At 45.6% G+C, this 286,899-nt stretch overlaps 4 protein-coding genes, 3 long non-coding RNA genes and 2 other non-coding genes across 18 annotated transcripts; 3 read left to right on the top strand and 6 right to left on the bottom strand.

Annotated features, from left to right (window-relative positions):
- Positions 1-12,327: 12,327 nt before the first annotated feature.
- GDPD5 (glycerophosphodiester phosphodiesterase domain containing 5) lies at positions 12,328-117,657 on the bottom strand. 4 transcript variants are annotated; one of them, XM_068180452.1, is made up of 17 exons: positions 117,476-117,657; positions 73,208-73,382; positions 42,423-42,526; positions 38,871-38,964; positions 38,227-38,286; positions 36,128-36,226; positions 34,849-34,942; positions 32,695-32,840; positions 28,381-28,463; positions 25,395-25,545; positions 24,756-24,974; positions 23,333-23,490; positions 21,424-21,571; positions 20,432-20,514; positions 19,237-19,251; positions 15,865-15,977; positions 12,328-14,525 (listed from the first exon to the last, which is right to left on the bottom strand). In XM_068180452.1, exons 2-17 carry the CDS (start codon positions 73,322-73,324, stop codon positions 14,410-14,412), a joined length of 1,800 nt encoding a protein of 599 aa, XP_068036553.1. In that variant the 5' UTR covers positions 73,325-73,382; positions 117,476-117,657; the 3' UTR covers positions 12,328-14,409. The 4 variants fall into 4 exon arrangements, with proteins under 4 accessions (XP_068036553.1, XP_068036551.1, XP_068036554.1 ...); XM_068180450.1 differs by lacking the exon at positions 117,476-117,657 and adding an exon at positions 114,993-115,133; XM_068180453.1 differs by lacking the exon at positions 117,476-117,657 and adding an exon at positions 76,031-76,153.
- Positions 61,804-63,023, top strand: LOC137468614 (uncharacterized). The gene is made up of 2 exons (XR_010996058.1): positions 61,804-62,187; positions 62,832-63,023. It is a non-coding gene; the product is annotated as an uncharacterized lncRNA (long non-coding RNA).
- Positions 117,658-124,833: 7,176 nt separating the features above from the next.
- Positions 124,834-140,244, bottom strand: LOC137468615 (uncharacterized). Its single transcript, XR_010996059.1, has 4 exons — positions 140,123-140,244; positions 136,650-136,725; positions 132,359-132,539; positions 124,834-126,329 (listed from the first exon to the last, which is right to left on the bottom strand). It is a non-coding gene; the product is annotated as an uncharacterized lncRNA (long non-coding RNA).
- Positions 140,245-140,398: 154 nt separating this feature from the next.
- Positions 140,399-146,826, top strand: SERPINH1 (serpin family H member 1). 2 transcript variants are annotated; one of them, XM_068180455.1, is made up of 5 exons: positions 140,399-140,533; positions 143,144-143,760; positions 143,997-144,095; positions 144,465-144,697; positions 144,848-146,826. In XM_068180455.1, exons 2-5 carry the CDS (start codon positions 143,178-143,180, stop codon positions 145,148-145,150), a joined length of 1,218 nt encoding a protein of 405 aa, XP_068036556.1. In that variant the 5' UTR covers positions 140,399-140,533; positions 143,144-143,177; the 3' UTR covers positions 145,151-146,826. The 2 variants fall into 2 exon arrangements, with proteins under 2 accessions (XP_068036556.1, XP_068036555.1); XM_068180454.1 differs by having other exon boundaries at positions 140,401-140,533; positions 143,147-143,760.
- A 2,035-nt stretch (positions 146,827-148,861) lies between these two features.
- On the bottom strand, positions 148,862-154,013 carry RPS3 (ribosomal protein S3). 2 transcript variants are annotated; one of them, XM_068180458.1, is made up of 7 exons: positions 153,862-154,013; positions 152,929-153,059; positions 152,728-152,821; positions 151,861-151,955; positions 151,129-151,316; positions 149,744-149,940; positions 148,862-148,987 (listed from the first exon to the last, which is right to left on the bottom strand). In XM_068180458.1, the coding sequence occupies exons 1-6, from the start codon at positions 153,889-153,891 to the stop codon at positions 149,747-149,749; spliced, it is 732 nt and encodes a 243-aa protein (XP_068036559.1). In that variant the 5' UTR covers positions 153,892-154,013; the 3' UTR covers positions 148,862-148,987; positions 149,744-149,746. The 2 variants fall into 2 exon arrangements, with proteins under 2 accessions (XP_068036559.1, XP_068036558.1); XM_068180457.1 differs by lacking the exon at positions 148,862-148,987 and adding an exon at positions 149,041-149,109.
- Positions 150,266-150,413, bottom strand: LOC137469813 (small nucleolar RNA SNORD15). The gene has a single exon (XR_010996692.1). It is a non-coding gene; the product is annotated as a small nucleolar RNA SNORD15 (small nucleolar RNA).
- LOC137469814 (small nucleolar RNA SNORD15) lies at positions 151,431-151,577 on the bottom strand. Its single transcript, XR_010996693.1, has one exon. It is a non-coding gene; the product is annotated as a small nucleolar RNA SNORD15 (small nucleolar RNA).
- A 9,522-nt stretch (positions 154,014-163,535) lies between the features above and the next one.
- Positions 163,536-283,375, bottom strand: FCHSD2 (FCH and double SH3 domains 2). Of its 4 annotated transcripts, none has more exons than XM_068180414.1 (21): positions 283,240-283,375; positions 280,879-280,976; positions 256,866-256,911; positions 223,191-223,267; positions 221,950-222,094; positions 218,975-219,108; positions 218,048-218,102; positions 217,522-217,650; positions 195,865-195,987; positions 191,709-191,804; positions 190,581-190,652; positions 183,219-183,335; positions 182,423-182,527; positions 172,763-172,924; positions 169,543-169,677; positions 169,155-169,238; positions 168,853-169,030; positions 167,992-168,212; positions 166,910-167,039; positions 166,679-166,761; positions 163,536-165,818 (listed from the first exon to the last, which is right to left on the bottom strand). In XM_068180414.1, the coding sequence occupies exons 1-21, from the start codon at positions 283,258-283,260 to the stop codon at positions 165,735-165,737; spliced, it is 2,295 nt and encodes a 764-aa protein (XP_068036515.1). In that variant the 5' UTR covers positions 283,261-283,375; the 3' UTR covers positions 163,536-165,734. The 4 variants fall into 4 exon arrangements, with proteins under 4 accessions (XP_068036515.1, XP_068036513.1, XP_068036516.1 ...); XM_068180412.1 differs by lacking the exon at positions 283,240-283,375 and adding an exon at positions 282,398-282,534; XM_068180415.1 differs by lacking the exon at positions 190,581-190,652.
- Positions 283,245-286,195, top strand: LOC137468589 (uncharacterized). Of its 2 annotated transcripts, none has more exons than XR_010996034.1 (2): positions 283,245-283,386; positions 286,009-286,195. It is a non-coding gene; the product is annotated as an uncharacterized lncRNA (long non-coding RNA). The 2 variants fall into 2 exon arrangements; XR_010996035.1 differs by having other exon boundaries at positions 283,251-283,393.
- The last annotated feature ends 704 nt before the right edge of the window (positions 286,196-286,899 follow it).

Genomic DNA, 286,899 nt, shown 5'->3' with positions numbered 1-286,899 from the left:
CTGTACTCAAAGTGTCAAAACTCCCCGTCCCCATGTCGCTGGACCTCAGGACCTCACCCCGATGGCCTTAAAGGTGTGGCCTCAGAAGCAAGGGAGAGAGAAATATGGCACTGCAGAAAGTCTGAGAGCAGAATTAGGATGTGAAGATCCCTCTTCCCTCATTCTTACTCTGTGAAAGAAGTAAAAGGTTGGCAAAACGGGTCCTTTTGGAAATTACTCAAAATATGGCTAATATTGAAGGAATAACCTTTCCTTTTGGCTGCATGACTGAGGTGCGGCATTTGGGGGTTGTGGATTTTCAAGAACTGGCTGATTTGCATAGGCACATAATTTCTTGTAAGTGGAGCTGGCAGTGCTGCCAAGAGTTACAGCTGGCCAATAATTTCCCTTGTAAAATCCTGCTCCTGCTGAGGTAAATTATTTTTCAGTGCTCTGAAATTTCTTGTGGTGGGCCTCTGTCTCAGTCAGTGAATACTTGCAGTTTCATTTTACAGTTATTGGTGTGGTTTCTGAACATGTATGAAGAAAAAAATAGAAAAGAAAAAAATAAAGTCATCTATTCTCAAGATAATTGTGTCATGATGTCCCCAAAAAAGGATGGAGCTGGTGGGACTGTGGGAGACTGAGATTTCTGTAGCTCTAATTTTCTGACTCAGACCAAAGCCTAGATGCTTTGAAATTATCTACAGTTTAAAAAAACTCTAGAATTTAGTAAAATGAGGATAAAATACATCAATTTCTCAAAGCCATCTGCAAGGATTTGTTTTAAAACCCAGGCTTTGAGTGTGCCCAGGTTTAGGATGGCTCAGTTAGAGTCCCAGACATGAAATGTCCTGCTTTAACTGATGCCTGCTCCAGAGAGATTTTTTTTTTTTTTTTTTTTTTTATTCTTCTAATTGCAAGTGCTGGAAGGATGATTTTACACTCAGTTCAGTAAATCAGTAAATATTTAGTTCTATTTATTACAGTTGCAAGGCTCCAGAAGAGAGATTTTTTTGCTCTTTGTAAAGGACACAGGTGGCTTTAGAAGGAAGGACAGAGTTAAGAATACTAAGACAGGCCTAATGGACAGAATTTGTCCAATCCCACAGTTTACCATGGATTAATACCTGTGGTCCCAGACGAATCTCATGGTTTATATCTGAGGTATTTTTTCCTATGCAAAACAAGTGCAGAGGTACTTCTCCTAGCAGAGTGGGAGAGGAGAAAGCCAATTGTTTTGGGAAAGGAACTTAGAATTATTTATGTTTTGTTGGGGTTTTTTAACAATGAAAGCAAAAAGACCACCGTTTTAGGAGGTTTTATAGAAGAAAAAATGCTTGTTTTTAAGGGACTGCTGCAATGGTCAGCAGAGATGGGGCCTGGGTTGTCAGGAACTCCTGGTGTCTGCCCAAGGTCCCTTCAGCTGCTCACCTTGGACAGTGCCACCACTTTCCCTGGGAACCCTCCCATCCTCCAGGAATCCTGGTGACAAATGGGTGCAAACCAGTGTCCTCTAAAAGAACAAAGCCAGAAAAGAGGCTCCAGGCACTGCTCAGCTCCAATGTGGCTGCTGTCAGGCATTGTTTCAGGGAACAGGAGAGCTGCTGTGTCCTACAGAAGCCTGCTCTGTTCTGACCACAGCCTGGCTCTGCAGCTCGCTGATAAATAACTCTTTTTATGCTGCACATCTGGGGGAAGGGCTGCTTCCCCTGCTGGCCACATGCCTGCTAAATAAAGCCCAGAGGAAATTGGTTCTGCTGCCGCTGTCACAGAGGTGAAGGCTCAGCAGTGACCCCTGGCCCCTTGAACTCCAGGGACTGGATGCTCCACGAGGTTGGCGCTGCCAAATCCTTGCTTTGCTCCAGAAAAGCCTTGGCCAGCCAGGTTATTCTTTAAAGGGATTAGTGAGCACAGCTTGGCAAATGAGTTACAGGGGACCAGAGTCCTGCTTTCCTCCCCATTCAACGTCAGAGGTTGGAAAAATCCAGAGTAATAGAAAAAAAAAATTAAAAAATAGAGATGTTAGAGTGCAGAAGCTAAACTGTAAAAATATAGAGCAGTAGTATTTTTGAGTAAATTTATGAATCCCTGTAAAATAACCAATGATCAGGTGTGAGGCGAGTACTAATTATGCTCTAAAGACAGATTTTGGTGATGAATTGTCCACTTAATCAGACTCTTTTAAACCCCTTTTTCACTCCCGATGAAGTACCTGTGTGCTTCCCCAACGTGTCCTGTGACAAACCTGTCAGGGGGGCTGCAAAGAGAGAAAAATCACATTTCAGTGTGATTTTGCAGGGCAGTGTTTGACCCTGCAGAACGTGCTCAGACACAATCAGGGAGGATAGGAAGAATTCCAAAGCAAAGAAAAGGAAAAAGAAACACTTGTGGCAGCTCAGATCTGTGATTATTTAAGTGCTTTGGGACCCGTTTGCATTTAGACACAAGTAAATACATTGAAGACAAATATAGCTGAAGCTAAGCCTTGGTATAAATTTTGCGATGATTGGGTGTGTGTCTCTGTGAGGTTACTCATGAAGCTGGAACCGGTAAGAGAGGAATTCAGTTTCATTCAATTTGTAGGATGTAATTTGAATTTAATAGTCTTCAATGAAAGGAGGTAGGAAATTGAGGAAGGGAGTGTCTTGTTTGAACAAATCAGAGATTTGATTTGCCTCTTCCTGTGCAAATTTCCCTTAATGCTTGATATTAGCAAATTGTTTTTCCTGCAGAGAAGTGCGAAGAAACAGAAAATTTTAAAGAGGTTATTTAGGGAAAGTCAATATTGAAATCCATAGTACAAAGGCTTGCTGACATGCATGATTTTAAATGTCCCTCAGGTCTTAAAGAAAAGCAAAAGCCTGTTTTATACATGAGCCTAAATCCACACCAAAGAGAGTTAGGGATACACTTACCATTGCAAGTAACCCAATAGGAACAGTTTGCTTTTGTATAATTGGTGATAGATTTTATCTACATGTGTAAAAAGTGGTCCTATTCTAGGAAAAAAAAAAAAAAGTCTAACTTATGCAATTGCTGTACAGAAATCTGAAGTTCTCGTGTCCTTCTCAGCCTGTCCTTGTTTTTGTGGGTATTAGTCAGACCTTAAACAATGATGTTTTTCGTCAAAGATAAGCTCTCAAGCAAACAGGAAGAGGGTGTAGTAAAAAGTGAACATAAACCATATACTGGAACTGCTGGAATCAAAAGATTTTATCAGCCTTTTCTTTTTTATTATGTCTGTATATTGCAATATATCCATCTATTGTTTTTTTCTTTCGTTGCTGTCCCCTGGCACCAGGAAATTGTATATAACACAGGGTATCTTTGTGTCCAGGCAGAAAACTGTTGTGCAGAAATTCTTTAATTTGCATGATGAATTTATGAATTCCTTTATGAATTACCACAGTTTGTAGCAGATACAGTTGACTTGAAAGTGATGGCCTATGGAGAACAAATATCACGAGGAAAATCAGTTTTCCGCCACATTTATCCGGCTAAATAGCAATGAAATTTTTCCTCTGTGTGCTTTCATGTATGTTCTTACAGTAAAAAACCCTTCTGCAGTTACCATGTGTGATCTGAAAGCAAATCAACTGATAAAAAAGGGCAAATTCCAGAAAAAAACTGGCTGCTCTGCAGAAGCATTGACTGAACCCCTCAGTGAGGCAGATTTTAACCGTGGCTTTCCTGTACAAAATATGGATACTGTAGAGCAGACCAAAATCCCCCAGAGGTCAGAATTAATTTGGCCCTCTGGAGAAATTGCTTGGGTAATAGAGACATTCAGCACTTTGCCATCTCTTAATTTGCCTCTAATTTTGGCTCACCCTATTTCTTGCTGAACAAAACTATGCAGTCTCCTGGAAGCTTTTTAATTTCAATTCAAGGCAGGCTCTGTTGCAGTCTCTTGCTCAGAAGACGAAGCATTAATGGTAATAGTTTTTTTGCCTGCCTTGTTTGTATAGATTCATAGTTTTTTTTCTAGGATTTGTGGTGGTTCTACAGAAGTGTTGCATAAATTGAGCCCTGCTCCTTCAACTGTGCATTGCAACTGCAAACAACCTGCTTCCCGGAGCACTGGAACTCGCTTAAGTCACAAGCACCTACAAAAATCACATTAAAAACTTTGTCCCAGAAATGTTGCCTGCCTTAGGTGGCTGAAAGCTGTCTCCCTGTCCTGTTCTCCACTTGCCCTTTTTACCTCAGTGGGACTCTCGTGCTCTCAGCAGTGTCTGGAGCCGTTCACCTGGCTTCTGCTGAGCTGAGGGTTATCCTCGCCAAGGATGTGAGAGATTTGCAGAACCTGAGGTCAGACCTCGTTCTACCCTTCGTTTTCTAGCAGCTGCTTTGTTGTTTTCTGGAGGCTGCTGCTACCCCTTTAAAAACAAGCATCCCAAGAATTTTCTTTTGAAACAGGCTTCCCCTCTCCAAATCCAATTATACTCTTTCAGCTGGGTCATTTTCAGCCCCTGCTGCATTTTTGGTTCCTTGGGGCTTTTTTACTGAATTTATTAAAAAACACAGCCCTGCCATAGGGAAAGTAAGGGGAATTTTCACCCTGCTGCCTCCCAGGTCTCTTCTAGAGCCCCTCCTGGCTCAGGTGGGTTATTTTTTCCCTTTGGGAACCATGGCAGGGCAGACAGAGGCAGCTCCCCCCAGCCAGACAGGGAGCGTGGGCTCATCCCACGCAGGACAGGAGGGAGCTTGGGCCACCCAGGGATGGGCAGCAAGGGGATCACAACAGGAAAAAGGAAAAGGATTCAGGATGTGGAAGTGGGAAACCAAACCTTATCATTCATGTTGGCTAAGATAAAGGGGTGCATTTTATTTTAGCACTGACAGGAAAAATTCAGCACACCAGATGGCCTTGTGACACTGACTGTGGAGTGACACAGCAGAACTGTCATCAGAATTTTGGAAGGAATCATTTCAGTTTAGAAGGAATAAATACAGGACACGTTATCAACAAACAAATAAATGAATAATCTCTGAAGGCATTCCCATACAATTTCCAGCTCAAGTGTTCATGTTGTAGCCATCTGTAAAGACCCTCTTGTTATGGGTAGTGAATAGGGACAAAAATGCACCACGTTGCATTTTTCAAAAAATGCAAAAAACTGGACATCTGTTCTTAGAAAACATTAGGGTACTTTCAAATGCAGGACAATTAAATGTATTCCTTAGCTTCAAAATAAAGTACAACAGTCCAGGGTCATTTCTATTTTTGCTGTCTGCGGAGTGCTATTGTCTGGGTTTGAATGGGGATTATTTAACACTGACTTGTTTTAATTTAATTAACCCCTCAATTTCATCTTTCAAACACCTCTTGGTCTTTGGTACTTCTGTGCCCTGGGTGTGAAGGCCCTGCCTTGCTGACGGGGTGAGCAGGCTGAGGTGCCTGGAGCAGCTCCTGCAGGAGGACGTGTCACTTGGGAGGATGCCACTCCTCTGCTCAGGTGTCTTTCTGTTGGAGCACTCAGCAAACACTCCTTGTGTAACGTTTTGCAGCCACTGCCCAGCAGAAACAATGGAACAAATCAAGTGGACAGGCTCTCAGGACCGAAAAAATGCATTAATTTTTGTTGTGAAATCCCATGTAAATTTCCTTAACTGCACACAATGTGGGAGGGCAGAGACCTTTGCTTCTGACAGCTCTCAGAGTTTCTTACTTTCAGCACAGCATTTTATTTCTGCAGCCAGCAAGAGGCTCAAAGTTCATTAAATGCCTGAATCTGAGTCAGGAAATATTTCTGTGTGTTGCAAGCTGATTTCCCTGTCTGATGTATGCTAGAGGTGTTGAGAACCAGCATACATCACTGCTGGGTCGTTGCTCTCCCTTCTGAAAATGAGCTGTTAGGAGTCCAAAAAGAAATTCTGGGATAAAACTCCCCCCTCTATTAACTGATACCATCCTGTGCTCCTTTTGTCACTTGAGGGTTTAACCTGAAGGAAAAGAACAAGCATCACAAACTCATCACAATAATAATTCTTCAAGAGATGGATTTGACCTGACCCCCTACAAATCCCAAAAGCTGAGGACTGGGATGGTGGGAAGGGCCCAGCTGCAGCTCCTGTGTGTCTTGGAAACACCTGTCAGGTCCTGAGCCCTGTCCTGAGGGCTCTGGCACTGGCCTTGCCAAGCAAGAAGCTCCCAGTTTCACCCTCTGGGCTGTGGAGAATACCCCTGGCATTTTCTCCTGCTGTTTGCCCAGGAAAAATCTGTGTTCCTGAGCATTTAACCCTTCTAAACCTCATCAATGATCCACTCAAGAAGAATTAGGAGCTCAAGAGTTTGTTTTGTATAGCATTTATCTCCTGAGGTTAAAAACACATCAGAAACCAAGATTTACAATGCTGTTGTTGGGATTGTTTCCTTTTTCATAAATAGCAAACAGTAAATCAGTTTTATTTAATATATTATGTCATGTAAACATCTATTTTGCTTACACTGTTCCTTGGTCCACCTTGGCTCTCTGGTGATTCCAGTCATATAAAAATGCTCAAAATCATGGCTCGAAAATGGACAATTTTCAAAGACCTCTATTCAATTCTGCAAGATTCTACAAGAAATGCAGCTGCATGTGGGTGTTTGGCTGCACATAGATTAGGACATCATGTTGAAACAGGTATTTTGAACATAAGGGAGTAAAGAGTTGAAGTTTTTAAAGTATTTTACTTTTGATTAATATTATTTTTAAAGCCAAATGATCTTTTTAAAAGCTGGGGCATGGAAATGCAATCAGTTTGGGTGTTTTACCTCTTCGCCCCCCCCCCGCCCTTGGATGCGTCACACAAAATCTGAGCTTGACTCAGTCCCTTCACTAGTGAGGTTAAAATACAACACAATGTAACAGTGCAAGCAGACAAGCTGCACCTCAGGGCTGCCCAAAGACAGTCAGGATGCTGTGCATGGAAAAATGAGCTGTCCCAAAAGTGAGGAGGACACTCAAAGCTCGCAGCTGCCCTGCTTTAGCTCCTGGAGTGCTGCCTGCTGGTTTGTGAATGGAACGGGAACTGTTTGCATGTGTCTGTGTCAGGGCTTTTGTTTATGACTTCGGTCACTGTTTCCATTTCAGAAGAAATAAGATAAATCCTTTTGACATTCTAGCTCTTTCTCTTCTTGGCTCTAACTGATGGTGAATAATTCAGATTTGGCAAAGGGTTTTGTCTGCCCTGAAATTGCATTTCTCAGCGTTTGCTGGTAAAATTTGCCAACTGTAGTCTGGGCTGCAAAGGTTTTTACACATTTCAAACCTGAAGAAAAGCTTGTGGTGTTTTTGTGGTTTTTTTTTTTTTTTTTTTTTTTTTTTTTCAGGTCTCTATTCTAGTAAAAGATAATAATCTCTCAATAGGCCTTTCTGCCATTATAGATTACTATGTTTCTCTATCTACATAAAAGTCATATTAACCATTATTTTATTGCCATTTATTACTCTTTACAGCTACTTACCTGCATGTGTAACAACATGTAATATTTTGGATGTGAGAATCAAGAGACAGAACAGGACATTAAGACAGCACTGAAAGTTTTGTGAGGTTTTGCTTGTTTGGGGTTTTTTTTAATGGGAAAATATAGAGGACAAGTGTAGGAGCAGATGGTCTGGGTTCTTAACTTTGTACTATAAATACTTATACATCAAAGAAAACCAAAGTCAAGCCTGTTCTCTTTTTGAGAAAGAAAGGTGGGGAAAAGGAAAGTTAACTGTTAATGTGTAACACCTGATTGAGCAGCACTGTGGGTGCAGTTAATAATAACAGCGTGCTGGGAGAAGTTTGCAGGTTCAGAAAGGATCCTCTGCTATAGCCAAGCCAGGGATTTGTCTGAATAATCACTACCAGTGCTGGACCTGCTTTCTCTGAAGTTATTTTTAGCAAAACAATCCAAATACAGGATATTTGGTTAGCATCAGCATCCGGCATTTATCAAAAATAAAAGCTCCTGCATGATTTGTGGAGCTATAAATAAAGCAAGAAGTTCCTGTGCATTGAAATTTGTATTGTTTGCTTGAGTGGCTGCATAAGCAGCTGGACAGCCCCAGCTCCTTCAGCCTTTCCTCAGCATGGAGATGCTCCAATCCCTTCAGCATCCTTGCATCCCTCAGCTGGATCCGCTCTGGCAGTCCCCTGTCCCTCCTGTCCTGAGCACAGCAACATTCATGAACTTTAATGAATAAATACAGTATTAACACGCACAGAAGACACTTTTACACTAAGCGTAAATTTAAATTAGTTTAAAAATCCATCTGTTTTTTTGACCAGCGATGCCAGAGCACATGTACAGCATCACTGCAGGGCAAAGTTCAGGGTCGCTGCATGGGCTTCACGGCCACCACAGGCTTCTTTCCTACAGCCAGTGGTTAATTACATTTTTTTTACATTTAAATTTAACTTTAATTACACTTTAATGACATTTTAATGGCACTTTAATTACATTTTAATTAGCGAGGAGCGCTGGCGCGGAGGGTGCGTGTGCGGCCCGCGGCCGCCAGGGGGCAGCAAGGGGACTGCGTGCTCCTTTCCGCTTTAAATTCAACAAAAATTTTGGTGGAAAAAAATTCACCAAAGAATGAGTCAAAATCCTCCTGCCCTTCCGAAACTTGTGCAAAAAATGTGGGGTTTTGTGGTTTTCTTGATTTTGTTTGGATTGTTTGTTTATTTGTTTGTTTGTAGGGTTTTTGGTTGGGTTTTTTGTTGTTGTTTTTTTTGGTTGGTCTGGTTTGCTTTTGTGTGGTTTGTTTTTAGCTTAGCTGATGTAAAATCGGTGATTAATTGATGTCATTAATCAGTACTACTGTACATTCAGATTTGGGCATTGACTGCATTAGGTGATAGCATTTAACATTCTTTTGATCATCTGGGAATGTGAAGCTATTTCTTTAAAAGTCTGTGTTTCTTAGCAGTCACGCTGTACACAAGTGCAAGTAAGACAACATTTTCCCCCCTTTCTCTTGTTCTGATATCTGTCTATCGATCTATCTGTGTATTTATACACCAAGCAAATAGAGATTTTTTTTTTTCATTTCTTTGCTTGAAATTCTCCACAGAATTTGAGGTTTAGGTATGCAGGCATGCATCATAACAAAAATATCATTTGATACTTGGCAGCAGAACAACTGGTTCCTGCCTTTGGTTCAGGCTACTGTCAATTTGCAGCCTTGGTTTTAGGGAGGTTTTTTTTGGGGGGGGGGGGGGTTGGTGTTTTTTCTTGTTTGTTTTTTTAGGTTGGTTGTTTGTTTGTTTTTTAAAGCCACTGAAATGACCGTCATTGGTCAGGGGCAACTTACCCTGGTGCCGTGAGAGCAAACAAGAAAACAAATAAAAGCTACGTAAGTCATGTTGCCTATGCTATCGGTGTTCTCTGACTTAAATACTTTGCTAGAAAGAGAATAATGCTGCCTATAAAAAAAATATTACCTGAACAGGAGCTAGGATCTAATTTTTCAAGGTCTGGGATTTTGTTACTTGGGCTTTTTTTATTCTGCCTTTTTTATTATTACTATTTTTTCTTGCTATTTTCTTTGGGGCAGACAAATATGAAATTTCCTGATCTTCATAGCAATTAGAAGGTGTTGACACATCTCTTTTATAATATGCTTTGTTTAGGCTGTCTGAGACTCAGCTCCTAAATTAAAAAGCACCCATTACAGGCTGGTTTCTAGAGAGTTGATGAGTTAAATGAATCACCTGCTGAAGACACCTCATTCTCCTGATTGCCTGCAGCTGGCTCCTGGATAAAATGTGCACCCTCAACACCTGGGGCAGGTTTCAGTTGCTGAAATATCCAGTCCTCAGCACAGTTCAGCTTTTTGCTCCTTGCAAGGGCAGTTTGGAGCTGGCAGATCACGTAGGACTGGTAGATCCACACATCTCTGAAGCTGCAGGTAGGAACCCAAATTATGTGGGCAGGGGAAGTGTTTTTTGGTAAATTTGGTGTGTAAAAAGGTTGCCAAAATAATGCAGGTGCTTCTTTCCTCAGTGAAATCTGAAAAGGTGCAAAGTTTAATTAGTTTCCTGCTGGGATTCTTCTAGGCTGACCTGAAAGGAAAAACTTAAGGATTAAGAGGGCATTTAATTTTCTGTACTGTCTGGATTTATCTATCCCAACTTTCTGTGTCTTTTTTCTTACGTTTTTTATTCCTGCTGGGATTATTTTTTATTTCTTACTCTTTTTCTTACTCCTGTACCTTTCGTACAGCTGCATTTCAGACTCCACCTCAGTTTCTTCACTCACTTCTGATTTCAACTAATTTCTAATTATTTTATCTCTTACTTGGGTGCTAAGGATCTAAATTATACACAAAAGGAAACCAAACATGTCATATTGTAGAACTGCATTTTCCCTGATGTCTGTGAGCAAACCCCCCCCCAACAAATACTTGATAGAATCATCACAGAATCACAGCACGGTTTGGATTAAAAGGGACCTTAAATATTGAATTCTGAGGTCGGTGGTAGTGGCTTTCGTGTGGGAGCAATCCTGGGATGTGTTGAATTTTGGAGGTGGAATCGAGCTGGGGAGGAAGGCGCAGAACCCTGGGGTGTGGTGCCAGGGGAAAGAATCGCCCTCCTGTTGCTTCTGTCCTGGCACAGATTTGGTGACTGAAATTGGGTGATATTTAGCACATTTAGCTGAGCACCAGAGCGTGACTGGACAGCAGTTCAGGACCTGCAAGGACAGGGTGACTGTCACTTGGTTGTGATGCAAATTCAAAGTTCCCCAGCGCATTGGGCAAGGTCGGAGTGAGCTCTCTGTCCTGGCCATTTATCTGTGCCAGCTGTAGCTCAGCAACTTTCAGTTCAGATTGATTGCAAAGGCGTGATGAGGAAGCTGAGAGGCAAAGCGCACAGCAGCGTTTGGTCGGTGCCGTTTATAGGCAGCAGGGGAACGCCAAAGCTGGCTTTTTTCTTCTACAACATTATTATTATTATTATCATAATTTACTATTATTATTATTATTATTATTATTATTATTATTATTATTATTATTATTATTATTATTATTTTAATTTACTGGGAGCACCTGCTGGACGTTTTAAGGCTGGAAACTGGGATCCGACAGTGAAAAAAAAGTGAGGTGCACAGAGCTGAGAAGGAGGTGCACAGCCCCGGGGTGTGGTGTGCCCGTGGAAGGCTGCAGGGCAGAAGGGAAATGGAGCATCTGCGTGCGTGTCCCGGCACAATTTTGTGTGCGAGGAGTGCGCCGGACTCTGCGAGCATCCCCAGTGCTGGTGCATAGCTGGAAAGGCCGTGCGGAGCACCTTGGGCAGGTTACAGGCTGTGCAAGAAAGAGAAATTGTCACTTGATTGTGGGGTGAATACAGGTTTGAAAATGTAAGGGTTGTATTTGCAAAGGTTTTGTCCTCGTTTATCTCTCCAAGATGTAGCTGGAAACTTTTCAAGTTATCACTTGGCAGGGGGAAGGTCAGTGACAGCTTTCCGTGCTGGCACATTTTCCTCGTCTGGGTTTTAGCTGGAAACGATCTGGTTTAACTTGAGACTCCGCCATCCCGGGAATGTTTTGCTACCTGTAGCTGAGAAGGGAAATAGCCAGCGCAGCGCCGTGGTTGTGGTTTACACGGGGGCGGTGGATTTGTGTTTCAGTAGCTTTTCCACGGGAAGAGCTGCTGGAAGTCGAAGGTCTGACACTGAAAAAGCCGCAGTTCCCGTTCAGCGCCGCGGGAGCATCGCTCGGGGACTGGGGCCGGGGGGTCGGGTCCGGTCCTGCCGCTGTCTGCTGGGCGGGGTGCGGGTCCCAAGCCTGCGGGATCGGGACCGGGACCGGGACCGGGATCACGGCCGGGAGCGGGACCCGCCAAGCCCCGCGGGCGCCGCCTGGCGGACACAGCGCGGCGGTGCAGAGCAGGGCCCTCCGGCGGGCAGCGGCGGGAGGACAGCGCGACTGGGGCTTGGATCAATCCAAGTTGTTTGGTTTTTTATTATTATTTATTCATTCGTGCTCACGTTGAGCCTCTCAGTGAAGCCAAGAGATAAAGGATTTCCTGCCAAGGGCTCCAAGTGACAAACTGAACCCATCCCAAAGCCCCTGAAATAATTTGGAGGGTTTTTTTTGTAGCTTAGGCAGGGAATTATTTTTGAGGAAAACCCCAAATTAAAAAATATGGGGTCTGAGGGGCAGAGAGGGGTTCTGCGTTGAATTAAAAACACATTGGGAAAAGTAAGTCTCTTGAACAGCTCATATTCTCTCCCAGCCTGGTTTTTGTGTGATTTGCCCTTGGGGATTTTTATCCTTTGGGGTTAAAATGAGCTGCCAGGTGCTGAGCATGACAGAAAATAATGGGAAAACTCTCTGTGTAGTGCCGTAACACAAAACAACAACAGACTGGCAGGGGAATACTGACAATTTATTTCACAGAGCATTGCAGAGTTTATTTTGATCTAGCTCTAGTTTCATCAAAAAAGTATCATCCTCTGCTTTTTTTCCAAAAAAAAGGTAGCAAATATTCAGGACAATAACAGTCAGTGCATTATGCATGAAATTTGGGTCTTGTTTTAAAAAAAAAAAATTAATTGTGAAAACAACTCTTTCTTGGTTTGCTTTTATCACTTCCAAGCTTTTAAGTACTTAACCTTTCAATAAAGCGTTCTCCAAGGATAGAAACAGAACATGCAGGTGATCACCAACAGATGCTGAGGTTTAACAACATCTCTCACTTGGCAATGACAATCCACCAGGAATGGTTCAATACAGCACCACATCAAAGGGAGAAGTAACTTAGTTCTCAGAATACCTTCAAATCCACCAAAATCTTGCAGTTCTGCAGAATAAGACAAGCTGTATTTCACAGACTTGAGAGTATCATGGAGAAGGACAGGATTTGGGGAAGGTAAGAGGAGGGGCTTATTCCACTTACACTCATAAAAACCCCAGGGAGATGCAAAGGAATAAAGTCTTGATTTTAGGTGGTGCTTTTTAAAGCATCAAAATTCACACTGTCATTAGCGACATGTTTTTTTCACATAGTTAAGTTGGCCACTTTTGCCCCCAACTCTTAGACACTAAGCCCAAACTTCAGGGTTTCCAAATGCCACTGGCTTTCAGCTTAAAAGGAAAGAGCAGTTCCAAAACAAGAAGAAACTGCTCAGGGCTGTTTCTCTCGTGGCTTTAGGTGTAGAATGTGATGTATATCAGCATCCCCAAGACTGCCTCCTCCTCTATTTTTTTTTTTTTTTTTTTTTTTAACTTTTAACCTCTGTTCTGAGATTTCAGGTTAAAGCCTTTTGCATTGGAAAATTGCTGATGAGAGCCTCTGCCTTCAGAGCCCGTCAGCATCTGCTGCAAGACCATCACTCCTTTGGAGGACACGAATGTGCAGCTTTTAAAGATCCTGCTTTTACAGCAAGAAGCAAAGGTCTCCTTGCAGGAATAAATTAAATCCCAGGGCTGCTTCACCTTCCAGACTATTTACAACTTCTTCACCCATGGGCACCTCCTGGGCCCAGAGAGGGGGAAGCTCCCACTGCACCACCACCTCCTCTTCCAGAAGGGAAGCAAGGAGTGACTGCAAATGCCACTTGGAGTGGCAGGCACTTCAGCCGGATCCCAGCAGTGATGGTGCCCATGGCATTGCCTGTCACAAGCCACCTGGGCTCCCAGCAGAGAAGAGAGAAGGAGAAGAGAGAAAAAAAGGGAAAAAAATAGAAATCAAGAACTGCTGCCAGCAGAGACCAATCTACAGCCAATGCTCAGGATTTGTCTTCAAAACTCTGGCAGGACATTCCAAGAAGGCCATTCCCCATGGAGCATCCAGGCTCTGGGGAAGGAGGATGGGACAAGGAGCAGGTGCCCAAGTGACTGAGCCAGTGCAAGTCCTTCCCTGGCTCTGAACTTCAGTAGGGAAGGGCAGCGAGAATTCCTCTCCTAGGCAAGCTTCTCTTCTCCCAACAGCCTCCTGTTGCATCAGAGCTACAATTTCATTGCCCAGGAAAAGGGGAACGGGGGAAAAACAAAAGAAACCATAACAAAATCAGCACTTCACAAGAACATCACAACATTCAGCTACACAGTCGCTGCACCAGGGGAAGGACTGGATTAGGGAGAGGGGGAGAAATGGGACACAGGTCCAACATGTTGCTCCCAAAACCCCCCAAGGGGACTCAGGCTCTCACATCAAGATTCAAAGAACTTCAGCCGTAAGGTTGAGGATTTAATGAACACAGTATTTCCACTCATGCCCTGGAAAAATTACACTCAAAAAAAAAAAAAAGACAAAAAAAATTTCAGATTTTCTACATATTTACAAAAACAAGCCCCCCAGCCTCACAACCAGGGAGGTGGAGCAGCCAGTGGTGGGGAGTGGGAGCGGGTTTCTGCCCGAGCAGCAGTTCCTCAGAGGTTCCCATGCCCCGGGAAGCAGGAGAGCACGGCTCTCACTGCCGGAGCGCGCGGGGCCGCAGCAGAGCCCTCAGCTGAGCCGGAGTTTGGTGTCCCGGGGATCCGTGGGCGTCACCATCTCGTTGGCATAGCCGTTCTCGGAGCAGAAGGACAGCTCCTCTGCGGGCTCCACACCGTTGTTGATCTCTGGGAAGGGCAGAGGAGGCAGGGAGGTCATCACAGGAGCTTCCCCCCTGCAATCCCAGCATGGCATCCCTCTGATCCCACAGGGAATTAGGAACACGGCTCTCATTTACAACCGGTTCTGATCACGATCTGCCTCCAGTTTGGAGCTCAGCTCCACATTTCAGCCCTACAAAATCCGGGCACCACCAGAGGCAGAGCTGGATCCCCTCTGCCATCCCCTCCCCTTCCCCCTACACCTGATGCCATTGTCACAGGCTGGGCAAGCCACCTGCGGGAGAGTGGCAAAGTACCTGAACCTAATCCTTACCCATCCTGGGAAAGGACTGGCTCCTCCAGTCACTGATTTCACTGGGAAAAACCTGCACCCACCAATGTTTTAATGGTGACACACCCACCCTCAGCAGGAACAGTTGTTTCAGAGGCACAAAACTTCAATCTGCACCCCCCACCTCTAAGGGATTTTATGTCTGGGATGTTTTATGTCTAGGACATATTAGGGAAGCTTAATTCTGCTGTGCCAAGCTGCTTTCCTTGTCTGGACTCCCTGGATTTATACCTGATTTTCACCACCTCTGGCTGGCATTTCACACTGTAAGCAAAGTTGCCTTTTTGCTCTGTCTGTGCCCAGAGCACTAAACCCTGATCCCTGCTGGGCATCTCCAGACCCTAAATACAAAAAAAGAAAACCCATAACAACGCTCAGGGGGTGGGGGGATTATATTCACATTCCTTCAAAGGTGAGCTTTCCAGCTTCATGCACCACATTTAACCTTTTAAAGCTAAACATTTCCATCTTTGCTCACAGTTTTGCTATCTTTTTTTTAGAGGTGGCTTGTGATGGACACATTACCAATGTGTTCCAACAGAAATAAACTCTGGGAGGAGCACGAGGATATCAGGAATGCCACAACCTCTAATGCCACTGAATTCCGGGTCTACCCCAACCTCATCACCATATTTGTGGTCACATGTGCCATTATTAGTGGGTTTTATGGCCTTTGACAATGGTGAGTGCAGAAGATGCGAGATGGGATAACCCGGGATGCTAAATGCAGGATTTCTGAGATATCAGTGCTGGGATGGACCACAGAATCACAGAACAGTTTGGGCTGGAAAGGACCTTAAGGATCATCCCATTCACAAAAACAAACCCCCCCAGCCTGACAACCAGGGCTCACAACCAACAGCCCCCATGAGCCATGCCCATATCCCACAAGCGCAGTGCAGCAAGGTCAGTCCAGTCCCCTGCCCCACAGCAGGAAAAGACCCTTGAACCAGGAGCAGCTCCTCCCTCAGTGGGGTGAGAGCTGAGGGAGGCACCCAGCAGCCCCATCCCTACCTGAGAAGATCAGCTTCTCCTTCATGATCTTGACGTCCCGGCTGGAGCGGCGGACAGCAGCGCTGAGCATGATCTGCTCTGGGTTGTAGGTCCTGATGCTCCCCAGGCGCCACCTGCAAGACAGGAGTAGGATTTCAGGGACTGGTCTCTCCAGACACTCCAGACACAGGAGCATCCTCAGTGCAAGAGACCCTTTGCTCCCTTGCACAACCCCAAGTGGTAGGAGGATGTTCAGAGATGAGTGACCTCAGGCATCTTTAAGCACCTTGAGTGCCCTAATTGCACCCGGGAATTAGACCCATGGATTCACAAATCCATGAACTAATTTCCACAAGGGCTGCAGCTGTCTCACAGCCCCCTCCAGTTGTACAAAGGAGACAGAGGTGTTTAAACTTTTAGAGGGAACAGAATAAGAGAACCAGCCAAGTAAAGAAACTACAAATTTTCCCTCACCGAGTGCCATGGTCAGGCTTGTGGGAGAAGAGAGCTCAGAGAGAATTTAAAGTTTCTAACCTGAGACACAGCAAGGAAATGGCCTCAGATTGTGACAGGGGAGGTTTAGATTTGGTATAGGCAATATTCCTTTCCCAAAAGGGCTCTCCAGCCCTGGCACAGCTGCCCAGGGCAGTGGTGGAGTGCCCATCTTTGGAGGGATTTAGCAGCCACGTGGATGTGGCACTTGGGGGCACTGAGAGCAGCCCTGTGGCAGAGCCTCATGAGGAGGGGAAGGTGGGTTGATGGAATAGGGGAAAACACGGCCTGGTGGGCTCAGCCAAGGCAGCTGTTCCCAAGATCCCACCACAAGGGGATGACCTTTAGGCCAGGCTTCGATAGCCCACACCCCACTGCGCCATTAGTAAATCCCACTCTCCCTGCCAGAGCCAGGGATGCCCTACAACTAGTTGATAAAGAAACAGCAGGGATTTAGGGTGGCCTATGAGGTTTCTGATCTGCTGGCACCATCTAGTGGCTTACCCACACAAGAGAAGGTGATCAAAACAATCACCTTCTCTTCAATTTCTAATCCCCTAGCCAGCCCCAGGAGCAGAAGATTTGAGGAGCCCACCAATCTCCAGCCTGGGTCTACAGCATCAGCACTATCAACATCCACAAAGGAGGTTCTGCAATTTTTTTCCCAGGCAAATGTAGCTGGTGTCAGTTTTGTAGGGTTTCCACCCCCTTCCCAAGTCCCAGTGCTCAACAGTGGGTGACCTGAATCAGGCTTTGACCAGGGTACAGATGAAGGCTACATAGAAAAGAAGGGGTGGGAAGGCAACACGACACAACTCACAGACCCATGGACAGAAGCAATGCAGAGGAAGCACAAGGAGGCAAAAACACTGAAGTATAAAACAATATTTTTTTCTATCATCATCATCTAAACTGACCTGGAAGAACATATTTTTTGCTTTAGTATCCCCTGCAGGCAGATCCGACTAAGACCAATGTGATTGCAAGATCTCGCAGGATAAGACCCTCCTTAAACTCTAAATCAGGTCCCAAACACATTGGTACAAGTCTTTTCTTTGCCCACCACACCAGGATTTTCAGCATCAAGTCACTCTGTGGCCAGAAGTGACCTCTTACCCACAGACCCCAGCTATCCCAGGGAGGACACAGGTCATTCTGAGGCACAGAGAGCCCAGCCTCAAACATGTGCAGGGACCAAGGGCTTTTCTCCTCCTGCCAAGAGGAGCAAGCACTGCTCTGTGCTCTCCACCTCCCGTGATGGCTGTGAGCAGACCCAGGGTGGGAAAACACACATGAGGAGATGACTTCTCCTCTCACAGGGATGCACTGCTCCCTAAACCAGGGAGAGAGTCACCCCATCTCTCAGGGGTGCTTTGAAATATCCTCTCAGAAGAGCCACCAGCACATTTAACCAGGATGCAACTCCAACCAACACCACGTGACACACTCTGTGCTGTGGTCAGAAGCCTCTGGATCTCCAAAAAGATGGTTGAATAGAAAAGAGCACCTCTCCTACCCCCTTGGACTCTGTTGTGATGGACCAGGTTTGGGACAGCAGCGTGCAAAAAGGCCAGAGAGACAGCAGGAAGGTCCTGTTCTGGGAGGCTGGCGTCAGAGCAGACCAGACGGACACGGGGTGGGAACAGACTAAAAAATACTGGGACAACAACACAGAGACAGCATACACCGGGTTAGGGCCACAGCCAGACCCTGGGGCGGGAGGGGAGATGCTCAATGCCATGGAGAGGGGGTGGCACAGGGACAGGTCGAGGAAAAAAATGGGCTTGATCAGCACTGAGGTGGTAAGATGGAGCAAGCACAGAGCCAAGCCAGCTGCAGAGTCCCCCTCCTGTGCCGGCTCCTGCCTAAAGCCTGCCTTCTCCTCATCCACGAGCAAGGGGGAGGCGAGGAGACCCCCTAACCTCCCTGCACCCACAGGAGGGCTCAGCCCAGCCCTGCAGCCAGGCCCTGTTCTGGGGAGATGTCATGAGGCCAGAACACCAAAGCACCTCATGGACACCTGCAGGGGCTGACCCCGACCCCAAGGCAGGGGTTGGGGGCAAGCAAACCCTCAGGAATGCAACCCCATGGCACAGAGCAGGAGCAATGGAGAAGGGAACACGTGAAGAGTTCGGTCCGAGTGGGGAGGCGGCGAAGGCTTTAGTGCAGACAAGAGCCAGCGCTTCCCTCCAAAGGGGTGGGAATCTCTGGTGAGGGAAGGGCCAAAACTAGGAGAAATCTGGGATTCTGACTGATGGAGCTTCAAATCCAATGCCCCAGGCTCAGTTCTCTCCCCTGCTGCAGTGCTCTTTGTTTTCACACTGTATTTCCAGTTCCACAGTGGTGCAACTCGGGAAGATCCCAATTGATGAGCCAAACCTTTCCAGTTAGCAGCCCCATTAATTCAGAGAATTAATTAGAGAAGTGCTACTTTATATAATTGAATAGATTCCATGATTTTCTTTGGGATAGAGGCTGGTCTCAAACATTTCTGCTAGACACAGGAAGGAAGGGGATATTTTGCATGGGTTTATTTCCACAGAGAAAGCATTACATCCTCTGGGAATTACAATTACAGTGTAATTACTCCCCAGTTACAGTGTGCCCTGGGACCTCAGAACTGGGCTGTTTTAAAAGGCACTGACTTAGATCATTGCAACAGAAGGTCACACTGCCTTCAAAACATCCACTGGCTTCAGCATCAGACTTCCCTGGTGCTCATGGCTAAAAACTATGCAAAGTTCACACCCTCACGGTCCCCTCCCGAAGCCAGATGTTGGAAAGCATCAGAAAAGCTGCATCCTGCCCTGACCATCTGCAGTGAAGCCATAGCAGAGAGGGAGAAAGAAAGAAAGGAAGATTGAATGAAAAAGAGAAAGAGGAGGAAAGCACCAGAATTACCTGATCATGTGATAGCTGTGAGATGCCAGAATGCAGCAGAGAGAGAAAGAGGAGGAACATGCACAACAGTCAGAGCAGTAAGAAAATAAACAAGGCAAAGAGGCAAAAAAAGGTTAGTTAGAAGTCATCACATTTGGTATTTCCCCTCTGGAGAGGCTGCCATGATCCTGTCACTGGGGCTGGAGCAGAAGAGCAGGAGCAGTCCCTACCATGGCTGAGGAGAGAGAAGCCATGCAGAGGACAGAGCACGAGCACATCGAAGCAGTGCCTCTGCTCCCACCCACCCCCTCCTCCTTGCATGAAGGAAGCAGCTCTGGTTTGCCCCAAAAAAGACTTGGAGAAAAAAACCAAAACAACCAAACCAAAACCAACCAACCAAAAACACACCAAAAAAATCAACCACGACACTGAAGGCCAAATGCCAAGCCCCATTCCCCAGAGCTGAATTACATCAGCAGGTGGTAGTTGGGCAATTCTGCTCTGATTTGGTTTTGACATATCCTCAACCCCGCCAGCAACTCTTTCATGTGGTGGAGAAACTGCAACATCAGGGAAAGGGGTCTGTCCTGCACAAGGGTCCTGGAAGAGCAAGTCCTTTGCTGCAGAAAAGTCCAACTTCCGGAGTAGAGCTTCTCCTTCTCCTTTCTAACTAAGCAGCTGATTTGATTTGCAGTATCGTAACATTTCCCACAGTAACTCCCTGCCTGTGGCAGGGATGTCGGAACTAAATTATCTTTAAGGTCCCCTCCAACCCAAACCATTCCATGATTACGTAATATTTCTACATCCAAACAGGAACAAACTGATTCAAGAAAACTGTAACATGTTCTTTTTGAACACTGCAGTGGTGGAATCTCAAAATCCCTCTCCTATTCCTCCTTTAAAGCACTGTAATGTCTTTCTCAACATCCATTTCCCTAAAGCATTTACAGTTTCTCTTCCACATATTTCAGGAGCAAAAGCAAGGCATCTGACACTACTAATTAGTGATCTCTCATTCTTAAAACTGCATCCAATTCTCCATCCCATCTTGGGAGAGGAATTATTGTTTGCAAGGATTTTTTAAATGAATATTTCCCCTGCTATTGCAATCCAAGAACTGAGGCTCAGGGTACTCCTTTCTCCCATCTCCACCCAAAATCTGGACAAAAACACAGGTCACAAACACACAAGAGCAGAGCTGTAACAAACTTACTTCTGGAATATAAAAACTCCTACAATTACAAGAAATGAAATGAGATCAGATGTGATCCAGATTAGGTGGTACTCGTCTGGAGGCTGCAAGACAGAAAACAGGAGCAGACCTTAAACGTTTGGGTTTGTGCAATCACAGGGAGACCACACATGGCTGCAGTTACCACTGAGGAGCAAGAAAAGCACAGAGCTGCAGGGGTTAGGTATAAATCACAATATTTATGACCTTCCTAATGCCAGGCTGTCATCCAAAACTATCAGGGAAAACTGCAATCAGGAACAATTTGAAACTCTCCCTCCTTTTTGTGTGCTGACATTTTCTCAGAGCTCTCTGAGCTGAAAGTTTCCTATCTCAGCTGAACCTCAGGGTGAGGGCAAGATGCTGTTTGGCAATCCAAGTCTGGGGGAAAATAGGGAAATATATCCATGTAGGGTCCATTTTAAGTGCAGATGGGACCTTTTAGGCACAGCCCCATGCTGTAAATGTGATTTCTGTCCTTTCAGGCACTGGTAGGTCTGGTTCCAGTTGCCAATCTAAGTGGTCATCACACGAGCTGAGCCCAGCTCAGCTGAACCATCATCACTGGGTCTCTGCTTATTCTTGTCCAGCAACAGGGTAGCCAGCGGTAAAACCTGTCCTCAATTTGGGATTCAGAACAGGCAAAAACCTCATTTTACAACTTGGCCAAGACACAGAGGGCTGCTTTGCTGGTTCACCTGTGTGCCTGCTTCTGCTGCAACTCTTAACAGCTGCTCAGCAGGTCTGCAAAGGTGTTCTTCCAGGGAATGCAACGCAATCTTTAAGGATCCCACCCAAACCGATGGGATTGTGCAAAAGGAGTATCAATTCATTACCATCTCAGGGCTCAGCTGGACAGAGCAGGGAAAACCATCAAGCCCAACCAAACCTCCCTGGACTATCTCTCACCTCCACACCCACCCACTGCATTTCCTCCTGCCAGAGGCTCCCAGCCCTCCCAGGGTGGTGCTTACCATGAGCCAGATGGGGAAAGGCACCTTGCGGAGGAGGTGGGAGCTGTCGGAGGTGACCGAGGGGACGCCGGCGCACCAGAGGATGGAGAACAGCCAGGGCTCGTTCACCGTGTACAGGTTCACACTCAGGTTGGCCATGGCGTAGTTCCTGCCAAGGCACACACAGGGTGACATGCAGGACCCCACCAAACCTCATTTCTTGCCACCAGCCACAGCTAGGTTCATTTGGTTGGAATTGTGAGAAGTAAAAGTTTCAGCAGGGCATGGGCACCGCGTAAGCAACGCAAGGGCACTGCAGGCCAATGGTTTGGTCCTGACAGCTTTCCTCACCTCTTGGCTGCTTTCTGGCACAGGCCACAGACCATCTCAGATGCTTCCCCAGCAATGATGGACATGGTGTGTTTCTGGAACAACCATCTCATCACGCTGATATGAAATTAGCATCTGCCTCAGACACCTGGAACATTTCGGGGGCAATCTGCCTAATTAAACACTGACAGACCTGTCTCCAGCATCACCTCCTACAACTTCCACACCCTTGTTTTGGGGACAATTGCAGAGTTACAGCTTCCAGTCTCCCAAGGTCATTTCCAAGCAGCTAAAACTGCCAGCTGGGATCCAGGAGCTGCCAGCAGCAAACCAAGCACTGGCAATTACCTGGGACCCAGATAATTCACATAAATTGCTCTATTTCCTCATCTGTGAAGCAGAGGCATCAACAATCCCCCTCACACAGGCAGCACAGATTAATCCCTGCAATTTAATACTGGCAAAACACTTTGAGATGGAAGGTCACACAGTGCAAGACATGGACTTCTCCCAGCTCACAGCAGGAACAAGGTGCTCCAAAGGGGCTCTCAAGGGCAGGGGTGCTTGCAGCAATGTTGCATCCAGGTGCTGGATTTGGGGAGAATTGAAAGAACTGTGTTAAACCAGGGCTGCAGCAACATCTGACTGGGCACAACAGGGTTCAAGAAACATTCAGGCGACAGCTCTTATTTTGGAGACAGCTCAGGTGGGGTCGATGGGAGATTGGGGCTGATGAACTGGGACAGATGAGTGAGTGGACACAGAGCCCTCTCCATGGGACAGAGCAAACAGGAGGAAAAATAAACAGGTAAAGCACATCCTTGGTGTTAAGGGTGAGGAGCTGGACTGCCTGCTGGCAGCCATGGAAGGACACAGCTGGATCACCCCAAACAGGGCCACACTCTTAAACAGCTGCAGGCTCAGCTCTCCCCTTCTTCAGCTCTAACATGCAGCCAGACAGCTCTTTTGGAGATATTTCTCTTCTGCAAACCTGTTTAATTTAAATTTTAAAAACCAGAAAAGCCCAACTAGAAACAATCTGCCCTCCCTGGGAAAGGGGACAAAGCTGGGAGCTAAAACACCACACAGTTCACATACAGGCTCAGGCAGGACAGGAACCTCTTGCTGTGCCAGGGTCATTACAGAGGAGAGCTGATCAATCTAAATAGATGATATAGGACAGGAGTTTCTCTTTCTGCAAAGAGAAATTTCTGAAAGCACATCCAGACGTTGGGCTAATCAAAATTCCATGCTAGCAGCTCTGGAGCAGACCAAGGGAAGCAAAGGGCAGCTGCTAATGAGGATGAAGCAGCACTCAGAGGGAACTCAGTGTGAAAGGCCTTCACTTTTTCCCACAACTGTGAGTGCAATAAGAATCAGCCAAATCATACATTTGTATTTCAAAGAGGCTCATCATGTCCTGAGACAGCACATAGAGTTGTCAGAGGCAGCTGTGCACTCCCAGAAACAGCCTGGATTCCCCACGATGGGTAGGGAAAAGCTTGCACAGCTCAAGCTTTCAAGAGCAAATCTATCTGGAAAGATCCCCCTGTGCAGCCAGAGAGGCTGGGATGCTGAGGGCTCTGACAGAGGGCAGTACCTGACATCCTCGTTGGTGACCTTGGTGTACCGCAGGTTGAGCTTCACGATGCCCTTCTCCCTCAGGCGCTCTGCGTCCAGCTTGAGGCCAGAAGTCTGCTGGAAACCAGGAGCAACCCGCCTGACCAGCTGCCTCTCCGTGTCTGGCAGCCACATCACCTGTGGGGGGAGCGAGATGGGGCACAGGGTATGGCAAACGTGGCTCCCAAGTCTGGGAATGTGCCAGCCCCGGGCATGGAATTCCCTGAGCTCACACCGCGATTCCAAAGCGCATTAAATCAACAGCTCACGCTCAGCTGCAAGAGGTCAAGTGGGTCACTGAATCACAGAGTGGTTTGGGTAGAAAGGGACCTTTAAAGTCATCTCATTCCAACCCCTTGCCATTCCAACACCTTTCTCTGGCTCCAAGCCCCAACCAGCCTGGTCTTCATAACTCAGTGACACTCATCTGTCGGGATCTGTGATATTAAGATGCTCCCGAGATTGTAGAAAGTCTCTGTCTTTCAGCCCCGCTGCCAAAGAAGGGGTCGTAATTCATCTGTGCTGGTTTTCAAGGTTATTTATTTCTTCTTATCTAAAATATTTTCTCTCTGACCTGCAGCAGGTCTGTCTTGCAGGACAGTGTGCAGGGCTCTGCCCCTCAGTGGGATGTTACAAACATTAGATACCAAAAACTACGTGTGCTATATTTACAATAATGTGCCAATATCTATCACCCATGTTGAACAGTGTGTCCCCAGCCTAAACCAATAGAAAAATGCCAACACCACAGTGAAACATGGAGGGCATGAAGAAGAAGAAAAAGGACAAGGAAAACGCCCAGTTTCCTCCATCTTGCCTCCTTTGAACCCCTTACCTAGAATCCTAAAATTCTACTTTTGCACCCGTGCTACACTAATTACTACTTATATCAAACACTCAGAGCTTGTAATTCATCCTGTAAGATTTAAAAATCTTTTGCGTGGACAGATCAGAGACAGTGTCTCTCAGGGCTCTGTACAGGGGGGTTCCTGACCCCCTGCCAGGGTCCCAGACCTTCCAGGGCAGCCAGAGGGATGCTCTGGATTCCCACACTCATCTACCAAAGCATCAGAGCAGCACAGAAGCAGCCACGTGCATTTTCAACAGGGAACCAAAGACCTGAGGGAGAAATCCCTCTTCACATCCCCACATCTACGTTTGAACGACTTTTCTCTTGCTCTTCACCTCCATCTCTGTTGTGGCCTTAGTGGGGGCTTTAAAAAAACAGAAGGAGAACCAGTTTCCTTATACCCAGAGAGAAAGAACCTCTGCTGAGCTGTACCAGGTGCTCCATTCCAACCTCTGTGCCCAGCACAATTTCCAGTGATGCCCCACTGGAGACACACAAGGGGAAACCATAAAGAAACCTATTTTGGAGATATCTCCAACCCCACAGAACTCACAGCCTGCTGCCGAATCCCCGATGCCAGGATGGTTTCCAGGGTGATGTTGATGTAAGTGCTGTAGTAGGGATGAGCTGCTGGCAAATCCTGGAAGTTCAGGATGAGGGATGTGTTGTCCTTGATCACCTCCAGCATATCTTCCAGCTTGCAGACTGACTGGTTGGCAGCCTCCAAGTAGTCAGCCCTTGAGAGAGACCCCGCTGTCCAGAAAGGGTCATTCTGGAAGCAAAGCAAATCCCAGGATTACTGCCACAAAGCCCAGACCCACCCAGTGCAAAGACTTTCTTACTTTTTCTTTGTGGAGATGATTGTCCCAAAATAAAATTCAAAAGAAGGGGAACGGTGTACAACACACTGTTTTTTCTGTCTTTTTTATAATCACATTAAAAAAAGTGATTATAACAGGGGGGTCTTGAAGTTCATTGTGGTGTCAACCAGGCTTGGGGCCCCTTTTTCCAGAAGGGGCACAGAAAAACAACATGGCTTAGACCAAGCCTAAGTTTAGGAGAGATAGAACTAAACATGTCCCATGCACACTTGGTCCAGCTGCACCACACCACCAAGGAGATGGATCTACACCTTCCACCCTCGAAGAGGACCTGGGCAGGAGCTGTGATCCCATGGCTCCATGGCACCCACCTGCAGGAACCACTCTCCAGCGTTGAGCTTTTGCAGGTCAGTCCAGTTGAACATGGAGGAGTGCTCGTAGGCCCGCTCTGGAAACACCGCCTCCACATTGGTTGTTCTCCTGAGAGTCTTGTCATGCATCAGAAAGGGCACCCCATCATAGCTGCAAACACAGACCCTGTTACAGGTGGAGGAGGGAAATTCCCCATCCCACTCCAGCCTCTCTCACATCAAAATCCTTGGGAAGGTCTCAACCAGCCTAAAAAAAACCCCAGCATCCTCAAGAGGGAAGTCTCTCTTAGATACCTGCTGGGTGTTGGCAGTCACTCCCACACTGACACAACACTGTCCATGCCTCATCCGCTTCTCCCCATTAGCCCCTCAAAAATGTAAAACTCGAGTGGCTTCGACAAGAACACCCACCCTGAATGCTCATTCAAAGCTTCTTCAGCTCCCAAAAACATTAGAGGTTTCCCTGGATGCAGGGACACACAAACTCTCCACAGCAGATCAGGAGGGGAATTTTCAAAGCCTCTCACTCTACATGTGAACATCAGGCTTTCAGCAAGATGCAAGGCTTCCAAACTACCGAAAATGCTCTGAAATTGCCTTCTGCAATTGAAAACTGGTTTCATGCCCACATGACTTAAGTTCATGCTTAAAAAAAGGAAAAAAAAAAAAACCCCACACTTCTCAGATTAAACAAAGCAGCCAAATGCATGCCCTTGGGTTTTTAAGTCATCTGGATATTACAGAATAATGGTTCTGGAAAGCATAGAAAACTCTTTAAACTTTCTTCCAGTCCATTTTCTGTGATCAGATCAGTGGTGAAACCACAAAGGATAGTGACAGTTTTTATCAAAGGCAGGGGAACAGTTGTCTGCACCCAGGAATCAGGACAAACCTGGTAGCAATGACATTTTCCAAAGCAAGGAGCCCATGTTCCTAACAGGAGACTCAGAAAAAGTCTGAAAAGAGGATGGGGTGAAATAACAAATCCCATTTGAATTTGGAAACAACCCAGAGCTGTTTCCCAGAGGGAAAATGAAACCCAGTTTTAGAGGATGGAGCAAATGTTGCCTCAGCTTTGTCACTGCCCTCAGAAGTCCCTTCTCACAAAGGTCACTGGCATCTTTATTTGCTATTTCTGGCCTGTGCTGTGCCAACTCCTTCCCCTAGCCCAAAGCAACCTGCTGACATGGCAATCCCACGCTGCTGCAGTCAAAGGGTTTAATAAATACAGTTAAAAATAAAATTAAAAAAAAACGCTAAGCAACTGCAGAATGAAGAGTGTGAAGTGTTTAAAAGTGCCAGGAGCTCAAGTTTAACATCTCATAGAAGAGCACTGCTAAGCCTTAACCACAGTGCAGAAATCCTATGGGCCACTTGACATTTGCTCCCTCCTTTCCAATCCTTCTCTCCCAGCACCACTCAGGGCTAACCACAGGGTCTTGGCAGGTCCAGGTTTGAAGCAGTAATTCAGAGACAGCTTTGGAAGAAGAGATGTGCAAGGGGGTGGGGGAGAGAGAGAGAGGAACAGGCAGCAATTCTGGGCTCCTGCTGCTTGGAGCAAGGCTGGCTTGGGTTGTGTTTTTCCAACTGGTTTGGGATGTGGGGTGGGTGTGAAGCAGGATGTGATGGCTCTGAGTGGTGTCCAAGCTGCCCACCCATGCTGGTACGTGTCTAGAAGAACCTGGAAATATTCCAGGAGGGATGGACCCATCCAGTCACAGGTACAAAGAGCATCTTCCTGATGAATAAGGACAACAAGGGGTGTTGTGCTGCAAACCCTCCCTGAGGGTGCTGCCAGCTGCACCAATATCCCACTTCTCAGTCTGAAAGTCAATGGAATCCTCTTTTTCTGAAGGCACTTGAGTCTCTAGGAAAAGGCTCAGGAAACTGGGCCATCAAGGGCATTGTTTAAGCCTGGAGTGCTCCTCTGGGATGGCTGATGAGTGGCAACAGGGAAGGATCTTGGAGCTTTTCCAGCTCTCCTCCTCCCAAAGCCCACCATTCTCCTTGGCCAGTGTTAATGGATTCAGCCATGTGAGCCAAGTGCTCATCTGGGAGCTCGATACTCAAGTACTTGTGCCCTCGCAACAGCTGATGAACTCATTTTGGGAAAAACAAGAATTGTATAACATACATCCCAATTCATACTCCATCCTTCCACAGTGACCTTCCACTCATCAGTGGGAAGAAATTCCTTCCATTTTAAAATCATTTTCTCTCCAAAAAAATTACACAAAGTAAAAAGAAAGCAATTAAAAAGAAAACTTCCTTCTCCCAGGCAAAAGTATCTGTCCATCAACACAAACCTCCAAAGCAGTCAGGGAAAAAAATAAAATACCTGCTTTGAGTCTTTCTTGTAAGTGGCACTGGGACAAACTGGGAGCAGGAAGATTAAGGAATATTAAGGAACTATCAAACTCCTGGAGCAAAGCACAGCTCTGGAAATAACCCCCTCTAAATTCTAATTTTTCTTGTCCACTCAGCTCAACATTTGCCAGCAAGGAATGACTTTCTGACAGTCATCAGGTTCCTCTTTCCCTAAAGATTAAGGCCAGAGGAAGAGGAGAAAGAAGGGCTTCCTCCTGGTGTATTCTTGGGATGGTTTTTCAACGTTGGTGAAAACTCTCCTGTGCAACAAAGTCAAATTGGAATCTCTGCTCTGTCTGCACCTGGGGTATCCCAGAAGAAGTCACATTTAAGCAGCTCTGGCTGTGTTTTACTGGAATAAAACAGGCTCTAGGATAAACTACAGCACTCTTGCAAATGAATACAACAAAGAGATTCAGGTTCCCTCATTTGGACAAGTCTACCGTTCACCATCACCTCAGTGAAATAATCAGCAGCACCTGAGAGAGACAGACAGGAGTTACTGCAGGAGTTCTCCAGGACAGCCCTTCCCTGTGGGAAAAAGCTGCAGTGACCAGACACTGGATATGCTGGACCATTCCTGGCTTGGATTATCCCCAGGCAGTCAGCACTGACCCACCTCAATACCACATCAGCCTGCACTCCATACACCTTCTGCTCCACTGCTTTCTGGAAGGACATCAGAGTGTTCTCTGGTGCCAGCTGTCAGGAAAACATAAAAAAAAAAAAAAAGCAATGAGAGATCAGTAGCATGAGGGAAGTTTACGAAGCAGTGTCAGCAAGCAATATGGGAGAAGGGTTGGGAGATATCAGGGACCCAGAATGTTATTACTCCACATCTATCTGTGCCCAAAAATTCCTGTCTCGTCCTTACCACAGAGGACAACTAGACTACACATTCTGTAAGATACCTTGATACATTTTACTCCCACTTCTACTCATTCCATAAAGTCATCTATTAGTCTAAAAATTAGAGAGTTTCTCTACTAACAAATGTTCTAGTTAGTTTTACCAACAATTAAAAAAATAGCCTTAAGTCTAGAAAATTTACCCCTGTGGCCATCAGAGAAGGACTCAGATTTTATTTGAAATTCCTCCCTGTTGAATGGAGCAGATGGTAACAGAGTTAGGGTTTGTTTAAAATAAAAATGGTGTGAAGACAAATACTTTGCTGTTTTACAAAAGCAGTACAGTGTAGCTACTCCCAAAACACCCATGAAACAACAACAGGCAGGCCAGAAAAAAAAATAGGCAGACCAGAAGAAAAAATACTGACAACTACAGAAAGAAAACCTGGCAGGTTTTCTGCACTGAATAACATCAAAATAAGGTTATTTTTGAAAAATAAATTACTTTTCCCCCTTTTTTTCAGGTTTAGAGCACCTGTAATAACCCTCCTTTTCCACCACCAGGATCAGTTCCATCAGGACACAATGAGCATTCACATCCTGCAAAGGGGAATAATTAAGGGCAAAGGCCCAATTGCACCCATGCAAGCAAGATATAATAATAAAACAATGAAAATAAATATAAAAACTTGCTTAAGCACTTAGAGTGGCTGTAAGAGATATTTGTTTTCTGATCACTTCACAGGCTCAGGTCAGCAAAGCTTTGGGGTAAAATAATCAGAGCAAATGTCAGCACCAACCTTCACCCAGCTCCGGTATCTCAGCACGGAGCTCCTCAGCCACACATCAGTACAAGTTCATTTTTATGTTTGCTCAACAAAGAGCCACATTATCTTCCTAAACCAGCTCCCAGTCAAAGCCAGACTTGTTTGGGGCAGGACAGAGGCGACACCCGCAGCGTCCAGCCGGGTCACCCAAGGTTGAGCTCCAAGATGAGCTCTCCACACATTCCCAGAGCTGTCAGCAGAGAGCAGCAGCCACAAGGAGCTGGAGAATCCCAGCCAGGCTGGCTCCCATCGCCTCGGGTTGCTGTCACCGGCTCGGGTGTCCCTTCCCAAGCAGCCCGGGTTTCTGCAATGATCCTCTCCCTGCACATCAATGCTTGCTTTTGCACCCACCCTCCTAGAAAAACCTCCCCTCCAAATCAGGCTGGGAGAGCAGGGGGTGCTCAGCCTGGAGGAGACTCTGGGGAAATCTCAGAGCCTCCCAGTGCCTGGAGGGGCTCCAAGGAAACCTCATTGCAGCCTTGCAGTACTTAAAAGGGGGATTGGAAAAAAGGAGAGCACATTTTACACAGACAAGAGATAGGGAATGGCTTCCCACTGCCAGAGGGCAGGGCTAGATGGGATTTTGGGAAGGAATTCCTCCCTGTGAGGGTGGGCAGGCCCTGGCACAGGGTGCCCAGAGCAGCTGTGGCTGCCCCTGGACCCCTGGAAGTGCCCAAGGCCAGGCTGGACAGGGCTTGGAGCAGCCTGGGAGAGTGGAAGGTGTCCCTGCCCATTCCAGAGCAGAGGAATGAGATGAGCTTTAAGGTCCCTTCCAACCCAAACCATCGTGTGATTCTGGGATTAGAACCTTTCAGGCAAAGGCAGAGCTCCCTGTGAGCAGCTGGTGAGTCCCCAGTCTGTCACCCTGACATAAATAATTGCCTCTCCCAGTGAATCCATCCAAACCTGTCCCCTGCAGCTGCTGAACCTCTGCACAAACCACTGACACCCACAGCGTAACTCAGCAAAGATCAACCAGAAAGCCAGGAAAGCAAATTTAACCTTTTCCATCAAGATGAGAGGCTACCTATCCCCAGAGATGGCACCACTCTGGAGGCAGGATTGCTCTGTACCAGGGGTTTAGAAACCCTGAAATGTGAGGGATTTTGTGAGAAAGGAAAATCTGAGATACAGGAATTTCCATCCTCCCAGCCTGTCTATTCCTCCAAGAAGGAGGGAGCTGAAGCCCCAAATAAAGCATGTTTAAGGCAAAGATGCATCCAAGTGGGGTAGCTGCTGTTACAGGAATTAATTGCTGAGATTAATGTTATTTTTTTAAAAAGGCTTTACAGCCAAACTGCAGTAACTAAAAAAAAAAAAAAAAAAGCACAATCTTTCTGCTTGTATTTCTCTCTGTATCCCTCCAGGTTTTTTTAAGGGATACCTGCTTGGTACAATATATTCAGGCATGCTATGTCTAAAACATAAATTCAGGTCTGTAACAAGGGATACAACCGATTCCTTAAGGGAAAGAAACCTTGGGGCACAAAGCAACGATTTCCAAACCTCCTCTCTTTTATAAACCATGCCCAGGTATTGAGAGCCAGACAGACCCAGCTCAGGATTTCTAGAAGCTCTTCCTCTTCTCTGTGCTTGGTTTGAGAGACTCAATCCCTGCAAAAATCAGGCTACTATTCATTTCCTCCTGCTGCAGCAAGTAATGTCTAGAAAATCACCACAAATGAACTCATTTTTGTTATTTTTGTGCTTAGAAATCCACTGCAGATGCATTCAAACAGAGACAGGAGCTTTGGGGACCTTCCTTAAAGAAGATTATGAAACTGAGTTAGAGCAGCACAACCTGGCTGCAGCTGGACATCACCACATTTGTGTTTTTCCCTTAATTAGCCAGGCCTTAAAAAAGCAACTCATGGCAGAATTTGGTGGGGAGGTTAATGAAGAAGCCTGGACAGAAGAATCAAATTTTATTCCAAACTAATTGCAGCCACTGCAAACCTCAGGCTCGTCTAGGGGAAAGTGTCCCTGGCCTTGGCAAGGGGTTGGAACAAGGTGGTTTTGAAGGTCCCTTTCAGCCCAAACTATTCTGGGATTCTATGATTAAGCACTAAAGGATCTGATCTTTTGTTTCATCAACAATATTTAAGGGTATTTTCTTGCCCTATTGGAAATATGGCCATCTCTTTTTTTTTTTTTTTTTTAATTACTTTTTTCCTCTTTATCTCTCCAGTATTAATCTCCTTGTGAGTCACGAACTGGACCAAAAAAACCCACAAGGCAGGATTAAAGTGGTACCTAAGAAATGGAATTTTCTTTTGTGTAAAACTATGCCCTTTGGAAGTTCCCTGTGTGGGGCTTAGTGTGGGATCTGCCATGCCATTGGAGCTCAGCATTACTGTCCCATCATGCCAAGTAAGTAACATGGCAAGGCAGTAAGACTTCTGCTTAAAACATAAAATAAGACATGTCTTTAATCCCTGTATTTTAGAGAGCATCTTTAACTAACTCTGCCCATGGCAGGGGCTCACAGCTCCATGGTCTTCAAGGTTCCTTCCCACCCAAACCATTCTGGGATTCTGTGACCCAAATTTTCAGTAAACTCCTCAATCTGAAAGGAAGTGAAACAGCACAAAACAAACCAGAAAAGAAAAAAAAAACCACCACCAACCCTACAATGGACAAGAGGATAAACTCATAAGGAAAAGCCATTAGGGATTTAATAACTACATGCAGGAGATGAGACCTCATTATTGTACTGCCCACACAAGAAAGCTGAAGCTTGATTTAATGAAAGAGGACCTGACCTGACACAGATTTATTTCCCAGACAAGCCCTTCTCCTGCTCTGGCAGAAGATGTTCATTGTGAGGGTTTGCTGCTATCTATCAGGCCAGCAGCCAGGTTAACTGCTCTTATTTTTAATATGTAAAGAAGCTGTGCAGCAAAGCAAGCGCTTCTTGATTTCACCTGCACAAGCAGCACAAACCAAAGCTCTTTAGAAGCCTGAAGGAGAAAAAGCCACCCCAAACAGATGGTGGCAATGTTTGGGTACCTAAGAGAAGATGAAGGGAAGGATTCCACAGTTCTATGAAAACCAGCAGCCAAAAGAATGCAGTGGCACAAACCAGCCTGAATCGCCCTTCTGTTTGTACCTCAAACACCTGGGGTGTCACTTGACCCTGGGTTCCAGCCCTGCTTTATTTCCACAGCAATCCCAGGCAGAAGGAGAGCCTCCAAATTGCATTTGCTGTACCCGTTCCCTGGAGACTGCCAGGCCCAGCAGCACAGGGTCACTACTCACCATGGGTGCCCCACGGTGGCCCAGGATGGCTGGCTTGGGTGCCAGGGCCTTCTTCTCCATGATGCAGGGGGAGGAGATGGCCAGGGGGACGAGGTAAAGTGCAACTACAACTGCCAGGTACGCAGTGAACATCAGCATCTGGGAGGCTGGGATGGAGAGAGACACAGAGAGATGCTGAAAAGGCTGGCCCTGACCTCCTCACATCACAGGAGCAAAGGCAAGACTCCTCTGTCTATCTCCAGAGGAGAGACTGATCTCCTGTCAGTGCCTCCAGCAAGAGAGCAGAGCTCTGTGTTTAGGGAAAAACATTAAAAAAAAAAAAATCAGGTCCTGAAAGTGGTTTTCACTTAATTTTGTATTGGGGAAACAGTAAGTCAAGTGAATTGCTTAAACCCCCAGGAATGTAGCTCAAAACACTGCTGGCATTTCCACCCTTTGGGTGGGACAGCACCAAATTTTGCCCTGCCTGACAGGAGAAATAATTCACCAGTCACACATAGCCAAAAACAGGCAATGCCACCACATCAGTGCATTTAAAGTTCAACTTGGTGGTTCACCAGCACCACCCACTTCAGCCAGGGCAAAGCCACTTCAGCTGGTTCTGCCTTGAGATCTGCAGCAGAAAAATGCAATAATGTTTTACTGAGCAAGCTGGAGATGTTTAAATAAATCCCTGGGCTGTGACAGAGCTGCAGTGCATGGGGCCAGATGAGCAGTACTGTCTCCCATGCCACCCAAATTCCATCTATCAGGGACTTCCCACCAAGCCCAGACTCCCTGGAAATCTCTGGAAGGTGCTGACGGAGCAACAGAACCACCCCTGTGCCCCACAGATGTGTGTTCCTTATAAAAAACAACAGGCATCTTTGAACTCCTAAGATATCTGGAGCCACTTGAAATCACAGATATTACAGCAGAAAACTTGATTTTTAAAATGTTTCAAATTATTATTTATTTTGCATACTCATTAAGGCTTTGGAACGCAAGGGATAACCTAAAAAAAAAAAAAAAACACCAAAAAAAAACCAAAAAAAAACCACCCAAAAAATCCCCCCTCAAAAAAAACCCCCAAAACCAAAGCCCTTAAAACAAATATTTGCAACGGATGCCAGATAGAGAAGGTAGTGGATTTTTTTATTTTTAGGCCCAGCTTTGCTCCTGGCCACAGCTGATCTGGTTTCACTCATAAATAGGCTCCTTTTTGCTTCCAGCATCTAATAGGCTCATTCACACATGTTCCCACAAGGTAGAAGGTAACTCTAGGAACTCTGCCAGGGATTTTTCCTCCTCCCTGGCAGAGATGTCAATCACCCAGGGAGCACTCCAGGAACTCAGTGGCACCTTGCTAAGGGACCTCATGCTGTGTCCTGCACCTTAAAGGAGTCACCAACACCCAAACCTCCTGGCAGACACAGAATGTGATCCTGAGCCAGGTCCTGCTCACCCAGGAGCACCCACACACCAACCAGGCTCTGAAAATTCAGTTTAACCAGAGAAAAAAAAAAAACATAAAAAATTGTTCAGAGAAAAAAAAAAAGTTGAAATGCCACAAAGAAATGGCAAGAATAGGCTTGCACCAAGGCCTGCAGCTGCTCCTGATGTTTCCAAAAGATTGGAATCCTATTTTCCATTAAAAGTGACTATAGGTTCTCACAGATATTTTGAATTTTTTTTCTTCTGTTTCTAACACCACCATGTCTGCACCAAAAAGCCTGTAAAGTCTTCCAGGTAAGATAAATTCCAAAAGTCAAATGAGTCTGAAATAATCTTAAGATCAAGAGATACCACTGTTTTTTTCTTAAAAACAATCCAGGAACAGAAAGAAGCTCTTTCCTGGCTTATTAAAAAATAAAAATTAAAGAAATGAAAAGGAAAAAAGAGAAACAAGGGGGGAAAAGAGAAACAAGAAGGGGAAAAGAGAAACAAGAAGGGGAAAAGAAGAAACAAGGGGGAAAATAGAGAAACGGGGTGGGGGGGAGAGAAACAAGGGGGGAAATAGAGAAACAAGTGGGGGGAAAGAGAGACAAGGTGGGGGGAAAAGAGAAACAAGGCGGGGAAGAGAGAAACAAGGGGGGGAAGAGAGAAACAAGGGGGAAAATGAGACCCAAGAGGAGCAGCTACTCCCCACCCTGCATGGACACAGGATGTACTCACTGGCTTTCTCTGTCCGTGCAAACTGCCCTGCCACCAACCACGACAGTGCTGTGACAGCTGCCAGGGCGCCTATATGCAAGAAAGGGGCTGTGGCCTGCAGGGCACAAGAACAGGAGAGGAAAATGTGATTAAAAACCCCCCAGCACCTCGAAAATTCGTTGGTTTTGCAGGTTCAGTTGTGGCCATTACTTCTTCCAAATCCTGCTATTGTCTCTGGCTTTTAGGCTGCTCTGAAGGGAAAGGAGGAAAGCTCTAACCTCCTTTTAGGGGAACTTCTCCCCCAGTAACACAGATATTTGGGAAAAGGGCTGCTGGAGGGAGTCCAGAGGAGGCCACAGAGCTGCTGCAAGGGCTGGAGTCCCTCTGCTCTGGAGCAAGGCTGGGAGAGCTGGGGGTGCTGACCTGGAAAAGGCTCCAGGGAAAACTTATTGTGGCCTTTCAGGATTTAAAGGGGGTCTGTAAGAAAATGTGGACAGACTTTATTAGGGTCAGCTGCAGTAGGACACGAGGGAATGGTTTTAAACTGGAATAGTCTAGGTTCAGACTAAATACAAGGAAAAAAATCAGGATGAGGGTGGGCAGGCCCTGGCACAGGGTGCCCAGAGAAGCTGTGGCTGTCCCTGGATCCCTGGAAATATCCAAGGCCAGGCTGGAGAGGGCTTGGAGCAGCCTGGGACAGTGGAAGGTGTCCCTGCCCATGGTAGGGGGTGGCTCTGGATGGAGTTTAAGGTCCCTTCCCACTCAGACTTCTGGAATTCTCTGAACACACTGGACTGTATCAGCAGGGTGCAGCACCATGACACAAAGTTGGAGATGTATCATCTGAGTCGTGTGTCTGCTCTCCAATTCCCTGCCTAAATCTTAAAAATACCCCAATAAAATAAAGCACTTCTGAGGAATGTTAGTCACTTGTGTGAATGCCATTTCCACCCCCTGTATTTGCACAGATTTGCATACTCCCAAATACACGTCAGCAATCACCTCTTAAGCAAAATGGGCAAAATATTTTTGGACTTTTTTTTTGAGAAAGAGGGGGAAAAGGAATAGAGAGCAGATCTGTAAGAAATTAGGTTTGTAGGTATTTTCCTTTCATACTTCTCCAGCCCTACAAGACACCACATGTCTTCCTTAAAACAATTTTCTCATTGCCAAGATTTCAGTTTGGGGTGTGACAACCATCAAGACAGAGTTTCACCCTACAGAAATACATAAATCCCATGGAACTCAGCTGCATTGGCCCCTCTCCTCCCCCAGGGAAGCATCCTTGCAGACAACTTACCTGCAATGAAATAAATACCATGTCCCACTCGTCATTCCAAAGCTGTGCTATCGATGACATGGTCACCACAGTAGTTATCAAGGTTGTCACCAGGCCAATCTGCAAGAAACCAGAGGGTATTTACAGGCTGGGGACTGTGGTTATTATAGAAATTAGGTTGGGATCTATATTGTAGATCGGGAAATGGAGAGAGAAAGCCTTTGCCGGTAATAAAAGGTCTGAAAAAAGACTCATGGGGAAGGAGGTTGGGCTCATGTGCTGTCATGTTCGAATGGATGCTGGGACTGGGGAAGGGACTCTGGATGGGACAGTGGTGGCACTGAGGTGACTGACCTCAGCCCACCAGGACCTCCCCCAGCCTCCCTCTCACGTGGAAGCACCCAGAGCTCTGAGCAAAGCAGTCAAAAAGAAAACATGGAGGTAAAGAGTTCAAACCATCAAAAAGTGCCACAGATATAACTCCAGCTGCAAAGACTGAAAATCTGGGCTATCTGTCTGAAAATAATTCCCCACTCTCTGCCTGTGTCTGGTAGTCAGCCTCTGTTCTGCCAGAGCCAAAGGATGCTGCTGCAGATCCAAAATCTGCAGGGGAGGCTTGACAGAAAATTGATCCCCAGAAATGAACGGATCACATCAGGCACAGGGCTCCTCCAGGCCAATTTCAGGTTTAATACCTCAGACCAGCAAATAAAATCCCACATTGCCAACATTTACAGAATCACTTTGGTACATGTAAACAGGATTTCTCTTTCTAGAGCCCCAATTCCCCTTGGTGTGGCCATCCTGGGTGGCACAGAGGTGTCAGGACACAAATCTCCACTCCTCCCATCAGCTCCCAATTTATTGCTTCTTCTCCTCTCCTCACACTCATCTTTGACTTGGCTTATAACCCTCTGCACAGAATTACAGGAGAAAATTGGAAGGAGTTGTGTGGTTTGCCCATGCCAGCCTTTCCCACACACTTAAATCTTTATTTCAAGTTAATTCAGTATAGTTCTGAGAAAAATATTAACTTATTCCAGTCTTGTGTCTCAACCTCCTTAGGAAGCTGAGGGAGGTGTGGGGAAGGGAAGAGACAAAGCCACACATCTGAGCTGTGATAAAAGGGGGCTTCTTTGGAAGAAGGGGAGGAAGGGTGGGAGTCCAGAGGGTAGAACAGATCACCAACACATCCCTCCTCTGGACTTACTCATCTAAGCCCAGTAGCGTGTCTGAAAATACCATCTTCCCTGATGAAGAAACATATGTCAGACTCAAGAACTGATAATTTATTTTGCAGCAGCAGACAGTCCCTGCCCCCTCTCTGATTGCATCCTCTTCCCCTGGGGAAGCATAATTTCTATCATCTCTAAGGAAAAGAAAAAAAAAGAAAAGAAGAAGGCAGGGTGGGGAAGTGTCTGCTGTCCCTGTCCTGGGAGGTACTCAGGCTCTGATCCTACAAGACCTCATCATGTGCAGAATTTCAGGAGGAGCTGGATATGGCAGATTCAGGACTGCTCCCTTCATTTCCAGTTAGCAGACTGCCAGCTACAATGGGATCCTGCCAACCCATTTTCTCTCCCTGCACACCCTTCCCCTCCCTTTCTGTGCTCCAAATATCTTTTCTTGTGTTTCACAGCAGTGTTTCTCAAACTGCTTTACACACAAATCTCCTTGGGCCCAGCAAACCTCACCCTGCACACCCTCAGCTTCAACACCTACACCTTCTCCCAAGGCTTCCCCAGCTGGTCCCTCCAAACACACTCTGAACAGCTTCACCTCTGCTCAGCCCCTCTCCAGGGCTGGGTCCAGCACACAAAGGAGCCCCAGGGAGAGTCCTGGAGCACCTGAGCTGGGACTGAATCAGGCTGCTCTAAGCATTGGTGTTTCTTCATCTCCACAGGTGGCCCCTCTATCTGCAAGGGCCAAAAGCATTTCAGCGAATTCTCTGCCCCCAGGCTTTGACGGGCTGTCCTGAGCAGTTTGCTCATGAGGCCACACATGCACCACAGACATTTCATGCTCTTCCCAAGGACACAGTGACAGCAAATGCCACCCCCTGCCTGCTCCTCAGGCTCCAGCATTCCCAAGATCCTGCTCCCCTTGGAGCTGAGATTTACCTTGTGCAGCCAGTGCAGGTTCATCTGCTGTCCCACAGCTATGTGACACAGTGCCAGGATCTGGGAGGGACAAACAGAGAGACAGACAGAGGCACATCACCACCCTGAAGTGTTTGAGCACGCAGGGACATGTCACCAACCGAGGGGACAACCACACCAGCCAGCAGGAGTGGAGGCAGGGTGAGTCAGCAGATCCTCTCCAAAGCCCAAGGATGTGGAGGAAAAAGCTTTGCCCTCCAAGGGGCAGGGAGTTCAGAGTCTGGCCCACAGCTCGCGGGGCTGCAGGAAGCAGTGCCTGTGAATTCTGTGGCCACCTGCATGGACACCACGCTGAAGGTCCCAGCACCCTGGGACGAAGGGAAACAACTGCCACTTGTGCCCAGAAGTGGAAACTGGGCCATACCATGGGCAACAAAACTGTATTCCTCCTCTGAGGGTGTCTGTCTTTTACTTTTGAGCATCTGAGGTCAAAGACTGTCAATTTCTCACTTTTGATTTTATGCATCTTCAGGCTAAGAGAAAGAGAATGAGAGAGGAATCATTTCTAAGAGAAAACTCCTCAACTTGTGGATGGCTTGAGAAGCTTGTGGCCTTTTTAAAGCCAGCACACAAAGCTCTAAGAAATGGGATTTCATTCTACTCACCAGTAACATTGTAATGTAGGTAAAGCCAGCAGCAGTTGTTACAAGGATTGGAATGGACCAGTCACTCCAATATCCCATTCGGTTATATAAAAACCTGGAGGAGAAGAGGGAAGGACAGATTAAGAAGGGATTCAACACCAGAACAGCTTCACTGGGGTTAGACAAGACTTTAGTAAACAGATCTTTCAAAAAAAAAAAAAAAAAAGAGATAGGCAGCAAAAAACAGAAGTGACAATCCAGTGCTTTAATCTCTTATGGAAGTTAACTGGATAGAGAGAGGCAGAGAAACCCCAGAACCCTTCCTGCAGCTTCTGACAGTTCAGACCTGACCTGGATTCAAATTATTCCTCTGGATTTTTAGGAAAAAAAAAAACCCACCAAACAAACAAACAAAACAAAACCCCCAAACAACCAAAATCCCTAAATGGGCTTGGATTAGGGATGACATTATTTCCATGCAAACCCTTTGGCACACAAGGACAGGATGGTTCTGGGGTGGAAGCAGCTCATTCAAGGAACTGGCTAGGTTCTTTTTTTTTTTTTTTTGCCTTTTTGCCTCTTGGTGCCTTTTTTTGTCTACAACAAACAGAAATGCTGCATTATATAAATGCAGTTCAAAGACTCAATCTCCTCCACTCAAATCCAGCATCATTCATCAGCCAGAACCTCTGGTCTGTTTGGACAAACTCTGGGGTGATTGTTGGGGCTCTCCAGTGCAGAGCCAGGAATTGCACTCCATGCACTCCATGCACTCCATTCAGGATATTCTCTGATTCTAATTCTGTCCAGGAGTAAAGCTCCCCCGTGGGATCTGGAAAGCAAATCCTTGGATTCTAACAGGCATGGCCCATGTCCAGGTTCTGCTCAGGGAGTCAAAGAGCACAAAACCAGGGATCTGCAGGGACTCAGACATGCTGTTAGGACAAAAGAGGGAAGAAAGGAAAGAGGGCTCCTCTGAAGTCTTTGCTGATGCCACCACCCAGAGCTTCCTTAGCTCTCAGTCCATTCAAGTTTTTGCTCTGATGTCCCTTCCATGCCCCTCTAAGAGCACCAGGCCTCCACTTGCTGCGCAAATGATTGTTTTAAAATGCTGGGTCCGTGGTAGCTACGAAGCAGATGAGCTTTCTCCAGACCCAAGGAGGAAAACATTTGCTACACAGACTTGTGTTTATGGTCCTGCTCCAGGGGGAGCATGGGCAGGTTCACAAATTAGAGCATCCCCCACAGCCTGCCTGAGCTAGAGTGAAGCCTTTTGGTGCAGCACAAACCTCAGACAGTGCAGATCTGAACTGTAATGCAATCAAGTGTAGACACCAAAAAGGGAAGTGCCAAAAGCAATACATTAAAAAAAATTTACTTAAGAGGCACAAAGCACCTTCATTAACAAGGGCCTCAATGTTAAAAGCCTGAAGCAATACATGCTGGGCTTTGCAAGGCAATTTTGCCTTGTCCTTCTAAAACCCATTTCAATCCCAGAACAGCCCTTTGGTTCCTTACAAGCTGAAATGACCTAACTGCTGCCCAAGCTGCCTGACACACAGGTAAAAAGATGAAAAACCTCCTCAAGGATGGCAGAGAGTCAAGGCCCTCAGAGATTTGGGTTGAAAAATCTCCTCCTAGAGGACAGTGCAGGGCTGGAACAAGTCCCAGAGAGGGGGGGAAGTCTTCCTCCAGTCCTGCTGGTGGCAGTGGGCTGCTTGGACAGACACCTCCAACCCCTCTCCAGCTGGTGGGACAGGCTGAAGGTGACAGAAGCTAGGAGAGCTGCCAGGGATGAGCTCTGGAGGGCAGGAGGAAGGTCAGCAGCTCCTCACACCAATATCACAGCAACTCTTTCTCCCAGTTCCTCTGGAAGGCCCTGGCAGCAGCTTGGTGTGCCATGCCTCAAAGAGCCCTTCCTCTCCTCTGGGGGAGCTCCCAGCTTGCCAACAAATTAGTGGAGCAGAGAGGAAGGAGCAGGAACAAGCAGCAAAGAAACCTTGTCCAAAAACATGACCCAGAAGCGACAACGACAGAGGAACTGCAAAAGTGAGGTTTCTAAACACCAGGACCTCACTGTGCCTCATGAGCATCAGGTTCACAGCTCTGCTGGGAATAAAATGATGCTTTCAAGTTCTTCACAGCCTGCCTGGCCCAAATCTGCTCTGTTTTCACAGAGCCCATGCAGCTGTGCTGGAAGGGAAGAGGGCCAGCCTGCACGGACCCAATGGAAATTATTTCGCCCCCTTGCCTGGAATGGGCATGGCTGTAATTAAAACCTCACCCTGTGTTCTCCTCCTCCTACCCAGCCTTTCCACAGCTGCTTTCCAGAAACCCTGCTCGACCTCTGGTGGTGTGTGGAGCAGGGATCTAACTGGGGTTACAGCACACACAAAGCACTGACCCATTTTCAGCACTGAATGGCCTGAAATGCTGCTTTGCATCCAGAGAGCCTCTTCCAGACCTGTGCTGCACAAGAGGGAACCCTTTCCCAGTGGATGTGCTTCCAGCACCCTGGGCTGCATGGCAGGGACAGGGCTTTGGGCTGCAGGTGACAGCTGTGTTAAATCCCAAATGCCTCTTGCATCCAGAGCAGACCTGCACATTTCCCCCCCATTCCTGCAAGAATACTGGGGACCCAAATCCTGGAAGCACTGCAGCTGCAGTGACCATTCCCAGCATTCCCAGGGCTTTCCTTCATTTCTGAAGGAATGTTTTTAGCCCCTTCACAACTTTGAGTTCAGACAGAGCTGGTTTTGCACTGGAGCAATCACATCCTTTACTGAGGGTACAAACTGAAGAAGAGAGGGGTTCCAAAATACCACTTTAAAAAAGGCATTTTTATCATGCTGCTGTTACAAATAATCCAGAGCCATGGTGATGGTTTCACTTCTCACAGTGTGGGGATGAGCAAAGAGAAAAAACTCATTTTTTCCTGGGAGGAGCCAGCTCACATCACCATGTTGGTAAACACCCTCCCTCACACAGCTCCAGCATCTAAAGCAGATGATTTACTTAAGGGATCAGCTCCCCACTGTGTTTTAAAACACACTTTGCATCTTATGTTTGACAAGAAGATGATGTCAAAGCAGTTTGGTAATAACACAGCCCAAGGTGCTGTCAAAATGTATTAAGATGCTGCCGATAATAAAAGGGAGGATAATTTCCAGCACTGGAGGCAGCTGGCAACACCCTAAATTCCAGCACATCCCACTGCAAAGCTCCTTTTCAGCTCCTTCCAACTTTGTATAATATTTTCCACACCCATGTGCTTCAGGCTGAATTTTTGCCATGGATATTTTGTGGGATAGCTGCAGCCAAATGGCTCAGTCACTTTCAAATCCAGCCAACCATCAAGATAAACAAACAAAAACCCAGCCACGAAGTGGAGACGTGAGGCCACGTCACATCTACACATAGATCAGGCAGAAGCAGCTCTCCTTGAGTCCCACTTCCCACCCCATTTTCCCTTTCTCATCGTTACAGTTCCATCCAAAGGATCCAGATGAACCCAAAGCTGTGTCAAGCAGGTGCACAGTGGCAACCATATTTCCTGAGGGAAGCTCTACTCACCAGTTGATTTCATTGTAGTCATTGTGAACTTCCCACCAGAAGTAAAACCAGACCAGGGTGAGGAAGAAGGATGAGGTGAGGATGAGGAACCAGAGGCGCTCCCACTGCAGAGGAAAAGAGAGGTCGGTGTCAACAGGATCCCATTTGGTCCCAGCTGTGGAGGAGACTCAGTGGAGTAAAGAGGCATTTCCAAAGGCAGATTTGGAAATGTTCCAAATTTCCCCAGGTCTGGGCAGAGGGCTCATTTCCAGATAGGGAGCTGGGGTTTTGTTTGGTGAGGGTTTTTTGTTGGTGGTTGTTTAGGTGGGTATTTTTTATTTTTTTGAGGCAATTGTTTAATTAACTTTTCCATTCTCATGCATCTTCCCCTCCCTTGGGCTTAGCCTAAATGACTGAGTAGTTATCACAAGGTGAAGATTACATAGTGGATTAGGGATGTTCCTACTCCTTATTCCTTCCCCTGAGGTGCTCAGATCCTGCAGAGCCAAACCACCCATCCCCACCATTTATTCCTCCCACCACCATCACATATTTCAAGTGTTTTGCAAACAGACCACACCAGCACCAACATTCAGTATGCAGGAGCATTTCAAATTCTACTCAACACACACAAAATAATTCCCTCAAATAAATCTGTTCAGTGCCCCTGCTACAATACCATGGGTAAAATCCCAAACCACAAGGACATCAATCTATGTCTTCAAACTGCCTCTCACCAGCACCACATCCACGGGCTCCTGGTTGGTTTTTACTCCTTGGCCTTAAACAGTTCATACGTGTTTTCATTTCTACAGGGAAAATATTGAAATAAATTCTGCACAGAAAATAATCCAACAAATCCTCTCTTCCCACAGTGAGCAAGGAAGGATGAAGACTGGAAAAGACTATGAGCAACTCTACCACCATAATTCCCTTCCAGACCCTGAGCACACATTGATCTTTTTGGGAAATGTTCTTTTCTCTGGTGAACTCTCCTGGCTTTTTAATTATGCAAAACAAGGTAACCAAGAGAGTGACAATAGAAACATTAAAAAATACTAGTTTTTGCCTCCCTTTCCATGCTAAGGGCTGGAGTTACCTACTTAACTGAGAATTAATTTTATAATTATTTTTAACTGTGACTATTTTTTCTTATGCATCACCCTGGGTACTAATCCTGTGATAGAGGTCCTCCTTGTATCCTTCATCATTAAAAAAAAAAAAAAAAAAAAAAAGGAAGCCAAAATAAAGCAGTAAAAAGGGATGGAATTATTTCATTTTTGCTGTGCCAAAAATGATGTTTTCTGCTAGAAATTCCAAATCCATGGCTGTATAACCCAAATCAAGATACCCAATTTTGCCCAGAGAAGCCATGGCTGCCCCTGGAACTCTGGAAGTGATCCAGAGGCTGGACAGGGCTTGAAGCCTGGGATGGTAGAAGGTGTCCCTGCCCATGGTGGGGTAGCAATGGATGGCTTTAAGGTCCCCTCCAACCCAAACCATTCCCCTCTTTCTGGATGCCTTCCAGTCTGTACATCCCCAGGATCTCAAACCTCAATTTCCCCACTGTTTGCTGGGATTTTCTCTCCCCCTCTCCATTTGGGTCTAACACCTCCTTCCACATAAAAGTTAAATATGGGTTATATTCCCACATATATTTGGGGTTTTCCAAGGCAAGGGAGGTTTTAGGTACCTTTTATGCCAAAGACCAACATTACTATAAAAATCCTACCCTCCAGCTCTCTAAAGGTCACTCTGGGCTGAGCTTTGCTGATACTCATGCACTGGATGACACTGATTTGATAAACAAGCCAAGGAAAACATTTAAAAACCTTTGAGCTTTCCCCCCCATATATATAAACATAATTCCCCCCCCCCCCCTTATTTACATGCAAGCAGCAGAGCTTGTGGCAAGCTCTCCAAAAGCTATTTTGGGTTTGTCCTTGAGGGTGCCCTTGCCATGCCTTGCTGGTTTTGTGAAAACCCAGGCAAATTCTTCTGTCTCAAGGCATCCTTCAGTGAGTTCAGGCACATTTCTCAGTGGGCTTACAGAAAAAAAAACCCAGAATATTTGATCTTTAAGGTCCCTTTCAACCATTCTCTGATTCAGTGATCAACAGACACAATCAGAAGGGCCCCAAAAGGAAATTAATGAAGACAGAGACATTCTACCAAGTTGTAGTTTGTCAGATTTTAAAATTTTCATTAAAATAACAGAATTCTTAATAATACATAAATATAAAAATCACTGTTTCACACACATTCTCCACCACTTTTGCACATCCCCAATCCCTACCCCATGCCAGGTGGGAGCAAAACCAGCTCCAGGTTAGGGGGTTTTGTGGAAAAAAAAAAAAAAAACAATCCACATATTAAGGAATCTGCTGCAGAAAAGCCAGTGTTTGATTCATCTGTGATGCTGGCTCACAGATTTTACCCACTCCTGTGCTTGAAGATTTAATCTTGTTTAAAACAGCACTGAAATTCATATCACAGGGGACAGATTTTCCAATTTAGGGATTAGTTTTGGTTAACTGAAGGTTCTGTCAGTCTCTTTTGCTGCAACTCCCCAAGCCAGACAAAGCATTATTTACTGCAGCGGCACAAGGAAAGCAGAGAGGCTCAGGAAGTTTATTTTATTTATTGTAGGATCTGTAGGAGATGTTATGAGCTTTAACTATACACACACTCCCACCAACCCCTCCTACAAGGACTTTCTCAATTCTGTATTAGAAACAGGAATTTCTCACCTACTTCATTCCAGATGATCACACATATGCCAGGAGACATCTCCCAGCATGGTACCATTCCTGTGAACTTAAGAAACCCTTTGACCAGGAAATCCAGGCTATCTAAATTGCCCATTTTCCTCCCAAAAAGCAGATCAGCACTGTATCAGGATTCAGAGTGTGATTTGAACTTAGAACAGATAATCAACACTTAAGATCTTAAAAATCAGGACTGGCCAGGGTGAGACTGCATTGATCTGGTTATCACTGCATTTACATGTGCCCCTCTTCCTGAGGTTTCAATATTTTAATAGGATTATTAATCACAGAATCAGAAAGGCTGGAAAAGAACTCTAAGATCATCAAGCTCAACCATGTAATTAATATTCCTCATATTATATATTAAGAGTAATATAATTAATATTTATATAGTGATAGGATATATAAATAAATTCAATATATTTATAATTAACATTGATTTAAATTACATTATTAAGCTGGCTCTATCAGAAGTCTGTCCCAAACCCTGCCTGATGCCTGCAGGCAAAACAGAGGGTTCAACATGTGAGACTGTATTAAATTCCTTATTTTACCACATACATTCCCCAGGGTTGCTGAAATGCTGCACCATGAGCTTCAGCTGTCCCCTCACGCTTCCTTTGGACCCAGCTGGGAAGCAGGGGCAGTACAACACTCTTGGCTCAAGGTCTGCTCCACGAAAGCCAAGAAAATGCAAGGCCAGAGCCAGCTGATTCCGTGACAGCCCACGGAGCCAACAGAGCGGAAGGATTTTGCTCCAGCAAAGCTGCTGGAGTCACCCCAGTTGACAGCAGTCCCAAAATGCCATCCTGTACCTGTGCTGCTTGCTGGAGTCCTTGTCAGCTCATCCTAAGCATCCCTGAGATCCACCTACATCTCCCAGCCTTGGGATGAAACAGCAGAACCCTTCCTAATCAAACCCATGCCTCCAGCATCCTCCCTGGCACCCAGAACCCACAGAGAGCTTCAGAAGGAAGTGGAAGGAGAGAAGCCTGCTTTGAACTGGGAATGGATCTGAGGAAATGCCACTGCTGGATGGATTAGGGCTCCATTCCCACAGGGATGAGCTCAAAGCACACATTCCATCAACGTGGGTGAAGTTGGGTCCCTTCCAATGTGTGCATCCTCAGGAGTTTTCCTGTGAAGGAACCCAAATGCCACTGCTGGAGCATGCTGCAGTTCACCCCAGCACAGCCCAGATGGGAACAGATGGATTTTATTTTCCCTCCTGGATTCACATCCATGTGTGAGGATTGCACCAGGCTCACGACAAACCCGCTGTGCCCAAAGCTCTCCCAGAGCAGCTGAAACCACAGCAGAGCCCACATCAAGATCCCACCTCAAACACAGGGAGAAGGTTGTGTGGGTGCTTGGGAATTGAGGAGATCCACCTCAGAGCGGACAGATCTTCCTCAAGAAAAGATATTTTCTTTAAAAGACTGAGAACTGGAGAACATCAACAGCTTGGAGCAACCTGGTCTGGTGGAAGGTGTCCCTGCCCATGGCAAGAGTTGGAAGAAGATGATCCCTGAAGTCTCTTCCAATCCAAACCATTCCGTGGTTCTGTGAACTCTACAAGGAGCCACCACTAAGACTGGGCAGAGGAAACAACCCAAACTTTTGTAGAAGTTTAAGTCAGATGAGTGGAGCAATTGGAGCACATTCTTATTTAAAAAATAAAAAAAAAAAAAAAGGAAAAAAGAGGAAAAAGAGAGGAAAAAAAAAAAAGAGGGGGAAAAGGGAAAAAACTGAAAAAAAAAACTAAAAAAAAAGAAAAAAGGGAGAGAGAGGGGAAGGAGGAAGCCAGCCCTCTTGTTTCTGGAGCTGCCAGTCATCCACCAGGAAGAAGGCTCTTATTCAAGCCCAAGTGCCTCTAGGAATTCATGGCTTTCAGTCCCTCTGGAGGACCCTACCCATTCTCTGTCTCCTGAGCACAGTGAACCTCCTGTTCATTCATTAAAATAATGAAATAACTAAATAAAAATCTAACTAGAACAGGAAGAAGCTTTTTAACAATGTCTTAACCCTCCTCTCCCCCCCCCTCCTTTTTTTTTAAATCAGAAAACCTCCAGTTTTGAAAAACAGAAGCCTTTTAGAGAAAATCTAGTATTTTAAAGCAATTTCTTGCTGAAGGGCATCTTGGCTTGAGGATGGAATTTCTGCTGAGAGGAAACTGGAAGGAGCCTGAGCCCTCCCACAAATCTGGCAGCACATTGGGCAGGGCATGCACAAGCACATGGAAAACAGCAGCACGTGGATCTCACCACACCAACAAAATCCAATGTGGGAATCTTCTTCCAGTTCCATACTGTAAATCTCCCTGCTGGAAGTTTTATGTGCAGACAACATTCAGAGATATCCAATATAACCACACTTTCAAACTTGCAAATACAACAAGGTCAAAAGGTGTTTTATCTCCCTGCAGTGCATACCATCCTTGTGTCCATAAATATCCACCAGCTCAGGCACCTGCCTTTAGCAAATCAATTGGTTTTTTGAGGGCTCAGGGCCACACAGTCCTGAAGAATTACTCTCTACCTCAGGAGCAAATCCAAGAGCTGGAGTCAGACTGGAGCACCACCACCATCACTCAAGTGTGTTTTCAGACTGTTTTAATTCACTACTGGATCCAACAAAGAGTTTATTAAGGAGTCTGCACTCCACTGTTTTCTGGCATTTTCAAGAATCAGTTTGCTGTAGGCATTTATCAGTATTAGCTTGGAGAGGAAAGGAGGAGAGCTAACATTTATCCAGCAAATACAAAGGGGAAATTGACAGCCAATTCCTCATTTCGGGATTACCCAATCGGACCTTGTCCAAACAAACCAAACATTATCTTCAAGCAACTTATTCAGTCATCTCTGAGGATGAAAGATGACTCAAATCTCCCAAGAGAACCAGAAACTGAGGATCACCAGGAACAAGCATCAGCTGGAGTTTGTCAATGGGAACACTTTAGTTCCTAAGGAGAAGTTACAAACTTTCATTATTAACTCTCAGTATGTGAAGGCAGAGTCCTTAAAGCAGTGGCTTGTTCTGAATTCCCACCCTCCTCTGGCTTCTGCTCCAGGGTTTCACTACCACCTTCATGGGGAGAAATCTCCCTTCTGTCCAGCTGGAATTTCCCCAATGCAGGTTGTGCCTACTGCCTCTTGAGCCATCTTGGCTCAAGTTCTCCAGGCCAGGCTGGACGGGGCTTGGAGCAACCTGATCCAGTGGAAGGGGTCCTACCATGGCAGGGGGTTGGAACAGGATGATCTTCAAGGTCCCTTCCAACACCAAAAAATTATGATTCTGTGACCTTCTCAACAGACTCTCCTTAGTTGTTGGGAGCAGCAAAATCCTCTCTTCCCACCTCCAGCTGCACAACCTCAGCTCTCCACCCCTCCTCCTCTGTTCCTGGCTCCCGTTCCAAACAGTTTGGTGGCCCCAGTGGGTTCACTTCTGTCTGTTCTACAGTTATAGGGAGACCTCTGTGCTCAGATGTGTTCCCTCAAGTGTCCCTGGAGAGGAAAGCCCACATCCAGCACTGCCACTGCTACAGCCCAGGGCGCAATCAGCATTCACTGCCAAAAGCACACCCAGCAGCTTCATCTGGCATTGCAGAGGGACAGAACTAATGGAAAGCACCTTGCACTCCAAGGATTTGAAGCATTTAAGTGAGCAGATCAATATACTTGAGTAGCAAATGTTTGCCTCACAGACCTCACACACATCTGGAGGAGAACTGAGGCACCTGGGCTGAAATTCCTTCACCTAAGGCTGCAGAGGGACCAGGCTTTCAGTCCTCTTTTGGACTGAAGATTCAGGAACCCAAGGGAGCAGGAGGAACCTGAAAGACCCCACAGAGCATCAGGCAGGTCCCACAGGACTTTGTAACCTGCCCAAAGGTTTTGTTTTCCCTCAATCTAGCAATCACCACCATCTGGTGCAAAGCTCTGCTTGAACTCCTCCTCCACCTCTTGCTTTTTACTCCTCGTCCTCAACTTTCTGCCTTCCCCCTGTGTTGGCTTAATACTTCAAATTTCATAAGAAATGAGACTTTCCCCAATTGCTACAGCCCTCTCCAGGAAGGAGAAGGAGTGACTGGAAGGATAAATTTGGGACCACAACTAATTGGAGCCAGTCTGGTCACTTCAGAAACACTGCCAAGGTTTTTTACTCCATGGTAACCCCTGTGATCTTGCATAAGAGGCACCTGCCAATCATTATAGAAATGGGAAGAAAAAGGAAGAAATTGGGTCTGACAGACAATGGGTCTGAAGCAAGGAGCAAAGAAAATAAAGCCCTGCTGCTGTGGCTGCTGAGGCTTCAACACTTAACCAGATGCTTCCTAAAGTAAGTCACTGCACATCTCAGGCACATCTTGTTTGATTATTACAAAGACTAGGCTAAATAGCTCTCTGCACACCTTGTTAGAAAAGGCCATGAATGAGATTCCTGAGCTGTGACACGCTCCATTTACAATTCCATTTAGCAGGTCACAGAAAGTGGCGGAGAACATATTCCTGAAATATGTGCTCCTGCTGGGGCTGCTGGAGCTGAACTGCAGCTCAACAGATGCAGCTAAAAGAGAGCCAAGCCTCTAAAAATATCATTGTTATACTTTGTAAAACACTTCCACCTCCCAGCCTCCAAAAACACAACCAGAAAGGGCAGGGCTGATTCCCTCCAGGCTTGCAAAGCTGGGAGCAGTGGGACAGTTTTGCTTGCCTAAACAGCAAGGAGAGGGATAAAGGGATGCAAGCTGAGGGATAACCCAGCCTGCCTGCCCCTCCCTCCCCACAGACTCTGCCAGAGCACCAGTTTCTCTCTGGGTGTCCACACCCAACGAAGGCAGCATTTCACTGCATCCCCAGCATCCATCACAAAAAGCACTGGCAAGCCTGGAGCACTGAGGTGGGAATTCCTGTGCTGCTCAGACACGGAGCACAGCTGGACCCAGGGCTCTCTCTGGCTATTGGAGGCCCCTGGGGACTTTCAGCAGCAATAATCACATCCTGGACCAGCTCTGCCTCCTGCAATTACGTCCTCCCTTTTTCATTCAAGGCAGAGGTAAGCAAAAATCCCTGAGGGAGCCTCTGATTCCCCAGGAAACAGAAGAGAGTGAGAGGGGATCTCCAGTCTATCCCCCACAGCATGATTTACTCTACTTCCACAGCTCCTGATTAGTTTTTAACCTACTGGATTTTGCCCAGCCAACATAACCAGTGCTTCTGGGCAAACTCATGGAAAGATCCAAGTATTCCAAACCCAATCCTGATGCTAACAAAGCACCATAACCTCCTTTTTTACCAAACACATTCATACTTGAAGGCCAAGAGGAAACAGCTAATTTTTCCTGATTAATAGGTCCAGATCTTTTTTCAGTCTTTACTGATGAGCCTTATCTAGGGAAGAAAGAAAAAAAAAAAGGCAAAAAAACAACCCATGGTTCTTGCAGAACCATGAGTTCTCAGAGTGGCTGAGGTCCAGGCTTGCCTGAAGTGGGGCACCTTGCTGGGCACAGAATCCCTGCTGAGCTCTCATCAGCATCAAGCAGCAGGAGGATTTCATCCTCAGAGCCTCCTGAGGGTGTTATTCCTGCTAACTCATCCCAGGCTCCTGATAGTCCTTGGCAAAGGCACATGATGTTGTCGACTTGCATTCAGCTGATGGTTCACTTTAATTAAAGCACCAGCATCCTGGGGCAAGGGGGTTAGGATTAAAATCAGCTTTAATAAAAGCAGGCTCAATTAAAAAAAAAAAAAAAAAGACTATATAATCTACCTAAGAAAACAGCCAATGAAGGCTGTTAAATGTAATGGCCTCGGTATTACATTTTACTCAAGTAATCTCAGAAAATATTTATTATCAGCAGGAGGAACATTTTGTACACATCCTGGGGATTTTGGAAGGCGTTTCCTTAATGGCCATCTTCTGGCTCCAGGTGGAAATAGGACATTTGGACCCTATACCAAGGCTAGAAAAGATTGCAGACTCTGAAAACCCCATCAAAACTGTGTCCCAACCACCCTGCACCTCAGTGGATCACTCAGGGCCAGAGGAAACAGCTCCACTTTTGCCTTTACTGATCCTATTTCTGTCCTGGCCCCAAACTGCTTTTGCCATTTGTCCAGCTCAGGCTCAGATGTGCTCCCAGCTCTCTCCTGTTGAGTGTTTATGAGTTTAATAAGCACAGCTTTATAGGAAGAACAGTGGATGAGAAAAATCCTGCATATTTATCCCTATTTAAAGAGAACTACTGCCTTTCTTTATTGTTTACAGGATTTCTGTTGTAAAATATTCTGTAAAAGATCCTAAATAATCTGACATAGATGACAAATAGATCCAAGGGCAAATGATTGGACTGGGAGAAGAAACAGACAGTTAATTTATTCCTTGGACGAATTTTCCCTCGCCTCTCACCCTTGGCAGCAAATGTCTGCAAGGTGAGTTCCAAAAATACTATTTTGTCATGATGCTTGGCACAAAAGAAACAAAAATGAACCAAGGATTTCTGTGCTGGTTGAAAGGGCAAGAGCCTCACCAGCCAGTGCTGGAAGACAAAATCCTGACAGGAAAAGAGGCAGTGGGTGCCATTCTTGGTGCCAATATCCACTTTTTCTGGCTTAGACCCCAGACTAGACCCAGTCTGGGTCTAGGAAAACCTTGCTTGGTATGACCAACAAACACCAGCCTGTGGAACCTCTACAGCAGCACATGCAGAAGGACAAAGCTAAACCAGGAGCATCAACACCAAAAGAAAAACCAAAACATCTCCCCACATGGAAACCCACACAGCTTCTTTCCTCTCTTTCGGTGGCACAAGTGACAGGCAATGACATATTAAAAAAAGCATTTGCAAGGGTTGATCATCTAGCAATTCTGCCTGAAGGGTCAGCTGGTCTCCAGCTGAGGACAGCAGCAAGGGAAATGCTAAAGCAGTAGGTGTCTAAATGCTTGTGTTATTCAGAAACCACTGGGAGGCACAAAAACGAGGACTAAAATAAGCAAAATTTATAGGCCAATAAAAAGTGCAGCGAAGAAGTGAAAGGTTTGACTTACACAAGGTCCCCTTCTCACTTCCCAGCAGCTCTGACACATCACTCTCACATCACTGCTGTTGCAAGTGGGCATTTTCTGTGATGTTCATAAACTCTGGCATGGCAAAGTTGAATTATGTAACAACAGCCCTGCCATGCGTGTCTGGACAGGAGCCAGGGGTTCCCCTGAAGCTATTTCCCCTCAGTACCCATCAGCAGGGCTGAAAGGCAAGCAGCCAACTTACAGGCAAGAGAAACAAGTTGTTACCATCCTGTTTTAAGCAGGAGCAAGAGCGTCAGTGGTGAAAACCTGAAATGCCTCAGTGCCTGTGCTGAAAAAGGCCCTGGAACTGCTCCATCCCCTCCCTGCTCTCTCCAGAGTCAGGGCAGCCCCTGAACGGTGCCAAGCCCAAAAGAGGGACCCTGCTCTATTAAATCTGGTTTATTTCTCTTCATTTAAAGTTGGAGCATCTGCAGCAAAAGCACAAAGGAGGCTTTGAGCAAGAGGCATGGCCAGGGAGATGAGGAGTTCCCAAGGGAGGAATTCCTGAGTCACCTTTCCAGAACCAGAGCAAATGTAACATTTTATAGAACCACAGGATGGTTTGGGATAGAATGCACCACGGGCAGGGACACCTTCCACTATCCCAGGTTGCTCCAAGCCCTGTCCAGCCTGGCCTTGGACACTTCCAGGGATCCAGGGGCAGCCACAGCTTCTCTGGAACCTGTGCCAGGGCCTCCCCACCCTCCCAGCCAGGAATTCCTTCCCAAAATCCCACCTGTCCCTGCCCCCTGGGGAGCCATTCTCTGTGTCCTGTCCCTCCATCCCTTGTCCCCAGTCCCTCTTCCAGCTCTCCTAGAACCCCTTTAGACCCTGCAAGGGCTCTGAGCTCTCCCTGGAGCCTTTTCCTCCCCAGGTGAGCACCCCCAGCTCTCCCAGCCTGGCTTCAGCCCTGGGATAGCCCTGCAGGTGGGGTCTCACCTGGGCTCAGGGGCAGAATTCCCCTTTTCCTGCTGCCCACGCTGGGATGTCCCGTGAGTGCCCTTGGAAGCAAAGCAGCACCCAGGTAGGGACTGTTTGGAGAGAAAATTCGCTTCATTTCCTCACCACGAACTCGTTTGCAGCTCCAGAAGAGGCATTTTAATGTGGCGCATCTTCTCAGCTCTATGGAAATGGGGATAATTATGGCTCTCCTCAAGAGCCGCGCGCTGATGAAAGCGCCTGCGATGGAAGGTGGCACAGAAATAACAAACCTGCCAAACTGCTGCTCCTGCAGCTCCCTGCACTCCACAGCTTGTCCAAGCAGCAGCACAGCCAGCCTGACTTTGCACTCCCCTTCTAGAGGACAACCCGGAGAGGGCATTTTCTGGAAGTTCAGAACAGCTGGCACTGAAAATAACCCAAAGCTCAAGATTTTCCCTACTCCATCTCTCACTGATTGCGTAACATGCCAGGAAAAAAGTGCTAATCCTGCAGCTCTCCCACGTGACTGTGGACAATCTGGATGAGCAAACTGCTTTTCACACTTTCATCTCTTTGCACAACCCAATGTGGAATTCAGCAAGTTGAGATAAAGCCCCTGTGGTGGCCAGGAGAGGGATGGACCAGACAGATCCCAGCCTGGGGAAGAATGCAGGAAAGAATTCCCAAAGCACCACTGGTGTGCAGCCTGGGTTTTTACAGACAATGGAAAACGTGGCTTTTGGCTTCACATCTGGGATAGATGCCAATAAAAAAATATTTCCAAGCACAGGAATAGATCATGCCCAGAGTGTCAACATCACCAACCCAAAAGGGTTGGGTTTTGACCCAACCACACAACCTCTCTCCTGCTTATGGAACAGAATATGGCTCAAAATGAGGCACAGCCTGTGTGATACCAAGGTATAACACCTGCATTCCATGATCCTTCTCCACCTTTCTCAAGGAGCAAAGCAGCTCTTCAATCTACTGCTTGGAAGGGAAGTTTGGCAGACATCAAAATGCTCTAAAGGCTGCTGACCATACTCGGAACCAATTTTTTCTCTTCCTACACTGCTCAGATCATGACAAAACATGTTGGACCTGAAGGAAGGTAAGATAAATGCATAGTAAAGAAAAAAAATTGAATTTTGCAGTAATTTAATTTTTACCTCCCCTGCAAAGAAAGCTTTCCAGCCCATTTCTCTCCTTCTTCCTGCCAAGAGCAAAACTGCTTGTGCAGCAAAACCCAATTCATCTGCAGAGTCACTGCAAAGTCATCTGTCACCTCTGTGAGCTTTGTCATCACAATCCCTAAGCAGGGGTTTGTACCACTGAGAAAGGGAATTTTGGGGAGGAATGGCCTTGAACTTGTTCTGCCTTTGGCTGGGCTGGGTTTTTTCCATGCATCTCAGAGCATCAAAACTGCTTCAGTGAGAAGCAGCTGGTGAGAAAAATACCCAGTTTTTCAATCAACAGCTAAAGCAGTCCTGGTTCTTAATTACAACTAATTATATCACAGCATATTTGGTATAAGACACCTGTTTATTTTTCAAAATGAAAATACAGCCACCATTGCCTACTCAAAGCACAGGAAAAGTAAAAAACTAATTTACAAACCCACTTGAGGATGTCAACTGCCTGCAGGACACCCACCCCAAAAAATCCAATCCTTTGCCACAGGAAATATCTGAATTATCCACGCTCCCGTTTCAGCGGGACTGATGGAATTCCTAAATATAGCACGTGCTAAGCCATATTTCCCATTTTTTTATAGCCTCTTCAGCAGCCTAGCTATTACTGCTACAGATCTGCTAAGAGAATAGCAGGAGTATTTCACAAAGATGCAGAAGGACTCTCTGTTCTTTCCTCTCCAAAGGCAGCCCAGGCAGCTCATTGGGAGGAGGTGCATCTGCTGTTTCAGCCCACAGGCTCCAGAGGAACCTCGCCTTGGGTTTCCTCCAGCCCCAAGCAGGCTGCAGCTTTCAGAAGAACCAGGAGAAAAGGAAAAGCAACAGCTCTAAAGCCAAGCAGGAGCATTCTCCCTGAGGGATGTGATCTTTTACATGTTCTTGCTGCATTTAATACCCAAACAGGGCTGATTTGTCCCTTACCTGTCTCATCACAGGGGGTGCTTCCCAAAGCATCTCCCACCTGTGGCCAGCAGCTCTGGGAGCATGGGAGCAACACAAAGGATGGAGAGGACAAAACCAGGGGGGGCTGACACTACTTTTTTTTTCCCCCCCACCACACAAATCTTTGATGACCAAAGCCTTCCTACCAATTGTTCATTCCATCAAAGAAACAACATCAGAACTGATTTTCTCCAGCCTAGGCCCACCCCTCCAAAACATTCTCCCTAAAGCAACAACTGCACTATGCCAGAGTGAAAAAAACCTAAAAAAATAATGAAAGTAGTGTCAAAAAATCTCCTGGCAGCAGCCTGGAAGCAGGCTGTGGCCACAAGCCAACCTGATTTACAGCTGAGCTTGCAGGAGGCAAGAGACAGGAAAAAGGTGGAATATGCCCCCGCCCTCAACCTCAAATTAGGAAGCCACAGGGAGAAGTGCATATGGATGTTGGCATTCCCAGCAGGAGAATGGTTGCCAGAAGCAGGCACAAAACCATCCAGTTTGGCCAAGAGAACAGATCTGGACCATTTACAGGAGCACATCGAGCTTGAGGTCACTTACATGATCCATTAAAAAAAAAAAAAATTAAAAGTTGGAGCATGTCCAGGAAAGGGAATGGAGCTGGGGAAGGGGCTGGAGCCCCAGGAATGGCTGAGGGAGCTAGGAAAGGGGCTCAGCCTGGAGAAAAGGAGGCTCAGGGGTGACCTTTAGGCTCTCTGGGGGTTTTGCCTGGAGAATCTTGTCCAGAAGTTTGGGCTCTTCCCATTAACAGCCTAATGTTTTCTCCTCTCACACCCCCCTGCATCAGAAGGTCTCCAGCAGAAAATGTGGACTTCAGAGGAGCTGGAAGATTTCTTTCTGTGGCCAAGTCTTTTTCTTCTCACTGTGCTCCATGCTGAGTGCAAAACTGAGTTATTAACATGCAGTGCCCCCAGCTCCCAGAGCTGATGCATGTGGGAAACCACCAGACAGACGTGGCAGCTGCCTGAGATCGTGCAGGAATAGAAAACAAATCTGACAGAATCAAACAGTAGCTCAGAGAAGGCTGAACTCTGTTTCCTGCTGGCAGGTACTTTAAAAAAGCAAATAAACCTTATCAAATGTACCTTGTCAAAACGATGGCCTGTAGTGCACACACACACACAAAAAAATGCTTCTAAAAACAGCCAGACCAAAAAAAAAAAAAAAAACCCACACCCTAAACAAAATAATAAACCAACCACACAGAAACCTAAAAACCCCACAAACCAAAACTTAACAAACAGCAGTCACACACTCTGAATCAGCACAGTTTGCAAAGAGAATCACAGAATTGTTTGGATTGGAAAATCCAGCTCCATACCCCTGCCATGGGGCAGAGGGGCTGGAAACCAACTCTTATCACCACTGGACAACACAATTCCCCCATCAGGAGCAACCAGACAAGGCTGCAGCCATGGATTCAGGACACACCTTGGAACAAACCAGGTGGTGCCACATGGGATAAGCCAGCCCATAAAAGCAATTACACCTTAGATGCTATTAAGCTTAATAAACTGCTCCTAAATTATTAGATCTGGCCTGATGTAATATCCCTGGCCTGCTCTGAGCAACAACCTATAGGTTTATTGGATTATAAATTAGAGTCAACAACTCGAGCAGGGTACAAATTAAAGATCTGCTTTGGAAGCAGAATTACCATAACGCCATAAATAGTGACACACTGCACCTCCCTTCTTTTATTCCTCATTACACTGAGGCTGTGCTTTAACTTTTAAGATTTAGGGTTAAATTTTTAAAGAATCCTGCAGCTTCTGAATCTTCCCTCCAACAGCATCTTTTTAAACCAAATTATCTTTGTCTGCTGGCTGAGAACAACAGGACCAGCACTCCCAGGTCAGGACTTGTTTAGTCCATAGCTCTCCACCTTTTCCCACCAGGAATTCAGGTGCCCCATCCTCCACCACCTCAGGTACCTGCTCTTTTAGCCCAGTTTTGCTCTTCTCAATGTGGTTTTTTTTTTTTTTTTTTTTTTTTTGTTGGTTTTTTTTTTTTAGTTTAACATAGTCAAAGAAAACTCCTCAACCTTTCCCAAAGGTGAACAATCACCAGATGCTCCCAACAAGGGAAAGTCACAGGAAGGGCACAGGAATCAGCAGATCTCTATCAAGGCTCAGGGAGCAGCCCAAAAGTAATAGGAGTATCTTGGAAACAACTGGATTGAACATCCCTGGACACAGAGTGAAATCTAGCCTGCCAGTAAAACACTGGGATTTTCCCTAAAAGTCACTACCAGAAAGCTTTTCCAAAGGAATCATTACAATCAACTTCACACAACATCTAAGCACCCCTATTTTATTTTTGCCCCTACCCTGCAGTTCAGAAACGGGAAAATCTGCAAATTTTCACGGGTTCACAGCCATCTCTCTGCCTGTAAAAGGCAAAACACTCTTTATGAGTCCTGAAAACAATTACAAATATTTCCTGCTCAGGTTGATGCCACCACAGGGTCCTGCACTTGTTATAGACTAAAGCAATTCCATCAGGATAATCCAACCCACCCCATTTCCCCCATCAACTTTCTCATTGTCCCTTCAGGAAAAGCAGCATTTCCAAGAGGACGCTGATATGGACAAGTTGGTTTCCCATATTCACAAAGCCTCTGAAGAGATAAAACAGTGACCCTGAGTTTGCCTTTCATGCTCAAAGGCCACACAACCAAAGCCTCTGCTCAAAGACAGCAAATCAATCCTGACACCCTCTCCAGACCGCAGAGAAAATTAAAATCATTTTTAAACCCCAGCAAACTCTGACATCTGGAATTTGCCTGCAACAGGACCCCGAGGAGGATAAATAGTTGCAATTTTGCAGGCAGCGGTGACAGCACACAGCTACAGAGGGCTCCTTTCCTACCACTGGAAAGAATTAAATTCATATTTAAATCACTCTCCTCCCACCAAATTATATGAAAGCAAACTTTTTTCCACTGCAGAAAGTCCTAACAAATAAAAAGCAGCAGCCAAACACACAGGGAGCACATTATTTATTTCACAAGCTTTCCTCACCAGTGTCAGTGTCCCTACACAGTAAACATGGCTTAATAACAGAGCTGAAGTCCTCCTTAAGCAAAATTTTGGGAAGCCAAGGAAAACAAACCTTAATCCCATTTCAAGCCAGCGCTGTGATGACAGACAAAAGTGTTTAAACAAAGCTCAAGATGTCCATACATGAATTATAAAACTCAAAGCCTCTTTTCCACCAGTGCAAAAAGCATTTCATCCCAACCCCACAAGCAAGGCAAGAGTCCAAAAATTGTGCAGTGCATGAATGGAATGGTTTTTCCCCAAAGTATGTCCACATATTTGTTTTTTCTCCCCTTACTAACTCCTTTCCTTGTGATCTTTTGAGGTGTTTGCAGAAGGTGGAGACTGCCAAGATCAAGACTTCCATTAAAAAGGCACCAGAATTCAGAAAAGATCAAATTTCCACCTAGGAAATGACTGTACAGAGGTAACTGGGTGGCATTTAATGCATCTCACGATTCTGCAAGCATCCTCAAGCTTTAACTTGCTCCAAGGAGGACGAAACACATCCAGAGGTAACAATGATATCTGAGATTTTAATTTTCTGTTCTCCACCAGGAGTTCCCACCCAACTTGAACACCCAGCAGATTCTAAAGAAGTCAGTCCTGAAAAAGCAAAATTGGAAAAAAAACCAACCAACCAAAAAAAAAAAAAAACCAACCCCCCCCCCCCCAAAAAAAAACCAAAAAAAAACCCCCATGAACAGCAGAAGAACAAGAGGACAAGAACTCCTTATCCTCAGCCAGCTCTGGTGCACATGAAATACATGAGTTTAAAGCCTTTGAGCAGTCTGGTGGAGTTGCAGCTCTGAGGAAAAGGATTTTGGCCATTTCTCTCCTTTCAAGCAAATAGAAGAAAGGAGACCATGGAAAGAGGAAGAAAAAACAGAACAGGTTAAAAAGGGAGGGAAAGAGGCACCAATTAAATAAAAACCACAAAGCGACATGAATCATTTTACTGCCAAGAAATGGGGGGGAAAAGGAAGAAAAAAGTTCACTCAGGGCAAGATCAGCTGTTGAACGAGCCTGTGCTGGTGGAAGCAATGCAGAAATGGAGAGACTGGAGAGTTTCCTTTCCTCCTGTTGCTTTTTCTGCCCTCAGGCACCCTGGAGGCTTCAAAGGCACTGTCCCCTCACCCATGGCCATCCCCACAGAGCATCCCACCAGGGCTGGGAGAACTTTCTCCTGGACCACATTCACCCCCCTCCCCGGCAGGCTTCTAAAGAAGACAAGCCCAGCAGCAGCTGTAAAAATCATTCTTGCCACCTCTGAAAAACCCTTCAATCAGCGGTAAAATTGTAATGGAGGCTTTAAAGCCATTTCAGCTTTTTACCTCTCCAATAGCTTTAAACATTGGTTGCAAGTGTCGAAAATCTCAAATTTAATTTGTTTTCAAGCCACAGAGGCACTGGACTAATAAGAAGCTGAGTGCTGGCTTCTCATAAAGCTGTTTTAGTGCTCATAACCACTTAATGTGCCAGCAGCAGCAGATGATCCCCAGATTCTCCCTGGGGTGCAATATCCAGCTTGGTGCTGGGATCCATTTACAGAGCACAGGTAAGAGCAGCATCTTAGGGGTAAAATGACTATTCCCATTTGGAGATAAGTCAGAAAGGAGGAGAAGAAGACAAGTCCTCATTTCCAAAGCTGTCCTGCAGTGCTTTGCAAGCCCTCAGTAATTAGAAGGGGTGCAAGGCTTGAGAATAAAACAGATCCAAGAGCATCTCAAGCACAGCAGAGAAATGAGCCCAAAAAGGGCTCAGAAAAGCAACCAGAAATTCCCTCCAGCCTCCACAGTGACAGTGGTTTGTATAATGCTCTGGGGTTTCTTTTGCATTGAGGATAAGTATTATGTAATTTTGCATTTTTACTGCTTTATAACCCTCTTTTTTTAAATGATTAGGTTTTTTTATAGTTTAAACATGGCCTTTTAATTGGCTTTACTTGTAAAACAGCAAGAGTTTTTCTTTAAATAGTTTTTGTCTGAGCCTCAATGGCTCTTTCGAGTTTATCTTTTGATAAATTCGGGATTTTGGGGAAGTCAGGAATTTTTGTGGTGTGCTTGGTTTGTTGCAAGTAGTGAGTATTTGTGGCACTGTTGGTGCAGCTAGAATGACCCTTATACACTCATTATTTGCATTTTGCTGCTGCAAAGGCCACCCCCTGCAGTGCCAGACTGCCCCATCCAGCAGGTTTGATGTGCCTGAAGGGAGTGACAGGAGCATTTCCAGGCAGCACCTGGCTCCAGGTGAGCCCATCCATCACTGCTGGCAGCCCCAGAGGCAAATGCACTCCCTTGGGATGCCACCGTGGGCAGCTCCCATGGAATGACAGCCTAGAGAACAAGTGGGAATTGATAAGGAAAACAATTTGGGAGCACAGGCAGTGCATTAAGTCATGAATGACACCCAGACACAGAGGGCAAAGCCCTGCTAAACTTTAACCCTGTTGCAAAATATAATTGCTGAGCAGCAGTTGCCAGCTGATTTAATACCTTCAACCATCCTGACAGCTCTGTGTGGGCTGGGTCACTTCTCCATCACTTTTCGCCAGCTGCTTTCATGCTCTCACACAGATGCTGCTTTGAAGGAACTAGTTCAGCCCTGGAAAGCTTTGTTCCCAAGAGCAGAAAAAAAGTGTTTTCCTGAATGTTGCAGGATTTTCTAGAAAAAGGAGTGAGAATCATGGAATCATACAAGAGTTTGAGGTTGGAAGGGACCTTTTAAGCTCATTCAGTCCAACCTCCACAGCAATGAGCAGGGACACCTTCCACTATCCCAGGTTGCACCAAGCCCTGTCTAACCTGGCCTTGCTCACTTCCAGGGATCCAGGGGCAGCCACAGCTGCTCTGGGCACCCTGTGCCAGGGCCTGCCCACCCTTCCAGGGAGGAATTCCCCCCAGTATCCCATCCATCCCTGCCCTCTGGCAGTGGGAAGCCACTCCCTGTGTCCTGTGTCTCCATTCCTTGCCCAAAGTCCCTCTGAAGCTCTTTTGGAGCTCCTTTCGGCACTGGAAGGGGACTGAAAGTGTCAAATGCCACTTCACTGACATGAAAAAGAAACATTAAATTGACACCTTTAAAGCCAAAGATTGGTGAGGTAAGGGCCAGACCAAGCCTGTTTTTAATACATCTCATCATATCCATCATTCAGGGCTTTTAGTACAATTATTAAAAAAAAAAAAAAAACCCCAGAGGAATACCAAATATTACAAAAAACCAGCACACAGTGGCAAATCCCAGACCCATCCAGAAAACTGAACAAGTAACTTGGTTTGAAAGGAACCACTAAATGCAAACATTTGGGTTTATATCACCCAAGAAGTGGTGACAGTTCAGCGTGTGGGTTGTTGAATTAAGAGCATTATCCTACACTCAAACCAGCACTTGGGGGGGTTGAAATCCCAACAAATCCATTGCATCAGCTCTGCCCACATTCCAGAAGTGGGGAGAGGAAAGGCAAAGCACCTCTGACTGCTGTGCTGCCTTGAATTATGATGCTATCAAGAGGCATCCAGGCTGCCATGTCACACTGCTGAATTACAACCCCCTTTTCCCAGCACGCATTCATCTCCAAGGATGGAGTGCTGGCACAGAATCCCAAGGGAAACACCCCTCATTAGCTCCTCTGACCCCACTGAACCAGTTCTGCTCTGGCTGGAAATGAGATTGAGAGCCCTGACTGCACATCCCCCACTGAGGAAGGGGCTTCTGCAAGGATCTACAACAGAGCCAGGGCCAGAAATGAGCTCCCACTTCCTACTCCTGCCAGTTCCTCCCAGTGCAGCTCATTTTGGGCTGCTCTGGCAACAGCTCTGAGATGGAACCAGAACAGGAGGTGAGGGGCAAAATGAGAGCAAGGGGAAAATATAAAGGGAAAAAACCCTCAAACACCTGGAGATTAGCATTTCATAGAACCACAGAATGGACTGGGGTGGATGAGACCTTGCTGGTGTCACCACTAAGGAATTCTGAATCCCTGGGATCATCCTTCTCCCTGGTACCTGAGGCTTCCTGACAGCACCAACCCACTGCCCGTGGCTTTGGAGGTGAGTTGTGTGGCACTGGGGCTGATGCCACCAGGAATCACAGCTAATTTGGGGGTTGCAGGGTGTTCTCTGCAGCTTGAGCGTCAAACCCAGGCTCTGGATAATATTCCAAGTGGCCCCTGAGCAGGGCTGACCTTTTTATAGGTGATTGATTGGCTCCTATAGCAGTTCCTTACAGAATTTCTAATCCTAATTTCTATTCTGGGCACCCCACCCTCACAGCCAAGAATTCCTTCCCAAAACCCCATCTATTTCCTCTGGCAGTGGGAAGCCATTCCCTGTGTCCTGTCCCTCCATCCCTTGTCCCAAGTCCCTCTCCAGCTCTCTTAAAGTCCCTTTAAATATTGATTTGTAATTAAGAACTCTTGCAAATCTGAAACTTGTGAAAGTAAATACCACACTCACACCAATTAATTAATTATTCCCACTGAAGACAATTAAAGCCCTGAAGCATAACAAGAGGCTCACTCCAGCTGCACTGAGTAACTAAAAGACAACTCTGAGCAGAATTTGCCTATAACCCCAAAGAAATTAATTTTCCAGCTATTCTTTTGTTCAGCCCTGTGGGCTCATCCCAGTGAAACTGGTACAAAAATGCCAAAATAAAAGCAGAGGTTGCTTTAAATTTTTTTGCCTGCTATTTCAGCCCGGGCTGAGCAGAAGGATTCCTTTTATTTGATTTCTCAGTTTCTTTTTATACAACACAACAAGACACCTCCCAGTATATTCCGTTTAATATATTTGCAGAGGGCAGACTGGCCCCATCCCTAAGACCAGTAATAAAGTTTGAAGTAGTGGCAACCCCAGTTTTCAACAGCTGCTGTTGGTAAAAATTAACTGTAACCTCAGAACCACTTTTTTTCAAATGAATTCCCACATTCCACAATCATAAGCTGTCCAACTCAAAGAAAGCAGGAAAAGCAATTTTTTACTTATCCACCTGGGGCCAGTTCATCACAAAATAAACAAAAACAATCAACAAACAAACAAAAAATCTTTAAGCAACAACAGCCAAAAGGTAATGATCTTGAATTCATTTCTACTCCCAAGCATGTAAGCTCTGCCTGAGTCCTACAAAAGACTCAGAGCAGCTGAACAACATCCTAAATGAAAAAAATACAATATATGGAAGGAGGTCCCTGTGACCACCTGCAATTCTCCATTTCTCAGAGGGAGTGTGCTCAGGAATACCTGTAATTCCCCTTTATCCCTCTAAGAAGTCCATGTGTCCACCCAAAGCACTCTCACTAGAAAACATCTCTTCTTCCAGTCAAGATACTTGTCAATTTTTATCTATTAAACTGGAAAGGTTTCTCCAGCCACTTTTCAGATGAGTTGATGGACATCAGTTAATTAAAATCAAGAAGAACAGACAAATATCGGATCAGATTGGATCCAACCACTGCACTGCTTTATTTCTTTGCCCTTCTTCCTCCCTTCCTCTTCCCCAGGCTGTGTCTTATGTTTTTCCAGAGTCCTCTTTCACAGAATCCCACACTGGGTTGGGTTGGAAGGGATCTTCAAGATCACCCAGTGCCACCCCTGCCATGGCAGGGACACCTTCCACCGTCCCAGGCTGCTCCAAGCCCCATCCAGCCTGGCCTTGGGCACTGCAGGGATCCAGGGGCAGCCACAGCTTCTCTGGAAAACCTGTGCCAGGGCTTTTCCATTCTCCCAGGGAACAATTCCCTCCCAAAATCCCATCTGTATTCAAGCCCAGATGGCCACAAGGCAGGAGGGAGCAGGAAGGAGCCCAGAGCACAGCAGGCTGATCTCCTGCTCCTCCCAAATCCCTGAGCCCAGCACAGACAGGATGTGGGGCAGCAGACCTCAACTCTGACCCAGCTGGCAAATCCTGAGTGCTCGCATTTTGCTCCACTAAGTGCTACCCCATCAAAACACAGCCTTATTTATCCCACAGGATGGTCCAGAGGGCAAAGACACATCTGGTGACAAAAGCCACTGAATGGGTTAATGTGCCAAAGGCTTTCTGCCCCAGTGCTGGTGCCAACCCAGTGACCTGAAGGCCTAGAATAAAAAAAGAATTAGAGTAAGGCAAAACTGAAGTGCCTCTCTCTTTCAAGGGGAAAATTGATAAAATCAGGGTCTTCCCCAGCTTCCACAGGCACAGCTGACATCAACAGAGACAGCCTGAAACAGTGGACATGTCAGATTTACCAGCATGAGGTTAGGGCTTGTCTTCCCAGAAACAAGGGTGCACTTGTTCCTGTATCTGCCAGACAAGGGGATGCTTTGTGCAAGTCAAAGAAATCATGGCTTTTTCTAATACTTGACATATGGAAGGGATTTACCTATTTTTCCCTAAGACAGATTTAAATGGGTTCAGTGCACTGCCAGAGGGAAATCAAATGAAGTCACAAGCAGCAGCTGAGTGTCCAAAGCCAGCATCCCTCTGGAGAGGAGGCAGAAGCTTGGCTTGTTTATTCATTACTGTTTTTTAAATCTCAAGGGTGAAGTGTTGGGGAAAGAAAATAAACCATCAGTCATCCTGGGAGTAAATTTAAATGCTGGAGTTGGCTCTTCACACAAAAACTTTGATATTTCAAGCCCAGCACATAACAGACACTGGTCCATCATAGGTTCCACTTCGCCTTGTGCTGTTTATCCCTCCCTTCTGGCTGGAGAAGCAGGAATCCCTGATGGCAGCAGCAAAATAATTTGGCCAGACTTGAACACACAGCTACTAAATCCTGCACACACACACAGGGTAACTCTGCATCAACCTCAAGGGGAAAAAAAAGAAGAGAAATGAGAGATCCTTTCCAGATACTGCTCAGCTACACCCCTACTTCTGATACAACCTGAGGCTCTCGAGCGTTTTGGGGAAGGAAAAGGCCCAGACAAGGAGGCACAGCCACAGAGGGGTGGTTTGCCCAGGATGTGGGGTGGTTTGAGCGGTGACAAACCAGGCGTGGCAAGCAAAACCTCCACAGCGAGCTCTGAATTACAGGAACCAGATCTGTTTTTCCAGAAAGACCACAGAAAGTCACGTCAGAAAACGTCAAACGTGAAGGGATGGCGGCGAGCGAGAAGGAAGGAGCTTTGTGGTGAAAGGAACAGTCTGGGGGAGCGAAGAGCCGACATCACCAACACCAAACGCGCCCATCTCTCCCCCCAGCCATCATCAGATGGGATTTTGGGAAGGAATTCCTCCCTGGGAGGGTGTAAGGCCCTGATTGCCCAGACAAGCTGTGGCTGTCCCTGGATCCCTGGAAGCGTCCAAGGCCAGGTTGGATGGGGATTGGAGCAAGCTGGGACAGTGGAAGGTTGTAATTCCCTCATCTTGGAGGTCTCTTCCCACCCAAACTATTCTGTGATTACAATCAAGAGAAGGGTTGGTTTCTGCTAAAAGGGACAAGGATTGGGGTCTCTTTCCTCTCCTTTTGCTAAGCATCCAGCTGACTGATCCCACTGGAATTTGGTTGGGAATTTGAGTCCAGCAAGGACACTCTGGCATGAAGGGGATGTTAAAGTCTCCAAACTTCTGCTGTTCACAGCACCCTCAAATCAAGAGCCTGGTGCCTGCCCAACAGCCTCAGACCCCCAGCTGATGGGCAGGGAGGAAAGAGCTGCTCTCCTTGGACCGAGGGCCATCTTTGGCACAGGCAGCATGACCTGAACAACCACCCAAACTCTACTTGTTGGTCAATGGTGCTGCTTTTTGTCACCCCAAAAGTCAACCTTGACTTCACAGCTGGCTTCAGGAGAGCTCACAAGGGAGCTGATTCAGTTCCTAGGAGTCACAGGCTGCAAGTGCACACTTCAAACAAAGCCTCAATTGTTTCATTTTTTTGTTCCATAATCCTCCCTGGAAAAGGGTTTCATTTGACTTGACTGAAGTCAATTGACTCTCAAGTGCTCGCTGACATCATCTGCAAATAAGTATCTGCCAAATAAAGGCTCAAAACTGCACATCAAGAGGAAATTATGGGTCCAGACCAGTTCACCAGCTTTGATTTAACACCTCACTGTAGACACAGCACAAAGGAAAAAAAAAATAGAATAATTTTCAAGGTTGAGATGAGTACAAAGAGTCATTAAAACCTCCAGCCATGGACAAGCACATTTCCAGCTGCTGGTTATACACGTGAAATCCCACTCTGGAGCCTGGACACAGTTCTTCTGGGAACAACCTGGAGAAAAAGCTTAAATCTGCAACCAAACACTCCCAAAACGTTGCCCAGATGAACACATGCGACAGTAAACAAAAATCACAGATCAGCTTCACAGCCAACAAAGAAGTGTCATCAGTTTTCAGCTTTGCTAATCAGTTTTGTTAACAAGACGTGTCAGCAGCACAGAAGTTCCCAATCCCTAAAACCACAAGCATGCCTGGAACCCAAGCACTTTGGATCCCCACCCAGACCTCACAGGCAGCAGAGTTTTCTCTGAAACAACAAACTGGTAGATGACTGAAATGTCTTGTGACCAATGCCAGGAAAGCCACACCTCATGTATTTCAAGTTTTTCCCTGCCCTGCTGACCATTATTTCAGAGAGGGGCATTTGGCAAGGGCCTGGAAGAACAGGACAGAGGAGAATGGCTTTAAACTGCCAGAGGGCAGGGATGGATGGGATATTGGGAAGGAATTGTTCCCTGGGAAAGTGGGCAGGCCCTGGCACAGGGTGCCCAGAGCAGCTGTGGCTGCCCCTGCATCCCTGGAAGTGAGCAAGGCCAGGTTGGATGGGGCTTGGAGGAACCTGGGTTAGTGAAAGGTGGAATTAGGTGGTCTTTAAGGTCCTTCCCAACCCAACTCATTCTATGATATACTCCCAGATTGGTTCCTTCCCCAACTTCCACCTTTTCCTCTGCACACCCTTCTCAGGGATCATCACTACAAACTAATCCTACTCCTCCCTATTTGTTCCATTTCATTCATTTACTCCCACTGGGGACAGGTTTTCTTCTTATCTAGTTAATTTTTGTGGTAATTTTGGAGCCACAAGCATCCTTGAGGCACTTCCACAAAGTCTACTTTTATGAGAGACAGAAAAAAATACCTTCATCTTGGATAGGAAAAAAAGAAAGGATGATAAAAAGCCTTTTCCATTGGCCCCTGCACTCTCCCAGTGCATCCAGCCACCCAGTGAGGACAGGCTGCACAGTTGCTCTCCAACATTTTCTGCTCTGTCACAGCCCAACTGTCCTTGGATCTACTCCAGGACACCTGGGAATTCACAAGAGAGGCTGGAAAAGCAGAGTTGGTGAAGTAGGAGACTGGCAAATTCAACCCCAAATGTAAAGTAAATCACTGGAGTCCAACTCAAGGGCAGTAAGGTCACATTCACTTCCCTCTGAGTGAGGAAAATCAAGCCTCCTCTGGAAAAAGGCCACAATTTTTCACTATTCTGTTAAGATCAGAGAGAGAACTTCTGACATCAAGACTCCCACAAGTCAAACTTCCATGATGTCAGTGCCATTTCACTTTTCTCATTTTCTCTCCTCAAAATTCACACTCATGGCTCCACACATGGGGAAGGACTAAATGTCTGAGTAAAGACAGACACAATTAATTAACCTGGGACTAACAGGATCACAGGTTCCCATTGCCTCTTTGGAAAAGGGAGTATTCAATTGTAAAAGTCCAACTATAACAACAAGTACACAGCTGAGAGGAAGAACATTTGTTTAGGAAAACAAGCAGAAAAACCACCTCAATTTTTTCCCCTTCTTGGAGGGAAATCAGAAAATATTGTACCTTGATGCTGTATAAACAATCTCCAGCAGTAGCTGTAAGATTGTTTCACTCACAAGCCCAAAATCTGGCACCATAGCAGCTGCTGTGCAGAAAATTAACTGTATCCCAGTCAAAACCAGTACAGGGAACTCACAGGGAGAGTCTGGAAAGGCTTTCCCATATGGGTTAAACCAGGAGTTGATTGAGCATATTCAAACCAGTCAAGATTTTATGGGAGTGGCTGCACCTTAGAGTGGAGGAGCATTGTTGTACCCAGGTGTCCAGGGGGAAGAAATTCCTGTAAAAACACATGGCTGGCTCTAAGGGCCCAAAAACCCCTCCTTGCCCCCTTCTCTTCCCCCCTTCCCCAGCTGCAGCTGAGTTCAGTGCTGGCTGTTCAGAGCCCAAAGCCACGTTTTGCAGATGCTCTGCAGGAAAACCCTTTGACACCCCTAAAACTGTACAAATCCCAGGATTAATCACCCAGTCTGAGCCCATAATCCCAGCCCAGGCCCCACAATCAATGGGTTTTGCAGACTCTCCCCCACAGGCATTCTGCCTATATCAGGACCACACCAGAAATTCAGCATCAGTCAAACAGCCTCACCCTGACAATATTTAGGGTGCACCACAAGATTAGGCTCTAACCCTGTGGCTTTCCTGGGGTTTCCAGGACTTGATTTCCCATCCTTCAAAGCAGCTTTGCTGAAATAGGGAACCTTTTTGACACAGAACCGGCTGGTTCATCCCAACTTTTCTAGGAGGGTGTGGAAAGAGAAGCAAGCTCCTGGCAGGTTAATCCCAAGTTCCTGAGGCTGGAACACCTCTCTGCTCCTTGCCAGTCCTCCACATGATCCTGCCCTAAGAGAGGTAGCAAAATATGCTATTCCCAGTTAAAACCAGTAACACTCTGCCAAGTCTGGTCTGAAGGCACCACACAAAGCAAACGCAATTCCTGCCTGGCTCAGCTGTCACATGGATTTCAAACAGCTCCCCTGGACAATCATCCACCTCACAGCCTCCCTGTAAAGTGAAGGGCTCAAAGTTGAATTTTACAAGATGTTTAAGTGATGTGTAAAACCCTAAACACAGCCTGGTTTTGCTTTCATTTCCAAGCATCATGGGGAAAAAAAATAGAATCTCAGAATTAGAAGAGTTTGGGTTGAAAAGGACCTTTAAAGATTATCTAGCCCAGAGCCTTCTAATGAGGGGGGCACCCTCAGGAGCAATCAGGAAAAAATCACGTTGATATTTAATGGAATGACTGGATTTCCCTGCATTTAGCCCATAAAGCCAGCATGATAGGACACATCCATTCATGGGAACTCAGCTCTGAGTCACTGATCACATCCAATGCTTCAGTGCCCAGCCTCAAATCAAACAACCTTGAAAGAGCCTCTTTCCCCCAAAAGCTCCTGTGCCTTCAGGTCTACAGTCTGAAACCCTCACAAATTGAAAAACATAAGGAAAAGGGCAAATGAACCCATCCTCTACTAGCAGATTTCAGCAAAGCAAGCAATTTCTGTGACCAGTGACCTCTGGCCATTTGGGAATCAGCCCTGACAAAGTCCCAGCTCCAAAGCCTGTGGCTTAGATCATCTGTTCAGGTCATTTCACAGCTCTGGCCAAGCGGGAATTACAAGAGCATTTCACCAGAGAGTGAATTAATACACCCAGCCCAGACACAGCACTGCAATTCATTATGCTGATGGATCACAGCTCCTCATTTATCTCTGCACAAAAGGACCCCAAAAAGCCATCAGAAGCCTCAGTTGGAGGTCATATGATGCATTTAACCAAATGGACTATCTGGAATCACACACATTTCACTTGAAGGGCATAAATCCTGACAGGGACTGCCCAATTCACAGGAAGGGGTTGATATATAATTTCTAGATCTGCAGCTACTTGAGCAGCAGCAGATAAAGGCAGGGAGAGGCTTTATTGGGTATTTCCCCTCCCACATCCTCAGAGTTCAGACAACGTGCAATTAAGAAGAGGATTAGGAGATTTGTGATGGAAAGAAAGACCATGTTTGATAGCTCAGCCCAGCCAGTCAATAAAAGCGGCTTCTTCTTTTTACTGGACAGATTAAACAATTATCATTGCTATTTCCTTTGGCAGGAAATCTTTGTCCCCTCTCCCACCCAGGATGATTTCCAGGGTGGGATATTTGCTGTGTACAAACAACAGGGGTTTGGAAGCAATTAAAAAATGCTTCCATGCACTGACTTCATAATATCCTTGGTTGAATATGCGATGAACAAGCTGTGGTTAGATCAGAAATTCCTTCCTCACACCAGCTACAGAGATTATAATCATCTGAATCTCAGCAAGACCATTTCTCCTCCTTCACATGTCTTTTATTTAAAAAACATTAAAAAAAAAAAAAGAAAAAAGAAAGGGGATTGTGCCATTAAAGCTGAGGGCCCACAATAGAAAAAAAGGAATTTTGCAAATGTTCAAAATTTTAAAAGGAGATCAGAGTACATTGGTTGTGTGCCTTCAGCCCCTTTCTTCATTCTCAAAGGTCAGAGAAAAGCAAAGGATAATGACAATTCCAGCAAGCTGCCTCTCAACCCTAGAACTCAGGTGTCCAATTAAAATTCTCATTTTCATGTAATTTTTTAACATAGAGTAGGAAGCTTGATGTACACACATTTGAAGGAAAAAGAGAGGAATCATTAAAATTCTGGCGGTTGAGGTGCAGCACAATTCAGACAACAAACATTCACAGGCATCAGCTGAAGATGTCATGGAGGCAAGGTGGGGCTGTGACTCAAATTTGGATGAAAGCCTCTTATTCTGGGGAGTTTGATGTTTTAACAAGAAAGCAGATAACACAGCCTGCACCTCATTTTAGGCTTTCTTCTCCTACCCCTGCTGCTGTCTCCATCTCTCTTTTACCAAAGTGGAAGTTGAGGCCTCAGAAAGACTTTAAAAAGATCAGCTCAGACTGGACATATTTTTAAGCCTGGATCAGCTACCTTTAAACACAAAGGATTCCTTTCCAGCACTAGCAAAGACCAATGGAAATTCCAAGCAGACTTGGAAAGCTGACACTGATATTTTCTGGTAAGGCAAGCAGAGGCAGATTTCGCAGAAAAATTCATGGCAACTTTTCTGTAAATTTTTAGGTAAGAACTGCAATGTTCTGCTGGCTTGAAGTGGTCACCCAGACCGAGCTGAAAGCAGAGGGAAAACAGCAGCAACACTCCTGCTTTGCAAAAGGAAATTTGTTTCAGGCTGCATAAACTCAAGGCGTGACTTTCCAAGTCACAGGGGAGCTCCCAGCCAAGCTGCACCACCAACAATGGCTGCAATTCACAACCAGGAGTCTTTCTGGCACGGGATCTGCCACACAGCCCTGTTTGCTCCTTCACAGCTGCTTTTCCAAGAGAAAAAGCGCTCCAGAGCCAAGAAGATTCCTGGTTATAGGCTTAGAAACAGAACAGAGGAGCCAAGGGATAGGAGAGCAAAATTAAGCATTCAGAAGGCAGCCAAAGGGTCCCCTGGGAACACTTACAGATGAAACAAGATTTAAAGAAGGAAAAAAACCCCAAATTTAACTTGCAAGCACACTTTAAAAAACCACCCCAGGCAACATGGGAGTACAGGAGAACAGTTAAACAATATCCTTACCCAGATGATGCAACAGGGTGGTTTTGACAGCGGTATTTTCACACTTCTCTTATCAACGCATGACAAGACCTCATGTCACAGCCCAGAACAAGAGGGGAGGTTGCCTGGATTCCCTCTGCCACAGCTCTTACAATCTATATTTATCCAGGGGAGGGAAGAGTCACCTCCAACAGCTTTCCCATTCACCTCCAGCTTGTTCTCACCTTCTGTTGCCTTTCATTAAACCCCAGAAGGGTTTGGGTTGGAAGGGACCTTAAAGATCCTCCAGTGCCACCCCTGCCACGGGCAGGGGCACCTTCCACCATTCCAGGCTGCTCCAAGCCCTGCCCAGCCTGGCCTTGGACACTGTCAGGGATCCAGGAGCAGCCACAGCTGCTCTGGGCACCTTTTTCCCCTACCTACAAACTCGCTGCCACACGTAAGAACAGAATGATAAAGGTTGGAAAATACCTCCAAGATCACCAAGTCCCTTCTGGGACCAAATACCACCATGCTCACTGAAACCACACCATGAAGGCAGAGATGCTGCAGAAACACAGGACCTACATATCCCGCCAAGGGTGCTGCAAGCACCAGCAGGACACAGAGCTAGGAGTTAAAAACCACAAGGAAAATATTCCCCTTTAGCATAATATACACAGATTTGGGCACATTCAATCCCCTGGAGCCCCATGACCAACCTAACTGGGCCCATCTCCACATAAGCCATATGGGGAGGACCTCCTGCCATGGTCAACTGTTGGAGTCCAGGACATCCCTCTGGCTGCCCTGGCTGTCTTGAGACCCTGGCAGGGGGCTCAGAGACCTTGGCATGATGTCAAAAACACCTGTGGCTTCGATTTTAGCCCGTGGAAAAAGCTGACAGCTCTATATGAGGAATTACAAGCCACAAGGGTTTGAGTAGTGTGGTAGTTGAATTAACACTGGATGAAAAAGTAGAATTTTGGGTTTTGGGTTTTTAGAATGGGGTTCAAGGGGACAAGACCTTCCTGATCTTTTTCTCCTTACCCTCCATGTCTTGCTGTGATGGTGACACTTTTCTATTGGTTTAAGGTAGAGACACACTGTCTAACATAAATTATAGATATTGGCACATTATTGCAAACATGGCACACGTAGTTTTTGGCATAAAAGGTAAACAACACCTCAGAGGATGGACAGAATGCCATGGCCAACCTGCTAGGTTGGTTCAGCAGGTCAGAAAAAGAATGTTATAGGTAAGGAAAAATAAACCTTGAGAAGCCGACCCTATGCATTCAGACTCCTCCTCTGGCTGCACGGGCTGGGAGAACAAGGACTTTTACACTCTTGGGGTCATCCCGACACACAGACCCAGAGAGTCAACAACTCCCATCAAACATCCAAGCCAATAAATAAGGAAAAAACCCAAACATTTCATGCTCTCAACCGAGAGCTATAAGCCAGCATGAGAGGGAAGAGGTGGCAGCCAGCTGCTGTCACCTGCTCACCTTGGTGGTGTCATCATGTGACCGCTGGTACCGTTTCCAGCGGCAGCCGTAGATCCCGGTCAGACAGGACAGACATAGCTGGGGCTCGTAGTACTGCAGGGGTTGGTGTTTAACCATGCTCCTTCCAGCCCCTCCAGAGCCAGCTACCACAAATCCATCAGCTCCTGGGAACGCCCTGAGGCCAAGCAGAGAAAACAACAACAACAACAAAAAAAGGAAGTTAAAATCCCGAGCGATATTTCAGTACATTAACAAGCAATTTAATAATTAACCGTGTCCTCTGGCTACTGAGAGGAGGGATGAGAATCAGATCTATTCCCAGCCCTGCCAACATCTCCCACTCGTTACTCAACAAGACCAAGAAGTTTAATTAGTTTGCAAGTTTTGTTTCCTCCTGCAGCTTTTCTCCCACACCACCAAAAGCAAGGAGTTACAGGTAGGGAAAGCCACGTGAGGACAAAAGCAGGAGGATGGTGATCTGCAGCCCAGGTGATTGGGTTCTTATGAATGACTGAAGTGTAGAGAGACAGAGCTGCTGCAAGAACCACCTGGAAATCGATTCAGAGACCTCCACAAAGCTGAAGCTGAGCCAAGCTAAAGCAGTTTAATGTCAGCATCCCACGGAGCCAGCAAAACAGTCCCAGACGAGGAATAAACACTTCCATGCCTCCTGCAGAAGGGGCATCACAGAATCAGGGACAATCCTGAGCTGGAAGGGATCCAGCAAGGACCAAACTTCTGGCCCTGCACAGGACAACCCCAAGAATATGGGATACAGTGTGTGCATACACAAAATATATAATATAGATATTACCCTCTCCCTTTATAAACCTCTCAAGCACTCACAGGGATGCAGAGCTGGGTGCTGTGCTTGATCCCCCACCACATGTTTCCCACAGCTGCCTGCAGCACAGGTGTGCAGCCACAGCCCCACACGCTGCTGCTGTGTGCATCACCAGCGGGCTGGCAGTGGAGTTTGACAGCAGCTCAGCTTGCACAGTGCTTGCCCACCTTTCACGAGAGTGCAGGGTGTGCAAATCCCACCCTCTCCAGGGGAATGGCTTTGCTTCCTTACATGTGGGACTTCCAGGGTTCAGGTCTTGGGAAAAGCTGTGACAGCTGAGCAGCAACATCCTCACTGGCATCAGCAAAGCATGGCTGGGCTTAGGGAGATAAACCAGCCGCCTAAAAGCTTTTCCTTGACACATCCCATGGAAGGAAGCCTCCAAAAGCAGGGCTGACCGTAGTTTTCACTCCAGCTGATGCACCAGGCGATGCTGCAGGCAGTGCAGACACTGTGCTGGAGTCTGGAAATGTCAGCAGGGACACAGACAGCTCACTCCTCCCAGCTCCTGTGTGTCTGTGTCCATTCACGCTCCGTGCTGACAGCCCAGGACAGCCTTGCCCTGACACTTTAATCAGGACTCAGCATCCCAGAGGCAGGAGGCTGTTGTGGCTCCAGACCCAGCAGCCTGTCACCACGCTGTCCCCACAGCCCTGTGCCTTCATCTCCCCCGGACACAGAGGCAGCTTTGTGCTTTCGGCAGAGCTCCCTGCACTGCTGACACGAGGTGGGCATGACCCACACATCCATGTGTGGCCAGCCCAGCTCCCCACGTGGCTCTGCTCGTCCCCTGGGGGGTGACAAGCAGGACAGAGACACAGGGACAGCCAGCCTGACATGAGAGCTGTTTGCTGCTCATGTCCCCCCCCGTGCTGCTGTACCACCTCCGTGCCCTCGTGTCGAGGTCACCTCCGTGCCCGCGGTTCACCTCTCCTCTTGCTATTTATAAAGCTCAGCATTAGTCACTGCTCATGGTGCCTCCCCATCTTCAGCTTCAGGAGCATCCCCAGGAAACGAGCCTCCCCCTCTGCCTTCCCACCACAGGCACAAAACCTGTCACAATGGGACAGAGACACGGAGGAGGTGCAAAACTGGATGCTATTTAAAGGTCTTGGGCTAAACCACCCTCTCTGCCCTGAAGATTCCAAGCGTGGAGTGATGTACAAGATGCTGAGGGATCTGTACAAGATGCTGAGGGATCTGTGCAAGATGTAAAAATCATTCACAGCCTATTAACAACTCCCCAGCCAAACCCCTTATTCCCACCCTGAAAACCAAAAAGGCTGCAGTTGTTCCAAGTAATCCTGTACTAATTCTTCTCCAAAGGACAGCTTCTCTCCTGGTTTCCACCTCTTCTGCTTTAGTCATGCAAGGCAGGAGGGCAGATAAACCAGCTCCATCCACAAAAGCTTGCACTGGCTATTTCATTTCACCACTTGCAGGAATTATGTCAATTTGACAGGAGAGAAATCCTTCCCTGTGAGGGTGGGCAGGCCCTGGCACAGGTTGCCCAGAGGAGCTGTGGCTGTCCCTGGGTCCCTGGCAGTGCCCAAAGGCAAAGACAGATGAAAAGGCCCTGTAAGACACCAAGTGAAGCTCCCACCCTGGTTCCTCTCACTGTAAAGGCAGGCACTGTGGGAGCCCAGAATTCCAGGCTGCCCTCCGCAAAAACTCAGGAAAAGGACAAGGAAGGGAAAAAAAAAAAAATCTAAGACGAGTTTTTAAAAATCCACTCCTAAATACAGTGTAATTGCATGAGGCACAACCAACAAGCCTAAAATCACTCCCTCTTCTCCATGAGCATCACACAGACCCATAAAAGCCCCAAAACAGATGGGAAAGGACAAAACCCAGCACCCACCCTGCCCTCCACACACACGGACACCTGAGCAGTAACAGGAGCTCCGGGGAGAGAAACCACACTGATAGCATCTGCCCAGAGAGCCTGGCTTGGCCAAGAGCATGGGCTCAATACTTACTGCTCCTGCTTCCAGAAACGGAGTCAGAGGAGCAGCAAAAAGTCTGCAGCACCTCCCAATCACTGTTCCCATGACATCTCCAGCTGTCGAGGTGCAGAAAGCAGCCTATGAATGATTCAGCCCACTGCTGGTTAGCATTACATACAGAAATGAAAACAGGAAGCAAGACAACAGGCATTAATTATTCAAATCCAGCAACGTGCACCAGGAGGGAGGGGAGGGGGAAAGAAATAAAATAGAAAACACAAACCCACTCATGCTTTCAACCTTGACTTTCAAGATGCATCATCTGCCAATGGCTATGAGCTGCTCAGAGCTGAGTAACCAGCTCGCTTGTCCAAAAAGGGGGAGCAGGGTAGATTCCACCTAGAAATACAATGGGAGCATTTTCCAGAGGCTCCAGGATGCCTAATTAGCACACACTGCACTTCTGAGATACTGAAGTGGAGGTATTGGTTACACATTATTCCTTTCCAAACAGCTTTGGAGGGAAAAAAAAAAAAAGGGAGAATTAGAGTTGCAAATTTAAAAGTTAAGCTCTCTGTGGAGATCTGGCCTAAATATTTTGATTTTTGTCTGAGGTAACTACTCCATCCCAGTAGTCTCAGGGCAAAATGCAGAAACCTGGACTGGAGAGGGAAGGCAGCAATCAAGACCAATCACTAAAGCATCTCAGTGCCCTCATTTTAGTGAGGAGAAGAGCAACAGCACAAGTCCTGAAGTGCTCTGAGTAAACAGTGGGGATGAAGCTCCAGAGGAGCAGGTTTAACGACCTTTCCCAAGGCTTGCTGCAGTCCAAGCCCTATCCTTTAATCCCCCTTCAAGGAGACTGAGGGGAGACTCACTGCAGGTACATCTTCCCCATGGGGGAAGAGGAGGGGCAGGCACTGATCTCTGCTCTTTGGACAGTGACAGGACCCAGGGAGGGGCTGGAGCTGTGCCAGGGCAGGTTTAGGTTGGAGATCAGGGAAAGGTTCTTCCCCCAGGGGTGCTGGGCACTGCCCAAGCTCCCCAGGGAATGGGCATGGCCTTGAGGCTGCCAGAGCTCCAGGAGCTCCCAGGGAGGAATTGCTGGACTGTCTGTGCAGGGCCAGGGATTGGAATTGATGATCCCTGTGGGTCCCTTCCAGCTCAGGATATTCTGTGGTTTTTAAAAGCCAAGCAGCTTTGCTGCCCTTCCAGCCACACCACAGATTGCTCAGGATGGTTTGGATCAGCACGTCCAAAAGGAAACCCAAAACACAGCCAGGGATGCTTCAAGGGAGGCTTACAAATAATGAATCATGGAATCATTAAGGCTGGAGAAGCCCTCTAAGATCATGGGGTCCAACCACCAACCCAGCACTGCCAGGTCCACGCCAGCCCATGGAATGCTGAAGTCTCAGGAGAGGCCGGAGCAGAAACAAGCATTTGGAAAGAGGCAGACACACTTTTTTCTCCAACAAGCCCACCACCCATGCAGATGTGGTCTCCTACAGGATCTCCACCTGCCAAGGCACGGCTGGGAAGACCCATCCAATGGAAAACCTCGGCCTTCCACAAGGTTCCAGAGAGGCAAAACTGTGGGGAGAACGAGGGGAAGAAGCACGCGCTCCCCCATACCTGGAGAGGCAGTGGGACACTCAAAACCAAAGCAAGCCCTGAGCACACAGGCTCTCATCTCCCAAAGTTCAGGCCCAAGGAAACTCACCCCACTTGCAATACAAATAAACATAAAAAATAGGGGGGTATTTGAGGTCAATTTTTAATGTTAACTCATTTTTAAAAAAAGAGCTTTGGCAGATTCTACTGATTTCCATATTAAAATAAGTGGTTTTCCTCTTGTTGGTGACTCCTGGGATCACTGTTTATCAAGAATCTCTGTAAATTCAACATCTTTATCTCTACTAAAACTTGCATCAATCTAATTGTGCTTAAAACCTTGTTAAGCAAATAATTTCCTATGCCAATTAAGTGAGAACATGCCTGATAATCAATTAGCCCTATTGATATGCTTGTAAGGCTGCTTGTCAGTCGTTTCCCTAATTATACTGGAAAATCCTGATTTTCCTTAAATACTTTCTAAAAAATTAAGCTATTCCAGAGCAAACTCTACAGTTCTGTGCACAAAAAAAAAAGGAAAAATAGAAGAGAAATCTCTATGGCCCTGCCAGGACTGAAATTATTACCTAAATTCTTGGGATTTGCATGCACTCTCCATTGGTTTTCATACACATTTTTTTATTAATACACTGAACTCATCCAAGCCAAAGTAATGCAATTTCATTTTCCCCGACGTGGAAAATGGAAATGGAAGAGGGTCAATATCCCCATCTGTTTAATAACAAGCTATTACTGAGGGCTGTTTGCTCTAGCCACTCCCACAGGAGGAAATCGAGATGCACACACACACACACACTGAGCACCATTTTCCACATTTTGCTGGCACAAACCCAAAGCATCTCAGCTTGCAAGAGCCAAGATTTCATTTCAAGGCAGGAATGGGACACCCCAAAGCCAGAAAACAGCCTCAGGTGATTCATTTTGGGGGTGGAGGATGCCCAGGCAACGACCCTGCAGGGTTATTCTTCTCCATACATTTTTATTCCCTACTCTGGAGATCAGGTTGGGTCAGAGGTCTCCCACCCACTTTTTCCAGGCTAAAAACATTCATTTTTACACTGATAATACTGCACAAACAAAAGCAGCAGATATTCAAAACTCCAGTCAGCATCTATTTTTTTCCCCTGTGGCAAACAAACAAAAAAGATTAACTGCAGGAAAGTTTCCTCTGCCATGTGCATATGGATATATGGAATATTTTGGATGAGAGCTGAGGCAGGAAAGCACAACAACCTTGTCCTTAAAGCTGAGTGCTGCTGCCTCAATGACAGAAAATAAGAGTTGGGGGGAAAACAAATTTAAACTGAAAAAGAAACGTCTACAGGCCATGTGCTGGTCTGGCAGGGCACTCAGAAGGGGAACATCCGTGTCTCCCTGAGATCCCAAAAATCCATGGCTACATGCCAACCCAGAGAGAGCCTGCAGAGCCACTTGGATTCCCCAAAGTGGCACATCAGACATCCCCAAACAGACACATCCCAAAAAAGATCTGGCTGACGTGGAGCCCCTGTGGGTCTGACCTGTTGTTTATTGTTCTTAAATGTTTTCTACAAAAAAAAAAAAAAATTTACAGCTTTGAAACTAGGGCAGCGTGTAGTTTGGGGATTGTACACTTCCAGTTAATGAAAATTCAGACTTCAAAAGATAAATACTTCAAAGGGATCACAAAAGAAAAACTTAGACTTTAATCTGCCTAAATAAATAAGCACAGGACGGACTAACGCCCTCTGCAACAGAGCCTCTTAATGTTTTCCACAAAGTGAGGCAGGAATGGGTGCCTGGAACTCTCAAAGGATGGAAGAAGAGGAACAGGGCACCGGAAAAACCTGTATAAACTTCTAGCAGAGCAATAATTAAACACAATCTCTTCTTTCTGCAACAACCCTACAGGTCAAGGTGTTGGCACAGTTCTGAAAACACAAAATCTGCTGCAGATCCAAAAATATCAGGTGAGTCCACAAGCAGGTTCTGAAGTCACTCCAAGCAGCAAAGCACGGGTGGGACATGAGATAAAACATGGGACACTTCAGGTCCCCTCTGCCAAAGAATTTCTGACAACCTGAGTATAAAAAGAGCTTCATCTTCTGGGGGCTGGTGGAGAGATGGGCAACAACTCGTGAATTTCTCATATTTTTAATTCTAATAAGGCTCTTGGCTTTTAGAAGCAGCAAAGAGAAACATGAAGCAGACCAAAGTGTGTGAAATCACATTTTTGGCAAAGACAGTCAAACCTTTCCACCTTTGCAGGTCTATGTAAGGTGGAGTCCCCTTGGGACAACATTCCAGAAACATTGAGAGCAGCACAAGAAGCCAGCAGTTCAAGAGCTAAAAATCTAAAATAGCAGCTAAGGTGAGGTGAGACATCACCAGGAGCCTGACAGCGCTGATGATCTTGGCAGAAGACAGGGCAGTGGAGGGAATCTGAGCCACAAACCCCAAGGGACAGGCAGGAAAGCATCAAACTGGGAGAAGAGGGATGGCCAGGGAGTGTCTTGAGGAAGAGACCCCATGTTCAGCCTCTGCTGTCTGAAGAGCCTCTGACAGAGAATGTCCTGTGATGTTGGTATGGTCTGGGTGATGACACCACATCAGCAGGGATCAACAGAGACAGCCCAGGTGAGAAAAGGACAGGAAAAGGGAAGAATGAGAAGAAAACGCAGAAAAGCACAGCTGGATGCTAAGCAAAACCTGTGCACCAACAAGGAATTAAAAAGTGTTTAAAGAATTAAAAAGGTTACAGGACATTTTTCCTCTCCACAGACTCCAGGAGCTTTGCCATCCTCACCAAGCTGCAAACCAGAAGTCTGCACCAAGCCTTACCCATTACCAGCACGTTTTTGCTGAGAAATTAGGTGGAAACAGAGCTGGGTTAGAACGGGCACACCCTGACAAGCAGCTTCCTCTTCAGACAGGCATTCCTCCCTCTCCTGGTTTTCCCTCTCCAAACACAGCCCTGGAGAGTTGCCCATGGATGGTGCCAGCAGCCGGAGCAGGGGCCTGTCCCACACATTCCCTGCTGAAAACCTGGCTCCTGCCAGCAGGGAAAGAAAACTGCACCAACAGCCCCAGGAAGGCTCTGAGAGGGAGCCAAGTGCCTCCACACCCACTGCAGGCACTGGAATGGAAACAGCAAGAGAGGGGGGGAAAAAAAAAGAAAAAACCAGCAAGACTCATTTTCCAATCGATACCCTGCACATCTGCTGTGCAACTGCTACCCAGAGAATTAGGCATGAATGTTTCTGGCTTAATGAGAGGTGGAAAGTCCTGGTTAAATGGATTACAAGCTCTTTATTTCTTATGATTGATTCCTTCCATACGGCTGCAGGAGACATTACTCACGAAAAAAAAGGGTTCTCAAGTAGCAGAGGAGCTAAATAAATAAAGAAGAAAAACTTGCTTTGCCTTCCTGAGCAACCCGGGAGAGTGGAAGGTGTCCCTGTCCATGGCAGGGGGTGAAACTGGGTGGGCTTTGAGGTCCATGAGGTAACTGATGAAGTCCAGGAGAGGTTCAAGAAGTAAAGTCAGCCTTTCATCACCTCCACTACAGCTTTATGACTGCTTGAAAAACATGGAAACAAAAATGATATTGGGGAAAAATGAGATGCATGCATCCCCCATCCCCTCCTCCACGCCCCTGTGGCACAGAAGATATTTGATTTCTGCCAGAGGAAGGCTAACATCCACTTTGCCCCTCTTCTGTTCCAAGGAAGCAGAGGATTGTCTCATGTTCATAAAGCCTCCTTCCAGTTATTACTGTTTTTTTTTTTTCCAGTTCTCTGCAGATCAGTCTCTGCTCAATGCAGAGCAGGAGAGCTTCCCTGTCAAGAGGGAAAACTGCATCCAAGGAAACAAATAGGTAACAAGAGACAGGCTACAACCCCAACCCCATTCCAGAGTCACTCAGCTCCAGGTAAATGCCTGTCTTGACTGGGATTCCTGTATCCTGCCAAAAGCTGGTAATGATCTTTAGGAAGACATGAATAAGGGCAAAAGGATTTTACTTTGTTTGCTGCAGCATTAATCTTTCAGGAGAAAGGAATTTTCTCAATTGACCTGGCAAGGAGTTGCATCAGTCTTAAACGCTCCTTGCTTTCCAAAAAGCAACTCCAAATGTGGGCTAAGGTCACCCTGACACGAGGAGGGATGGGGACAGAGGGTGAGGTCAGGAAGGGACCCAGCCCTGCAGCCACAGGGTCACTCCCAGAGTTAGCAAAGGAGGCTCACAGACATTTCCAGCTCCTGCTCTAATAAAAACACAAAAACAAGGCTCCATCTGCCAGTTACATCAGCTCCTAGCTTGTTTTCCTTATGGAAAGGCCCAGTCATGAGGGATTCACAAACTCATTTAATGATGCAAGCCCAAGGCCTATTAGTCCAAGTGCTTTCAGTCATTTTTGAGAACTTTTAATAGGATGAGCATTGATTCTCTGAGCATTAACTCCCTGTGTCCTGGTGCCCTTTCCCCAGCACCAGTGACACTCTTCCAGACTGGCACATTATCAGCACAATGATGTTTTCAATATAATCAGGGCTAAAGTGAAACAGGGACACCTGCAGACATCTGTCTTCAAAGGAAGACGGTCAGGTTCTCTCACAGGCTGCCCAGAGAAGCTGTGGCTGCCCCAATCTTGGAATTGTTCAAGCTTGGATGGGGCTTGGAGCAACCTGGGACAGTGGAAAGTGTCCCTGGCCATGGCAGGGGGTGGCACTGGGAGAGCTTTAAGGCCCCCCAAACCATTCTGGGATTGATATCAAAGATATCCAAAACCTTTGGGGTGTTGGGATGAGCCTGGGGACCAGAGATGCTGGCACAAAGCTCTCTCCATCTGGGATTCCTCAAAACACTAATCTCATTTATTTATGACCCTCAGCCCCAGAGAGCCTGATCTCGAGGCAAGACCCCCAAGGGTCCGTTAACACACAGCAGTTTGGTGGGAATTGCTCCCAGCCCAGAGCAGTTTATCCAAACATCTGGAGCAGCTAAATCCCACAGGAGCCCAGAGGCCAGGATGTACCAGCATTTCTCTCTCCTTCTCTGCACCACTCTAAGCTTTCTAGGAAAAGGCTTAGGAAAAAGGACCAGTTGGAAGGGTTTTTTGTTGTTGGTTTTTTTTTTTTTTGTTTTTTTTTTTTTTTTTTTTTTTTTTTTTTTTAAGTAGCTCTGTGACGTTGGAGGAGCAAAAAACAAACAAACAAATCCAAGGGATTTGGAGCAGGGCAGGGTGCTCAGCAGCACACACTCAACACCAGCCATGCAAACATCCCTCAGTCAGTGAGACTGACCACAAGGACACATCCATTCACCACAGTGACCTTCCCTGTCCATCCTAAAAACACATCCATGGCACCAGGACATTGCTCAAGGCAGATCTTCAAGCACCACACCAGCAAAGGATTCAATAAAAAGGCTTCCTGCACATCTTTTGATGAGCCAGCCCTAGGCAAGCATGAGAAAAGTGCAATTTTCAAGGCTACACTTGCTCTGAAGACAGAACCCCCTGCCCAGGTGGGTCAGGCATCTCCCACCTGGAACACAGACCAAAAAGCAGCCACATTCCAGGGAAGCAGAGAAGAGCTTTCCAGAGCATAGAACTCTCACAGAAAAGCTATTATTATTATCAGTCTCCTACACATTTATTTAAGAGGTTCTCAGGAAAATTAGCCCGTGGGACCTGCACACAAACACAGCATTTCCAGGATTAAATGGCTCTTATCCCACTTCCAGAAAGCCACTCTGGGTTTCCATCCCATCAGATTAAGATCCTGCTTTGAGAGGCTACTGTTAAGGCAGGAGACAAGCAGCTATTCCTTCCAGGAGCCAAAATACCTTCATTTCCAGCTTATTTTCCTACCAAAACAGAGGGTGATTGCACAAGTGTCTCTGTTCCTGGTTCTTGCTTTCTCCTACCTTTCCTTCCCTCCCCAGGCAGCGATTCCCTGGAGCTCCAGCCTCTTCCAGCCCGGCTGGAATGCCCTCCAAGAGTCACTGCAGGGTGGGAAAAGATCAAATAAACCTCCCCCCAAAGGAAGAGCAGCTTACTAGCCCAGCCTGCTGTCAAGACTAATCAGCAAGTACAGCTGGAGAGGGGAAAGGATGGAAATGGGAAGATTAAAGATTTGAAATAAGTTCCAAAGAAACCAGACCATCCTTGCTCTTTTTCAGTATTTTTTGGTTAAGTAGGAAAATACCGAGAGCATTGAATAATTGACTTCACACTCAATAATTTGCTGGCCAAGCCAGTTCCTGCCACTGTTTTAAACAGAGTGAAAAGGCCCTGAAAAATAATGGGATGTTCATCAAATTAAGAGAAAGCACCCAAAAAATGATTGCTGCGAGTGGGAAATTTCAGCAAGAAATTTCAGGATGAGGCTTTATAAGCATTAGAAGCAAATAAAAAAAAAAAAGAAAAAAAAAAAAAGAAAAACAAAAAACCCAGTAACCAACAAAAACAAAACAACCCCCCCAAAAAACCCAAACAAACAAAAAATCAGTCAAACACAAAGGAAACAAAAAAAGAACATCAGCAATACCCTTCTTTTTGCTGGAATGGTTCTCCCGCATTACTGGAACTCAAGGGAAAATCAACTTCAAAAATTGCTCTTCCCTGGATGAGCACACCAGGGTTTAAAGCCACCAGTGTCCAGACTGGATAAACCAGAATTCCACAGGAAAAGAGCTGGCCAGGAAAGAAAGAAGATGAAAGGTAGAGAGGTGGAGGGTTTTTTTTTTTTCCCTGAAAAAGTGTTCCTTTCCAGACTAGCAAAGTATAACTGGGCACAGAAAATAGAAGGAATCTGGTTTTGCTGTATGAAAGCAGAAGGAAATGGCACAACAAATCACCAGGTGAATCTGTCATAGGGGAGGAAAGAAAGGGAAATAATTGGGAAGGGGGGGAGAGTCAAGCCTTTTTTGTTCCCAAATCTGGCAGTGTAGCTCTTTGTCCATGTTTCAGGAACCATTTTCAACTGAAAAGAGGAATCCATGGAAGTTTTCAGGGACAAGATGGACTTGGAGTAGCCTGGTCCAGCTGAAGGTACAAAAAAAGGAACTGGTTGGAACAAGGTGTTTTTAAGGTCTCTTCCAACCCACCCCATTCCATGATCCTCTGGATCTGAACATTCCTTCTGCTTCACCACTGCAGCCAGTGCCAGGCCTCCAATTTCCCCTGCATCCCTTGGCATGGGGGCATCCTGGTCAAGGTAAGGCATGGCCAGAACTTGAGGAGGTGGTTTTTTTTTTTTTTTGTCCTCCCCAGCCAGGACACAATTTATAAACATCCTAGGTATCCTCACATCAAGATTAGGGTTTTGTCTGGCTCAGGGCTCATGTGAGTCCCTTGAATTTCTGTCAGTCTCCAGGTCATTACCTCCAGCATGTTCTCCTTCATTCCCTGGTGCCTGATCCTATTTTTGGGTTCTCTGGGCTTATCAGCAATTTCACTGGTGTGTTTCTTTTATTTCCCCTCCCCATCCCAGCTCTCCCTTAAGCTGGTTTAGAGCAGTTATTTAAGAGTGCTCCAGGGTTACAAGGGGAAGGAGGCACCTTCCTCCCTGACCTCAATCCTGGCATGATCAGCACCTCTTCCAGACCTTTACCAGCCCCAGCCTTACTGGAACTCCTTATTTCAGAGACAGACACCAAACACTTCACCTTCCAAACCCAGGATTTGAGGCATTAGGTCTCAGCATTTAAATAGGCAGGCTGTGATTGTTTCTCCTGAACAGTCACTGAGTGGAAGCACCACCTGAGGCAGAGTCTTCCTCTGCCCAGTGCAGCTCTTCAGCCAAGAAAGCTGAGAAGAAACAAATCCATGGATCCTCAAGGCAGCAAGAACCAGACCAATAAATTCTAAAGATGGATGAGACAGAAGATGCCTCATTCATGGAAAAAAAAAATTTATTCTCTGTAACAGCTAAGGGCAACTGAGTTAAACTGGTTGAGCCCACAGGTGAGAGACATGAATTAAGCTTTGTGTTCTCTCCATCCTTTCCAGCTCAATAAAAAGCTGGAAATTAATAAAAATAATCCAGTGATTTTATTATTTTTATCTCTAAGGGAGAGAAAACTATGCAACTGCTAGACACCTTTTAAAGAAGACACCTTTCTCAATGAATTCTTGATTTAATTTTGTGGATTTTTGTGAATTCTGTTGGAAACTGCCTATCAGTAAAAATAAAATTAAAAAAAACCTGAAAAAACCCTAAATATTAAAATAATAAAATAAATTTTAAAAAACCCCACAGACTCAGACCTCTTGGCTCACACTTTTGATACAGAATGGGGTTGTGGTGGTTCCTGCTCATCCTCCATCCAGTGCTTCTGGAGTCAGTCTGCACATGCTTCAACATCACAGCAGGCTCTGGTAACCCACAGGATCCAGCTGCCAAGGTTATTCCATCAACTTGCTCTTCAGATAATTCCAGAGCTGACCTGAGCAGGTGATTGGAGTGCTGAGATCCCTCCCAAGCTGAACTATTTATTCTGTGATTTTCTGTAAGCAGAAATCACTTGCTTCAAGGAATGTAAGGAAGTGACTGGAAAGAGGACTAAGCAGGAACTCTGTATTTTACCCCTCTCTTTCCAGCAGAAAAGCTAAGCCTTTTTTCAAGTTTTCAACCAACCTGAGGTTTACAGGTTGTATCTAAACGCCAACAAAGCGAGGCTACTCAGGTTGGAAATCTCTTTTTTCCAGCAGAAACCCCTCAAGCCAGCAATTGGCCAAACTACTGCAAGTCATCATCTTCTCCCTATTTAATCCTGGCTATTCACTTCCAGCTTCTTAAGGAATTTTACATATTTCAGCATGCTGCTTTCCAAGAAGGTTCATTTTTCTTCCGAAGAGCCCTTGAGACTTCAGTTCAAGTCCCCACCCCCAGCTTGGCTCATCCTCAGCAGTACTTAAAAGTGGGTGAGAGCATATTCACTGAGCTAAAAACACACTGTCCCAGTACTTCTAGTAAAATCCAAGTGGATTCCAGATATTCTCAAATGGAGCTTTTGCTGTTCAACCTTCTGCTGAGCTCTTGAGAACTTCAAGTTTTCTCTCTCTCTCTTTTTTTTTTTTTTTTTTTTTTTTGGTGCCAGCTCATATGGACTGACTAAAGCCCTAAAAAAACCTTCCCCCTTTTTGTTTTGGCAGACAGCTGACACCACCTGCTTCCAGCAACAGGGCTGAGTTTCTATTCCAGGGACATTACCCAAGTGCTTTCCTCACACACCACCCACTCTCGGGTCCCCAAATCTGTTGGGCTTCATGAGCCCCGGCGGCGCGAGGACGCGGAGGCGGCTCCGTGTCTCGTCTCACTCTGTCTCTCAAGAGGCTGTTCCACAGCTTAAGGACATTTCCTCCCCCATACCAGATCATCCTTGCCACCCAACACCTGTTCAGCCCCCAGGTGTGAAGCCACAGCTCACCCCAGCTCCAGAGGTCTCTGCCTGCAACAGGTGGCTCAGGTTTTGTGGGGGTTTGAGCATGATTCCTCTGAAAACTCTCCTTCAGCTCAACAGAGGCACTTTAAACACGAGCTTCTGAATGTTCTCTCCTCAGCTAACGTGGCTGATCCCAGCCCCACATCCAGCCAACACCACAGAACAGCTTATGGAGGTCACATCAAGAAGTCCCTGCACAAGGAGCTGCCTGCCACGTGCTGGAGAAAGCTCAACCAGCCCAACAGGCCCAGAACTCCAGCAGAGGTGGATGCCAGGAAAGAGGAACAGAGAGGGCCATGGAGATGCTCCAAGGGCTGGAGCCAGGCTGGGAGAGCTGGGGGTGCTCACCTGGAGAGGAGAAGGCTCCAGGGAGAGCTCAGAGCACTTGCAGGGCCTAAAGGGGCTCCAGGAGAGCTGGAGAGGGACTGGGGACAAGGGATGGAGGGACAGGACACAGGGAATGGCTTCCCACTGCCAGAGTGCAGGGCTGGATGGGATATTGGGAATTAGGAATTGTTCCCTGGGAGGGTGGGCAGCCCGGGCACAGGGTGCCCAAAGCAGCGGTGGCTGCCCCTGGATCCCTGGCAGTGTCCAAGGCCAGGTTGGACATTGGGGCTTGGAGCAACCTGGGATAGTGGAAGGTGTCCCTGCACATGGCAGGGGTGGACGGGATGATCTCAAAGCTCCCTTCCAAGCCAAACTATTCCATAAAAATGTTTAAAGCCTCCAAACACTGCTTTAGTCTCTCCACTCCATGAACAACAGGCTCCAGGTTGATCTCTGGGAAGGTTTCCAAAAAGAAAAGGCTGCTCAGCTTTCAGACAGGAACAGCCAGTGCGATGCCAGGGAAACATTTTTTATTTCTTCTGTAGTGAGATCAAAAGAGCTGAGCTGACCCTCAGCTGGGAAACTCCAACCCTGTGGCACCAGCTTCCACCTCAGCTTCCCCAGTTCCTGTTCCCTGGTCAGAGACTTCAGGAACGGGACCAGATACAGAGTAATGGGATTCTTTGTCAAGATAAGGGGAGAAGAGTGGAGCTCCAAGATTATATTCCTATTTTTATTTATATTTTTTAATTGTTACAATTTTTAAGAGGCGTGAGCTAAGTGGCTACAAACTTAAGCATCTTGAAAGAGTGAGTATCTCTAATTTTCAGAGCTTCCTCCTGTTATTGACATCACTTTAGGATGAGCAAAATACACAAACAGCAACAACCTCAGAGCTTCAGCTCCAAGCCTCTGCCAAAACCCAGGGATATTACTGGAGGAAGGAGCAGAGCACAAAGGAGACAACAAATCACCCAAAGTGTTTCACTACTGTCTCATATCATGTTCAAGAGCCAATCACGCCATCTCTTTTGCCCCAAAAGAAAACCTAAACTGTTGGGGAAGATGAAATAGGAAAACTTTATAAATATGATTGCCTGGCAAAAGATTTGGAAAATACAGACATTGAGATGAGAACTAGATTTGAAATAACTTTGACTACTGAATAACTAGAAAACAATAGTATATAGCCAGGTTGAGAGCAATCCCCCCTTCTGATTAAACAATGCCCTTTACCTGCAGATAGGTCCAAGGGTCACATGGAATGCTCTGTCTCACCCCCAATGTATGGTTCATCCCACACCTGTGACCCTCCCCTGAAGTATCAGCTATCTGTAACCCCATTGGCCCAAGTCCTGTTCCAGCCCACCTTGAAGCCCTGTGATAATGTGTGCCCGAGGGACTGGATGCTCTCTTGGATCTTCCCTGGGATGCTCACCTGGAATCCTCGCTCCCTCTCTCTCCCCGGGCCTGCCACAAGTTGCGCCTGGCAACTCCAAGCAGGGCCTTTCACCCCTTTTAATAAACCACATCTTCTAAGACCTGACTTCAGAGATCTCTCATCCATCCAAACCGTCCTGGAGTCCCATGCTCCCTACACTAAACCATTTCACCACCTCAAAGAGCAAAAAAATAAGAGCAGGTACAGGATCAGCTCCAGCAGAGCCAGTGCCAACACCAACCAGCCAATCCCAGCTGATTTTAATTTTTCATTTCATTTTTCAATTCACAGTCATGCTTTGTACCAGCTGTGGAGGCTGAAGCACTGCACTCCCCAAACCAGAGCTGTCAGCAGCTTTTCCCCTCCTTTATGGGGCAAAACTCTCCCCAAGAGTTTCTAACTACTGAGCTCTTTATTTTTAGCTTGGCAGCCAGGAGTCATTTTCAGGATCCATAAATTGTGTTCAGGATCATCCCCACTTTTGTATTCTGACAAGCCTGAAGTTTTGCTTTAAGTTACAATGCAGTTTATTGGTCCAAAGGATCTCCAGCTCCAGTTACTGCCTGGTAGGAGCTGAGCTGAAAGCCATTCATCACCCCCTTACTTACAAGACAAGATTGCACAAGGAAGACAAAGTTCACATCGATTTCCTGCTAAAATCAGGTCCTAGAGACAGAAAAGGCTTAATTGTGTATTTTCATCTTGTGGGGCTTTGAAATTCTGCTCACAAGGCAGCCAAGACTTCACCACCCAGCAGCCCAAGCCTTCTGCCTGTTGTTACCCACAGAGAGGAGATTCCAGGCAGAGGATGCAAGTTTAGGTCTAGATTTAGTTTAAGCCAGAGGATAAACTGGTTTACTTAAACCCCACCAGGAGGTGAAAAGCAGGTCAGCCACAGCACATCCCAAGAAAAGCTCTTTATGGAGACAGGAATGTCGAGTGAAAGATAACAAGAGCTTTGCAGCATCCTGGTCTCACCACAGCATGATCCAGGGATTCCAGCCACATCCCACATTTCCAAAAACAACACTCAATTCCCCCTTTTGGTCGCTGAGAACAGGAATACACAGTGGAGGAGGAATATGACAGCCTAAAATCCAAGGGGAACAGCAGGACACCCGTGGGGTTAATGCCAACAGCAGGTACAGGAGGGAACAAAGAAATCAAAACTGATTTCACTGCAACTCCCAGATCTACCCTCCAGTAAAGTTCATCCAACTTAAAAGTAGGGTTTAACTCAAAAGTTAAGCCAAAAATTTGGATTTAACTTGAAAAAGACTTGACCTTCTGTTTACTTCTACTCAGCCTTCTGACTGCCAAGGCTTGAACATGCCAAAGCCCCAAGGAAAGAGATCAAACAGCAAAGGCAGGATGGGGAAAAGCTCAACTCCCAAAAGATCATCCCTGTGCAGAGCCCTCTCAGAGCTGCTGACACTTTTTGGCAGCTCAAGGGGGCACAGTGGGAACAGACATGACAATTCCTGCTCTTTGCACAAGCCTCAGACAGCTCCAGGTGGCAGCTCCACCAGCATGAAGCAGACACAGCAGAAACAGCCTGAAATCTCCCTGGGAAAAGAGAGTTTTTGGCTAAAACCATGGACTTGTTACAATAAACACAAAGCAAAATCTCAGTGAAGTATTTAAAAACACTTTTAAAATATGACTTAAAAAATATAGTGAAAATGCATTAAAATAATGATTGTGTCACAGCAATTCTGTTCCTTTTACCCATCCACCTACCTTCAGACCACACAATCTGCTTTATTCCAGACTGACAATAATGCACATGAAGACTCTGGAGTATTTAACCACAAAAGCCCAAATGAAAAATCACCTCCACAGATGGAGAAAGACCAGAGTCATGCAGCAGGTCTGTCTTGCCATCACCCTCTGGAAAACCACCCAATCTCAGGATGTTACACTCAGGGTTTTTTTTTTGGGGGGTTTTTTTGCCAGATTACTGAAAAATCTGCCAGAGATGCTGAATCACACATGAATCATCACAGAATTGTTTGGGTTGGGAGAGTTCTTAAAGCCCATCCAGCCCCACCCCTGCCATGGCCAGGAACACCTTCCACCACCCCAGGTTGCTCCAAGCCCCAGTATCCAACCTGGCCATGGACACTTCCAGGGATCCAGGGGCAGCCACAGCTTTCCTGTCCCATCACATCAGACCTCACGTGGCTCATCACAGCAAAGCTCTTTTTTCTCACACTGCACAAAACCATACCAAAATCTTCCTGGCCTGCCCTGCAGCAGCACTTGGATGTTTCTCAGGTTGCCACAATCCTTTCTGTGCTCTATCTCTCCTCCCCCATCCAATCAGGACATTGCAAAACAGAAAAAAAATCCCCCCCCCCCCCCAAAAAAAAAAAAAAAAAAAAAAAACCACCCCATACAGAGAATCACTGAAATCTCAACATCCCAGTCTGCAGCACTGATGATTTCACCCCAATTACTCGCTCTTGTCATGCAAAATAAGAACTACAGGAGAAAATTCAACTCCTGATCCAGACAACACAGCAGCCAAAAATGAAGACGCTGCCCCAAGCATTTCTTTTAGAATTTTACATGCTGGGATTGGTCTGTCAGCATGTGAGGAGTCTCCCAGAAGTGCTTTTGAAAGCAAGACTGATATTAAAGACCAATTATACAACTGAGTTTGAGCCTTCACCCTCTGATTCAGGGGAGCCCGAGGAACACATGCACATACAGGAACAAGGGGTTTAAAAGAGAAAAAAAAAAAAAGAAAAAGTGTTCAAGTTATGCGGAGAATCTGGGCAAAGAATGCAAATTCTGACCTACTTCTCCCTCCTGACTGGGAGAGGGCACAAGGCAGCTGCTACTGCTGCTCTGCAAGCACAGAGAGGAGCAGGAGCCCTGCCAAAACTGCTGCAGCCATGCTTCTTTTGGAAGGTGAAGGCCACCATCCTCCTGCCCAGACAACAAGGCCACAACCCCCAGAGCCCAGCAGCACCATCCTCCACAAGCTTGGAGGGCTGGAACCTTCCCACAAAAACAAACCTTCCCTCCAAACCAAGTCCCCAAGGTGGGAAGGGGACAGGGACAAAGCCATGGCCACACTGGGTTGATGCAGTGCCAGCTGGACACAGACGGAAAGCCAAGGTCTCCATCCACTGTCCCAGGGCAAGGGGAATTCAGAGGGGAGGAAGTTTGGCTCAGGAGCTCCTCCAGCAGAGGAGGATTCCTGGTTTTATTACCCCAACTCTCAGCCACACCTTCATGAGCTGCCTGCTCAGGAGCCACTGCAGGAAAATCCTGTCCTCAGCTACTCTTCACCCCGGCAGGATGAAGCCCAGCTGCTGATCCCAGCTGGAACTAGGGGCAAGATTCACCCAGTATTTTCCATCTCAGAAGGGTCAAGTTTTCTGTGCACTCCCAAAACCAGAGTGGATCTTCAGGAGGCACGAGAAGTCTTCCTCCCAGTACAGGATTTTCTTTCAGGTGTCAAAAAAACCCACCTGAACCCACACAGGACAGGAGCTGACCAGGTTAACCCCCAGCTTAGGTCAGAGTGTCCAAGATGTGTCACTGCAAAAGGTGTTCATTAAAGCACTGAGCCCTGTCAGCACAAGGTGACAAAGAATAAAAGCAGCCAAGAAGAGGAGCCATCAGTGTCACCCCAACCAGAGATGCAGCTCATTTCACAGTCTTCTCCATCTTGGAGCAGCCTGGGCTAGTGGAAGGTGTCCCTGCCCATGCCACAGATGGAATGACATGGTCTTTAAGGTCCCTTCCAACCCAAATTAGTACATGGCTCTAAAACTGTCTCCAGTGATGGATTTCCATAAAAACACTGAGTTTTCATCAGTGCTTAGCATGCAATTCCTATAATATGTCATACACATTCATCTCAGGTACAGGATCCAGCATCCCCCAAACCTCCTCTTGGCATAAATGAAATTATAGATAGAGCCATTAAAATCCTTGCTGCACTGGCCAGGAAGTGCAATTTCAGTCCAAAGCCTGCTGCAAACTCAGATTATAGAGAAGGCTTTGTTCAGCCAGTCTCCTTCTTTTCCCTTAGGAGAGCTGTATGTCAAATGACCAATAAATGCTGGTAATTTATTATGTGGAAAGACAGAACTGAGATGTAAGCTGAGTTTATGTTTGAAATCGCCACAGAGCCCTGGGATGGCAAGTCAGAATTGTTCTCTGTTTGTACACACATAAATACCCAGGGATGAAAGAATGTCGAGGAGAGAAGAATTATCAGCACCACAGGAGCACTGAGCAGAAAAATGTGGCTCAGATTTAAAGGCTATTCTGGGATTGTACTGCAAGGAAAAAAAAAATCAATAAAAAAAAATATAAGGAATAAGATCATTTCAATTTGCAGTCTGTTTATCAGCATTGGTTAAGGAAAGATTTGTTTTATCCTAAAGGAGAGCAGGTGAATTACTACAAGGCTTTAAAACTCTCTTCCACTATTCACAGCTGCCATACCCTGGGCTCTGGAAGCACGTGTGGTATAATTTTGATGTTTAAATAAACAAGGAACAGACAGCATTTGGGTTTCTTCCAGCTTCCCAAACATCCAAGAAATCCTGCTCATCACCACCTATGGCACACCCTGCCAGGTGATTCCTCACTTCCCTCTGGCCTCTCCCTAGGGTTTGGAACATTCCAACACCTCCCGAATAAACTCCCTTGTACTCCCTTTTCTGTACAGCTGCAGGCAGGGAAACTTTCTCCAGCTCTATGGGATGCAGATTACAAAAAAAAGTGTCCCTCATCCTACAGAAAAAAAGAGCTGGAATATTAAATAAAACATCTCACCTTTCCCACCAAAACCAGACTAAGCAGCCTGAGGGTTTAGATAAGTACCTGAGATGTGGAAGATATTTTCAAACTGGTTTTCTTCCTCCCACATCCCAGGTGAACTTCCTGCCAAATCTACCAACAGATTTCCAACACAACCCAAGAGAAAGGGAGCTCTCAGCTCCAGGCTGGAGTCCCCAAGCACGTTAAGCTCCTGTTTGGGTTAGAAACAAGGGGATGCTTGCAAGAGTTCCCAAGGAGATCTGTTCCACCAGTCATTTGGGAAGTGAAGAAATGTAACTCCACATGGATTTTCTTTAGGTTGGAAGAGTTTGAGACACACAGCATGTGTATAAAGAATGGGAGAAGGAAAAAAAGTGTTCCATTAAAAGTTAAGTGCCTCCATTTCTAAGGAGATGGTGGAAGATCCACTGAGGAAAAAGTAGAGACAATCACAGCCCAGCCACTCAAAAAAGTTCTTTTCTTGTAACACCTCCACCTGACAGAGGAGCACAACAGCACAGCTCAAAACAGCCAGGGAGGCAGGCAAAGCCAAGATCACCCTGATCCTGCTCCATGAAAACATGGCAATTATTGCTCCAGGGAAGACACAGCAATTTTTGTGCAGGAAATTTTGTGCCTGCTGGGTGAAGCACTGCCAGAAGCTTTGGGTCATTCTGTCCTGGGTTGTGTCCTCAAGCTTCTCTCCATAACTGAAGACAAAGCTTTGACTGAAGGCAGAGTTCTCCAGCTGCTGTGGAACTCTGACTGAGGATTTCAGGAATACCAACAGCCACCCATCCAATTCAAAAATGGAGTTGGAAATCAGAGCTACAAGCCCATCACAGTGTGCCTCAAAAGGCTGGACACTTGCCCCTTCTTCCACATCATCCTAGATTTCTTTCAGCCAGGGAATGTAACCAGTTCTCAGGGCAGTAAGGCTTCATAATCATCTTTTCTTTTCTCCCAATTCCCCACAACTCAGCTGGGATCACTTCCTGGCCTTTTCAAAGAATTTTTATTGCTGCACTGCTGCATTTGAATTCAGGCACTAATGCACACAGGCTACCTTTGGGACTCCCCACTGCCTGTGCCAGGACTGGACAACCTTCTCCATGAAGAATTTTTTTTCTAATCTCCGACCTAAATCTCCTCTGGAACAACTCGAGGCTGTTTCCTCTTGTTCTATTATTTGTTACCTGGGAGAAGACATGGACCTCCCTCACCACTTGGGAGACAAAGGCACGTCAACCCTTCTTCTACATTTTGAGGGAGATAAGGATGTAAATGAACTCCCCAGCATATTTGCTTCAATGTTAATAAACACTGTCAATGTGTCTCCTACAGACCTGGCAGTCTCAGGAGTCGGAACTGCCTCAGGTTTTAACAAGAAGGCCACTTCTGTATCTACGAAGAAAGCTGGATTTTGTTCCTCTCCACTTTTAGCCTTGTTAGACTCCGAATCAAAGTCTCTTCACACAGCTTAGAGCAAGATGCTGTGCTATGGACACAATGGAAGAGGAGATTTTAAGTCACCATCCCCATTTCCCTTTCTGCACCCTTCTGAGACAGGCTAATTCCACCCTCTGAAACTTTCACTAAAGCAAGGAAGACCAATGACCTTTCTTTGCAGCCCCATAGAGAGCAGCATTCACCAAACAAGAGACAGTGGTAGTGGGAACCAACACAGCACAAACATCCCCTGTTTTGGCAGCTTAATCCCTCCAGCAGCCTGTTAGCATATTCCAGAACAGCCACCAGACAAATAATAGATTTTCCCTTGCACTGCACAATAATTAGGAAACCCAAGTTTCCGAGAGTCAATGAAATAGTGTGAAATCCACCAAAGTCTCAGGCTGGCCTTCTGTGAGCAGCTCCGTGTCCCACCAAGCACCAGAAATGCTGTGTTCAAGGCTCTCTCTTTGCCAAGTGTTCCTTAATCTCAGCCCCAGAGGTTCATAATCAGAAAAAATTGTTCCCTGTGAGGGTGGGTGGCCTTGGCACAGGCTCCCAGAGAAGCTGTGGCTGCCCCTGGGTCCCTGGAAGTGTCCAAGGCCAGGTTGAACAGGGCTTGGAGCAGCCTGGGACAGTGGAAGGTGTCCCTGCCCATGGAAATGGATGAGCTTTAAGGTCTCTCCAAACCCAAACCTTTCAATGTGTTCTAAAAAAAAAAAAAAAAAAAAAAAAAAAAAAAAAAAAACACAAAAAACCCAAAACAAAACAAAAAAAAAAAAAAAAAAACACGACTGCAGAGTTGCACAAAGCAGGTTTTCCAAGAGGCCAAAAGGAGGAAGAAGTTAAGGCTGCGATTTATAAAGATGGTGATTTATGTGCTGCAAACACACGCTGGGCAGGGGAGGAGGATAAATTAGCACCAACAGCCCAAGCTGACACATCTTTGCTCCTGGCCTCCTGTCACCTCTGGGACAGGGATCCAACTGCAACAACAGACAGTGTGACTCCAACCCAGCGTCTGGGGGCATGCCAGCCCCGGTGATTAACTCATGATGTTAATTACAGGATGTAAACAGTGCCCTCAGCTGACCCACAGCCAGGTCAGGCCATGCCCTCGTGGTTGCGTGTGTTCCACGTCTGGCACAGCCACTGCAGTCCCCTCCCTGCAGGGACATGGGGAATGGCACCACCTGCACTTGGCACTCTGCATCCCTACCCCAGCTCCTTCCACTCAGCAGGGGAAAAAACCTTCTCAGCTCTGAGAGCTTGCAGGGCTCCTGCCACAAACATCAAGCCAGGATCAAAGCCCTGGGGCAGCCCAAAGGAATATCTGGAGGGACTCAGCTCAGTGCTTCCCAAGCTGCTGGGGGATGGACACACTGGGAGAGCCCTGCAAGGCAGGAACTGGGAGTACTGCTGGATGAACAGCCCTGCCCTACCCAGAACCCCTCGTGCCCTGGGCTGAGGGGGGATTCTGCCCCTGTGCCCAGGTGAGATCTCACCTGCAGGGCTGCCCCAGCCCTGGGGACACAGCAGCAGCACCTGGAGCTGCTGGAGAGAGCCCAGAGGCGGCCATGGGATGCTCTGAGGGCTGGAGCCAGGCTGGCAGAACTGGGGGTGCTCACCTGGAGAGGAGAAGGCTCCAGGGAGAGCTCAGAGCCCTTTGCAGGGCCCAAAGGGGTTCCAGGAGAGCTGGAGAGGGACTCGGGACAAGGGATGGAGGGACAGGACACAGGGAATGGCTTCCCACTGCCAGAGTGCAGGGATGGATGGGAGATTAGGAAGGAATTCCTGGCTGGGAGGGTGGGGAGCCCTGGCACAGGGTGCCCAGAGAAGCTGTAGCTGTTTCATCCCTGGAAGTGTTCCAGGCCAGGTTGGATGGAGCTTGGAGTAACCTGGGATAGGGGAAGGTGTCCCTGCCATGGCAGGGGTGGATCACCATCATCACTGGATGATGTTTAAAGGCCCACTCCAACCCAAAGTGGTCTATTATTGTCTGGTCCCTGAAGCAATTCTAGTCCACAGAGTCCACAGAAGGTGCTGCTTCACTCACCACAAGATCCTTGAACACTTCCAAAGCTTCCCATGCCACAGGAGCCCAACTGCTGTCAGTGAGATATTTAACAAAAAGGAGCCCTCAGGCAACAACCTACAAGGGCTGCCAGTCAGTGAGCGAGGCAGCCAGCCCTGGCAGCCTAACTTGTGTCACCATGACCTTCTGCTGCCCCAGGAGCAGCATTCCTCCAGAGGCACAGTGAGATAACACAGAGACAAGGGCAGCCAAGAAGTTATTCCTGACAAACACTCCTTAAACGCCTTTTCCTGCTGTAACCTTCCCAAACTGCTTTTTGGTTTTTCATCTAAATTCCTCAGAGGGGAGCAGATCCCACCAGTCCAGGGGGTACTCGACTCTGGTAGTGAATAAACCAACGTGTAGTTTTACAAACACGCTCTGAGCCTTCCACCAAAGGAAAAGCAAACAAACTTTCTCCCATCTCCCAGGAAGTTTGTCCTCATTTAGCTTTCCTCCCAGCCTCTCTGTAGGCAGCTTTTGAAACATGTCAAAAGCCCTGTTTCATGTTAAATTCATAACCAGGAGGCAGAGTCAGGATTCCCAGGCTGCTTTTTGAGCTGCAAACACTTAGAAGAGCAGATGAGCTTAAGTGTGGAGAGCTGGTGGTGATGGGTTGAGTATTCCACCTGTGGCATCCCTGTCACCCATCCCAAAGGGGTGGGAATGTCTCAGGGGCAAAATTACTTAGAATAATGGAATAGCTGGGGCTAGAAGGGACCACAAAGCCCATCCAGTCCCACCACTGCCATGGGCAGGGACACCTTCCACTGTCCCACATTGCTCCAAGCTCCATCCAGCTTGTGCCAGCACAAGCCATCAGAGCCAAGCCTGAGCTCAACTCAGATGACAGGTCCCTCCCAACTCAGGATATTCTGTGAACATTTCAGAGGGGCTACCAGCACACCTGTGGGCTTCTTAAGCACCCCTCCCCTCCCTAAACTTCAGTTTTAAAACTGTTTTACCCCTCATTTCCCCCAGAGAATGCACCATGAGCTACCAAGCTCCCCTCGGGTCAAACGAGCTGGGCACAGCTAAGGTCAGCCTGGTGCTTATCTCCCTCAAAGCTGCCTGTCCTTAGCAAGCTAGGCTCCACTCTCCAAACACTGCATTAGTGTGGATCAGCCAAAGCAGCACACAGCCAGGCCACCCCTAGCTGTCACCTCGAAGGCACCTGGCTCATGCCAGCACTCTGCAGGGGACAGCAGAAGACAGGGATGCTTCTGATTCAGGACGAAGGAGTCTTTGCATGAGGTACCTGTGGCACTCATGCAGGAGCCCTTGAGCAGCTCTGGTTCAGAACACAAAGCCAAAAAAAAAAAAAAAAATTAAAACCAAAACACAAAGTGGGAGTTTGGGAGTCATTTTTAGCAACAGAAACATTTCAGTTTTCCCTTGGTGCTTTCGCAGGCAGCCACATTCAGCTGTGGCTAATCTCTGCTCAGACACACTCTGGTGACACTGATTTTGAGTAAGTCCAGGGATTAAAGGGGGTTATCCAGAGGGCCAAGGGCAGCCTGAACAAGCAGGAGCTGGACCACAGTCCCTGCAGCCCCACAGAACTGCCCCACCCATGGAAATCAGCCCCCATCCCAAGGATATGACACAAAGGCTCCCCACAAGCTCCTGCAGCACCCAGCTACGGCTGGCACCTCTGGCCATGGCCTGTCTGGGAGCAAGCCAGGGATAGGACAGCAGCCAAAAACTCCCCACCAGAGGCAAGGAGCCTCCTGGAGTCCTCACATGGGTCCACCAAGAGCAGCAGGTCCAACACAGCCAGCACACAGCTTCAAGGCATAAATCTTTATAAGAATCTTTTAAAGCCTAAAGGATTCCACACTAGGAAAGACCAAGTTTCCTAGATTTTGAATGGGTATCTACTTTTAAGAGCAAATTCCACTAAGATTCATTGCAAAAATAAGAAAAAAAGTTGTATTGAAACAGAATCATTAAGGTTGGAAAAGGCCTCTAAGACTGAATGATAATGAATTCTAACAAATTCCAACTATTAACCAACACCACAGTGTTGTCCCCCATGTGCCACAAATCCCACACAACTTCTGAGCACTTCCAGGGATGTGATTCCACCATTCCCCTATTCAGCCTGTCCCAATGCCTGAGCACTCCCACTAGGGAAGAAATTTTTCCTCACATCCAACCTAAACTTCCCCCAGCATTTCCTCCCATCCTGTCACTTGATATGTTTGGGACACAAGTATCACACAGCCAAAGCAAGAGGTCTCCAAACAACTGGAGGCTGGTGATGTTTATCTGTTAACCCTGTACCTCTGCTCCTTCCTATGCCTCTGGATCAGCTCTGCATTGAAGACTTTCCAAAAGTCCCTTCCCTGCGACCCAAACTCTGGGGCAAGAAAATAAAAGGGACACAAGAGAAGTGCAAACAACTTCTGCAGAGTCAGCAGTGAGTTCTGGCACCTGAACTGATGGGTTTGTTTTCTTCTGAGGAACTGGAACAGAAGGAAGAGGATCAGTGCTTCAGAAAATCAACACTGCCACGGCTGGATCTGTGGAGCATTGCTGATCCAAAGCAGGCTCCAGATTTATTTGCCATTTCTGGACATTTCCAGTGCTGTTATTCCTTAGACAAAACCTGATGTGTAGGTGCAGTGCTTAGAAGAGTGCCCAGTACTCCACAGGACTTGTCCCAAATTTCTGCCATCTTCCTACAGCAAGGAATGCCATGGGGAACATCACTGTGGGAGTTATGGTCTTCCAAGAGGAGGGAAGGAGGAATCTCTCTGCTTCCCAGAAGTCAACCAAGAGCCCCAGATCCTCTGCTTGGCCAGCACCAGCTCAACACTTCAGTGTTTGGCCTCCTACTAAAGAGAGATTCACCATTTCCCCCAGACCTCCTTTAAAACTGCTCCCAGAAGCAATTTATTAATTATCTGAAGTAGAAACAACGCTAAGGAATCACAGAGAACAGCCCAACACTTCTGCTGCAGCAGCCACCACCAGCCCAGACCCCACAGCATCCCCATCACTTCTGTGCTTCCCTCAGTGAGCTCTCAGTGCAAAAAGTCATTTGTGCAACCACTCGTGTCCCCCTGGGACAGCATCAGTTTGGACACTACTTAAACACTGCCTAAAAATACAGCTGGCTTTGGAGCAGGTGCAGGTAAAGCCTCGGTGGCTGGGCTGCAGCAAGGACAGATGCTCAGATCCCACTGGGTTAGGCTTTTATCATCTGTCAAGTCAGCAAACAGCAGCACTTCCAGGCAGCTCTCCAGTCAATAATCATTTCAGGGGGTTACCTGCGATTCCTAACCACAGGCTGTGAAAAGGGCACAGAAAGGAGGCTGTTTTTTTTTTCAGACTTCCATGCACTAAGGTCCTTTACCACTGCCCAAGGGAACAAGGCTTTCAATATCCACCACAGGCTTCTATTTTATCCTGGAGTCCCAGGTTTCCATCAGAGCACCTCTCACGAGTTCAGACTGTTAATTACTGTGTTTACAGTGGGTGTTGGCCTTATCAACAGGATGACTGTCCTGGCTCTGCTGAAGCATGATACAATCCCTTCAAACAGGTACTCATCAACTGTTGTTTCAGCAGGCCACATGATTTCCACCCAAGCAGAGAGGGCAGAGCCCCCCAGGCTGCTGCTGCCTTTCCCAGTTCACTCCATGAGCCCTCCAAAGCCTGTCATGGAATATTCTCCCAGCTGCCTTTCCCTTTCCTCCCTGGCACAAATCACCAACAGCTCCCTGCAGGAAGCTCCTCTGATAAAAGCTGGAAGGACCTGGGAGGTCTTATCTGGACTTTGGGGGATATTTTCCAAAAGAAACAGGTCAGAGTGGAGTTAGCACAGAATCAGGTGGTTACTTACATTCTTAAGCCTGGAATATCCACTGGTTGATCATTCCTGCATGTGGCACACAGAATTGTTCAGTTCTGACTTAAATTCACGTGCCCACAGTGAAGTCCAAGTGGAAAGATCAGCATCTCTCCCATGCTGCTCTGTCTAAGCCTGGTTTACAACAGATTTTCCTTGAAATTGCTCCTGAAGGACAAATCCAATTTTATCTCTTGATGACTTCCAGGAATGGGGCAGCCACAGCTTCTTTGTGCAACCTCTGCCAGGGCCCAACCACTGTCTTGGGATTCTTGGGCATTGAAAAATAAAATCAATTAAAAAAATTAATCTTGTCTCCCAAAATGGATGCATTTGAAAAGGTTTGAAATTAGGCTGGCCACAAAAAGACAATTTATTTTTCCTCCTAAGGAAGAAATTGGCTCTCCCAGGAGGAGACTACATGGACTCAAGGGATGAAACCTGGAAAGTTTGTTAGACTTTGCAGTCACATGTCAAATCAGGAGTCACTGAGGCTGGAAAAGCCCTCCAGGATCATGGAGTCATTAACCCAGCCCTGCCAAGTTCAAGGGTGAAGGCAGAAGCTGCTCTGACACTTAATTCCCTCCATCAGCACTAAAACATCTGGTTTTGGCTACTCTGTGATGAGGATCTGGGCAGAAATAACAAAGAAAAACAAGAGAGCTGAGCAGGACAAAGGAAGGTAAAGCAGAGACTAAATCTGAGCCCATCCATCATCATCAGAAGAGCTCTTCCCACGATGGTGAGGAAGGGGAAGGAAGAGAGTCAGCCACGGGGAACAATTGCTCCAAGGAAGGGGAAGCAGCATTGTTTGAGAGAGTTAACAGAAAAGCATATAAACCAATCCCCCATCCCTCAAAGAAAGGAAAGAAAAAACATCCCCATAGCCTTTGGGAAGGCTCCGCTCCACCTTGACATCACACCCCTCTCGGAGCCAGAAGGGAAGAGAAGCTGCTCTGTTTGATTTTTTTTCCCCCAAGCTGCATTACCAGCCCTTTTCCCCAGGAAGGAAACCTTCCCCCCTCCCCTTCCCCTCCAATCTGCAAAGGCTGAGCCTGGCTCCTTATTCCAGCTCCCCAGGAGCTCTGACGCTGCAAGGAAAATGCTGCAGCTCCCCAGTGGGCCAGGAACTCAAATCCTGGGGCAGCAGGACCTCCGTAAGCCTCGCAAGAGCTTCCATGGGAAAGCAAGCAGAGCCAACACACCCCTTTCACCGACACAATCCCTTTCTTTCCAGCAGGGAAGAGCTAAGGGACAGGTGAGAGACACAGGGCTGTGCACATCCGACGTGGAAGTGATAAAACTCCTTGCTCCATCTCACTCATCTCCAGACTTTCCTGCTGTAACATGATTGCAGCTGAAATTTTACTCCACTTAAGCCTTTCCCAAAATACCTGTGCTCCTTTGAGGGACTTCTTCCCCTCACCATAAGCTCTGCAGAAATAAAATCCTATTAGTGCCTAAGTCTCATGCAGTAACTGTGACATTCTGGGGATTTTCACTGGCAGGCTCAGCAAAAACCTTACCAGAAGAGAAGTCCTTCAAGTGCCAGACATCCAAGACATCTGAGGCCTCGAGGCTTCTTTCTGTGCACAGGATTTAGTGCTAATCCCAAAGCGCCCCAGCCCTGCACTGCTGCAGCTCAGCCTTGTCCCATCCTCCTGCCCTACCTCGGATCACTCATGTCCCATCCCTGGAGGTGTCCAAGGCCAGGCTGGACAGGGCTTGGAGTAGCCTGGACTAGAGGAAGGTGTCCCTGCTCAGAGCAGGGTGTGGCACTGGATGATTTCAAGGTCCCTCCCACCTAAACTGTGATTCCATGATTCCCAGTCTGTGATTCCATGATTCCCAGTCCCTCAAAGTAGAGGATTTTCACAGATCTCAAATGCGGCAGGAGCCTCCAAGTTCTTCTCCACCTGCTTTGTTTTAGTGCTGGAAACATCAAATCTTTGCACCTCTTCCCAAACCAAAGTGGACACACCTGCTTATCATCAAGCAGCCCCATTATCTCTAAATCTTTCCCTACAAATACTCCGTGTTTCAATGCTCAGCAGCACTACCCGGGCACACCCTACTCCTTCCTTACTCACAAGTTCTTAGAGATGCTCTAAAGAAATGTCAACAGGCACCAACCGAGCAGATTTATCTGGGCTGCCCTGGCCCAGCAAGGACAGGGATGTGCCTGAAGCACAGATGTCACCCGGCTCGACTCCCACCTCTGCACTCTCAGGTTAGGGAGGCTGCCAGCCAGATCCTGTAAAGCAAAATCCCTTTTCTGAAATTCTCCCCCACTCCTCCCCCTGCAGCATCTCCAAAGAGGCAGAGCCCCGTTTCCAGGGAGCATTTTCCACCCAAATGTTAAGGGAAGCAGCACATGATTCAGCTCTGCTATCTGCTTTCCAAGGGGGCTTTCTCCTCTGAAAACTCACAGTTAAAAGCACCAACCAAACAAAAACCATCCCCAAAACAACAAGGCCTCCCTTCCTTAACCATAATAAGAAGCCCTGCAATAACTTTGGGAAGCAGAAGTCCTTAAAGGGCAGATATTTTTGTCCATTATCTGAGACATCTTTCTAGGCTTCATTAAGCACATCACGAATTTACTTTTGTCAGTGGAAGTACAGATGGCATTTGAGCTGAAGATTAGGATCCCATTTCCTTCCTCTAAAGCAAAAGGCAAACATTAGCAAGGACTGCTGGGGTTAACCTTTAATTACTGCACAAGAAGCCCCAGACCAAAGCTCTAACAGGCTCTTCAGACCTCAGAGCCCTCCCAGGGCATAAACAGGCTGCAGGAGAGCTGGAGAGGGACTGGGGACAAGGCATGGAGGGACAGGACACAGGGAATGGCTTCCACTGCCAGAGGGCAGGGCTGGATGGGAGACTGGGAAGGAATTCCTGGCTGGGAGCGTGGGGAGGCCCTGGCACAGGGTGCCCAGAGCAGCTGTGGCTGCTCCTGGATCCCTGGAAGTGTCCAAGGCCAGGCTGGATGGGGCTTGGAGCACCCTGGATGAAGAGCTGAGTTCATCTTTAAGGTCTCTTCCAAGCCAAACCATTCTGTGGTTCAAGGTTTGCTCCCACTCCAGGGAGAGCTCGGACCCCAAAGAAAGGGGCTGCAAATGAGACACACCCAGCTCAGGCCAGCCACTGCTGGATTTAATGCCAGCCCAAAAGGAATCAAACCAGTTGATAAACAGAATTGAGGCTTTGAGACAGGTTTGAGGGAGGCAAGTTTTGAAGCCAAGTGTTGTGCATGGAGAGTGAGCACATGATGGGGAAGAGGGAATCTCTCCAGGGTCTTGTCCCTCAGATCCCAAACCACACCTGAGCTGTGACATCCCTCCTCCCAGAGAAGCCTCCAGCTGTGGGATCTGGCACCAGGTCACCAGAGGATGCTTTATCACACCTTGCTTAGCACCCTCCCAAGACAAAACCTGGACAAAACACATCCAAGTGAGGTTTTTTTTAACTCATGGCCAGGCTTCCCAAGAGTGGGAATAATCCCTGCCTGGGACTGGCTCTCCACAGAGCTCAATTCCTGCCTGTCAGCATCCAGGCTGTGGCAGCATTGTACCTTTCCACTTCCCAGCCATAAAATGGAGTTATTCTGAGCTCAGAACTGACACCAAGTCAAACTCCATCTGCTTCCACCACGCAAAAGATTCCTCTGAGGTTGCTCTGCTGAGCACCTGCGACATTGCTGCCACAGCTCCCAGCTCAGGGTTTATTCTGGGCTGGGTGCAAGGCAGTGTCTTTGTGCTTTTTAAGTGCTCAGACCAGTGCTCTATGCACAGCATCAGCGAGTGGGGAGGCCGGAGTAAGGAGAAAAGCACAACCATGACAGGAAAACCTCAGGAGATGGCTCTTTCCAAAGCCATTTTTTGCCATGTGGAAGTTCCACAAGCCTCAGCAGAGTCAGAGAAGCATCCCAACCACACAATTTAATTCTGAGCTTGTTTTAAATTAAACTGTTAAAAAAATGCCAAACCTATGAAGAAGTGCAACAGCACGATAAGAAAGCAAATGCCACAGCAGACTTATCTTTGCACCCAACAAGAAACAGGATGAAAAAGACTCAAGGACTGTGTGTATTTCTGAAAGCAGAGAGGCTTTATGGAGAGCTGGAGGAGCAGAGAAAGCCAAGCAGTAGCACAGCAGGTGGGCAGGCAAGGAATTGGGAGCAGGATTTGCTCCAGCAATACAAATCAGCAGCCATCAAGAGCTTGGGTGACAAATCCATTTGTGCTGGATAAACAAGGACAGCCAAGGCAAGCCAAGCTTGCCCGTGGCCAAAAGCAGCAGCAGGTCAAGGGCTCCCTGCAGAGTCACTGCACTGAGTGACAGCTCCGAGGTGATGTGCCACTGTCACTGCACAGCACCTTCCTCAGCCCAGCCACGCTCTGTGTGGGAAGTTCTGCTGCACCCTCAGCTCCTCCAGAGCCCAAATAAGCACTGACATTTCTGGAGGTGCTGTCAGCAGCCCCATTTGGGCAGCCACCCATCCACACACTGCCCGTGGGCTGGGCAGAAGCCTCACCTCTGCTCTGGGCTGGGAGAGCTGGGGGTGCTCACCTGGAGAGAAGAAAGATCCAAGGAGAGCTCAGAGCCCCTTCCAGTGCCTAAAGGGGCTTCAGGAGAGCTGGAGAGGGACTGAGGACAGCAGATGGAGGGACAGGACACAGGGAATGGCTTCACACTGCTGGAGGGCAGGGCTGAGGTCAGGATCTCACTGGACCAGCAGTGCAAGGTCCTGTACTGCCAGAACAACGTAAGCCTGAGTGACACAGAGTTCTGTCACTGCTGTCCCCAGCCTGACAGCAAATAAACTCACACCACAGGGAAGACCTTTGAGAAATGACATCTCAAGAGAAAATTCCCTTTATTCTCACCTTTTAGTCTGGATGGACTGAATACTTTGGGGACACTGGATATTCCCTCAGGGACTGGACCCAGAGCACACACAGAGCAGCCTCAAACTCTCTCCTGACAAACCAGTTTTCACTTTATTCTGTGGGGTTTTCCCCCCCAGTAACAGCTCATAGATTGTCCTAAGGAGACCCATGCTCAGTCTGGAAAAGCACATTTTTTGCCAAGAGTATTTCAGAGAGCCGAGTGATGCCATTGGAACAACCCCCGTGCTGTCCCACCCCCAGAGGGAGGTTATTCCTGGGAACCAGCGGATCTCCCATGCTCAGCATTCCCCCCCCAATCAGGGAAAGTGCCACTTCCAGAGGGAAAGCCAGGAGCCAACACATCCCCTGCTCCCAAATCGTTCACAGAGCCACCCCCAGAGTTTGGGAACCAGGGCTGGGGGGAGCAGCAGAAGCGGGTGCAGCTGCCAGACACCTCCACAAGGGCTCTCAGGGAAAAGTGGCCACAAATAGCTCAGACACCTCCACGCAGCCCCATAAGCCCAGGATTTTACTCCTATTCCATTTATCCATGGGATAAATGCCTCCTCCACACCCCTCAGACACTACAAGCAGGGAGCTGGTGGGTTTGGAGAGCTCTGTTACCCTCCCAGGGCACCAAAGTGCACTCAGCCACCAGGATGAATACAAACAACACTCAGGGAATGGGTTTTAGTTGCAAAACACTCCAGGTGAGCATCCCACAAGGTGGTGAAGCACTCCCTGTGTCACTGCTGCAGCAGCAGCAGCATTTTCCCATTGCCACCTTCACACCCTGGTGGTCCCAAAGATGCTCTGTGAGCTGGGATTGTTGGCTCAGGCTAAACCAGGCAGAGCCCTGTGCCAAACACCTCCCCCTGCAGAGTTCCCAGAACTATTTTGGGCAGGTTGTGCCCAAAGCTGAAGGTATTTCTGGTATCTGCTGAACGTCCATCACGGCAGGGAAATAAAAAATAAATAAATAATAAATAATCACAAAACAAGGGCTCATCCTTTGGCTTTTGCACTGGAGAAAAAACTGTTAGAAAGAAAGAGAGAAGGGGGAAACCTACCACAGATTGCATTGTCTCATTCCATTTCCTCAGAGGGCCTGTGTCACTGCTCATGGCAAAGAGAGACATTAAGCTGAGGTTACAATTAAAGCAGTGAGAAAATTCTGTAGTAAAATGCTGGAGCCAGGCAAAGGCTCCCACCCAGCATTTTCCAGACCCTCTCTCCCACCTCAACCTGCACCACCCCCTAAAAACCAGACAATCAAAGAGGTTCTGTCAGAAGGCAAAGAGCAGCACCCACAAAGGGGGGATAATGGGAACACTCCCCAAGGAAGAAATCCATCCCCATGTCTGCCTTTCTACAGTATCCCAGTGTTCACACCCTCATCTTGCCCCACTGAGGCAATGCCTTGTGCTTCATTTTTATTTTTAAGCCACTAGAAAATACACCTATTTTCTTGGCCAAAACCACTGATGGCTACAAGGAAAAGAGGGATGATCCCAAATCTTTTCAATATCTGACACTTTTCCTTGCAGAGTCATCAGAGCATCACCCTAAGTTATGTCACATTATCTGAGTGAGGACAAACAGCCAACACACTATTTCTTTGTGGTGCTCCAGTGTTCCTCCATTTAAAAGGTAGGATAAAAAGCTCAGTCCTTCCCTGCTCCTATGGAGAAACAGGAGGGAGATGGCACAAGCAAGAGCAAAACCCCCAGAGCTCCAGGGTGACCATGGCAGACAGGTCTTAATTTGATTTTTCATCATTTTAGAGTTCTCTAAAAGCCTGACAAGTGGCAAACCCTTTTTTCTCTTTTTGTCACATTTGTAAACTATGGGCAAAATGAAAAGATCAGACTCTACAAATGGTTTCAGCTCTAGAGCAAGACAAATATTTAAATACAGCCCTCATGTTGCATGGCAGGGAGAGGATTTATTACAGCTGGGATACAAGACTTTCCCCACAGGCTGCCTGCCCAAATTCCCAAGCCTCCCACCTGGCAGTGAGTCCTGGGGGGAATATATAATGTATATATAATCCTGGATTATATATACATTATAGATATTATAGATATGTATATGTATATTATAGATATACAGGGACCTCGGCAGTCCCTGTATATCTACTCACAGCACAATTTATTTTCAAGCTCAGCCACTTGCAATATTTATTTTTTTAATATCAGCTCCAGAGCTTGTTCTTGACAGCTCTGCCATTTAGCAAGCATTAAACCTGATGGGTTTAATGAGACAGAACAGGGTTTTCCTCACAGCCCTGTCCAAGAGCTGACAGCCACAAGTCTTTTAGGCAGTATTTATTTCATACCTTTCCTTCACAGGAAAAAAAAAAACAAAAAAAAAAAAACAAAAAAAAAAAAAACAAAACAAAACCCAAAAACCATAAAAACAAGAAAAAAAATTAACAGCCTTTTGGAATCAAACATATGGGATCCGTCACTAAATGTGGCCAATTTGGGAACAGAATATCTCATAAGCTTCAGGCAATGCTGACACACCGCAATAAGTTTTAAGGTGACTAGACAAAAGTAAGCAGGAGAAGACAGACTCCAGGCTGCCCCACACTTGTACTTCACTTCCAGCTTGAAGATTCCAGCAAACCCCTTCTAAAAAGGAGGAATTGGGTCAGGGATCCAGTTTGCAGCTCTCCATGTTAAAAGGAGATCTGAAGTCCCTGCAACCCCTTCCCTCCAAAGGCTGCTTTGTGTTCCCTGACTGTGGTTTATAAACCAGGGAAACATGACCGTGCCTCAAGCCTGAGGGGTTGGAGCAGTAAGAAGCACCAAGGATGCTCCTTCCCCCCAGATTTACAGTCAACCCAGATATAACAATCAGCAGATCAAGTCTGGGAGAAACCAGACGGCTTTGCTACCTCAGGCATTGGAATTGCATAGCCTCAGGAACTCCTGTTCCCACTTCCTTCAGCTCTGGCTTTTTGGGATTAGGTTGCTCTGACAAAGCCCAGGCAGAAGCACCAGAGGCTGATAAACCCCATTAGCTGCTCACACAGCTGAGCAGCAGCAACTGCTGGCTGGAAAAATTGGGAACAATTTGGGAGCTCCATGGTCAGGTTGACCTTGGGCAAAGCAGCAGGGAACAGCAACCCCTGCTCTCCCTCTTGTCCAAACCCATCTCCTCCAACAGCTCCAGCCAGGCTGATTTTCCTCAGATTAAGCCCAGCTCAGCCAGCCCAAAGCTTGGAGCGTGACTTTAAGGGAGACAGGACACAGGGAATGGCTCCCCACTGCCAGAGGGCAGGGATGGATGGGATTTTGGGAATGAATTGTTCCCTGGGAGGGTGGGCAGGCCCTGGCACAGGGTGCCCAGAGCAGCTGTGGCTGCCCCTGGATCCCTGGAAGTGTCCAAGACCAACCAATTCTCCACCACTTCACCCTTTGGCAGCTTCAATCCAATGTTTTCCCAGCCCTACAGAGGTCAGAGCCCTAAGGGAGCACCAAGGTGATGCAGGAAATCTGTGCTCCCTGCACTGGTGTTCAGTGGCTGCACAAAAACACCAGGATTTCTTTCTCTGAGCAAAGAGCAGCCTGTAGAGATGCAAGAATCCCTAAATTTAACTCACAGCATCTATAAGTTTGGAAAACACCTCTAAGATCTTCAAGTCCAACCAGTAACCTGACTCTGCCGGGTCCAGATGTGTCCCCAGGTGCCACATCTCCACCTCTTTTTGGAGATGGAACACCTCCATCCAGCCTGTTAATCCATGCTGAGAGCAGCCACCACCTCATTACCCCCACAAAGAGCACACAGCCAGCAGGCAGCTGCCTTTCAGACCCACAAACCTTGATCCCAAAATTTAAATTAAAAAAAAAAAAAAAAAAAAGGCACATTGGAGGGGGACTTACAGAGCAGCAGCACTAGCACTCCCAGCACAATTCCTGCTTGGATGTTCTGTGCTAAGGGAGCCAGGGCAGCCTCATCCCTGAAGCCCTGCTGATATTCAGGTTTAATAGTGCTGATAAGCCTGAGCTGGAACAGCTCTTACGCACTGCAGGTTTTATCTGTGGCACAGCACACTTGTTACAGACCCTCTCTTATCAGCACTGCAAATATCAGCCCAGATAAGGGGAGGCACAAAATGCCTGGGAAGGTGCAGAAACTGGAGCAGACACATTGAGGTTTTTGACTCCTTTGGCCTCATCTGCCCCTGTTCCTGCTACAGCTCCACATCCAGCCCCAAAACTGCTCCAGGAGAGGAGCAGAGCAGGTTTCAAACCAGTCCTTCAGAGCTGTCCCTCCAGGGAACCCACAGATGAGCTGCAAAGTTCAGGGAAATAAGGAAAAAGCCATTATTTCCCCTGAGCTGGGAGAGAAGAAGCCAAGAGAGCAAAGCGATTTCCTCACGGGTCCAATACAGCTCAACATCACCAATTACCCCAGAAATTTGGATCTAAGGACTCTCATGACAGAAGGGGTTCAACAGAGTGAGCTGACCCTTTCAGAAACACCGAGGACTTAAAAATTTAAGCTTATTGTGCTGTTAGAAGTGGATCTGTACCTGCTCATTACAGGGCAGCTCTGAAAGTCTGGGCACTGGGTTAGAGCTTCCCAACAAGCCCCCAGGCTTCCCTCCCGAGCCACATTCCCACTGTAACACTGGGCTGTTCACCACATCAAGCAGGTCAGCCCCAGCAGGGCTTTCCAGCCCAGCAGGAGCTCCCAGGTCCAATCCAACCTCGCCATGAACAAGCCAGCCTTCCTCCTCACACCTCTCACCAGCAGGGACCACCCAAAGGAGCCATCCCCCTGTCCCAGGTGACACTGGACAGGGTACCAGCATCACTAAGGCAGAGATTCCCTTCACAGAACCACTGCAGAATGATTCTCTGCAGCTCCTGAGGCTCAGCAAAGCACAGGACAAGGTTTGGAGCTGGAACCTGCCGAGGTACACAGGCAGGGAAGGACAATTCCCTCCCACACCGCTCCTGCCCGTGCTTTCAGGGCCAGCAGCTGCATCCCTCTAATCCCACATGCAGCTTTATTTCTCTTGGCATGGCAGAGCTGTCCCAGGAGCCCTGGCAGGGTTTGCGTAGCCTAGTGACCTTGTGAGGCACAAAGGGCTGTCCCTGCCAGCATCAGGCACTCCAGAGCAAACTTACTCCCACCACAGTGACATCTGAACACCTACAGCTGCCTCACACCACATTCCTTTAACTCACAGCTCCGCCAGAGCAGGAGCCTGGAGATGCAAGTCAAAAAAGCCCCAAAACAAAACACGCAGAGGAGATGGATCAGGGAGCAGCTGTGATAAGGGAAAGCATCTCCAGCCGAGCTGTCAACCTTGCACTTTAAATCAGGCTTTTAACGAGGGCTGCAAGCACTCTGCCTTTGGGTGATTAACTCACAGCTAAAGAGGAGCTGAGCTGCTTCATTCTGAGAGCAGATCCTGCCTCCAGGATCCAGGCAGGAGCAGGAAAGCAGGAGATGATCTTTCCAGCTGTCAGCCACCACCAAGTGATGCCAAAGCCCATGCAGGGAGGGGATATCACCCCAAAACCAAGAGCCTGCCACCACTCTGTATTCACAAAGTATCAAATGCAGCACAGCAAGTGGTGTGGGAGCTCCCAGTCCCCAGCTCCAGGGCACAGGGAAAAAGGAGACAGCAATATCTGTATTTTTGACAGGCATTTTGGTATCCAAGAGCTGGAAAACAGGGATTACAAATCCAGTGTCCCAAGTGCAGAGCAATCCTTGAAGATGCATGTAATTCGCACGTGAACAGGAACACATCTAAAAATAGGTGTTTGAGAAGGTCTCACCTCACCTCTTGGCTTGATGAATTCCAGGGCTCCCAAATATCCCAAATGCACAGATCTGAAGGACTGGTCAGGCACTGTTACTGTGCAGATCTCTAAGATCAACCATGGATGGAGAAATCCAAGCCCAAAATGCTTGAGAGAAACAGAGCAAATCACTCCTGGACACCCAAAACAGGACCCAGGAGCTGCCTCTTTGCTGGGTTTCAAACTGCAACAGGATTGACTGACAGTTTCAAGTCTCACTGACAAGATTCCTGACTAATTAGTAGGCAGATGGATACCAAAATTCCCACAATACCTGCAAACAATCACTGCTAATCAGCAAACTGGCTAAAAATCATCACCTACCTGACAGCCTTGAGGAATGATTTCTTTATGGCGCTGCTTCATGCAAGAAAGGAGAATTACAGAATCATCATAGAAAGGTTTGGGTTGGAAGGGGTCTTAAAAATCATCTTTTTCTATGGGCAGGGACACCTTCCACTAGCCCAGGTTGCTCAAAGTAGTTGGTAAGAGAGAGACACCCTGGATTTGAACACTTCCCACCTTCTCCAAAAGAGCCTTTACTTCCTCTGAGAAAGGTCAAGGGGTTGGATGACTCTTTCCTACACCAACAGCTGGGACATGCAGGAAATAGGAAATATTTTAATCCCAAGGAAAGTATTAATTACCACTTGGCAAAAAAAAAAAAAAAAAAAAGCCAATCCAGACAACAAAATCCACCCAAATATCACAGAGTACCCCCAGCACGGTGGTAAATCCCTGTAAACAAACCTAAGCCCTCTCTATCCATCCCAGGGGCTGGGTTTAAGCTGTAACCTGGGAAGCCCCCAGCCCTATCCTGCCCCTTGGGGAAGCACTGGGGATCTAGATCCCAGTTTTACCCCCATTCCCCAAGGTTGTACTCAGACTAGTCTGAGTCAGCACAGACTGCACAGGGGGCTGAGATGGGGTCACACACAGGGACATCCCCCTCAAGGGGCAGGTCCCTCCCTTCTGGCAAGGTCCAGGGCAATTTCACAGGACAGCAAGCCAGACTTGAGCCTCAAATCCTCTCCAAGCTCTTAAGTGCCCTGTTCAGGATTAGCCCTGCTTCCCAAGAATCTTGTGGAACACCCTGAGCATCCCCTGTCAAGTCAGGCGCCAATTCCCAACTGTTTCAAGTCAGAAAATTTAATGCATCTTGTTTTGCTGCAATTCTGCAGAACGCTGACTTGATTTTCAACTTGATTTATGATTAGGTGACTGTCAGCTCAAGAGATTCATCAATACCAGCTAAGTGGCCCAAATATAATCTTCTAGAGTGGCTCAGGAGAACACGTGGATGTTGAAGGGTACAACCAGTCCATTACATCTTTTTAAAGGCTACACCCAAAAATACCTATTAGAGGAAACTCTGGGTTTCACCTTGGACTATTTCAGTCACATACAAACTGCTTTCCCTGGGCAAACGTGAGCCTGAAACTCAGCACAGCTAAAAACAGCCAAGGACCAGAATATTTCTGCCCTGTGCATTTCACCTCGGGCTGGGGGAGGGACAAGTTTCATTTCACCTCAGCGAGGAGGAAAGGGAAGCAAAACACAGGGGCCAGACATTTATGAAAAGGTTTTACAAGTTGCAGCAGCATTTTAAGAGAAACAGCAGGATTTAAAATAAATAAATAAAGGCAAGCTGACATCTAAGGGAGAAAGTGGGAGAGAAAAAGCTGCTTTGGCACAGCACCACGTGGCAAAACTCTGAAAGCGAAACAGATTCTTCTGAGCATTCCAAGCCAAGAAGAGAATAAACTTACAGTCCATCACCTCCAGGATCCTGGACCCCAAGCTCCTCATGGAAAGCATGGCTCCAACACAAACAGAGAGGTGCAGAGGGGGCAGGAGGGTTCAGGTCTGTCATGACTAAGGAATTACACTAAAACCAGTCCAGGCTCTTTCCAAGGCAGAGATTAACGACCAGCAGGGCTCTGCACAGGTGGGGACAGAGCTGGTGCCCAGACTTGTGCAGCACCCCAGGAAAGGTGCAATTTCCCCCTCTCCTATCCCCAGTTCACCCTTCATCCAGCAGGGGAAAAAAGAAATTAAACCAGATTAAGAGTTACACACATAAAAAATAGTCACAAAAATAAACATTTTTCATCTTCATTTTTCATCATTAGGACCAATCCTGCCCAAGGACCAGGAGAACAAAAAAGAGAGAGCTCAATCCCAACCTAAAACGGATTCTAAATGTGGAAACAAAATGTATGGAGGCACAGGCACAAAAAACTTCCCAAGTGTCACCCTTCAGGGGAACACTCTGTACCTTGAAACCACTCCTTGCCAGAAATCTTCTACAAATATTTAATTACATATAAAAAATAAAACATTTTTTTGTTGTTTGTCAGGCTATTGAGCAATGACAGACTACTGCACCAAATATTCAGGCAGTTGTCCTGCCAGTATCTGTGGGTACTTCTGGAGGAAGTGGGGAGAACACAGTGGTTTGCTAAAGAGGAAAAAGCAGCAAAGCCAAACACCAACGTGCAGCTATTTTTTTTTTTTAAAGTTAAGACATGCATTAAAGTAGCTGTATCTAATCACTGTTTATAGAGGGACTGGCAGGCAAAAGCAACTACCATAAAGTCTTTTAAATCCCTTTTCCCAGCATTATGCTCAGAATGTTCCTGCAAAGGGCTGCTAGGCACCTAGAGCAGAGCTAGAGGGGGAATATTTGGTGTGGGAAGAAGGGAAGGGTAGGAGGTGCCTGGCTCCTAAACCCACCCCGGTGCAGAACCCCTCTGGAGGAGGTAGCAACTCCGTGTGCTCCTCAGCATGGATAAGGAATGGGCTCCTTGGTGTGACACTGCCCTCTCCTGAGCACAGGGGACTGCTCAGCCTCACACCCAGCCCAGAACAAGGATTCTGGGGAGCCCTGAGCAAACATCCTCCATTAAGTAGAGAAAGTGAGACACCACTCACCCCACAGCATCTCCAGCAGAGCCCACAGCCCCCCTCCACCAGCAGCACCGTCTGGGGTTCAGGACAAGATGAAATACCCCTATTTGAGCTGGTTGGAGCCTAATTAGCAGCAGCTGCAGCCTAAAGAAACAAAGTGGCTGCCAGGTGGATCCCATCTCTTCATCCCAGGGCTTGGAACTGGAGGAGCTTTAAGGTCTCTTCCAACCCAAACCACCCCACACATATCAGCGTGAAGGCACAAAGCATCGCAGGGATGGGAGCACAACCTCTGCAGGTGCATCACCTCAAGGAAAAGGACTTTAAAACCAGCACTGCAGACTCCAAGGGAAGCACGTTCCTACCTCACTGTGTTTGTAGGAAAGCTGCTCTCAGGAGGAGCCCTAAGTGCCCCTCCACGTCCAGCCCCACCTTCCCACACAAGCCCAGAGCTGCACCAGGCGTATTTCAAAGGTACAACCATTGCCTTTTATCTTCACCCTCCAGACGACTCACAGAGAGAGTCAAAGGACAATATTCCCCCCAGGTGTGTCTGGTTAAAGGGCACCCAGACCTAACTTCCACCACCTGTGAGCATCAAAGTGCCTCTAACACAAATCAGGGTGAAGGAGCCACCTGCTCCCTGCATCTTTAACCTCCACCTACAACAGCACTTGCACCTGTGAGCTACTCCAACCCACACGTTAAAACCATTTTAAAACCCACAAAAAACACCCCTAAATATACCGATTTTGGCATGGTGATTTTAAGGCAGTTACTTGAGATCAAATACACCTGGCTTCACAGTTAATGGGTAAAAGTACTACAAAGGGTTGTCCCTTCACAGCTGGTTCTGTGTCTTGTTATAACCCTCCTGGTTTATAAAGCAGTTTATTGCCTTGCTAAAAACCAAACCCTTTATCATTAATTCTGAGCCAGCAGTTTCTGAATCTACAACCTGACACCAAATCAATCGATCCGACCAAGACTCATTTTCCTTCCAAGACAAACACCAGCTGTGCTTTGCCAGATTCATCACAGGGAAAAGTGTAACAAGCAGAACATGCTCATTTAATAAAAAAGTACAGCTTGACAGAGACACCCACTCTAAAATTAAGTCTGCCCTCAAAGCAGAGCTTGCCTCTGAAGAAGCACCACCTAAACCACAGAGAAATATTCTGCAGCTCCACATTGCTGGGATATCAGCGTGAAGATGTTTCAAAGCTTGGCAGAGGAGGACATGTTAAAATAACAGGCTTTAAGGAGTCAGGATGCATCACTGCTCAGGTGGATAAAGGCTGGCTAATGAATTAATGGACAATTTTCCATAGCAATCTGATGAGGAAAATGGACATGCCAGACAAAATGCGAGGCAGGAAATCCATTTACCTCAGCTTTTCCCCAGCCACACCTGCCAAGCGTAAGCTGGCAATCTCTAAGGGGGAAAGAAGGGAGAAGGCTGTTATCCTGCATGGGGCTGGGTGATCCAAACCCCAAAAAAGCTCTTTAAGAAGCAGCACCACTCTGACTTGTACTTGCTAATCAGCAGCAATCTAATTTCCTGGCAGCTGGAGCATCCTGAGGAGACTCCAGCACCCTGGATTTAACGTTCTCCGTGTATAGTGTAACTTTCTAATGGAGAAAAATCTGTATGGGCTCCTTCCCAACAGGACAAAGAGCCAGCAAGGAGAACCATAATTCATTATCTTTTCAATTTCACATGCAGCATGGCTCTGCCTGTTCCCATCATCTATCCCTAATCCCTCTCCAGCCCCAAAATAACCCTTAAACCAACAGGATTACACACAACAAGAGTGGCTGTAAGGACCCAACCCTAAAATCCCAAAGCACGGCGAGTTCAACACAGCCAGGTTTTTCCTGGCTGGAGAATCTCCATTTCCATCTCGCCAGGGGTGAAATTTCACAGCTTCCACACCAGGAATTGCTCCAGCAGCCCTTTTCCAGAGCAAGGCTCACATGCCGACTGCAACTCCTCCATAGCCAGTTTTCCGGGCGGGGAACAGACAGGACGTGGATGAGGGTTCCAATAAAACACCAACGAGACGATTTCCCCTCCTCTCTTTTCCCTGAATTACTCTTTTTGTGAATTAGTTTATTTGCCAAGCATCAAGAGAAAGTGACACCCTCTTATATCCACCTTTTTTCACCCTCTCTGCTCAGTGCTCGCTGGAAATTTGGGGTCTTTAACAGAGGCTTTGATGCCGGGGAATGTCGCCAGGAGCCATCCAGGACATCCCTGAGCATCCTCAGGGAGCCGGATGGGCACCGAGCGCTCCTCCAGCTGGACCAGCAACAATAAATAAATAAATCCCTCTTGGGATTCTGCTGCCTCAGGATTTTACAGCTCCGGACAACAGCGGTGTGAAGCCCTGGAGCGGCGGGACACAGCAGATGCCATCATTTTATACCAAAACCAAGCGCTCCCTGTTAAACAAGCAGGGAACAGCCGTGCCCAGATCCACACCCGGACACTTTGAGGGTCTCGGGGAGCAGAGGGGGCTCCCCGGGACCTCTCCCCAGGTGGGTGCCCACCCACGTCCCCCAGCACCGGGAGCAGCCGCTCACATCCCCAGTTTCGCTCGGGATGCTGCGGCCAGGTGAGCCGCCCGCGGGGAGGGGGCACATAGGGCAGGGCAAGGAAACACCCTTGGGGCATGGAAAAGAAACACCTTTCGGGGCAAAGCAGCGCGGCTTCGGACACCGGAGCACCTTCTGGGGGTGAAACCGGCCCGGCAGAGCTGTCCCACCCGCGGCAGCTCAGCATCACCCCGCAGCCCGGGGGATGCGGGAAGCCCCCAGCCCAGCGCAGCCCGCCCCTTCCCTTTACCTGCAGCCGCCGGGAAATCCGCCAGGTTCCCGAGCCCCGCGGAAGGGCAGCCCGGCCCCGGCGGCAGGGCAGTGCCAGGGCCGGCAGGGAAGGGCGCAGGGACGGCGCTGGCACGGCCGCGGCCCCGGCCCCGCAGCCCGGCTCGGCTCGGCTCGGGAGCGGGGCGGGCGCTGCGCCGGGCGGCTCCGCCCCGGGCGGCGCGGGAGGAGCGGAGGGACGAGAGGAGGAGGAGAAGAAGAAAAGGAAGCTGCGCCCAGCCGTGGAGAGTTCTTCTCTTTTGGGCTGCGAGCGAACCCCGCAAGGGTTCTGGTTTTGGGGGGGAGCACACCTGGGTTGGCACTGTGCCAGGGGGGTTTGGGAATGCTGAGCCCCTAAAGGGCAGCGAGCACCTGGGAATCACAGAATGGGTTGGGGTGGAAGGGAACTTAAGGACCGTCGCATTCCAACCCCCCTTTCCACTGTCTCAGGTTGTTCCAAGCCCCGTCCAGCCTGGCGTTGGACACTTCCAGGGATGGGGCAGGCACAGCTCGGGGTAGGAGGGATGTGTTGTGTTCCCACCTGGGTGGATAGAGGTGGATAAAAAGGGTCAGGGCTTTGCAGCCTCCTGATTTCTCCCCACCTTTCCAACTCACCCTTCATTTTTTCTACCCCCCTTTATCTCCTGCACCTGGCTCTACATTAGATCCGGAGCTCCAAAGTGTGCGGGTGGACCTGATCTCCACACTGAGGCCACGCTGCTGTAGCATTTTTGGGAAGGATGAGAGTTTTGTTGGACCTACACCATGCTCAGGACTGGTTTTCCTCACACTGCAGCAGCACAGGTTATTTGGGATGAGAAGGATGCCCAAGCCTGCCCAGCACTGTGGCCAAAACTCAGATGTGTCCTGGCTGCGAATCCTTTGCCCTTCTTAATGCAAGGTGACAAAACACTTGGCTGACAGCAATAGATTCATTTTTTTTCCTGCAAATTGGCCATTTCCCACTTTTTTGGCCCAGCCCTGAAGTAGAGACTGATCCAAGCAGAGCAAAAGGAAGGGATGTGCTGTCAAAATAACAAGCAAGCACAAGCCAAATGCCAGACTCCTCTTTACTGAGGCAGACTAAGCTGAGAGGTCGCTGGCAACTAGCTCTTTTCCTCAGAGAAGCAGAAATAATCCTGCTGCACCCAGCAGTAGGGAAAGACTGGAGGTGAAAAATCAGAATTTAGTGTCTAATCCAAGCAATGAGAAGCACAGCAGAGGAGCTGCAGGGTTGAGGTACAGGCAGCTGTCCTGGCAGCCCTTTGCAAAGTGCTTCTCCTTCCAGCACTGCTGACAGGAGACATTTCAGAATCACAAGCCTGAGAGTTGTGATTACCTTAAATCCTGATGAAAATCTCTCCTGTGGGAGCATTTTATTTGCTGCCTGGTTGTGGGTCCACGGCAGAGCTTTAGGATGTGTTTTCATGCAGGCTTGGGGGTGGATGTGCAGAAGGGGACAGGACAGATGCAGATATTCCAAGGCACGTAACAAAGTCTGGTGCCTTTGCCAAACTTTAAACATCCTTGGTTTTGTGCCTAAGGATTGCCTTTTAACTTCAGCAGAAAGAGTTCAGCCTTTTGTGAGATCAAGGGAAAAATCTTTTTTTCTGGCACCAAGAGGAAATACTCTTCAAACTCGTGAGGTTCCAGAAATCCTGCAGATGCTCCCAGCACCAGCCAGTCAGTTCTTTACAGCATCCATTTGCTGAGGAAAGTGCCTCTGAAAAGATACAGAGTTTGCACATTTTCAGAATATTTCTGTGACTTGGCCGGCTGAATCCAACACAGGATCCTGCCAGGATGCAGGGCTGGGGAAGGATTTACTCTCCAGCCACTACAAGCAGCTGTGAGGACAGCAAAGATGAGCAGAAGGACCATCTTTGCCCCCTGAAAGCAGCACTTCCGCTGCTAAGGGCCATGCAGTTTCAAAGAAAAGTCACTGAAGGAAGCTGACCTTGAATTTCCATGCAGTTTTGGACAGGGAAGGTTGGTTTCAGATTTATAAGCTCCTGTCCCGTGCTGAGAGCCTTGAATGCTCAAAGCTACTTTAAATGTCTCCCTTTGGCATGGGAGGGATTTCTGCTGTGCTCATTCCTCACATTTCCAGACAGCTTCACTTCCAAAGGACGCAGCTGTAAAGCCCTCCTGAAAACCCCTGGACCCTGGTGACACTCCCTGTGTGGGATTCCCTTTTTAAACTGCTCCTTTAGGACCTGGCTCACCTCTAAACCAGGGCTGAGTTTTGGGATTTCACACCACATCCTGAAAGCATTTTGTTACGTGCTTATGGAAGGGAAAATTCCTCCAGAAGGGACATTTCTGTTTCCTGTCAGGGAAATACGAGGCTGGCAGCTCAGAAGGGCATCAAGGCAAATCCTCAGAGGAGCCACTGCTCTGATCTTTGGTTGGGATGGATGGTGAGGGAGATGCTGCAGTTCTCTACAAGAGTGGGATCAAGAGGAATGGGTTGATTAATCCTTAAACTCAGCACCAGCCTCCTCCAACAAAAAGTGCTGTTCTATCCCCTCTGAAGGCAGAAAAACACACTTTTCCCTCCTCCCAGGCTCACTGGGGGGGAAGTCTTTGCTGGAGAAACACTTTCCTGAGCAGTCCAGATCACCCAGACGTGGCCTTGGACACTTCCAGTGATCCAGGGGCAGCCTGAGCTGCTCTGGGCACCCAGCACCCTCCCAGGGAAAAATCCCTTCCCAATATCCCATCCAGCCCTGCCCTCTGGCAGTGGGAAGCCATTCCCTGTGTCCTGTCCCTCCACCCCTTGTCCCCAGTACCTCCTCAGCTCTCCTGGAGCCCCTTTATACCCTGGAAGTTCTATGAGCTCTCCCTGGAGCCTTCTCAGAGATGTCAGAGCACGTTGCATGTTCCCTTTTCTGCATTTGCTGCTGCACTCATGGGCAAAACAAGGCAGGGTCTGGTGACAGCACAGCAGACTCCCCCATGGCTTTTTTTGGGGCAGAGTAAGGAACCCCTGCTAAGTTGCCAGTGCAGTCTGCTACACCTGGATGGTGGACACCAAGCAAGGCTGGGAGATTCCAACATCTCCATTTTGCAGCCAGAAAATAAAGGCTGAAGGAAGCCAGGCTGGATTTACTGGGGGATGCCTGGCAGGAGTGGAGCAGAACCATGTCTGTGTCTGTGGCCGTGCAGAGCAGCCCGGGAGGCAAACCCCGGCCGGGGCTGCCCCGGAGCATCCCAGCAGCCCGGGCAGGGGAAGGAAGCGTGCGGAGGGACACACCATTGTTCTGCCCCTCCAGCTCTCGGGGAATGCAGGGCAAGCAGCAGGGAGCTCGGCGCTTTCCTGTGTTTGTGCTGCCAGTATTTTCATTAAGGTCCTTTCCCCCACCTCTTTCTGCAAGGCCTTTGTGCCTCTAATAAGTGCAAGGAGGGTGTTGATTGTAAGCGTCCCCTCAGGCATAATTATTTTGCCATAATAGCATTCACAGGGAGGGCTTGCAGAGCCGTTTTCCTGTTACATCCTCTGTATTTCAACTTCTCTTTCACTTTTTTTTTGCCTCCTCAGGCTGCCCCAATAAGCCCTTGCAAAGTCTCCATCCCTGCAGCAGAAGCCATGGTGAACTGGTGAGCCCTGAAGAGATTGCTGAGGGTGAAAATAGGAATATTTGATGTTACCCAGCAACTGGAAATGAAGATATCTTTTGTCCACCAAGTCAGGAAACACTGTTTGCACAATAGCTGTGTTTGCCTGCTCTGGGGGAGTTAACCAGCAACCCCTTCCAGGAGATAAAAGGGATGTACATAAACATGAGGAAAGTCACTGGCAGGGATTATTGGAGCAGGTGAATCAGGTCCCTGTCACCCTCAGCATCTCCTGATGACTGCACTGAACTCTTGCAGTTTGGGGGAGGAACTAGGGATGGCTCAGTCATAACAGGTAAATAATTATGAAATAAACACAATAAATATAAAATTGAGAGAATCTGGAGGAGCCAGGAGCAGTTTTTGTGGTGCTGGTGACCCACTGGCAAGGTGAGGAATGTCAGTCTCCATCGATGTTTTTCAGCATGAAGAGCACCCTGTGCACTCCTGTCCCTCTGAAGCCCTAAAGGATGTTGCCCTATATTATTGTTGTGGGCAAACAACTCCTGGACTGGCCTCACAGCCCTTCAAAGGGCTGGAGAAACATGGATCTGTTCAGTGCATCCAGAGCCCTCTGGATGGAGGGGAGGTGGGCAGTGTTCTGACAAGGACAGTCACTGCCACAAAGGGTCCCCCAGCTGAGCTGGTGACAAGACTCGATCCTGTATCCCAACCTTGTGACATTTGCTGGCATTTTTTCCCATATTAAATACACAGCTGGAAGGAATGAAGCCATCCATAACCTCCAGCTCCTGCTCTCGGTACCAAGCTTAGGATAAACACAAGTCTCCTGTGGAAAAAAGAAAAACCCATAGTAAAACATCATGTTGGTGTGGTACTTCACAATATGGTTTAGGGGTATGGTGGAATTTGGTCAAAGGTTAAACCTGATGATCTTGGAGGTCTTTTCCAGCCTTAATGATTCCATGATTCCAGATACATTGGGAGAACTTCAGGGCATGTAAGTGAAGCCATCTCTGAACAAACTGGTCTTAAATTAAACTTTGTTTAACAGTATTTTCTAGTGCAGTCCACTTAAATAAACAAATGCAGCTGACACAGCTAGGATGGAAATTTATTTGTCATTATGTGGTGCAAGACTTCCCTGCCCTGTGAGAAGGAGCTTTATCAAAAAATGCTTCTGATAACATCTGACCAGAAGAGTCAGAGAGGATGAGTGTGAAGGCCAAACCTTGCCTGCATCAAAATCCCAGTGGGTTTTCCTGGAGGAGCTGCCAACACATCCACCCTGGAAGGCAAATCCCAGCGTTCTCCCTGGCTGCCCCGTGCACACAGGGCTGCTTTGTTCCCTCTGCTCCCTGCCCACCCAGCCCTCTTCTCTTCACCAACACATTAATCAGAGCCTTTTGGCTGAGGCCTTTGTTCTGTGCCTGCACAGGAAGGTCTAGGCTCGTGGTTCACATTCCTGGTGCCAGCACGGGATGATCTTTATTGACAAACCCATTACTGATCCAGCTCCCTCCAGGAGGACTTTCACCTGCTCCAGCTCTGGCCACGCTATGGATTTGCAGGTGATGTTTGGATACAAACACAGATAGGCTCACAATCAAACCCTTCAGGGATGTGCCCTGCTCCAGTTAATATTAAACACTTTTGGAGATATCTCTGCATTTCTCCAGGCCAGGAGGAACCTGCTGCACTCTCCTCATAGCTTCTTTGCAGGTACTGAAAAAATCCCTGAACAAAGCCCCTGTTATTCAGCCAGGTCAGGGGGAGCATCAGTTTTCTGATCCTTTCCATCCTAGAGTTTTCTTGGATGGAGATGTGGGGTTTGACCCCATCACAGGGGATGAAAAACCCATCCCAGTCTCAGCTCAGCCTGCCTGAGATGGAGCATGTGTGCACAAACACTGCTGAAATTAAACCCCCAGAGTTCAAAACCTCACTGTCTGACAATGTTATCTGAATCCATTTCCCTCTATTTCTAATAAAACATAGTTTTTTTAAACAGCAAATTTTCTTCCTGTTACAATATAATGTTGTTCTACATGATGCTGTTCCAGCAGTTCATATAAAATTTTTACAAATTTAATCTGTAAATTGATTTTTGATGGGTGAAGCATAGCACCTGCATTCAGCTTTCCAAGCATCAGTAACTGTGCACAAACACCCTTATCTGTTAAAACCAGAGTGGCATTTTGGGGTGCATTTGGCCCAGGAGGGATTTGTTAAAAGATCTTGGAAAGATGAGTCCTCCTTGCACAACACCAGCTTTTGGGTGAGCACCTTACAGCAGCCATGGATTCAGGGACCTATGGAATATTCTGAGAGCAGCCAGGCCTGTTCCTAGCCTGTGGTCAGAGCAGGGCTGGGCAAAGCAGCACCAGAACATCCCACATTCCTGGGATTGGAGCATGGGCTGTGCCCCCAGCTGCAGGGACAAGCCCGTGTCTGGGGGATGGATTTTTCCAGCCTCAAAGATGGAAAGCATTCTGCCTTCATCCACTGGAGGGTGAAATCCACCAGTGCCACTGTGATGCTTCGCACCAGCCCCAGTGGGAAGGAGGGAGCAGCATCCTTCACTCCAACCAGCTCCTGCTGGGCTCCATGGAGGAGAGGTGAGGATTAACTCAGTCCTGGGAGAGTTGTTCAGGAACTGGGGGGGGTCCCACATTGGGGGACAAGCAGGAGAGCAGGGTAAGCAAGGCCTGAATGTCCTGCCCTCATTTTTCCAAATGAATCCAAACCACCTCCCAAGCCAAGCCTGGATCACTCTGAAGATGTCAAGGCTCACACAAAAATCCTTCACCCAGCCAGGTTTGGGAAAGCCCCCAAATGCTCATTTGGGCTCCTTTCAGTTCAGCTCTTGGATCCCAGGCCAGGGATGTACTGCCATCCAGGAGGTTTCACAGCCCAGAACCTGTTGGGCTCGTCTTGCTCCCAGCTTCCTGCTCAACCTGCCAGGAGCTGATCCCAGGAGGAGACATTTCAGCCAGGCAGCCTCCTCAACTGCATGGAGAGAGCAGAGAAACACTTCCAGCCTCTCCTCCCGGGCCAGACCTGCCCTGGGTTCTGCTGGATTCACCTTGAGCTTCCTCTCCTCTTCCTAGCCTTGGAGGCTTCTCCCTGCTCCACATCTCTCTGGATTTTCTGATGCTGCAAATGCACCTCTTCATCCTCCTGTTGCCAACCCAACCCAGAAGTTGCATTTCCCACCCCAAAACCTCAGCTGGGGCCAAGGTCCACCCCAGAAATCACCTCATTCTTCAACACCATGAAGGGACCAGCACCAACCCCTCATTTCCAGCAGCACAGCAGAGGCAAAGCCAGGGAATCTCCACTCCTCAGGGCAGATTTCCCCTCCTGGTTTGTGGGGCAGGCCAGAGAGGCCTCGAGATGTTTGCTTTGACCCTGAGGTGACATCTGGGGTGGAAAGGTCACACCCAAGACACTTGCAGTGTCTCCCCTCCGAGCCCAGCAGCCACCAGCAAGCTGTGCTGGCCACTGGGGCTGTAATGAGGAGAGAAAATATTATCCTCCACAGGTGTCACGAGCTGCTGCTGCTTTGAAATGCTGGGAGAAAAGCCTCCCTAAATAGTTGGGATTCCTCCCACTAGCACAGGGATGAGAGGAATAATATTTGGGAGAGGAACACACCCCAAATGACAGCGTCTGGGTGAGGGTGGGAGGCAGAGAGCAGCCAGCATCTCCCGGCCACAGATGGTTCCCATCAAGAGGAATTTTTTCTTGTTAATCCCAAAACAAGCTTGGGATGTATTTTTATTTCAGTGTTAAGAGGAGAGAAAAAGAAAGTCTGACATGACCCCCTGTTTTTCTGGCCTCACTCCTTGTTCAGCCTCTGCTTTGAGCAAGCACAGAAAATTTAGTTCATGTTAAAGGCAGGGACTCTGAGAACAGAAAATCCTGGGGTGCTTCTTGAAGCTCTTCTTGACCTGGGAATTTATTGCATTCAAGCTGGAAATGGAGGTAAAAATCTAAAGCCTGGGTGTGTATTTGAAGTATCCTGTGGTGTTCTCTGGGGGTTCATCAAGGCACAGAGGACAACAAGATGCCTGTGGGTGTCAGCAAGGGTGTCCACTCTCCCCTTTAAATCTTAAACCTGCTTTGAGCACCAGGGATGGACTCCTGAGCCAATCCACTCCCAAAGCCATCACAGGAGCTCAGGAGCATCTCTAGCTCAAAAACCCCCCAAAATAGTGATAAAAATGCAATCAGTGGGAGGACTAGGAATTAATTCTACTCAAAAGACATCCCAAAAGCCCTGCTTTGAGAACTTGCCTGGCATTCCTCCATGGCCTCCCTGGCATGTTGGATGCCCTGGTACCACAAACTTGCTTTGAGGGAGCTGCTAAGAGGCACATCCCAGGAAATTTCCAAGGACACATGGGTTGGGGATGTGGCACCCCTCCCAAATAACCAGCTGTGGGCCATCTAAAAGGATTCACATGGAAGCAGGGCCAGGAAATAACTTTTTTTCATGGGGTGACACTTCTGGTCCGTGGTGGTGGCCCTGCTGGAAGCAACCCTACAAGGTGGTAACCTCTCAATGGGAATTTTCTCTCAGACAGAACTTCCTGGGATATTTACATCCCCAGATGAGACTAGGCATCCCCCCTCCTCTCTGGCAACTCCCTGGAGTGACTCAGGACGTGCAAACACTGACTCATCCCAACCTCCCAGGAGCACTGAGCTTCCCACACGCTCCAAGACAGGGTGGTGGGAGAAGGGAAAGGCTCCACTCGGCCTCCCCTGTGCCCTGAGGGAGGGCTGCAGATGCATCAGTAAGGTGGAGCAGTCAGGGCAGGCTGGGGCAGCCAAGGAGCCTCTGGACAGGGATGTACAGAGATAAGGGGATGCTGGTGTGGGAGCTGCTGCCCAGTATGGGAAACATGGACTGGGAGCTGTCCTCCAGGATGTGCTCTTCTGGCTCAGGACTGGTTTAGGAAGAAGGATTTGAAGAGCTGAGGAAGAGGATCGGGAAATCCAGGGTTGGTGTCCTGGCAGCTGCAAAGGGTAGTGGCACTTGCGAAGTCAGCTTGGCTGCACAAATCCTGGATTTCATCAGGATGTGATTATTCCATACAAGGGTAAAAATACGTGGTTTCTGCAGCAAACAGCACCACTGAAAAAGCTGCCAAGCTCTCCAGTCTGCAACCACCCACTGCAAATCCTGCTGGAAAACTGTGGAGGAACCCGATCTGCTCGCCAGGGATGAGGTGGATGGTTCTCCTGGAGATCTGAAATTTAAATGGACATTCAGATACATATTTGGCCATCCTAAAAAAGCTGTTTCCTCATGCCATTGCACATTGTGGGGACAAAGCTCCCTGACCTGTTTTGTATGTGAGCTAGAGCACCACATTTGGCATTTCTCCTCCCTCAGTCCTGAGAAATGGTCAAGTCCAACCCCTGGCCCTGCAGAGACACCCCAACAATCCCACCCTGGGCATCCCTGGGAGCTTCTGGAGCTCTGGCAGCCTCAGGGCCATGTCCATTCCCCGGGGAGCCTGGGCAGTGCCCAGCACCCCTGGAGGAAGAACCTTTCCCTGATCTCCAACCTAAACCTGCCCTGGCACAGCTCCAGCCCTTCCCTGGGGCCCTGTCAGACACCAGGGTCCTTTCCCTGCCATTCCAAGGGGGCAGGAAGGAGCTGGGACAGATCTCCAGGTGACACCTGAGGAAGTCAGGGCTCCTGGGTGTTTTCCCTTCACAGCAGAAGGGATGTGAGATGTGACATCCCTGCCCATCGCTGGCCATGAAAGATTACAGCCCAGCCAGACCACAAGGATTGTAGGAGTCAATCCCATGTAAGCCCTTCTATTTAAAGGAATAAACTACTCAGGGAAAAAGCAGCCTAAGATTAGAAACACACAGGATTTCCTCAAATTCCAGCCATCAGCCCCAGATTCAGCCCGAGGGGGTGGTTTGTTATTCTCCCAGAGCACAAATCCTGCACCCCAGCAAAGTTAAGTTTGGATTATGCTGTGCAGCTCCATCCCAGGCCTCAAAGCCACGCTCAAAGCTGGTTTAGTGCTGCTCCCTCTCTGCCTAGACCATCTCCAGTATTCCTTGATAAAAAACAGTTTCTTAGGCAGGAGAGTTTTGGCTTTTTGCACAAGCAAACGATGTTTCCTGCAAATTCCACGTTGCTCAGGAGGATGCTCCTGTGCAGGAGAATCTTTCAGAAAATTTAACGCTAAGCAGGGTGGGGAGCAGAAATAAATGTTTTTTCTTTTTCTTATTTTGGGTAGGAAAAGAACTCAGAGACCACCCAGTTCCACCCCTGCCATGGGCAGGAGCACTTTCCACTGTCCCAGGCTGCTCCAACCCCCATCCAGCCTGGCCTTGGACACTTCCAGGGATCCAGGGGCAGACACAGTTTCTCTGGGAACCTGTGCCAGGGCCTCACCTCACTCACAGGGAGGAAGTTCTTGCCAGTATCTAATCTAAAATCTCTCCCCTCAGTTCAAAATGACACAAAGGATGTGGGTAAACCAGACAAAGTCACCCTATGCTTTGTGCCTCACCAGCCAGGAATTGGGAAGTCATTTAGGATTTGATACCTGGCTCTGCTGCTTCTCCCTAAACTGGGTGAAACTCCAGCCTAACTTACCTTAAAGCAGGAAAATACAAAGCCTGTCCCTAAAGGGGTCCCAAAGGAATGAAGGATCCCTTCTGCCCCAGTACCGCAGCAGGATGGGAGCAGTTGCTTTTTCCAGGCATAGCACGAGCGGGTGACTCATTCCCAGCAGGAATTTCCCTCTCACCCATCCCCTCCTGCCCCTCTCTTCGCCTGGAGATTTTCCCCCTCAGCAACAAGGGGTGAGGGCAGCTTAAGATCAGCCAAGAAGCAGAGACCTTCCCTGAATCCCCTGAATTCAGCTGGGGACGTGTCCCAAGAGGTCCCCACTCCCTCCCAGCTGTGTGTTTTGGGAAGGAGGGGAGGGGAATTCGGGAATACTGGGCAGAGCTGCCCCATCACGAGGGTGGGGAGACTGGGCATCCAAAGAGACACATCTCATGTGCCAATCGTCCCTGTGGTGGCCTCGAGGTGCAACCAGGGCTGGGCAGGGCACATGAGGGAGCCCAGCCCTCCCAGGAAACCTCAGCTCAGCTGCATGTGCACAAACAGGTCCAGCAGGAGCCATCCAGGATGACTACACAGCCAGGTAGCCCATGGGATAGCCATCTGCTGAAGCTGCAGTCACTCACTTTCCAGCTCCAGTTCTCCTCCAGGCCAAGTGGCAAAGCCACAGGGGCAGCAGGTGCCTCTTGCCATGGCCACCAGGCATAACCTGGCCCCACAGCCCACAGCACAAGGAGCTACCCTGTGGGATTCACACAACAGCAATGGTTCCAGCCCTGCGGGATTTAGCAGGCTCAGGGAGCTCTGGGGGCACACCTCAATTTCTCAAGGTACAGAACCTGGAATGAGACCTTGGAAAGCTGGAGATGGAAGAAAAGGCTCCAGAGGAGGGCCTGATTTTCAGGAAAATAATAGAGAATCACAGACTGGTTTGGACTGAAGGAACCTTAAAGCTTATCCAGTTTCATGGGCAGGGACACATTACACAATCCCAGGTTGCTCCAAACCCTGTCCAGCCTGGCCTTGGACACTTCCAGGGATCCAGGGACAGCCACAGCTTCTCTGGGCACCCTGTGCCAGAGCCCCACCACCTTCACAGCCAAGAATTCCTTCCAAATATCCCATCTAAATACACTCTCTTTTGGTTCACAACCTCATCCTACAACTGCTTACCCTGACTGATGCAGCAGCTCAGGATATAGGAAGGGCAGAGATGTGCCCCCCTCTTCAGGTGTGTTTTTCCTTCACCAGTTATCCCAGACATACCAAGTCTCCTTTTTTTCCCCCCACTCTGTGCAGCCACAGCTTGGACATCAGTGGAAAATGATTCCTTGAGTGAGTGTGGCTGGATCAGCTGACTAGGCTGGCTGCAGCAAATCTCATGGTCACACAGCTCTAAATGTGCAGCAGTGCCTGCCTAAGCCTTTCCATTTATAGGATGGAGAGGGGAGCTGGGAGTGTGGAAACAAATCCTATGGAAGCAGAAGGGGTTTGGAGACAGAACAGGACTCCCCAAGGGAAACACGTGGGGGTGCAGGGAGGGTGGGCAGCAAGCACAGATGAGGCATGGGATGGAGCTGATGGAGCATCACCAACTCCGTGCTCCTGATGAGCCAAGGTCAGGGAAGGGCACAGAGCTCTGGGAACTGGGATGAGAGCACTGGGGCTGAGACCTGCCTGCCAGGCTGGGCTGGGGAGGCACTGCTGGAGTGCTTACAGCAGTGTGAAACCCACTCCCTGCCTCCCTCCTGCAGCCTGGCTCATCTCTCCGACCCCTGGCCTCCCCACAGGAGCAGAACTCTGGCTCTAGATTAAATCCCAGCTGTCTCCCAGCTCTTCCCTGGGCGAGCTGCCATGCCATGATAAAGCAGCTCCTCCCTCCAAGGCAAGCCCCTGAGCTGCAGCTCCTTGGGAAGGCAGCCTGGTGATGGACTGTGTCAGGGAATAACAAATGCCTTTAATTCCCCCTTCATCCAGCAGCTCCCTGTGGGAGGCAGTATGTCCTGAAGGAAGGTGAGCGGGAGGCATCTGGAGCTATGTGCACAGGCACTCAGATGCCTGGTAAATCACCCCAGCCAGGCTCTAAGAACCCTGACAGGCTCTAATTTGTCTCTCCTGGATAGATACAGGGTAAAACTTGCTGCTTCACTTGGTTATCCCAATGCAAGGGGCTCTAAGCACTCCCTGAGTTACACTGCAGAGATTTTCCTTGCTGCTGGCAACTGCAAATTCAGGAGATGAGAGGATCTGAGCAGGACCTGCTGCTGAGGTTTCATCTCAAATATCCATCCTCTGAGCATGAATGTTTTGTGTCAGACCTGTAGGGGTTTTTCAGGTCGATCAGTGGGGTTTGCTGGCATTGGCACCAGCACCACTGGGGCTGTCAGCTCTGATCATGCACAGCTCGGGGCTCGCTGCTGACCGAGAACAGGCTTGGGCTCCATCCAGCTCAGATCCAGTTAATTAAAGGAAATAAAACACTTCCCTACCAGCCAAACCCCCTTTCTGGGTGTTGTTTGCTGGGAGGCTACCGTTCTGGACCAGAGCTGAGTGGGAGACCTGAAGGGTATCACTGCAAACCCCCCCTGGGGGCTCCAGCCTTGTGTCTTGTAGGAAGCCAGCCTTTCCCATTCCCTGCTAAAGGGATTGCCTGCTGCTTGTGCATCCTGGCACAGCCCTGGGGACACATGGGCATGTCCCTGAATCAGAGAAACTGTGGCTGCCCCTGGATCCCAGGAAGTGTCCAAGGCCAGCTTGGACAGGGCTTTGAGCAGCCAGGGAGAGTGGAATGTGTCCCTGCCATGGCAGGGAGTGGGACTGAATGAGCTTTAAGGTCCCTTCTGACCCAAACCACTCTGTACCATAATGATTGTGTGATTTTATATGAGAGTTGCTCTAAGTCACTCCCATCCCCAGAGTCTTTCTGCCAAGAAGATTCTCCTGCAGATCCTTGTCTCTGTCCTTCCCTGGACAGGGAAAGAATACTGGCATGGGAAAGAGAAGACCAGTTCAGATAATCCTCATGGCAATTGGGATTTGGGCAGCCTGGGGAACTCTCTTCAGGAGAAGAGGATCGTGCAGGACCCTCAAAGAGAAGGAGAAGGACTCCCTCTCTCTGCTCCCAGGCAGAATAGCAACTTTGAAACTGAAACCTGGAAAGACATAAGGAATTTCCTGTCATGCTGCTCCTATGCCATGCTCCCACAGTTTGGGGTTATCTATACTATCATCTTATTTCTAGTGGTAAGTCTAATAAATCACAATTAAAATTATATTGGGCAGAGTCTGAAATAAGTTAAGTTTCCCTTCCAGGCCAGGTTGGAGGGGGCTTGGAGCAAGGTGGGACAGTGGAAGGCATCCCTGCCCATGGCAGGGGTGGGACTGGGTGATCTTTAAGGTCCTTTCTAACCTAAAACAAGAAAAAACAACAAACAAGCAAAAATGCCAGAGGTTTCTACATCCATCTTTGCTTCCCTTTCCCCCTCCTGGCCCCTGCTAGCCTCACTTCTCTTGGCTCTGCTTTTCTCCTTCCTGCAGGGAGGACTGGCCTGGAACAGCATCATTCCCAGGGCAAGTGGAGGGGAGACAACTCCCCCTGGCAGAGGGGGGCTCCCAGGACGCACTGCTGGGGCACATCCCGGGGCTGTGCGGTGGAGAACGAGCCTTTCCTGCTCCTCCTCCCGGGACTGGTGGCTGGGGAAGGCTGGAGCCAGCCCGGGGTGGTGCCGGAGCCGGGCAGCGGGGGGAGCAGTGAGACCAGGACACGGGGATGTCCCCGCCTGCCTGGGGAGAGATTCCCTGGATTCCCTGGGGTTCGGGGGGGGAGGGGGGTTTGGGGAGGCACGGAGGGGATGTCGTGGAGCTGGGTGGGATCCTGGCTGGGCACTGCTCCCTGGGGAAGCCCCCAAGGGGGAGCAGTGCCAGGGCCATGGGGGAGTCTCTGCAGGGGAAGCTGTGCCCTGGGCTGGTGTGGGTGGGAGCAGGGTCTAAATGTGTCCTGCAGAGCCCTTTTTGGATCTGTGTGCTCTCTGTAGCTCCTGAATCCCAGCCAGCCCCTCTCTGTCTCCACTATTTTTAAATCCATCTATTTCCACTGGTCTCTCTGCTTTGGTGCAGCCCTTTCCACACTGACACTTCTGCAGCCCAGAAATGCTAAATACTCTCATTCTCCCAAGTGTTTAAGACCAGCTGCACTGGGGACCAGGGGAGCTCAGGGACAGCAGTGCAGGGGCTGTGCTGTTTATTGTGGGTTCATGGCACTTTCTGAAGCATGGGAAACTCATGGCCACAGCCACACAGAGCCAGAAGTGTATTCCCAGTGCAGTATTCAGGGCGTGGGATTGGAGCTGGGACCGGAGACAGAAACCCTGGTGGCAGGCAAGGCTGGAGGAGGTTTTTCACCCTGATCTCACCCTCAAGGACAGCGGTCCTGCTGCCCCAGGAATGGCACCAAAGTACACAATTACCTGTTTAGCTGAAGCCGGAGCACTGGGATTTTCCAGCTAATGGGACAACACAGGTGATGAGGCCCTAAAGGACCTCTGGAGTGCACGGTGCCATGAGCCCAGTGCTTCTTCATGCCCACAAGGATTTGTTTGCACTGACTCTACACCAGCCCTGCAGTGCCCAAGATTCCTGCAGGGCTTTTTGGGTGTCCCCCCACCCTGCCCCACTTCATACCTGCTTCCACAGGGTGACCATGGACCTTCTTGCAAATGCCAGGGAAGTCAGGAAAACTTCAGGCAGAGACAAATTGCTGGATTCATGTCACATGGTGAATCAGAGACAGAGCCCAGAGTGGATTCATTGTGCATCCCACATTTGATGAACTTGCCTCTAGCAGATCCAATTATTCTATTAACTGGAATTAGGGAGAAAATCATAGTTAAATTGTTAATTCATCAAGACAAGCACCATCACAGTCACTGAAGATATTTCTGAATTTGGGGATTTGGGGGGGCAAATTTGGAAAATGAAGACACCACAATGTACAAATTGCATTTTCTCCATTATTTTGCATGTCCAGCACACAGCTTTGTCATTGGAAACTACAACAACCAGAACTGGGTATTCCACATCCAACAGAAACCCTTGGAAGTTCAGGATTTGAGTGTTTCCTTCCCACTGAACTACAGCCATGACTTGCATCCTGAAGTATTCAAAACTCAGGAGCTGCCTTAAGTTCTTTGCTGCTGCTTCTCTGTGTTCAGGCAGCAAAGGAGCTTGAAATAATTCCCAACTGGATGGGGCTAAGCCAGATCCATGCAGGAGAGGAGGAGGGCAGCTATAAGAAGCTTTGATTCACACGTGTCTTTGTAACCACAGCATCCCCTGGGTCCCAAACCAGGAGTGATCCCAGGGGGATTCAGGTCTTGACGTCAAAGCCAACAGAGTCCAGAAGTACAAATGATTTCAAAGACTGAATCCAAGCTGTTTGTGTACAGCTGGGAAACATCCAGCACCTTCCTGAAGGGAATCGGGAGTGAAACAACGATCCTCATTCATCTAAACCTCCCACCCCACCTCTCCCAAGCACCTCTGCCCTGAGCTGAACAAGAGACCTTCTGTACAAAGCCAAATTCAGCAGCTCTGATGCCTCCTCCAGTGTTGGGAACAGCCTGTCAGACCCAGGGACATGGAGGAGATGTTCAGTGTGCTGAGTGCTGGGCCAGGAGCTCGGAGTGTGCTGCCTGGAGGTGCAGAGAGAGGCAGCTCCTGCATCCCTTCCCATTGTGGGAAGCACAGTTTGGGCATCCAAGTTGGAGAATGGCATCAATCATGGTCCCACAGCCTCCAAAAACACAAAGCAGAGCCTGTTCCTGCCTGGGGTTTACAGCAGAGTAACCAGGAGCTGGGAGAGAAGACAAGGATACAGAGGCTGCTCTGTAAATCCAGAGGACCCCTTGGCCATGAGATCCATCTCTGCTGGATGAGATTGGAGCTGGGATAATCTCACACAGAGCAGCTCCACATCCTGGGGTCCCAGCCCTCAGCAGACTGACTGTGCAGAGAGGGAGAAGATGCCTCTGGGACTCCCTGTCAAGTCCTCAGCATCCTTGTGGAGAAGAAAAGCAGCACAAACCAGCCTGGCTCTGATTCTGCCCCAAACTCACCTTCCATGCCTCAGTCTCCACAGCTTTTCCAGATGATAATCAGCCTTGCCCAACTTTATAAAATCCTGGGACATCTGCAGATGCAGCTCTGGTGTGATGAATCAGATCTGCCTTGTGTGACTCAGCTGGCAGATCCCATCCAACAGCCACGGAGCTTCCCGTGCTCCAGGATCCATATTTGCTGTTCTTACTGCCAAATGCATGACTGTTCCCAAAACTAAACACGCCTGTGAGTTTCTAAATGCATTTGGGAAGACCAGGAAAAAGCCTTTCTAGCTTCATTCTGAAATGGGAAACAGAGAAAAGTTCACTGGACCATCCACAACTTTTCTCCCTGCAAGTTACAAAAGACGGAAAACGGAAAACAGAGAGTTGGTTTTGCTTCTAAAATTAACATCCCCGAGGAAGGAATGTGGCTCTGCAACACCAGGAGCTGTGGCAGGACAGGGATGTGACTCTGGAAAAGTCTTTAATGTGTGGATGCAGCCCAGTGGCAGCTGGAATAAAACGTGAGTGGCTCCTTCTGAAGCTCCCAGGAGCAGGTGTCGCTCTGCAAGAATGCAGCGGGGTTGCATCATGTGGGCTCCTTGAATCTTCCAGAAATCTGCCACTTCTTCCCTGCCAGATTTTCATGGAGAATCTATACAGTAACTGGGAAAAACACACTGCAGTTTTATGCTGGCATATTTGAAGCAGGCAGGAGTATTCAGGCTAAATGAGGTTTCCTGTGGGGACAAAGGGAAGATGTCACTTGTTTCCAAAGGGTCTCTGACCTTGGAGATACATCCTGGAATACATCCTGGCCTCTTGCAGACACATCCTAAACTGCCACGTTATGGGTTAAGCCCCCTGACCAAATCTGGACCTATGGCAAGGGACATTTGCTTCCTAGGTGGGTGCATTTTGTCATCCCAAGCAAAGCTGCAGCAGCTCAGATCTGGACACAAACTGGTTTGGTCCCATCAGATCAGTATAACATCCCCAGGGTTGGGGCAACCGTGGTCCTTGGAAACTAGGGAAGGATGAAACCCCTTTTCCGGTTTGGTTTTATACTAAAGCAGATATTTTAGATTAGATCTTGAGAAGGAATTGTTCCCTGGGAGGGTGGGGAGGCCCTGACACAGGGTGCCCAGAGAAGCTGTGGCTGCCCCTGGACCCCTGAAAGTGTCCAAGGTCAGAATGGACAGGGCTTGGAGCAAGCTGGGATAGTGGAAGGTGTCCCTGCCCATGGCAGGGGTAGGACTGGATGTGCTTTAATATTACTTTTAACCCAAACCAGTCTGAGATCCTGTGATTCCTGTTGAATCTCTCTGGGCAGCTTTTCTGCTGCCTCTGCAGGAGCAGAATAGACAAAGAGGCTGCCAAGGCCCTTCCTAAGCATCCCTTTGCTTACATATTCTCAGCACTTGGCTGAGGAGGATTGCACACTGTTTGTTCCTGCTGGCCCTCTGACAGAATTCTTCCTGGGATTCATCCCTCCCCTCTTCCTTTCCTGCCTTCAAACTGCTGCACCAACCCCCCAAAGTCCCCAGGGCAGCAAACCCAGCAGCCCCAGCCCTGTCCTGCACTCAGCTCCCTCCTTCCTCTGCCATCAACAGTGGCAGTTTCAGGGCCTGGCTTGTTGGGAACCTGATTCCCAACAAGGAAAAGACTTTTAGGGACAGCAGTAGGACTGGGGAGACAGGCAGTTGTGTGACACACTTGCACACACTGCACAGGCTGGGCCCACCCTGCCTCCCAGCCGTGAGCAGTGCTGTGCTGGAAGCAGAGGATTGGCCAGCTGAGGATCCCTCAAGCCAGGCTCGGGTTTAGGGGCGGTTCTGTTCCCTCAGCTGGCTCCAGAATAAACGGTTTCCTTTTACATCCCTGTTTCCTGAGGGGGGAGCTTGTGGGGCTGAGCCTCCTCTCAGCTTCCACCAAATGTGAAGGGCAGGCAGAGCTCAGACCTTTCACATTCCCATATGGTCCAGGAAGAGACGAGGGAGAGCTCATTGCAGCTTTTAACACAAGAGGTGCCCCACCACAGTTCCACTCTGTGCAGAGCAGATCGAGCACCTGGACCTTCTCTGCTTGTATTTTGTAATAAAGGGTGAAAACCTGGAACTGGGCATTCCTTGCTGCTGTTTCCAGTGAGGAAAATGATGCTGCAGCATCCCAAAGCCCTGGTGCTCTCACATCCTGTCCTTGAGATGGCCCCTGTGCCCGTGGGGCTGATGTGGCTGACAAACCAAGCATTTGCTTTTCCTTATGGCTGCTTTTTGGGAGGATCCAGCCAGTCCCAGTCACTGTGAGGCAGAAGGGAGAGGGTAAGGAGTGCACATCACCAGTGCTCATCTTAGAATCACAGAGTTTAAGGTTGGAAAAGTCCTCTAGGACCATTGAGTCCAAATATTAGCCTGAAAAGGGTATCCTGGAGTCCTCTTGGCTTGCCATGACCCCAAACCAGCGCTCCTGGATCAGTGTAGGAACAGGTCAGGACCCCACAGCCCCGTGGGTCTTCCCAAGAGATTGCAAATGCCTGCTGCCACATCCACAAGGATTTCATCTCCTCCTGCCATAGCCCAACTCCCAGGAAGGTGTGGGATGCAGGGTCTTGCAATCCAACCTGCCACCACCCTTGCTGGCCCTCTGCTGAGGCCACACAGATGTCATTCTTTCTACCCCAAAGCACCAGAGGAATTCCACCCCCCTGCCTCACTGTGTTGGCAGGAAACTCTGTGGATTTTGAACTTTTCTCTGGGAGTATTAAACAGGGATTACAAACTGGGATCAAGGGAATCTCTCTGCTGTGCCCTGTGGGAAAGCTGCAGCTGCAGCCTCTGTAGCTTGTCCTCCCTGGTTTGTGCACTGTGACATACCTGAATGATGCCATGGATGGGAATCTGCTCCACAGCAATCAGGTCTTTTCCTCTTCCTTTTCCTCCTTCACCACACCTGCTGAGGAAGCAAAAGGAGATCAGTGCTTTGCAGAGGATCCACAAATTTGTCCCTTTAGGACATGTAAACCCAGTGAGCTCCCCGAAAGCCTTGAGCTGGCATGGCCAGCTCTGGGCACAGCAGGCTGGCACAGGAGTTTGGCTCTCACTGCTGCACTCCAGACAGGCCAGGGCACGGATCCACAGGATGCAGCCTTTCAGCTCCACTGCCATCCTTTGTGTGCTGTCTGCTCACACAAAGCTGGGCCCTCCCAGCTCCGGCCAGGCCAGAGCTGGGCATGGCTGAGAGCCAGAGAGGGGGAGAAGGGCTGGGATCCCACTCCAGTGCAGGGCACTGCTGCCAGCAAAGCCATGGCTCCAAGGTGCCTGGGGCTGCATGAATGAGCTCACAGTGCCAAAGGAGGGTGTGCAGGGAGGAAATTAAAGTGCTGAACCCAAACCTGTCCTTGAGCTGAGCCCGGAAGCAGAATTCCCCCTAAATCTTTGTATGTGAGGAGCTGGAGGAGCAGGCAAGCCCTGACTAGCTCTAGAGCAGAGAGGGATCCAGGGAAAGCTCAGAGCCCCTTTCACTGCCTTAAGGGGGCTCCTGAAAAAAAGGGAGAGGCAGAAAGTGACAGGACAGGGGGGAATGGCTTCCCACTGCCAGGGGGCAGGGTTAGAGGGGATACTGGGAAGGAATTGTTCCTTGTGTGAGTGGTGACACCCTGGCTCAGGGTGCCCAGAGAAGCTGTGGCTGCCCCTGGATCCATGGAAATGCCCAAGGCGAGACTGGATGAGGCTTGGAGCAAAGTGGGACAGTGGAAGGTGTCCCTGCCCATGAGGTGACTTTAAGGCTCCTCAGTGCTGGGTCCAGCATCCCTGCCCCCCTCAGCCCTGATCCTGGAAAGCAGAGATCCTGCACCAGCACTGCCTCACGGCAGCACAGATGACAGACTGTCTCCAGCACAGGAAAACAGGATGAGTCTCCTGGGTCACTGTAAGGTGAGAGCACAAAGCTGCTGGAGTTTATATTTTAAAAGTCCTGTCCAAAGAACGCACAGTGTCTGCTTTCATAGAAATAAACCACTTCTTCAATAGATAATCAAATGAATTAGTAACACTGCTTGAAACAAGAAGCCCAACAACCAGAACAGCACCAATCTGGATGTTTCATGGCTGGGCATGGACTGTTTCCCACAGAACTGAACTCCTGGTACTGTTGGATTTCACTGCTCTCCATCCCAGCAGCTCCTCCACACCCGTTTCCAAGCATTGCAAAAACAGTCTGGAAATCTCCCTCTGCTTTGTCGTGGGGGCTGCAGGATCACACCCACATCACAAAAACTTTGGGTGGATTTTAATTTAAGGCTCAGTGCATCTGCACTGCCCTAAACCCACAAAGTCAACCCATGCTGGAAATAACTTCAGACAAAAGAAACTCGCGTTCTGCCCTGCGCAAGTGCGGTTTGGAGGGGAGGAGCTGGGCTGGAGGAGTGGATGTGTACCTCTGGCAGCTGGAACCGCTCATTACATGAGCAGGGGAGACGGAAGAGGGCAACTCCCAGTTTGGCTCCCCCTTCCCAGTCCTCATCCCACCGCTGGAGGAGCTCCTACGTGGCACTGTGGGGGCTGGGAGCGCCTCTGCACAGCCCGATCCGCTTGGAAATCACTGGAGAGCAGCAAGAATCCTCCCCAGCAATGCAGATCAGCCTGATTTCCACAACTTAGACCCTGGACAAAACTGTTCACTGTCAAGATGAAGCTGTTTGCTGACATTTTGGTAGAACTGACTCATTTTCTGCATATTCACATCCCAAAACTCTGCAGGGGCTCTTACCAGGTTGTGTTGTAGAAACAGCAGGAATAGGTTGAAATATGCACTTAAAATCAGCAAAAATCTGAAATATCTTTATGCTGGTCTGCCAGCCCTCAAACCCAACTATTTTCATTCTACTCCAATTCATGTTATTGAGAAAAGCCATTTCAAAGGACTGAAGCACAGAGCACCCAGAGTGTCAAAGGACTTTGGTGCTGGGAGGCAGTGAAAGAAATCGAGATTAAAAGTTTAAGAGTTTATTTTAGATTTCACTCAGAAGGTGAAAGAATCTTACATGGGAAGTAATTACAGAGCAGGGTTTGAAGGTGGAGCAATTCAGAATTTGGCAGAGAAAAGCAGCTGATGGTGGAGGTTTAAAGGAGCTTTTCTCATTTCTCAGCTAGCACATGTTGCTGGTACAGACCAGTAACATTTACCTCTGTATTGATGGTTTGAGATCAGCAAATTAATTTTTAATAAAGCCAAAATTGTGCTATAAAAACTCTGGGACCCTGCTGTTGATCATTTATGCAGACATAAAGCAAAGCTAACTGCAACAAAATACACTAGTGTACCAAAATCTCTTACTTAAGGTATTCCAAAGCTATTTTTCCCACTGAATCCCTCCCTGAAGGTGCCAGATCTCTAAATATCACTGAGCACCAGGTTTGTTGCAGCTGATGGAAACATTTTCTACAGGTAGGGCTCAAAGATCTCCCCTTGTTTGAGATGAGAAGTATCTACTCACATGGCATTGTCTGAACAGGTCAGATGGAAGAAAAATGTCACTTTTTGATGCTACCTTCTAGAATAGCTGGACTATGAAGGGGAATGCAATGGTGATTCCAAAGCAAGATGCTTCCAAGACAAGCACAATATTCAAAGCCAGAAGGAAAAATCAGATCCTGTTTGCTACAGCAACAGGAGGCTGAAACCTCCTGAGACTTCTGTCTTCAGAGTGAAGCAGAAAAACTTGGCAGAGCCAAAATTAGGGAGAAAAATGAAATTACAGTATGATTAAAAGGGAGACACAGACATCAGTTAAAGAACACAACGATGCAGCATCCTTCTGCTGATGTAACCATCCATGAGGGGGGTGGTACCTCGAATATCCCTATGTCCCAGATTACCACGAAAACAATCCTGTACTGTCCTACAACATGACAGGGTTGAATGTGAGCTTCAACACTTGTGACTCAGCAGAAACCTCTCCATGGCACAGCTGCTCTGGGCACCCTGTGCCAGGGCCTGCCCACCCTCCCAGCCAAGAATACTTCCCAATATCCCATCCAGCCCTGCCCTCTGGCAGTGGGAAGCCATTCCCTGTGTCCTGTCCCTCCATCCCTTGTCCCAAGTCTCTTTCCAGGTTTCCTGGAGCCCCTTTAGGCACTGGAAGGGTCTCTGAGCTCTCCCTGGAGCCTTCTCTTCTGTCTTGGAGGTCACCAATCAGGGCACATTTCAGATTCACATTTCAGCATGGGGCAGGTGTTAAACACTGGCTGCCTGTGACTGCTCCAGTCGTGGCTGAAGCCCTTTGCACCACCCCTGACTTCACATGGAGGGTGACAGCCCAGAAACAAAAAAATAAATACATCACTACCTGCCTTTGGTGCCAAAAACCATCCAGCTGCAGGAGATGCCAGGGGCAGGGAGAGGACCGAAATAAGAGCCCTGTAAGAAGGCAAAAGCACCGTTTGGGCAGGGAATAGTTCCCCACGTTCCTGCTGGAGGCCTGGCTGGGCTCAGGCAGGGGACAGGCAGGGCAGGAGGAGCGAGCGCGCATCCCCCATCCATCCCGACCCCCCTTCGGCGGCGCGGGGCCGGCATTCCCTGCCATTGGCGGCGGGCCGGGAGAGAGCTGGGACGGATCCTCCCCTTCCTCTCCCTCCCAAGCATTTTTGAGAGGGTTTTCCCAAGTTTCCAGAAGTTTCTCCCCGGCCCCTTATATACCCCCTCCGCAGGACCGGGAGGTGCACAGGGAGCCGAGCAAAGCCGTGTCCCGACCCCGCAGGTAAGGGGGGGGACCCGGGGGACCCTGGGCCGGCAGGGCGGAGACTGAGCTGAGATTGCAGCAGGGTGAGGGGGGATTTTGGGGTCCTGCAGCCTCCTGGCTATGCAAAAAAAAAAATCGGGGGGAGGGTTATGGCATGGGAGAAAGGGGTGCCTGGGGGGGTAGGCTGCAGTGGGGTGGGTGGAAGTTGGGGATAGGGGTACAGTCTGTCCCACGAGCTGGCTCTGGGTTTTAGAGGAAAGGCATTAAAAAATACCCCAGTTGCCTCCAGTTTGCAAGAGGTGGTCACAGTGAAGCTGCGGGAAAAGCTTTCAGAGAATGACGAAAAAGGAAAGGGGGATAAGGGAAGCTTTAGCTTGGTGTGAGTGAAATCCTCCAGCCCTGCTCTGGCTCAGCCTGGGAGCCTGCAGGACCCTGGGCACCATCCCAGCGCAGGAATGAGAGCTCTCCCTGCAGCCTTCTGCTACAGTACGGCCGGACCCTCCTTCTGCTGCCTTAACCAAGTGTCACATCCCTCTGGTGACACGGAAATGGCCTTTTGCCTGCAATCCTGTGCCCTGCAGCTCTGTCCTGCTCCTGGGAGAAACACAGCCCTCGGAGGAAATCACATCCCACCAGGAAAGAGGGTCCCGGCAGTCCCAGGGAAGGCTGAGGAATGCCACGCTGGCACTGGGCGTCCCCTCGCTGTGGGAGCACAGGAGAGGATGTCGCTGGCTGTGCATTCCCTACATTCCCTCCATTTTCACCACGGGTTCTGAATTCACCCATAATCGCTGCCATAATCCAAGAATGGGCAAAATTTCTCCATCTCGGGCTGTGTGACTCAGCAGAGCCCAAATCTGTCACCCGGCCCTGAAGTAATGAACCTTTTTTTAAGCTGAGGATGAAGCAGTGCAGGCCACCCCCTGCTCACAAGAGAACTACTCCATGTATCTGTTTTCTTTCAGAAAGAAAAAGGCAAACGTTGACCTCACTATGAAACAGTTTCAAGGTATCCTTAGAAATAAACGGGAAATAGAAAACCAGAAGGAACCTCCTCAGACTTCCAATGTTTGTCACCCTGGCTGCACCCTAAAAAGAGTGTGGAGGGCAGTTTTGAGCTTGTTGCACAAACCTTTGCTCTTGAGGTAGCCAGGATGGCTCTTCCCTTTAACAGAAGCCTTGCTCCCATAAAGGACTTTAGGTTGTAATCGCCTCCCTCTCCCGAGGCTACATAAATCCCGCTCTGGCAAAGGGTCCCTGGTGGAACTGCGCACTCTCTTCGCCTGGGGCTACGTGCTGCGTGTTTCCTTCCATGTGTAATCCCAGCGGGCCCTTCGCTTCCTGCTCGGAATACTTGAACCCAGCTGCAGCCTTTCCCTGCCTCCCCATGCCAGGGACAGCCCCTAAGGCTGGGCAGGAGCAGGGTGGGAGGAGAGGACCACCAAGGAACAAGACTGCAGGGTTGTGATGCAGTTCCTGTGGAGGAAAAAGTCCCCCAAAAGCTGGAGGGGGAATTTGAGGCCCGAGGAGCTGCCTGCAGGAAGGTTTGCTGAGTGAAGGCAGGAGGGAGGGGAGGTGTGGGGCCAGGTGGGATGAGCCCCAAAGGGCTTCCAGGCACTTAGGACTGGTCAGTCTGCACACATACCGGAGCTGGGGGCTCAGAGCCCTTGCTGGGGTGAGTTCACCTATGTTGGGATGAGGTCCACCCACCTCAGGCATGAACTGAAGGCTCTGCTGAGGAAAATGAGGCTCCCCCACCTCCCTCTGCCCCAGTACCTCCCCGGCAGGGCTGGACAAGCAAACCAAAGCCGAACAGAGCTGATCAGACAGTGCAGGATCTTCTCCAGGGCCGCCTCTGGCTTTGCTTGGTGGAAGCTCACGTGCTCCATCTAGTGCCAAGGAATCTGAGGATTTGGGGCCCAGGCCAGGGTCCCCAGAGAGGACGGTCCTTGCCACACAGTGCCTGCAACAGCCCTTAGATCAAGGGGCAGCACTAAATTTTTTCAGCATTTCCTGATCAGGGCAGAGGTTTCTTCTGCTCTGGGGACAGAATCATGGAACGGCTGGGTTGGGGGGGACCTTAAAGAGTACTTTTTTCCCCACTTGCCATGGGCAGCAGGGACACTTTCCCCTATCCCAGGCTGCTCCGAGCTCCATCCAACCTAGCCTTGGACTCTTCCAGGAATCCAGGGGCAGCCACAGCTTCTCTCAGCATCCCGTGCCAGGGCCTCACCACCCTCACAGGGAAGAATTTCTTACTCATGTCCAATCTAAACCTGTCTTCTTTCACTTTAAAGCCACTCCCCCTTGCCCTGTCAAGATCACATGAGAAATACCTGTTGCTTACATTCCCTGACCCTTCCTTAAACCATTCACTGTACATTAACATTGGAATATAGGGAAACTGCTTAGGAAGGAAGCTTTCATTCCAAATGCACAGGCTCTGCTTGCCTGCACTCCTGAAGATTGTTTCTCAGGGTGGACTTGGGATGGCTGCACCCCCATGAAGTGTTGGGGCAACGTCACTGTCACTGGAGCAAGGAGTGGGTTTCTCAGGAAGAGCCCCTGGGATCTCTGGATGCTCCAGGAAGGCTTTGGCTCATGCTGATGGTGAATTTTCTTGCCCAGCAGGTCCTGGGAGGTGCTGGGTGCTGCTGAAGCCATGTGGATTATCGTGGGGCTGGCCCTCCTGGGCCTTGCTGCGGCCGTGCCCTCGGAGGACAGGAAGCTGAGCGACAAGGCCACCACACTGGCTGAGCGCAGCACCACGTTGGCCTTCAACCTCTACCATGCCATGGCCAAAGACAAGGACATGGAGAACATCCTGCTGTCCCCCGTGGTCGTGGCCTCGTCCCTGGGGCTCGTGTCCCTTGGGGGCAAGGCCACGACGGCTTCACAGGCCAAGGCGGTGCTGAGCGCGGACAAGCTGAACGATGACTACATGCACAGCGGGCTGTCCGAGCTCCTCAGCGAAGTCAGCAACAGCACGGCCCGCAACGTCACCTGGAAGATCGGCAACCGCCTCTACGGCCCCGCCTCCATCACCTTCGCCGAGGACTTCGTGAAGAACAGCAAGAAACACTACAACTATGAACACTCCAAGATCAACTTCCGAGACAAGAGGAGTGCCCTCAAGTCCATCAACGAGTGGGCAGCACAGACCACGGATGGGAAACTTCCGGAGGTCACCAAAGATGTAGAGAAAACTGATGGGGCCCTTATTGTCAACGCCATGTTCTTCAAGCGTAAGTTCTACCTTCAGTTCTTGGTACAAGTGACCCAAAACCTGCTCTGAGCCAACACACAGCATCATGGAATGGTTTGGGTTGGGAGGGGCCTTAAAGATTATCCAACAGCCCCAAGGGAAGGTGGACAAATCCTAGGTCCACTAGAGGCAGCTCTTTGTCAGTGGTTGGGAACTCTGCATGGACTTACCGCCCATTCCCTTTTCTTACAAGCTGTGTTTCTCTCTCTCCTGTAGCTCACTGGGATGAGAAGTTCCATCATAAGATGGTGGACAACCGTGGCTTCATGGTGACCCGCTCCTATACCGTGGGTGTGCCCATGATGCACCGCACAGGTGAGTGGGAAACCCCCTGGCCCATACCAAGACCAGCTGGAGTCAGGATCATTGCTCTCCGTTACCCAGATTTCCACCAGCTGCTTCCAAGATTGTTTTGCCTCATGAGAGAGAATAAAGCAGGGTGTTTGTTCTACTGATTCAGTCTCCCTGTGAGCAGACAAAATCCACATTTACTATGAGGTGCTTGGCTGTTGGGAACAAATCCTGGCTCATTATCCAAATGAGAGACACAGCCAACTCCAGTAATGCTGGGCCACTTCCCAAAAGGGTGTCCAGACTCCTTTCCCTTCCTGGTCAGGGAAAGTCCAGGCTGAATTCACTTTGTCTCTGCTCCACACCTCACTGTTTCCTGCTTCTGGTTTCAAGGTCTCTACAATTACTATGATGATGAGGCAGAGAAGCTCCAGGTGGTAGAGATGCCACTGGCCCACAAGCTCTCCAGCATGATCTTCATCATGCCAAACCACGTGGAGCCTCTGGAGAGAGTGGAGAAACTGCTGAATAAAGAGCAGCTCAAGACATGGACTGGCAAGATGAAGAAGAGATCAGTGGCCATCTCACTGCCAAAAGTCGTCCTGGAAGTCAGCCATGACCTTCAGGTAAAGGAGGTCCTTAAACAGTTGGGCCTTACAGTTCTTTGGGATGGGAGGAAAGACAGTGGGATGGTGGGTTATCTATGCCTGCTGCCCCTCTTCCCTCTTGCACTGTGTCATCTCTGGGAGGGTTGCTGACCTCTTGTCTCCTCCTAGAAACACCTGGGTGGTCTGGGCCTGACAGAAGCCATTGACAAAACCAAGGCTGACTTGTCCAAGATCTCCGGCAAGAAAGACCTTTACCTGTCCAACGTGTTCCACGCTGCGGCTCTGGAATGGGACACGGAAGGTAACCCCTACGACGCCGACATCTATGGCCGAGAGGAGATGAGGAACCCCAAGCTCTTCTACGCTGACCACCCCTTCATCTTCATGATCAAGGACACTAAAACCAACTCCATCCTCTTCATCGGCAGGCTCGTGAGGCCCAAAGGCGACAAGATGCGTGATGAGTTGTAGTTGGGTTTGTTTTGGTTGGGTTGTTTTTTCCCAGGGCTTTGGTTTGTGTGTGTGTTTTTAGGGGGGCATTTTGACAAATGGGAAACACTATTTTGTATCCTTCTCAAACCATGGGTGCTATTCAGACCAGGGTGCATTGTGAGGAGAAACCAGTGTACACTTTACCTCACCCCAAAATCTAGATTGCACAAACCCACCTCCAGAGAGGAGCAGGGGAGCCTGGCACCAGAGGGTCACCGGGAGCCAGCTGAGGTGGCCACCTTGAAGCTGAGCTCCTCCCTGCACTGGTTAAGCCTCCTGCTCAGTTCCTTGCTGCTCCACCAGCCCTGCCAAGGCACCTCCCTCCCATCCCAAATGCTTCCATCCCACTGCATGCTTAGCACTGCCGCTTTTCTCCTGCTTGGGTACCCTTTGACGCCACTCTAGAGCTGTTCCCCGCTTCTCTCTTCTCTCTCCAGGGGTGTGTAACAGAGCTCCAAGGGCCAGTTGTGCAGTCCAGCCCCTGCAGGGCCCTGGAGCAGAGCAGGAGGCAGCACAGGAGAATGGAGATTGTATGGCATTGTGCCCTTCTGTCCTGCCTAACCCTGTGCTCTGTGCTCAATGCTTCGACCACAAGAGCTCCTTAGGGAGAGCATCAAAGCCAAGAGCACCTTGGATCAACACTTCATGGAGAACTGAAGGGGCTTTGGGATGTCAGGGAGAGCCCAAAGAACAGCTTGGGTTTCTAGAAAGAGTAACCTGAAGTCCCTTCAACATTCCACCCCTTGGGATCACTGAGGGGCCAACACCTGTAATTAAACAGGCAGTTTTACCAGGCAAAGAACTCCATTTTCTTGGAAGTGCTCTGCATCAGCCTGTAGGGCTGGGAAAGACTCCATTCCCACTGCCAGGGCTCTCCCAGAGCTGGTTCCCTGCGGAGCTGACCCAAGGCGCTCCTGACTGGCTTCTCACTGGGAGGTGGGATCAGGTTCACCTCCACTTTCTTGCTTAATAAAACACAAAGCTTTAAAGCTGCCATAACCTGACTTCCTAATTATGCTCTGCTGAAGCTCCATGGTACTTTAGCTCCCTGTCTGCTGACCTGGATTGGATAAGGGGACCCTGAAAAACAAAGGTATTTATAGTTATATTTATGTCTGATAATTAGCAGGTTCACAGCCCGATCCAGGCTATTCCTAACTTCTCTTCAAGGGATATCATCAGGTCAGTACTATTTAAAGGAGCTGATGTTATCCCAGGAGCATTGCAGCATTTGCCACGCACTGAGAGAAACCACAAGGCAAACACTGAGATTATGGAAATGAGGAAAATCCACGCATCCCAATGGAATTGCCAGTTCCCTGAAACCAGCATGGAGCACCTAAATGGTTTTGCTTTATCTCCCTGCCAATTTTCCCTGATGTCATAGAAGCCCAATACTGCATAGTCCCAGGTGCTGGGAGGCAGGAGGCAATGCCAGGGATGTCCCCAAACGTGGGAGACTTCCCGGTGATGCAGCGCACTGAACCCACACGCAGAACGTCTGGAGGCTGGGGTGGAAGGGGTGGGCAAGGCAAGAACACACTGTGGGATATTGTGAATAATTTGCATCATGTGGATGCAGGTGTCTGATGGCTTTTATTGTCTGTTCTTGTACCACACAGTGACAGTTGTGTAATTTTGCAATAAAACTTTTTTTTCAATGAATCCCTGGCAGCTGGAATCCTTTGTAGAGCAGAATAAACTTAGCGAGGTTCCTTGCAATCCTTAAATCCAAAACACCCTTAAGTGGCAACTATGGACAAAATCACTCAATGCACAAGATGAACTCCTATAGCAAATCATTCATGACTAAGGAATGCTCTTAGGAGCTTTCCCCTTCAGTTTTCTCCTGAAACTGCAAATATCCAACACCTTAAATGCTCCACAGGTAAAGGACCAACAGCCCTGTCCTGCTGGGCCATTTAGCAGAATAAAAACGGAGCTGTCAGCCACAGGGACCAGCCCTCTTGACTGTCCAAGCCAAAGCTCCTCCAGCTGGGATCCAGCAGGGAAACAGAGGAGGAAAAATCTGCAGGCTAAAGATAACTTCCCCAGGTGGAAAATCTAGCACTGGCAGACCCTGCTAATCCATGTTCTCCCACTGCTGGAAGGTTCATCATATGATGAACCTTCTGCTACTCACAAGCTAAAGGCACAGACATGTCCCTTTTTCCCTGGGCCAGCACACACATCCCTGTGGAGCTCCTCCCACACTGGAAAAGCACCACGTGCTTCCTTTAAATTGGAATTACAGAAGCCAACTGCAGCACCAACCAGAGCAGGAACACATCAACCTGGAATAGCAATACTGAAACGAAGGTAAAAGCTTTCCAGAGTTCCTGAGTGTATCCTACGCCCAGCTCATCTTCAAGGCTTTTGTCCAAGGGAAGCATCCAAAAGACATGGGGAACTGAATGAGCACTCTCCTCTTTTGGAGCTTCTTTTAACAGCTCAGGGTGGTGGTAACTCCAACCAAGACACACAGAAAAGGTGTTCAGCTCACACTTGCACCCACAGCTTCTCTGCGCACCCTGTGCCACGGCCTCACCACCCTCACAGGGAAAAATTCCTTCCCAATATCCCATCCAGCCCTGCTCTCTGGCAGTGGGAAGCCATTCCCTGTGTCCTGTCCTTCTACCCCTTGTCCCCAGTCCCTCTCCAGCTCTCCTGGAGCTCCTTTTAGGCCCTGCAAGGGGCTCTGAGCTCTCCCTGGAGCCTTCTCTTCCCCATTACTTGCACAGCTCTTGACTCTACCAGTGATCAGCACTGTGAGTTTAACAGGGTAATGGACAAGGTTGGAAAGCTTTTAATCAGGAAGAAGTGGAACTATCTCCCAGAAATCCAGCCCTCCCTGGGAGGCAGCAAGAGACATTTCTGACCATCACCATCTACCACACAGTGTGTTAAAGAATTTAGAGACAACGTGCAAAACTGGGTGTGACTTTTATTGCTTCAGATCTCCCCACTTCCACACATTTCCTGCCCCTGTGATCTGACAGAGCTGCATTGTCATCTTTTATATTTTCAGATTATTTCCACATTCAAATTCATATAAAAATTAGTGTTGGCATTAGTCTAATATTATATTAACTATTTTAATCTTTGCATTGAATGGTGCACTCAGAAACCTGAAATCACTCACTGACACTCTAAGAAGGCACATCTAGCTTCTGATACTCAACCAGACAAGCTGGGAACAGCAAGGCCCAAGGCTCCCTAGACAGATCAGTTTGAAATTCCATTTCCTAAGCCACCAGCCTAGCTCCTGCAGAGCAACCTCCTAAAAATGGATGTGAAAGCTATTCCTAAACAGCAAATCTTGCATTCCACAAAGAGCCTTTGAATTCCTCAAAATCTAAACTCTTTGATCCTGCACATACATTATCTCCTATGATGTGCCTGTCTCTTTCCATTCCCGCACCAGACTTCCACCAGATACTCCCACCTCACAGGTTAAGACAGAAGATTGACATCCTGAGTGTCACTTTTGCTCTCACCCCACAAATCCACACCCAAATTTACCTGACCCTAACAGGAGCTGCACTGGCCTGGATACTGCCAAAAATGCTCCCCCTTCTGGAAGCACTGGATAAGGGACTGCGATGTAGGGAACAGCCACCAGTACTCCATGGAGTGTGTGTTACTCATGACCTTCTAAACACAGGATTGCTGCTCCAGCTCTATCTATCCCAGGTATCGGTGCTTTATTCCCACTTTGTTTGGATCAGGATCTGGTGAAGTTCACTCCAGAAGGGAAGCACAGCAACAGAATTCCTTCCACACCAAAGGTGGGAGCAAGGTCTTCCTGGAGTACATCTTGAGAAAATATAGAGGGGAAAAAAAAAAAAAAAAGGCACCTTCACAAACACTGCCTTTTGTGATTTTATTAAGAGATGTTTTCAGGACAGACAAACTTCTCGTTGCAGATGTTACAAACCCTACAATAAGAAACAAAACACTCAGTGAGCTGGGGGCAAACTGTTTTCCATAACCATCATCCTATCCCAAAGAAAGAACAAACCAAGCTTTCCAATTAAACTGCATTTCTCATTTCCTGCTTCTTGGCCAGTGATCCCCCTATTTCCCACTGAGAAAGATCTTGCCAGACACCTTGGTATGACTTCCTTACAAAAGCAGCCTACAAATTGTTCTCACGTGGCTTCTAAGACTATCCCAAACTGGATCCTGGGGCAGGACAGGATGGATATATGAGGAATATATTCCCTGTGCTGCCAGTTGCACACTGGTAGCAGCTGGTACTACATCAACACATCCAAGGCACCCAAGTCACTCCAACTGTAATAATCCAAGGTCTCCAAATCCATGCTGTATATAACACAACATGGAACAAGGCATGTGGACAGATCCATCATCTCATCTCCACAGGAGTGTTCTGAGCTGCTTTGCTGCTTGAACCCTGTCCCATTCACCCTGTGCAATGCTCAGACCCAACCCTGGTACACAATACAGCAGCTTGTCTTCCCAAAATCCCAGCTTTGTATTTTTGGTGGCCTGAAACCTTTTTACATGGATCCTCAGCACACCTCCCTTCCACTGCTCCCAGGCACTTACCCCTCAGGCAGTGGGCACTGGCTGAGGCATTGCTGGCTGTTCTGGTTTGCCACCTTTCTGCTCCGAAATGGGGGTGGTGGGCAAAATCTCTTCTTTGGGTTCCACGATGCTGACGTGGTCTGGCAAAGGCTTTTTGGGGCCAATCTTTCCACTGGGGTCCCAAGGCAACATAATCTTTACTTTGATTCCCAGTACTCCTGCAGAGGGTGACAGGACAAGGGAAACACAAAATAGATCAAGGACAGGTCCATAGGGATGAACACGAACACTACAAAATATCTCTCTCCACACTGAAGATCTGCTGACAACACTGTAACACACATGCTACAGCTTAAAAATCTAATTACTGTGACTTTTTATCAGTGCTGTATATTCAAGCAGCTTAAAGTTGGACATCCAAAGTTATTCAACTCACTGCCTTGGCTGACTGCAGTTCTACCCTCAACTCATTCTAAGCCTGATTTTAAGCTCTGTCCTCTTCCTCAGCTCATTTTTCCAAGAAATTCCAATTTTTTTTACATCCCTTCTCAGACAAATGCCTCTAAATCATCCAATGAGCAGGACATCCTGGCCAAGGCAGCCTTAGCACTGCACCACAGAACGTGGCACAGAGCAGGCTGCAATGACACGAGGACGTCCCTTCTGACTCGTCATCGCATCATCACCGAAGGGAAGGTGGAGAACAGCTCTGGCTGGGTTGGTACTCCTACACCAGGAGTTCTGCAACTGATTAACCCAAAGCCAGTTAAGGCACACAAATAATTTGTGTTTTACCAGGACAGAGAACAAGTGGAAGCAGGTTTAGCTGGGAAGACTGTCTGACACTTGTAGCACCCCTGTTCTCTCTGCCCATCCTGAGGAGCCAGGAAAACTAGAATCCCAACTGCCAAGGGCTCCTACAGCCAGGCAACAGGCACCTCATCTGGAAGTTACCACCAGCCTCAGAGGCCCCAGGACACAAGTGAGAGTGTCTGGAGAATCTACAGCCACATTCCCAACTGGAAACATTCAAAACCCATCAGCAGAGAAGTGAACAACATGGTATAACCACACTGGCTGCTCAAGGCCCCTTGGCTTTCCATTCCCAAATGACTTCTGCTTTAGATGTAATGTTCAAATCCCACAGTGAGAGTTAAGTTGCAAAAGCCCAAGAAAACAAGGTTTTCAGAGTCTGAACCATCCACAGCTGCACAACTGAAGTACTCTGAGATCAGAAGTGCATCAAAACCATGTGAGTTTCAACCCAAGGAAGCCAGTCCTGCCAGTGAGAAATCTCCAACCTGCAGGAACGGGATGCCAGGAGCTGAGATTTTGTTTTTTTTCTCTGCAGCTCTAGAGACGGAAGCTGACAAAGCTGCAAAGGGATCTGCACGCCAGGCACTCACCCTGTCGGAGTAGGACGTGACGCACGGCTGTGTCCACGTAGTAATTCACTGGGTCCCCACTGTGGATCATCAAGCCATCCACAAACTTCATGGATTTGGCCCGCTGTCCTCGGAGTTTGCCGGACACAACGACCTCACAGCCCTTGGCCCCGCTCTCCATGATGAAGCGGAGGACACCGTAGCAGGCTCTGCAGGGAGAGGACAGCCAAGCCATGAGCCCACTCTGCCAGACCCACAGGGCTTCCAGGGCAATTCTACCACAATCCCAACCTGTTTCATGTGTCAGCAGTGCAGCTCCCATCCCTTCTCAGACAAATGCCTCTAGATCATTCACTGGTGACAGGAGGCTGCTGCCGGAGGACCTCACGCAGCACCACAGAACGTGACACCGCGGAGGCACCGCCACCAGAGCCACCCGCTTCTGACTCGTCATCGTCTCATCACTGAGGGGATGTGAGAGCAGGGCCACTGCCACCTGAGCCACAGCACAGCCACAAGGCCTGAAATGCTGTTTGCTTCACTCTTCCACCCATTTATTCCCAAAGCAGCACATGCAGCTTTATGCCCCACAGACAAACTGCAACCAGACAGAACACTCCAGAAGTAAATGTGGACTGAAAAGAAGTTTCAGTGCAGCATTACCAGGCTAAATCCTCAAACTGCAGAGGAGCTGTTTTTTGGGCATGGTACTGGAGTCCCACACCTCCCCCACAGGCAGGCTGCTGTACTCACCTGCGCACAGCCAGCCCTCCCAGGAGCTTGTAGCGCAGGGACTCGGCCTGGGCGATGGCACACAGACCCCTCGTGGCCACCTTCTCGGCGTAGAGCTGCAGGGCACAGAGGCACACTCACAACAGGGCTCTTTTCCAAGTCCATCACAGAACCACAGCACGCTGTGGCTTGGAAGGTTCATCCAGTTCCACCCCTGCCATAAGCAGGGACACTTTCCACTAGACCAGGTTGTTCCAACCTGGCCTTGAACAATTCCAGGGATGGAGAGGCAGCCACAACCTCTCTGGGCACCCTGTGGCACTTCCTCACCAGCCTCACAGTAAACTTAACTTTTACTTCAGCAGAACACAGGAGTTTCATTCTACTCTACTCCCTGCATTCAGTCCAGTTAATCCTCCCACATTTACAGGCAGCAGCTTTATCATACATTCCCTTCCCTGTCTAACATGATCCAGCAGCACCAGCCAAGCTGGAATAAATGAGCACCCCCCCAGCACACACATTCCCCCTCCCTCCCTGATTTGTTTCAGAGCAAGGAACAAGTAACAGGAGCAGGTTTCACTGAATAGAACTACAGAATCCTTTGGGGTGCGTGGACCCTCTAAAGGACCCCAGTGCAACCTTCCCCTGGGAGAAGGCCCCTATCATTAAGGATCAAAAATAACTCGTGTGTCACTTTACCTTCTGCTTCTCAAAGATCCTTCTGCAGCAGAGCAGTTTCTTTGTAATTTATTTTGTATTTCAGTGCAGGAGCATTTCTGAGGCCAAGTAACAGAAGGTCCAACTTATCCTGAAACCACCTTTCAGCTGACACCATCCTGCCACCACAAATCCATCTGCACCACCCATTTCCTGAGGCAGTTTTACCTCCACGCTTCCCTCGGGGAATCCAAACCTCTTCTGCACCACAGCTGTCAGCTCCCGGATCCGGCGTCCCTTCTCTCCCAGGACATTCTGAGTTCTGCAGGAAAATAAGCACAGGACAAGTGAGAAAAGAGTCTCCAGGAGTGAGACTGGAGCCATCCCAAAGAGCTTTCAGAGCATCCCAGCTCAGGAAGGCTGAGTTACCTGGTGGCAAGGATGATAATCTCAGTCCTGGTCGGAGTGACCCGGACCTCCACTCCAGAGTATCCATCTTCAGCCAGCTCCCGGGTAAGGAACTCGTTCAGCTCCGCTTTGAAGATGCCATCAGCGACAAACTAAAACACAAATGGATGAAGTCAAGGTCTTGTCACATTCTGAACCTGAGTGCAATTCACCTTAATTCCTCCTGCAGCCTGACAGTCTCTCCTGACAACTTTCTCCTCCTCTGAGAGAAATCACAGAATACTCTCAGTTGGAAGGGACCCACAGGGAACACCAAGTCCAACTTTTACATGAACAGCCCAGGGACTGAACCCACAACCTTGACTTGACCAGCACTGTGCTCTGCCCAACTCCGGGTGTAACAGTGGGGGAAAATAGGACCCCCTTCCCTGAATTTCTCAGAATAATCCACTCCTAGCAAGAGCCTACACCAACCACTGCCTAACCTACAGCCACTGCTCACGCTGGGATCGCGGCTCTCTGCTGCAATTCGGGAGCAATTTAAGGGAAATAATTAGCGGGGTCCCATCCCTTTCCCAGCCCCACGGGAAGCTGCTGCTGGGACTCCTGACAGCCCAAACCTCCCTCACTCCCCAGGACAGGCAGCGCCCCGTGCCCTCCCGGCCCACAGAGCGGGGCGGCCACCGGCCGCAAACCCTTCCCACGGGAAAGCAAAAGGAAAACCCCGCAATTCCCGGCCCCCGGTGCCGCTCCGCACCTCCGCGCGCGGCCGCGGGAAAGCGCCCGCTCCATCCCGCCGCCATGTTCCCCGCCGGGCCCCGCGCCGCATCCGCCGCCATCCTCCCCCGTCCGCCGCCGCCGCCCGCCGTGCCTTCGCCCTGCCGGCTGCTGGGGCCGCCGCGGGCGGTGCGGCAGCGCCCTGCGGCCGCGGAGGAGCCGTGCGGCCGCGCTCACCTTGCGCTTCTTGGAGATCTGCACCGCCATGATGAGCCGCGGCCCGGCGGAAAGGAAGGAAGGGGCCCCGAGGGCGGTGCTATATCCGCCTTCCGCCGCGCCCCATTGGCTCGCCGCTGGCACGTCGGGTGGCGAGCGGGGCCCGATGGGAGATGTAGTCTTCGCCACGCCGCCATGTTGGGGAGGGCTGAGCCATGTGCACGGCCCAGAGCGGCGGTAAATGGATAAGGAGAGTCGGCAGTGTGTAAAATAAAACAGATACGGGATAATTCACCCCGGGCTTATACCTGGACACCTGCTCTGCCCAGGCGTTGCTGTCAGAGGGTGCTCTGCTGTTATCCAGGAATCACAGCATGGCTGGGTTGGCAAGTGACCTTAAAGCTAATCCCGATCCACCCCTGCCATAGGCAGGGACACCTTCCACTGCTCCAAGCCCCAATGTCCAACCTGGCCTTCGACACTTCCAGGGATCCAGGGGCAGCTACAGCTGCTCTGGGCACCCTGTGCCAGAGGCTGCCCACCCTCCCAGGGAACAATTCCTTCCCAAAATCCCATCTAGCCCTGCCCTCTGGCAGTGGGGAGCCATTCCCCCTTGCCCTGCCACAACACATTGTTTTTTAATGGTTTAGGGATTGTAGGGGACTACAGAAATAGCAACAATAATGGGCAGAGTTGATGCACGGCCTCTATGAAGCGGAGGATGTTAATCTGCTTTGCAGATGGACCTGATGCTCTTAAGGACCTTTTCCAGCCCAAGCGATGCTGTGAAAATGCCCCCAGCCGCAGCAGGAACACCAGCAGGAGCAGTAAAGCAGAGGATCCCACTCTGCTCTCGGCCAGGGAAAAGCCTGGATTACCACTAGATGTCAGTGCAGGCGGATTTCAGGCTGGGAAAAGCCTCTTGCCCAGGGATTCATTTATCCAGAACTGGAGGCATGGCGGAGCATCCCACGCTGCGCTTGGCGAAGGCAGGTGGCGGCGGCGGCGAGCAGTCGTGTCCCCTCTGTCACCAGACACCTTTGTCTCGCTTCTGGTGTGCCCAACCATCCTGCCCTTCCCTGAGCCAGCTCCCCCTGCTCCCCCTGAGCCGAGATTCTCTGTCCCACAGAACATCAGACTCTGGAGAAGTGTCCAGCAGCTGGGGGTGTCCGTGTGCAGGGGTTTGAGCCCTATGAACTGGGGTCTCAAATAATTTTCCAGGGAAAACCCTCCCAAGCTGCACAAACCCCACTCTGCTGTTTTCCAACATGGCACCACCCTACTATCAGAGCAGAAAATATCTGCCCAAGATCATCTCTTTTTTTAGGCTGAGTTTACCCAGGAGGGGCTCACCCAATATATTTCTGTATCATATAAAGACAGCAAAAGGCAGAACACGAGCAAAAAGCCTAACCCTGACGCGTGTCCCCTCTTCCATGGCCTATTAAGGACAAACCATGTGTTGTGTCAGCATTTCAAGGGCAGCACCCAGGGCTGGACACGGGCATAAAGGAGGGCCTGGGTGGTGCTCGGCACCAAGGGAATGTCCCCTGTCCCCCCAGACGTGGCCTTCAGAGCCGGGGACATTTCAGTGCCTTCCCCAAATAGCAGTGTGGGATTCCTCCCTCAGCATCAGCCATCCCTGGCTGCAGCCAGAGCCAGCTCCCAGGTGCTGGGAATGGATTCTGAGCTAGCTGGGGATGTCCCTGCTCACTACAGGAGGGTTGGATTAGATGACCTTTAAAGGTCCCTTCCAACCTGAGCCATTCCCTGATTCTGTGAATTCACCCCTGCTCCAACCCTGCTGAAATGGAGGCTGGCAACATCCCAAAAAAGCTGTGACATGCCTGCACCCCTCTCCACAGAGAGCCCAGGTGTGGTCCAGCAGGTCCCAATGCCTTCCCAGGCCCAGCAGTGGCTTGGATCTGCAGCAGGCCTGGGATTACCCTTAAATCCCATGGTGAGCAATGGACACTCAGGTTGCTGGGTCCCCACCCTCGGGGACCGCACCCCTACTGTTCCCCATTCCCCACTTCCTTGTGGAGCCTCGCCACTGGCACAGGAGCTCCTTCTGTCCCCAAAGGACACCCAGGGGATGGAAAAAACTTTGGGGTTGCTCCAGCCATGACCCTCCCTGGCTCCGGGCACATCCCAGCTGGCACTAAACCCTGGGCTGCAGCCCCTGCTCCGGCAGCAGCACTTGGATCTCCTCTTGGATTGTGCAGGAGCAGAGCCAGCGCTGCACGGGAAGGATGTCACCCCAGATGTGGCACTCGGCGGCAGCAGGAGCCCCCCGTGCCCGTGGGGAGAGCCTGGCAGGTGCTGGGAAGTGGTGCCAGGTTTCCTCGCTGTGGGGGACGTGGCTCAGAGCAGGTTTGGGAATCGGGAGCTGTCCGGCCTCCCCCCAGCTCCATTCACTGCCCAGACAGCAACATGGTTTATGGCAGCTGAGGGCCATTGCACGGGCTCAATGAATGCAGCATCCCAGCCTCTGCTCCCCGGGAAGCTGGCTCCTGTTCAGAGCAGGCAGGAGGGGCTGGCAGGCTTAGCAGAGAAAGGGCCAGCACAGCTTTCCCAGCTTGATGGCACGCTGGATTTTGGGGTGCCCCCTGCTTTCTGTGGGCAATGACAAAAGGTGGCACTGGGAGAGAGTGTCCTGCCTGGGAAAGTCCCCAGCTGCCATCGCTGCTCCCAAAATAAGGGAGATCCTGCCAGGGACTGTGCTGGCTTTGCAGGAGGATCAGGGAACAGCCTTGGGCTCATCAAAAATACAAACTGGTACAGGTAGAAGCACACGGTCTGCCATTCCTGCTGAGGTCCCTCCAGCTCAGACACCTGCAGGATTTGGGGTGACACGCTGGGTTCCCGCTCACGCCAGGCCCCAACGCCTCTCTGGATATGCCTGAGGATTTCAGGAACCTCCCTTGCAGGAGCCTGTTCCTTATGATTTCCTGGTGCTCCAGGGGGATTTGGACAGCTGGACCCCAACCTACATCCCTGCATTTCAGTGCCGAAACCAGCAGCCTAGGACAGAAATCCTTCCAAACCACCTTCCCTACGACCATCAGAGGCACTGAAGAGCTCATGAATTTTCCCAGGGAATAGCTGTAGAAAATGAAACCCGGGCTAGAGATGGACAAGATGAGATAGTTTGCAATAAATGAATGGAGATGGGTCCTGGGAGGTAACTCCAGCAGAGATAAGATGAATTGCAAGCACCACTTGTAAAGCATTTTTAAAGTCTAACTCAGACAGGAATTTTACTGCAGGAGATGCTGTATTAGAATTTACTGCTGCAGTTGGAGCAGCTGCTACTGCCCAAGCTGTATAAACCCCTCACTGAGTTCCTCACCACTTCCTGGCACCTCTGGAAATCTTCCTGAGAAACGTGTTCTGCCTTCCCACATGGAGCAGCCCTTCAGAGTGGGGAGAGATGGAGGGAACAGGGCTGGGAGGACAGGGAGTTGGGGCCACATTCACAGGCCTTCTGTAAACATTTCACACCTAAGAGGATTTGCTGGTTTTAGCTTGGCAAGAACACGGGGAATAAGTCCAGCAAACCTTCTGGAGGCAGGGGAAGGTGGCAGGATCCTGCAGGACAAGGATGGAAGAAGGCACCATGTTTCCAGGCAGAGACAGCTCTCAGCTGCCCCAATCCCATCTCCTTCCCTGCAGCTGGAAGAGCAGGATTGAAACTCGGGCAGCACCAGCTCAGCTCCAGGCTAAGGACGAATAACTGCTTTGGAAAGGTGTGTGTGACCCTCCAGAATTCACACCTCTGAGGACACATCAAAGCTTGAGAACCAACCGCCAGAAGCTGTGCACTGGACGTGGTCTGGATTTAATTCAGAAATTGCAGCACTCAGCAATGTTTGACCCAGCAGCCAACTCGATTGTAATCCCAGCCTGTCACCTCCAACATATCTGATAAATTGTTGGCAGTGTTTCAGTGGCTGTTCCCAAACAGCTCCATCACTCCAACACTTTCCTTTGGGCATCTGCCCCGCTAAACAGGATTTTGCTTTGCTGCCCATATTCACTTTGAGGACTTCAAGCAGATTATTAAACAATTTAGACTTCCTTTAAAAACAGGAGCTGGGGTAAGGATGCTCAGTGTTCTGTTTAGCTGGGAATCCTTGGCTCATAACTATTTAATGAACCGAGTGGCTGCTGGCAGAGGTCATTCCAGCAGCTCACACCCGGCCCCACGGCTCTGGGTGAGGGATGGAAATTGAAACTTTAATGGGCATTTCCAGGAGAGCAGCTTGCCCTGACACTGTCACCCGAGACCCAGCAGCTTAAGCAAGTGATTCTTAATCAGTTTTCAAGCCCCAGGAAATAGGCTGAGGGCAGGAGGGGCTGTTTTGCCCCAGCACCACATTTTGTGACGATTTACAGGTGCACTGAGGTAAGGCTGGTGACAAAGGCCACTCCCTGCTCTTCCTGGTGGAACTGCTGACATGACACTCGAGGATGGGCCTGGAGGGACAAGGGGGGATGGCTTCCCACTGCCAGAGAAATCCATGGAGCTATCCATGTGGGAAGATGACACCTTCAACACAGCTGAAGAGCACTGGAGGCAAGTACCACCGAGAGAACTTGCCAAGGCTGCAAGGCTCAAATCCCAGACCCTCAATCCCAGACTCCCAGGATTTCAGCTCCCTGCTTGGACAAGGGGAAGCAGAACTGCTTTGCCAAGCTCATCCCAGGTGCTGTGGCAGCAGGGAGGGAGCTGCTGGTCCAGGAGCAGCCTGGCAATACCCAGCTCCATGCCCTCCCTGCTTTTCCCTGTCCCCTCTCTGCCCCAGACACACAGCCAGAGAGCAGCAGTGATAGACTGGCTGCTGGTCCAAGCACAAGGTTATTTTCTAGGACATTAAGCAGAACCCTCGGATGCCAGCTTGCAGGAGAGCCATGAAGTGTGAGAAGACACCTGACCAGAATGCAAAAGCAGACCTGCAAACTTAACACCTTTTTTTTTTTTTTTTTTTCCTTTATCTGTTAAAAATAGCTTTAGAGGGGGAGCTCAAAGCAGAGTGAGGGGCTGCTGGCTTTAGAAAATGAGCAGTTTCAGCAGAAATATTCAGTGACCACCACCCAGAGAGCTCTGATTTTTGGTATCTCAGCCATCCACATCTTAAATTAAACATTCAAGCTGCAATGCAGCCCAGTTGTTTGGAAGGAGCTAATAAAAACCTGGAAATTCTTACCCAGCCTGCTTTTCTGTAGGAATAATACCACTAACATCCCACAATTATCTCCATCTACGTCTGGCTAGGACTCCAAATCAATAAATTGTCCCCTCACCCTCAGATTAGCTCGGTCAGGTAATTTTGAAAGCAGCAGCAGCACTTCCCCACTGTTAGGCAGAACAGCTCCGCCAGCTGAATTAACACGAGATCCCTCGTTTTCTCAGAGCAATCCCACTCCAACAGTGTCCTTGGGGAATAATTTGCACTGACCTCAACAATGAGGGAATTGGGAGTGCTACATTTATTATTACTTATATTCATTGAATGTAATATTTGGATTAATATTTGGAATTAAATTTCTGTTTGAAAAGAAGAGAAAAAATTGGACAAAAATAAAACTATCACCTGTTTCTCTGTCAAAAAAAACCCAACCCCACCCTTTTAAGAACATTACAATTTGGTTTTCCCTCCTGCCACTTTCATTCCTGGCTCAGCCTCAGCTCAGATGTCCCAAGAACCCCATGAGTGCTCAGATCCTTCCACAGAAATTCCTGGCAAGTCCAAGCACTCACCGCTTCCCCTCTCTGCCCAAAGGGGCTTCCCTCTGCAGGGTCCTTCTCTCCTGGCATCCTATCAGTGATGTTCTCAGAACCCCACAAGTCCTTTGGCCACAGTCCCCTCTTTCTCCCTCCTCTTGCTGTCACACAAAGCATCCCTCCCTCGTTTTCAAGGAGCAGCAATACTTTCTGCCATCAAATTTCCAAGAAAAATGCCAATTCTCTTTAAAACCCCACAGCAAACCCTGCAGCAGGAAACCCTGGGAGCATGAACGGGGTGATGCTCCCTCCTCAGAAACCAAGGTGTTCTTGTGAAGTGGGATTAATACCACAATATCCATTTTTTTTTTAACCCTATAAACCTTATTTTTGAACCATCAGCTTCTCAAGTCTCTTCATGCAAGTTTATTCCAGGAGTTAATCCAGGGTTGTTGCTGTTTTCCAGACAGTGCCCTCCTTCCATCCCTTCCCTTTGCTAAGCAGAGGCCCCAGTCTTAGAGAAATTAATTAGTGCAGTAATTTGCCCAGGACACAGAGGAGAAGCTGAATTTGTCCCACTCTGCAGGATTCAGCTGAACAAAAAAGACAAATAGCTGTGCTGTGGGATTTTAAAAAGCTGCTGTCAGCATTCCCAATGCAACCAGACCTGGAAATTCATTCGTCTTTCACTAAACAATGGAAAAAGGAGAAGCAATTACAGTAGACAAAACTAATTACAGCAGAGCTGAAGTATAGCTTACAGCACTCACTCTTCAATCTGCATTCAAAAAGAAAAATCCAACCCCAAAACCACTCCATCAAAAAAAGGTGAAAAACTAGGAGGGGAAAAATAGTAATTTTGAAATAGAAGGGGCACTTCAGCGTGGCACAGACTGGTTTTTGGAAGGAGAAACCTTCAGGTGATTCTTGGCAAACAGGACACAGGAATTTGTCCAGGAATGATGCCAGTGGGGAGAAGAAATGAGCTCTCAGCTCCTCCTCAGTGGAGGAACATAGAACCATTCTATGTTCACCTCACCTCCAGGTAAGTTTCGGGTGGGATGTTTTTTAGCTGCCAGAAGAACAGGAACATGGTGTTAACAATGCCAAGCTCTGGGGCTGGATCTCCAAGAGCTGGACTCCATGATCCTTGGGGGTCCCTTCCAACTCAGAATATCCTGGGATCTTCGTGCAGCTCAACTTGCACACTCGTGGCTGAACAGCTTCTCCTTCCATGGTGAAGACAGAGCACCCCAAAGGTGAGGCTATCCCTGTTTCCTGGACCTCACAGCCATCCCTGCCTGACCCAGAACACTGTAGGAATACTCACACCTTTGGGTGAAATGACAGAAGAGAATCCAAAGCCTCCTGTAAAGGCCATTTAATCCCTGGCCATGGTCCAGGCTGGCAAGGGGCAGTGACAGGCTCTGTGAGAGGCAATTCCTGATGCCCAGAGCTGCATGTCCCTGCCTCCTGTTCCCTTTGCATACCAGCTGGGAAATCCAGCAGACAGCAAAAGTGAATTTTAATCTCTGCTTAACACAGAGACAGGCTGGAAAATGGATTGCAGGGAGTAAACCTGAAGTGGCAAGAGCAAGAGGAATGGGGCTGGGCTGTGGATGGATGTGGCAGACACATCCTCAAGCCTCATTCCCTGGGGATTGTAAAAGCCACTTCCAACACACAAAGCTGCCACTGGCTACAGCACGTGTTTCATGCCAAAGGATTCCTGGGAACAGGCACGAGGCCATGGCAGGATGTTGTTTTTCTCCCTGGATCCTTAAGGAGGTTCAGTCTTAAGCCTCAATCCTGGAACCCCATTCCTGAGTCTCCATGGCCACTGCACAGCCCTCAGCCCAACACTGTTTAGCACAGAGGTTCTCCTTGCCAGAGAATCATTCAGGAAAATCCTTTCAGATCATGGAGTCCAATAATTCCCCCAGCACTGCCAGGGCCACCACCTACCCATGTCCCCAAGTGCCACATCCACAAGGCTTTAAATCCCTCCAGGGATGGGGACTCACCACTGCTCAGGGTAGCTGTGCCAATGCCTGAAAATCCTTTCAGTGAAGATTTTTTCCCTCATATCCAATCTAAACCTACCCTGGCACAACTTGGGGCCATTTCCTCCTGTCCTCTGATTCTATTCTAGGATTCTCCACATTTCCAGCCTGGTGAGGAGAAGGCTGGGGGGGAACTCTTCAATGTGCAGCAACAGTGAAAGGGAGGAAGCCAAGAGGATGGGGCCAAGCTCTTCCCAGGAGTGCCAGCATCCCAGGACATGCACAGGTACCTGTCAGACCCACTCTCCCCCTCCTCCTTCTGCTGCTCCACCAAGCAAAGGGATTTCCCACCTCTCCATTCTGGTATCACTGCAGAGCTCTCTTTCATTTTCTGGCTGAAATGACCTGCAATGCAGAGGCTCACTTGCTGCACTGATCCTGCTGCCAGATCTCTAATCCTCAATCCCCCCGGGGAATGCCTGGAGTAGGAAACCACTTGGCATGGCAAGCACGTCAGCATTTTCCTGGCTGCATTTTTTTATTGTCTCTTTGCTGCATCCCTGACTTCAGTTAAGTTTTCTTCCCTTTCATCCCTTTCTCCAGCCTTGAACTGAGGTCTCAACATCCCTGAGCTCCCCACTCTTGGACACACCTGTCCAGCTGTAGGGGGACAGCACATTTACTCCCATCTTTCCCAAGATTTTCATGTGGGGCAACAGATCTGCAAATGGAAAAAATGTGGGGAGACAGACCTCTTCCCTTGGCAGTGGCATCCCCTCCTTCCTGGGAGGCTCCAAAGGCTGATTGAAGTAGATTCCCTGCTAATCCTGCCCCTGCCATGCTGGGATTTACAAGTTATTAATTATAGGGACCTTGCTGGAAAAGCAGTGCAAGCTGCAGAGCAGCCAGACTTCCAAGAAGCAGAAGATGCTTTATTTAGAGAAGATGGTGCAGTTTTTGTTTTCTTTTTTAATTACTGTCAGCAGTGAGAGACATTTGTGTTATAAGGGAAAGAGAACTCGCCCACTTGCTTTGGTTCATTTTAATATTCCCATAAAACAAACAAAAAGAAACCCTGGCACAATTTGGGAGTAAACATTGGAATGGAAAAGTGGCTCTGCTGGTGGATTTGAGGATTAAAATAATTTTTAAGTCGTAGAGGAGGTGAAAAGGACCCCAAGCAACAAGCAAGAAGTGAAAAGGACAGAGCTGTCAAAGCAGCAAGGACAATCATTTTTAGAGGAGCACCATGAATCCATATAAAAAGCAGGAAATATGGGATTTCTCATAGGAAGAGGCTGCAGGAGCTCAGGGGAAAAAGTGGAGGTCTGTGCACCAGCTCAGTGGGGAGAGTGGAAGTGCAAAAGATCCAACCCAACCCCACAGCAAAGTGCTGTGTTCCATGAGGAAAAGAGCCTCCAAAACCAGAGAGCACGTGGAAATAATGGATCATTTGGCACCTACCACCTGCAGGAAACTGGGATTAGCCCAGCAAGGAGGTGGTCACCGACAGGCAGCTTCTGAGTGCTGTGAGAAAATCCAATGTGGAAACGCAGCCCACAGAGGGATCCCAGAGCTGGACAGGCTTGGGCTGCACTGGGAATGCTCCTGGCACAATTAGGCAAATCAAGCCTATTAAGGGACAATCACTCTGAAGGGTTGTTATCAATCACTCCCCTCGCTTTCTTTAGGCGATTATCCTAATTGCATCAAGGTTATTAAGCAATTACTTTGATAACTGGAGCTTTTTTGCCCGCTTTTCGTTTTTTGGCAATGTTTTGTTCTTTGTATAAATGCCCCCTCCAAAAGATGTTTAAAGCTGACTTCAAGGATGTCCTTTTCCCATAGCACAAGATTCAAATTTCTGTGTAAAAGCACAAAGTTTCTCTCAAGAAAATGCTGATTTTTATCCCTGGGTTTTCCCTCAAACCTCCCCCCACCCAGATCTCCCAGGGCACCAGGGATTTAGTTCCACTTTTTTATTATTCAACTTTTTATACATAATAAATACAAACTTTTTACAGCCAATATAAAGAAAGCATTTGCACTGATGCTTTCAGGGTGTACTGAGCTGTACACGATGCGACGGCCGATACATGCCCTGTATGAAGAAATCATAGTTAAAAAGGAGGCATCTTTTTACAACTTTTCTTCCTTTTTCTTTTTTTTTTTTTGCTTTTTTCACTTTTGTTTTTTAAATAAAATTAGCAGCTCTTACAGAAAATATTTTAAAATACAACTAAAGAGACTTTTAAATAAAAATTTTCTGGATTTTTGAAAGTCCGACTGTCAAGGACACAGACAAACTGGCCAAAAGAATTGAACATGAACATTATGGCAAAAACTTGGTTTTCTTCTGCATTGTAAAGATCTCAAAATATTTGCAAACAGTTAAATCTTTTTTTTTAAACTTTTCTTTTTAAACTTAAGAATAAGTTTGATAAACACATAAAAAGACCTCAAACAGATCAACAGGACAAGAGGTGCAAAAGAAGGAATAAAATATGAAAAGACTTCATTGGACAGTCAATGATTCCATAACTGATCCATGAATTGTTGCCCTCAGACAGCCCCACTCTTGGTTAAGGATCCCACTGGGAAAGGAGACTGGCAAACACTGGATATCTCGGAGACCCAGCCTGGGTTGGGATTTCCAAGTATGTGCAAAGTTTATGATAAAATCTTGTTAGATGAGTCGTTGGGTTTTTGTTGTAAATGCAGCCTCAAAAAATAGCCCTTGTTAGTAAAGTAAAGGTTGAAAACTTACTGGCTTTGAGAAAAAAACCATGAAGACAAAAGAGAACCCACAAACAGCTCCAAACCCAACCTTGGGATGCCTTTGATCCGAAGTTTTCATCTGATGGAGAATACTGACAATATTTTAGTCAGTACCCGAAGAAAAACCTGCTTCCGTCCAGTTTTTCCCTCTCCTCCAACCATTCTACTCCACATTCCACTTCAGAATATTCTTTGCCCTTTTCTCTCAGAAAACTGAAATCTCCCTTTTCAGAGATCTCTGAGGGAAATGTGAAACTTTTTTCCTTTCAGTTTCTTCCCTAAGAGAACTGGACACATCTTGGGCACGAAGGCGGTGTGAAGGCAGAACCTGGAGCTGCTCCCGGCTCCCTGGCTTTGGCTGGTTAATGGGGTTGGGGTGGGAAAAGGCTACAGGGCCATCCAATGCAACAACTAAATGCATGTAAATACTCTAAATGGAACTGCTAACTCTAGAACTCAGGTGGTTTGATGACAAAGATACACTGCTAACGTTGGATAATAAAGTACACGGCAATAACTGGGATAAGAGTGACCCAAATGCTTTAAAAAAATAAAACAAACCCAACAAAAAAACCAAAATCCCCAAAATCTGCTAAGAAAAAAAAAAAAAAAGAAAAGGAAAAGCAGCTCAATTTCCAGATCTAGACAAAAATCTCACTTGCTTTTTTGCTTTTCTACCCGTTGGTTTCTGCTGTGGAACAAGACATTGCTGCTAGTTCAGCACCTCTGTGTTAGATCCTCTATGAGTAAATGCACTGAGTAAACACAAAAATCCAAAGGCAGAATGTTCAGCTGTGAATCACTGACAAGGGGAGCACCCATGGAATGAACGCTTCTGCCTCTCCAGGAGATCATTTTCCCGTCTCTTCCTTTCTGCAGGGGGATTCAAGAGGAGCCAGCCTCTCCTTTAGACTTCTTTTTCTGTTCCCTTTTCCATTCTTCTGATGAATACCTGGTCAGGCAGGTGATGCTACTGGAAGGATCCACAATCTTTAACACATTCCTATGGCAACAGTAATATACTGTACTAATGCACAGGAGCAAAGGATGCTAAGACTAAGCTGCATGAATGGGGCTCTTTCTTTGTCTCCACATCAAAATGGAGCATCTCCAGCCAAGAAAAAAAAGCTAATCTTGGCCTGTCTTGGTTTGTGCTAAGAGAAGAAGAATGATGTAGAGAAATCCAAACAAACAAACAAAAAATAACAAAAGGCACAAAATATTCATGACTGTGGGAAGGAATCCGCCAGGTCACTGCCACATAAAATCCTCCCTATCGCTCGCTCTAGTCCAAGTCTTCATCATGCAAAGGTGCCTAAAAACGAGATTGACCAAAAGCTGTGTTTGGCATTGATTGTAGCACTACTAATTAGCCAGTCCCCTCGTTACACCAGAGTGATTTCCACGTCCTCGATCTTCTCCGTGGGCCGGCGGTGGTGTTGTGTCGGGGGGGGTGGAGCTGCTCGCACCTGCAACATTCAGAACCAGCCTGTGACTACCCCAAAGTGGCCAAATTCCACCAGAAACCCCTGACATTTCCTGCACAGAGCTCCAGGCTCACCCCTCCAGATGATGCAAACAAACAGGCTGATGGTGATTTTGCCTGGAATTTTCTGTGGAGTGGGAACTACCAGGATGTTTTGCTGCACCTGACTCACTGATACTTCATCAATCAGTGACCTCAACAATACACACCCAAAATGTGATCTGTTTTCACACTCTGCTACATCAGTCATTTTTGCTCCTGACAGAGATCACCTTTAGTGCCAACAGAGTTTTTAGGACATCATTTCAGAATACACCAGACTTGCTCTGGAGAACATGAACTGTGGAGCAATCCTGCCCCAAACTGCCCAATACTACCTCAATATTCAGAATATATTATTTGAATATCCAAATATGCTCTTTTTTCTGCAACCTCGTTCACTGAGAAGGCCAGGAAAAGACAAATGTTATGTTTAAGCATGATTTCGTTTAGGGCTTTGAAAACCCCAAAACTTGATTTCAAAATTAATCGTAGGAGATGGACTTTGTCAAGTTCTAAGTGATTTAATTCTTCCCTTCCTTTTCTGACAAATGTCCTTTTTCTAGGCAGTAAAGACAACACAAAACCCTCATCATTAGGAATCGTGAATCCAAACCCCTCATACCAAAGGGGGTGGAAGTAAACAGAATCCCAAATATGCTGGAAACTGCTGGAAAGCAGGAACTGCATAAACCATAGGACTAACCTTTTCTGGCATTTACCCCCCACCTCTTTTTCAGCTCTGGTTAGGGGCCGTTACCCTTTGAACATCAATAAAAACCACAGGATTTGCTGGTCACTTACAGGCCGCAGTTTGCCATAGGAACTTTCCAGAGGAATTCGTGGAGGCTGGGAGAATCCAGGGGACTCTGAACCAAAACTGTTTTCTGAGGGAATAAGCAACACCCCATTACAAAGAAGCCCCTCACTATTGCTGAGTTTATGTTGTAAAAATGCTCTTTTTTTCTTTTTCTGCCCTCCCTCTGAAAGGCTTCTAAATGAAGCCTTTACACAAAACGTTTGCAAATTTCTCACCGTTCGTCGACGGAGACCTGGGGAAAAACTGGGATCCTCTTTTATCCGGGCTGGGATAGGGACTGGTGGGAGGCTGGTCGTACAGAGGCAGGGGTGGCAGGGAGTTGTTGGCCTTTGGAGTAGGGGATACCTGTGCCAAAAAGAGGGAGAGCAAATCCTGCAGCAAATCCTCATTGGCACATTTAACACACACACCAGTTTTTCAACCCATCCCTACTCCAGCAAGTTCCCTCCGGAGGAAAAGCAGCTGGCAGGAAAGTTTGGGAAGGAAAGCCAAGGTATCCAACAGGGATTCAATTTTTTAAAATCACAGGTTGCCACTGAACAGAAATTTTCAGCCTCTCCCAGGTAATTCAGAGAGGATTTTTGAAGGTTTTTCGAAACAAAAAGGTCGCTCGGCCAAGTGGGATTCACACAGAAGTGTTGGGATCATGAGCTTTATCCCTACCCAAAATGCATTTAAATGTTCATTTTAGTGGTCTTCCTAAATCAAGGAATAAAAATACTGAAAAATCCCACTGTAGAAAACATGGAAGTGCAGTTTCTATCTCCGAACTCCACATTGGAATGTGTCTGATTTTCTAATACGATATAAGGATTAGAGAACTACGCTGTAGAAATGAGGAGATTTCTGCAAAAATTACTGTAATCCAAAACTTAGCAGTATTCTGCCCCTCAAAATTGAAAGGATACAGAACAGATTTAAGTATGAAAACACTAAATTAGGGCTGAAAGAGCTTGTAATTCTCTTTTTGTCAGGTTGTGTCTGACATCTCAATCTCATAAATTAATGACAGGAAGCAAACTGCAAATTTTCTCCTTTGATTGCTTTCTATCCAAATATCTGCCTTCATTCACAAATTTGCAAAACTACATCAGTTGATAGTTATTAGGCTGGGTAAGAAACTAAAATGCAAGCACTGAGGGCTTGGGTTGGTTATTTTTCTTAAATTTTTTCTGATTGTTTTTACTTAAATAGCTTCTGATTTTTTTTTTTTCTTAAACTGGTTTCAATTTTTTTTCCCCTCAAGAAGTGAAAGAACTTTGCAAATAATAAACCAAGCCAACACCTCTTTCCATACCTGGATATCCCCAATCCACTGAGTCTCTCCATTCTCTGAGGCCGTGAGCTCTTCAACCAACACTGAGGGGAAGACCCCAACGCGGCCGTTGAATTCTCCTTCCCAAAAGCCATCATCATCCTGGTTTTCCTTGTTCAGGATGCGGATGATAGCTCCCTCTGGGAAGGACAGCTCATCATCTGTCTGCCCCTCATAATCATAAAGTGCTTTTACAAAACAGACTGCAAAATGGAAAAGGAGAAACCCAATGAGCTAAGAAAAAAATGTAAGTATACACCAAGTTTGATAGCTGGAGCTGGGGATTTTGAAGTTCTTTTAAAGATTCTGTTATTGCTGAGCCAGATTATTCCAGTTCTCCTTAATTTTAATCTCAGCTGTATGAGCTGAAGAGGTGAATTATGCAGATTTAATATGAGAGAGGTAATTACTGAGATAATTACTGGGAATGGCAGTGTTCAGATACAGGTCAGTCTCTCTCTGCAATGCCCTGAAAGGAGGTTGTGGCCAGATGGGGCCTTTTCTCCCAGGAAACCAGAGATAAGACACAAGAAAATGGCCTCAAATTGCACTCAGGGATGCTCAGGTTGGATGTTAGGGAAAATATCTTCCCTGGAATAGTGATTAAAACATTGGAACAGGCTGGGAAATGGTGGAGTTCCCATGCCTGGAAGGATTAAAAAATGAGTAGACTTTGCAATATGGTGGGATTTGGTCAAGAGTTGGATTTCATGATCTTGGACGTCTTTTCTACCCTTAACGATTCTGTGATTCCAAGAAGTCTGGGAAAATCTCCCAGACTCAATGTCCAGAGTGTTTCCAAGAGCCAGCTCGATATCCTAGGTATTTTTAAGTGGGATTTACCATTGGAGTCTCCATTGAGGCTGCCTGGCACCAGGTCAGCCTCCGTGGAGTTGTTGGAGGTGTGGGATCGCGAGTCCAGCGCAGCCAGGGACTGGAGCATGCTCAGGAGGCTGCTGGAGGTTGGGAATTGCAGGTACTTCTCTGGCACATATCCCACCTGTCCCGCCTTGTTCCGTGCCTGTGAACCAACAACAGGAGCATTCTCTGCTTGGGAGCACTGCTCCGAAGAGAATCCCAGCATTCCTTCCCATCCCAGCTTCTATTCTGAAAGAGTTCATGGAAACAAGCCCAGAAAATGATACCTTTACCCAGTCTTCCATATCTCCATCTTCAATGACCTCCAACACCTCGTGTTCCTCTATGGTCAGCTCATCTGGCTGAGAAGCCTGGAATGTAGGACAGGAAGGATGGAAAAGAAAAGTGTCTTTCAGGGCAAGGCATGGGTAGTGGAGAGAACATTTTCATCTAGACTTTCATTAGAAGTGATGTTTGTTAAAAAACTGAAAGCTTTAACACGATTTAAAACATCCCAATGAAGGTTCTGCCATTCACAAAATCCCTTCTCCTTGAGAACCTCCCTGAATCTCACCCTACCAAAAAAACAAACCTCAAGCTCCCAAAGGCACATTTATTATTTGTTCTTATATAATTGATTTTTCTAATCAATCAATCAAAAAAAAAATCACTAACCTTATAGGAATAAACAACTTTGCAGGTGAGAGGGTAATTTCTGAGAGTACCAGAAGGACTAGAACTGCTGTCATCAAAAACATCCATGCTGTCTTCAAACTCTTCACCTTCCTCCTTTTCTGCATCAGCATTGACCTGGTAAAACAAATTCCAGATGGCATTACAGCAGCTGCTAAAAAGTGGTGAAAAAATAACAATAAAAAGGAGCTGGTCAATATTTTCCAGTGTGTGTTTTTTATGACTTATTGTTGTTGAAAGTAACTCAGCTTTGTTCAAGCACAAGCACCTGGACTTTAAGAAGTACTGCAGAAGATTTTGGAAGCTCCAGCTCAACTGCTGGACAGTTATAAAATCCATTTTTCACATAATCTCTGACTAAAATACTTTGGAGATGCCATTGCAATGGCATAAAAAACAGTTTATTGGAAAAAAGGGAATTTATGCTACTGAAAGATTAATGTACCTGTGACCACGAGTTATAAAATAAATCTGCAGTGGAAGTATTTAAAGTTTGAAAAACTAAACCCCTAAAGCAACCTTCTAGCTGGTGTATTCCACACAACAGATTTGCTGCAGTTTATTACAAAAATTCTTAAGAGACAGGAAGATTTGTAAAAACTTGCTATAAAAGTTTAAATAAAACCTGAAGTCATTGTGCTGGAAAAGTACAAGTTGGGGTAAGACTGCCAGGAGCTGTGCTTCGGCCTCGTGCCCAGGTTATGTTTTGAAAAAATAACTTTATCTCATGTGAAAAATGATGAATGATTCTGTGAAAACAGCTCTGTGAATCAAAGGCAACACTGTTATGTGGAGCCATCTTCCCTGTGTTTATTCCTGTTAATGTGGGAGTGAATTTGGTGCTCCCTTCAGTAAAGTGAGAGACTGATAAAATAAAAAAAAGTTAAGCTGAGCCTACAAATTCCCAGTGCAGTTTCCCTAAACCAGGTCTCTGATACCTTGGCTCTTCTAGTCCTGGACTAGAAGAGCATAAAGTTTCATCACATTCGAACTTAATTAGTTTTTATGTTACTATTTCCAAACCAAATCCTTACAGTTCTGGTGATTTTTTTTTTCTTCCTCACTAACTCTCAGTCAAGAGCAGTTTGCCTCCATCTATCCTTTGGCGTGTTCAAGGATGTTGGGATAACCAAAACATTGTCCCACAGCTGGGCAATGCTTTGGGAGATCAGCAACCAACCACAAATTGTGGCAAATTTGAGGTTTCCTCTCCTGTTTCTCTGCCTTTTGCTGTGCATGGTCCCAGCAGCCAGGGCTGACATCCAGCTGGGACATGGAAATCAGCAAATCATGTCCAGAAGGACTGGGCAACGTCTGCTCCTGCTTTTCTAGCATGAGGAGGAGAACCACGCCTTCATTTTCAGCGTGTGGGCTGCTCTCACCTCCTCGGCTGGAATCATTTGGGAAGCAGGCATGGAGAGGGAAAACAGGAAACTGAGAGGTTTGGTTGACACAGCTCATCCTTCTGCAGGGTCTGGGATGGGGGATGGCATCAGCAAGGAATCAATGTATGGGACAGAAGGACACTAAAGGTGTGGGACAGGCAGCAAACGCAGGAAGAAATGCAAGGGAGGTGATCAGAAAAGTGGATTATATAAATTTAAAAAACAGTGGACATATATATATAAACAAACAAACAAACAAATTTATATTTATATATAAATCTATCTTGTTTTGTTGCACATATACACAGATGGGTCCTGTCCCTAATGCCTGGGAGCAGAGCCCAACTTCCTCAGCTGTCCCCTCCTGTCAGGAGTTGTGCAGAGTCACAAGGTCCCCCCTGAGCCTCCTTTTCTCCAGGCTGAGCCCCTTCCCAGCTCCTTCAGCCCCTCCAGGTGCTCCAGTCCCTTCCCCAGCTCTGTTAAACACTGCCCACTCCTCCAGGCTGGAGTGAAAGTGCTGCTTGTTACAAACTGCAGTTAATTCCTCTAAATTTTGGCATAATTTTGGTCCCAGCTCTAAGAATTCCATCTCTGGGCTGTCCCTGTCCGGCCTGCCAAGGTCAACAGAGCCTTTTTTAAATACAGGAGCCTACGTAAGTGTAAAAGGGGAAAATGAGACTCAGAGCTGAACCTCCCAGGCTGTGGCATCGCCTGCAGAGATGACCCTGGGACCAGCACGGGGGGCTCAGCCCCAGGGCTAACTGTGCCATGTCTGGAGACACTGGGAATGGGGGATTGGGAGCAGCCCAACAGGCACAGAGGGAAGTCGAAGGAGGTGGAGTACAAAAAGGAATGGAATAGAATCACTGTTTAACACAGCTAAGCCACAAATCCTCATCTATCGTGACCAGAGAGGATCTGAAGTGAAACTCAGCACAGGAATTCCTTTGGGATTTTGGAGGGCTGACACTTGGATCTGCACACTCAAAGAGCTCAAGATAACATTATTAATGAAACTTCAAAGAAACACAGGCCTTGGACACTACCAGGGCTCCAGGGGCAGCCACAGCTTCTCTGGGCACCCTGTGCCAGGGCTCCCCACCCTCCCAGCCAGGAATTCCTAATTCCCAATATCCCATCCATCCCTGCCCTCTGGCAGTGGGAAGTCATTCCCTGTCATTCCCTGTGTCCTGTCCCTCCTTGCTTGTCCCCAGTCCCTCTCCAGCTCTCCTGGAGCACCCTCAGGCCCTGCAAGGGACTCTGAGCTCTCCCTGGAGCCTTCTCCTCTCCAGATGAGCAACCCCAGCTCTGCCAGCCTGGCTCCAGCCCTGGAGCAGCTCGGGGGTCTCCTCTGGACCTGCTGTATCCCACACAAAGTCAGGAGCGGCCCCTGGAGAGATCCCACAACCCTGGGGAGATGTTTACTCCTGGGAATCCGAGATCCCCCAGCCCTGTGGAGATGTTTCCTCCTGGGAATCTGAGATCCCACAACATGTGGAGATGTTTCCCCCTGGGAATCCGAGATCCCCCAGCCCTGGAGAGATGTTTCCCCCCGGGAATCCGAGATCCTACAACCCTGGGGAGATGTTTTCCCCCGGGAATCCGAGATCCTACAACCCTGGGAAGATGTTTCCCCCAGGGAATCCGAGATCCCCCAGCCCTGGGGAGATGTTTCCCCCTGGGAATCTGAGATCCCCCAGCCCTGGAGAGATGTTTCCCCCCAGGAATCCGAGATCCTACAACCCTGGGGAGATGTTTCCCCCAGGGAATCCGAGATCCCCCAGCCCTGGGGAGATGTTTCCCCCCAGAATCCGTACCAGGTGCGCGGAGCCGTTGTTGGTGACCGAGGGCAGGTTGGCCCAGCGCTCATTCTCCAGCTCCTCCATCACCTGGTTCATGGCACTCTTCAGCCACGTGTCCACGGACACCCCGATCTGCTTCAGCAGCTCCAGCCTCGCTTCTGCCTTCAGCTTGATGATCTGGGGACACAAACACGCACAGAGCTCAGAGTTCCTCAGGGTCCCACCTTGCCCCATGAATCTTCTGACCATCCAGAGGGCTCCTGAAGCTGCTCCCTGTGGAAATGAGCCCCACTCCTCGTTTCCTTGCCTGCAGGAATGTGGTGCGAGCCAAGACACAGGCAGTGGTTTTCTGGAGGCCCAGCCAGTCTCACCAGTTGGTGTTTTTTAAAGCAGCACCCTTGAGTTTATGCCCACTCCCAGTTCACACCCTTAAGTAGTTCAGTGTAGCTTTGAAGTCCAATGACCCCAGTGCTTCCCAAGGTTTTTAAAATTAGGAATATCCACAGTGCAGACCCTTCCAGGTGGTGACTAAGCTGGATGTGAAACACAAATAAACCTGACAGGATACACACACACACCAACCCACCAACTCCCGAGCGAGGCTGTTTTCCATCAGCACGTGCCAGAGATCACAGGAAACTCATTTGTTATGGAAGCACAATATGTTAATAATCCCCAAATTAAGTAAGTATTGCACTCCAACAAACAGTTTCAGGATTTTTGTCTTCAGAACAGCATGAAAATGGAGGTTTTCTGACAGCTGGGTTCACTTCAGCATCCTGGCACGCTGGCTGGCTGATGGAGCCAAGGATTTAACAAATTCATGGCAAAGCACCACCCTGATCCAAATTAGTTCACAGTCTAAACAGGAGGAATGAGAAGAGCAGTGTGAAGAAATTCAGGATTTCAGCAAGAGCAGATCTGCATCAAGAAGTGGAGGGCAAACCCAGGGATAAAACTGAGGGTATTTTTGTCCAGACCAGCCCTCTCAACACCCCCTGCTGCCATTGCTCATCAGAGGAACAAAAATCAAGTGACTTCTCAAAAATCCTTCAGTGAGTCACTGATGGAGGCAGCAACAGAAACCCACTGAACCAGCCTGGAATTCTTCCCACATTCCCTTTCACAGCACTGGTCATTTTTAGCAAGTGGCAAAGTTTCATCTCCTTTCTCTCCCTTCCAGCCCTTCCCACAGGGATCTGAAGCACCTCACTGCAGCATCCCTGACACACCAAGCACTCAGCAGCACTGGGAATCCAAGCAAAACCAGCAAAACCAGGTGAGTTCAGGCAAAAATTAGAGGGAAATTCCCTATCCAGTAGTGCTGGGCTGAAGCACAGCAGACTATGCAGAATATGTGTACATTGAATTCAAATGCCAATGGGTGCCAGGTAGGTGTTTCTCTCTTACACAAATCCTTACTCCATACAAAATTTTGTGCTGAGCTGAAGTGATACAGGTATTTTTTTTTAGTTTTTGATATGCTGCTGTACTTACAGAATCAGAGAATCATCTCTTTCTACTAAGAAAATAAATCAGAAAAGAAATGACTGCTAACTTTATTAAGCTGAACCCCGAAAAATGTCTCAATTTTCACTTAATTTGTGAAGGTGACTTTAAACCTATCTCAGTCAAACCACTTTTGAGAGACATTTTAAATTCTGCATAGAAGAAATGTGATTTTTAAGGAGTAGGTCAGTTGTAAGAGGGAAATTTATGATGTCAGATGAAACTTCACATGGCTACAGCTGTGTGCACATGCTCTGCACTGTAATCAGGGATGGAGAAAGGAGGATGGGACAACTTTGAGAGGTTTTTTCCCATGGGAAAAGCCAAAGCCACTGAGCCACTTCTTCATGCAAGGGGTCTCCAGGTGAATGATTAAAAGTAAATAGTGTTCAGAGAGCTGAGAAAAGGAGGAAACATTCAATACATTAATGTGCATCCCTTATTTCCTGTTCCTAAGCATCCAAGATTTTCAACAAACCCACTCCAACCTTGCAGCTGCACAGGGCAGGGAGAACAACCTTGTCAAAGGCAACTTATTCACAGAATCCCAGAATGTTTTGGGTTGGAAGGACCTTAAAATCATCCAGTGCCACCCCCTGCCATGGGCAAGGACACCTTCTGCTACCCCAGGCTGCTCCAAGCCCCGTCCAGCCTGGCCTTGAAGATATATATATATATATATATAAAAATGTGTGTATTTGTGGAGTGAAGTAGCTCTCCCCTAACTTGCCTTTACATCCTGACACCCATTTATGAGAACTTTCCCTGTGCCTCCACCAAGGGATTGCTCAGCCCAGTTGTTTTGCTGTTTACCTCATTATGCAGTTTCCAATTAGGCTGAGTTATGCTACAGCAATAAACATTGGTCCAGACTGCTACAAACATCTGCAGTTGGTGTTAGTCCTTCCTCTCCTGTAGTTTGTTTGTACAAATTGTGAGCTAAAATAAACAAGCTGCTCCAAAATCCTTGAGTGTACTTGACAAGAGGTTTTAATTCAATGTACCCAGCAAATCCAATGGAGTTCCCCCTCCCTGTTTACACCCAGGAGCCCTAACAGTCAACAAATGTTTGTTCCAAACCACAAATGTTTTGAGTTTCATTCCATTGCAGACAAGCCATAAAAGCACCAGAAGCATTAGGTCAGGCCTGCACTTGAAAGTTATTTACAAGCTGAAATTATATTTTTACCTAAATAATCATGCTGGTAGACCAGAATTAACAGCTTCCTACCTGTAGGAAAAATACAAATAAAATACCACTCAGGAGTAGAACTTTATTCTACTTCTCACACAGGAACAGATACACATTAAAAATGGTTTAGTGATGGCCTTGGCAGTGCTGGGTTGGACTTGATGATCTTGGAGTGCCCTTCCAACCTCAAATACTCTGTGATTCTATAAAGATACAAACATTTCATTCAAGCATCACTCCATCTGAACGAGCTGGGGTTTGATGCTTTCATTATGCCAGAATAAAATGTTAAATAAGAAGGAAACAGGGCAATAGTGGTGATTTCACCACATTGTGTCACAAGCTTTTCTCAAAGTCTTGTTCCCTTGAAAGATCATCACATTAAAAACTAAACAAGGCTTTAACCCTGGTTTTCCCTGCCTCCCACTGGAGTCCCCAGGGACACTCGTGCTGTGCCCCCTGACTGAGTGACCTCCACTGACAGACTCAAAAATATCTTCAATCAGGTGCCCACTGGCACTCCCAGCAACTCTGAGCATCTCCAGGAAGGCAGCTATGCTTCCAAAGCCCAGGAATGCTGGAATCCAGCACTGGCTCTGAAATCTGGGTGCTGCCCAAATTTCATTGTTAGGAAATCTCACTGCAGGACAAACATTTTCCTGTGTAACAGCAAAATTGCTGTTTACAGTCACCAATTACTGGTTAATAGCTGAGGACTGGGGTATTCTTACACGGATTAAAAAACCATCAGCCACCCACAAAATGTACAAACTCTTCTGGGGGGTTCCTGCTCCTCTAAACTGTTCTTTCTGCTGGGAGGATCTAAGATGATGAAAGGAAAAACCACCCAAGTTTTAGAAAATATAAACACTGTTATCTATTCCTCACATACCTGACGTTGCTCCACATGGGAGATGCAATAGTTTTGTTTATTTACTGTTCCAGTCTTAATTAAGCAATGGTTTTTTGACCCACAGCTTACTCAAGATGAAGATACACAACTGTTCTGCAAGGCATGGAAATGAAGGCCAGCAGGAACATTACAGAGCTGTTCCCATTCCCAGGAGAGAAAAGGGGTGGAAAGAAACCCAGAGTTCCTTCACATCCCACAAATCCTCGAATCCAAGTCCTACAAAGCCATTTATAAAGGTGTTGGGGTAAAAAAAACACAGAGAAATGCAGCAAATGTTGCCCCTTCAATATTCTGGTTTAGGTTTTTGTTAAAGCCAGTTTTAAATGGATTTTCCTGAAAGCAGAGTTGCTTTACCTGCCATGGCTTTTCAAGGTGCAGAACAAACCCTGTGCCATGCCCAGATTTTTTTTCTCCTGAAGAATTCAGGATTATTTCTTTTACACAGAAGTTGCACTTAGGAGCTTGGTCAGATACTAAAATCAAATTAAATTAGGATTATGAGGAGACTCAAACCATTTTCTGTGAGAAATTTTTTCAGTGGCAGGAAAAAAAAAATCATACAGGAACCATTGAGGGTGGAAAACCCCTCTAAGACCATGGGAGTCCAATTGCTCCCCCAGCACTGCCAAGGCCACCACTGACCATGTCCCCAAGTGGCTGGACGCTCTCATTTGGTAAATTCTTTTAGCCAGGAAGAAATCAATGTGGAGAGATTCTGGCAAAATATTCTGGAAAGCCATTACCTTTATTTCTGTCCCCACTTAGAAACACTTCTGTTGAAATTCTAGGCTTTTTAATTGAAAAAGGTATTAAAATGAAATAGTATTAAAATGAAATCGTTCTCTTCAGGAAAATTTAAGTTTTGGGCCACTGAAATTATGATACAGTAATAGGCATGATTATAAATCAAACTGATTTATAATTAAGTCTTGGAATGCCCTAAAGTTCTCAAAACTCAAAGTGAGTCTTATTCCATGCAGTTCAGTTTCAAATCACAGCCTGCTGTGTTAAAGTAGGGATGTATGAGGAAATAAACCAAAAAATTCCACTTGCACTGCCTTGCTGGGGTCTGGGGTGAAAAACCCAAAACTGTGGCAAAACCACCCCAACCAAAAAGATAAATCCTGTCCAACGCAACTCACCTAAAATCTGGATCCTTTTTCTGCACCAGGTGGGGAATTAGCTTATAAATTACATTTTCCACCACTACACTGAGTGAGTTTCTGTTCTAAGTGGGAGGCTGGGCTGGATGTTTGTACAGCTATTCCAGCAGTTAATTTATATGCTAAATAATCTGAAATCCAACATGAAGCAAGCAGGAAATGAGGCACTGGTACACATAACACCTCTCCCAAGGGAATTCCAAGGTTAAGGAAACAGAGGGGAAGCTATTCCTGGAGAAGAATCCACTTGCACAGCTCCAGCCCAAGTGGCAGATGGGTTTTTCGCAAGCTTTGGCACATAAAGCATCAAAGATCCCTAAGTATTGAAGCTGTAGGGTTTAAGAAATGGCTCTCAAGCTGTTGGGAACGGGGCTTGAATGGACATCACCCAAATTCTGTAAGGAAGTAAGTGTCTGTAAAATGTATGCATGCAAACATTTATTATCACGTTTCTCTGCGGTCCTGGGGTGAACACTGGTTCCTCATAGAGTGAAAAATGTAATGGACATTTCAGAGCCAAAACAGTCAGTAAGAATGAGGCACAGGCTGGATTAGACACCCCAAAGCCCATCACCTAGAAAATCATCCCATTCCCACCCCTGCCATGGCAGGGACACCTTCCCCTATCCCAGGCTGCTCCAAGCCCTGTCCAGCCTGGCCTTGGATACTGCCAGGGATCCAGGGGCAGCCACAGCTTCTCTGGGCACCCTGTGCCAGGGCCTGCCCACTCTCAGAGCCAGGAATTCCTTCCCAATATCTCACCTATCCCTGCCCTCTGGCAGTGGGAAACCATTCCCTGTGTCCTGGTATTACCCACCATGTAAAAAGTCATTATACCCCTCACTAAACTGCTTTTCACCAAGATAGTTTGAAATTCCTGCTCTGTGGATGTCACTGGGATTTCTCCAGGCCAGTCCTCAATCTGCTGACCTGGAAAGAACAACAGCTCCAACACATCTCCTGCAGGGAAGGCACCTGGTTCCCTGCACTGCTCACCCAGCCTTTGTCTCCTGAGCTCAACCAGAGATGGCAGCGAGGGGCATTTTACAAATTCTCCTTTTTGGATTAGGAGCCTTATTCCCTGGAAGTGCTCCAGGCCAGGTTGGACAGACCTTGGAGCAGCCTGGGATAGTGGAAGGTGTCCCTGCCCATGGCAGGGGTTGGGACTAAATCATCTTGAAGGTCTCCTTCCCACCCAAACCATGCTGTGATTCTGTGATTCCATTTTATTTATTTTCCTGAAGCATATGGAATTTGCTTTGTTCCCACTGTGACACAACCCAGCAATAAATATCCACAGCCAAATACAAGGAGAGGGAGAAATCAGCCCCCCAGGTACAACTAAAAATGGCCCTACACCTCTGAGCTGATCAAACAGAGCAAACAGCACTGCAGTGAGCCTTAACCAGATCTAATCAGGTACAAACACTCTCTGGAGAGCTGTAGGTATCCTGATGAGGAGACAAAATACATCCCCCTGTAATTAAGTGGGAAGAGGATTAATTGCTGTGGAGGCCCAAAGACCTGAGAGCAAATGGGAAACATCTCCCACCATCCTGGAGAAGAATCTTGTCAGCCCTGGGACAACTGAACTGCTTGGGGAGAGCCACGCTGGAGCCTCTGGTGTGAGAGAGGAAAAGGGAGATGAGAAGAGGGGCTGGAGGGTGTGCAGGGAAGGGAACAGAGCTGGGAATGGGCTGGAGAATTCCTGAGGGAGCTGGAAAGGGGCTCAGCCTGGAGAAAAGGAGGCTTGGGGGGACCTTGTGGCTCTGCACAACTCCCTGACAGGAGGGGACAGCCAGGGGGAGTTGGGCTCTGCTGCCAGTAAATTTCTGTCTCCAGTCATTGAAAGATAAAGGGATTCAGGCAGTGGGAAAATGGAAAGCTCAATTCCTCCCTTCCTTCCTACTGTTACAGAAATCAAAGCTGAAATCACAGAAGTTCTACTTCAATTAACTGAATTGGGTGAGTGAGTACAGAGGAGCTCCAAGAATGGTTTATTTTCACAAATAATCAGTTTTCAGTATCAATTCCCAAACTTTTAATTGATCTCCTTTACAGCTGATGCCTGAATTGTGCCACTTTCAATTTGAAGGAGCACCTCGTGCTCTCAGGGCTTGTCTTTATCAAAGTGGTTCAATGCTGCTGGGATAAGAATAGAATCCCTCTGGATCTAAACTCCACAGTGTGTCATTAACTACAGTCAATTTTACTTCTTTGCCAGTGCCAGAGGTATTATCACTCAAAAATCTAACATTATTTTAACATTTCCTTTTAAAAGAAGCAATCAAACAAACAAACAAAAAACCCCCTCCTTTAACAAAGCTCGTATTTTCCAATTTTAACACAAAAATGTGTGTTCTTATTATCAGTTACTGTCACATCTGCCACGTATCACCTGCACAGCAGCACTCTGCTGGAAATCCTAATTTTTCCCTGACTCTAATCAAGGAGTTTGCTCCCTGAAAACATCACAAGGAAAAACAGCTGTTATCCCAGGAAGAAAAAGATCAGAGACAGCCCACTGAGCTGTCGATGTGCCAATGTGAAGCTTTATATCCATCTTGCAGAAGACAAAAAAAATTGGGATTCTCCAATATTTCCTGATCCTGAGCACACTTTTACTCAATTCCTTTGCTGTACTTTCAAATTACACCTGTTTCTACATCCCTGTACTTGTTAAATCCAGTTATCCATATGGAACAGCTCCTCAGCTCCTCCCAGGGCTTAGATTTCCCTGGATTCAGGGTCTCCAAGGAAGAGGGCAATGAGATGAGCACTTCTATGCCCAATACACCCTGGGAAAAAAAAAAACCAAAAAACCTTTACCAATAAAATCCTCTCTAACCAAACCAGAAAGAATTAATCCCAATGTGTTTGTGAAGTTGTCTTCCCCTTCAGGAATGATGAGGACAGAAAAAAAGGGAGAAAGTGGATTTGCAAAGGAAAATTAACTAGTCAAGAAACCAAAATGGGATAGAACAGGCATAAAAATTTCCATAAAAATCACAAGCATTTCAAGAGAAAAATAAAATAAAAATCAAATCTCTGTGTCATCCTCACACACCTTCAGATGTGATACCAGAACAAAATCCACAGCCTCCCTACAGCCTAAATAACTTTTTGTACAAATACCACTCCCCAACCCAACCCTCAGTAATTCCAACTCAATCAGGTGCACTTTAATATGCAGGAATGTTTGGTTTTCACACACTGCAAGCAATTATAATTGCATTCCCAAAGAACAGGTTTTAGCTCAAAGCTTAGGTTGCCCTTCTCTAGGATTTTGTGTGTGTCTGATTTGTGGTCTTGAGCTCAGTCTCAGGGGAGTGAGGACCAACAGGGCTAAAAGAAAAAGCCATTCCCAAGTGGAAATAAAATCCCCCTAAATTCACTTATTGGTTTATCTGAAAAAAATAAACAATGCTACACTATAAACAGCTTTGGTGGCAATAAAGAAAAGTCCACAAAGCGGTTTCCACACCATCCCAAAAGCTCAGGGATAACTGCATGTCTTTAAAATATGCAGCAGAAGAGAAAGAAGTTGGCAAAAATCCCCCAGTCACTGAGTTTCATCCTCAAGTACTTGGCACTGGCACCATATTTCCCTGTAAAGCATGGCATGTGTTAAATGTTAGGAAGGTAAGGGATAGTTTAACTCCAACACACTGGAAAACCAGGAAAATACACTATTTGTCTGAATTACCTAAAATACATCTCTTAGAGAAAATAATATATAAAACTTCCACTTCTTGGCACTTTCCCTCTCTCCTAAGTCACATAAGTTCCAGACTGATTTAATCTGTACCTTTTATAATATTTTGCTGCAAGAACTTTCTCTTTGGCAACTTCTTATCCTGATTTGATTTCTTGCTGCTGCTTTTATCCTTGCAGGTTTAATCATTAACTATGCATGTATATACACAAGTATTTTGGTGTATGGTCTGTTGGAAATAATTTACTCAAAACAGGTTTTTAAACCACTTTGTGTAAGAATTAGGTTTTAAAAAACACATATCCTGCATTTGCTTAAAAAAAAAAAAAAAAAAAAAAGGAGCCTGATAGTTCTCCTGCCAGGAGAAGGAATAAGTTTGCTCTGTATTTTCTAACCCCTTCACCTGTAAATCACATTCCTAATGACATCAGGTACTCTGAGGTATGAGAAGCACTTCACTGAAACAATTAGGTTTTTTCTACAGTTTTAATTAAGCAACCCACTCACCCAAACCCAGCAGATCAGATCCTGCTGCCTGCAGTGGGGTTTTTCAGTCAGTGGCCATGAAAACAGCTCACTCTGACCAGCCCAACACTGGCAGCCAAATAAGAAGTTATGTTTTTCTTGAGTCTTAACCTACAACAGGTCTCAAATCCTCCATAAACCTTTTAATAGCACCTCACAGTAAAATTAGAGATACAAGGATCATTTCCAATGTTTTCCCATCAACAGTCAGATTTAGTTTGTGTAACAAAACCCACCACAACAGCACATGGCAGCTGCTTCTAGGACCTAAAAATATGAAGACAGAGATAAAATCCCATTTACCATTTTCTGGTATAAATTCCTTCAAGCAGAAGGAGATTAGTAAAAAACAATGAGATTTTTTTTCAATCTGTTTCAGATAAGGCCCGTAAATATAGAGATTCTTGACCTTTGACAGAGAAAAGTGCAGTAAGAGGACTCACTCTTCATCATTAAGTGTTTCTAATATCACTCTTCTGATCTGGATTTTCAAAATGTTCAGTCAGTGATTTGACAAATACCAAATGAAGAAAAGAAAAAAATCTTAAAATTCTCTGGGTTTTGATGCTAAAAATACTATTTCCACCAAGAAATGAAGCTGTAACAAAGATCTACCTGTGGGAAGGAAATGAAAATGCCAAAAGAATTTCCTCTGTACCTCAGCCTTGCGAATGCTCTCCCTGGCTTCGTCTATTTTCTGCTCCAGTTCAGCTCGGGTTTGCTCGGACATCACGGGCCCATGGCACTCCAGCTCTTCCAGGGTCTGCCAGGAACAAGGAAACACACCACAGGTGCAGCAGATGCCAAAGACAGGTATTTGTGACAATCAGTTACTGTCTGGATGCTGGGGTTGGGTGACAAAGGTCCATCCCAGGAAAGAAAAGGTGATCACTCTAATGCTGAGCCCTCTGGCCATTCCCTGTGTCCACCCCTTGTCCCAGGTCCCTCTCCAGCTGTCTTGGAGCCCCTTTAGGCACTGGAAGGGACACTGAGGTCTCCCTGGAGCCTTCCCAGAGATGTCCGAGCATTCTGGATGTTGTTTTTCTCCAGCTGATGCTGTGCTCAGGGGTTGGAATTGTATGGATGACCAGGAAACTGGGCAGGCTGTTGTGAAAGCACAGCAGACTCTTTCATACCTGGATATTTCGGGGGAAGAGCAAGGAACTTTTGTCTTTATTCTCCCTCCTAAGAGACACATTCAACACATTCCAAAACCCAGCCGCCTGATGCCCAAACACAGCCCATGGTTCTTCAAAGATCAGCCACAGACACAGAAATAAATTTATCAATTCGCATCTAACTTCGCCTCTTTGCATTAGATTTAACAGCCAATTCCTCACGGATTTACCCGGTGTGGAACAGACTTTTCAAACCCATGTGAAGGCAGGCCCCAGGTGAGTCCCTGGTGCTGGCAGCAGCTCCTGTCCCAAGGGATACGCTTTTCCCAGACCTACCCTCTGGCTGTGGACGATGTTCTTGTGCTCGCGGGCCACCCGCGTCGCCCATTTCCGTGCCTCCTTGTTCAGGCTGTGCTCCTCGGTCGTTCCTGTCTCTGATTCCAGCTGTCGGCTCTGGAACAGGCAACAAGGGATGAGTCAGGATGGCCCAGGCCCTGGGCTACCTCTGTGTTTGCCTACAGGGTAACTCTGTGTTACATTTATCAGCCTGGGGTCTTGCTTCTTATGAAACAAGGAAGGTGTGACAAGAACCTCCTGGTGAACTTTGGGATGGGACCAGGTTGTGGGAAGGCAACTCCAAAAGCCAAAAGTTCACAAGAATTCAATTCCCAAAGTAAAAAGGCATTATAGGAAGCAAAGATCATGGAATCATGGTTTGGGATGGAAGGGACTTCAAAAGCCCATCCAGCCCCACCCCTGCCATGGGCAGGGGCACCTTCCACTGTCCCAAGATGCTCCAAGCCCTGTCCAACCTGGCCTTGGACACTTCCAGAGATGGAGCAGCCACTGCTTCCTTGGGCACCCTGTGCCAGGGCCTGCCCACCCTCATGGGGAACAATTTCTTCCTAAAGATGAAAGGTTTAGTGTGACCAAGGGGCTCATTCTTTGTAAATTGTGATCCAACCACTAAGCCATCAAATATTTTAGCACAGCACAGCAGTTTCTGTCCAAAAATGTTTGTCTGCAAAACAGAGACTGAAATTTCCAATCACATTTTTGATATTGTTCTATCGTACTCCTGCTTTAGTTGTGTCAACGGCAAAAAGTAAAACTGTCCCCCTCAAGAAGTTCCAGTTAAGCAAGATGAAATAGTTCTCCACTGTCTACAGGCTGAACTGAACAGAAACATTTCCCAGCACGGAATGACTGAAATCATTCCCAATCTTTCCATCATTTCCATTTGTCACAGAGTCAAAGAACCATCTTCCATCTTTGAAGATATCAAAAAGCCACATGGATACAGTCCCGGACAACCAGCTCTGGGCCAGACAACCTCCAGAGATCCCTTCCAACCTCAACCAGTCCCTATGATTTTTTTTTTCCTGATCCAGTCGCTGCAATCCACAACCCCTCTGCATTCCTTTTATCACAAGTCCTGACATAATGCTGCCCAGCCTTTGAGATCAACCAAAAAAAATCCCTTATAAACTGACTCAAGAAGAGAGAATACGCACAGAGCTGTTGAAGTGTGAAAGAAATGCCTGTGTCACAAATTTCTCACTCTGTGTGGTTCAAATGACACCATTTTTCTTCATCAGGTGGAGTTTGAAACTAGAGGAAAAGCCCAGAATGATGAAAAGGTTGTTTAGGCAGGAGAAATCCAAGGTTAGCCATCAGGAAAGGGTAAGAGAGGAGAAAGACATGGAATTATTTTCAGGGTAGCAGGGAAGCCTCCAGCTGTTGCAGAAGAAGAGATGCTGTTATCAGGCATTTTAGCAGGAAAAGTGGAATGATTTGTGTCAAGGAAGGATGAGAGTTTATTCATCTACACCAGCATTTGGCACAAACTGGGGTAAAACCAAGAGACACCAGAAGGCAAACTGAAGTCATTCTGAAAACAAGATTTTTCTGGCCTTTAGATTACACTGTCCTCATGGAAGACACAAAACCACTAACTGGTTGACAGCCTATCAGGGGATATAATTGAAAAAGAAGCAAAATTGGTTCAGAGAAGTTCTTTGCCAAAACTGAACCTGGCCTCTATTCTCAGTGTCTGAAATGCCAGCCAGAGTTACTTTCCAAGCACAGGGAATTGTCAGGTAAGGTGTGGAGCAGCCCAGAAGAGGAAGAGGAGAGGTACAGGCACAGGGCCAGCTCTGGGATGATCAGGTAGGAAGGTGAAGCTTCAGGTGAGGATCTCTTCACCCATCCCCTCAATTTAATTAGTAAATTGGCTTTTATTGAGGTGGATTTAAAGAATCATATTCATTCATTACTGACTTCTTTGATTACCTCTGTTAAGCTATCCCATTATAAACCTGGAGAAGACAACGCATGGATTTATTTAGGTACGTCCAATCCTTAAGATAATATTTCACCTCAGTTTTTTTCCCAGTTTATCACACAGCTTCTTCCACAGCTTCCACCTGAGCCTAAACCTGAGCAGAATCTTTGACATTTCCTCTTCCCTATCACACATCTGAGAGTGAAAACAGCCCATAACATATTTTCAGTGTTCCTACTGCTCTTGCTACTACTCAGCAGCTCATTTTCATATGGAAAGAATCCAGACTTTTCAGTCACTTGATTATCTTCTCCATTACCCCAAGTGTGATTTTGGGTTTTAGTCTATTTATCAAAAGCACTTGACCAGAAAAAATGAATGTGCCGTTTGTGGCTACTCTTTAAGGCCTACTAAAAATAAAGGAATTTTGTAGGATCAAACTTTTATTAGTTATTTATGAAGCAGTGTTGCACCCAGGCAGACCCCACCCTTGCTTAAAGGTCTAAAAAATAAAACAAAATAAAAATGTGGCAATGAAAAGCCTTAATTCTGTACCCTCTGGAAAAGACAGACTGGACAGGAACATCAAGAAAATGAAAACCCAGCTGCCATAAAAATAGGTGAGAAGAAAGGAGCTAAACCAGATTTATCTGCTGTGGACATTAAAGTCCAAATTGCAAGGAAGAAGGTGGAGGAACTGAAGGGTCTGATCCTGATTTATTCCATGAAGCTGAAGTGCTTTCAGGCCTGGAATGCCTCAATTTAACCTCTTCCAAAAAGAGAGGGAAACCAAACCCACTCTGCGTGGCCAAGGAATGAAGGGAGAGCCAAAAAACCTGAGCTAAACATAGATGGACATTCTGCTGTTCCCTCAGGGCTTGGGTTACAACAAAAACAGTGTTTAGTGCTAAAAATTCGATCAGTAAACCAAACACAAAGTTCTGGATGGCTCCAGGCAGCTAAAAAGCTTAGGGGCAGCAGTGCTGCTTCTTAAATTAACAAAAGCATTCAGGCTGCAGCCAAATGTCACTTCTCTGTTTTGGTCTGAAATGTTGGTGCAGGTGCAGGATTTGCCTCCCAACAGGCCAAATTCAGCCTGTATTCTTATCTATCTGGTTATATCCGATGCAGATGGCACAGTGCTGTCTTGAAAGCAAAAAAAAAAACCAGCTTTTGAGCCTCAAAGTTCCTTATTTTTGTGGCTGAAGCCTAAAAAAGTTCACTTCTAGCAAGACAAAAAGCAGGGAACATTGATTGCATGCAAAGCACTGACAGAAAACACAGCTTAAAACCAGGCATTTCTTCTAAAAGGAGGTGAAAACAAGAAGTTTCCATGCCAATGCTGCAGAGCAACACTCTGGGGAGGAGGAAGGAACACACATGACATTTTTCACACAACTCACTGCTAAACTCAGCAGTTCTGAGAAAATCGTGAGCCAACTTTGGGGCTCCTTTCAGTCTCTTATTGCTGAATTAATTTAATTTTAATTTAGCCAAGAGCGAGCTGGGGCTGACTCATTATTTCAGTAAATTTCCAACCGGACACTCTTCATCTTTAAAAAGTAAGATTTTTTTGCATAAAGGTTTTTTTTCTTCCCCCCTCAGAATAACAAAAAAAACTTTAAATCCACTATTATTATTATCACATATATGTTACAATAAGGCTAAATCCAAATCAACCTATTATTGCTGCTTTATAGAACCACATGCTGCTTTTTAAACTAACAAATTTATAATATATTATTAATACTAGACAATATTATATAAATCTAATAAATTGATGAGGGGGCTGCAGAAGAAAAGGAACATTGGACTGGGCAGGGATTTTTTTTGTTTTGTTTTGGGTTTTGGGGTTTTTTTGTTTGTTTCAGTTTTTCTGTTTTTGTTTTGGAAGTCTAGAATCTTAAAAGTATTGATTTTTATTAAATATCACCGATCAACAAAGCTTTGTTATTCTTAGGCCTTGATGTTTCTGTATTAAGAACTTTTGTTGCATACAAGACATGAAAAGCACAACCCTTTTATTAAAATGAATTCGAATCTTATTTATTTTTAAAGGTTTTTATTGTTCTCACTGAAATTAATCTTGAAATTAGAGTGCAGAGTATTTTTGCTCATTTACTTCTATTCTCACCCTCATAATTATCCTCATTTGCCTCAGCCCTCACAGCAGCTCCATTCCCAGCCTATTTTTCAAAAAATCTATTAGAACCAGAAATATGGAAAAATTGCCCTCATTAGGTAAACAAAGGCAAAAAAAAAGACTTTTAAAATCAAGTTTGACCCAGAAAAATTGATTTTGTGGATATTTTCAATGCAATATAAACAAATTTGCAGTTCTGAAGTGGCCACTTCTTTCAAGTGCAACTTCTGCTCTCTGATTTTCATTGTTAGAAAATACTGAGAGCTTTGCTTTAATTTTGTTTCCTGACTGCTAAAAGCCAAAGAATTCTATGTGCTCTCTAAATTAAAATTAGGTGGTGAAAATTAAAATAAAATCCATTAGGGTGGGAGCCAACTTCAGCTCATTATACTTAAGAGAAAATCAGAAATGATCCTCACATTCAACCTAAGTTAAACACCCAGTAGACCCTAAACTTTCCTTTTTCTTCAGTATCAACCTCAAATATAAATATCAGATCTCAGATCTTATTTTGAGCACAACTGGGGAGAGGGGGATTAAATAAATTCAGTTTTAGACAGGCACAAGATGGGTCAAGTCACAGAAGGAAGGCAGAGCTTTGCCCACTCACACCCACTGATCATTTCTTTACCTGAATGGCTGTAATTCTCCTCAAAAAGAATCCCTAAAACTGAATAAAATTAAATAATTACTTCTTTGTAATATGTATTTAGCCGTAAAAAGGTTATACTTAGAACCAGTCTTAAAAGGTTCTAGTCTTAAAAGCAGTTCCAGTATTAAAAAGTTGATCAAATTAAATAACTTTAATTATTTTTTTTAGGTTTAACTTCAAGAAAGTCGTACTTAAAACCAGTCTGTTCTGGTATTAAATGTACAGACCACAGTAAATATAGAAATATGGGCCCTTTTAATGCAACTTATATAAAATTCCTTCACAGAAGATGCTGACAAATTCCAAGATGTTCTTCTGAGAGTGAAGGGAAATTCATCTTTATTTTCACAATCTACCCATAAAACAGCCAACTTACATGGGGGGAAACTGCAAAACTTTCCACTGAAGCACCTGAGGTGTTTTTGTGCAAATTAAGAGGGGGAAAGCAAGATTATTTTCACGTCAAGAAGCTGTGGGAGAAATCAGCTGGGCCACAGCTTGTCCCCATGTTCTCTGAGGAAACAGTGAATAAAAAACAGGAAAAATACCCCAGAAATAAAATGTCAGCTTTTCAGGGCCCTTCTCCTCCCGTTCCAGGGACACTTTTGTGTCACCTGCCTCCTTTTCTCACGTGATAACCCTGGGATCAAGGAAAAAGCAGCTTTTGCAAGCAGGAAACAGAGAAAAGCTGGCCAATTTCCTTTCTCTGCTGCCCTGTCCTCGTGGGAGGATGGGGCATGATTAAACTGGAGTATCACAGCAGCCTCCGTGGAAGATGTGCTGACTGGATTTGCTTGGCAGGATAAAGGTATTTTAAAAGATTCTTTTCCATTCTCTGCTTTGCTGCCTATAAATCCATGTTGGGAATCCATTTCTGGAGAGGATTAAAGCTTGCTAGGAACTGATCAATCATTTCTTTCTGAGTATTTTTAAAACAAACCATTTCTTCAAGGGTAAGTGGTTTATTTTAGGGATTTTTTGGAAAACTTTCTTTTTTAAAATTAAGAATTTATGTCCATCAAAATGAACTAAGACAATGAAATAATTTAAGTAATTTAGTAACATGAACCACTGATTAAATTCCAGCTCAAACATTTTTTTTTTTAGATAAAAGAAAATATCTGATTGATGTAAAACATTTTGAAGTGGTTTTCTCTTGGTGGGCACTCAAAAGTGTATATTTTACCTAGAGCAACTGGGATTTTTGGGATCAAAACTCCTGGAAGTTGATGGAAGCTTGTTTCATTCCTTCCTTTCTTAGGAAGAGACCCCTTTGCAGGCTCTGACCGTGCACGCTGGGATCCTTTTGGAAGCAAACTGAGCTGTCCCTGACTCAAGGATTGCACAGAAATCCTGGTAATAAAACTGAAGTTTGGGATGGACCATGGAAAAGTGGAATTTCCACCAGAATTCAGATCTCTCCATTCAGAGCTCCATATCCATATTGTTTACAACATTCTTCCTGCCTACAGCCCTCACAACTCCAATCCAATAACACTTAAATACTCTGAATTTTGAGCCCAGTGGGTCAGCCTGAAGAGAGCCCGCAACTTGTTCTTGGAAAAGGTTCATATTAAACTTTAGATGAGATGTATTTATGACTCTACTTTTTTCTTACAGTCCTTGCTGTGAAAATTATCATGCACAACCCACAGAAATTAAAAGCCAACTGAGAAACCTCTGCAAAACATCTAGAAACAGAACATGTGGCAAAAGAATGCTTGGTAATTGTTCTCCTGCAATTAAAATGTTGCTCCATCAATTAGAAAACACCCAGTTTCTGACCAATTCAAAGCCTGAGCAAGAGCTTTTATTCCCTTGTACTTACTGATTAAAATCGGGATTGCCCAGGTAGGATCCTGTCAGCTGAGCTACATGGATCCTAAAGAAGCATAACTGAATTATTTTGGGCAAAACTGGTTACAGCCTAAGCAGCTGCAGATTAAAGAGCTGCAGTGCACTGAGGAAATGCAGGAATTCTGCAGCCCAAGAGGGTTAGCCAAGCAAAGGAGTGAGGAACTGAGACATGAAGGACCCATTCATTGCTTCCCAAAAATTCCTGGAGTCAGGCAGCACCAGCAGCACACATGGACCCCGTGAGCCCACACAAGTGCCATGGCACAGAATCCTGGCATTCCTCACACTGCAGAGTTTACTGGGAGTGACTTCCAGCTCTCCTGCCCATGGGGATGGCCTTCTGGAAAAAGAGCCAAATGAAACCAGCAATGGGGCTGCATTTCACCAGGGCATACTCAGAGCCTGCAGCTCTCAGACCTTTCCCTCTCACACAGGAGCAACAACCAATTACACACAGCACTGTCTTGAGCTGGGAAGTTTTAATTCATGCCCCAGCAGATTAGAACATCAATTACAAACCTTGTGCAAGAACACAGGAGAAGTGTGAAGCTGCCCCCCACGAATAACACCCTTAAATTGATTTTTCCTCCTTGAAGCCTCATTGTGAAAAAAGCTTTTTTAAATTTTTTAAATTTTTTTTTTACCTTTTCTGTTTTATATATCTAGAGATTGTGCATTCTGTTGCCACCTGTCCAGAGTGTAAATTCAGCATCCCACATGCACAGGGATAACACAGGGCAGACCAGAAACACCCCCAGGTACCTCTGCTATGGTCATTCTCATAGCACTGACAGGTGAGGGCTCAATCTCCACCAGCTGAACTGCATTAAAACTCTGGATGCAGGGAGTGCACAGGGATGAGAACATAGCAGCAAAGGTTAGAGAGGCAGAGCAAAGACTCAGAAAGATTCTGCTCACTGTTATCAAGAACAACCTAAAATTTATCACAGAATATCCTGAGTTGGAAGGGACCCATCAGCATTAGCCAGTCCTGCACAGACACCACAACAATCCCCCCCAAGAGCATTGTCCAAACATTTATTTATGGGAATAACTGACTCTTTCTGGAATAAAAATCAAAATCACAGTTTGTTAAAAGGGAAATACAAAGGAGAGCCAGTCAGAGATGTCAGGGTGACTGGGAAAATCACTCTTATGGCAGGTCTTGATCTGAATCACTTGAATGCAGATCAGGAGTGCCCAAGTCAGTTCAATAAAGAATTCAAGTCAGAAAAAGTTTATATGCTTTAAAGATCCAAACTTATTTTAAACAGCTGTTTCTTAAAATAACATCACTAATGTCAATGGGACATCAAGAATCCACTTTAATCAAGGTGCTGTTTGGAAAGGCACTTACATACTCTGATTTACCCAATTTTAATGTCATTAATGATTGCTTTGGAAGCAACACAGAAACCAAGATAAGATTTTTGGATATTATTTTGGAATGCAGTGTTTTAACAGTATTATTTTTAGTAACTCTCTATATGTATCTCTAAGTATTCTTTGAGCAATTAGGTGTGCAGGGGCACTTTATTTGGTGCAGTTGTAACCCAGTATTATTGAAAATTATGAGAACCTCACCAGCAGGATAAAAAGGCAAGGAAATTTAGTAGGAATTAGGTTGAAAGCAGTGAAACAGAGGACTGTTAGTCACAATCTGGAAGCCAAAAAAAGATTCTGCTCTTTTGTGGATGATGTAGAGCCTGCTTGATGCTTTTTTTACCATCACCCACCTCCTGCAACCAGGCCACTCTCCCCTTCTTTCCCAAAAAAACCAGCACGAGGTTAAACCAGACTGGGATACCCATGATTCTCCTCCCCATTTAGAACAATCTGCTTTAAAATAGAGCAAGACCAAGTAACTGCAGGGATTCACAGGGCTCTTACAGTGTCACTTTCGCTGGGCTGGAACTGGAAAGGCTGAGGTTTATGGAACACGGAGTTCTCCTGTAAGAACAGCTGGAGATTGTAATCCCGCACCACCTGAGGAAAGAAAAAGCTTTATTTAGACTCCTTGTTTTGCGAACTGAAAAACAGCTGGAGAGCAAAACCAGCACAGTTTCCAACTGAGATGAAACCTGCAGCAGAAGCTTGGGTGCACCATCAGGGAATTGAGGACCTGAGTTGTTCAGAGGTACTGGCAGGACACACAGGGGGTGACAAGGACCTAAAATATCCCTGCCATTTACCTACAAAATGAGGGAAAAACCACCAACTACTGAATAGACACCCTGTGGTGTCATTGCCATAAGTATTTTTCCCCCCTCTTGTGGGTAATTTCCTGTGCACTGCTCTTTCTTGAGATGAAAAGTCTTAATTTGGCAGAAATTATTAATTGTGGGAGCTGGAAAGACTTATTTGGAATCATGCATCCAAAATCAGTTACAAACTTCATCTCTCTTTATTAAATTGCTTTCAGAGAAAACTCTCCAAGCTTGCATTTTGCTGAAGCAAAACTCCTTCAGCTCCCAAATTTGCTTAATGATACGTTTCAGGCAGCATGACACAGATCCCTAAACAAACCTCTTATGTCACAATTTACACAGATTTACAAAGAAATACCCAGTGATTGCAAGATGAAAAAATAGGATCACTGGTTGAAGAACTCTTAGAGAGCATTCACTACCTCAATTGATGAAAATGCATCAAAATTATATCAATTTATTACCAAACTGGGGGTTTACATGTACAAAGGAGATAATAAAGATGGTATTTATCCAGAAATAGCAGCATTGTGCATGACCAAGAACTCTGCTGCATGGACAATGGGAAATAAAACTTGTTCTCTAATGCAGCAAAATGTTGATGCTTGTGTTGCTGAAATACTGAACTGTAAAAAAATTAATCTCCAGTTAAAGAAAGTAAATAGTCCTCCAGGGCCAATAACACACTCATCTAAACCAGAAAAGTACATAATTACTGCTCCAATTTGAGCAGTTGAACATAAACACACTCAAATGGGGAGAAAACAGACAGGGATTTGCATCATGAATTCCCAGAAATAGAAATTCAGAAAATACTAAAGAAGGAAACATCTGTAGCTTCAGAGGATGCTCAGCACTGATCTGGCATCAAAATAATTTAATTTAAGCAGCTATTCCATTGAATGGTCCTTTAGATCCATGTGAACACTGACCATAGCACACAACCCTGGGCCATGCCAAATATGTGGAGCTATTTTAACTTCAATTAGGAAAAAAAAACCCCAAAATTAAGTTACTGAGGATGTGAAAACCTCCACATATATTTTTAAGTGCTTTCCCCACAGAAATCTGACTCCCAAGCAACTCAGTTCAAAGCAGAAAAGTCATTTTTCCAGCAGCACTCCTAGGAGATTGCCCTCAAAGCTACAATAAGTGGTTAAAAATGAAAACAACTGTTATCAGAACAGGAGGTCTGGGAGGATGTGCAAGCCCAGCACATGAAATCCTGCATTTGCACAAAATATTGGACAATTGATAAAAAGAGAATAAAAATACTCCAAAGCAACACTGTATCCTTGGGATTAAGCTGCAACTTTTCCAAATAGGTTTCCTGTTATTCACTAATTAAATCAATGTTCTTACACAGCTTCTTTCTGAAGTCAATGTCAATTGACAGGTTACAGCAGACCTGAAATCAAACATTAAATATATCCCATATGCAGAAACAAGGCACAGTCAGAGATGAGATAAAGGAAATTATTTGCCCTCTTACCAGAAACCTGACGGAAATGTGACTCAAAACAGCAAATGGAATTTCAGAAAATGTTCCCAAGAAAATCAGATTTTTTTTTTCCGAAAGAGAAGTGCAAGAAGTACAAGTCTTGAGTAAGACTGTTCAAGTGAAAAGAACTTAAATTGCATTGTGATACAATCACAGCCCCAGACTGGTTTGGGTGGGAAGGGACTTAAAAATCATCTCATTCCACCCCCTGCCATGGCAGGGACACCTTCCACTATTCCCAGGGTGCTCCAAGCCCATCCAGCCTGGCCTTGGTCACTTCCAGGGATCCAGGGGCAGCCACAGCTTCTCTGGGCACCCTGTGCCAGGGCCTGCCCACCCTCCCAGGGAACAATTCCATCCCAAAATCCCATCAATCTCTGCCCCCTTTGGGTCAGTGCTCCCATTCCAGTGTCAGAGGAATGACAATGGCCACCCTGACCCAGAAGTAATAAAATCTCCAAAGCTCCAACCAATAATGATAAAACTATGAAAAACCTGCATTTTATATACAGAATCTGGTTTTCAGCTGTTTCCCTCAACCTGCATCACATGAGGTGTCAGCCAGCCCTGCCCATCCAAGGAGCCATCCCTGGCACTTGTGGGAAGCAACTTGTGTCCTCCTAAAGCAAATACAATTTAATTCCATCCTTCAAACAGAAATGTAGCTCAGATGGAAGAGCAAAAATATTCCTCCCAATGACCTAGAGTGTCTCTTCCAAGCAGAGCCTGCCAAGCTTGTACTGCAAACTAACAAAGAACAGGTGAAGCATTCAAAACCCCCAATAAATATTTAAAACCTTTGCTTTGATGACAGGTTTATTCTAAATTGCTAACAAATTTATTACATGTTTAACAACTCAAGCTGCTTTTGAAAGACATGGATGAGTTTTGGTGGAGAGAAAAGGTTTTTTTCTGTGTTCTTTTTTTTTTTGGGCTGATTACTTCAACCTGTTATGGAAAGAAAGGATAAGGAAAGCTTGTGGAAAAATCCACCAGTCAATATATTCAGAGTAAAGCATGCATCTTCAGCAGCAAAACAACACAAATTTTTCTTCCCCACATTCCTGAAGCACAAGGAGAGAAGCAAATGGACTCGTAGAAACCAGTTGTAAAAGCCCTGTTCAGACCTGCCAGCTGGATTCACACTTCTGTCCCATCTCCAGGCACTGTGCCCACGGAGTAAAGCACAAACACAACTCACACACACAGCCTGGCTCTGTGGTTGTGCAAAATCAGCCAGACCTAGAGCTCTCTGAACCACCCCGACCTCAGCACACACAAATATCTGAGGAAAGAATTCCTGCTCCAAGGAAATGTTTGGATATGGCAGTTTAGAATTGGATCAAAGTCCCAACCAGGCAGCTCTCTGAGTATTCTCAACACAAAGGATCTGATACAACAGTGAAAAATTAATTATGCAGACATTATACTGAAGCCTGTTTAGCTGAAAGATTCCAAGCCAGCATTTCTGGGGAAGGTATTTGAAGCAGACCTGAATAATACACCCCAAGGTAAATTATTGAAAGTCCTTCTACAACTGAAGAGAAAATGGCGTTTTGATTATTTTTACAGTTGCTGCCAAGTAAATTCAAAGCTGAGGGTGAAGCCCATTTTTCATGCCCTCACTTTAGATCTCTGAAGGTGTGAGATCACTTGCTTGGAGGTAAATAAGGAATGTGTTAAATAAGCTTTTGCTCCAGATCTCTGTGTGAATGAGCTCTGTTTCTGGGTGGGTGGGTAAGGTAAACGCAGAAAGGAATATTATGACTGCACCAAAGCAGCTTTTCTGAGCTCAATGGCAATTTTTTTTCCTTCTTTTAGCCCAGCAGATGAATTATTTAAGTATCAAAATTACCCTGGAAGCGATCACGCCTCTCTCAGTCTGGCTGCTCCACAAAGCAAACAAACCACGTCTATGACAGGGCTCTAATTTGTTTGCTGTGTTTGCCACTCTTAATTCCAGGGAGAAAACAGCGTAATAGCTTGGATTTTAAGTTGACAGACAATTATGAAGGAATGATCCAAGCAGTTTCCTGGGGCTTTGCTCCAGATTACACCCTGCAGAACCCTCAGCTGCAATTTCCCCTCCCAAATGTGCAGGGTGAGGAGAACGCAGCATCTCTGGATGCAAATGCACTCAGGGGAAGGCAGTCTCGGTGCTGGAGGAAAAATTCTCCCCAAGAAAGCTGCCTGGTGCCTTCTAACTTAACACCACTCAGGAGTAACCAAAAATAACAACCTTTCAATTCTGTCATGATTTTGGAAGCAAATCTCAGGCCTGGGGATTTGTCCATGCTGCAAGGATTCAGTTACAAAGCATCATTCAGTTCAAACTTACCCTGCTGGAAGTCTCCAATAAAAACTGGAAAGTGTTTTGTACAGCTTGGCATGTCTCTAGTTCAGTCCTGCTGAATGCCATTAAATAATCCTTAAGGTGATCATATATATTTCCATCAAGAGCCTGCACGAGGGAAAGAAATAAAGAAAATCAGGAAAAGCAGGAAGTAGCTCTGTATACAATTTATCACCCTGGGACTTGCAAGATGCTCACACCATTTTTTTTAGCAGATTTACACCTGTGAGGACTGGACAGAAAGAGAAGTGCAAGAAGCACAAGTCTTGAGTAAGACATCACAAGTGAAAAGGAACTTAAATTGCATTTTGATACAATCACAGCCCCAGACTAGTTTGGGTGGGAAGGGACCTGGAAAATCCCTCACTCCTGGCAGAAGGAATGACAGTGCTGGGTTCCCATTAGATGGCAGCACACAGCACTGCAACAACATCCCAGCATTTCCATCCAGCTGTTCCCAGGGGCAGAGCAGCTCTGGAGAAGGGAAGATGTTCAGGGAGGTGTCACTGAGGGCAAGGAAGACACCCAGAGGTGCCAGGCCACGGGGTGCTGCCAACCAGAGTACTCCTCAGGGAGTGGTGCTAGGACACTCAACACCTGGATGGGACATGTCCCCAGCTGTTTGCTTATCAAAAACAGCTGAGTAATAGCTGCCACTTCACTTTCTTTTGTGCACAGAAATACCAAATAAGTAACTCAAATTTATCCCAAACGCAGCAGTGACAGCCAAGTTTAAACCCCAAAGCTCTGTTGTAAGCAGAGCTGTAAAATCACATCACACAGAGCAGGTTACACAAGTTCTGTGTTAAATATGACTGTGCAAGTGACTGACAATGTCATTTAAATAGTTAACTCAGGATGTATTTAAATATATGTGATATAAATTTTTAAATAGGTTGTATTTCCCAGACAGCAATTTGAACGGTGTATTCATGGAAACTGTGTACACTCCATTTCAACAAACTCAAGAATGTGCTTCTCTAGAAAACTGTATTTGATTATTTAAATAATTTTGCAAATTTGAGGGGGGAGAAAAGAGTGAAATTGTTCAAGACTTAAGGAATAGTTTCTGCCCCTGAAAAATCCAGCCCAACGTTTAAGGTGAGGTGAACAGACACGATAAATCAGACACAAATCCTGAAGTGTTGGGCAGAGCTCAGAGCAACCTGGGATAGTGGAAGGTGCCCCTGCCCATTACAGGAGTAGAACTGGATGAGCTTTTAGGTCCATTCCAACCCAAACCAGTGCATGGTTTTATGAAATCCCTCAGAAGACAGGAAGAACAGAAGAGATCTTCCTTCTGCAAAGTTTTCCCAGCAGTACACAGCCAGCTTCAGTGGGGGATGCTTGGAGGAGATAATCAAATGGTGGGACTGGAATTCTCACATCCGAACTCTGATATCCCAAATCCATTTCACACTACACTATTTTCTTCATACTCCACCTCCCAAGTGTAAAGGAATTTTTAACAGAGGCAGATTGTTCCCTCCAGCCTTACACATTAAACCTGCCTCAAACTAAGTAATTCTGCGGCCATCAGGAAGCCATTATGGCAAAGCAGTGGCAAACTGGGAATTCCTCCCAAGCCCCCTCACTGTAGCTGGTTCACTCAGGGGTTCATTCAGGCTGGGCTGGTGTCAGCTCCACCGAACACTCTGTTACACAGAATTAAAAAAAAAATTATTTCAAGAGTTACCTAATACCAGCTTAGAGCCAACTGAAGAAAACATCAGGAAATTCCCAGCAGCAAATCCAGAGAAAGCAGGCAGCCATACACAGACACAGGTTCAGTTCTTGCCTGTGCTGCTGTGGGCACAGCTTTGCTGGGATTCACAGGATTTGAACATTCCCTGTGCTTTTAGCCCTGAAGGGATGAGCCCTGGGTGCCACAGGAGTGCCAGAGTCACCACCCCATTCCAAGGGCACTCATTTCACATCCAACATGGGCAGCCCCAACAGCAGCTCAGGCCTGTGCTCACAGAGAATACAAATGATGGGTGAAACTGCCAAGACTGCCTGGGGGACCACGGGAAGCCTGAAACTCCCCCAAAACAAAACTGTCAACTTTTATCTGTTCCTAAAGCTTTTCAGCTCAAACACCAGGGCTGGAGTGCAACTCTGCTAAGAAATGTGAAGAAATAATTCCAATTTGGCAAAGCAATTCTAAGTGCTCAGTTTGCAAAGCAGCTGTGATTTTTTTCATCCCACAATTCCATAAAAGAGAATTTCACAGCTCCATATCAAACCCAAATGTTGTTTTTGTGTCAAACCCCACACGAAGGGCTCGTGTCATCACATTTAAGTCATAAATGCTGAGCTCTGCATTGGGTTTTGACACTCTGGGTGCTCTGCAGAGCCAGCGGAGAGAAGCTGGTACTTGTGTGCTGTGATTGATCCCTCTCCAAGATAGATGGCTAAAATAGGTCAGCTGAAAGGCAGGATGCCAAGGGCCTATTCCTCTTCACTGACCGTAAATAGTGCCCCCACAATTAGCTCACAAAGACACATCAGGCACACACAGCCCAGCCCCACACGTGTTCATTCCCTCCAATTATCATCCATGCAGCACTCGGGATTAATTCATGTCCAGCTGCAGCCTGCAGTTCGAGGAATAGTAAAAAAAAAAAAAAAAAAAAAAAAAAAAAAAAGGAGAAATATTAACTTCATTATTTCCCCCCTCTTCCTGCAACGACCACAGCTCTGCTGAGATGCCAGAAACCCCCAGAGTGTGATATAAATAAATAAAGATATTTAAGAAAGGACATCAGAGCAAAGTGTGGCAAAACATTAGGGAGCACACAGGTCTGTCAGCATGTGAGAACTGCATTACAGCCTGGCTCCTTTCATTAATTAAAAGCAGTTTCAATATGATGAAGTTCTTAAATACCGATGAGAGCAGCCAGAACTGAAGTTCTGAAAGTCACTGCAGTATCACACAGGCAGGACTGAGAAAGCAGCTCCAGCACAGGCTAAAAAGCACAGAAAAGGTGACATCCCATCAGCCACAGCATCAGAGAGCTGGCTGGTTCCAGACTTGCAATAATAATGGATTTAGCCTTTCTATAAAATGGTAATTGTTACATGGAGCTGGATGTGTTCATATTAAAACAAAAGACTTGACTTGCTGAACTGTAGGATATAAATTAACATTCACGTGGGGTTTTATCAGCTGAATCTCACTCACTTACAAACGCTCTGACCCAAACCACTGAACATCACAGGTTTTGAAAGGAAAAGTCTTTTCAAAATTTCTCATCACACAACTTGAAGGGGAAACTGGAAAAAAAAAAGAAATTCAAAAAACCCAACACCCATTATTCCTTACAATGGCTTTTGTTCTCTTTCTGACTCTCCAGAGAGCACTAAATCACTTACTGTATTACAATCCCACTGAAAAACCTGTCTTTTTGTCAACTTCAAAAGGAAATCAAGGGTTTTTAAAAAAAAAAAAAAAACAAATCTAGCATCAAACCCAAGATAATACAAAGTTAAGTAGCACAAAATTACAATTTCCAAGGATAGAAAAAAGTCACCGTTTTTTCAGAAATCATTTCTTTACAGAAGAATTGCCATAATAAAGGTACAAAACTACTTCCCCCTGTGTCCAAACTTGAGAAGCTAAAGGCTGGAACTAAGGCTGAGAAGAGTTGAAGTTGTTAATAAATGCAGTGGATACACAACCAAACTAAAGCCTATTTTAGAAGAAACCCTAGAGAATAACTCAAACCAATAAAATTATATACAGAGGGAATGGGACAAGATTTCAACATCCAAGTTTCATGTATAACTTTGAGAATTTTTTCCCAGAAACAAAACTTCAGTCCCAGTTCAGATCATCATTTTCAGGAGGGTTTTTTTGTTTCAAGAGATGATACAAAACATTTTTGGAATTTAGCTTTAATCGTTCTACATTCTATGAAAATTCCCTCAAAAGCAAATATGTAAATGGAAGTATTTTAGCTATTATTAGGACATTTGGTTGCCTTTGGGAGGTTGTTACTCATTTAAAGTAACATACAATGTAGAAAAGACCCTGTGTAGAATTTTCATCTTCATTTATGTGACTGACTTCGAGGTCTCTTCACTAAAACACTAACAGGTCTCAGCCACACTCCACTTAAAAATTACCATTTCAATATCTTGGAGAAGACAGAGAACAAGCTGAACTACTCTGGATTTTTTATTTTAAAAGCAAACAGAAATTAAAAATGGAAACTCTCTGCCCAATACAATGCAGAGCAGAGTTGTATGAAGCCACCAAGGTGAGTTTTCCCTGTTATCCCATTTATTTCTGAAATATTCCTGGTATTCTGTTCATGTTTGTCATGCACAGAAAATCCTAAAATCTGTGCTGAAGCTCTGGGTAATAATTTTACACTTTAAATTCAGGTGTTCAAACGAAACCTCTCATTTAACCACCAGGCACCAAAACCAGTGCTAGGTTAAAAACCCTCAATTAAAGGCACACTTGTAAAGCCATGTGGGTTTCGCTGACTAATTCACACCAGTCTCATCTGAATCACCACTGCCTAGAAACAATTTGATATTTGCAAACACACATTTATGTTTTTATGCATTTTAAACTCCCTCACCCCACGCTTGTGACAAGAAACATCATCCTCGAACAAGGGGTGGAATATGATTTTCTTTAAGGTTCCTTCCAACTCAAACCATTCTTTGGCTCTGTGAGATTAAGTTTTCACTTCAAAACATCCATCCTTCTCTGAGCTGATGCTACCCAACAGTTTTTGAGGGCTGATTTTGCCACTGAAATGCTTGGCAAAGGCTCCCTGAGTTGCCACCACTTGGCCGGAAACAATAGAACTGATGTGGAAGGCAAGGAATTTCCTTACATGGGTGGAGGGAACAGCACAAAATTAGAGCTGACCCTCCCCTGCCTGGGCTGCAGCCTGAAAACAGAAAGATAAGGGAAAGAAATGAACTGAACAAAAATCATTGTGTCTGTGGAGTGGTAACTTCTCTGTGGAGGCAATGGGACTGCATCCTGGTAATGTGAGTTATTTTCCTGTTCAGGAGTCAAGCCCCCAAATCAAAAGGGAGATCTGTGTCATAGATTCCACTCTCTATTTTATAGTTAGACTAAAATAATTTTGTATGTGACTATATTTATATGAAAAATGAAAATTAAATTCTTTCAGCACCCTACTCTCATTTGCATTAAACCCCCTTTTATCTATCCTTGATCTGCTTTGCTTTGAAAACCACTTAGAATCCATTAAGAACAGGGACTTGAGCTCTCATCCTTTATTTTCTGTAATATTACTCTAAACTTTTCCTCACTTAAAATTAAAAGCCCAACAATCTGAATTGCAGAGCAAACACGATGGGTGAAGCTTTTTGAGTGCTTGTGCTTGAAACTCCTGCTTACAATCCACTAAACAAACAGAGCGATCTCACGGATGGCACAGTCTGGGAATTTTCAGCTGAATGATTCTGGTAAATGAGACTCCACTGAGGGTTTTAATTTTTATGTGTCAGAAAAGATAAAATTAATATTAAAAGGAAAGGTTGAGGTACACACAATAATAATTGGTCAACAGGTATTCTTAGAATTAAGGCATGAACTTCAATCTTTTCTAGGGTGAGAAGAGAAGTGTCTGTATTTTAGCCCAAACAGAGCAACAAATCTCCTTTTATATGACAGTGAAGGATAAAGCATTTTAAAAACTCATCTAAAACTCAGAACAAAGTCAAGAGGCTGGATCAGCTGGATTTGCCACACTCAGCACTCTTCAGAGCCGTGAAATGGAACAGCACTTCCCAAGGACATGAGGAGAAGAAGGAAGGAAGGTCAGGAAAACTCATTTTTTCTGGGTAACAGCTCCATTCCACAGTCATTTTCCTTTAAAAATGCTGATTCCTGGCATCAATTTTTCCTAATACACAAGAAAAGATGCTTATTTTTCCTTTTTAACTCTTCCACCCCTGCAGCATTTGTCTCTGCTGAAATCCCTTCCTCTCCATCAAGACCCCCTCAATGTAGAAATAAATCAGGGCTGTGTTTGTCAACAAAACACAACATCTATGTCTGAATTCCCAACAAAGCCCAGCTCAAAGCCCCAGCAGTGTCCCTGAACAACCTGCCTGGAGCAACTGGAGCTGCTGGCATCAGGCTCCAGCATTCCCAGAGAACCCACAGGAACAACTGCGCCCTGTCCGTGCCCATCAGGGATTTCAGGGCTGCAGCCTGACTTCCAAATGACAGGAAACTGCTGCCCAGCCTGCCCTTTGCAGGCTCCCTCTTAGGGAAAAATCCTGGTTTTCTGCTGAGTTGTGCAAGTAGAGAAAGCTGCTAAGGAAAGCTGAGGGCAAACCCCAACTCTCTTCCCTGGATCAAGAGTGAGAGCTGGACTTCCTCAGCCTGCAGGGAGAGCACCCATGTTTTAGCTCTGTAAAATCAGGATTTCAGGTGAATTCAGGAAATTGCATCCAAAGTAATGCAAAGTAAGGCTAATCTAAGGCTGTAAAATTATCTGTATCTCAGGATCATCTTGCACATAAAAAGGCTGTATTGATGAGTCTGCTTTAGTGAGGTCCAGATGCAACTCACTCTTGAAGTATCACTGCCTAGTTCTGTCTGGGAATATCTGAAATCCAGTGCCTGGAGCACTGCATCCAGATCCAGAGTCTTTAGCACAGGAGAGACATGGACCTGTTACAGCAGGCCCAGAGGATGCCAGCAGGTCTGAGAGAAGAAGGGTTTAAGAGTCCCCACAAAAAGATCCTCTCTGGCTTCTGCTCCTTCTTGAACTTCCACAGAAAGTAATTTTAAGGAATTTTTATAACTGTGTCACTGTCCTGTGACACAGGACTGTCAGCTGTTCCTGACAGTCAGTTGACTGACACAACTGTTGCTGTCAGGCTAATTAATTTCTCCTGTTTCTTTTTGTTTTCCCCAAATCCCCCTCCTGCATGACTACGTCCTATCCAGGGGTGCATTTGCTCAAACCAGCTCTCAACAAGGAAGCACAAGATATTGCAGCTGAAGAGCAGAGACACAGGAAAAACTGGAAATAAAACCAGCAGACCAAGAGGTAGGGAGAGAATATAATGACAGGAATAGAAAGTGCCTCTTTAAATCGACAAGGTTTGATGAAACTTGGAGTTTCCTCTTCTGTCACCACGACAAACAGGAGAACAATGGACACTGGAAGACCACAAGAGCCCCAAGTTCCTTTCAGCTGGGTGCCCATGAACACACTCTGCACTTTCCCTTACCCCAGAGCTTTGTGTTTTCTGCTGTCAGGAGTTTGGGGCTTGTTTGCAAGTTCTTTGTTTGCTCTCATTAGTCACTTGATGATTGTTCTGCACATCATTTTGTTCCTTTACAATTTCGCCAGGGTCATTGTTTTTACTGACAAAACCTTTGTTGTTGGGGTGCTGCAGTCTCCTCTGAGCACACAAAAATATGGAACAGCCACCAACAGATGCCTGTTACCCTCCCCCAACGCTGGAAAAATGTTCCTTTAAAACAAGAATAAGCAAAATTATTGATAATAACAAGATTTGCCTCCACCATCTCATGGCAGTGCCCTGTAGCTGTCACATTTTAGGATGAGGGTCTGGTAGGTGAACACAGGCGTGGAAGGAAATGCCCTTTATAATTCCTTTAATTGCCACAAGGCTGACAACAGTGAGAGTTACCTGATGGAGTTGGCACTAAATTAACACTCCAGGGTTAAAGGACAATTCCACTGAATTCAGTGAGAACACCCTGATGTGAGACTGCCATAAGCATGGAAAGCCAGATCTTCAAATCCTACCATGTAAGGCTTAAAAACCCTGAGAGATAAAAACAGACTCTAGGAATATCTAGAAATACATTCCCCAAAAGTATCTCCCAAGACTTCCTGGACCTAGTCTGCTTTTTCTTGCACAGCTCTGGAATAAATCCCAGGGGGAATCCACTTTTGACAAAATAAATTTTTAATAAACTGCATCTTTGCTTTTGTGCTTCCTTATTCTTGGGGAGAAAAAAAATGTTCTGGCTTAAATCCAACATTTGGAAAATGACTTTGTGGCAGAGCTGTCACCATGATGATATCTTTGCATCTGCAGAGTACAGAGTGCTCTACACTGCTCATGCCAGTAATAATTGGCTTCCTTCATGTGGAAAAATGTGCATTTAAATCCTTCAGCACTTTGACACCATTTCTGCTCTTCAGGGATTCTTCTACTGACCACAAGACCATCGTCATCGTCACAAAATGTCTGAGGAACAGCAGTGGGCTGTGTGCTCTGTCTGGAATTTTTAGTTCTTCTTACCCAAAAATAAATTATTTTGCTGCTCAGCTCAACAAATATTTTGATATTTCAACATGATTTGGAAGGTAAGTTAAAGAAATGCACTTTGCTCGAGAACAGGCCAGAGCTGATTATATTTACCTCCTACAAAACCAAATCTCACACAAAGAACCACCTCTGGGAATTCTTCCTTACAGAATTTCATCCAGATTTACCAGGAGGTCTCCATATGAACTCTCATGCTACAAGAGAACCATCCCTGACTCAGACATAAGCTTGGATAAATCCAAATCTTTTCTATATTACAACAACACAGGCTAAGGGAGAGAAACCTTAAACTGACACAGATGTGCACATGAAAATGCATTTCACAACAAATCCCAATGTTTCTTAATAAATATTTTCCTTAAAATATTTTCTTAAAACTGTTTTTTAATATGATTTAATATAAAAATCAAGAAACAAGCATTTTCTTAAAAATACTCCCCTGGCAGATAAAATGCATTAAAAGGAGTTAAAAAAAAAAAAACAAACCAGATACTGAGCATAAACATTCCTCAGGAGTGTGTGTTTACTCTTTTGCACCCTTGCAGTTTTTTAACCACCTATTTTGCTGGGTTTGGGTTTTAATTCAGTTGATTCAATCTCTGTATTATCATTTTCATTTACTTCTTCAGATAAATCTCAACAAAACCTTTTCTACCCCAGCACAGGCTGTTGTTCCCAACTGCTCCTTGGACTTATCACTTCCATCTGTTTGTTTTCTCTACTTGGGTTTCCAGCCACCTGTATTCAGTGAACAGGCTATTCAAAAGCTGCTCACACAGTAGGTTCAGGGATGGAAATGTCCCAGTATTAAAAATGTCAATAATTTAATATATTCCCAAGCATTGCAGGGTCTTATCATGCCAAAGAGATTCCACCTGCAGCTTGATGTGGTCCTGCAAATGTAATAGTGCTCTGTCTCACCCACAACACAAATGGTCTTGCTGGGATATTCAGAATATTCAGGCATTTTCCAACTCAAATTACAAATTCAATTAAATTTTATGCTAACACATGAGACAATTAAGCAATATGAAAAGAGCAGAGTGTACTTCACACAGGGAACCCCACGTTCCTGAACAGGCACCCTACGAAAGGATCACTCTGCCAGTCACACTGAAATGCAAGGACCAAATCCCACACAACTATTTCTAGGAATTTCTGTAATCTACACAAATGTGTTCTTGTAAGGAAAATGCCCCAGAGTCACAGCACTGTGATTATTTGCAATAACTATGGAATCACAGAATGATGACAGCAATTATCTCCCACAATAAAGGGAAAAACATGGTGGGGGTAATGCCAAAGGTATGGCAGCTGCAGTGCAGCAGGAAGATTAATCCGGGGTTCCCAAACCCTACTTGGGAATTCTGGGTGCCAATTATGCTTTATTACCTTTAGAAGTCCATTCTCAATTATCTCCAGGGGAATCACACTAACAATTTATGCCTGCACTCCTTGTAAGCACCAGTGGGTGAGGACAAAGATAATTTGAGCCTGAAGTCCATAATTAAAAATACTGTGGAAGGTTTTTCCCTTTCACAAACAGATTCTCCCCACACCCATCCCAAAGCCTGGCACAGAATCCCCTTTCCAAGCAGTATTCCAAGCAATATTCCTGAACAAGGATTGATGGAATCACCAGTCATGCCATTTTCTCCAGAAGCTGAGAGGATTTTCTAATCTTCTACTGTTTGACAGGACAGTGTTGGGTAACAAAAATCAACAGAAAAATGAACAAAAATGGGATCTTGTGCTGTTAAATCTTTTAATTTAATCACTTCTGAAGTGTGGCCTGATTGGGAATACCTAAATATACTTTGGTCTCCTGACAGTATTTGCTGAACGTAATTGCATTAAAGTTGAGCTCCTTTTCAAACTTATTTCAGCCCTGTAGGATTAATACTCAAACCTTTTTAAAAACTCCTTAATTTCACTGTGCCACTGCTCAGAGGCCCTCCCGACACTGTGTGGGCAGAGCAGTGCAGGAGACTGAAATCCCACAGGAAGAGACATCCCAAGGATCTGGCAGGGCTGGAATTTCTTTGATTCAAGGCTGTCTTCAGTGCTTAGTCTTTGCTATTAAATAAATTGAGCCTTTCAGCAAAGTTAATTCACTGAATGCTCCAATATCCCCTTTTAAATTAGAAATGGGGCTCCCAGACCCAGCCAGGAGAAGGGTCTGTACTCAGTGGGAATGTTGAGACACAGAATCCAGGGATCTGGACCTGAAGTCACATATGAATATCATAAAAATACACTGCAATAATCCAGCTGAATGAACTGACATTGAATCCAGCTGGATGAACTGCCCAGTGAGAAGAGCAGAGCCTGACAGAAGCGGATCAGCTATCAAAAAATGTTGAATTATTTGGGTATACACAGAGCCACAAACATCTGTGAACATTTTATGTAGGAAAAAAGGTATTTCTCAGATTTGCCATCTTCTTTTTATGCACTTTTTTCTTGGAATTCTGTATTTTTGAAAATTATCTTTTAGTAAACTGAATTCTCATCTGTTAAATTACTATATACAATACAAATAAGTCTAGTATAGTAAACACTGTACAAATTTATTAATAGGAGCAGTTTAAAATTTTGATTTCTAATACCCTTGAGCTTGAACTAGAAACCCGATTTTTAATGATCTCCATGTACCTGGTTTAACACTCCTATCAAAAGAAGCTTATCCAAGAAAATTCAGGCACCCAAATCCTAGAATTATTGCCATGATTCCTCCTAACAAATTTTTTTTCATGTTCATTTTGAATCATTTTCAGCTCCTCATGACTTTTATGTGAGATGAAAAGCCTTGAACCCAAGCACTGAAACTTTCCCTAAGTTTTAAAAATCCAAGAGGATTTTTAAGAAGGTCCTCATAGAAGGAAGTGCTGGAAGGTGCTGCTGTATGCCCTGGACAATGCTGGTGCCACAAGGAAAGTGCATGGAAAAGGTTCTTCCCATTATCCATGAGCAACACTGGGAATACCAGAGAGAGATTAATTCCTTTAATTAGCATCCCAATCCTACAAGCAATTACATCAGGGCTCTGATAATTTGTGAAACATTAAAAAATAATATCCTCCTTCAGCTGGATGACACCATTCCACAAGTCAGCTATCAGGAATTGGGGATTTAAGGAAGCCACCAGTAGGGAATATTTGCCTCCCTCTACACCAAGGGGCTCTAGCCTGGCTGCAAAGCTTTTTAAGAAGAGATGACAACTTGAACAGATAGGAATTTCATTTTTGGGGATCAAACCTGCAGGTAGGGAGGCAAATCACACTGGAGCATTCCCACTCCTCCTCCTCTTTGCATGACTGAGCTTCTGGGGCAGCTTTACAATCCATTATCTCCTTCGCAATTTGTAAAAACTAAATAGGAATTTTCAGCTGCAGGAAAGTATTCCAAGGCAAGGAATTTTTCTAAAGACTGTGCAAAAACCAGAGCTCAAGCAGCTCTTGTCCACACAGGCAATGAGCAGCTCCACTCCCCCAGCCATCCCGAAATACCTGCACTGTCTCCAAACAGAGCAAAGATTTGGAAGCTGAAAGAAAAAAGAACCCCTCAAAACTTGACAGCTGGGCCCTATGAAACACTCAAAGATCTGTGAAAACTCTTCCCAGGTTTGCTTCCCTCTCTGCAAGACAGCTGTAGATTAGAAACCATTTTCCCATTTTCCCATAACGTTTTCTGGGATTTAATTAAACTTCAAATTCAGTGCGACATTTCCCAGCTCACACTTATTGGCCTTGTGCTATTTTGGGCCTCATCTCCTTGTTATAATTCTTCTGCTGCTTTCATTAGTGAAGCCACTCAGAAATGTTTTGTCCTGCCACTGACGACAGAAGATGAGTCACAGAATCACAGGATGGGTTGGTGGGAAGAGACCTTAAAATCATCCCATTCCACCCCTGCTATGGTAGGGACACCTCCCACTGTCCCAGGTGCCTCCAAGCCCTGTCCAGCCTGGCCTTGGGCACTGTCAGGGATCCAGGGGCAGCCACAGCTTCCCTGGGCACCCTGTGCCAGGGCCTTACCACCCTCACAAGAAACAATTCCCAATATCCCATCCATCCCTGCCCTCTGGCAGAGGGAGCCATTCTCTGTGTCCTGTCCCTCTGTCCCTTGTCCCCAGTCCCTCTCCAGCTCTCCTGGAGCCCCTTTAGGCAATGGAAGGGGCTCTGAGGTCTCCACATTTTCAGTAATTTTTACAGTTTAATATCTCATTTAACAGGACAAAACCTGTGCACACACATTCAATTTTAAGAATAATCCACGAGTTTTTCAATGGAAACATGTCCATTCCAGGCAACTCATTTAAACATTAGGTGGTTACGAGTAACAGGAGAAAAAAAAAAAAAAAAAGAAGAAAAAAGTAATTTTTCCCTGCTTCTTCAATTCTCCCAGTGCATCAAGAGTTGCTAAAAACAAAACCCTCAAGCAAACAAAACCCTGTGAAGGATCTGTCTGGGATGCTTTTCTCCATGAATCCTAAAGCAGGAACACTGCATGCTTCTGGTGAAAAGCGTGGCTGCCCCACCTGCCTCCCGGAGTGACCAGGTGCTTCCTGAGCTCCCAGGCTGCTCTCTGGCACTGGGAAGTATTTTGGGAACTGCTCTCATTGTGTTACAGCGTGGCTTTGAAACAAGATGGCAGTTTCATTTCCTGCTCACAATGAGCGGGTTCGTGACAGCTGACCAAAATATCTCCAAGCCCCATTCAAATCTCAAACGGTTTCTGCATAAAATCTTTAAATGAAAAAAAAAGAAAAAAAAAAAAAAAAAAAAAAAAAAAAGAAAGAAAAGCGTCTTAGGTTTTCTGCTACCTTCCTCAACCAGATTTCTCCCAGATTCCTGTCAAGTAACTCCTTCCTAATCCTTACACTGCCTTCCTGGTGCCTTCTTTCTAGCAGGGGTTTTGAATTTTTTTTTCTTTTTTACTTGTTTTACATTTTAGTTGTTTTACAACATTCAGCTTAAATCCTTGATTTCATCCCTGATCATTTTCCCTCTCTGCCCCTGTGCCCAGGTGAGACCCCACCTGCAGAGCTGCCCCAGCCCTGGGGACACAGCAGCAGCACCTGGAGCTGCTGCCAGGCTGGCAGAGCTGGGGGTGCTCACCTGGAGAGGAGAAGGCTCCAGGGAGAGCTCAGAGCCCTTGCAGGGCCCGAGGAGGCTCCAGGAGAGCTGGAGAGGGACCGGGAACAAGGGATGGAGGGACAGGACAAGGGGGAATGCCTTTCTTTCATAAGCATCCGTAAATTCACACTGCTCTTTTACAATCAACCCTTTTCTTAAGTTATTTCTGTGAAAACACCAAAGGAAACTTCACTGAAAAGTCAGTCATATTATCAAGTAATAATTTATTTCACCATGAAGAACTGGTCATTGTTTTAAGATAATTAAGTTGCCTGAGTTCCATATTAGACTTTGCCATGCTGCTTTTACACTGCACTGCCCAGCCATGGAGGAATAAACACCTGGATCCCTGAAATAAATGGGTTTCTTTGGGTCAAACGCTTTACCAAGGGATTCATTTGTGACTGAAAGACGAGGAGAGACAAACTGTCACCAGGCCAATGTGACCATCACACTTTCTCATCTTTACAACAGAAACAGTAGTGACTCAGACCCACTCCTGTGCCTCAAGGTTGCGTGGAAAGTCTGTGTGATGAGCAATGTGATTTTTCAGCAGATGAATGGTGGATTTGAAACTGAAAATCCACATTTTATCTATGAAAAATTAAAAATATAATTGGAAATATAAGAATTGGAGGGCAGGGGGCAGGGTTAGATGGGATATTGGGAAGAAATTCTTGTCTGTGAGGGTGGGCAGGCCCTGGCACGGGGTGCCCAGAGAAGCTGGGCTGCCCCTAGATCCCTGGAAGTGTCCAAGGCCAGGTTGGACACTGAGTCTTGGAACAGTCTGGGACAGTGGAAGGTGTCCCTGCACAGGGCAGGGGTGGGACTGGAGGCATTTTGAGGTCCCTTTCAACCCAAACCATTCCATGATTCTATGACATACATACACCACAGTTACTGGTGCAAATGCCATTTACTGTTAAGACCAGTAAACCTCCCTTGCTTGTGGTTTTACCAGAATTAACATCAAAAGTTGCATTTCCAGGGCAAATCCTCTTTTCACTTCCCTGCAAACATTAACTCACAGTCAGCTGGAATCCAAGTGCTCTCAACTGGAGCTAGCACATATTTCATGGACTGTGAACACCTAAAATTCTCTAAGGCACGTCTCAGGTATCAAGTGGGAATGTGAGAGATGAGCATTTAAGAAAAACATTGAACAAGAGACCACAATAATGATCTAATCATTTATGTGGATGAAGAACTATACTACAACCTGGAATTCTTTTCCCCCAGGTTTGATGCACATCAACACAGAGACAGATGTCCCTGGACGGGAAAAGAGCGTGGGATCAGGATCAGCTGCTGTGGAACCTACAATGAGCATCTTCTGGAGCACCGGGATCATGTGCTGAGCATGATCCCTCCAGCCACCCCCCTCTGTGGGAATGACCATGAGGAGGCCAAGCACACTCATGAACTGTCTGGGAAGGAAAGTTCCTGTGCCCATCTGATGCTGGAGATAATGCCATCTATGGCTGCCTTAACTGGGATCACAAAATATTTGTGGCTTGCAGCTGACAAGGACCGGAAGTGAAACAATAGTTCTTTCACTTACACAAGTCCCTTCTGCATTTTTAAGGGAGTTTTACAGGATCTTAAAAGAATTGGCAGCACTGAAATAATAAAAGAGATTTATAGAAGAAAATGGAAATCTCTGGTGACTTCAGAATTACTTTATCTTAATGCTATTTTTTCGTTGAGGGGCAGACTTTCCATTTTAAAGAAGGAATCCCCTGGGTGCTTCTAAATCATTCCAGAAAGTTTGAAACAATACCATGGACGTAAATTGATTTCTTACAGTGATAATATTGGTTCTGCTTGTTCCAGAGGCTACAGAAATATGTGCTGATGTAAATGGTATCCTTTTATTTCTACAGGACACAGCAGTGCTGGGATAACATTCCTGAGCCAATTTAAGTCTTTCAGCTACTGTGTCAACTTATTTTTCAATTCAGACAGAGCCACCAGGGGAAAGAACCCTTTGCCACACACATCTTATTAATTTCAGGGCATAAAGCAAATTATTAACTGAAAGCCATCAAGTCTTCAATTTGGGGTCATTTTTATAAACACTGCCAGCTCCAGCTGAATCTCATTTGTGCAAGCCATGTTTGGAGCCTGCATTTCCATTTGTTTCAAATGATCACTGAAAAAGCATTGGAAAAGTGATGGATGACTGTGCTGAAAACAGAGAAGTCAACACAGCTTCACAAAAACTCCCAACCTTCCAACAAATAAAAACCAGGGCTCACCAGAACATGAAGGTTCCAGCACTGCTGAACTCATGCAGTTGCTCCACTTAATTGCAGAAAAAAAAAAAAAAAAACAAAACCAGAAAGCAGAAGGCTAAATCCCAAGGAGAACCTCCTTACCAAAAAATGCTGTTTTAAGGAATGATAGAGTAATTCAGGTTTAAGAGGGAGATACTGGCTCAACCTCTGCACTCAGAGCAGGGTGAAGTACACCAGGTTGCTCATTCCCTGGAAGTCAGCCAGATCTCTGCCTCTATCAGAGTCCTTAAAAACAGGCAAGGGTGTGGAAAAGCCACACTTCACCTGTAATTTTATAAATCAACCTCTCAAATTAGCAAAGCTCTGCTGTGACTTGTGTTGTTACTGTCACCCACACCTGAGCAAAGGGCTGTTGTAGAGAAATGATGTAACCAAGTTTTTATTCAAACCTGCCAAATCATCACAAGCACTCCGATCAAGAACAAGAGCCAAATTACACAACTCCACTTCCTCGTGTTAAGCAAACTGGAAAGTACAGAAAAAAACAGAAAAGCAGCCTAATAATTACAACAGGATAAAAGAAACCACCAAAACCACAAAGACAAAGCACCAGCTTTTGACACTGTTCTCCCTCAAACACCAAAGCCCACATGCGCAATGACATGAAATATTTCCTTTTAAAAGAGCTTAGTTTAGAAATATCTGCTGCTACTGCCTGCTACCTTCTCCAGAATTTTTCTGTGCTCATAAAAAATGCAGCACCACCTGTAACTGTTCCTTAGCCCTGGCACAGGGCGCCCAGAGAAGCTGTGGCTGCCCCTGGATCCCTGGAATTGTTCCAGGCCAGGTTGGAGCAGCCTGGGATAGTGGAAGGTGTTAGAACTGGATGGTCTTTAAGGTCCCTTCCAACCCAAACCATCCTGTGATTTTGAAATGGAGGTTTTTGTTCCCTCTTTCTTTCTCTCTTTAAATAATCTCAGAACTGTTTAAAGTGTCCAGCACACCTGCTTTTCTTTTTTCATGTCAACATTTCCTCATAGTAAGCTGCTGTGTAAAGTCATTCTTTGAGGTGGTTCATGGGGGGAACTTACAAAATTAAGAGCACAGCATTAAACAATGATAAAGTTTCTAAAAGGATGAATATCCAAACAGTCCTGATTTGACGTCAAGCATCACCTCAGACTTCATTCTGACCTCAGTTTAAAGTAAAAACCTAAGCACTGGGCAGAGAACTTATTTTTAAAAGGGTTTGGCCTGTACTTTCACATTCAGGTGATGGCAACTCTTCCCAAGCAGCTTGTCAGGAAATTGGCAAAGAATAAAACTTTGTTTTATTTAGGCTTTATTTAGGCTTTATTTAGTCAGTGCTTTGACGGGTTTGAATTTCACTGCAGAAACTGAAATGGACATAAAGGACAGATAAAAAGAAAGCCAAAAGGATTCAAATCTTTTCTGAACAGAGAGCTAGAATGGCTTTGCTCCTTATTAAGTGGTGTAATTGGAAAACTAGGAAGGCACAGTAGGAACAATTCTTCATCCTACTGAAAAAGATGGAAGCATTTTGTATTTTCTTTCCAACCATCCCTGTTTAGTCTGTGATGGCTTTCACAGTTATAAAGTAACATACTCTGAACCACTGAAAACAAGCTGGAGCTGCGTGCACCAGGAACCCTGGTATGAAAAACCCCTTGTGGTGCCTGTCACAGAAAAGGCAGCAAGGCCATGAGGCGGATTTGTGATTCATTTGTCACAGGACAGCACCACAGCAGCATTCCAGAGCCAGACACAAGGAACAAACCCAGCAGCAGCTTCCTCTTGGGAGCAGCCCAAGGTGCCCCGGCCCAGCACACATCACTCTTTCCCAAGAGGCTGGAAATCCCTCCTGCAGGCACAGACCAACACTGGGGCTGCAAAGGATGTCCACCCCTCCTTTCTCCAACCCCAACACAGCCTTTTATTGGATTCTGATGTTTCAAAGCACTGAAGATCTATTCTCCAGGCTGGCTGTGCAAGAACTCTACCTGCCTCTGCTCAGCTCAGCTCACACAGGATGCAAGGACCAGCCCTTTATGTCCACAGGCAACAATAAACACTCCATGATTCTATTTTATGCTAAGCAAGACACCCTTTAGCCTACTGAAATAAAAGGTAATTTAATATAAGGAGAAAACAGATGGGAAGAGGCCGCCACATCAGCTGAGCTTTTAACCCGTTATTTATCAACGCAGCCATGTCAGAGCTGAGAGGAAAATCTCATTTTTTCTAGGAAAGTGAGCACTGTCTGCACGTGCAGATGGTGCACAGGGATGGTTTGAGAGGGCAGTGCCACAACTCCAACCCAAAGGCAGCAGCTGGATGCACGCCATGGCCAGTGCAGGAAATGGAAAGATAGAAACTTCCAGAGACACTGAAAGGTTTTATTTGCAGCCTTGGAAGAAGCTTGGATTGATGTAAAAATAAAAGTACACAGACACTAAGCAGAAAAAGAATGAACTTATGTTTCTATAGCTGTAAGAAAGAATATACCTTAGGTAAATAAGAGACTGTATAGAGTAAGATGGTGAAGGGTTTTATAATGCTGTAATGTAATTGCTACACTAAAGTAATTGCTAAAGCAAGTAAAGTATTTTATAATTACTAAAGTTTAGTAAGTACTTGCTTACTAAAGTAATGTATAGAGTAAGCTAAGAGTTTAAATGTTATAATAGAAGCATATGTGTGCATGTGGAATAGCAGCCCACTGGATGAAAGCATCCACAGTGCAGTAGAATTAAGTAATGGTGATAGGTTAGAAAAACAAAATTAACTTTGTGGCAGCTTTCTATTGGATAAGAATGTTACATATTGCCTTGTAATGAAGAAACTTGTCCCTGCTTTGAGCTATGGCTGACTGCTTGCTCTTTTAAATCTCACAGCCTTTGAGGCTGATGTTTATTTGAGTAATAAATCATTTTTAGCCCAACTGTGGTCCCTTCAATTAACACAGTGATAATAACTGGTATCTCCAAGATAACATGCCAGGGACTGGGTATGCTCCAGCCAAGCCAGCTCTGGCTTTCAAGGAGCCAGAAGCAACAGAACCCACACAGCTCCATTCTAATTCTGGAACCAAGAACTCCATGAAAACACAAACCCGTGGAGAAGCTGTTTATGGTGGATGCAAACAGAAACAGCCTCTGACACATCTGCAAGTGTTACAGACAGTAATACAGCCAAGTATCAGCTGAAAAGTTTTCATGCGGTTTTTTCTAGCTCTAAAGATTTTATCGTTTTTGGGTAACAACTACAAAAACCAGGCACTGGCTCCAAAATCTGAACAGTTTGAGGAGATACTTGATGTGATTCAGAAATGTAGAGAGCCCTGAGCAGTTCAAAGATCAGCTCAAGGGCAGCTAAATGGGGAAACACTTACAGACAGCACGTGGCACTACAGGAATACCTAAGGACTTACTAATCTTGAAATAAAAAGCACATTTTCTGAATATTAATCACAACAAAATAGCAAAGATGTTTAGTTTAGACACTACAACTGCTTATAGCATGTAAAATACACTGGGTCACACCACCACTCAACCTACTGAATCAAAAACTGTGCCCGAAGGGTGAAACTCCCTTCCAAAATCCTCCCTGCCCAGTGGTGTCTCCTAGAGATTAGAAACATTGCACAGGTGTCTCCATTTCTTTATCCTTAACTCCATTTTCCAGTTCCAGCATCTCTTTCAAAAATGTGATGCATTATCCTTGATTTTCCTGAAGATTTTCCCTCTCTCTCTCCTAAAATCTCCAGTAGCCACTTTGATTCTGGGACCTCTGCCTTGCTCCAGAGAATGACCCCGTTCCCAGGACACCTGGGTGAGTTCCCAGGGAGTTTTGCTCATGGCCAACAGTGCAAGAGACCTGAATTTACAGCTCTTCATTAAAACACACACTTTTGTTTCCCAGACAAAGAGATTCAACTGCTGTAAGTATCTGAGAGATGCAGAAAAATAAACCCTGAGTGTTGTCCTTTCCTTCCAGAGTAATTTGGCTGGATGAAAGCACTTAGGCTTTCAGTAAACCACAATTATTTATATCAAAGATTAAGTTGTAAGGTTTTGTAAAAAGGTTCAGCTTGAGAAAGGCTGAAAAAAAATGACCAAGGCTATTTGTTCATTTTTAAAAATTATTTCAAACACCCTTTTTGTTTGTTTTGTTTTGAACCTATTCAATTCCCTTGTGGAATTGCTCCCAAGTAAAAGCATTAAGTGATGACAGCCAACCATGCATGTAAGTGTGGAATTATTTTATGTAAGCATCAATTAATAATTTTATCTGCACCAGCACAAGGAAATTATTTACAAGCATTTCCATGTACTAAACATTTAGTTAGCACAAACATTCACATTTTACTAACAGAAAAGGTGTGGTTCCACAAGGTGTGTTTCCACAAGGTGGTTCCACAAAGAGGGAAAAGCAGGAGAATTCCTTTGGTACTTTTATTTTTTACCTCACTTACCTGCTTTTCACATCAATATTTCCCCCCAAAATGCAAAGGTATGCTGATAATACAGAGATTTGTTACAATTCTATGCTATTTCTCCAATAAAGCATTTCAAAATGTAAATGACAGACTTCTAAGTCACCCTGCCTAGAAATAGTTTGCAAAGAGCAAATTCAAGTAAAGTTTGAAAATGTCAACATGTGAAATGCAAGCAGCTAAAGTGTGAAGGAGATGATTTTACAATTTATTTGTAACTCTCAAATTCAGAGACACAGGAATAGTGTACTTTTAATTAATTCTAGGGTGATATTTAAGAAAAAACAACTGTGAGCAATCAGATTTGAACTTTTTAAAGTGTGTCATTTCCTCTGAGTTCAAGTAGCTACTCCTGCCTTGACCTGGCAAAGTGCCACAGTGAGAACAAGAATGCTGACTGCTGCTCCCTAAAATCCACAGTTTGGAAACCAAGATATTTAATAACTCTAGCTCATTAATCACACCATAAAGAAGTGTTCTGATCAGACACAAAATAAAAAGGATTATGGGATATGGTACTAAAGAAGTTCAAAAATTCCCAGTTTCCTTACAACAGGAAAAGACAGGGCTCACTCCTTTATCCAAGTGAGTTTTTCAGTCAGGTTTTTTTCTAGTCCTTTATCCCAGTGAGTTTTATCCAACTGAGTTTTACAGAAAGGAAGGGAATTAAAAAATTAAGTGATTGTTCAGTTTCAGGGCATGAAAGCTGGTTCCAAGTTTTTCAGATGTCACTGCAGGCTCTACCTTCCCTCTCACTTGTGGCAGCTCAGTGGAAAAGTCAATCCAGGACTTTGGACCCTTCCAGATTTACCCAGTTCCCAGTTGTAATAATTCAATTGTGGGGAATTTTAGAAGGAATTCCAGACGGGATCTGAGCTGGTTTTGATGGTGCAGTTTATATTTCTTATCTTCCACACAGGCAGGAAGGGTGAGTTCAGCTCACATCACCACAGCATGGCTCAGAAGGTCACAAGACCCTCAGTTACAAGACTTTTTAAGGAGCTATTGATTAATAAAACACTGCCAACAAGGGTATTTATGTTTTTGACCCAATCCTTAAATATTTCATCTTATGGACCCATGCTGCATTGTGAGCTCTCTTAGCCAATCATGTACACAAAACCACAGTGCTGCATTCTAATCTCCTTGTTTACCTCTTTTCTTTTTCCTATATCTTAAACTCTAAAACTCTTTTATTTTTTCCATATCTTTTATTTTTTCTATATCTTAAACTCTAAAACTCTAAACTTTCCTTTACTTAGTTTAACGTGTCTCTGCTTTAAACCATAAATCCACATTCTCACTAAGTTTGGGAGCCTTTTCCAAGGTTTCAAATCAAACCCTGGGTTTAATTCTTGGCTTACAGGCCCAAAGTTCTGAGAATCCCCTGCATTTTGCATTCAAACACCCTGTGGCAGGCAGAAATCAGCTTCCTTACCTTCATGATGTTCACCAGGTCTGTTTGATAGTAGCGGTCCTGGTGGGCATTGGCAGCTGCTAAAGTGAGGAGATAATCATTCCTGGCATGGATAGCCTTGGAATTGCACTCGGATCGTCGGGCTTTTAACTGCAACAAGTGAAAACACAGCTCAGAAAGGGAATCTGAATGACCAGGCATTCATCAGAAGCAAATTAATTGTGTGCATGTTGTGATAATACAGTGAAAACTTTAGGGCATTTACAGCTTTTAAGTCTTCCTAGTGATGAGGGGATTCCTGATGGATTTTTCTCTCTTGCAATTGGAATTTCACATGTGGTCTTCAAAGAACAGTTTTAAATCTAATCAGGAAAAAACCTCCTTGCATGTATTCCATATATAATTCTATACTCTGCCCAGAAAATGCTCTCAGCTCATCCTTTGCCTCACCAATTCCCCTTCCAAGCTGTCCCTCACCTCTGCATTCCAGACAATTTGGGGCATTTGCCTAAAGAAACGAACAGCAAAATCCAAGTTTTATACTCACCTTCACACTTGCCTTCTGCAAGCTTATTCTTGACTGAAAAAGACTAAGTTTGGACCTGGAACAGAAATGAGCAGGAGAAATTGAATGACTGCCTTACACCATTTCTACAAAAGTATTTTTTCTCTGTCTGAAGGATGGTGGTTTAAAAAGTAAATAAGAAAACAAAATCAAGTCAATAGCTATTTTAATCTGAATAACACCGCAGGATAAATCTGCTCCAAAACCCCCAAGGTCAAATTTTTGGTTGTTTTTGTTTGTTTGTATATGATTGTTTACTTTCTTCAGGTATTATAGGTAATTTTATTAAAGTTCTTTTCATCATCCCTCAGAAAGACAGATCTCTAAGGAAACCATTATTTCATTCCCTGAGAGCAATTCTGAATAACTTCTAAAAACAAAAATTAGAGAAAAAAAAAAGCCATAGGGGTGAGGTGAACTCCCATAAGACAGGCCAAACTCCAAACCCAAAACATGCGTTACTGCTTTTCCTGGAAGGAAGGAAATCACCCTCCTTAGGATGTCAAGGAACAGAAAAAACCTAAAGCCTCCAAAATTTATCTCAAAAAATGAAAAACAGTGTCCTGCTGCCTCTCCCCATCCAAATGGACTGATACCAAATTTGAGTTGTGTGGACATAAAAGGAAGTCAGGAGGCTTTAATATCAAAAAAGTGCCAGCTGACACATTGTCCATAGAAAATGCCAAATTAAAGCTGTTACTTGAACTTCCTTCCTAAACAAACCAACACAAACAAGTCCTAATTTCCTCTCAGGGTGTGCTTGAAATAGCTATAAAAAATGTATAGAAGCAAAATGCAAAGAAAACCTGGCAGAATCTCATTGAAAGCCAAATATCAAGTGCAAAACCTAATACAAATGTGCTTTTTGGGGCTGCAATTATTTCTACATATGCCATTATAAAAACATACTTGGCCTCAATATCAGCTTTCTCCCGCACTGCCTGAGCCATCTGTTCACTCTCAAAATATTTCTTTTTGCCTTTAGCTAAATCTTTGACTGTCTCCTGTAGTTCAGCTTGGATCCTTGTCAGCTGGTCCACGCACTGAAAAAAAAGCATTCAGGAAAGAAAACATTACTTTTTTTTTTTGCATCCAAATAAAATTATCATCATCATCATGCTGCTGTTTATGGCATTTTATAGGGAAGGATTCAGTCTTCAAGTCACTCCTGGTCAATTATTCATGCAGGTCTTTTAAAACTGATCAGAACACAAAACCTTCTCTCTTCCTTTCTTTCTGCTGCTGTTTAAAGTGTTAGGATAACCCACAAATTAAACAAAAAAGTTCTGAAAGCTTTGGATGCAGTAATTAGTTGAAATCATCAGAATACAACTGGGAAAAATCCAAAGGCAATCTACTGGAAGTGATACCACAAAAATGATTAATCTTTCCTTCTTTAAAATTTAAAATAAGAGGCAAAAGCTGCCACACAAAATACAACAGGAAGAAAAATTATCATATTCAGCAATTCTTCAGACACCCTGCCAGCTTAAGAAAAACCCCAACAAAGTGGGAAAGGATCTGTGCTAAGCAGGATCTAGGTAAGAAAACCAATGTGAATCATCAGTGTCTAGAATTAAAACTCTCTTTAGAAGAGATTACTAAAGATTTTCTTTTCCCCAAACTGGATTAAGCATGCAGGAGACTGATAGTCCAGTGGATTTCTATTTAATTACAGACATCACAGGCTGGATGTGGTCAGTGAAGACTCCAGCAGCACCTGGGATGAGTTCAAACCTTTGAGTCCTTCAAAAACCACCCCAAAAGTCCCAGCTCTTTTCATAGCATCACCACTCCCCTGGCTGCCCTCGTTCCAGGGGCTGAACACCCATGCAAAACACCTCAGTTTCCTCATTACACTAATTATTAATGCACAATTAAAGTAACCTCCTTTGGGAGCACCACAGGACTGACGGGGTGCTGGCATCCAACAACCTAACAATGACTTCCCCCTGTTCCACTGCTGAAAAATAACACCCAGCCCCCTGGAAAAAACAAACTGGCAGCCAACAGGAATTGCTGGTCCTCCCACCACACAACCCTGCTCTCCCTGAAGCTGTCAAACTGCTACAAAGCACAGAAAAATTCCCACTGAAGGCACTGCTTGATGTGTGCAGGCCAATAAAGCAATGGGCTCCAGAGGATGCATTCCCTAGAGGCTGCTTTGGGGAGTGGTGGAAGGCAGAATTTGGATTTTTGGAGACCTCTGTGTGCATCACTGAAAAGTGAAAGGTAAAATAATCTGTATGTAACAGATGGCTGACAAAGAGCTAAAAGCCTGTTAAAAGAACTGGGGTTTTGCAACATCAGTGGGGATTTTGATCCCTAAAATCTCCTGCCAGCATCAAAAAATTAAAATATCAAATAACTCCAGTTGTTAAAAAGATCATTTAAGAAGAGTTAAATAATCTTGGTTTGCATCCCTGTAGGGTAAAAAAAAAAATGTCAGGAGACTGGATGCCACTTTAGATGGGTATTCCCATGTAACCTTACAAGTATTTTGCTGACTGAATTTCAATTTTGATAAGCTTTTGTCTGAATGGAGGTCAGAACAATTATTTCTCTGTCCATTATTTATCTGTTTGGGAATTCAAAGGGAAGGGTGAAAGGCTGCACTGTCTAAAACAATAGACTGGTTGTGTAGGAAAATTAATCCTGCCAAGTACATGCTAATTCCATGTTGTAGGAAAAGCATATCACTGCTACCAGAACACTGCCCTGATAATTGCAATTACTTCTGCTGATTCAGAAGTGCAGGAATAAAGGAACTTCTATGACTTTTAAAAATGTAAAGATCCCAATTCTGCTGCTGACTCATGAACACTGAATTACCACCACTTGCAGGAGAATAAAGTACAATTATTTACCAGTAAGAATGCCATAAAATTGCCACAGCGTTGTTTGGAAAGCTTCACATGAAAATAAAATGCCACAGGACGATAAAACAGCATTAATAAAGTTAATTTTTTTCCTCTCACAAAACAGATATTGCACGTGTTTCTAAGAGTAGAATAATTTGTTCAGAAACTGAGAGCTTCCATTACAGGAACATCTACTTAAATTTGTAACCAAGTATTTTACAAAATACTACTCTAGAACACAGAACTGGGTACCTTCTGGGCCTTTGCTGTCACTTTGTAACAAGGACAGCTAAAATGTCTGTTGTTTGTGTTTTTTCTTTTTTAATTAAAGGGACATCTTCCACTACTCCAGGCTGCTCCAAGCCCCATCCAGCCTGGCCTTGGACACTTCCAGGGATGGAACAGCCACAGCAGCTCTGGGCACCCTGTGCCAGGGCCTGCCCACCCTCATAAATGACTTTCAAATGCAACAAGCAATTAAATGAATATCCAGCTCACTGGAACCACAGTATTTTCTCTGCAGGGACAATTACAGATAATTAAAGAGATAATTAAAGCAGCTTTTGGAGCACTAACTTGTGATAGTGTTACAGGAGGTTGGTGGACAGTCTCTACTCTCCATCCTGGACATTGCTCCAACCATTCCTCCATGTTTCAGATGGATCTTTTCTTAAAATCTCAACCTTTTCTAACAAAAACCACTTGCAATTGTCACTGCAAACCCAATGCAATGCAATTTCTACAGCACAGTGTGAGATCTGCTGAGATACATTTGACCAACTGATACAGTATTTTTAGGAGACTCATTTCCAAGCAGTTATAATTTGGGATAGCAGCTCAGAATTCTGACCCCTCTCCAACAAGCTGGATAAGATGAAGAGTACTATAAGATGAATCTTGTATCTATAAGATGAAGAATACTTAAATATTTTAGAAGGGCCACAATAAAAGATTTCTAAAAATCTTTTCTTTTCCCTCAGTAAAAATGACAATAGTTAAAAGGATTTCTTAAAGCACAAATACCTTCTTCAGCTGCTGCTCCTTAAAGCACCGGACACTCCTGGCTGGTTCAGAAATTAAGTTTTTATAGTTCTCACAGATATTGAGTCGGGACTGGGCCACCTGCATGGTGCCTTCTAAGAGTGATTTCCAAACTGAGTACATGCTCCTAAAATAATGAAACACAGAGAGGGTGTGGGAAGGAAGAAAAGGATGTTAAGGTGTTCCACTAAAAGTTCGGATTTATAGAATCTCCTGAATTGGAAGGATCCTCCACAAGGATCAGAATCCAGCTCCTGGGCTGGTTTATGTGACAGCAATACTCATTTTTCCAAGGACTACTTTTAAAACTAAATCGAAAGCACAATCCTTTAGGCTGAACTAGCAAATATCTCCACTTTTAACAAAACCTTTAATGGAAGTTGCACCAAAAATACAGATTTTCCCGCCTGTTCCTCTCTGGTGACTCAACCTGTTGACAAACGTTTTGGGTTCAGCACTTGTGGATGGGTAGGGAGGAGTCTGTAGAAGATCTCTGGCACTGTGGGATCTCATGGGTGTTATGGGAGTGTTTCATGTACACTTGAGACCGATAATTCAGTTTATTTCTTTCTAAACACGCAACCGATGTGAGGGTGCAGAAAGTCCCAAACACAAATCTGTCAATTTCTTCCTGCTTGAAATAAAACTCGTTGGAACACAAAGAAGACATTAAAACAAAGCATCTGAAAGCTTATTCCTAGTATTTAAGAGGTGCTGTTCAAAGGCTTTCAGCAACTGAGTTATTTCTGGTTTCATGTTTTATCCACCTTTCATGTTAATGAAATAAAGTTTTGTAAACAACTGTCTCTTGCTTTGCCTCCTCCCTGCTGTCAGATTTGATCTCCACAAAGAACAGCCTCATAAAATGAGATCTCTTCCTGTCTTTTCCTGTGAAACAATCCACACACTTATCCCTCTAACCTTAAAGTTATTTACTAAAATCTATATTCAGATATAAGCATTAATACCCAAACAGATGCAAATTACAGTTGTTGTCCTGTCAGGCTGTTTTGTTTCTCCCATCTTCCTAAATATTCAAGTCATAAACATCTATTTAAGACTAATCTCAGGAAAACAAAGCTTCTTTTTAACTGGCAATGCTCTACTACAAAGGAAAAAGAAAAATTAACTACAGAAAAGCAGTGATTCATTGTTAAGTAAAATAATGACCCAAACTGAAATGATAAATACAGCAATTTTGAGATATCCAACTGGTAAATTACCGATAATCACTTCGCTCCTCAGCTCTTATTCCAAGCCAGTCCTTCTTTAAGTATTGGCTAGCCAGCTTCTGAATGCTCTGTAAAAAGAAAGGGAAAAAAATAGCTAAGAGAAAAAAAAAAGGTAATTAAAATACCATTTCTGCTCTTATGTCAGACAAATGAAAACCCAAAGAAGCAAACAATCTACGGCTCAGCAAATGTACAAATTCCCACACTCAGAGGGGTAAATGTTGGAAGAGAAAGGGCTGAACTTGCACCAGCTGTGAGAACCCCAATTCGTGTTTCTCTGGATCACGACAGGGGGCTCCCAGAATGCAGGAAACAACTGGATCATCACTTCTGAGCCCACCCTGACACACCCAGCTCGGATCCAAGGCTGTAGGATCTCTGCTGCTCCAAGGAGGAGCCCATTACTCAAGAGGATTACACCAGACAAGAGACTGACAAAGGCAGCTCATCTTTAATTATTAATGTTAATTGCACCCTTCAGTCCCTGCGTTTCATTTTGCATGGCCTCAGGAAATCAATAACAACATTTTCATACTCAAGGTCAGAAAGCAGCAGCGTTTCATTTATAACCACATAGGGAAGAGGAGCTGCTGCCATACACACCCCTCCTCTGGCTCCTGATCCCAATTTCCTCATTATATCCATATATATCCCAATTTCCTCAATATATCAATATACATTCCATTTTCCTCAATATATCAATATACATTCAATTTTCCTCAGTATATTAATACATATCCCATCTTCCTCAATATATCAACCTATATCCCTATTTCCTCAATATATCAATACATATCCCATTCTGGGGACATGGGTTGGTGGTGGGACAACAGTTGGACTCGAAGACCTTGAAGATCCTTTCCAACCTAAACCATCACCACAGAAACACCCTCCAGCTTTTGCATGTTAGTCTACACAAGAAAGAAGTGGAGACCAGGGTGAAAATTCCCTCTCCAGCTAAGAATCAATCCCCCAGGAGTATTTTGGAGGAGCAATCCTGAGGAAGAGCCTGGGGTGAGAAATCTTTGCCCAGTGTCATTTACTTTCTATACCATGTTTAAGATGCAACAACCTCTGAGTTACTCCTAGAAAAAATATCAGAAGTAGCTCAAAGAGCACAAGATTTTACTTATGTCTCACAGCCCACACAGTGGTAGAAATTTATTACAAGCTAGGATTTGATCAATGTGATCACACAGAAAAATTAAATGTTGCTAATAGATCATTAGTGACAAAGTCATGCTCCCTCATATTTTTAAAAAAATGCTAATTCCATTAGGTAGCTGCTAAAAAATCCCAGATAAAAGGAAAAATAGCATTTCCTTTAACCGTGGCAGAGTAATTTGTGATGAGATTCTGAGCTTTATGAGATGCCTCCACCTGGTGCTAACTCCATGTTTCCACCCCTTCTTCCTCACACTCCACTACAAGATCTGCCTCCAGATGCTGAACAAACATTCAGAAATAGGGAAAAAAGCTCGCTGGCAGCTGAGGACAAGCTCTGCCAAAATTAAGACACAAAAAAAGTCACAAGAGGGATAAATCAAGCTATTTTTGCCCAGAGAAATCCTATCATTGATGTCAGCAAATAAACCATAAACCCAGCGGGATTAACCATTTATTTCCAAACTGAACAAGCTCAGCAACAGAACCACACAAATAAGTGAAGAGAATAGGGAGGATAAAAGAATCATGGAATACCCTGAGCTGGAAGGGATCCACAGGATCACAAAATCCAACTCTTGGCCCTGTACAGTCCAACAGTCCCACCCTGAGAGAGCTGTCCGAACACTCCTGGAGCTCTGGCATCCATGAAAAGATCAGCACAATTTCACACACACTCAGATTTGTATTTCCCAGGGCTGTAGCTGTAATACTCACAAAAAGGATCACCACTAGAAAAGGAAAGAGGGAGATGACCCAAATGAAAATATCATTGTTAGAAGACTTTTAAAAAGTTGTATTAATTACCCTTTCCAAAGCAGTTGTAAGGTTTTTATCTGTAATAATACCTAAGAGGTGCTGATGACAGTAGGTGCCCAAAAAACCTATCATTGATAGCAGAAAGCATGACAGACACAGCTGATGTAACACTGAGTTTTGGGACTATCAAGCAGGCAAATTCAGTGCTGCTTTTCATTTAGGCGGTTTCAATATCTTGCATCATTTTGATCCCTTCTCTTTATCACAGCAGCTTTCTGACATGATTATTTCTTGTTTTCATTAATTTGTTTGCTAAGTCCTCTTCTGGCAGGCAAACACTCCACAACAGAAAGGCTTCAGTATCTCTCTTTACTTTGCTTCTTCTCTGGGAAAAGCAAGGTTACTCCCAATTAAACTGACTTCATGGGAAGTGTGGAAGCCACTTTTACTAATCAACAGCTGCAAATTAACACTCTCCATTAGCAGCTAGAAAAAGTCAGAGTTGCATTATGTATAAATTCTTATTATCAGACCTGTCCACTGCAAATGTGCAAGAGAGCTTTGCTTTATTTTACTTTTAAATGGGAAAAAAAGTGTTGGGAATGTTGTACTTTGTTATTATCGTGAGGTGCAGGCAATGTGGAAAATTCTGTTTTATTTCAGTACTGCTGGTTCTTCCAAAATAAATTTGACAGTTACACCAAGACTCTACTGCCACTGTAAAAACAACCTTTTGACTGATACCAGATATTTTCAAACCCATATTTTTAGCTGTAAGAGAGCAAGACTGTATGGGCTATTCACTGATGATCCTTGTGGGTCCCTTCCAGCTCAGAGTATTCTGTGAAATGAATGAAGTAACCTGTGAGGACTGGCTGAGGATGAAGGGAAATTGTCACACACAGAGACTCCTCCAAAAAAATAAAGAATAAAAAATCCATACACAACCAAAACGCAAAATGTCTGCATTTTGAAGAATGCTTCTACTACAAAAATGAAGTAATGAGATGTATCCAAACCAAGAAATTTCAGGCACTTCCCTGGTGCCCTCAGCTTTTTTTCTCAAACCTGCGAGATTTGACCCAACTTGAGCGAGGTCAGGGAGCCTGACTCACTCAAACACAGCTACTTGGGGCCAAAAATTCAAGAGACAGCTTTATCAATCACACAGATGTTTGCCTCACAAGCTTCAGGAGTAACTTGGAAGAGATTTTACACCCTTGCCAATCTCTTGGAAACATTTGGACAAGGAGAAGGGAGCAGAAAATGCAATACAGCCTGTGAGGCGAGAACTCTGGTTTTTTGAATCCAGCAGAACCATTCAGTGTCAGCACTAAAGTCTGGGATAGTGATTATTTCAAGTGATGTTTTATTTACCAGAGCTGGATTCAGTAATGGTTTAATGAGAATGAAGGGACTGAGGCAGGGATTCTAGGCAGGATGTGATGTGGCTCCACTGGAATCACAAGCTCTGTCAGACACAATTCTTGAGCTGGGAGCTCACACAGGGCCTTAAGCAGCAGCCCCGTGGGCAAATGAAAATGAAAACAATCCCTGGAACAGGCAGCACGTGGACCTCTCCAGTGCATCCTGGCCCTTCCCAAAAGCTGCCCTGACTGCTGATCTGCACTGCCTTTAACATGGTTCATAAGAGATGAAAGAGGTTTCCCTGTGCCTGCAGCATCAGTTGCAGAATTCCCTGGAAACGTTAGGAAAGGATGGTTATTTAAGGTGAAGCTGCACCCCTAACCATGCTGCTTCTCCTTCCTCAAGATGGGTTGTTCCTTCCCACTATCAGATGACTCCAGTTCAAGAAAATATGGAGTTTCATTATTTTATTCATTCATTCATTTATTCATTCATTTCATTCTTTTGCAATTTTGTTCCAAGCTGCTTAATTTCTCTTTTTATTTGCAGATATTTGAAGCACGACAAGAAAGCAAAGAAAACAAAGTGGGAAGCTAAAAAATTCATGCACAGTTAAATATCACCTCAGGCAGTCCTGCAATCAGGTTTAGCAAAGGAAACGTCAAAGCTCCTCTCATTCACTTTGTTCATTTGTTGAAACTGCTGCTTTATTTGCAGCATCCAAAACAAACTGAATGAGATATAATTTAACTTTTCCTCTCTCAGCCCTTTAAAAAAAAAACAAAAACTGGCACTAAGTTTGTCCCTTTTTTCCAAAGGTTTCACAGTTTTCAAAGACAACACTCACAGTGCTAAGACAGGAAATGATCAGAGGATAAAACCACTGCAGCCAAGCTGACTAGACCGAAAGCCAATTCAGATTTATTCATCAGAATATCCTCTAACCTATTATATTCCTGACCTTTCATCAGGCCAGGATCCATAGCCATAATCCATAGGGATTCATATTCTGTATTGCCTGGCACAAAAGCAGTGTTTCTCTCTTATTATGAATAGCCTGACCGATTTTAAGTAATAAAACCATACTTCACTAAGCTTCCAACTGCTTTTTCTCTGAATTCTCTTGTCTTTGGCTTCCAAATTTTAGGATTTTAGACATCAAGAAAAATTAATTGTAATCTCCATGATGTGGCACCATGGCCATAACTTAATCACAGATACTTCCAACTCTGAGCAGGTTACAAACCAGAATAAATCCAGTTACACCAACCAAGCTCAGTATTCATGTGGAGAAATTATTTTCACTTTCTAAACTACATATTTTAAATTGCTACTCTAAGGATATGTTGCTATTTGGAAACATTCCAGGTTATTTTTAAGGCCTTTTGCTAAATGACTACTTTAAAAATGTCTGTGTTGATGTTCTTACTGCACCATCCAGTACTTATCCAGTGGGTGTATTTCAGGTAGCCTGAAGTTTAGGGACTCTCTTCTCACAGTTTTTACTTCTATAACACCGGAGGAAATACAATAATCCAAGCAAATAAAAATCCCCCAGCTTTCTAGGTACCCAGTGAAGAAATGTGAGTAAAATTCCCCCCATCTTTGAGCATGAAATTTGGAAAACAGCTGAAGATTGATTTTATTCTTCAAAATACAAGGAACTCCTGTTTAAACCATCTAAAATTATTCTTTCTTATACTTGAAATAACTTTTTCCTAGATTGTGAAGTTGTTCTACATAAACTCAGAGTTCTTTTTCAGAGTTGGCTTTCTTTAAGTCCCGAAGAAACTCTTAGAAAACCTCAGGAAGGGGCAGAGCCTCAGCTTGTATTACAAGATACCAGGAGGTTTCCACCACATCATTTCTCCCTGGAGCCAAAGGCACATTAGCAGCTCTGGAGAAGAAGTTTGTTTGTCTTTTGGTTCAGAAGTCTGGGCTTCCTGAGCAAATCCCATTCCTAATAGATAAACCAAAGTCCTGGATCACATTTCAGATGGAGAACCACTGGTTTACACAGCTCCTTATAAACCAGATTTCTTTTTCACCCTACTGCACTAGACAATGTCATTTATGGCTGAGTTAATTTTTAATCTTTAGATAAACTTTTAGCAACTTTGGACCTTGATCTTTAGACAGATCTAAAGCTTAAAAATAGAGAGATTCATGAGGTTCCACAAGGCCAAGTGCAAGGTCCTGCACATGGGTCAGGGCAATGACAGGACACAGGGAATGGCTTCCCACTGCCAGAGGGCAGGGACAGATGGGATGTTGGGAAGGAATTCCTGGCTGGGAGGGTGGGCAGGCCCTGGCACAGGGTGCCAAGAGCAGCTGTGGCTGCCCGTGGATCCCTGGAAGAGTCCAAGGCCATGTTGGACAACCTGGGATAGTAGGAGATGTCCCTACCCATAGCAGGAGGTTGGGATGAGGTGATTTTTAAGACCCCTTCCTGAAATTAAAAGACTGAAGAGAGTGAAGTCATGGCAAGCGACCTCTTTTCCTCCACGTACAGGTCGGACTGGCAGCGTTAATTCAAAGTGAAGTTTCTCAGGACGCAAATACAAAATACCACCCAAATCCCACAGAGATGGCAAAGCAGCACTTCTGCCATTCCCTCCAAAGAGGAATCACCTCGGGGACAACAATGCCACATCCTTTCTCTGTCTCACACCTCAGCTGAAGCAGGACATGGGGGACACAGCTGTCACCTCCTTGCCACCAATTCCTGCTGGCTCCAGGGATCCCAGCCAGAAGCATCCCTTTAATGTGAGTCTGAAGGAATTTCTGTGGGGTTTTAACCAGCGATGCTGTCAGATACAGGGGTTTTTCCTTTCTGTTTGAACTGCTAAGAAATAGCACTTTCAATGAGCACCAAACTGACTCTAAGCACTCCTGGAATGCTGATTTTCCCTTCCCCCCCACCCAAATGGAAGCTCTGTGTTGCTGGACAGAGACAGACAACAGGATCATGACATGGAACCTTGGGAAAAAGCAAAGACCCAGTTAGGACTGAAAAAAAAAGTGGAGTTTCTCAAATTCTTACCTTCCCCAAAATTACCTCTACGAGTTCTGTTTTGCAGAGTGAGACCAAAACCAGACACTTCCCAGTTTTGTAACATGCGAGGTGCACAGCAATAATTTCCAAATTTCCTGTAATTCAGACCTCAGGTGGCTCATGAAGGATGGCAAAAACCTCACCTTCCACAGTATTTTTTGGCTGGAGAACACTGTGCAGCCACTGCTCTACTAAACAGAAGGATTAGGATAGGATCTCCTTAGCAAAGTCTGAACTATGGATTAAAAATCCATATTAACCAGTTCACTTGCCTCATGGAACCACTTCAAAACGTTTCAACTAGCTCAAAAAGCAGGGGAGTACTGGAAGAGCTACAAAGGAAATGTCACAGTAAACCAGGAATGGGGAGTGACCTCTGTGTCTTGTTTCAAACAGCTACAAAAGTTGTATTTAAGACCAACAAGTCATGGCTGCAACATTGTGGTTCTCTCATCCTCACTGTAGGACTTGGCACTGACCATAACAACAAACCATAATTAATAAACTACAACATGTGTAGGGTTTTTTTTTTTTTTTTTTTTTTTTAAATAATGCCATTTAGGAGGATTCCATTTTTAAATATTTACTATTTTGAGAGAAACCTTTCTGAATTTGTTTCATTCCCCACAGTGCTGCCACTGAAGCTGCTCTGTTATTCCCTGGAAGTGTCTCCTGCAGGTCAGCATTTCCTATTCTGTGGGAACTTCTTAATTAAAGGTTCACATGATTACAAAGCACTGACACAGCTCCTGCTCTATGGAGCACAAAGCTGATTTTTCTCCCACCCTAAAACATCTGGCAGATAACTCTGAAATTGGTTGTGCTTGACGTAATACTTATTGATCAGTTTGTAACAGTGGAAGTGTTACTGCTGTGAAGTTTATAATGTTGAAGTGTTAAAATTAATTTTGAATTTGGTAATTAGCTTCTGAGCTTGGTCTATATTTAAAATATGGAGCCTGCAATTAAGTCAGGTTTTGGCATAATTTTAATTGTGTCAATCATAATATGAGGTAAAAAATAAAAATCAGCCTGAAAATGCAATGCTGTATTTTTAAGGAGTTCCGTACATTTCGTCTCTCTGGCAAAGTTTACATGAACAAATTTTTGCTCTGAAAGCATCACCACTATTCAAAATTCACTACTTACTAATTAAATAATTGTTAAATTCCTATTTCTTGTCCATTCTGTTCAACACTAACCCCCCTAAAGGTCTACTTCAAGCCCTGCCAAAAACAACCCCTCTAATAGAAGATGGTAATAAGAATTGTGCACAGCAGTCAGTTTCTACAGCTTCATAAACTTATGTAGTTTGAGACTAATTAGCAAAGCCCCTTTTCCTCAAGTATCTCAGAGAACTTGTCCTTGATACCAGTGAGCTTTAAGGTCCCACTCAACCCAGCCCATTCCATGATTTTATGAGGAAAGGTTTCTCACTGCTTGCCTAGTTAGGCTCAGATCAGTAAAATAATTAAATGCAGCACAAACACTACAACAGCCAGGGAATTTAATCCCTCACCTGACAGTCTGGGTTTGCTCTGAACCCCTAAATCTGCACTAAAAGTACAGTGACGAATGTCAAGGGTAGAAGACAAAGAGACCTAAATTTCTGAAAAACAAATTAAGATGATTCACCTTGGCTGGACAACTCTTCCAGCTGAACAAACAACCCAAGAGCTCCCTAGAAATCAGGAGACAAGTGTGCATGCTTCCATCCGCCAAGGAATTTTGGCACCAACATCCAGTTATGGAAAACAAAGGTTTGGACTTCCTAAATTAAACAGCTGGATTGATCAGGCAGCTTGAGGAGGAGCAAAGTAAGAACACAGTTGTACCTAACAACATTTTGAGCATTCTAAGTCAGCAGACATCAAAGCCACTTTAATCTTCTAGTTAGTAAAGTTTGAGACTTGATGCAGGAAAAGGGACTGGAGAAATCATCACTTCAGTGGAGAAAAAGAAGAAGAAATACTGTATTTGTTCCTGGGTGAGGGGAGTTCCAGCTAAGTGTTTTTTAGGAAGAATACCCATTCATAGAAGAGCATAAAAAATGGTGGGATAGTGTCCTGCAGGGAAATACAGGAGAAAGTGGAAACCTCAAAAAATTTCAGGAGAAATTTGAAGCCTTTTCCTCTCCTCCTGTCCCTGTTCCCCCCCGGCTGTCCCCTCCTGGCAGGAGTTGTGCAGAGCCACAAGGTCCCCCCTGAGACTCCTTTTCCCCAGGCTGAGCCCCTTTCCAGCTCCCTCAGCCTCTCCTGGGGCTCCAGCCCCTTCCCAGCTCTGTTCCCTTCTCTGGACACGCTCCAGCCCCTCTTCTCATGTCCTCCTTGTCCTGAGGGGCCCAAAACGGGACACAGGACTGGAGGTGCCTCAGCAGTGCCAGCACAGGAAACAGAATTTGGTTTGGATTTTGTCGGGTTTGTTTTGGTGGTGCTTTGTTTTTGTTTTTTGGAGAGAACTCATTGAAATAAATCCATTTTAGAGCCTTGACAATTATAAGATTCTTTGAGGGCATTTTTCCCATAGGAAACAGTAAACAGTGCCCACAGCAGCAGGGAAGCCACACAAAGGTTGCCATGAGAAGATCCCAGGTGCATGTGGCACATCAGAACCACCATTAATAATTAAACTGGGTCTAGAGGATGTCACTGATACCAACTTTCCCAGGCAAGGGGGCTCCAAAGCTCACATCCAGCTTCCCACAAGCAGCAGTGATTCCCAGGGATCACAGCCTTTGTAATTCCCTTAATTTACCACAGAAAATTTCCCACCTTTCCAAGACCCCACATTAACCCTGAAGTAGTAACTTAACAACAATATTACCTAGTGCACAGCACATTCCTCAACACCTCATATATCCTATAGGACACAGGATGTGACATCCTCATTCCTTTAGCTGAACCTTTGAAGTATTGCCTTGTATTTCCAGGGATTTGCCATGGTTTTGTTTTGTCCTTTATAAATCAAACCGTAGCAGAGATTGAAAGCAAAATTTAAGGCTGCAAAACAGTTATGCAAATAATACAAAATTTTAAGTAATATTTTAGCCATCCTAAAGTGTCTTTAATAGCATTTTATATAGTAAATTTGCTGTTTCACTGTATGGTAGTACTTCAAATGAAGGATAATATTTTTTAGAAAAAAAATCTCTATTTTCAACAGGACAGAAAAGCTGGCAGCAGTAATGCAATGATGTTAAAGGTTGTGTTCATGTTCAAACATCTGCAGAAAAAAAGAAACCCTTCCACAACTCAGGATACAGGTGCCAAAGCACTCACTGAGGGGAAAAACAGTCTATTAGAAAGCAATTTTTCTCTGAAGTCAGAAGGCAAGCCAACTCTACAAGAGCTGCCAAGAACATCAGAGTCCAACTCAGTTTGACTTTGTTCACATGAAAAAAAAAAAAGAAAGAAAAAGAAATTTCTTCCTGCTCAGTTAAGAAAGAATTTAACAGGAACAGTTCAGAAAAACAAAAAATCATCACGCCAATCTCAGCTCAGAAAACACAGACAGAGAAAGAAAGCCTGTCTTAGGGAGCTTAAAACACGGATTAATTCAGGCTCAATATCTGCTAAGCACAGGTCCACCCAGAGGAAGGTTTTTTGTAGAGGTTTATACTGGATTTCTCACGTGCAACTCCTGGAACTGGAGTTATCAGACAGACAGAACGAGGGAGAAAAGGCAGTGCCGGGGGAAAGGAACCATCTGGTCTGCACCGCGCCGACACAATAGGGAAGGGCTTGAGTTTGGCAGCTCGGCACTGGGAAGCATATGGCACATTTCCTATGAACTGGGCATTTTCTGCCTTCCCCCACCCAGTGTCAGAACCCTCCCAGCCCGTGTGGGGTTTGTAGGAAGCTTTGTGGTGCTGCAAACGAAGGCACGGAGCAGAGCAGGGTTGTTCCGAAGGAGGGTGAGTGGGGAGGTGAAGCACAAAAATCTCTGCCATCTCCTCAGATCGGTGCCTTGGTAATTCTTCTGCTTTCTGAATGGACTGTGGGCTAATTTCTCACCAGAGACAGGAAACGTCCTCCTATTCTAGTTTCAAAATCAGAAAATTCCCAAACTGCTTCCAGGGCAGGTACCCAAAAAAAAAAAAAAAAAAAAAAAAAAAAGGGGGAGGGAAAAAAAAGGGAAGACTGAAGTCCTAGCAAACTAATATTATTTGGAACAATTTTCTTGGGTTATTATTCTTAAAAAAGCAAAGGCTCAAAATTTCTTTGGGTTCTTATTCTTAAAACAGCAAAGGCAACCTTTAATTTGTGTATTTACTGATATTTACAAGAGAAGCTCTTGAGCCACAAGTTTACTCATATATTAATAAAATAAACCAGAGAAGCCTGAAATTCAAAGCCCATGCTGGTAACAAACATATTTTAACATAAAATTAGCCAAGAAGAGGGCTGAAATGAGTTCCTTGTTAACAGGTTTGTATTTCACACACGAGTGTTAAGAGATAACACCTCGGGTGGTTTTGTCCAGCTTGTTTAGAACAGGGTTTTGCTACGATGACAAATGGAAGCTCTCCATTACCGTTTCAGATCAGCAAATTAAATGAGATAAATGCAGACTGCAGCAGATTTTTCTGCTCTGGTTTCTGGGAGCACCAGTGCCCTGGGGTATGGTCAGCACTCTGTAACATCAGGCCAGGCAGAAGGACAGAGACCAAAACCTCCCAAAATCAAATACGGCAACAACAACTCAAGTTTGAGGCAAAAAAATGGCATGCAAAGATTAACATAATGCAAATGAAGTGAGCCCAGGAGGGCATGAGACCACGTCAGTCCCCAGCACACTGATCTCAGCACATCAGCACCTTCATTTAATCCAAGATTACACAGCAGTTACATGAAGCTGCACTATTTCACCCTGCAGTACACCGAGTGTAAGGTATCCAAAGTCAAGCCCTGATGAGTACTGAGAATTCCTATTCTGTATCAAGCAGCAACTTACACTTTGCAGACATCAGTGGATAACATTTTTAATCCTTGGATCTAAAAAAATACAAGGGGAAAAAAAAATCCTCAACTTGCATGGGTAAGTATTAGCAACTACAAGGTTATTCCAACAGGAATAGCCCTGCACAAGAAAAGTCACAAATTATTCCTATTCAAAAATAAGCAGATGAGCTGGAGGGAAGGGGAAAACTGCAGATTCCAGTCCTTAAAGTAGAAATAGTATTATCCAAAGGAATAATTAAGTTAAGCAAACTCACAGGGTGAGCAGGGAGAAATAAAGTTGGAAGGCTGAAAGTTTTTAGGAGAAAACAATGACATTTAACACTCATATTGCAAGAGGTGCTGTGTAATGAAGCTCCCCCAAAGTGAAAAGTCCTTGGAGAAACAGATGACTTTGACAGCAAAAAAGGAACACACAGAATAATGTAGAGAAAAATGAATCCACACTGTAATTCAGGAAACCATGCCACTCTTCAGACTTGAATTCAAAGCAATATAAAGCAAATATAGGTCTAAACCCTGGATAATATCCTTACAACAATGGGAATAAGCAAAAAAAAACCACCAGCAGCTATTGAATCTGGCCATCCAAAATATCTCCCAGTATCTGTATGTATAAATACATTAATAATAAACTTAAATATAATAAATATATTTATATATGTGAAGCAGCTGCACATTGACAGGAGGTGAAATAGTCACATCCAGGAATATCAGCAACATATTTAACAAGTATTTTCTTCTCCACACAAATGCTTGACAGACTATCATTAGAAATCTCTCCTAACTTTTTAATTTTATAACATTCCCAGAAGAGTCAGTGGAGTCAGTTCCTACAGACAGTGTTTTGCAATTCATTTCTGGTTCTTGGCCTTTGTACATCTCCAGGCAAGAAGAGCCCCTCATTCTCCTGCACCTGAAAACCCAGGTGGGCTTTTCTTCCTTTGATATATCAAAGATTGGACAAATCACTATTTCATTAAATGCTAAATTACTAGTTGTTTCACTGGAATTCCTAAGTCTCTCATATAAAAACCAAGAATACTGAATTTACACCAGGATTACTGAAATCTAGTAGATATGCAATTGTTTTCTTCCCTTCCCCAGCATTACATTTTCCCCAGGAAATATTATATATTTTTAAAATATTATATTTAATATTTAAGGTGAAAGAACACTAAAAAGTCACCAAGTCACATGCAAATTCAACAAGAAAGAATTTAAGAACAACAAGATTTGCAAAAAAATCCTGGTGTTCACTTTCTGCTTCCCGAAGGTTTTTCTCTATTCACAACACACTGAAGCTATAAGAGAGCTGAGCAAACTCTCATATTTAGGTAGCAAGACAAAGCATTAACTAATAGATGACAAAGTCATCTGGTTCGGGATTCTCTGCCTCTCTTCAAAGGAAAATAATTTCTAAGCTCAATCTCGGCCTCACGGAGAGCCCTGAAAGGTTAAACAAAACCCTCTTCAGTCAAAACGCTTACAACCCTTAAGACAGCAAGCTATAAATTATTAAGTAGCTTGTCTAATTGCTTCATGATGGCACCAAAGATTCCAGTCCCCCCACCCCCATCCCAAGACGCAATTCCAGCTGGATGCACTTTCAACACAGACCATTATTCACCAGAGTCCGCTCTAATGTTAAAATGAGGTACCAGAGGTCAGGCTCCTAATCAGAAAACAAAGAGTGAGATTCCCATAGCCACATAACATCCTAAATCTTGGAGCTCCATCAGCAAGCTGACAAATGGAAAACCTAGGAAACCTCATCAATAAGTAATGGCGAGAGGGATCGGATTGCACTCGACAGCCCGAGTTTAAATCCTCCAAATTCAGTCATATCTGGAGAACTGCTCCTGTAAACACTGTGCTGATCCACGGCTGGAAATCTGAAATTTGGCCTATGAGTTAGGCAACTGCCAGGTCTTCACTCAGTGGGTGAGAGTATAAAATGTGAAATCAATTCCCATTTATTACAGGAGAGACAGGCAAAGCAGGAAAAAGATCAGCAAAATATTAAAAAAATATGTCAAGTTCATCAGCATGCCCCCATTTTCCAATTCACTGGTTTGTTGGGTTTTAAAACACCACATTTCAGGTAGAGAAAACACACCTGTAATGGCTCAGGGTTAACAAACCATAGCAGGGTCAGCAAACCAAACAAAAAAGCTCTTTTTTTAAACTGGGTTATAGTAACAGCACTCAGAGTTTTATGAAATACATATACAAATCATCCATTCACACAAAGCGAAAAGGGATCTGCAAATTTCAACTGCTGAAGCAGGAAGACTTGGCTTTAAACTTCTTAATTTACAGACTTTCAATATTTATTCCTTGCTTCCTATAATGGCATTATTTCTTATTCCAGCATAACACAACTGCCTGATTTTAATGTTCTCCCTCGGCAAAGGATCTGTGGCAGATTCTTTGGCAGATATTCCAAGCTTGTTTTAAACCAACACTGCTGACTGACAGCTAAACAAGGGACACATCAGCCTCTTCCTGAGCAGCTCCAGATCAAACTCTGTAATAACTCCAGTAATATTCCAAAGCTGATACCACTGACACGTAAATCAACCACAGTAATCCACAATGTTCACCAGAAGCATTTCCAAGTGATTGCTTACTAAGGGAAATAAAAGAGCAGGAGGAGATCTGGACCAAATCCATGGGACACGTGCACCAGGAATGAGCCAGAAGCAAACAAGGTAGGACAATGTCCGTGGTGGATGTTCTTGTCTCAGGAATAGAATTGCAATTGCTGACTGATAGAAACTCCCCTCCTCTTATCTGCTGCCACCAAACAGCAAAGCAGCAATGCCATGGCCACTGCGGAGCTGAGAAAGGACTCAAAAGCACAGCTAAAATAATAATAACGTGCTTTGGGTCAATGCAGCTCTTACCTTTAAATGCTCTGGGAAAGAGAAATTCAGGGGAAGAATAAACCCAAATCCTTCTGGGTCATAATTTAGCAGCGCTTACTTGGCTGAACTTTGGCCAGTTGTTTTTTACCACGGGCAATAAAATATACAAATATGAAAGGAAAATGGGCAATATGGAAATCTTGCTGTGCAGGTTAACCTCCACATGTTATTTATGGCCAAAAGAAAGTATGGAAGGGTTTGTTTTGCTTTCTCATAACGCAGTAATCGAAACTCAGTCATGGGGCAAAGGTTGAGGTGCAATAACATGTGGCACCCAGAGTTTGTCCTTTCCACACCTTGGCTGGCAAAAGCCCCAAACCTGCACACAGGAACACACTGTCTCTTTTTTCCCCTTTAGAAGCAGAAATTCGAATTAGTTTTTTATTATTTCAGTCACAGGAGTACAAGAGATCAAAGACTAACACTGAGACATGCAAAAGTCACATATGTGAATAGTGAACAAGCTTAATTCTTGTGCTGCAGCCCTGGCAGGGGTGGTGTCCTCAGCACCCTCCTCTTCTTCCTTCCCTAAGAGGCCAACTGTTTAATTAATTGTTTTACATAGGTGAAATGGACCATTAGAAAACATTAGACAACACTTAATTTATCATTTATACAAGGATGAATGCAAATCATTTTGAGGTTTGGGGCTGTTTTTTTTTTTTTTTTCTTCCCACACCCCTAATTAATATTCATGAGGATAATTTCACAAAGGCAGTTATAAAACTATGTCAGAGGCAGCTTGAAAATATAGTTGTGCTAACAGAGGAAGAGGAAACTCTGTCCCCCATCCCCAACCCTGCAAGGAGGGGATTTAAACCCAACACAATCATTTACTGAATGATGGGGTTTTATAATATTTTAATCGAGTTATTCATTACACAAATATAACACTGTGGAAAACCAGATAATGTTATACAAAAGCTAAGTTCATTTGTTCTGGACAGGTGGCCAGTCTGCAACTCCGTGCCGGCATCCAAAGCCCGCCCACAATAGCACTAAAGACGATTATGCAAATGCTCCCCATTCCCTGCTATTTTCCCAGGAATGGGAGAAGGGCTCCATGTGGAAGAAGCAATTGTTTCCCAGTCATGTGGAAAACAAACCAAGAGAAAGAAGGGAGGGAATGTGAACGGAAGATAGCAACACATCCCCTGGCCGAGCTCGGAGATGCCTGGAATGATCCTACTGGAGCGCGGATAGCAGGGGTCAGAGCCCGGGTTCAGAGCCCAGGAAATGTATTCTTCATCCTATTGGACGTTTTCCTTGTGTTCTGCCACGGGACAAAGCAGCTGAGAGATGGCAGCTCTCCTTCAGCTGAAAGCGGGAAGTTTGGGGAAGATGGGCAGGACGTCATCTGGTTATCTGGGAGCCTGGATTCTGGCTGAGTGCTTTCCAATTCCACACCTTGGTAACAGAATAAGTAAAATGCAAATGTGGAATCTAAGGCAATGAATTAGCTCCACTTCACTCCTCCAGGATTATTAATTTTAACGTACTTTACTAAAATATGTAAAATTCATCCTTAAAAACTACTAGAATGTTTCTTATATTTCAAGCATAGCTCTTCAAAGCCCATGGCTTGAATCACCCATTTTTACCTCAAATGCTTTTCACCTCTACCAAATATCAATTTGGCACCTAACTACTCAAGTAAATAACCCAGCTCTTCTTCTGCTGTCCCACTGAATCCCAGGATTCAGTAGGACATAAAATAGACCGCAGGCAAATGACTGTGATCCAAGTAACCAGCAGCCTGCAACTTCCTTAATTATAAGTTAGCATGACTAATTATCATTCTAAGGGCAGGACTTTCCCTTCCCACAGAGCACCAGGTACTAAATGGATGCAGAGCAGCATTAATGGGTCAGAAGTTGTCACAGATGAATAACCTGTGCCATTAGCACTGACTTTTACAAAGGTTGAGGATTGAGCTCTGCAGCTGAATTCTTTATTCTCACTATCACTGAAGAAATCTGGATCCCAGGAAGTGTCCAAGGCCAGGCTGGATGGGGCTTGGAGCAGCCTGGGATAGTGGAAGGTGCCCATGGCAGGGGGTGGAACAGGATGAGCTTCAAGGTCCCTTCCAACCCATTCCAGTCTGTGACTCTGATGCTAAAGGAACCAGGTTTCTACAGCTGGTATCAGGTGACTAAAATAAGAAATAATCATCTGAGCCTTGCTCAAATGAAAATGAAATTTAAAATCTTTACTTATTCCTCAAAAAAGGACACGTCCATCCAATTTACAGTGGGCCTCAAAGTTGGTTGAGTAGAACTTACAGAGGCAGTGTTAGGGATAATCCATATTTAAAGACCAGCACCTCCTTTGCTTCACAGGTTTTCACTCTATTCCAGCCCTGTAATTGCAGTCAGTAAAGATAAAAGTTTATATAGGAGGCAGTTGCCTTGTTTTTTTTTTTTTTTTATTTTACAAGTATAGTGTTTCAGAACGTATTTTTTTATGCTTTTTTGCTTCACCTCAACATCTCCTAACCCTTAAAGCAAATTTCCAACACCCACATGCTTTGTTTTCCCAGTCAATGGATATTTGGCTTCTTTTCCATCATCACCTTTTTTCCATTCAGATCCCAGCAACTTCACACTGAACTTCAATTCAAAATAATTTCTTGGTCAGTTTCTGACATTGTTTTGAAGTGATTTAATCAAATCCTCCTACTATCAGTGACAGCATTGCCACTTTTCCTCATTCAAGAGAATTTACAAATAAATTGTGGATATTCTTGTTCATGTGTTTGTCACATGTACACAGCCTTCATCATGTCTCCTGCCTGGCTGGAATTCCTCCAGGATTTTTCTGACATTTTTTTTTAGCTGCAGGATTTTTCTCACCCAAGGGAGAATTCAGATTCTCCCTTTTTCTGCCAAGATACCAAGTGCTTTGGATTTCCACTAACTCCGCTGTTCTCTCTCCCTGTTTCCCATAGGAATCTCCTCTGGGACCAGCCTACCTATTGGCTTCTGGGCACTCCCTAAGTCTTCCAAATATCTTTCACCCTCTGTGTTTATGTTCTCAATTATTATTGTCTGACAGCACTGACATCTTTGATTCCAGTGCTCCACTTCAGACTTCTCTTATCTTGCCATACAACCCAGTTTTCCTCCACACACTCTTCCGACCATTCTTACCCCAGCCAGGCATTTCTGTATTTCCATTTTCAACACCAACTGTCTGGTCCATCTCTTCAATCTCTTTTTTAATTTCCCCCTTCAATTTCTAGCACTTCCCACCTCTATTTCTTTGTCTTGGCCTGGTAAGACAAAACTTGATCAGCCATTGCCATAATCTCATTTTTTATGCTGTTCCACAGCTCTTCACCATTCACCACTTCTTTCACCAGGGAGAAAATTCCACCCCCCAGCTGCTTTGTTTTCTTTCCTGTATCTGGCTCTTTCCATCTGTGCTTATCGTAGATCTTCACCCCTGACACTTTTTTGGTTGCTCTCAGCTCTGCTGCTGCCAACACTCACTTGAGCCCTGGAGGGAACTCTGGGAGAGAGGAAGCCTTCGACAGCCCCAGGAACATTCCCTGATTTACTGCAAACTCCCTCTGGATTGCCAATCCTTGTTCACTGTCAGGTGCAATTCACTGAGCCTTTAGAGGACGGGGCTTATTCAGAGGCTGAACTTTATACTCATTCAGGAAAATAATCAGGAACTTAAGAACTAACTATTTTAGCAGGGTTAAAATAATATATATATGTTTCCTATTTTAATTAAAACATGCCTGCAGGGCATGCCATTGACTTTGGCATATGAGAACACCACTACCAGCTCAATATATAATGGTACGTAATTGGATTTCACTAAAAGTTCTGTTCTTTCATTTAGTCAATTTGAGAAACTAATTATTACTGGTCTTTTGTTCCAGGTATTCACACCATTGATGGAAGGACAAGAAGCATTCAGGATATAAATAGGAGGACAGAGACAATACTGTTCACTGAAGGGAGAACAAATCCAGTCTGCTTTAGTAGAGTCTTCTCACCATGACATTTTTACTGCCCAAAATTCCCATAACCATGCCCAGAAATCTCATCACCAAGATGCCACAATGCTGCTTTCACTTTCCCTCTCAGGACTGTGTTTCACCATGTGTACATCATCAGTTGTACATCCTCAAATTGTGGCTGCCCCATCCCTGGAATTGTTCCAGAGCAGGTTGGAAGGGGCTTGGAGCAACCTGGGATAGTGGAAGGTGTCCCTGCCCATGAGCTTTAAGGTTCCTTCCAATCCAAACCATTCCATGATTTTATGGTAACACAGATGTCCCTGCCACTCCTCCTTTGCAACTCCTTGATAAATGCAGGTGATTAAAGGACACTAGGTGATTTACACAGCCAGGGACATGTCCTGGCTCCAGCTCACCACACAGAGGCCCTTACAGGCACTCACATCAGCCTCAGCCTTTTCCAAAAATTAATAGGCACTCAGAAAAATAAGAAAAGGAAGCAGTAATAAAAAATTATAAAAATTACCTTTCAAAAGTCAGTTCCAAAATGCTGATTTTTCTTATCTACATCATTATTATACCTAAAAGAAAACATTTTCTCCTTCTCTTGCACAGAATTATTTGATTAATTTAGCACATAATTAACACAAGCTGGTCAACTCCTTGTTTCACTGTAGGCCTCCAGCCCAATATTTTCTGTACATCTACACAGATAAAGGCACCATTCATTATTTAAAGGTTTCTTTGCTGCAAAACAAAGATGATCTGGTAAATAACACTTCTGGACTCATTAGAAGGTGAGCCGTGTTTGAGTTTCCAATCATCACAGGTAACTCAGTTATTAATTCTTAAAATATTTTTGCTCTTTGCATATTATTCAGAGTTCTGCAGAGAAAAAACTTTGCTACAAGTCATAGGGAGAAGAGGAAAAAGAAATTCATTGTAAATTATCAGCTGCTCCTGGGAGACAGAGACACTGCAGTGTGCCAAGTCAAATTAATCCCAGACACAAAGATGTGAATAAAGCTTTAAAACTGAGATCAAGCAGGGAAATTAAATAGATCACTCGGAAAAAATAAAACTAACTTCATTTGGTACTGTATTTTACACACCGGCCAATGTGTGTTTAAAATTCCATGGTTTTGCAAAGGAAAATGCTCTTCACAGGAATGCCTAAAGCCAAAAAGAAGCCAGTGCTGACACAGAGCCTGGAGAGTGCAGATGGGCTCTCTCAAGTCTTGTTTTAAGCAAACACATCAAGAGCAAATTTCTGCTAAGGAAAACCAATGAAATCTGGTTTAAAAAGATCTGAAACAGAATCAGGACCAAAGTGAACTGCATTCATATTTAAATCAGCATTGCTAGATAACAGATTTTTAAAAACAACTTTTATTTAGCTCAGGGCAAGCTTCAAATTTGCAGTCTGGGCTCATCTCTCCACTCCAACCTTTTTTAATCACGTTTTTCCTTAAATAAAGCCTGTGTTTCTGAACACAACTCATCAAGCTCAGCTCTGATGTGACTTGTCTGCTTCCACAGGGCTGGGTCATTAGCAAACATTTATATATTGTTGCAAATTCACATAGTGCTGTACAAACACAGAAGGAAATAATCCTTACCTGGAAGCACTTAGAACACAAATAAAGCCCCCAATAACCAGGGTCAGTTTGATCTGACTTGGCAACTGCAGAAATCAGGGGCACAGAAAATTATCACTGAGGGCAAAATAGGCAAGGGATTGAGAAAAGTGAACTAAAACCTTGTGGAAAGTTAATACACAAGGGCTTGGTGCTTTAGAGCTTCACAAACAAGGAGTTTAAGTGTAAAAAAATTAAACAGAAAAATGCTCCGAATCAAATATTCCCATAAATACTGGAAGTAAGTTTCAGTTCAAGTCATATCATTGCTACATAAGGGATTTTAGTACTTTGACAACTGTGAAAGACATTCTGGCACTAATATAGAGGAAAAATGAATCAAAACATCCATGAAATATGAAAAAATCATCACCGAGAGAGATGACATCTCTCTCTTTTCCAAATGAGAACCTAATTTGTTTGGGAAAGGAAGACAGAAAGGCAGATTTAGACGTTCAAAACAAATATAGTGCTGGTTAAAGGCAGGGAAGATCTACCTGAAATCACATTGAAATTGCAACATTGAACACAGCAAAAGAGGACTCACTGAAACCATGAACCTGAGATATTCATTATGTGAGCAAGAAAAGGCAGGGATGACCAAAAACTGAATCACCTATGGCAAAGCTTTCTGAAAAAAATCAAGAGTCATAAAAACAAAGGCACCACCTAAAAGCACACTGACAGAATCCCACCTCAGCAGCAGCTCATGAATGATTTAATGAGCCCACAATGCAAGCAGGGATAATTATAAAATAATGTGGCATCATGTGGAATTGATGTAACTGAGGGGCAATTCATGGCCCTGAATTGCTTCTCACCTTTAAACAACAGCCTAAAACCATGCAGGATTTTGGTTTGTATCCCATTCTTCTGCTTCCTGTGAAATGTGATCACAACTCACCCTGAGCTTACAAAAACCACTTGCACAAGGTCACCTTGGCACTGGAGCTGCTCTGTGGATTTTTATTTTTATTACAGTTTGGTAGTGGATCTGCACGTCCAAGCAAATACATCTTCCAGACACTCTGAAAGGCAGCAGTGGCAGCTCTTCATTTTGTTTGTCATTCCCCACTCCCACGACAGGGAAATTTCTGGGCACCTTGCCAAATTATATTTAATTAAAAGCTCCTCTGCTTTTGATTCTTTAGTAACTTGGTTACCAGCTCCATCGACCACTTCAGTGGGGAAAGGAATTTAATATAAAAGTGGTTTTCTCTGGTGCTTACAGAACTGGTGACAGTATAATTTGGAGTGGGAAGACAGCCGGCAGTGCAGCTAGAGAGGGAAAACACTGAAAAAGTTGAGATAGAAAAAGCCCAAATCAATGGAGCACACTGATGCTGTTTTTAGTTTCTCATTTTAGTTTCTCAGCTGGCAAACCAAAGTGCTTTCTTTCAGCAGAGAGGAAGCTCTCCCAGAGTACCTGAATAATTATTTAGTATTAATTTAGCATTAACACCTCAATAATCCATCAATTCCTGTGGTAAAGCCCTATTAAAAAAAAAAAAAAAATATATATATATATAGAAGATCTTTCATTAAAAGGACATCTACTGCACTCAGAAGAGGACTGATTAAACACATCCTAATCATGTACCAGTGGAAGGTACAAACATTTCTTGGATAATAAACGCTGGCTAAAGAGTTTATAGGTTCTTTTTATTTCAAGGCTGGGTTGGCTCTTTTTTAAATGGTGGAAAAACATCTCTGATCTTACTTATCAGGAGCCTCTGGTCATGGATTTAAACACCTGACATTTCAAAAATGATGGGTGGCCTCCCCGATAACCGGGGTGAAGTGGGATTTATATCCCACAAAACCACCTGCCAAGTGACTCAGTGCAGCAGGATTCTTCCCTGAAATTGGTGAAGAAAAGTGAATTTCAACCTCACAGATCTGAGCAGAGGAAGGAGAACCAATACAGGTGGTATATCTAGAAGAGCTGCCACTGTGCTTTCAGGAAAAGGAAAACCAGACAGAATTATGGGATGGGCTTGGACATAGACTCACTCAGATGTTTTATTATTTTTGCTGGAAAATGCTTTTTTAAATCTGCAGAACACTTAAAGTTTTAGATACCGTGAGAAATAATAAAAAAAAAAATCATAAAATACCCAGAAGTTGTGAGTGTATCAGAACAGCAGAATTCCCACAGGCTGTATCCCTGCTGAACACAGGCTGATTCCATCAGGCAGCCAGGCCACAGCCCTGCTCCCAGCAAGGCTAAATTCCAGCAGTGCTTCCTCAGCACGTCCTAATCCTGCCATGAATCAGCAAACATTCCACGCTCCTGAACCTGGATAAACTGCAAGAATAATCAGGGAGAGACTCTGTCAAACACGGCATCAGAAAGTGGCTGAAAGAGTAAATCTGTTTATTCCTGTTATATACAAGGATGGCAGGATTGCAGCTGGTGGAATTTTACAACTGGCTTAGAGAGGAAAATATCACTGCTGAGTGAAAAGGAATTTTTGTGAAGTTGAGAGTATTTTATTTTTAAGGATATGACTCAAATTTAGAGACATTCAATATCTGCATTTGGAAGCTGAGCCTCACTTCAGCTCTGTGGCTACCCAAGGAGAACACACATTTTAGGAACTGAAATTATCTCCCACAAAGGTTGTTTGCAGCATTTCTCCTTTACAAGTTTTTTGCCTCATTTCTTTATGCCTGACACACATAGGGGAAAAACCCAAACAAAAACAGTAGATAAGCCATATGAGCTTGCAAAATATGTAGTGTGAGGGTGGTTTTTTTTTAAGACTCAGGAGCTCAATTTACTAGAACACAGCAAAAACCCTTTTTCTCATGGATTTCTCCCCAGAGAGAAGTTTTAAGAAACTAAGGAGTCATGGTACAAGCGTGAAGGTCACCATAGAGCAGATGCGAAGACCCACTGCTAAAAAAATAAACACAACCCACCCACCCCAACTACACAATTTTTACCATTTACTGGTGTGCAATTATTGCTACAGAGGAAATCAGCTTTGAAGTCAAAAATAAATATTTCTTAATCTTGAATCATGGAAAATTGGGTGTTTGGAGTCACAAGGATCACCAAATCCTTTGTTATTTGGAGGAGAAGAAGATACATTTCTACCACATATATTCAATATTCCATATGTTTTTTGTTCTTTTCCTTTTGGAACAAGGACAGAGCTCTTTGCAGGAAAAAAAAAGTGATAGGATGTAGTTTTAGCAACATCTCAGTATTTCTTCAAGGTATTTCTAAGAATTCTTGGTGGAACCCTCAACCAAACCCTTCTGCAGGAGACTTCCCAGAAGCTGCCTGCACCTTGGATCACATTTCCAGATTTTGTTATGTGAGTGGATTTTGCTTCCTAAAGGTTTAACACACAACCTGGAGGCTAGAAGAATAATCAAAAATAAACACTTTGATGTATTCCAGCTGTTTGTGACTCTCCACGACCCTTTTGTTATATTTAACAGCTTATATTATTATTATTATTATTATTATTAAACAGTAAACAATTTTAGCATCATTACACCTGGTAATAGCAGTATAATTGAAAACTCTTTTTTAGAAGGTAGGCAGTGCATTATCTGCATTATTCACTTTCATGAACATAGAAAAAATAATCCTGCTTACAAATTCCACTCCCACCCACATTTACTGGAGGGCATTCATAGAGATGCTTTGCTCTCCCTTAGGTGAACATAAATTATCAGGCAAAACAAAACCAGAAAGCCAACACAAGATAGAAAGTATCTTTCAAGATGCTGCTATAAATACAAGAAAACCCCATGTGATAGGAAGAATGCAAATCTTTTGCCAGCCTATTTGGATAGACAATCAAAAAGCAAACACAGATTCATCTGGCATCCTGAAGAGAAATAAATCCAGGAAACCCAGGAGCTCACAAATTTCACATCTCAAAAAATGTAACCAGCCCTCAGTACTTTTTTTTTTTTTTTTTTAATTACCTCTTTATGTCTTGTGAAGGTAAAAAAAAGCTCTGAGCCATATTTGGACACAAGCAGAGCTAAGAAAGCCAGTGCTGAGATGTTTTTTTTTATAAATCTGTAGGCTTCCTCCTACTCAAATACTTTCTGTTTGCAACCAGTATGAAATATGCTTTTATTTTTGTTGAAAATATGACAAACTACCCTTTAAACTGCAAAAGGCAGTAAAGAGTATATTGCTAGAGAAATGAGCAGCAGGAAGGATATCTGCCTAGCAGAAAATATGCAGTAATATTGAAAATTAAAAAAGGGATAGCAGGAATAACTCTATGCCATCACCAACACAATTCTGATGACTGAAAAGAATGCTTTACATCTATAAATTAAAATGTAAATCTATGTTAAGGTTCTGTTCCTGCACTATACCTACACTGGATTTCCCCTCATGAGTGTTTACTGATGTTGATGTCACTAACATACCCATCAAACCACATTTTTAAATGTATTCTCAATGAAACAGAAGTTAATTGACTTTTAAATATATAGAAATCTCCCACTTTAAAACTTGTTGCACTGGCTTATTTTATTTTCCATGGGAAAAAATGGAGAACTGATAAATAAGTAACTTAATGAATAACAACCAAGCACTACTAAAATAAAATAGCACCAATTCAGTAATCAAGTGGAGCCCATCATCTATACAGGATGCCAGCCACCTACAGTTTTCCAGAATCCAGCTGAACAAGCATTTTTCCTTATTTAAAGCACCAAGATGTTCAAATATTGTTATTTATTCCTTCTAACACGATGTGGAAGGGAATGACCCAGCTGAGCTTCACTGCTGGCCACACACACCATGAAACAGAACAATGAATGTTTGAGGCAACAGTTCAGAGAACTCTCAGAAATAATCCCTAGGATCTGAAAGTTGATGGCTTTCCTTTCTCCCTCCTCTTTTTTTTTTTTTTTTTTTTTTTTTTTTTTTGGGAGTATAAGCTGGCCAAAGACCTTTATCTGTTTAAAACTGAACAAGTCACCCACTGTGGATGCAGGGTCTGACACTGAATAATCCTTTAAGGGAGATTTGACTTAAACATTCTCTGTTAGGTTGTTGGTTTTTGGGGTTTTTTTGGTGGTTTTTTTTTTTTTTTTTTTTTTGAGCTCGCAACACATCCTGGTTTATCCAGTTTATCCAGGTCTTAAAGCAAACTTCCAAGGCTGTAAGGAGGAAGACGGGAGTATAGTTTTTGAAAATAGTTAAGAACACATCTACTTTACCCTTTAAATAATCCCCTAAGATAAACAGCTTCAGTAGCCAAGAAGCTCTGCCCAGTTTTCCATCCATCTAATGAACTCCTGAGGGTCCAACATGAAATCTGGATTCCTGGGATGGGGATTGCTCTAGAATGGAAAGGATGACAGGCTGCTCCTGCAAACCCATGTTCAATCCTTTTTACAGTGTGAACACAAGTTCATATTTTTAATTGTTGAACAGTAAATAAAATGAGCTCTTCTCCCTTTGTTTTTTATTTATTTAACCAGCAGAGACCTTTTCAACAGTAAAATTAAGGTCAGAGACACAGAAAAGGAAGAATAATTTTTCAGAAATGTCACTACCTAAAATACAGTCACACATAGCCCAAAACCACTTTAATTACTGTGCAGGAGGTGCAATCAGTTTTTCAAAGTCCCAGAGAAGAAAAAGGAACACCATCTCCTATGAATTACCTCTGTGTGCCCAACATTTGACAACCAGCTGAACTGGAGAAAATCTCATCAGCTGAATTAACCAACTGAAATCTACACAGAATGACACTCTCCATACTTTTATTTCTACTTTTTTTTTTTTTTTTTTTTTAATTTTAAAGCTTTTGAGTAGTTTATGGCCCGCTAGAAAATACAAGGAAGGGATGATGGGTGATGTTCATGCATCAAATATTTGCCTTCTTACCTAGAAGCTTTAGGGATTTAAAAATCCCCAAACAAACACCCCCAAACCCACATCCAGAGCATTCCTGGGTGTATTGGCTGCTTGTAGATCCCTGCACAGCCATGTCCAGCAGTGGTCTGCAAACCAGGGATGCATTTCCTGAGGAACTGATAGCATCCCAAAAGCTGGGAGGAGAGCATGGCACCACCATTACCAGGGGACTGGAAAATGGAGCAGGGAAAACAGCCAAGAAGGCAGCTCAGGCAGGGCCTGGGTTCCCTCTGAGAACAATGACATCTTTTTCTGAGGGGTGCAGTTTGGGAACCAAGATGGTTAAAGATTTTCCAAGTTTCAAAGGGATAAGGGCCTCACCAAACTACAGCTTGGTCAAGGAGGTTGGAACAGCAATCTCCTCCACCCAAAGAACTCTGAGATGTACATGAGGTGTGCCAAGCTAGGAAACTAAAGAGTACTGTATTCCCAGGACAAGATATAAGGAAAGAGGTGGAAAAGGAACCCACAGAGAGGTGGAGCAGCCTTGGCTGGCATGGACTCGTGACTCAGCGCTGCTGCTACTTTGGAGGCCCAAGTTTCCACTGTGCATATTTTGAAAGCCTTGAGTTGTGACTCGCCTGCCCTCTTAAATCCCAGGAAAAAGAAAAGCAGCTGCTGGGAAGGATGACTGAAGGGCTGAATGTGCTAGGAAAGAACTGAAACACTGAGGCAGCTTGAGAAAAACTGAGGCGGCAGAGGAAAAACGATGCCCACGGAAGCAACTCATGGATAACCCCACGGGCTGCAGGATCCACTGCCTGGCTCACTGCTGGGGCTGCATGGCCAAGCAAAGAGCAGCTCTGAAGAATAAAGTTTTTCATCTGCAAGCAGAACCACTTACAAGGATCCAAATTCCAGGCCCTGGATGCTTCTGAGCACAGTAATCGGAAAGAAAAATAACAGCTAAAAGCAGGCTCAGAGAAACTTGCTTGCATCAGTTCAGCAAAAAATGGGGTTTCTTTATGAAGGGCTTTCTTTGTAGGAATAGAGTAATTCCAAGCTTAGCAGCCCCTTTATAAGGAACTAGATGTTTTCACTGAAAATAGAAGCTGACAGTCCTCCTCTGTTCTTAGAGAAATATTATTTTAACCTAAAGAATTCCATAAAAACTGTAGCAGATAGCTTAGCATTTTTAAAAGACTGCCTTTTAAAATTCTTTTTAAATGGACTAATGCTGCAGTGTAGGGCATTTTCATTTTTCTTCTAACAGAACAATCAGTGAGACAAGACCAAAATCAGATATTCCTCTTTTTTCCTCCACTTTAAGTTCGGACATGTGTTTTTTGGAGACGGAAAAGTACACGAACATCTGAATGCAAAATCTACATAAAAAGAGAAGGTCAACGATAATATTGTTTGGAATGTCACTCATAGGCCCACAGACTTTGTTCCAGGCAAAGTATATTATATTAAATGTTAAATGGACATTTAATATAGAGAATTCTAAAGAGCTTCTTGTTTGGGGGAAAAAAGGGAAACGTGCACTAAGAGGCTGAACTGTGACAAGTGCAGAATAGTATCAATAATCCCATTATAACATCTGATTTGTCAAACTTGTCTCTACAAGTTATTCTAAAATTCACAATAGTGTTCCTAACCATTTATGAAATGGAGCAGCTCAGTCTTTGTGGCCTTCACGGCCACTGATTCTCCATGCTTTTTTGGGAAGAATGGCCTGAATAGCCACGGAGTCCTACATTTGATTTTCCTGCCCCGCTCATGGATATCCCAGTGCTTTGAATGGAGAACATAATCCAAAGGTGGCACCAGGCAGGTGTTTTCTTTCTGGAAGCAGCAAGTTCTGCTGATGTATTGTGCACCACCATGGATGAAAGGACCCAACCAGGCCATCAATATGCATGATCTCCACACCAGACAGTGACTGGGAAGTGCTACCATTTGGGATCTTCTTCCAAAAAATGGAAAGTTAGTCGTGCTGAGATTTAAAACAAACTAACAAAACAGTCCAGGCTCCAGGTGTATCTGAAATCACAGGCATTCCACACTAAATATGAGATTTTTCAGGGATATGGCAAGGAACAAAGACTTAAAGTGCTCATAACCCAGGCTGAAACACAGGTCTTACTCTGACCTTGGATTCTAATTAATCCAAAGCTTGTTTAGAAAACACCAGTGATTATCCAAAAGAAATATGCTAAATTAAGTCACAGAATCCCACAATGGCTTGAGCTGGAAGGGACCTTGAAGATCATCCAGTGCCACAGCCCTAAGGATCCATGGGGGAACATCACTCAGTGCAGGAGAAGGCCTGAATGGCTCTGGCATTTTTGCTATTGGATCCAGAGGTTTCTTGGATACAGCTTTTCCCCCTCCCCCAAGCAGATGTGCCCACCAAGCTTCAGGCAGCAACATCCAAAATAAAGTCACACACAAAGATTCCGTGGGTCTGCTGCCTTCTCCTACAGAAATTCCTACAACAGGAAAGGTGGAATATTCAAGTCAGACCTTGGACTGTAGGATTTCAGCAGCTGTTCTCTCTGCACAGGTAAGAAATGAACTCTGCTAAGAGAAAGAGGTGCCACATTCACACAGCCACCACTGGAAAAAAAATGGATCTTGGATAAAGACCAGCACAAAGTCTCCTCCAGGCTCTGGGCTGGGAGGTGAACATTCCCCAGTGCTGGTGGACAAAACCACGGTTTTCATATGCAATTAAACCAACACACTGAATGCCTGCTAAAATGGTTTGCAACACTACCAATAAATTAGGAAGAAGGTATCTCAAAGCTCTGCCACACTTTTGAGTGGTGCACATGGAGCACCTCAGGTCTCCAGGGTAATTTTGACCAGGCTGGGTTTGTTTGTTTGTTTTTGGAATATTTTGCCTGTCTTTTAAAACAGACACAATGATAAAACCAACACTTGCAGACACTCAGTGACTTCATTCCTGGAAAAATATTTCACTCTGAGTTTTTCCTAGTGTTTCCTACAGAAAGTTTGAAAATACAATAAATACACAAGTGGGTTTCAAAGCAATTTGTTACCTTTCAAATTAATTGCTATCAAATATGTCCAGATACAGCAGTCATTCAGCTCAGGATAGCCAGGATGGAAATAAATTTCAATATAATCCACTCATGTATTTCAAGTGAAACTTTCTCTGTAATGACAGCTAAATTCCTTCCAAAGATAAGCCTGAGATAAAAGAAAAACCAACCTACTTTCTGCATATGGGCTAATTATGAACTAAACTCTCCTCACAGGATTGGGAATACAGAAGATCCCAATTCCCTAAAAGATGAAGTGTCCCAAGTCTTAAAATACATCTTCCATACATACACACAAACTGATTTCCCAGGTTTTTCTAAATTACTGCTTGACTACAAAAGTCATCAATTTCACCCTAAAACAAAACCAAGACGAATGTCTTAAGTAATACAGAAGTACTCTAGAGGGAGGTTTAGCACTGCAGCAACTCTAAAATCATCCTCACAGGAAGAAACAAGTAACTTAAGTTCATCTGTTAACAAAACAGCTCCTGAGCAGTCAACCCACTGCTGCTCCTTGTTTGTCCCCAAGTCGGGGACCCACCCTTAAAATCCACAATCTCTTCCTGCTCTCCCACAGCAACCTCCTGCATCCTTTGGGATTAAAAGATCCAACCCATTCTGCCCGGACTGCAGGCAGTGATCTCATGGAAAGCTGCTTGCTGGCTTTGCAGGGCAGGTACCTCAAGTTATTTTTTCCTGCCGCTCCAGGGGTTCCATAGCTCAGAGGCAGAGGAAAGAATTTGCTTTACCCCGGAATTTTTGTTTTGTATTCCAAGCCTGTTGTAAGGCTGTGTTTGCCAGGCTGCAGCTGTTTTGCCTGGTGGGATTTAGGAATCAACCCAGGTGACTGGGGTTCCATGTTGACAGGGTTCTATTTACAGAGTTCCCCAGCACCATTCCCAAATTTCCCAGCTGTTCCTGTACAGTGTCTGCCATCCTCCTGCTCCTATAGTCACCACTGAAATACTCCAATAAACCAGTGTATTTTCAGTAGAGTGCAGTATCCATTCTATCAGAGACTTGTGCTATTTTGGCTAAAATTTACTCAATTTCTCTCATTCCTTACAAGGGCAATACCATCACCTTTCCAGTCTTCACAGGATAAAGATAAATCAGTTAATTTTCACAAAGTGTTGGAATACATGATAAAGAACAGCAAAGGAAAAAAAATTAGCCATGGCAGAATTACTAAGACATGGTGGCAATGTCTGATTTTAACCCTTTACAATTTTAATCCTCTGAAAAACTGTTCAAAAGGCCACTGGGCAGCTTGGTACCCTTGTTAGAACATGGTAAAAGAAATTGTCAGCTTCTATTTTGCTTTTAAACAATGGAAAACCAGTACATTCTGGCAAATAAATAAATTATATTTAAAATGCATATATATAAAGATATAAAATAAATCATGTTATGCATCTGCTTTATATATTATGTATACACGTGCACACATTGTACTGACAAAAAGTGCCATAGGAATATTGTAATTTTTTAGGAAATATTAATGCATATATTCTGATGTCTTGAAATGAGTGCATTTTCTAGGTCTGGTGAGACACAGGGTGAGGGAAGTGGGTAAGGGTGACCATGGTGTCTGCTTACATCCACCTCCCCACCTTTCCTGCTCCTCTCACTCCACCTCCAGCTGCTTTTCCCTCTCACATCCATTTCATCTTATTTAAGGCTCCTCTCCCCACCACTACCATGGATATGAGGAGCTGCCATTGGGATTCTGTGGCTATAAACTATGTTAACTTTTCTTTTCTCCACATCTGAAAATGTTTTAAATGCATGACGTTTCTCAGTGCCACCGACACAGCAATCAACACCGAGTGCCCTGTACCCTCCTGATGACAGATAAGCTGGTTTTACTGAGCACCCACAGCTCTTCAATGTTAATTTGACCTCTAGAAAACACAGACATGAGGAAAAAAAATCCTAACAACTACTGCCTTTTTTAAAAAAACCAACTGAACAGACACTTCTACTTGTGCCTCACTTGAAATGTAGCTCAGGGAATGAGCTTTCCCACCTTTTTTGTAGAACATCAGTGCCTTTAGTTGAGGTACTACAATTAGAAACTCATTAGCATGCAGGGAAACTCAACCTCCTTGAGGTTACTTGCAAATTCCAAGGGGCCAGGCCATGCTGATTGCCTGGAGTCACGTTTTACTCTGAAACAATGATAATGAAACATCAAGCAAAACCAAAACATGACAAGGAAGGTCATCTGTGTGTTGCCAGACTCTGAGAGACTGGTCTCTTGAGTTAGAAGTGTGAAATAATAGTAACTGCAGCAGAGATGTATTTATAATATCAAGAAAACCCCCCCAAAAAACAACATTTTACCTATTTAACGTGCTGGGTAAAACAGTTCTTTGTAGGTAGCAGCAAAAGCACACATTCAGTGAACTGTTTTTTCACCATAGGAGTATTCTCAGGCACTGATTTCAGTAGCCTATTAATCACGGAGAATAGCTAATAATAACAATATAAAATTGCAATTTAAATGCTATTAGCAGGCATACTGTTAGTGGGAAATGAGAACCTTTCTGAGCTCTCATTTCTGAATATTAAGGTAAGCCTCTAAGCGTGTATTAAATAATGCAGGACCGAAAATACAAGTGGAAGAGCTGCGTCCAGAATCACAACTATCTAGAAAACTGCAGAATTGCTGATACACTGGATCCTTCTCCCATTTATACCATGGCACAGCCTAGAAAAGCCAGGAAAGGACCCAATGGAGATGGGCAGTAAGTAAAAAATAGCTCCAGAAACCTTCAAAGGCAACAGGTGAAAACACAACACAAAAAAACCCCCAAAAAACAAAAAAAAAAAAAAACAAAAACAAAAAAAAAAAAAAAACAAAAAAAACCCCAGACAAAATAAAAGCAGGGAAATTTAAATCCAGGCCCTGTAATTCATCACATACATTTGCACCACTTACCATGTAATTAGGGGCAAGTTATAAACACTGGGCTAGGGTGTTTCACTTGCCTTTGGACAGGTTCTCCTGCTCCCAACAAAAGCACTCTGTGTTTAGAAACTTGGCACCCAAGTGCAGGGCACCAACCTACAGTTTTTTTTTAACCAACAAAGCGTTCAGTTCTGGGAAACTGATTTTCACTGGCCACCCTTCCACTGCTTCTAACTTGCCAAAAAAAAGTCAGATGTCAGAATATCCCAAATTCCCTAAGGTGATAAGAGGCATTTGGAGAGAATCTGTGAAAAGGTTTAGAAATCTGGCTTCATAAACTACTGAGCATTTCCAGCTCCCTTTAGAACTGGTTTAAAAGGAATATCCCACTGCTGAAGAATGTGATTTCCCATTTATATGGAGCACAACTTCCCTCCCCAAAAGGCTTTATGTGAAATTTTATTACCACCTCCAAAACAAAAATCCTTTTAGAGGCTCTCGAAGAAGCATCCAACATTGTTTTGGAGCTGTGCACTTATCAGCAATCCAAGGAAGCGATCCCACAAGACTTCATTCATATAAACAGCTATTCAGTGAATCTCAAATGCTGCAGCTGCATTGCTTCAAAGCTGGGGGGGGGTTTAAATCCAAGGAGCTGAAAGCCTCAGTTGTTAGGTCTGAGTTTTCCAAAGCACAGTGTAATTATTTTTCCACCTTATCAGGACTATTCCCTAAATGCAGTGACTGTTGTGTCTCTGCATATAAAAGACATTCCCAGTGTCTACTGGACAAATGTGTTAAGAACCGGCGTTAAGTTTTCTGTATTAGTTAAAAAAAATCACTCAAGAACACACATTTTTAACCAGTTTCAGGAGGCACCATCATTGAAAAATTCAGGTATTTAATCTAATTTAGATCAGCTGCCAGTGGAATTGATATTTGCCAAGGTAAATTCATATATGGAGAAAAATGGGAGCACCAATAACTTATGGCACTATTGTCAGTGAATGGGTTTAATTCAGCACAAATTCCACGTGGTGTAGGAAGGGTTTTCAGATGTGTTTTAGGCTGAGAAGACATGCAGAAAATCCAGCACTAAAAACCCATCCATCACAGGCACAGAAACCATCTTTTCCCAACTGCCAGTGAAGCCTGGCCCCAGAACACGTTTGCTCTGTGTATTTTGGGGGTGATGCAGCACTGAGGACTAAAAGGATGTTTAACATGACATCCTACAAACTGCACTTGGAAGCAGCCTGGTGACAGCTTGTGTTCTCACATTCCACGTCAGGCACATCTCCAGTTGGATTTATGGCATACTGAGCTCCACGAGCTCACTCCCTTGGATTTTATTCTACCTTTAATCTATTTTAAAATAAATTAATGTATTTTTAATCTGTTGTACTTGGACTTAAGCTACAAGAGCCTTTACTGTAAATTAAAAAGGCAGCTGCCCCTTATTAGATGCTTTCTAATTTTGGACTGGGGGAGAAGAAGCAATCCTCCCTCTTTTCTCACAAACAAATCAAAATTCATTCCACTCCCTAACACAAGCATGAGGCCAAATCCGCTTTTATTTCAGATGAATGGGAAGCTGCTCTTACTGAAGAATGTGAATTTAAATTTATTTTGGACCAAATAAGCCAGAACATTTCCTCTCCCTCTAATTGACCCGATTTTACCTTTCACTCAAATTTCACACTGACTTCTGAGAAAAGCACACGGAGTTTGACTTTATAACAATTGGGGAAAAAATGTTAAAAATGTTTTCTGTACTCGAGAACTTCCCCAAGTCAAAATACATGAAAATACAGAATGGGCCTAAGTCCTGTATAGATCAAACTGATTCAGAACTTCAACACATTTTCATGGTAAGTAACTTATGGAAAAGATAAATGATAAAAACATACACCATGGTAGTTTGCTGATTAACAAATTATCCCAACAGAACAATGCCACAGCCATCAAAATTATTCCAGAACCTACCTGTGCATATTCTTTCTCAATTGCAGCTCTTTTCTGACTGAATGCTCTGAAAGAAGAGCAAAGAAATTTCATTAGAACGTGAAGCAAAACACTCCGAATTCAGTAATTTAGTCAAAATCCATTAACACAGAGAGCAAAACTGTAAAAATTCAGTAATTTACTTTAAAAGGAGCTTCTGCTGGACAGTCTGCAGAGTGAAAGAGCAACAAAAAAGGGAAATGGTTTGACAAGTGTACATCAGTAGCCCAGCAACGACTGTGTGTGGACTTCACGTGTGATTGCTGAATTTCCAAGTTTTATTGGGCAAACTCAGTTCCCAGGCATAAATAGCATTTTCTTCATGAAAAGTTCATCGGCTTTCCAGCAGTACAGCCGAGCAAGGAATTTGGGAGCACAGAACAGGATCTGACATTACGTACCTAGACAGACTTAATTTTCTTCAGACTTGTTTTGATGAGAGTTATTTTCTTTAAGCCATACCACAAACTACTCAGCTTAAGGCCACACCATAGGCACAAAAAAATCTAATTATATTTAAATTAGTTACACAATAACTCTGGTGACACACCAATAAAAAAAAACCACACCTCAGGAACATCCTCTAATGAAGTTTAGTCAGTAAAAAGGAGCTCTGGACAGACTCCTTTTATTCCTGCCTACTCCATTTCATCCATGAAGAGTATCCATCCACATGCTACAGGCTCAGCTTCCCCAACAGGATGTAAAACAAAAGTTTAAATGCATCATGACTGCTTAAAATTATTCCCAGACCAATGACAGCCCAAAAGATCTGGCCATGTTCCAGCTCCAACAGTTAAACTTCCCAAATCCCCCTTGTGTAGCCCAGGTGGGTTCCAAGGGCTGTGTGACTCCCATATGAAACACCTTGATAGGAACAAGTGAAGTTGGCTGAGATGCCTCTGAACAAATTTCCTTTGTAAAGCATTCCAAGTATTCCAACTAATATTATAACCCAATTTCTTTTAGGATCTCCTGTTCCAAAATCCAATATACCAGTCAGTCTAGCAAACACCTAGAAACCACAACATTCCTCTGAAAAGATACACTTTTCTATCAGAAGTATAAAGAACTGCACAAGTAACTCCAAAGAATAACAGAAATGTGTTATCAATAGCGAAAACGTAGAAGAAAAGAGCAGCAGGCTTTGGAACATAAATCCAGGAATACTTTAGACAGACAAAGTTATTTTCCAATTCTCAGCTAACTGCATTTCAAAACACAGAATCAGGGCTGAATTACACCAAACCTGGATATGAAGTTGTGTATTTCACCTGAGCTTTTTCCCCACCCCATTCAAACCAAATTCCTCTTAAATTAATTGCAAAGCAATGACTGTGACGAGCAGGAAGCCTGAGATATCCCCAGAAACTTTCTACATTAAAAGTTTTGCACCAGAGGGGAAAAACAAAAACATTTAACCAGCCCTTGTGCAGGATTACAAAATAACATGGGAATCAAAATGACTCCCAAAACCAACTGAAATCTTGGAATTGGATCGACCACAAGCTTCAGCAGGAAGAGAATGGATTGTACAGCAGCACCTCCTTATGAGAAATATTTCAGTTTTAGATTTTGTTCTGTGTTTTAAATGAGGAAATAGTTGGCAAGATGCTGTGTCCAATATTTAAACTTGTTTTGCTGAATGAAGAAAATGGTTAAGTGTGGAAAGTCTGTCGAGATCAGCTGTCTGCATTCCTTGGAGCCGGTGCTCCCTGCGGCTTTGGGACTGCGCTTCCCTCCCCTGGACCAACACAAAGCTGCTTTTAACCTTGGGACAGCTCATACAGCAACCCTTCTATGACAACTATGAATGGATTACAAAACATGATGAAAGAGGAGACTGAAGTCAACACATTTCCCAGGAGAAAATTATTTTGAGCAGGGGAAAAGAGAAGTCTGACTAATAAATGCATCATAGTTTCTTAACTTGGGCAGCCTGAAAACTTTGACGTGTGTATCCAGATTTTATATGCAAAGCTGGGATAGTCTTAACCTTATCGTCCTTCAGGATGGACTTTCAAAACCATTCTTATAAGGAAACATTTGTTTCCAAGAAGCAATAAAATGTTCCCTAACTACTGGCAACTTTTTACAACGTGAGTTAGTGAGTCTGCAAGAAAGCAGGAATATTATTTTGTGTTTTTGTAAACCAAGGAGCATTAATACTTACTCTTACACCTTCTTCTCGAAGTAACCATTAACTAAGTGCAGGAAAGACCAGAACTGCACTCTCCAAAAAGGCATTTTAGTTTGAGGACAGTAATTCCTAAATACCTTGTTTATCCTGTCAACATTAATGCAATACATTGTTTCCCTTCTCCCCATTTTCCCTCAGGCTCTGTGAGACCATGGAATTCTAAGAGAGCAGGAGAAAGGAAACTTATCTTCCTGCTATCCCCACTTTGCTAGTGACACTTTTTCTAGTGTTGAGCCCTCACAGCAAATTCCCAACCCCAAATTTCAACCACCGACATGTATTTCCATCACTCATATCCATTAAAGGTAACAGATGCTATGAAATATTGAGGTATCTTTTTATATTCCCACTGTAGAAGAGCATTACAATGTGAATTAAGGAGTCAGGTCAGTGGAGAATCGTATTTCATTAAGTTTTCCTACAGGGAAACAGGAGAAACAGATCGCCTTAATTATTTCATGGATGTCCACTTGGGGTGGAAATGTGTAAAGCTCACACCTTCATGAAAAATCAATAGAAGAACATTAAAATATACATTAGTGTTTTATAAGACAATGTCCCATCTGCCAATATTGTGCACTTGTACAAATCTGAAGATCAAAGTCACAGCTTGCACAGCAGAAAGTTAAACCCAGTGACACCCTGAAAACCAGAAAGTGAATTAGTCACTGTATAAAAATTTAATTCCATGCAGAGCTATGCAAAAACGTAAACACACACTTCATGTTCAGGGCTCTTGAATAAAAGAAGAGGCTAAATTTGCACCAGTAAATGTATTTCTATTCAAAGGCTGAGAAATTCAACAATGAACCAGGCAAGGCCTGAATCCCATTTGGAACAATTTCTCATGCAAGATGATGATAATGATCAAAAACGCAAGGTATTAACTGGACAATTCATACAGTTCACCTGACACCAGCAGCTTGTACTTGTGGGTTTTTTGGCTATGAACATTCAGACAAATTGTTTGGAAATTTTAATATAATTTTTAAATCCTTATAATTAACAGAAGGCCTCAGAAAATGGATACACTAGTATCACACCCAAAACCACACCTTTTGACTGACCTTGACCTGAAATTAATTCACCCCATCAAAAATTCCTGAAGTAAATCTCCCTAAGAATTGTAGAGCACATTGCAGCTGGGTTAAACCTGACTCAATCCACCACCATTTGAGAAGATGAATCAGTGAATTTTGAAATAGCCAAAAATTTCCAGCTTCCCAGAATGTAGATCAAGGATAACTCCTGACAGCTAGAACACACAGCAGTGGAAAAATATGACTTTACAACTTGTGCTTATAATGTACACTGGGAGGACACACACTCAGTGTGCAATCATGTCCAAAGTAATACTATCCTTTTTTTTTTTTAGTATACACTCACTCCAAAATTTTCCATTAAAAACATGAAAACAGACAGCTCTCATTATAAAAAAGAAAAGAGAAGAAAAAGGGGAGCAGCTGGTTTTGTCCCACTGACAAAAAACACTCCATCAGCTTGAATCAACCCCAAATATTGCTGAATTTCTTTCTATTTATTCTTTTTTGTCCTTTCTTTAAACCATCCCAGACTTGAAACGGTTTTGAATGATTTTTAGTGGGGCACAGGGAATAAATAAGCATATTGCATTACTGCTGGCAGGACAGAGAAGAAATTTAGGAATTACTGTCCACAAATCACTCCTGACCAATCTCTTTAATGGTGAAGACATGCAGTGAAGTGTTTCTGCCCAGGATGGCATTGAAATTCCAGCCTGGAGTCCCAGCCTGGCTTGCTGCTCAAGGCTGGAATGCCCCTGAACTTGGCATTTGCTGACCTTCCAGAGGTTCCTGCCAGCTCCTGTCACCCACAGCCCCTGTCACCCTGGACACAGCCCTGCCTCCAGCCTGTCAATGTTCCCCCCAATTTAACAGGCTCCTTCAACTTGCCAAAATCCCCATGCCAGCATACAGGTTGTGAGTGGAGTCGTGGACCAGCACTGATCCACTGACCTCTGAGGGAGCCCCAGCTGCCAGCTGCACTCGGCCCTGCTCCCCACCACTCAGATTCGGGGAGCCCAGCCAACTTTCCAGCCAGCTATCAGTCCATGTTCCCAGCATGGCTCTGAAGGTGCTACAGGACCGTGTCAAAGGTCTCCCCGAAGCCACCACGTACAACACAGGCACTGTCAGCTTTCCCAAAAGGAAATCAAGCACCTTTTGCCCTTGGAAGTCCATGCTGGCTGCTCGAAATCACCTTTGTGCCCCTTCAAAGAATGGAAAAGAAGCCTCAAAAATTGTTTTCAGGAGGTTTTGCTGTGTAATTTTCCCAACAATTAAGGTAAAGCTGCTGTTCCCCAGATCCTCCTCCTGGCAGTCTTTCAAAATGGGCCCAGTATTTGCCTTTCTGCAGCCACCAGGAAGCTCTCCTGACTGCCATGACCTTTCCAAGGTGACAGGGAACTATCCCATTGCACCTCTGGAGTCCCAGTAAGCTCCAAGTCCCGTAGCTGCACCTGCCCTGTCCAGTTCCATTGGACAGCTCCCAGCTCCCAGTGCTTGGCTGGGATGGAGTTAATTTTCTGCACAGCGGCTGGGATGGGGCTGTGCCTGGCATTTGTGCTGAGAACACAAAGTTCCAGGCACAGACAACTCAGGGATGTTCCCGTTATTGCTGAGCAGTGCTTACACAGCTCAAAGCTTTTCCTGCTCCTCACACCGCAGAAAGGTTTGCATTGGGAGGGACCTTAATAATGATCTTGTTCCACCCCTGCCATGGGCAGGGACACCTTCCACTATCTCAGGTTGTTCCAAGCCCATCCAGCCTGGCCTTGGGCACTTCCAGGAATCCAGGGGCAGCCACAGCTGCTCTGGGAACCTGTTCCCATTAGTGAGTAGGCTGTGAGTGTGTATTGGGAGGGGACCCAGTCAGGACAGCTGACACCAAGTAACCCCAGACCACACAGCAATAAAAACTGGAGGAAGAAGAAGGAAGAAGGGATGTTCAAAATGATGGCATTTGTCTTGCCAAGTCATAGAATCATTAATGTTGGAAAAAACCTCAAGGGATCATTGAGTCCCAGCTGTGCCCAATACCCACCTTGTCCCCAGCCCAGGGCACTGAGTGCCACATCCACTCCCTTCCTTGGACATCTCCAGGAATGGGGATTACAAAATTCCCTGGGCAGCACTTGCAATGCTTGAAATCATCTCCTTGAAGAAATTCCTGCTAATGCCCACCCTGAGCCTCCCCTGGCCCAGCCTGAGGCTGTTCCCTCTCCTCCTGTCCCGGTTCCCTGGCAGCAGAGCCCAACTCCCCTGGCTGTCCCCTCCTGTCAGGAGTTGTGCAGAGCCACAGGGTCCCCCCTGAGCCTCCTTTTCTCCAGGCTGAGCCCCTTCCCAGCTCCCTCAGCCCCTCCTGGGGCTCCAGCCCCTTCCCCAGACCATGACACTGAATTAAAATATCCTTTGGAATGCCAGCTCCCACTATAAAATCCAAAGGGGAGCAATCCTGAAATACATGGGAGGGGGGAATGGGCCAAAACGTTTTGCCATCTCTTGAAGGAAAACAGGTTTTCTTAAGGAATGCAAACATCCTTGTTTGGTTTAATTCAGTACTTTTATGTGGATCCCTCCTCCCAGTTTTCCCCAGCAACATGAAAAATGCACCATAATGAATCAGTACCGTACAACCAAGTAACTGTGTTACCTGGTTTTTAATTTAAGGACAGATGGGTCACTAACCAAAGCACAACTGAATCCCAAATACTCCAGCCAACATAAACCATCCCCATGGCTCCGTTCAGGGCAGGGGTTGGCAATAAATGCTGAGATAAGGTAACACAGCAGCAGCTGCATGCCTAATGAGGGACTCCAGGAACACCCATGCATGCAGGGACACACTGCATTAATATTCCCTCCCCGTGTCCAGCAGACACAAAGACAACATACCTGGAGCAATAATGAATCTACAGAAATTATTCATCATGACAAGACTCTCAAATGCTGCATGTAATAAGCTCCTCTTTGTGGTTTTTCCCTTTACTAAACAGAATTACCACTACAGAAATGTTTTAGAATATTTGCATAAAATTCTGAGTGGCTGAAGGGTAAATTATTTTTCAGAACACCACAATTTCTGAAGTTATCTGTACACAGTCTGCAGAAAGCATATCAGTGCAACAACCAGGTTATTAACATTTGGAACATACTTCACAGAATCCCAGAATGGTTATGGTCAGAGGGGACCTACAGAACATCCCATTCCCCACCCTGCCATGGCAGGGACACTTTCCACTATCCCAGGCTGCTCCAAGCCCTGACCAACCTGGCCTTGGACACTTCCAGGGATCCAGGAGCAGCCACAGCTTCTCTGGGCAACCTGTGCCAGGGCCTGCCCACCCTCACAGGGAAAAACTTCCTCTTAATACCCTTCCTGCTAATATCTAATCTAAACCTACTCTCTTTTTAGTCCAAATCCATTCCCCTTGTCCACATTGTCACAAAGTACTCAAGACTCCAAATTCATAGATTTTTGTAGCCTGACTTTCCCTTTTCCCAGCAAAACTCCTCCAACATTGATCACTGAACACCACAAATTATATTTTTTATTTATACATCAAAATTTCACCTCAGACAAAGCATGGCAAGTGAAATTTCACCTTAATTACATCATGTAAAAGAATTAACTCCTTTATTACAACTCTCTGTACTGTCAGACCACCACAAAATCATCAGCAAAGTCACCTCACCAGGGAGTCCAGGTGCCTCAAATCACTTTCTGGCTAACTGTATTCAATTTGAACACCCCCAAATTTCAGTAAAACCAGTGCTGACTCTAACTGTTAATCTGATGCCTTTGCTCTTGCAAAAAGGCAACTGAAGAAACTAAGAAGGTGTAAGCAAGGAAAAAGTCACTTCCATTTCATTTGCACAGAATACTTCAGGTTCCTTTTCAGCCACTACAAGGAAAAAAAAAAATCACCAGAGGTCACATTGCAGCAATTCACAGCCTTTATGTTTGATTTTAAAAATAATAAACTCTCTTTTGTTCAATGGTTTTATATCATCTGAATGAAACAGATCCCTTCCTAGAAAGATGACCCTTTTATATGCATGCTGTCACCTGCCAGGTTTATGTTATTGCTAGAAATAGGCAGTTCATCTGCATTTTTATCAAGAAGCAAAAGTTCCATGTCAGGTTTGAATAATATCAGTACTGCCACTATTGCCTTCCCTGCTGAAGACTTTGTACCACCTATTAAATAAACTCCACACGAAGTCACTGTACTGTGTTGGGCATTTAACAGCACTGTTCAAACACCGTTTTGCTGCCTGGATTTTGGGCTGGCTTTATTTGCCTGGTCTCCAGTTAAACTTGCTACCTCCCACATTACATCACATCCATGCCCTTCAGCACGGAGATACACACGTGGAACTCTTCCCCCAGCTCTTGTAGAACTATGTTCATCAACATCAATGAATTACCTTGGCTCTTCTTTCCAAATTACAGGTAAAGGTTTTCCCAGACATTAGTACAGGTAAAGATTTCCCTGGAAAAGGTTGAGTGGGGGAAATAAAACTGCTGAGTACTGCAGACCCTTCCCTAGAGCCCATCACTAGGCTCAGAAACAGACATCAGAAAATGTCGTGCTGCTCCCATTCCCAGAGCATCCCGCCTTCCATTCCTCCCTGACCAGCTGGAAGTGTCACTGATGCTGTCCTCGAGCAGCCAAGCAAAGCTTTCATCCTCCTCCCTTCCTGCCCACGGACCTTGCATGCTTCCCCTGCTCAGCCATGAAGGGCTCCTGCTGGAACTCCTGACCTTCCCCACAACAGGATGGGCTGCTCCTAAGCTCTCTGCAAGTCCTGCTGTGGAAAACTAAGCTGAACCCATCACTCCTGCCTGCTTCCCAGGAGACTATGCCCACCAGCCGCATGAAGGAGCTGAATTCTGCCCTCGTGACAGTGCCTCTCCAGGTCCTGAAGGCAATCTGTGGTCACAGAAGCCCAGGCCACCACCAGTCTGGATGGGATTCCAAACACCAGCCTCTCCTCCCACGGCAAGTACGGCCGACGTGGAGTTCTCACACCACAAACATCCCAATGCGGTGCGAACGTGGCCTCCAGGCCAAGATTTTTAACAAGAACCTTGCTGGGCAGGCCGAGGTCCCACCAGCTGTGAAAGCACACGAGGCAGCAGAACAAACTCAAAACCACCCTGGCGAGGTCACCCACAGCCTAAATTTTTGCCCACAAAGAAGTTCTCTGACCCAGCACGAGAAGCCAGTGACATTTCCTGCTTGTGGATCCACTGGAGGTCTGCCTGATCTCAGCAGACGTGTGAAGGGCATCTTTACAACTCGGGAAGCACAAATATTTGTAACATCAGGAAACTCTCTGCTTGCTGAGTCAAGGAATTCAGCTCTCCTTCCTGCAGCAAGCTGGCAGCCCTCACTTTCTGCTTACCTCAGTGCACTGCTCCAGTTCTCTGGCAAGCACAAAAGAAATGAAGAAGTGGCCTTTTTTTAAACTTGACTTTAATGTACATACTCTGTACTGTCTCCTCTTTAGCCTTAAAATAGCTATTCCGAACAGAGCTTCATAAATTCCTGCAGAAAGGGAGAAACTGGCCGTTCAAACGTCCTGTACCACTGCAGAGCTCTTCTCTCCTCTACAAATTCCCTTCTACAACGCAGCTCATGATTTTCTAGCAGTTTTTCCCCGAGCAAACAGCAGCTACGATATCCGCCCCATCCCTTTTATAGCCAAGCACACAGTAATCTCTTGTTGATTCAGCTACTACAGAACATTTTACCACCCTGAGGAGCCCTGCTCCATCCTTCTGCTACACAGAGGATTTGCAGTAACTCACAAGTGCCCTGGATTCTCTGTCTCTGTCCTGCAATTAGAAGCCTGCTCATCTCACACCTAAAACTAATCAGCTGTGACAGCTTTGCTACCATTTGTCCTTTGGAATGCTTACCCTTTAAATCTCCACTTATCCTCAACTAAGATAAAAGTCCACGGAAGGAAAATTCTTCCGAGTGTAAACAGAGGTATGAAAGCTGAAAATATCTCAATCAGTATTTCAATGTATCAGGATATAGCCAGCTATATAATCAAGAAATCAAAGTTGGGCATAATATCTTTGTGACAAAAGCAGTCTCCTGCCTGTCCTGCCAGCATGCATCCACCTACAATTGTTTTTACTCCAGTTTTCACACACAGTTTTCAGTACTTGGATCATCCTCCTGCCATCCCCTCAAGCACCTGCAGGCACTACTGTCCAACTCAAAGGAGTAATAACTCTGCCTTCCATGCCCACAGACAGCAGATAAATGAGCTCCTGCTTTGAAAAACAAAAGCCAGAAAGTCTAACTTTGAACATCTTGATTTCACAAGTTCTCACACACAGAACAGTTCAGGTGGGAAAAGACCTTGATAATCACCATGACGAGCCATGAATGATTTCCTGCTGTTACAAAATGTCCCTTCCTAAAAAGCCCTCAAGAGAACATTGCTTACAGTATTTACAGTAGTTTAAAAGATGCACTACCAACCGGAAACTTCCCCACACAATATGCTATAAAGTCACAGTTTTTATCAGGACATTTAGAGGTCAATCCCAACTGGCACAGGCCAATTTTAAGTGCTCTTAACAACATACAGAACATATCAGAACATATCATCTTGGCAACGTTTCTAACTGAAGCTTTTTAATGCTCAGTAAAATTTATTTGATTTAAACAAAACAAATTAACACATATGCAAAATGCTTGGTGTGAAAGTACCCACAAACAAACTGGGCCTTAAACAGGAGATAGCTGTGATTTTTATCAGCACAAGCTCCCAATCAAATGAGAAATTTCTTCTCTATAAAGCTATCAAAAACAACAAAGCAGTTTTTTACCAAATGCATTTGTGAGCTATGAATTTATTCATAATTTTAAATGTTCTAATGCACACAACCTATGATTACCATGAAATATCTTTACCTTGTGCCTGAACAGTGCCCCTGTAGCAATGCACAGAGACAAAAATTCCAGACAGCATTCACTAGCAAGCAATGTACTCCCCATAAATCACATTACTGTACAGTTTGGGATTAGGATGAGTTGCCACTAGCAACAGAGCCAAAAAAATCAATTCTGTCACTATATATAGAGAATTCCTGCAACCTAAAACGTAGCCAATGTTTTCAGCAATTTGTCTCAGAGAAGTATTAGCAGACCAGCATGTGATCAGAGGAACATGACACCCAGACACAAAACAATGCTAAAACAATAGTTTTTCCTTCAGTAGAATGAAAAAAGAAAACAAAAAAGAACCACCAGAAAGCTGCTGGTGTGAGCATCTCAATCACCCTTTTCAAAATAAAAGTGTGCCCTCTTTATAGCATTAACATTCACAACAAAGACAAGGATTGGTTTCAGAGGTTAAGTGTATTTAAAATTATCACTAATGAGTTTTTGTTTTAAAATGGGAAACTAAACAAACATTAGGGAGAGATACAATTTAGACAAATACAAGGGTATTTTTCTATAGCTTCCCCAAACCTGATTCATCACATCCAAGGCATTTCCCATTCATAAAAAAAAAAAAAAAAAAAAAAAAAAAAAAAACAAACCCAAAAAAACAACCAAGGATGTTATAATTCAGACTGTCTACCAGGAGCTTTTAGAAAACAGGAATATGAGGAGTTTCTTTGATCCCCATTTGCTTAACAGCAAGAAGCAGAGACACATTTCATCATTCATGCTTCTTATTTCATCCTGGACCTGCAAAAGGTTTTGTAGCAGGCAACAACCACCTTGGAATTCTTACTTTACTCATCTGTCACATTTTAGGAATCTTGACAGCGCCACCCAGGTTTATTACAAAGACTTCTCTCCTTTCTTTTCCTACAGTCTTAATATGAGCATTTCAATTTTAAATGATGCCCTTCACAAGGTTTCATTGTCACTAACACTGACGTAAGTAAAATTCTGTATTTTAATGGATTCTACAGGTAATAATAATTACTATAATGGGTTTTTTCCTCAAAGCAGAATCACCCTGTTTTAGAAGAGTACAGTAGATGTACTGTTATTTTTTAAGTCAGTAAAATGTAACAGCACACTGAAAACATGTGGCACAATTTCTAAAGTCCATCTGCAGATATATATCAGAATCATTTAGGTTGGAAAAGACCTCTGAGATCACTGAGCCCAAGTTTTGACTGATCACTGCCTTGCCACCACCGAGTGCCATGTCCAGTCATTCCTTGAACACAAATACTCCTTATAAGCTTTCTCCCAAAAGGAGAAATTTCAGTCTATTGCCAACCAAAAAAGGATATGGAAAAGATATCTGAAATGGGTCAAGTCATCCTGTCTTCTTGCCACTGACAAGAATATTGATCTTGCTTACTAGCTGCAGCACCACTGCCTGCTCCAAACAGAGTTTGGAGTCCAATGCAGTTAAAATCACTTTTCCTGAGTTCCAGTATAACCAGAACAGGGCTGTTAATAAAGGTTTGTCACAGAATCACAGACTCCCAGCATGGTTTAGGAGGGAGGGGACTTGAAAGATCATTAGTGCCACCCCCTGCCATGAGCAGGGACAACTCCCACTGTCCCAGCTTGCTCCAAGCCCAATCCAACCTGGCCTTGGACACTTCCAGGAGCAGCCACAGCTTCTCGGGGAACCTGTGCTAGGTCCTCCCCACCCTCCCAGGGAAGAACTTGCCTCCCAAAACCCAACTACCCCTGCTCTTCAGCAGCCAGAAGTCATGGCCCCTGTCCTGGCATTCCATGTCCTTGTCTCAAGTCCCTCTCCATCTTCCTTACGGGCTCCTTTCAAGTCCTGGAAGTGGTAATTAGGCTGCCCTGAATCTTCTCTTTTACAGGCTGAACAATCCCAATTCTCCCAGCCTTTCCCATACTGCCAGTTCAGCGGCACAGCTGGGTGCAGAGAAGGCAAAAGGCATTTCAAACATCCACTGAGCTGTGTCAACAAAAGAGCCCAGCCCTCCTCAAGCACAGCATCGAGCTAACTGCTAAATTTAGAACAACAACAAAAAAAAAAAAAAAAAAAAAAAAAAAAAAAAACCACACAACAGAAAAAAACCAAAACAAAACACAACTACTTAACGGGCAAACTCCTCCAGCAGAGAGAACCATTTGCTCCCTGAGAGTAAAGAAGTGTTTGGATGCTTGGAGAGATGAGGTCTTGGTTCTTAACTGGACAACAGCTCTGCACTGCACCTCCACCAGAAGGACCTGGCAGCCAGCGAGCAGAGAACATCAAAGCACCCCCACCAACTCAAAGGAACTTCTCAGGGCAGATCAAAGCTCGAGGCACTTCATAAGCCAGGCCCGGGGTGTTCCAAACACCAGCCCAAAGCCGGGAACAAAGAGCGCCGTGCGGCCGCATTCCTGCAGCACCGCAGAGCCCCGCAGGAACCGCGAACCTTGGCTGCGGGACACGCAAGTCACAAGTGCAAGTCTCCCCAGGAAATCGGGAACAACAACACGGCCACGCTTGGCTTCAGGGAAAAGAAATGTGCCTTCGCTCCTCCTTGCACTGCTCTTTGTTGGGATGGAGAGGAAGAGAGCAGGCTCTTACCGAAAGAAGAGGAAGCGCACAGGAAAGCACGTGCAGACAGAGAATTAAAGGACATTTTTATCAGTGACACTTTAGAGGACGATCAAAGTCTTCACACAGGTTTTTAGAACTATTTCTCGAGGACCAAATGTCCAACAGTCAGAAGATTCAGCTCCTCAGTCATTAAGGATCGAGTTCAGCTACTTTTTACCAAAAACAGGCAGACTGCAACACCAACCACTCTTTGGATACTATAATCAAAATTCTGCATATTTCCAAATGAAAAATTCCTGTAATCACAAAGATTACCTTCACCTCCTCAGCAGAAAAGCCTAAGCTCCAAATGCTTAGAAAAGCTAGAATATAGGGCCTGCTTTGTTTTCTACACAGCTGATTAGCTCATAGCAATTAACTACAATCTGCTTTCACATCAATTAATACAAATATGGACTAACAACGTCTAGAAAAAGTTTGTTTGCACTTTTAACCTATTTAAACATAATGCACATCATTCATGCTCTGCATACATTCAGCCAAATCAGAAGGTTTTAGGCAGATGCTCCCCTGGTAGCCTGTACATCACGGGGGGAAAAAAAATGAGATTCCCAAAGAGAACTAGTGCACTACCCAAGCTTTCCCAAGTCCGCCACTATTTATAGTGATTCGAGAGACTCAACACCTCCCACACTGTTACAATTCTGAGCTTTTGCTTTGATTTGAAACACACAGAGAAGAGCTAAGGAGGTACAAACCAGTCTTACTGCAACTCCAGAAATTACTTTTCTCTCGTCTCTTTTCTCTTACTGGGAGTGAAATGTGGGATAGAAGGAATAGCTGCAACTCCCAGTAACAATCCCAAAGACACTAGTTGTACAAGTACTCCAAAAATACTAATGTTCACTAATACTACAGAGAACCGATGTTAACGGCAAAGAAGAGATGAGATTGCTCAGAGATCCACAGGATATCAAATCATGAGCCTTGAATCTTTTGCTCCCAAATTCCCACATTTTAGAAAGAGGGCATTACCCTCTGGAACAATCTCCCAAGAGATGCATAGAGTCCCCGTTGTGGAGGTTTTCAAGACACAAATGTGAGGTTAACTTCATCCAGGATCCCTTTGCCTTGGAGGGTTGGATGAGACAGCTTTTTGAGGTGTGCCCTGGAGGCAAATCTACTTTTAAACAGCATCCTGGTATTGTTGGTACAGTGAAGTATCTTAAGTTTACCACCTTAAACCCATGCCACAGGAGTTGGTCCAATAAAGTTACTGAAATTCAAATATTTGTGCTTTGCTGTGACTCTTGTCAAACAAAACCCCACCCTTGTGATGGTCCTCTCTTAATCTCACCAAATCACACAAGCATGGAATGGAAGTGACCTCTGCAGACACCCCAGTCCAAGCCCCATGCCAAAGCAGGTTCACCCAAGGCAGTTTGGAATAAGCCCAGGGAAGGAGACTGCAGAACCTCTCTGAGCAGCCTCTTCCATGTGCTCTGTCATCTCACAGCAGTTTTTTTCCTCATATTTAAGGGGAACTTCCTGCATTCCTGTTTGTGCCCGTTGCCCCTTGTCCTGTCACTGTAAAGAGTCTGGCCCCATCCCCTTGGCACCGGGCCTGAAAATACTCGTATGTATTGATCAGATGCTCTCTCAGCTGTCTGTTCTTGAGGCTGAACAGCCCAGTTCCCTCAGCCCTTCCCCAGAAGTGAGGTGCTCCTGTCCCTCATCATCCCTGCAGCCTCTCTTGGATTCTCTCCAGTCGTTCTCTGTCCTGTCTCTCTTCACACAACTCTGGCTCAACAGAGTTGAGAAGAACAGAGGAAGAATGAGAAGACAAAAGAGAAAATTCAAAAGCAGGACCTCTTTCTTAATTAGGTGTTACTAGGCAGTGATATGTACTTGTCCTCTTACTCAGCCAGCTCAGATCATGGAGAGATAATTAGAAACAATCACACAAAATCAATTAACATGAAAGAAAACTTCATAAACAACAAGCACATTAAAATAACATGGGAAGCCACTGCCATCTACTCCCTTTCTCACCAGTGGCAACACAGCTGAAAATGGCAAAGTACATTTAGAGATAAAACAGGCTAAAACCAGGCTGGGAACACACCAGGACTATGAAAAGCAGCTGCAAGAAATCCAGACACCGTAACACTGCCTATTACTGCTTTTCTGAATATTCTTTTTCATTCCCAAGGCAATCTAGCCTGTCTTTTCTGCCTCTGCCTGGCCTTAGGATGGGAAGGCAGTGCTTTTCAGGTCAAACATTAACAGAAATTCAGCAGCCAACACATGGCAATGTTTCAAGACAGAAATTCCCAATTATGTCAAGAGATTACAACTATTTTACTCCCTGCTGAAAGACTGAAAAATAGGGGTCAATTTTACTTCATTTTTCAAGAACTTCAGCCCCTCATCTCTGTCGCTCTCAAACCCTGAAATAAGAGCAAAGTAATTCCACCTTTTACACAGTTAAGTGATTTCTCAAATTTCCAGTCTGCAGACAACGCCAAGCTGAGCAGCACAGTGGACACAACAGAAGGACGGGGCCATCCAGAGGGAAGGATTAAATGTGATATTGGGGGGAATTTCTCCCTGGGAGGGTGGGGAGGCCCTGGCACAGGGTGCCCAGAGCAGCTGTGGCTGCCCCTGGACCCGTGGAAGTGTCCAAGGCCAGGTTGGATGGAGCTGGGAGCAAGCTGGGACAGTGGGAGGTGTCCCTGCCCAAGGCAGGGGGTAGGAATGGATGAGTTTTAACATCCCCCTCCCACCCAAAACCATTCCACAAATCTACGTTTCATTCTTATAATTCAAAGATCTTTAAAGGCACTTCTGACCTGAGCTCATCTTGGAGTATCATACCCTTAAGAAAAATTGTGGCTTGCTCAGTTTTTTGCCTCCTCCCTTTTTTTTTTTTTTTCTCTTTCAAAAATGCAAACAGAAAACAGCAAAAAATCTTATTTACACTCAGGATTGTATGTATTTCAACATGGCCATAAGTGCCAACATTTTCCCCGTGAACGTTGGCTTGCATCTGGCTAGAAATAACTACACTGAGTGGCTTTACCACCATAAATCTTCCAAATCTTCTGCATGGCTGAGCTCTGCTCATAAAATTAGACACCAGCGTGTTTTGTCTGTCTCATTAAAAGGATGTTTGGTGGAGCTGGCGCAGGAGGAGAGAGGAGTGTGTGAACAACCTTCTCAGAGCCACTGGGGATTGGCCCAAACTGTTCTCACAGTGGCACAAAGAAAGGAACGCCTAAAATAACTCCAAAGGCTCTTGGAAGGAATGGCTCCGAAGGTTAGGAATAATTTTAAGAGTCTGAGAATGGAATCTCCATGCTTACAGTAGCACACAGGAAAAAAAAAAGGCTAGATTTCAATAGATTATTTTTGTAGTTACTCTCTTCTCTCAAGTTTCAATTGGAAATATTCCATTTGCTTCCTAAATAACATAACCCAAGACTTACAACCATTAATTCCATACTTTCCCTCTCTTTCCTCAACTTTTAATTGGAAATATTGCATTTACTCCATAAATAAACACAACCCAACACGTACAAGCCTAAAGTCAATAACAAGCCCCCAACTTAAAATATTCCTACCGTGCATTTAGGAAAAATGTTATTAAAATTTTAAAACCTACTATAAAAAAACCAGTCAGAAAAGCACCACATTGAGCCATTATAAACCAGATTATACTGCAAACATTTGACCAGAGCAGCTTGGGTTTGATAAGGTTTTAGCCTTTTTTCAACTGCCAGTTTTTAAAAGTATAAATGCAGAACATCTTTTCTGTGTGCTTTCATATGCAAAAAGCAATCAAGATGATTAAACAAGGTCAATGATTTTAGGAAGCAAAACAAAAAAGTTTAAAAATCAGATGCATATTAATCAGAAAACGAAATTCACCACATGTAAGATAAGATATTAGTTGGGCCAAAAGCTCACTGGGAGCAGAAGAGGCTGATCTCAAGGACCAACTGGGAATGAAAAGAAAAGTAAGGACACCAAGTTCTCTGCAGCTAAGATAACCATGGAACATCAGCCCTTTTCTGGAAAAAAAAAAAAACAACAAAACAAACCCACAACCTCTCTTTTTACCTCTGCCTCCCCTACAAGGAAAATTTACATGGTGTAGGATGTGGTAATCCCATTCCCATCATTTTTCAGGATGCTGGAATGGACAAGGCACAAGGTTTCTGAAGTATCCTGATGGGATACTGGCAAAGGCAGCAAAACCTGCAAAATAAACATTTTGGCACCAAACTAAACAGAACAAAAGGTCGAGGCTGGGTACTGGGGAAAGGCTCTTCCCCCAGGGTGGTCAGGCACTGAGCAGGCTCCCATGGGAATGGTGACAGCACCAAGGCTGACTTCAGGAAGCCTTTGGACAATGCTCTCAGGCACAGGGGGGATTTTGGGTGTTTGTGCAGAGCCAGGAGTTGGACTGGATGATCCTGATGGGCCCATTTCCATCAGGATATTCCATGACTCTGGGACAACACACCACCATAGGAAATCAGGCCAGGTCACCCTGATTGTGCCTGGAATGGGAAGGATGCTCTTCCTCTCTCCAACACAGCTCATCCTGACGTTTGTGGGATGTCCCCAAAGCCTTCAGCTCCCCTTAGACAGAGGTTTCAATAAGAGCTGGGATGAAAAGCCTAGAGGGAAAGCCTTCACCAAGGAAGTGATGTGACGGAGAAGAAAGAAAACCTAAGGAGCACCTTGAGTTTGATCAAGTGGATCAAAAGAATAAATTGTTATTCCTTTAGAATCACCCTCTGCCATATATTTTAATACACATTGCAATTGTCCCCATAAAAATATGTACGAAAGGCAACTCTACAGGACTTCATGGCAGCTGCTGGATTCCCAGAGCTCTGCCAAGTAACATCGTGGTGAAAAACAAGAGTTAGGTCCAGGAAAAGCCATGCTCGGATAAAATTCAGGGAAAAAAAAAATCAAACCCACACGACTTTCTGCAAACCAAAGAGTTCGTTCTTAAAAAACAGGGCAGAAGTCAAAAGTGAAAATGCAACTTTTGGCAAGGAGTTGTTGTACTCAGAACCCAAATCCTCTTGTTATGTCTTGGAAGACAAACTCACACTAAAGCCACAGCTTAACAGAACAAGCCCAGGGTCTCCTGGAAGTCCTTAAAAATCAGACTTCCAGAGTGTGTGTTGGAACTGCTTTAAGACAAAAAAAGCTCATTCAAATGCAAACCTCAGAGAAAAAAAATGGGGGAAAAAAAAGAATTTTCACTCTGATGTGAGAAATGGTTTGTAGGGCTTTTTTTACCCTATTCTGCTATAAAAAAGCAAACAAAAAAATCTTTTGATTATTTAACTTTCATCAGTTGAAAGGTACCCAGAAATACTAAAACAGGGGATCCATTAATTTTTGTCTGTCAGGGATGAAAAAAAAAAGAAGGAATGTGGTCCATTTCTCAATTCCACTGTGCCAAGACAGGCCTGAATCATTACACTGTGGCCATGTTTATACTAAAACTCTTCTTTTTTTGCTCAGAACTTGGATTTCCACACCCAGTAGGCAACAGCTTTTTTTAAAGTACATTCCAAGCTTCCCTCAAACAGTTCCAGTCAAAACATCACCAGATTTTAATTCCGTCAAGAATGTGAGCATCTCATTAAAGCCCTGCCTAATTATAGGTAACGTGCCCAGACCACAGATTCTGTGGTATCTTTATATGGAATATTATTCAGAAGTAACTGCACTATCTTTTCTCAAAAGTTCTGAAATTTCTGCTTATTTAGTGTTACAGCAAAGAATTGTGCGTCCTCAACAAATTAGCAGAGCCTGGGAAAAAAACTGAAAGTACAAAATAAAGTCACAATAATCACTAGTGGTGAGAAAGATCAACCCAGGAGGAAAGAAATGTCATCAGCTCGTAAGAAAATTGGAAGTTTTAAAGAAATAAATATTCCAGTCACACAAAGGAAAGCCTCAAGTGTGAGTCAAACCCAGAAAAAAATAACATTTTGCACATTGTTTTGGGGAATTCTTCTGATTTTTCTGCTGCTTTCCACTTTGGCAGGTTGCAGATTTCAGAACCTGTAAGCACAGCAAATCACTCTGCTCCTACTGAAATAAAGCCCCAAACACCAGAGGCAAGAATTGCATCTGCTGAATGCAGGGAATGACCTTGAGGGAAAAAGGAAGGACACATTTCTCAGCAGGATAAAGGGAAAAAAGAGATGGACCTACTCTGGATAGACACATTTTTTTAAAAAGGTCTTTATCAGATACCCATTAGCCAGAGGCAAACATGCTCTGAAGCCCAGGTTCAGGAATATCCAAATAAATTGCATTCCCTGCAGCTGGAGACCGGAGAGAACAGGAAGAAAGGTAAACTCCTCACCACCACCGTGCCTGGGGGCAGGAAAAGCAAAGCAGAGATTTCTCAAAATTATTCAGAATCTCTTACGGAATTCTAATACATATGGCTACACACACATGTAAATACATATTATTTAACAGGTTTTTTCTCCATCTGCTCCTCCTTGCACAGCTCCACAAGGCTCTTCCCTAACACAGAATCTTTTAAGGGATGGTGTAGATTTGCTGTATTTAAAACTGGAACTGCTGCTGGTCTCTATTCCAGATTCAGCCCCAGCTGCCATAAACCTTATCAGGAACCTGCCAACACAGCCAGCCAGATTCCAGGAGCACAAATTCCACCAGGGAGTACAAAGTGTATCCAACAGCAAAAGCTTCCACGGAGCATAATTGAGCAGAGAAAATGACATGTTAAAACGAGCAGGAACTGGCTGGCTACAGATGTAAATCCATTCATACTTTTACTTTCTTTTTTTAAATATCTGTGCTGCACGCTCTGGCTTGTTATGACAGGCTGAGGCATCGAAGGAGTTCTCTGTCCTCATCCTGGGCACAGAAAGACAAATCCTGCCCTGGAATTACTGCTTCCCTCACAGCCTGCAGGAGGGACAGCCCAGCAACAGCATCCAACACAGGGAAGGGCTCACATTGGTAAGGAAGAGCCACAAGATCTCCCCCACTTGGCTTAACACATCTTCAGTGGCTCTGCTGCACATTAAATAGGGAAGAATCTCAGGAATAGAGAACTAATTAAAATTCACAAGGTCAGAACTGGATAAAGAAAGGGAGGAGATGAAGCACCTGGGAGGAAAATAAGAAAAAAAAATAAGTTGACAAATTGGAAGGGAGAAGGAATTGTCAGAAGGCAGAGCTTTGGAGGAGAGGGTGGAAGACAGAAAATCACAGAATATTCTGAGCTGGAAGGGACCCCACAAAGGCAAGGCAGCAGCAGAATAAAGGTGAGTAACACAGAGAAATGCAGCTCTATCAAAAAGAACATGGAGGTGTTTGCTGTCAGGAGGCAGAAACCACAAGGACAGAAGAGGGAAGCAAACAGAAGGAAGTATTTGTACAAAGATTCACATCTCTATCAGTTGCACAAGTAGATTGTGAGCCTGTTTTTTTGGCAATTCCTTTTACACTATGAATGCAAAAAAACCCCTGAAAAAACTAAATTCAGGAGCCAACAAATGAAAGGACTGTATTGTTACTCCTTCTCAGCCAGAAATCAGGCAATCTTTACATCTAATTTCAAATGACTTAAAAGGATGAAGCAACGTAGATCAACACATCCAGACAGCCAAAATGAGTTAAGACTTAAATGAGGTGAATTTTCCAGAGCTGTAACTCCCAAAGCAGCAGCTGTGCCTTCTACAGGGCCATCAGGCTGGGCTTACACTGTGACTTTAAACCCGTGTGAACCTGGGCTGCTGTTGAGCAGCTTTGCTTTCCCTCTCCTCCCTCAGGTACTCATCATTCCTCCTCCCTCTCCTGCCACACTGGACCAGGGACTGGATTTATCAAAAAATCTGGGAGAAAACCCAGGGCAGGTTTGATTTCAGGTGGGTGAGCTCCCTGATCCACAGAACTTGCCCACCCTGCGCTGCAGCAGAATTAGTTGGGCCAGCAGACCTGGCCCTAGGTCTTTAGCCCAGACTAAAGTTGAAACAGACACATAAACACAACTTCATTCTCTCTAGCAAAACACAAATGTGAAGAAGTTTTAAAAAGGACATTTTAGGATACCTCAGCAAAACCTGAAAAGGCATAACAAGTGCCTTGGAAAAGCAGACCCCAAGCCTTTGAAAAAGCATGACCCAATGTCTAATGTAAAGCAATTATCACTTAATGAGTTTATAAAGTCTGTAGCACATAAATACCTCACAGAAATGCCAAGTTGAATTAAAATGTGAATCATACAGAGTTCTTTACAATTCTGCAGGCACTGGTACACATACAAAAGGAAAACATCCCTCTGTCCCAGCAAAACAAGAGCATTTGCAGACCCTGGCTGTGACTTATTACCATCAGGCAAATAAGGCAATCTTAAAACCAAAATAAAATACATGAATGTTGCTAACACCTCTGATAAATTCAGCTATTCACAGCCCAGCAAAAAAAAAAAAAATAATTCACTGCCTAAAAGCAGCCAGTGTGGATGGAGTGAAGGACTCCTTGCCGTAAATGTTGAAGAGCTTCTGGATCACAGCAACAAAACCTACATACATTTACCTGTCAAGGAAAAAAACCTTTTTCTCCATCCCAGTGGCAGAAAGACATCCTTTTTTATGGTAATGCCAACACAGATCTCCCACACGAAGGCATGAGATAGCTTTAGTGAGCTACAGAAGATAAACACATGTCATGCCTCAAAGTAAGCCAAAAGACCCTAAAAGCATCCTGAATCACTTGTTACCCAAATTCCCCAGTCATTGAGCATGAAGAAATGTAACACGAAGAGCCAGAGATTATAAAAACAAAAATGTATTTTTAAATCTATTTGTTAACACATTTCAAACACATTCTTTATTAGAGTCTCGTCAAAGAGACTTCAGCTTTAGTGGTACTGAGCTTCCACAAAGGAACAACAGTTTGTTAAGACTAAAATGGACATTCGGTTATTTTTTAAAATAAATACTAAAATTTTACATAGTGTCAAAAACCATCAAAAAAAAAAAAAAGGGTAGTTACATACATATACCTCAACCCTGACCAAGAATCCCCAGTTTTGCATAAAGATATCAAAGCTGCTGGTACTGCAAGCATGCTTTATGGGCTGGTAGGCTGCCAAAAATCATCTGCTAATACACCAGACAATAGATGTATTCTGCTGGAGAACTTTCTGATCTTTTCCTCCTATCACTTCTCTTTAGTTGCATATAAAACCCAACCGAAGTGATACAAAAAATGTGATTTGAATGCTTGCATTTATGTGCCAACAAACGAAGCAATTATTCACAATAAAGTAACTTTTTCAAACACGCATTTTTAATCACTGGTTTGCAAGCCCCGATTCAGTGTTTCCTGTTGCCACTGCAGCACTTCAGTTTCTGGAATTTTGAGCACAAATATGTGCTCCTGCAGCGCCCAAAAGCTTCAAAAATGCTACCAAAGGACCCAAACTCTTCTGAGTCTTGATAAACAAATGGCACTCTGCTCAAATTCCATACTTTGGGACAACAGCAGGGTGCTTTCTATAAAAACAAACCTTCCTTCCAGAGGCAAAAAGATCCTGTGTGTGGTTCCAGCTTTCTGGAACGCTCTGGAACCACGGTGGCTGCATATCCTGAATCCAGCCATAAATGACAGGGGATATTGGGGCGAGGTTGACACCCGAATTCCCCCAGGAGCGTCACAACCTGACCAACACCACGGAGGCCCCAAAGGTTTCCCCCTTCCCAATCCAAAGGCCTCTGCATCACATGCCAAGATCAGGGCTTGTTCAGCAAATTAACCCCAAACTCCCTGGTTCTGATTCTCTTCTCTGATATTTGAACAAATCACTGACACCACTGAGCTGTCATACCCCATTTCATCACCCCACACTGAAAGAATGTTTCATCTGTAAATCCACGCAGCAATTCTACAAGCAGAGCGCTGAACATACTCAGTGACCATGGGAGTGAACTGAACACATTAACCCAGCTTCCTAATCCCCAACATTAAAATTCAGAAATTTAATTAACTGCAGAAATTCAATTACATTAAAGGAAGATATTTTAAGCTGGCATTTTCACGTTTTCCTGGGTTTGTATCCACAGGCTTATGACATCTTACAGCAAATACAGACTGAAGTGATCATAAGCTCCTGAAAAATAGCAAGTGCTCACAAAACCTGGGCTAGAGCAGCAGTAGCCAGCCTAGATGCTCTAAAAATAAGTTTCCATCTAAGGGGGGAAAATTCCTTGGATCAGTCTGTTACTTATTACTCAGCATTTGCGTGTTGCACACTCCCCAGAATTATCTTAATCTGAGGAAATAAATGCTGTGATCTTTCCCATAGAGAAAAAAAAGTGTTTCAGCACCCAAAAAAACAAGGGGGAGAAAAGGCTCCGGCCTTGACATTCTGATTTATGAAGGACGCTGATAGTGAGACAAACAGAACTTCATCTGTCAAAGACAAACACTTGCATTTAATATACAAGCATCAAGCAGGAAATCTCATTTAAATAATTAACATGTGGACTACCCACTGCCAAAAAGAGCAGGGCAGCAATGGACTTTTGCTGAATATTTTACAGGAAATGGAATCATTAATCCTCCATAAAATGCCAGGTACCCACTCCCACCATATTTTGTTAAAAGCAAACCTTTAATTTCAGGAGAAGCAAATCACATAAGGCAAAAGGAATAATGAAACCCCCACAACGGATGCTGTGTGGATTTTCTCTATTGTTTTGAACCATGCAGAGTTTTAAATTATAAATGCAAATATCTTGTAACTTTCTGGTAAAAAATGCAATCTGCTTGAAAGTGCTTTTCAAAGTCATCTCTAGAGAGACATAAACCATCATCAGTGGCTTTAAAATATTTTAGTAATTTTAGCAGCCTTTTACAACTGGTAAATCAAAGTCTCAGTATATTATGTAAATAAATATTGCTGTAAAGACCAATGCTTTTTGGATGTTGTTTGTGAGTTTCTTTTAACATTTCCCCCATTGAAGAGAAGAAAAAAAGGGTTTGCATTGTGTTAGCTCCAGTTATAATTTCCAGCTGTGTCAAAACTTTAACAGCCTAAAAGCAGGAAATCCAAAGAGGAAATTCCATCGTCAGTTCCTGAATTTTGTAACTCAAATGTTCTTCCAAAAACTGGACCTTAAAGGAATTTTGGTAACATTTTCTGTAGCCTTACCTGATATCTTCCAGTAGGTCACATTCTGCCTGATGCTTGGCCTGAAGTTTTGTCATCTGCTCAACCTGAATGTTTTTCAGCTCTTGTGTAACTTTCACCTACAAAAAAACCAAACAAACCCAAGGACCGCTTATATTTTCTGCAGTTCAAGTCACATTTCAACAAGAAAACAAACAAACAAGCCCAAGGACCACTTATATTTTCTGTAGTTTAAGTCACATTTCATTAGGAAAACAAACAAACCGACCCAAGGACCACTCATATTTTCTGTAGTTTAAGTCACATTTCATCAGAAAAACAAACAAACAAACTGGGAAAGGCTTCAGAAGGTTGGCTTTACATTTTTAGTACTGTTGTAGTTTTCCTTTGACCCTTGTCATCCTGCACAGCCAAAATTCCAATACTTTGGGAACCTGCTTGGTAACTGGCAAGGAGCACCAATGGCGCAGGTGTTAGGACTTGGTTTTGGAAGGGAACCTTGGAATTGTTTTGTTCTTGTTTTTCATTAAACAAGAGGTCTTGGTATTTAAGCCCTCTAGTGATTGCAGGGAATCCACATTATTATCCACTAAAAAATGATCACCAATATCTCTGAACACATTTTGAATTCATGAGTACAGAAATGCCAAACTGTTACTGCAGAGGGATGAGAAATTCACAGAGGAAGAGGGCACCCATCTCTCTCTTCTTCACTAGCCAGGGGAAAAAAAAATCCTGGATCTCATCAGCTTCTCTATTTTAATTCTGAAAACCATGCCCCAGCAACAAGCACCCTTTAATCACAACATCACATAAAGACAAGTTTTTCACACGACACCAGAAAAATAAATCACATGTATGCCTCTGACTTTAAGCAGAAAAAATGTCTATTTTTAACGTGAACTTTCAGCATTTTTGGTTTTATCTGTATATAAAAAAAAGCCCAACTCAAAATAAATAAATCCACACAACACAAGCCAAGTAATGGAAATAATCTCAAAATGAAATAGTACAGGCAAAGAACGACACACACGTAAAATAAATAAACTGAAATTGAACTAATTGAAAATAAATTGGTTTTGTTTGACAAAATCAGAGTCTGCTCCTAAAATAAGAGGCTGGGAGGCAGGAATGAGAGACCTTCACTGCAGCTGCCTGCCAGGTCTAGTGGGGAGCTCTGGGCATGACAAGGGAATCCTGTTCGTGTTCCCTCCTCTCCTGGCCACTGTTGCAGGGCTTTGCCAGGTGCAGAACTGGGCAATCTCCCCTCCCCACGGAGAAATCCCACAGTGCCACACCGAAAATCTCCATGGGGCTGCAAACCATCACAGCCAGAGCATCCCAAAGCGGGCAGGAGCGCAGACATGGAACAGGCACAGGTCTCAGCCCCACGGAACCCCTGCCCGCACAGGAGCAGCCTCTCCATCCTCTCCAGCTCTGCCTTCTCCCCACGGCCCGGCCATTCCGCACAAACCCCCAGAACGTGCCCAGAAAACACCCCGGAGCAGCTCAAGGCAGCTCAGGTCTCCCAGATACCAACCTGCCTAGCCAGACAAGCCACAGCGGGCACAGCCTTTATCCCAAATTTCCACTCCCGCTTGCCTCCGCTCCCACACCAGTCCCCTCGCCGGGCAGCACCCCACATTCCCACGGACCGCAGGGTCACCGAGGAGCCTCCCCGGCGCATCTGCAGGTTGTTCCCCATCGCACGTGGGAACGTGTGTGAGAACGCTGCACAATTCCGCCTGCTCCCGGCTGCTCCCGGCACACGCCAGGACAGTCTGCGTCCCTGGATCAACTCCAGACGTGACCTCCTTCCCCAAGGCAACCAACCCCTCGCTGCTGGCACCAACGCACCATATGAGCCCCCAAAATTCCCCCGGGAGCAACCCCACAGGCAGCACGACCTCCACGCCTCCGTGCAGCCGAGCCCTCCGCGGGCGCTCACCCCCTCCCTGCCCTCCGTCTCCCTTCTGGAGAGCCTCCGCCGGAGAGGGGGTCCCCGCTGCCCCTCCATCCTCACCAGCGCGTCCCCATCCCTGCCCTGTCCCACCTCCGGAGCTCACTCCCAACCCATCCCACCCCACCGTGCCCGGTCCCCCCCCACGACATCTCCCCACGACCCACCTTGCAGGGCCACCCTCGCCAAAGCCGCCCCGGCCCCCAACTCGCCGCTGCAACCCCCCCGCTCCCTTCCCAACACTTGCGCTCCCTCTCCCAACCTTCCCGCAGCCTCCCCCGCCTCACAGCCCACCCTGCGCCCCCCTCCCCGCGGCCTCGGACCCCCGCATCCCCCCGCAGCCCAAAGCCACCCCACCCCAAGCCGCAGCCGCCCCCCGGCCCCTCCGCGCACGGCCCCCCTGCGCCGGGCGGGGGTCCCACCTTCCTCGGCGGCGGCTGCATGGTGGTGGTGGTGCTGCGCTGGGTATCCACATCAATTCCCTCCCCCCCGGCAGCAGGATGCGGCCCCCGCTGCAGGAGGAGGAGCAGCAGCAGGAGGAGGAGCGGGTAGCGACCGTCTCCCTCCCGGTTCGGGGCGAGTCCCGGTCGGCGGGAGGAGCGGGGAAGGAAGGGAGGGAGGGAGGGATGGCGGGGGGAGGCCGCCTCTTCCTTACGGCCAGCGGAGCAGCGTCCCGGTGCTGGGCAGCGGCGAGGGAAAGGAGGCGGCGGAGGGAGAGCGGGGAGAGACTTCGGGGGAAGACGTGGTGGGGGAGAAATAAAAGGAGGAAGGAAAGAGGGAAAAAAATAGAAAAAAAAAAAAAACAACAAACCCGACGCAGCGAGAGGCGCACGGCGGCCGCGCGCGCCCCCCAGCGGCCGCCCCCGGGGCCTGCGCCGCCCCCGGCGGCCGCCATGGGCAGGGGCGGGGCGGGAACACCCCCGGCGCGCGCGGGGCGTGCGGGGCCGCGCGGCGGCCGCAGGGGGGCGCCACCGGGGCGGCGGCCGGAGGGGAGGGGGCGCCATGGGGGCACAGTGGGGGCACAGTATGGGGTTTGGGGTTTGGGGTGCGCAGGGGTGTGCACAGCGGGGTGTGTATGGGGGTTAAGGGGTGTGCACAATGGGGTGTGTATGGAGTGTGCGCAATAGGGGTGTGTGTGGGGGTTATGGGGTGTGCACAATGGGGTGTGTATGGAGTGTGTACAATAGGGGTATGTGTGGGGGTTATGGGGTGTGCACAATGGGGTGTGTATGGAGTGTGCACAATAGGGGTGTGTGTGGGGGTTATGGGGTGTGCACAATGGGGTGTGTATGGGGGGTTATGGGGTGTGCAGGGGTGTGCACAATGGGGTATGTATGGGGTGTGCACAATGGGATGTGTATGGGGTGTGCACAATAGGGGTATGTGTGGGGGTTATGGGGTGTGCAGGGCTGTGCACAATGGGGTGTGCAGGGGTGTGCACAGCAGGGTGTGTATGGGGGTTATGGGGTGTGCAGGGGTGTGCACAATGGGATGTGTGTGGGGGTTATGGGGTGTGTAGGGGTGTGCACAATGGGATGTGTGTGGGGGTTATGGGGTGTGCAGGGGTGTGCACAATGGGATGTGTGTGGGGGTTATGGGGTGTGCAGGGGTGTGCATAATAGGGGTGTGTATGGGGTGTGCACAATAGGGGTGTGCAAGGGGGTTATGGGGTGTGCTGGAGTGTGCACAATGGGATGTGTATGGGGTGTGCACAATAGGGGTATGTGTAGGGTTATGGGGTGTGCACAATGGGATGTGTGTAGGGGTTATGGGGTGTGCAGGGGTGTGCACAATGGGATGTGTATGGGGTGCACGGTGGGGCACAATGAGGATGCAAGGCTGTGTAGGGGGTGCACAAGACGGCACACGAAGGGTTTGGGGTTTGCACAAGGGGTGCAGGCTGTGCATGGGGCAGTGAAAGGGGGTGCATGGGTACTGGTCTAGATGCTGTTGGGGTGCTCAGGGGTGCAGGGAGGTGCCCAGAGGGGTGCAGTGCCCTCCAAGGCACGATCCAGTGCAGGATCCACACACCGGGATTGAGGTGCAGGACACAGCTGGTGGAAATCGGGGGTTCTCCCTGGCACAAAGCAGCCATCCCCTTCCCCCCAGTACTTTCCAGGCTACCCTAACAAAGCTGGGCAGCAAGAGCTGGACTTGAGCTGAAGCACATGAGGGAGCATCAGCCCCTGACAGCGGCTGGAGAATCCCTTGTTGGAGAATCCCAGATCCTGGTGTGACCCAAGGGCAGCACTCTGGGAAGCAGAGCACCCAGACACGAGCCTTTGCACAGGGTTGGTTTTAACCAGAGGAAAATAAAATAAAACAAAGCTGAACTCTTGAGCATTGCAGATGCAGAGAGCCCAGGAGGCAGAAGTGATGCTCCAGCCCTGTCATGTTTTGCTGGGTGTGAATTAAACACCCTAGATCAGAAGTACTTTTGGGGTTTTAACCCCCCTCCCCAGCACTGAAATTCCTGGCCTTTGCTTATTAGTTCTGCTGCAATGAAATCTTTGAAATATTAACGTGCATTTGGCTGTTTCCCTTAAGCAAATTACTGGGGCAGTTTGCAGAGCATCAGGCAATTCCCATAATTGCATTTTCCCAAGTGCTCCAGCGTTGCTGCCACAGCTCCATCGCTGGCTCCTTCATTATTGATGAGCTGCTTTGCTCCAGCTCCCAGAAAATGACCCCTTGCCTTTAAAGATGCTTTAACCACCTTTAAAACTAAAATGCAACTTGAATTCTGCTTCCCCCTCCAGCTATTAGTTTATTTAGTGCTGCTAATTAGTCCTAACTCTTTCTCCCTGGGAAACTTGAAATATTTGGTGAGACCTGGTGCAGCAGCAGATGCTGTGAAAAAAAAAATTCATCTCCCTTTTAGGGCTGCAAGGGGATGGGATCTGCGTGTGCAGCCCTTCAGGGAATCATAGAATTATGGAATCATGGAATGGTTTGGGCTGAAAGGGACCTTAAAGCTCATCCAGTTCCACCCCCCTGCCATGGGCAAGGACACCTTCCACTAGCCCAGGTTTTTAAAAAATCATGCCCAGACTTCTGCATGCAGGACTGAGAATCATTTTAGGTACCAGGCCTACATGCAGATGTATCATCCTCCCTTATGATGCAGTTGTTTTCCCACTGTTTGCTTGTATTCTTCCATGAATAATTATGTTTTATCTGTTTGACCACAGATTCCCTGAAGCCTGACTCATGGAGTGCTGCAGGTTCAGTGTGAATCCTGGAGGATTTTGCATCTGAGATGATAAATCCTGATGGAGCTGCCTCTTGTAGCTGCCCTTGGCTCTTCCACATCTTAATAATAGTCCTGATAATAGGGGAGAAAAAGGATGTGAAATAAACATTATCAAAAAGTCAATAGTATAAGTGTCTAAGTGTTGTATATTTTATCAAAATACTTGTTTTCACAGCATAATTGGAGTCCAGCTTAGGCTGAGCCTTTATCCCTTGATTTCTCCTTTCTGATTGCAGGACCTGAAGGCAGTTGAGTCTCATGGAATTCCAGAATAGTTTGGGTTGGAAGGGACTCTTATGGATCATCCAGTTCCATCCCATGCCATGGGCAGAAACACCTTCCACTGGACCAGTTATTATTTTATATTTTATTGACCTTTATTTTATCTTGTTTCATTTAATTTAGTTCTGTTTAATTTAATTTATTTTTATTTCATTCTATTTCATTTCATTTCATTTCATTTCATTTCATTTCACTTTGCTTTATTTCATTTTATATGAAGGAGGGTGCAGAATACAGCCCCAGAGCAATACACACCTCTCAGGGAACTCCAACAGAGATGAGGCGTCAAGTCTGGAAACCCCAAGAGCCAAATTCCAGCTGATGGTGACAACCCACAGCTGAAAAGAGCAGCTTATTCCCTCATTCAGAAGAAAAATAAAAGGAAAATAGAGGAGAATTTAGCCATAAAAGCAAAATTTGGAGAGGAACTTTAGGGAGCAGAGCTCCCTTGATTCCCATCCTCAAGTGAAGGCAACTCATTGGATCCCGGCTCCCAAGCAGCTGCTGCGTTGTCCCTTCGGGCCTGTTCATTCTTCACATCTAAATT

This window comes from Anomalospiza imberbis, chromosome 2 (genome assembly GCF_031753505.1).
Source record: "Anomalospiza imberbis isolate Cuckoo-Finch-1a 21T00152 chromosome 2, ASM3175350v1, whole genome shotgun sequence".
Taxonomy (NCBI): domain Eukaryota; kingdom Metazoa; phylum Chordata; class Aves; order Passeriformes; family Viduidae; genus Anomalospiza; species Anomalospiza imberbis.
Note: the sequence above shows the minus strand (reverse complement) of the source record. Positions and strands in the feature narration are given on the sequence as shown.

Bases quoted from the DNA above. Each gene is read 5' to 3' on its own strand.
- FCHSD2 (XM_068180412.1), bottom strand. From the start codon at position 282,502: ATGTGGGGTGCTGCCCGGCGAGGGGACTGGTGTGGGAGCGGAGGCAAG. The intron at 167,040-167,991 runs GTATGGAAAGAG...TTTTTGGCACAG, and splicing joins AGTGGATTGGGGATATCCAG to GTATCCCCTACTCCAAAGGC. The intron at 166,762-166,909 runs GTGAGAAATTTG...TTATTCCCTCAG, and splicing joins CAGGTCTCCGTCGACGAACG to AAAACAGTTTTGGTTCAGAG.
- RPS3 (XM_068180458.1), bottom strand. From the start codon at position 153,891: ATGGCGGTGCAGATCTCCAAGAAGCGCAAG. The intron at 152,822-152,928 runs GTAACTCAGCCT...ATTTTCCTGCAG, and splicing joins ATTATCATCCTTGCCACCAG to AACTCAGAATGTCCTGGGAG. The intron at 149,941-151,128 runs GTGAGTGCCTGG...CACCCTCTGCAG, and splicing joins TCACGTCCTACTCCGACAGG to GAGTACTGGGAATCAAAGTA.
- SERPINH1 (XM_068180455.1), top strand. From the start codon at position 143,178: ATGTGGATTATCGTGGGGCTGGCCCTCCTGGGCCTTGCTGCGGCCGTG. The intron at 144,096-144,464 runs GTGAGTGGGAAA...TCTGGTTTCAAG, and splicing joins GCCCATGATGCACCGCACAG to GTCTCTACAATTACTATGAT. The intron at 144,698-144,847 runs GTAAAGGAGGTC...GTCTCCTCCTAG, and splicing joins AAGTCAGCCATGACCTTCAG to AAACACCTGGGTGGTCTGGG.
- GDPD5 (XM_068180450.1), bottom strand. From the start codon at position 115,111: ATGGTTGTACCTTTGAAATACGCCTGGTGCAGCTCTGGGCTTGTGTGG. The intron at 42,527-73,207 runs GTGAGCAGGTGA...TTTCCTCTGCAG, and splicing joins CACATGATGACACCACCAAG to TGGGAGCGCCTCTGGTTCCT. The intron at 32,841-34,848 runs GTGAGTACATCC...TCTCCATCCCAG, and splicing joins TGCACGGACAGAGAAAGCCA to CCTCCCAGATGCTGATGTTC.